At 41.7% G+C, this 288358-nt stretch overlaps 2 protein-coding genes and 1 long non-coding RNA gene across 29 annotated transcripts; 1 reads left to right on the forward strand and 2 right to left on the reverse strand.

Moving 5' to 3' along the window:
* Positions 1–90615: 90615 nt before the first annotated feature.
* On the reverse strand, positions 90616–156666 carry LOC144268613 (neuronal vesicle trafficking-associated protein 2-like). 24 transcript variants are annotated; one of them, XM_077823637.1, is made up of 10 exons: positions 155735–156184; positions 154164–154252; positions 152595–152697; positions 150332–150381; positions 134579–134840; positions 134155–134303; positions 133581–133731; positions 119953–120072; positions 94133–94243; positions 90616–92540 (listed from the first exon to the last, which is right to left on the reverse strand). In XM_077823637.1, the coding sequence occupies exons 7-10, from the start codon at positions 133707–133709 to the stop codon at positions 92349–92351; spliced, it is 552 nt and encodes a 183-aa protein (XP_077679763.1). In that variant the 5' UTR covers positions 133710–133731; positions 134155–134303; positions 134579–134840; positions 150332–150381; positions 152595–152697; positions 154164–154252; positions 155735–156184; the 3' UTR covers positions 90616–92348. The 24 variants fall into 24 exon arrangements, 21 of the variants coding, with proteins under 21 accessions (XP_077679763.1, XP_077679762.1, XP_077679767.1 ...); XM_077823636.1 differs by lacking the exon at positions 134155–134303 and having other exon boundaries at positions 155735–156182; XM_077823641.1 differs by lacking the exons at positions 134155–134303; positions 154164–154252; positions 155735–156184 and adding an exon at positions 156568–156666.
* Positions 156050–193269, forward strand: LOC144268614 (uncharacterized). 2 transcript variants are annotated; one of them, XR_013346806.1, is made up of 10 exons: positions 156050–156107; positions 165060–165236; positions 165461–165522; positions 171848–172086; positions 174257–174366; positions 174671–174755; positions 175397–175479; positions 175968–176983; positions 190890–191025; positions 191305–193269. It is a non-coding gene; the product is annotated as an uncharacterized LOC144268614 (long non-coding RNA). The 2 variants fall into 2 exon arrangements; XR_013346807.1 differs by lacking the exon at positions 171848–172086.
* On the reverse strand, positions 167750–225465 carry CPEB4 (cytoplasmic polyadenylation element binding protein 4). Of its 3 annotated transcripts, none has more exons than XM_077823625.1 (9): positions 224993–225465; positions 222607–224181; positions 210349–210430; positions 183057–183230; positions 177741–177830; positions 176861–176979; positions 176069–176183; positions 175588–175769; positions 167750–172187 (listed from the first exon to the last, which is right to left on the reverse strand). In XM_077823625.1, the coding sequence occupies exons 2-9, from the start codon at positions 223729–223731 to the stop codon at positions 171960–171962; spliced, it is 2115 nt and encodes a 704-aa protein (XP_077679751.1). In that variant the 5' UTR covers positions 223732–224181; positions 224993–225465; the 3' UTR covers positions 167750–171959. The 3 variants fall into 3 exon arrangements, with proteins under 3 accessions (XP_077679751.1, XP_077679750.1, XP_077679749.1); XM_077823624.1 differs by having other exon boundaries at positions 222607–224828; XM_077823623.1 differs by having other exon boundaries at positions 222607–225465.
* Positions 225466–288358: the final 62893 nt, after the last annotated feature.

A 288358-nucleotide genomic window follows, 5' to 3' on the forward strand; every position in this document is an offset into this window, starting at 1 on the left:
GGGCAACTGAGCTCCAACGCAGTTAATTTTGTGGGGGTTTGTCAGAATGCCTTTGAAAACCAAATCCTTGTCTGTATAGGCAAGGTGCTAAGAAAACACAATGATGCTGTGGTACAAGAATTAGACAGATAGCTAACCTAGACCCAAAATCCTCTTGGTTGTTTGGTGAGATCCAGCATCCTCGGCCAAAACTTTCCCTTCCCTGCAATATTGCACAGTGCACCAAATGACAGCTGAGCTATGGCTCAGAAGCTGGTGCCCCCTTCGTGGGGGCTGTATGTACAGTTCGGGCTCTATAAAGAGAATTTATTGTTATGACCCATATGAAGCAATGCAAATATGCCTTGTGGTGCTATATCTCTAAGCCGCCACAAAGTGACAGTGTTTCAGAACATTCCTTTCTTGCGGGGCCAGATACATGATCGGTAAGACTATGGGGTGAAGTTTAGCAGTGATGCTTAGGCTACAAGGGATTTGGACAGATTTTAAAAAAGGAATTGCCAAGGCTTACCATACAAAATCAATTGTTCAGGTAAGGACCTTGCAGTAAATATATCTGCATGCACTATCTACTACCCCTCCCCATCTGAGGGCCTGATCCTGCATCCATTGTAGTCAATGACAAAGCTCCCATTGACTTCAATAGTGCAGGCTCAGGATCTGAGTCTGCTCCTCTCCCCATCAGCATGGGTCTAAGCCCAGTCGTTCCTCACCACTTGTCATGTGAGAGATCTCTCCTCTCAAGTGCCTTCTCTTTCTCGGTCCTCTTCCCCCCCCCCCCAAATAAAAAACACACAGAGCTCAGAATGATCTCACTTTTAACAAAAATGTTAGGGAGAAAAGGAAGCCATGTGATGTTCTGCAGTGAGCAAAAAGTATTTTCACTGCACTGAAGCAAAGTCACGTAGCGGCTCAATGGGATTGTACCACTCATGTAAATCAGCTTCTCCAACCACGTTGACTAGGGAGCCATGAAATGGCATTTCAAGCCATTTAACAACGTGAAACCCAGGCATTGCCATGGAGGCTTCAAATTGCATGGCTCCTGCTCTCATGTAAAGAGAAATCAGGGACTCCGCAAGAGAGAGGGGGCTGTCAAAGCCCCACTTGGCACGTAACTACTGTCGGATGGAAATGAATTGCAAATAGAGGCTAGTATTCATATCACTAAGCGCCCTAGCTCCCCAGTCTGGTATATGCCTTGTTGAGGCATAAGTGATTTTCATTTTTGTCATTAGATCCTCTATGGGTCATGAATGGCATTGCAAGTCATAATTTGCATTGGAAATACAGTAGTACCCGGTTTATAATGGACTGCTACACATCAGGAGCTAATGTGATGAGTGTAAAATAAGCCTGTCTGAACTCTGTATGCAATCTGCCCAGCAGTGGGAAAAATATAATTTCCATTTTCCATCATGAGTGGCTCATGATTGACATGGTAGGAAATGTCACCATTAAAACCATTTATTATTCGGCAGCGGCATTCATTTAGCCCATTTTTTACCATCATACTTTGGGAGGGGTGGGGGAAAGGCATGTACTCTGCTGCAGTTTCCCAGCACCTCAAGCTGAGTGGATCACTTTAGAGTCAAAGCTGTCAAAAGAAATCAATGTAATGTCTAGTCCCAATGAGGGGCAGAGCAGCAGCGATAATTTTTTATCCTTCAAGCACTGTTACAGATATCTGAACTGCAGCTGTGCAGGAAGGAAGCTGCATCTCATTTGCGAGGATGGAATTCTATTACACAGATAAAACGATAATCCCCATTACCAGAAGCTAATTAATTTCATTCTTGAGTTTTCTTTGAAGTACCAACTGAAAATAAAAGGACCAAGATTGATAGGGGGAAAAAAAAAACCCTATAACTTTAGGTTCTATCAGATCTGACTGTATGAATCCGCTCAGAAGAAAAAACAGCCTGTTCACAGAATGTATTACAGCAGGGTAATTTTTAAAATAATGAACTGATGCCAAAAGAGAAGTTAATGTTAAATGGAGACTCTGGGTTATTCAGCAAGAGAAGAGGCAAGGAACTAATCTCTCACACGTCTTTTTAAGTACTGGTGGCATGTTTCTGAAATAGCCAGCATGAGGACACAAATGTGCTGTTCACTGGGCTATGGCAGACGGTGGGTGTGATCTTCTCCAGGAGTCTTGATTTGAGTGTGAGTGCACATGTGTATGTACATGCATGTTTGTGTCTTTATTTGTGCATGTATGTTTGCATTCATGATACCTATCTATCTATATATATGGGAGGCTGGTGGGTGTGTGGTGTCCATGAGCACAAATGTCTGCATGTGCGGGTAAGTACGTGTGTGGTGTGGGTATTCAGGGAGGGGTGTATACACATGTGTGTGTGCGCATTTGACAGTTTAGTAAGAGGAATCACTATTCTGAGCACTTTGTCTTCTTCTTTTCAAGAACTAATTAATAAGGGCAGAAAACCTTTTTTGCAGATGACTGAAAGTCCCCCACTAGCAGTTTGCTGAAGAACTCTATGCACGCTGCCTGGAGGGGGGAAAAACCACATATCTGGCACAATCTACACAGCTGACCTGTCCCTCAAGGTCTTTTCACTTCTCTTTCTTCGCTTATAATTCAGACTGGAAAGTGCATTCTATAAAGGGTCAGATCAAAAATAACCTCTGCTATCTCAGTCCAGCACACCTGCTCCTCTAGGTAAGCACGGTCGCCTGGCAGGCTGGAAACAGAGAGGTCCAATGCTCTCTCCTTTATGCACACACATAGCACACATAAATGTTAATGTGAGAGGGGAAGGTGCAGGAAACCATCCGGGAGAACATACCCCAAAAGTCTTCCTCACTTGCTGTCTATGTACAGTACACAGCTGGCAAAACTCAACTTTTTATTAAGTGTTCAGCACTGGCTGTTTGCTTGAGGAGGAGACCAGCAGGCTGCAATTCTGTATGTTTGTATAGAAATGTCAGCCTGCAAACCTGTATTAACCTAGTTTCACCAGAGATGTTTAGAATAACACAGGGTTAGGACTCCCTGACCTCTCCCTGCATTTGTATGCAGAGGTCGAAGAGGATTTATCTTCAGCGTATTCGAAGGTGCGGTTTAATGCTTGTAGGGAGGGTTGGTTTGTGTTTTGAGGCCATAGCGCCCCTGCTGTATTTCATGTTTGCAGTTTATGATACACTGAATCCTTTGGTGCCTCATTCTAAGCCCTGATATAGAAATATCACTAAATCCATTGCAGGTGGATTGTTCCCTGCACTTGCCAATTCTTTCTATGAGAGAAAAATCCCAGGCACATTGGAGAATTCTTCTCTTACAGCTCAGTCATTCATGGCTTTGCTTTTCCCCTCATTCCAAGTCACAGCAATGTCATGGATATGCAGCGACTGTGCACGGCTGACATGCCGGCAACAGGTATTACTGAAGAAAAGGCACGTTGTCCGATTAATGCACAACATTAAACACACTGATGATCAAGCAGGAGATGAAAGAGCAACACCTTGCTTAAAGATTTAACATTCATCCTTTTGCTGTATATTCATAAAAGCTCCCCTGCCTCTCTCTGTCCAGAATTATTTATAGAGATGAGCTGTAGCTGCAGAATTTGCATCTGGGTTTCAAAACACCGCAAAGATCACAGGCTTGGTTCAGGCCATTATAAAGACAGAGACAAAATTAAATGAAGGTTTGGGCTTGTATTCTGCATATCTGCAAAGTTAGGGATTGCCCAGATCTGGGGGTTTGGCTCAAGCCTATATTTAATTGCAAGGAGCTGTTGCAAGCAGCTTAAACATGTGATACAGACTGCAGGTAATTGATGTAATGCTAGGATAATGATGCAATTCCCATCATAGAAACTTATTTTTCAGTGAGATTGAGTTTGAGTTGCACTTTCTGCTTTGTTCTTTGGTATTAAATAATAACTGGCTTTGTTCATATTCCAGCCAGTATGAGAATTGCCTGATGTTTCTCCTTCATTATTCTCCACCCACTGGGCTGGAACATGAAAAGACACCCTCTAAAATCTCAGCCTCAAGACACAGAGTGTGTAGAGAAATTGGATGGCATACTGGCTAAAGCATTGACTTAGTGATCTAATCAAGCATACAGCTCTGACACAGACTTCCTGTGTGATGTTAGACAAGTCATGCTCTCTGCCTCAGTTTTCCCATCTGTAAAATGGGGGTGATAATATTTATCAGTCTCTTACTAGTGTGGTGAGGATAAACTTTGGATTTTCAAAGCATCTAAACACTCAAATCCCATTGAAATGCATTGGAATTTGGGCTCCTAACTTCCTTAGGCTTCTTTGAAAATCTCACCCTTAAATGTTCCCAGGCCCCTAGATACTTCGGTGACAAAGTCATACAACTAGATAGATCAAAAGCATATTCCAGGCCATCATGTGAGGACACATTGTCTGCTCCCCTTTCACTCCCACAGATAGGAAGAGAGAGTAAGCAGAGGGAAAACTGATGGAGGGAGGAGAAATGGAGAGGATTTCTGTGGCTGAGGGTACAACCAGAGATTTGAAGGGATAAGGGCTCCTCAAAAAAATAATCTCATTGGAGAATCCTGAAATTCTGGACCAGGCTTTCCTTATTACAATCTAAACCTTTACATAAATCCTTGTTTTTAATCTTCTCTACGAAAGGTCATCTGCTCACATTTCTCCCTGAAGCAGGCTTGTTAAGAATCCAGCAGTGAATTGCTACAATTATGGTTTAATTCAAAATTAAAACAACCACCACCAAAAAAGCACTCTGAAATCTTTCTGGGAAACAGCGCATATAAATATTCTAAGCCATCTCCTCTTTGCTTCTCATTTATTGCCCTGCCTGGGAGTTCCTCCTCCTGCAGCTGTGTGTCATTGGGATAATTAGACAGCACAGTTGCTTTGCTATGCAGTGGCCAGACCAGTGGGGATTTCAGGAGATAACTAATTCTATTTGATTTTGTATCCAGGAATGATAATTTACATTCCCTTCTACCTTAGAGAGAAAAATAGAGTCTGGCCTAGAATTAGGCTTTTCTTCTGTCTCCTTTAGTCCTCCATTCATCTTACCACTGGGCGGTGGCAGCAGCAGCAGAAACAGAGGAGTCATGACAACTGATTGCTCCTGAAGGAATTTGGGTTTGTCAGAGGAAAGAAGATATCCCCATAAAACACAAGTGCTTGAAAAAGCAATTTGACCACAATACTGAATGAGATAGAAAATAACTGCAAATGGTTTCCATAGGGTGGAAGATATTTATCTGCATGCATGAGTATTGTGGGGCAGATCCTCTCCTGGTGTAAATCGACATTGCTCCATTGAGTTAGGTTGATTTATGTCAGCTGAGGGTCTTGCCCACGTATTGGGCCTACAAATAAATAAATGCCCACACAAATAGCTAATTAAGGACACAGCTAGCTTTTTGCATAAAGGTGGGATTTTCAAGAACACCTAAATAATTTAGGAGCACAAGTCCCACTGATTTTCAATGGGGGTTGTGTTTCTAAGGCACTTAGACAATTATGAATACCCCATTATAAGTCAATTTGCATGTATATCACAACAACAGAGCATTCAATCAGCAGGACACTTTTATTGCAGTATTTAATGAATGAACTTGAGCATCCAACTTTAAAATTTGGCCCACACAGTGAAGCATTCAACCCAAACCTTGGATTGTGCCCTCAGAAAATAATGGGGAGCGTGGACAAGTTGATTTGATTAATATAAGAACTCTTTTAAACCTTCGTGATTGGATATCTAGTTAGTATACCACGGCATGATGGGTTTTATTCATTTCTACCCTGGCTTTCATATTATAATAATACTTTGCACGTACATGGTACCTCTTCATCCAAGAATCCATTGCTTTACAAACTTTAATCAATTGAATCTCTCTCTCAGAACCCATGGGACATTAACTAAGGGCTTGTCTATGCTACCCCGCGGTTCAGACTTTGGGGGGTTTGAATAGAAGTGTGCACCAAAGTTCTGCACTGTAACTCCCCCATGTGAATACTGCGGGCATGGACTCAAGGTTCTGAATACGCATTGAAGTAGCTCTCTTCAAACAGGATTACATGAATGTGAACTAGGAACCTTTTCGTTTACACCCACAGCATCCACACAGGGGAGCTGCAATGCAGCACTTTGGTGCACACTATTTACACCCCCATAGTCCAAACTGCAGGGCAGCAGAGTCATAGCTTGAGCGATATTGCCAACTCACAGAAGAGTAAACTGAGGCCCTGAGATATTAAGTGGCTTGCCCAAGGCCACCCAGCACATGAATACCAAATGCCAGAACTCCTCACTTCTACCCATCAGCCAACAGTACCTCTCTGTCCAAACTAGAGCAATAGTAGTGACCTTATTTATCCCTTTGAGCTCCAACTTAAGGTGATGAAGCTTCTCTTCTACCTTAATGTTAGTCATTCTTTGATACGCTATCATAATCTGTTTAGCATCAGGGAAGAAGGCATTAGTTCAGGGATCCAAACTTGGCAAATCTTTCTAGTTCCCGATAAAGTCCATAGACACTAAATATATTTCCATAACAGTCTCAACCAGAAAAAATATTGCAGCAGTGACATTATTTTCAAATGCTCTCAGATGTAAAATGAATTCTCTGGTTCATACTTTTACGGTAGGGTTGTAAAGACCTAGTGGAGCACAAATGTTTTATTTTTGCAAATGAAATATGCAGTCACATGACTGGATTAGTTGTATAAAATACCTAAGCCTAACAGGCAAAAATATCTCAAGTCCTGCCCTTTGCCAACCACCCATGGTCTCTCTGAGACCCTGTTCACTTTCCCCTCTCCCTTCAATTTCTTTCCTTCATAAAGATATGTATACACACACAGTATAATTCCAGACATCCAAATTCCCTTCATCCAAAATCATAGTTATCTGAATCTACAGTGGGTCTCCTATGTAGCCCGTTGCTAGTCAATAGCTGCTTCCATTTATCCAAACACCTGGTTATCCAACGGTTCCGAATGTGCCCTGGGCCATTCAGGGAAACGGACATGTACTGCATATTCAGGGGCTGAAAAGGCTGGGCACTGGTAGTTCTAACGGTATCTTTTGTAGCTCTCATTTATCCTGCTATCCAGATAGTAAAGGCAAAGCAGTAACATTTTATAGAGGAGAGAACATTTTTATTCAGTTCTCCTAAATCCTTTTTTAGCAGTTCTATACAAAACCAGTTACATTGTAACTGGAATTTAGTAAGTGAGCCAGCCAGGGCACGTATCCTGACAAACTGCTTATTCCTCCGAAACCATTGCATAGCTATCCTATTTATTCAAGAAGCCTATTCATAGGCCTATATTTACACTTTGTTGTTGTTCTCTCAACAGCCTTCAAATATTTTCTACTGATTTTTTTTCTTGTATTTATTTTTTGGTTGGTTGGTTAGTTTTTCTTTTTTAAATTATCAGTGCATTTTATTGTTCACAGCTACAAGCGTGATAAAAGTGAGTATAAATACTGTACAAAATTCCACACTCAGGAATAATGAGTGTAAGTATTGCGCAAGCTTCCCCAGCGTTCTTCCGACAATGGCTTATGGCACCTATGATATTTCATTCTTATTCCCCCGCACAACTTTTCCTGACCTTCCATTCTCCATCTATTCCATCCCTGCAATATCAGTGCCTCTCAATCCTAATCTGAACCCACCACCTGTTTATAACAATTCTGGGGCTCTTAGAAGCAGAGTGAATGAATCCTGCTGTATCTAGCAATAGTTGTGTGATGTGAAAAAGAGAGGGACCAAGGTAAGGCTAATGAACAAACCCATCTTTCCTCGGGACAAAAGCTAGGATCGGAACCCAGCTCCTGAGAAGTGAAAGGCTTCTGCATTAACCTACTGCACCTCCAAGAGTTTGCATTAAATAACTAAAGACACCTTTATCAGAAAATGTAAGCTGCATGGAATGCTTATTAAACACAAAATAAATAGAGTTCTATACAATTAAACCCACACAAGAAACCACCTTTATCCGCAACCTCTTATAAGAGGCTTACATTTGTTCTTTCTTTCCTTGTTACTTTGTTCAGCTAAAAGCCAGCAAGTACATTTTATTTTCTGTGTATGGAAAACAGAAAAAATTACATCAGGGTAACACTCTTACATTGGTATAACAGTTTGGCTCATTGCATTCAGCTCCCCTCCACCTTCATCAAAAGCGACTGGAGTGCAAAAAAAAAAAAAAAAAAAAAGGTCTAGTTATGAGGGCAGTGGAATGGGACTCGAGATACCTGGGTTCTGTTCCTAACTTGACCACAGATTGCCTGTGTGAATGTGAGCATTGTACTAGTAGCTGATCTCAGCTGTGTCGGTTCCCAACTGTATCGGTTCCCATCTGTAATATGGAGAGAATACTTCACTAGGGTACCGGGAGGCTAAAATCCAGGTACTCAGATACTGTATTAACAAAGGCCCCATATAAGTACCAGACAGAAAACAACCTTCAAGTCTCCAGTTTCTGTTAATAGCCTGGAGTGGTTGCTTAAAACAGATTTCGCTGGAATTACAAAGTCATGGGCAAATACATTTCATACACTATTTAGGCTTCCTCAGCTCTGTCTGCTGCACAGGGAGATTTATGCCTCCAAACATTTGGCTTCTTAAAAAAAAACAAACTGAGAAAAACAAACCTGCCTCCCGGCCAGTCCATTTCCTGTCTCTCTGCCAGCTGGTTAAGTGATCAGATAATTTATTTCTTGTTGCTATAAATTTGGAACATAGGATTGATGCCTTGAAGCATTTTAATGGCACTGTTGACCTTAATAATAAAACTATCCATTCTGGTTAGAATTGGTAATGCCATCCAATACACCTTGAGTCACAGAGAAAGAATGAGCCTAATAACAGAGTCAAGTGAGACGCGCCATAGGATAAGCAGCAGCAAGTGAAGAGAGCCCCATTTTCTATTCTAATCTCCCTTTTTACACCCTGGCCATCTGCAGAATATTTGAACTGCCTACATGCAAGCAGGCAACTCTTGGGTATGGAGAGACTTGTGGGACCATTTCTGCACTGCTCTTTCCTATAGCTTACTAGAGGTACCCCTACACTGTCTGACACTGATCGTTGCAATAGTCACTGCATCTCAGGCCTCTGTGTAATTTGGATATAAATTTGCATACTTCTGCAACCAAGGGCATAAATTAAATATATTAACGCACACAGTACTAACGAGCATGGAAGTGGTCACAGCTTCTTCCACTGTATTTTGGAATGGGTGTCAACACCTCTTCATCTGATGTGCCTGATAGTTATAAGAGACGTTTAAGGACACAGAGCGAGTGATAATTATCATCAACATGCATCACAGGCTTTTTGTCAAATGATCAGAGAGGCGCCTTCCAGAATAATTAGCCTCCTGAAATGGCTGAGTCCCTTCTGCTGTGTTTTGACAGGAGTGAGGGAGCAGTCTCAGATTATGCTGGATTCTTTATTTAAAGCAACCCCTAGAAGATAACAGTTCCCCATCCATATGCTCCCCTGTCCTCCTCATTCTTTCCCCAACCTGCCACTGGTGTTTTCAAGTAGATATTGCATCATATTCCTGCACTGTTGAGATCACATTGGCTACAGAACACCACAACCTGTGAATCATGTTAAGCTTTATCAGCCAGCAACTTGCAAACCTCAGTAGTCTATGTACAGCCATCAACCTTTAGTGCAGGGTGAATATGAAACTTTTTGGGGGAAAAGCCCTACTCAATATTTCCTCACCATACAGTAAGGGTGACAAACTTGTGACTTCATTGCTGCTGTTAGCATAGCAACCTTCCTCAGTGAACAGGAATAAGGTCAGTGACAGAGCAAACTTCCCCCAAACTACCCAGCCAGTCATGTGAGCAGAAAGTTTAATTCAATCCTCTGTTGAGATAAGTGTCTGCAGTGATGTGGGCAGATGTGCAATAGGAAATGGCCTGAGACCATAGCTGGTATTATGGCCAAACAGCCATCAGATGGTGAGGACTTTGGCCATGTACCATGCAATGATCCTGCCTGATGGGTAGGCTCAGAAGAAATGTATAGTAGTTGTCTCTGGGCACGGGCAGGGAGGGGCTGTGCCATTACAGACTCCTGAATCTCTTTGTGGGGAGCTCCAGAAGACTATCAAAGATGTGGCCAGTAAAGAGGAAGCAGGGGTGTAAAGGGAGCTAACGGTTTGAACTCATGTCTCTGCTTTCCTTTCTTTTAAGGTAGGAAGGAGAGTCTCAGGGTTAAGACAGAGTTCTGTTCTGTGTTCCATTCCTAGCTTTGCCATAGATTTCCTTAATCAAGACCTTGGGCAAATCATTTAGAACGAGGGCCACAAAAGTACATTGGCGTTACAATGCTTAACTCCTAGGCATTCTGCTTCCCAGTGGAATTCATAGCCCTCAGTTAGGCATCCAGGCTCCCCATGCATTGTATTGGGAGAGTCAAGAAACTAAGAAAGGGATTCACAGAAGCCAGCAAGCTGAGTGGGGAGCTGCCTAAACTAGCCAGTAGGAAATGCCAAGGAAAGAGGGAGTGGGGCCTAGAGTAGTTAGGTGCCTCTCTCTGCTCAGTATTCACAGATGTGAGCCCTAGAGTTGAGAAGCTAAGCCAAGTCAGCCCTTTCTCATGGGAGAGAGACCCACCTACCCCATTATAGCCAATAGCCAAGGGGTTAGAACAATCCCCTTGCATGCAGGTGATCTAGGTTCAAGTCCCTGCTCCAGTGAATGTTTAGCTATACAAAATGGATATAGCTTCAACCACAGAGTTTGAGAGAGACCCACCACATAATAGCCTGGTGGCTGGGGCATTTTCCTTGGAGGTGGGAGACCTGGCTTCAAGTCTGTGCTCCAAACCAGACAGAGTGAAAATTCAAACTTAGGTCTCTCACATCTCAGGTGAGTGCTCCATCCACAAAGCTATTGAATATAATGAAACGCAGCCAGCTGCACAACATCTTGTCCATGGCTGACTTCTGTGCTAGTTAGGATGCTCTGAGCATGCCTACAAGGATAGGGCCCAACAGGCAAGATAGGCAAGGGATCACCTAGTTCGAGAATCTCATTGGGGCTTGAATATGAGTGAGGGTACCAGGCAGCTCAGAGGCATCAGGACCTAAATGGTTTTATGCATGACCACCAGCACAAACTAAGGCACCTACAGGCTTAGACAGCGGCTGAGTGGGAAGTTTGTGAATGGCAGTCTGGCCTAGATGTTGGACTTAGGTGCCTAAAATAGCATTTAGGTGTTTAAGTCCCTTTGTGGATCTAGCCTTTAACCCCTATGGGTCCTCTAGATCTTAAGGCATGCCTTTACTGCCAGAGCTCAAAGACACAGGTTTCTTAGCCAAGGCTGGAGCAGGCTCATCAATCTCTAACTGGCATAGCCACCACTACAAGGGGAAAGAATGCCTCTCCTATCAGCGTTGGCTTGCATTGCAAAGTGGCTTCTGATCCTCAGATGGAAGGTTCTATAGAAGCCTCAAGTGTTATCAAGGGCTCTTGTGGGTCTATATTGTTTGCCAAGTTCAAAAGAATAGTGATTTAGAATTTAAAGCCTCTTTTCCCAATTCCAGTCCCTTCCATTCTAGTCTATATAGGTTCTTATATCACCCTCATCACCATGGCATCTGAGCACCTTCCAGTAATGCATTAAGCAACGTGACTACACATTTGTCATGTGTTTATTCTCTCATCCTCTCCCCAGAGGGAGAAGTGTGTGCAGTGGAGTGTCATGGTTTGGCAGGGTGTGTGCTGGGTGGGGGGCTTGTTTTTATTATATATATGCCTAATATAAACACACAGAAATAGGTTTATATATTGAGAAGGCAACGTCAAGGAAATGTGCCTGGCACTTGGAGTTGAAAGTTCAAGATGGCTCTTATTTCTTGGGGGAGGGGTGCCCATTCCATAGTCTGACCACCCCAGGAGAAAGTTCTGTGCCCCTTAATGTCCATCTACACTGCAATAAAACACCCATGGATGGCCCATGTAAGCTAACATGGACTCAAGCTGCCAGGCATCAAATTGCAGTGTAGACATTCGGGCCCTCATGTCTTGGGCTGTGAGGGACAAGAGCCCAAGTTACCGGACACAGGCCAGCCACAGGTGTTTTATTGCAGTGTAGATATATTCTTACTGTGTGACTGTCAGTGCAGCTAGTATCATGATGATGCTAGGTACTACACAAATCTAAATAGGTATCTTTATGAAGTCCTTTTGCAATGAAGATTAAATATATTCCTGAACTGTGATTTTTTCTTTCCCTTTCCTTATGAATCTGTATTTACTCTGTCCCAATGATATGGGACTTTGCTGGCAGGTCAGTTAATAATGAGATGATGAACTACAGCCTGTGCCCAGCATGCTTAGCACTAACAATGAATAAACAATGCACCTTCTTTCCTTAACATTTAGAGAGTAGTTCCAAAGAACAGAGGAAATAGGAACTGCTGCTGTATGAGCTACTGGCCATAACATTCCACTTGGAGAAAACAAGCCCCAGACATCTGTCAGGAAAAGAATAGCAAAACCCCAAAACACCAAGTTTATTTTAAGTAGAGATTATCTTGAACCCAAAATCTGGATCCAAACACCTTCAAACTTGAGTGTGTTCCAAACCGGATCTAAATGTGTGCAGGTTGGGCCCTTTTCCAGTTGGAACTACTTGTCTAACTGCTGGACTTTGACTACTGAGAAGCGTGCCTGCTGTCTTCAAGTAGGAGTTGCTGAACACTGCAGATACTACATGTCCAGCTGCAACATACCTGTTTTGATATCATGTATTCCTGATACATCCAGGGAGAATTTCCTTGGTCTGTCTCTGCCAGAATAAAATGCCCTGCTGTACGGCTGAATTTTCCAAGGAGGTTCAGAAAGAATGCTCTTCTCCTTCTAGATTTTCCAAACACACCTAAGTATAACACACTCGGCCAAATTTGCCACAGGCGTAAGGAGAATGCAATTTCAATGATGTCAGTGGAGTTGCATTCACGCCAGCAATGAAAATGACTCCTCCGTTGTGCTGGTGAAACTTTCAGGAACATCCTAATATTCTCACGGATTTCAGGGGAAGGCAGCAATCTGGCAAATGCAATAAAACACCTTCCGCGAAACTCAGGCCTCATGTCAGCAGGTACAATTCCACTGGCCGATTTGGATTTGCCCTGAAACTTGCATCCCTTGCCTCAATTACACAGAACACATCAGAACAAAAGGTCAGCTCAGAAGAGCTTTCACAGGAGGAAAAGCCAATATTTTGCTGCGGGTTGGTTTCCCTGTGATATCTGCAACATTTCTACCTGGGAAAAATGTTTCCAAGTATCTGTTTTGCCTACTATTCACATATAATAAACTGATATTTCCTTGAGAATATCATAAATTTGGCCCAGAGCAAAATTGTGTCATCTCTGCCAATTAATCATTTTTTTTCTCTGCCCAGTCCTCCCCGTATCCCCCCGCCCTACCTCCAGAAATAGTGACAATCTGCTCAATGGTGAGAATTCCTGATTTTGCCCAATGACAAGAAATGTTTTTCAGATGCGATGCTTGGCAGGGAGGGTACAGACAGCTGGTATTTCTGAAATCAGAGTGATTTGAGACTGTATGGAAAGGACTATCAAAATAGAAGTCATATACATATCTACATATATATATATATACACACACACACCCTTGCCTATGTTAAAAATGAAATATTTTGAAATCATTCATTCTTGATCATTTATTACATTGATTTACATGTTTGCACTTCAGTTAGTTTGGATTAGTCCATATCCTTCTGTTTTCTAGGCAGTTGCATTTTCGTGGTTCCCAAATACTGGTATGGTGTTCCCTCTGCCCTCAGACCCTATTTCCTCAACCTTCCACCTCTGAACACAACTCCCCTCTTACATGGGTGTAAATCTAGGCTGTGATGTAAATAAGAGGAGAATCAGACATTTTATCCTATATGGCCCTGTGAATTGTTTTTCCTGCTACACACCTCTCTCTTAGAATCATAGAATCATAGAATATCAGGGTTGGAAGGGACCTCAGGAGGTCATCTAGTCCAACCCCCTGCTCAAAAGCAGGACCCATCCCCAATTAAATCATCCCAGCCAGGGCTTTGTCAAGCCTGACCTTAAAAACTTCTAAGGAAGGAGATTCCACCACCTCCCTAGGCAACACATTCCAGTGTTTCACCACCCTCCTAGTGAAAAACTTTTTCGTAATATCCAACCTAAACCTCCCCCACTGCAACTTGAGACCATTACTCCTTGTTCTGTCCTCTTCCACCACTGAGAATAGTCTAGAACCATCCTCTTTGGAACCACCTCTCAGGTAGTTGAAAGCAGCTATCAAATCCCCCCTCATTCTTCTCTTCCGCAGACTAAACAATCCCAGTTCCCTCAGCCTCTCCTCATAAGTCATGTGTTCCAGACCCCTAATCATTTTTGTTGCCCTTCGCTGGACTCTTTCCAATTTATCCACATCCTTCTTGCAAAACTGGACACAGTACTCCAGATGAGGCCTCACCAATGTCGAATAGAGGGGGACGATGACGTCCCTCGATCTTCAGAAGGTATGGAAGTTATTTTTTTTTTGCACACTCACTGAATGTCACATTCGTATAAGAGACAAGGCGGGGAGGTATTGTCTTACATTGGACCTACTTCTGTTGGTGAGAGAGACAAGGGGCACATACAGCGCTGCAGCTGTACTGATGCAGCTGTGCCATTGCAGCACATCTGGTGAAGACTCAGTGCCAACAGGAAAGCGCTCTCCTGTCAGCATAATAAAACCACCTGTGGGAATGGCGGAAGCTATGTTGGTGGGAGAAGCTATGTTGGTTGAGTGATATAAGTTACGCAGACATAAGCTGGAACATAGTGATAGCCAAGCTTTCACACCACACAGATCTCTTCTTCTGGTCTGGGAAGAAGAGCTCTGTGTGGCTCGAAAGCTTGTCTCTGTCAGCAACAGAAGTTAGTCCAAGAAAAGATACTACCTCACCCACCTTTTCTCTCTAATATCCTGGGACCACACAACTACAGTTACACTGTGTGTATGTTACTCCCTTATTACTTACCTTTGTTTTCTGTCCAACTTACGCATGGAGCCGGATTGTTACCTCACTTACTTTGGTTTTACACCAGTGTAATTACACTGACCTTAGTAAAATTACTTCTGATTTACACTGGTTTGTGTTTAGAATCAGGCCCATGGAGTGTAACACACTACTGTTTACATTATCACTGATCTTGGCCATTTGAGTTTAAAAACCCCATACTCTCCATCTGAGGCCTGGAAACTGCTTGACATTGGCCCTTTAAAAAATATTTAATATGATTTCCTCTCAACTTCTTTCTGGAAAAATATATATTAACCTGGGCTGGATAACATTGTACACCAGCTGTAATCCTCAGCCCACTCCCAACCACACACCCTCTTCAAAAAATATGTAATTATTTTATTGTCTTACTTTGGTCTCCGATCAGGACGACTGGAAACCTATTACACAGTTTTTACAGCAAAGGCAATAAATGTATGCATGGCATGTACAATGACTTCTGACAGGTGCAAACCTTGGCTCAGTTTTAATTGTAAACTTGTTGGTTACCACAGATGCTCAGATGACAGATTCCATTGGCAAGTTAGCAGTGTTGCCAATGAAACCTGCATTCTGATTTCAGACCCCACAGGAATTAATACTGGGGATGCAGATGCATTTGAGCCATACCCATTCATCCCCCAAAATGCCCAGTTAGAGACCAACAAGTCTTTGGCAACAGTTGTTACCTGCTTTTTGCACTGCTGTACAGGTGCCAATCTTGTGTCACTCTGAAAGAATAAAAACACCAATCTGTGGGCCTGAGCCTGACCACCTTACTCACAGCTAGTAGTACTTACACTACTGAATAAAAGGGGACTTTTATGTGAGTAAATGCTACTCAGCATGAGTAGTAGTGGCAGAACCTACAGCTATCACCTACATTATATGAATGAAAGGGGTTTTTCTTAAGCTTTACATTTCCCCACACAGGGAAAAATAAATAACCCAAACTCTATATATGTAGGAGGCACTAAATCAAAGATTTATGGATGGAATATTTTAAACAGTCCAGGGCTTGTGAATTTATGTGTGAGCACCATGATGGGATGAATAAACATCAAAAAAAACTTTTTCTTGTTCTCAGAAAGCCCTTTACAAAATTCTTCCCTTCATAATCTCTTAAGATTTTTAATTTTTCCACCCCCAAAACACAAACAGTATCAAAGGCCAAAGGGTCTAATCCTGCAAACACAACCAAGCATATGCTTACTACACCAAGTAAGAAGCCCCATTAGCGTCAATGGGCCTACTCCAGATAACAAGAATGCAGGATTGAGCCCCACAGACCCTATTCAGCAAAGCACTTGATTAACTTTAAACTTTTCTTTTAAGCTTGACTTCATTGGGATCTAAGCACATGCTCAAATGCATTGCTAAATGGGGATGGATTTACGCATGTTTTTATGTGCTTAAACGTGTGTTTCAGTGCTTTGCTGAATTAGAGTTCAGTGCTGCACCATTGAAATCAATGTTTTCAACAGGAGGCCCTTAAGTCCCAAGGGGAAAAAAAGGTATAATTGAGGGATCCTGTGGGCAGTCCAGGTTTGCAAGGAGATGGATTCTCACAAAGAACTCATAAGACAGGAGTACAAATGCACATCTCTAATGAGCTATAACAAAAGTCCACTAATTTGTTTGTGCAGTTTAGTCGGCGTTTTGATTATTTCCATTGTCCTTCATTTCCTGTACGTGGCTGTGAGGCATTCAGAAAAAAAGCATGAACATTTGCGTGGAGCATCATCTGAAATATCCATTTAAAACGATCCACTTTGTTACAGAAATTAACCTCGTAAGTGGAACCAAGTGTGCAGCACTGACAATAGTTGCTAGCAATCACTTCACTTCCTAATCAGTCTGCTTCTTAAAGCCTTTTAATTTCTTTTTACTAATGACTATATGGCAGATTCTGCATGGACTTACATCGTAAGGGACTCCAATGAAGTAAATGGGTTTGCAGAAAGTATAAGTTAGCACAGAATTTTGTCCAAGATGTCTTAAAGCTGCTCTCATCCTGAAGTATCCCAAAGCCATGACATAGTGTTTAATGTTAGACACATAAACCTGCATTTATGTGCATCTAAGCAGATGGCCTGATTTTCAGACATGCTTCGACTTCAGTCTTGACTCAACCGACAAGCACTCAAGTTTCAAAATGTTGTCTCTAACACTCAACCCCCATTGCCTCCCCTCAGGTAAGGTGGGTCTCTCTCTTCTGGTGCTGAAGTAGCCCTGCCTTAGGGCACAGCTCTGCAAGGATCCGAAACACCTGCAAGTGTTGCCGAGCATCTTCAACTCCCATTAAAGTCAGTGGGAGTGGAGGATACTCAGCACCTGTCAGAAATGCTCAGTCATGTGCAGGATCAGGATCAGAACCTTTACACACAAGTGCAAAGTCCACGGAGATTCCCTTGAGAGTGAATGACCCTGAGTTTAACCCGCTCATTTACATCAGAGTAAACACACAAACACCATATTTTTGTAGGAGGAAGGCTAAAGTCGATGTTAGATAGTTAATCCTTTGACAGAAATGCATGTGTTCCCATTAAAACACAGGTCCAATTATATTAACATAACCCTCACCAATTAAAATCCCCTCAGCACCTTTAAACCTTCTCCACCTTTTATGATGCATAGACCCCACTGGGGTCTGTCTTCTCCACAGCACTGTAGTGGAGAGTCATTAAAGAGGCACTGGCAAGGATTCCTTCTGCAAAACTGCAAAGGATTTATGGAGACAAGAGAGAAAAAAAGTGTTGCACATCCCTAGGTTGGGCTGGCCTAAAACCAGGAAAATCCACCCCCCGCCCCCCCCCCCAAGAGATGTAGCTATGCCGAGCTAACCCCCAGTGTAGATAATCCTAGGCTGACGTAAGAATTCTCCCGTTGAACTAGCTACCACCTCTCGGGGAGGTGGATCATCTTTGCTGACAGGAGAACGCCTCCCATCAAACGGGGTATTATCTACAGTGGCTGGAGCTGTGCTGCTGAAGTGACTTGGGCGTAGACATACCTAGAGAGAGAGAGAGAGAGAGAGAGCTGGCCCTTGTGCATGAAATGCCCCCTGCTGAACTGCTGGCGAAACCCCTGCCCTCTCCACTTTCAAACCCCTTTAAAAATCCCACTTCTATGGGGATGCCTACAACAAACCTTCTGATTCTAAGTGGTGAGCCACAACCTACGTACTGTATCTTTCTAAGCAAAAAGAATTCAAGACACTGGTTCAAATAATTACATATTGAACCATAACCGTGACATAATATGTCTAATTACCGCCTTGACCACTTTACTCCTATGCTACATTACTTCCCCTTCCTTTGGTCTGTTTTTCTGTCCATCTTTTAGCTTGTCAGCCCTTTGAGGCAGGAACCAGACCTTTTTTTTTGTTTGTTTGTTTGGTTTGGAAAGCACCTCGCACATTGTGGGAACTATCATAAGCAAAATCATCCATGAAAAATTTCATCAATCTTTAAAAAAAAAAGACAAATTAATTTGAGACAATTACAAATATTAGAGAAATCATTTGCCACTATGCCTGTACCTCAAGGTGCCATCAAAAATAGAATCCTCATATTTCAAAGGCTCAGGTCCCTACCATTTTAGCTAAGTGACTATCTCCCTTGGCTTTTAGCAGTAAAGAACTAAAGACACGCAGCTGAGCAGTTCTGGTTCCACCCAGTAGAGAACAATGATGCATATGGGCACTAGTCAATTCATTAGAGTCTAAGACCTGGATAAATTGCCTTGAGATGTACATCGCATCTTCATGTACATCCTGGAGTCGAGGCCCTTTTAAAAATTTGGTCTCAACAGCCCTAAAGTCTTGAAGCAACTCAGGCAGTCCATGACAAAAGACTTGATAAGCAATTATGAATAAGAAGCTGTATGATTATCTTATTCTTAGGAGTTTGCACCTGCTGCCTATCACCCTTTCTGTAGCCATAATCCTGTTTGTGATATTATCCCATGGATTGTGCAGCACTCCTGCTTTTGATTATTTGAAAGAAACTATGGAGGCTGGTGATATATGAAAATAGGTAGGCAAAATTGCCATGTGGTGTTGTGATCAGAGCCATTTTGCACCAGCAGCAGGTATAGATTACACTGGCACAGTGGGGCAGTGCAATCTGGAGGAATAAGCAGGGGACTGAGAGTAAGGAAAAGGTCCTGAGTTCCGATCCCAGCTCTGCTAGTGACTTGCTGTGTGATCTGGAGTAAGTCACATGCCTCTCTGCCTCAGTTTCCTCATTAAAATGTCAGGGCGGGGATAATATTTATCTATCTCACAGGTGAGGCATTATCAGTTAATATGTACAGGGTGCTTTGTCCTATGTTATAGGACAACATAAAAAGGGATGTTTGACACAAAGATGTTAGGGCCCCTTGAATAGACGAGACACCTGACTCAGATCAAAGGGAATCAATTCTCTACCTCACCTATCCCGAAGAGTCTCCACTAGGAAGAGGAATAAAAGAGGACGGCTCTCCCTGCAGTCCTTACTCAGCACCTGTTCCTGCCACCATGGGAGTCAATGGCAATACTCCCATTGTTATCAGCAAGAACAGGCTCAGGTCCTCACTCTGTAGCAGGCAAAGCTGTCACTGAATACAGCGAGCCCTTTGCCAGAGGAGGAAATGTACAATTTGACCAATGGCGACATCGGAGTTTGTCATTTCTTTCCCCACCAAAGATGCTGGGGAAAGGCGAAGCTGCAAGAACCTGATGAGACAGAAATATTAATTTGCTGTTATTGCATCAAGTTTGACTAACAAGCTGCATGAATAAATCTGCAGTCTTAAATGGTTACAGTTTCTGCCAGCGCTAAGTTACTATGGCAACCACCACCCATCACATCTTCAGGAATTTCATTAGCAGGGAATAAGGTGGGGGGAATCAGTCTGTCAAGTTACAGGCAGCACTTCCATTTAAAGAGAGAGTCATTTTGGACTTTTTTAAAAAGGTACCTCCTAAAATTCATATCATTCTGTTAAATGAAGCCAGCAACTCTTTTTCCATTTGGGTCTTGGGGAGCGGGATCAATAACCTGCAAGCTGGAACTGCATTTGATGAACTCGCATGTATTTTCCAGTGGCTCAGCATTCAGATGAGCCCATTTGCACACATGCACTGATCAGAGCTGTCACTTCCCTCCCTGCACCCCAATTTGGGAGCATGAAAGAACTGCCACTGATGTGAGAGTTCTTGGTATCTGTCTGGATCGCGGAGGAACTGGCTGATGGATACAAATACCAGGGGAGGAAACCTACTGCTGGGAAGTTATAATGGAGCTTTAGCCAACCACATACACACGTCTACAGAGCCTCAACATTTAATATTCTTGTGATTGGAATGAGCTCTCTGGTTCCATACAACACACAGCCTCCCTCTCCTCCTCAAAGCCCTTTCTCTCTCTCTCTAGTTCTTCCCCACACTCTTGTAACAAATAAAGATAAACCCAATATAGAAAGCCAAACCAAAAGAAAAGGGGGGGGGGGAAGGGGAGGACTGACGATACTGTGTAGACCCAGAGATGAGAAAACCTATTGTGTGTACAAGTAGACCTCTCTTACCTGTTCCTCTCCCCACCAAGTTATATTGACTCAGATTTTATTTTCTTACTGGCCCAGGTGCCCCAACTGCAGAGTCATCACAGAAGGGGATGTCGGTGGACAATTACAGAAATTACGGGGTACAAATTAGAGGGAAGAATCAGCTGATAGCAGCCTGAAGAGGGGCAGCCAAAATGGGTACAATAGAATAGCTGGGGTAGAGGAGGTTGTAAACCTTGGAAAAAGGTTAAGATGGGTAGGGATGGGACTTCAGGTTGGGCCAATGCTTATCCTTTCTAAGCCTAGTATTACAGCTGATCAAGTAGAGAGAGAAAAGTGGTCTGTAGCCATTCATTCAGACTTAAAGCAAAAGTCCTTTGGATTAGCCCCTTTGAACCGTTCTGTGTTTGATCTCTACTGATATGCAAGCACTCAGGACTATCTGCAAATTCTCACAGAAAGAGAAAGACAATAATGGTTTCAAAATGGGTCATTTCTCGGTCATTTTATATATGGCTCAGTATCTCTTAGGCAGCATCTGTGGAGATAGTTGAGTAAGATGATCCATAATTCCCTCCTCACTTTTACCAGTTTTACATTACTGTAACTCCATTAACATCAGCGAAGTTATCTCCCATTCACAATTACACCCATGTCAGTGAAGAATCAGACCTATTATAAAAAACACATCAAAAATTAGATTTTTTTTGGCTCGCGCTAAGTGAATCATAATTAACTCAGCAGTTGTGACATTTACTATCACAATTCATGGTGTACTTGTGAGTTATATAAATCATCCAGTCTGGGAACAGAAAGTATCATGTAATATATCTAACTAAGCAAACAACCACAACCTCAGTTTAGAATAGTGAATTGCAACTATTCAAAAAAGAACTGTTTGTAAAATGATCTGCAACCCAGTTTCATTATTCATGGAAGACGTTTACAGACAATTTAAAACAACAAATAAATCCAAACATTTTGTGCTCTGTCTGTAGCTCATTCATGAGCTGGAGAAAACAAAAAGCAAAATCTGTGGAAAGAATTGCCTCTATGGTTGGCTCTATCCAGTGTACCCCTGAGGCTAGTGACTTAAAAATCATTTAATGCATATTCCAGAAAGAGACCAATATTTGCTAAACTGTATCAGCAAAGCACCCAAAGCAACAAAGGTAAACAAATTATTTGTTCAGGACTCGTCTGCAAGTTCAGAGAGGAGTTCTGGGGAAAGTTTCACCTTATTAGCATTGCCCTCTCCTGCATCTCCTTCTAGACTGCAGACTCATGAAGCTAGGGATTTACAGTATCTCATTGACAGAGCAAAATTCAAGAAGAAATCGAAATTTGTAAGTGACTTTGCAACGTGTTTGTTTTCAACTCTTTGTCAGAGCAAAACAGATTTCCTAAAGTAAAACTGAAGCCTATGCAGTCCTTTCTGAGAGCCTGTTGACTTCAGTGGACTTTGGATCTAGCCTTAAGGTAGCCATGGAGCTTTAATGTGGCTTGAGCTACCTTGTTACTAGAGAAAGCCTACCTGAAATCAATGGGAGTTGAGGGTGCTCAGTACCTTTCAATTGCCCAGACAAACCTGGTACACCATACTGAAACCATAGCCCAAGCACACTCATCCACTGAGGCCTGAACAGACAGAACATTTCTGATGGAAAGTTAACATAACACCTAGGCAAGAACAGATTCTCAGATGAATCTTTCTATTAGAATTAATACACAGAAGCAGTATTTAAAATAACAGCAACAGCAGCAGCAGCCGCCGCCACCTTCTGACAGCCCTGAGACCAGGAACCAAGAACTATTGGGAGCTCAGGTCATCTCTGGCCTGTTGATTGTACTCCTGATAGATACTCTGGCAGGTATTGTCCAAAATAGACCTGACTGGAGAGCTCTCCAGTACTTAGGCATGATGGAGTGAGTGGCAGCCTTAACACAGAGTGGTATCTCTTTTCTCTTCTCACTTTAAGACAGGATCCTAATGCTACTTCAGTAGCACCTTCACGACTTGAACTTCCTTTGACCAGCAGCAATAACGATATGAATACCACATGAACAACAAAGGAAGCCCTGGTTCAACTGTGCTGTGGTTCTCGGGGTGGCTTGAGCTCCAGTGCATTTCAGTATCCCAGACATAAGAACAGCCATTCTGGGTCAGACCAAAGGTCCATCTAGCCCAGTATCCTGTTTTCCGAGAGTGGCCAATTCCAGATGTCCCAGAGGGAATGAACAGAACAGATAAATATCAAGTGATCCATCCCCTGTCGCCCATTCCCAGCTTCTGGCAAACAAAGGCTAGGGACACCATCCCTGCCCATCCTGGCTAATAGATTCATAGAGGATAGCCATTGATGGACCTATCTAGTTCTTTTTTGAACCCTGTTATAGTCTTGGCCTTGCCAACATCATCTGGCAAACAGTTTCACAGGTTGACTGTGTGTTGTGTGAAGAAATACTTCCTTTTGTTTGTTTTAAACCTGCTGCCTATTAATTTCATTTGGCGACCCCCAGTTCTTGTGTTACGAGAAGGAGTAAACAACACTTCCTTATTTACTTCCTCCACCCCAGTCATGATTTTATAGACCTCTATCATATACACGGTTTGGGGGGTTAGCATATCAGCCATCCTGACTGATCACTCATTCCCCAACAGAGGAATATTTTCTGTCACCCATACTTACTGCCTGGACTTCTTTTTTCTTTCTAGATATTCTGTAGGATTCTCTCAAAACAGTTGTGCGCACAAACGATTACCATCCAGCCACCTCCCTTTACTGTCTGAATGGCTCTCCAACAGAAATGAGCTCACAATGCAAGATCTCAAAGAGAAAAAACTCAGCTGAGACTGCCATAAATTTCTCAGGGCTTTAATGCAAAAGTCAGCCAGTCAGTCTGGGGGCCTGTCAGCAAAAATGGGTGAGATTTGGGATTGTGGAAAAACCCAAACCACATAAAACTTGCCTGGTTTTGACTTGGGAACATTCTGTACAACACTATCCTGAACCCTCCCTACTCACAGATAAGGACAAAAGAGAGACTAAGCCATATTCTTTCATCTTAGACATCTTCACGCTAGTACTCAAAGCCCCACATTGCTGATTATTAGGGTGTGTCTACTCCAGGAAGCCTACTATGTTGGGGCCTCATGGAAAAATCCTATAGAGTTTAACATCCCATACAGTTCTACAGAAACTACTGTAAAAATCTATGGGCTAGATCCTTGGCTGGAGCAAACCAGCAGCTGAGGATTTGGCCCATATATTAACAGAGAAACAACCTATCAGACAGAATAGAGAATTACACCTCTGCTACCTAGGCTGGTCCTGAAAAATGTCAATAGGAAGTTAGAGACACAATGTGGGTGAAGTAATATTTTTTATCAGCCACCATATCTCTCTAATATCCTAGGACTGACATGGCTACAACACTGCATAGGACAATGGGAAGTTGTCATTCCCTAATAAATTCTGAAGGATTTTTCCATAGGAGGCAGGCCACATTACAATATGGTAGTTCCCCCAACACTGCTAAAATATCATTTGGTCATGTGGTTGCAAACAGGACCTTTGCTGTGCTCCTTGCCCCATTGAAATTTTGCCTGTCTCTTGTACATGGGCATCTGCTTGTACTCTCTCCCTGGACCTCACTTGCACGTGCGTACAGGCCATGTCTAATAATGATGATGATAATAATCATTGCTGTTTTGTTTTTAGGACATTAATACCAAAAGGCCCCAACTGAGATCAGAGCCCCAGAGTAGGAGACAGTGCCTGCCTCACATACATTACAGCCTAAATAGACAAGACAGTCAAAGAGTGGGAGAAAGGAGAATCAGACAAATATAGAGATGGGCAACTGAGTCATGGAGCAATTAGATGAGTTGCCCAAGGTCATAAACAAACCCCACCTTTCCAGGAATACACAGCTGAGATCTGGACAATATTAAACAAAATGCAATTTTAGATCTCTAAAAATTTCTATATATGGCAAGTAGGAAAAAAAACATATGTACAAGAGAAATAAAAAGAAACATGATACATAGGGCATGATAACGTCAGATGGATTTTTCTGTTTTATATTCCCCACCCAATCCTTTCAAACCAGCCTCTCCAGTGTCAGTTCCCATGAATATGTAAAACATTCCCCAACACTTCAGAAACCCATTTTTTTCCCCCATCTGTAAAAAAGTAGGGTGGGTAATTATCAGAACCTGATTATGAGCTCTCAAAAAACACTGGACAAGCTGATTTGTGCTCTCCATGTCTGACTGAAAGCAACTGAGCACGATCCTCCTGCTGTAATTATTATCATCACTCACTCTTCACTGCGGCAACAAATTATTATTTTTAAACAAATATGAAAAACAGAATTAACTCTTTCCAGAGACACTTCACTCTGCAGTTTCATAGCAAGACATTGCTGCAGGTGAAAGCCAATGAGGAAAAGGTTTACCCCGCCCCATTTTGAGTTTTTATTTCTCTCGTTAAAATATTTTGGAGTGAAAAGTAGAACAAGGGACGGGTGACTTGGGGCAGAGATTCATTTCCAGATGCTAATTTGATGCCTTACAGGAGCCTGATTTGCAGCAGGTGGGTGCTCAGCACTTTCTGAAAATCAGGCCCTATAATGGGTCTCAGAAACTGAATCAAAATCACTAGTCATGGAAAATCTCGGCCTTGTTAGTGTTCGAGAAAGTGAAGAGATTCACAGAACCGGCTAGATTCAGGTACGTATCCCGGGTACCATGAATACTTTCTGTGTAGCCTCAACATGTCTACCAATGTGCCTCCAGGTTGATGCTCCCTTTGATTCCATTTCTATCCCCAACAGAGCTCTGCTAGCACCCCTCAGTCCCAAACTGCAACACCCCCTGCCTCAGTGTATGCGGGGGGCGGGGGGACAATGATTGTGCATTTCTGCTCAGCAGGAGACCGTGAATCCAGCAAGCTACAAAGCAATGCTAGGAGGAAATATTTTAAAAGAGAGAACAAGAAAAAGAAACATCAGTATGGGCCCGATCCAGGGTTCATTTCCTCCAAACCCCAACAGATGGAGCTCTAGTAGGTGCTTTATGTTGTTCAGGAACATCAGCCTGGTTGTAGGTCAATGAAAACAAAACCAGTTCTAAGTGGGCCAATCACCTTCTGGTGTCCAAAACTCCTTTCTGCAGAGAGTGAGTGAGCAAGCTATGAATGTTAAGTCCGAAGTTGGAAGAGTGTGGCATAATTTCTCTCTTAGTCTAGCCCTCCCTGTCTTTATACCATGCACATCCCGGTAGCATTTGAGAGCCATTAGGCTGGATAGCTGCAGTAATTCTTTTAACTCAATGAGGAGCAATTCATACACAGGGTTAGTAACTCTTAGCTCTTTTCAGCCATAAACCTCATAGAACTTAGCAGTGGATTAGCCCATTGTTAACAGATGAGAAAACTGAAGCACAGGGGAGCGAAGTTTCTTGCCCAAGGTCACACAGCAAGTCAGTTGCAGAGCTGTAAATAGAACTTAGCTCTCCTGACTGCTCTATCCGCAGATGCATCCTACATGCCTTCCCCACCCTCCCCAGCCCTATTCCCTGTGGTGACGTTTGGCCCTTGATTATGCATTGCAAGCTTAAGCTCTGGGAGGAAGCTCCTGAGCCTCAAATAAGGAGGAAATGCAGCTGGGAGGAGGAAGCAACGATCAATAAGCACATGGTTTTTAATGAGTTCAATATGTGGCCAGTATCTCCGGGAAATCTGTTTGCAATTGTTCCTTATTAAAGGCAAATGACAAGCTGTTTTCCAGGCATAAACCTCCTCCTCTCTTCTCTAGGATGCCAAGGCAATTATTCATGGCATTATTTCTTCGCTCTCGTTCCTTCTCTCAAAGGGTTCTCCCACCCACATGCAGACATTACATAGGCAGCCTTGACATTCGCAGCATGGTTATGGTGGCAGAAGTTAATAACTAGAGTATTGCACCATTAAAACAACAAGCAGCTTAATAGGGGGGCAGGGCCTACTTACTGCTAAGTAATACTTTGCCCCAAACAAAAGAAAACAAAGAAAAGGCAAAAAAAATCGTAGTTTAATAGCAACTGATCTGTCTGTATCTTACCCCATTGTTCTGAGTATTGCAAAAAAAGTATGTTATGCAATTAGCTGTACATATGCTCCCTGCAATATCTGGGAATGAGAGAGGAAATTAAGGTTAGGAGCACAGATAACTGAAGACAAGGTTTTTTAGACAAGGTGTGCAAATACCTGCATAAATTGTGCATCTCATTTGCACATGCAGTTACCATGAGTAAGGCTATGATTTAGTCATGGGTATTTTTAGTAAAAGTCATGAACCGGTCATGGTCAATAAACAAAAATTCACGGGCTGTGACCTGTCCATGACTTTTACTAAAAATACCCATGACTAAATCTTGGGTGGGGTGCCACCGCTGGGGGGAGGGCGCAGGAGCACACCCTGGGAGGCCGCTGCTGGGGGTGGCTGGAGCTGCCAGAGGCTGCTGAGCAGCAGCTGCTCTGGCGGGCCAGGGACTACTGCTCGGGCAATCCCTGGGGCTACCCGCACACACCGCTGCTCAGGTGGTCCCCAGGGCTGCCTGAGCAGCAGCTGATGTGGCTGTTCCTGGGGCTACCTGAGCAGCTGGCCCCAGAACAAGTTGCTTGGGCAGCTCTGGGGTCAGCCGCACCAGCCACTGCAGAAGTCACGGAAAGTCACAGAATCCGTGACTTCCACGACCTCCAGGATAAACACAGAGCCCTAACCATGAGTGCAGGTATACATGCATCTGATTAGCCCTTTGCACATGCAGTGGGTATGTGCACAAATTAGAAATGTATTCCTCACGTAAACAGACTGAAAAGCTGGCCCACGTCACCCCGGCTTTTGCTAAAGGGCTTATCATTAGAGCTAAGCTAATTATTCACTCAGTGAATTTAGCCTCTTCTTCTGCTTGGAGAAGGTCCGGGAGCAGATTACAAATTCCCAATACATTCAATATTCAAAATTGCTCACGTCCTTGGTGACACTAAGTAAATTTGAAAGTGTAGAACTGCAAAAACCAAATGCCCCCCACACCTGTTCCCAAAAAAGAACCATTATTAATCTGCCACTAAGCATCTCCACTTCTGTGTTCTCTATTTAAGACAAAAGATGGGCTCTGGAAACTGGGATGTGGATTTGGTTTTGCAAACTCTGGTCAGTTGAGGCTCCCACAAGACCCGATACGCATATAGATGGAACACACTGCATGCATATTTCCCCTCTTCCCCCATGAATGGAGGTCAGTCACCTCTACACCATTCCCAACCCATCCATCCTCCAAAGGATGTTTCACAGGGACCCTGTAAGGGGAGCATGCAGAGGGTGGGTTGGCTGGGGTCAGTGCAGATGCACACTGACTCCCTCCAACCCTACAGAGATTCCTAGGGAAAGATGTATGCTGTATCAATATTGTCTTTTCTATATAGCCCTCATCTGGGGCCCAGAAGCAACCATGGCTTTCGGAGTCACTTGAAGTCTGGCTTCAATGGAGCTACACTTGAGAAAAAAGAACCAGCTGGTGGTGTGGAGGCACCAGGCCCTCAGTGTAGATGTCCTGGTATCCACAGGATCTAGGTAAGACTCAGCCTTTTCCAAAGGCGTGCCAAATCCTGCACCCCTTAACAGTCATAGAGGAAGTATGAGAGGGCCCCATGTAAAGATTTCCTCCCCCATACCCCAGTCCCCTGGATTCTTCCCTGTCACAGTCTCCAGGCTGCTCATGAGCACAGCTAACCCTGACTGACCACTTTGCCTGTTTGGCCGAGAAACTCAGCAAGGCTGTTCTTAAGCCAAACAGCAACAATTGATCTCTGGCTACTCAATGCTTATGCCCGCAGCAGCAATCGCTCCCATGTCTGCCTCATCTCCAGGCATGCTCCTGCCCTGCTTCCCTTCTGGCTTCCTGACTCCGAGTCTGACCCCCAGCTTTAATTCCTGACTCCTGCTCCCACCCCTGGCTCCAGCTCCTGACTCACCACGACTGCTCTGACCACTAGGCCTGGCTCCTGCTCCAACCACTAGGACCAACCACCCACATCCTGGTTCGTGACATTCCCATGGGAGGCAATGATCAGGACCAGAGTAAGGACTTCATGTTCTGGGCCCCTACTTGGAGACACTTCATTCCAGAGGGTGCCGTATAGTTTTAGTGGAGAGGGCAGAGGTAAATAAATATGAGTCTGAAATGAAGTATGATCAGGTGAGCCATAAAGAAATCAATAGACATTTTTTGCTGTTCTAAAAGCAGGAGGGACATGTTATCTCAGTTGGGTTATATTTATGTCAAATAAGCATTCTGTCTCACACATGTATTGTTATAGCAATGACTGACTCATTCCACCTTCCAAGTTATTTTCTTAACTATTCCTTTTGTTTTGCTTTATTTCAACCTACAAGGAGCCAAACGTGCTGTGTCGATTTCCCATTTCATACTATGAGGCTGCAAGTTATTTCCATGTGTGCACACGCATTCACGCACTGTCTGCAAATCACTGCAAATGCACAGAGCAACCTGGGAATAACATGCTCCCCATAGCTTCCTTCCTCAATGTCTAACAAAAGACCCCAGGAGAAATTAGCCTTTCAGAGAGTCCTAGAAACATTAGCCCTAAATCTACTGAGGGGGAAACCTCTCAGTGCAGCAAATGCATTCTGTTTATAGGAGCAAAGAAAATGTGTGTCTTTGAGAGGTAGGGGGAAAGGTCTTTCAAAAAATAGGCCTATAAATAAATCTGTGAACATTGATTGGTTATGCTTTGACATGGTGAAATAGGGAATGTGAATTAATATGCCAACATTTACCAAACAAGCTATGGTAGTGACAGTCCCTGTGAGTGATGCAGAACTGCTAGTGTAAGATGTCGTATTTTCTTTGTCTGTACAGTCTCTTCCCCCACTCACCATTAAACACACACACACACACGATAGGGGACAAACTAAATAGCAGAGCAATCTGAGGCTAGGTGAAAGCTTTGTTACTATGGGCTCAGTGTTTAGTCTCTGAACAGCAGTGTATACAAGGGGTGAAATTAAAGGCTGTTAGAGTGATTGCATCATTCACTCTTTTTTTCCCCCTTTAGATGTTCATTTAAAGAGAGAAAAAAAGATGAAAGCTTTTAACCTGAAATAGCCTGATTGACTGATGCTGATAACCCTACCTAAGAGGAGCAACAGGAAAAGCTGTGACAATGATAGATGAAAAAAATTAAATCAAATCAGTGATGAAGAAATATCAAGTAAACTAAAGCAGGTAGACTGTAACCAGGTCTACATAGAAATCTAAATAGACATATAGGGTCAAGATTTGACCCTATTGAAGTCCATGGGAGTTTTGCCATTGACCTCAAGAGGGGCCAGAGCTTCAGCCATAAAAGTATAACTATCTTTTTAATTTCTGGATATTGAGTGAGATTTTCAAAAACTGTTCAGGGACAGATTTTCAAGAGAACTCAGCTCCCACTTAGGTACCAAAATAAGTGGCCAGATTTTCATCAGTGCTCAGCCTGCTGGAAACTGAGATGACCTGGAAGTCTGGCCACAAATGTCACAGTTGTAGTGGCTGGCTTCTGAGTGTTTATTTGTGTTATTTTGTTTAAATCTGAACCAATAGCCGGAAGCAGGTAAAATTAAAAATTCTATTTGAGGTTGGGTCTTTAACAATGTTGCTTAGATGAGAAATATCTTAGCTTGTGCAATCATTTTTAACCTCAGTGCCTATATGCTCCATCTGCAGTGTAAGCGTTTATTTTCCCGCAAAGTGCTCATGTACCCTACATTTCCACGTACACTCCAGTACAATTGATAGTATTTTTTGTTGCAGGATCAGGTCCTAAATGGAATTATTTTACCCCATTTGCTGTTGAAGGACCCTGAAGTCATTAAACCAGAGCGAGTGTCTTTCTAGGTTGACTTTCTCGAAATATGGGGTTTAAATAAAGACTATCCATAAAGAAAACTGGGGGAAAGGTAAGGTTTTCTAGGGAAAGAGGAGGGGATGTGAGGAACAGAATAGGCCAGCCATTTTTATTTTATTTTTGTTTAAGTCGTTGTCAATATGTTAGCTGTGCCATCTGGCATCTGTGATAAATTAGACGTGTGTGTAATTGCAAGCTGCAGAGAATTTTTAAAAGGCTGGAAATTTCTCTATCTAGGCTAGGTTCTTATATGGCCCTCATCACTGTAATAACCGAGTACAGAAAAGCACTATTTTCTTTTTAACACTGACCTGGGACAAAAAGACCTCTGGCTAGTTATTGTCTTTTTCATTTCATTTTATCTGAACAGCAGAGCAAGCTTGGAGTCTCCCTCCCTCATACCCCGCATGAATATTTCATATACATTTTAGAGACCCAGGGAACATAAAACTCATCTATTTTTCAACAAATTCCTTCCTTCTGTTACAAACCTCACTACAGATTAGTAAACGAACGAAAGAATATTAAAAATCTGACTTACGTTTCAGCATTTGTCCTCTTCATTTTTTATTTATTTATTTATTTTTACATTTCACTTGTCATAGGCAATTAAACTACATTGGTTGGTGGTGCATTTGTTTGTAGCAGGCTACTGGCCGCTTTCTGCTCTTCATGCATTTACTCAGCACTTTTATAGTGTAGGTTCACAATGCTGTACAGGATTGTTCTCCTTAAAATGAAAACAAATCCAAAGAACAAGGGTTCATATTAGAGGCTTTGCAAAAATCCTTTCATTGTTTGTGTTTGGTTGGTTTCTGGGCAGCTGTAGCTCACGAAAGCTTATGCTCAAATAAATTGGTTAGTCTCTAAGGTGCCACAAGTCCTCCTGTTCTTTCTGGGCAGTGTTGTTGTGTGTCTATGGGTGTCAATGTGGTTGTTTGGTTGGCTGAGGGCTCCCCACCGCCCAAAACATTTGATCCTAAAATCCAAATCAAAGTTAAGGCCCAGACTTCTCATTACAGCAGGAGAGAAGGGCAGATGGGGCACCAATTATGAATGCCTGAGTCACAGGGCAATGCTGTACCACCCTGAGCCCTGGCTTTCTTTACAGCAGCCAGAGGATGCTCTAATTTACACCATCTGGCTACAGTCCCTAAGGGAACATATATCAACTGCGCAATGCTAGAGCACAGCGCACTCAGGCTATGCTCCCTACCTACCGCAACACACACCCTGCACTGGGGCCAAGTGGGGATGGCACAGTGCTAAGATGACCAGCTCCATGCCAGCTGACAATTTCCCCCTGTGCCAGGGAAGTTATCAGCTGGCCAGATCTGAATGGTTTCCAGCTCCTCTGCGCAAAGGGGCCAAAATGCAAAGGCGAATCTAGCCCTAAATCTAAGACTATTTGTTAGTGTCCTTCAAAAGGTGTTTGGCCTAGAATGGGTGCTGCTAGCTGAATTTACAAGGAAACTATCAACCCATTTAAAGATCAAATGTGATCTGCTGGTATATTGTAATAATCTAAAGGATAACGGTTTCCACATTTGAAAAACCCACTTTTAAAATATCCCACTATTTATTTTAAAAATCCATCTATTACCGAGAAATGTTTCCATTCTGGTGTTGCTGTATCACAATGTGTGCAGCAGAACTTGCCTGTCACACCCTCTTCTGCAGTGAGCTCCAAACCACAGGGACAGAATACAAAGATGAAGCAGTGCCTGGCATTTTGTTAGCATGTGGCCAGCTCCAAAGAGACGTGCAGGTTCCAGCTAATGGAGTAAAGTCACCCATGGAACTGGGGAGAATGGGGGGAAGACGCCTTATCAGTTGGGTTTTGGTTTTGTGAACTTACTACCAGAATTCATTCAGATTTGGGTCCCATTTCTCTGAAGACACTCCCCTCTTGCAGCCCTCCCAAAAATGTAGGACTCTAAATAGGTCTGGCCAAAAAAAAAAAAAGAGGGGTGGGGAGGCTGTTTTTTTGTTTTAATGGAATACTCTCCCTAGGGAAGTGGTAGACTCCCCATTGTTTGGCACATTCAGAATAGGACTAGACAAAGGACTAGTGAATAAATGTAAAATAAGGAGTGTTTCACCATTTTCAGGGAGAGGAACTCAGTGGCCAATAGGTCTATTTCATCTCTAATTTCACTGAGTCTCTAAAATCCAGAGTAGTTCAGATTGGAGACATTTATTCAAATCCTTCTCCCACAAAAGTACTGGGATTCCAATCATCTCCACTCACCCAATGTTAATGCACAGAAGAATAAACACAAGGTGGCCTTTTCCAGTGCTAGCAGGAAAACCAAACAGAAGAGGTTTATTTGCCATGCAAAGAGGGACAAGATCAGCACGAAGAGATTTGTGTTCTCCAGATCCCAAGACGGTGTTCTGAACAATGGGGGTGGGGGGAAAATCCACAAAACGGGTGTGTCAGACATGATGCCAGCCCTGGAGTAAAAGGACCCAATGGATTTACACCTGCCTACCCCAGTTCTGAATTTGGCTGGAACCTCAACTGAATCTGCATGAAAAGCAAACATGAATAACGAGGGTTGAGAAGGCATCTGCAGTAGCTAACAATGAATATTGGCCTGTACGAAATCTCAAAAGAACAGGTTAGGAAAATGTGTGGAACTGACTAGTTAACTAGACCGCAATGTGTGCAAATTTAGCTGGATGTGATACAATAGAAGCCAGTGGACCTAAGCAGTACAGAAGAGAAACCTGGGCCCGTAACCGTGGAGGCATGTGCCGTTTTAAGTGCACTAGTAGGCTCAGTACAGACCTTTAGCCTTGGGGATCATGTTCAGAAACCATCACGCACAACCTTAGTGGAAACAAAGTTTGTATCTAGTTCAAAAAAATGTCACTGTCTCCTGGCTAATAAAACAGACATAGAAGTCAGGACTGGTTTAACAACCTCCTTTCTCAGAAGTTCCCAACCATTAAATTTCAAGGGTTGCTACTTTGATCTTGGGAGAACTAGAGAAGTTTTTTTTATTCCACCAGGGCTCTACAGCACAGTCTATAACTCTCCTACTGTGGGTTGTTTTTGTTTCTAACTCGTCTCTAATTATTTTGTATGGGGGGGGGTGGAAAACACATTATAGATTTGAGCATCTCTTCAACTGAAAACAAGAAAGCAAAGAGGAAAAACAATTTGGTACAGTAGGTAAGTGTTTTGTTCGTCAATCAGATAGGAGATAAGTTACTATATAAAAAAAGACCTTTGAATTTCCAAAGGAGAGCGAGCCAATAAAAAGCACCATTTCTCTGAATGCAGCACAGAGTCAGTGCAGTCCTTTTCCTTAGCCCATTCCCTCCTCTTCTCATTAGTTCAGATAGCTTTCATAATGCTAATTCCTTAGGTGCTTCCATCTTTATTTCCCTTGAAACCGCTGCTGAGAAAATAGAAGTAGTCCCTTTGCGGTGGATTGAACCCCATAGTGCTCCTGCCAATATTAAGTCTCCTGCTGACGCCAGGTGGAAGGGACAGTTCTAAAGCTGGGGTAGTTGTTTCATGCTCATATGAACAGAGGAATGAGGCCAGGAGATCTTGTTTAGGCTTGTCCCTCAGTTTTATGTCAGACATTTATTTCGCATATAATTGGCTATGCTTAAGGGTGAATCCAGCTTCCTCTGAAGCCAATAGAAAAACTCCCACTGACTTTACTGGGAGTTTGAGTTGGTCTTCTAGGTTTGAGCTTTAAATGGGCCTTCGCCAGCCCCCTTTTTTACCCACTTCTTGATGTCGCGTAAGCAGCTATCTATCTGATTTGAAGTCACAATAAGATAATTTGATGCTGCGTGGCCTCGTTTGCACCTCCAGAATGGAGACCACAGTTACCTATGGGCAAAAAATGTGGACAAAAGAAAGGTAGGGTGGCTTTTAAAAATAACGCTGTTTTCTCATTTTTAAAGAGTTGATCAGAAGACTTTCTATAATACCCCATTGTTGTAGCACAACCCACATTACTGTACACTGCTTTGCAGCTGTTTTTTAAAAAATATGAAAGAGAGAAGACACATGCCAGGGGGCAGAAAGGGGAAGAGGAAAGCTCTAGAATAAATTAGTTTCTCCAACAGTCTATCCCTGAACTTCTCAACAGCAACATGGTCCAATGGGCAGAGCACAGGACAGGAAGCTGGGAGATATGGGGTGATATCCTGTCTCTGTTTAAGACAATGAGAGTTTTGTCATTGATTTTGACCATGGGATCTAGTCCACAGACTCAGAGTGTGGCTTTGAGCAAGTCATATGTTTGTCTATTTGTCTCAGATGGGGAAACCGAGGCACAATCATACAGATTCTGACTTAAAACATTATTAAATGTAATATATAAGTGGTAGGCATTATAGCCATTCCTATTAATTAACTGATGTGTGTTACATTTGCTACAGTATTCCACAGCAACAGTCCCAAACACTACCGCTTACAACAGCATCACTGTGCTGCCCTGTGCTACTGACTGTGGAAGATTTTAAAGCGACTTGATAATTAAATTCAGCCTCTGCTATAAAAAAATTAATTTATTCTGCAGCCATTTCTCTCTCTCTCACACACACACACACACACAGAGTCTCGGAGAGAGAGAGAATCAGAATCCAAATAATGGGTGAGCATTTTGTGGATGTGTAAATGCCCAGCTTTATGCCACAGTTGTCTTTATGGGCTTCCTGATGGATCAGTGCATAACAAAAACCTGTTTCCAGCCCTTTCTGGCTACTAACTTGAACTGAAGACAAATTATCAAGGACCCTAAACAGCACAAAGGTGTCATCTGATGATGTTCATTAGCCAGTCAGATATTTCATTAATGTACCGCATACCCGTTACCTATTTAAGTAGGGAACACCACTCACAAGCACAAATGACCAGAGGTATGTTAGCATTTGAACGGGAATATACATCATTCCTCATTTCCCTCCCCCCCACTCAACTAAAAATAGCACGATATGTGATCTGCAATTTAATGTGAGGTTAACAAAAGGTATGTGCAATTTGCAGAACACAGACTGGTAACCTAGCAACAGGATGCAGCTATTTGAAGCTGTCTCTGGTCAAAACAAAGCAGAAGAGAGGACTCATGCTTTTCTTGCCAGGAGAGGGGTGGAGATGGTGAGGAGGAGTGGGGGGGTGTCATTCTGTTCCCAAGAAAACAGTAAAACATCGACTGTATCAGCACCTACACCTTGTTTCTTTTTTCAATCCTTCTTCAGTACAACATGTAGACAGCATATCTGGTCTGATTTTCCTGAGTGCTGAGGTCCCACAGGCATTAGTGGGAGGGAAAGCGGGGCTTGCATGGTATTATGGTAAGGGAAAAAAGGGTTTTTCTAAAGAAAAATGCCTACATTTTCAGTATGCTTGTAATGATTCATATACTAGACACTAACAGAATGGTTTGTGTTTCTCACCTTCTTCATACACAGAGAAGTTCCACGTTCGGAGTAAGGAGAACCTGACAGGACTGAAGGTATGATCCTGCCCCACTGACTTCAGCAGGTGCAGGCCCTCATTTAGGAGGAGCATGACAATGCTGCCCCCTAACTGAATGGTGACTATGAATTGACCTGGAGTGCACCTTGCCCAGGACTGCCTCAACTGCGTTACCAGCCTGTTCAGACCTTGCCTGCAAACTGCGGTAGTGTGGTTTAGTGGTTAGACCATAGACCGGGGAGTCAGACAGATTCCTGTCACTAGCATTGAATCAATGTATGACCTTGAGCAAGTCACTAATCTCACCAGGCTTCAGTTTTCTCCTTTGTACTATAGGAATAATGAGATTTACCTCCCTTGAGTGAAGCACTTTGAGATCTAAATATGAAAAGTACCAATAAAAATGCAAAGCCTTATCATGATATTTTTTTAAACAGCCTTTCTATCCCAGTTCCCAGCCTCTTCACTGCACAGATTGACAACTGTGCTGAATTCAGATAGGACCACACACGGCCCTCATGAGACTAGTCTCAGAGCATTTCATTTGTGTACTAAGCTGGGACATGGAACCAGGTCTCAGCAGAGGTGGAAGGTAGGACAGTGGGTTACTAAACCACCTATGGAATCTGTACATATTCATCCCAGGTATGATCTGTGATGCTGGATAGAAGTTCCTGCAATAAAGAGACCATTGGAGTTGCATGATATTGACTGTTCTGAACTAGTCACAGTAAATAACAAAATCTCCTGCTGGAGATGAACAACTAAAGCAATTCTCCAGTGAGTCAGGGATGTGGATACCCCAGTGCCAAAAGAGCAATACAAAACCTCACACATGGCAAGATGCTTCAGAACATTGAGGGGGGTCCTGGGTGTCTGTTGTTTCATCATTTTCATTGTCAATTAAAAGATGCTATTGATGGAGTTGTCAAGATCAATAGACGGCATTTTCCCCTTTCCATCCTTACCCCAGATTTTTTTTAAATTCATCTAAATGCACATTACAGTTATACAGGCCCATAAATTAAAGTGTCAGATGAAAGGGGCAATGGAAGTCCATGGAATGTGCGCAAATGACTCATTCCTTGATGCCAAAATTACTAATAACACTTCACATTAGCCAGCGTATCTTTCAGCAAAATCCTATGAGCAAAAGTGATCTATGCACTGTTCACCCAGGGATTCCCTTGCATTGATCTGGAAAGGCAAGCAATTCGTTTCCATAATTTATCTTGAGTATGGCTCTGAGTCCTTTAAAAGCATTTGCATTCAGCACAACTAGCTGTGATCTTTTTCAGTTGGACAGTTGAATTTACATGAGACTTCTATATATACACAAAGCTTTAGCCAGAATCTTTAAACTTGGGCTGCTCCTTTAAGAATAAATGCTAAATTAGACTTATATGGGTGGATTCATTTTACTCCTTTTAATAACTGTGCATAAAAGCAGATTATACCATGCTCAGATTGCTAGTAAATGAGATGACCTGCTGATTCCCAAATCCCAAGCCAAGCATAACGAAGACAGCTGAGCAGCGGGTCCCCTTTCCAGTCATCCCTTCAGCAATCTCAATCTTTATGGACCCCCTCCTCTTCCTAGTATTGAATAAATATTCTTTGGTTCTCTGTGCAAATGGACGACCCTGAGTCTTTCCTTGACAATACCCACAGCACTATGCCAAAAGAGAATGTCACCTCTGTTGACCTCTCGGGTCAGTTCATGCATTCATTTCACATGAAAGGCCTAACAAGCAGGGGAGTAGAAAGACAGAAAGACAGAAAGCTCTTTAATTCACGATTTTAAAGCTGATTTTAGGCTTCAAATTTCATCAAGTTAGGCCTGTGTTTGAAAACCTTGGTTCCAATGCAGCAAAGCATCTAAGCCTGTGCTTACCTTGAAAAGTACTACAGTGGGAATCATGCACTTGGGGTTTTTTTGCTGGATCAAGGCCCCTGTTCACACACATAATTACTGATCTTTTGGACACAAATCAGGAAACTGTACCTGCCAGGGGCTAATGGTGTTTATTTGTGCATTCAATTACCTAGTTTGCAGATGTAATTGTGCATGGATTTTGTTCCTGCCATTGTTTTCCTAACTTGCTTAAAAACCAGTTCTGTTTAATATTAATACATTATGTCACAGGGTAAAGTCCTTATCACATAGATGGTAACTGTTGACCATTCAATTATATTGTTCCAATTCCTGACATCTCAATCAAAACTCCCATTTAGTTCACTAGGAGTAAGGAGTGCAAGGTATTTAAGGTAATTTGCATTTTCCGTATACAGTGACAGTCTCTGGGAGAGTCGCACTCCTTGCTTGCTAGGTCTAATGGACATGTGGAGCAGACTGTGTGACTGGTACAGTTCATGGAAGAGAGAGAAGCATAATTGTCTGGTGAATCTCACGCCACAGGATGGTGGGGATTATGTCCCATTTCCAAAGGAAAAGGTTGCTTAGCCTGGTGTACTCAGCTTCTTCTTCACTTATTCCTAATGAGCTCTCATGAATGATTGCTAGTAGAGATGGAAAAAACTAACCAGCCATCTATTCTCAACGCCCCCAACACCATCCTCTCTCCCACGACCCTGCTAGTGCAAAGAAGTTCCCCATATTTTTTGAACTGTGCTTCAGTGCTGCCTCGCCATAAAGAGCTTGCTACAGTGGCTCCAAGACACAAGGAGTTAACCTGACGGGTTTAACATTCACACCTTTGGCCCCATCTTCCAGCATTTGCTTTCTATCCTTGTTTGTTGAGCTCCTGTTTCACAGCACAGATTCTCACTTCTTCCCTCAGAGCCCTTCACTCATATGCCTGACAAAGCTGCCCCTAGACCCTTCTGAGCCTCTGACATCCAGATTAGTCAATACGTACAAGTAAAGACCCCAGCTTTGCCTCTCTGGAAGGGATTAGAGCGTTTCCAGAGGAATATCAACCCTGCAAGCTGTTCACTTTGCTCTGCTTCATGCACTCGTATGTGTGCTGAGCCACACCAATTAAAAAAAAAAAAAAAGTGAGATCCCCTCACTACTTCCCAGCTTTATCCCTTTTTGCCTTTATCGGGGGGGCGGGGGGTGTCTAAGCAGCAGCAGATTCTATGGCTGGTGCAGCAGCTCACCATACTATGAGTCAGATGTTAATAATTATTTGGCTGTTTAGTGGGCAGAGAAAATGAAATTGAATTTACATGCACCACTACAGTGGCCTTTAAAAACCTTAGCATGAAAAATGCCTGGCTGCCTGGGCATTATTTATTCAGTAATAGGTAGAATTGTGTGAAGATCAGACTCCTTGGTCAGGGCAGACAAATCGGGCGGAATTGAGTCTCAGGTTTGTCAGTCCACGAGCAGATATGGGTGTGAGGGGGCAGGGCAGGGGGAGAAGCATTTCAGCATGTCAGACATACTAGCTTTGAAACACTAATCTTACTTTTGAATGATACCCGGGTTTTATATGCTTATGCATAAACATAGGCTGGCCTGGGAGTGTATCATACGAGATCCTTCACCCCAGAATCTTAAACTGGACTGACTCCCTATTGCTGAAGCCCTTTTATATAAAATCTCTTTGCCAAGATTGAGCTTTTGGGCCTAGTAGCCCATTTGTATCAGCTTTTCCCTTGGTGCATGCCAATGGCTGACAAGGTGATATGTGTGCACAGTTGAGGATCTATGGTTACAAATGCCCCTAGAGTTCCCCCCGCATCCACTTTTTCAGTTGTGACTCTTACATGAAAATAAATTGCAATCTCTGGTCCAGATGAGTTGTGAATGCTCATGTGTGAATGCACATCTCACATTTGATCTCAGACTAGTCTCAAACTGGTCTGATCCAGTATTAAGCAATACTCAGACCCTACCATACATGCTCAGCCACTCCCCACAATACACACAGCCCCAGGCTTACTAAAATCAGTATTGAACAATAATCTGCGCACGCCACTGCTGTCTGACAGTGTGCACAGGTAGCAGTCTGAACAGCAGTAAGACTATGCATTTATTTAGCACCATCCAATTTCAAAGCTCCCTGTAAATTTTACCTAAACTCATTAGTTAACTCATGATTGAACATCTGGTCACTCTGTAGGTTTTCTTTTGCGAATGATAAATCTGAAATGCTGGGGGTCTTTTTCCTTGTGATTTGCAAGCTTTGAAAACAAGCAATCATCATCCGTACAGTCAGAGCTGATTAGAAACTAGTATTAAGACATCCCACTTGAACTGGTGGCCGACCCTGCATCCTTGATACACATTCATTTCTCCTGGGAGTGGGAGTACAAGGAGTGCAGTCTGGGAATAAAAAGCAGCTGACAGATCATTGCTGTCTGACTGCATCACGCTCCAAATCCCATAAAAGAGCATATCCCTCCCTCACAAGCTCCTTCTTCTTACACCCATCTTTTCCCTTAATCTTTAGCTTTTTGAAGAGGAAAGAGAGCCAATGAGCAGGGCACTAGCCAGAGACCCATGTTCAATTCCTAGCTCTAACACAGACATACTGTGTGACCTTGGGCAAGTCACTTAGCCTCTCCTTGCTTCAGTTTCTTATCCACACACAGGGATACAGCACCTCCCTGTCTCACAAGGGTGTAGTAAGGATAAATTCGTTAAAAGATGGTGAGGTATCAGATATGACAGTAATGGGGGACATGCAAATATCTTAGACAGTGGAAGTTTACCCCAACCAGAGATCAGATACCTCAGTGATTGGGGCCATCCATGTGATAGCAAGATAGATCTCTTATAACAATGTCATTTGTTTCCTTTCCTGGATCGTTACTTCTGCTCATTTTCCTCTCATACTAATTGTCTTGCTAAATATCCTGTTATTTCCCTGAGGATCCTTTCATTAATGTGAAATGTGTATCTCTGCAGCAGCCAAACTCCAGCTTCCGATTGATCAGTCTGTCATCTCTAAGCAGTAAGGGAAATCCTAGCTGCAGTCTATGCATGTAAACAGCTACAAAACAGTGTTATATGGCTATTTTAACCATTACTACATAATCAAGAGTGCACATAAAACAAGATCATCCAAAACCACAAGGAAGTAATGAGTATAGGCTGCTTTCTGACCTCCACCCCAAAGTCCCCATGCAGGCATGAGGAGGGACAACAGGTGTGGCCAGGGAAATGATTAGAGGCTAAGGATCCTCCATAAACCCTAGCCCCAACCATACATACCTCACCTCAGCATTCCAGTTTCCAAGCAACAGCTGATGGATGTGGGATTGTCGTCTGGGCATCACGTTTTAGGAAGGATTATTAATCATGTTTATTACAGTATTGACTAAGCACCATCCAAGCATAGGGGCCCCATTGTGCTAGGCACTGTAGAGAGACAGAGTCACCAACAATCCCTGCCCCAAAGAGCTTACAGTCTTCTTAGACTAGACAGAGCAGAGTGAACTATGCGAGGGTGGCAGAGAGTATGTTAGTTTTTGTTTGCTCATTTTTAGGGTTATTTAACTAGGAGGGAGATCAGCTAAATGGGAAGAAAGTAAAGGGAGAGGGGACACTAAAGGAAAGGGGGTGAAAGGAAAAGGGCAGGGAGAAGAGGGCTAAAAAGGCAGGAATGGAGTGAACTGAGGTGAAGAGATTGAGGGAGAAGGTTGGAGGAAACAGCCAATCAGCACAGCACAGGGAAAATTCTCTGAATGCCCCAAGATTCCCATTTTGACTATTTCAAGTTACATTAACTAATTCTCAATTTTATGTACAGTTCAGTCTGTGGAGGAGGGGGAATATGTTGCTTAGAATGCATCCTACCCATCCAGCCCCTCTGCTCGCTGGCTTTCTTCCATGAGAACAGTGGGCTTGGATGACATTGTACAGAAAAAAACAACTATGCAGAGAGAAAACATCTCATATAATTTTTCCCCAATCCATGCAGTCTCCTACTTTAGCATGATTTTGTTTCCCTGGCAGTGGGTGGGAGGATATGGGAACCATAGCACTAATGGGCTTCCCCCTTTTGTGGCCTAGTGTTAGGACTCTGCATTGTCCATGTAGGAGCTAAGGATTGAATTCCAGTCTCAGTTCGTACAGCAGGAGCTGGAATGGAATTGTGCCTTGCATCTCTCAACAGCAAACCCTCCTGGGAGCAAAATTTCATCAGCTCCATAGGGAGTCCCAATGGAGGAATTCACCAGAACGATGCTAGCAACGACAAAGGGCTTCAAGAAATGAGATAAGGGATGAAAAGGGGGGTTTCATGGATGTCCATAAAAGGATATAGGAAAAAAGGAAGCTCCCTGACACCCCCCCGCACACACACACAAGCACGGTGTTCAGATGAGATACAGGCTTTATCAGGTTAATACAGTCTTATGCATGTATTATGCCAGTAGGATATTTCTTTCCCCTCCCTTTTGAATGCGGTAAATGTACCACCTACATCATATAAAATACAGTAGTGCCTCAGTGCGCAGCCATGCTGCAGGAGCAATCTACTCTTAAGCTTGCTGGAAAATTGCTGCTTGCTGTAATGTTACCCAGGGGAGCAGTGCTCGCTAATATTTGTTTAAGACAAACTGGTGAACATAAAAGTAATGACCTTGTCCACTTTGTGCATCGCAGGATGCTCACTACAACGTTGGATAAAATAGATTCTCCACACAGCAGGGCAGAAGGTTTCTCTGCTACAGAATTAGGGATCAGAATATAGTAATAAATAAATAAAATAAAATAATGGAGAGGTGAACAAAAATTAATATGTAAAAGGAGAGTAGACTACCCTATCAGCATTCGGTACCCCTCTGGGATGGAGCATGACTTCCTGCTGCTTTCTATCGATGTTTACATAAATCTTGTTAGTCTAAACATAGGCTTTTTTTAAAGAGAGAAACATGATATGTTAATTTCAGAAAAGGGGTGTGCGCAAGTAGGAACCCAGTCATATGAAATGCCAAGTGACTTCAACTCCCAGTAAAGTCAACACAGATTGAAGGCACTGAGCACTTTGGAGATCAAGATCTAGATGCCCCTTGGAAAAAGTCCAGAGAGAACTAAGGACATAGGAAAACCCAGGGAAGGAGCTAGTGGCATTGACAGTCAAGCCTGGTATAAAGAGCCACCAGCTGACTTGTCTGGTTCATAACTATGTCTTGTATTAATATAGCAGGAAAAAAATTCCCAGTAGCTAGTAACATCTCCTGTAGTGCAGAAATATCACTAGGAGTCTGGCTTTCATTGTCTGTCCTCTGGTTCACAAAAGTGCATTTGGTGAAGGTGATGTGTCACACATAGGTAGGCAATTTATACTCTTCCATGGAAATTGGCCAAACACTTGTCTCTCGTTTTATACAGCTTTCATACATTTTAAACAGAGTACTAGTCCATGTAAACAAAGAAAGTGACCTTCAGCAACCCTTTATTTCTTGTCGTTTTTCTCCGTAACAAAAGAATGTCCATAAGAGGAAGAGGAAGTTTATAGGGAGGACATGTGCTCTCATTAGCACTGCTTTGGCATTCTCCCATTTTTCTGATGTTTATGTGTCACTGCCCAACTGCTGTTCTGCACCAAATTTCAACTCCACTGGTACCATGTCACTCAAGGATGAGTTTTCTGAACATATGCCATCCATATTGCACTGTGAAAGCTTTCAGAAGGTGGCATAATAGGGTCTTACCCCAGTTATTTGCCATAATACCCACACTAAGCTACATCAGATCATCCAGAACAGTGAGAGATTTCCTGGTGTTGGCTGGGATTTAGAGGGTTTGGCCTGCTTGTTATGCTAGGGGTGGTAGCCGCCACAACTATCCTTCTAGGAGCAGAAGAGACCTGTCTGGTAAATGGCCTGCATTTTTGCCTGGATAGTTACAATTAAACACTGTTTCCAGCCAGGCAAAAATACCGGTAATTTACACAATTCCCATTTCTCAAGCACTCTGAACCAGTCTCCACCGTCTTCATGCAAAAATGGGGCAATCCTGAAATTCTTACTCATAGCTAATATCTGTCACTCTTACTCATATTATGTAGCACCTTATGCTGTAAGTAGCCCCTGATCGATTTCAATGACAGTAACCTACTACTCAGTAAGAGTAATGGTGGCAGCATCCGACCCTTGGTAATTACTCCTGCAAAGTAAAAACTGAGTAAGAATTTCAATGTTCTTACTAACATTTGTAAAATGTTTTGAGAGCCTAGACTGGAAGGTACTTTGCAGTGAAACAGTTAATATCCTGCATGAGTCCTTGCAACATTGCTGCTGGTAGCCATGTGACAATGAGTGTCCTTTCCCCTACCACACTCCACGTTTTTCTGTAAAAAGTATGGCTTTCTGGATCGGAGATTATCTGAATTCAGTTGTAAGGAATATCTTAAGACTTGCTGCATGGGTGAAGAAGTATAGTAGAATATAATACAGAAAAGTATAGTAGAATATAATACAAAAAGCCTTTGTCACTGGCTTTACATTTATCATTCATCAGCCACAGTTTGTAGATGCAGGGAAAAAATTAAAATCACTCTCCTTGAAAAAGGTGTTTGTTGAAATAATTGGGTATTGTTATTCCCAGAACACATTGTCATGTTCATTGTTATCAAAATGGTTCCATGAAACTGCCATGCATATGTGCTGCCTTTACATTGGACTTGCATTTCTTGACTGTAATTATTTGGGTTGAATATTTCTCTGTGTCACACTGAATACAGAAAATAATCTCTAAGCATCTCTCTCTCTCCCCCTTGAATAGTGCAAGAAGGCCTGGATCCACAAATTCCTTTCGTGCCTCACATCACTTTCATGGACTGGAAGCATCCAATGCTGTATCCATAGGCCATTTGGTGCATGAGTGTGTTGCATGTTATTAATTTTTATCTTCTGTAACAGAGTCAACCAAACCAACCCCTTGTGGAATTGTCATATTGCTCTGCATTTCTATAGCACCTTCCTAATGAAGATCTCAAAACTACAATTAAAGAGTGAAGTTTTGCTACCCTCCTTTGAGGTAAATAGGTATTATGCCCATTTTACAGACAGGTAAACGGAGACCTAGTTAAGTGGCTTGCCGAAAATCACATAGGAATTTTGTTGAACCTGGCAGGAATAAAATGAAATCAGTATAACCCAGATCTCCTGATTCTCAGTCCACTGGTTTAACCACAAAGCCTTCTCTCCTGCCCATAGAGAGAGAGATGCATTGCTGTACTGATCACATGGCACAGTTAAAAAAGAGAACAATGTAAGGGCCATAAGCTGTCCCCAAATCATGAATTGGTAACCCATATATTGGAGCTCACCATGACAAGGGAACTATGTAGCTGCTAAAACAGATCTCCTGTACTAAGCAAATGCACATTTTTGTAATGTAAGGAAAACCTAATCAGATTTAATTTGTTTACTTTATTTATTTAAAGAGCTGCTCTATGCTTGCTGCCCTGGAGCTCTCAGGCGCTAGAAAGTAATGGCTCTCTGTCAGTCCAATGGAGACCGTTATTCCAACTCTATGTAATTAAGAGCTTGTTTATTTCACTGCAACTGGACTCAATCTATTGGACTTTAATTTCAAAGATCTTCCTTATGTGTCCACTTCTTGCTACTCTTTAATTAAGCCTTTATGCTCACTCTTGCAGGCTCTATAACTGACCATGATTTTAGTTATGTGGCCCAAACCAAAGGCGAGGGTGCATGATTGTGTTGTCAAGGTCAATTATCTTGTGCTAGAGTTCTCCAGCTAAGTGAGTCGTTGCTGTTAGAACATGCCATTAAACAAGGGCTTATTCCCAGCTAACATTGTTTTAGCTGCACTTTTGCTGAAAGCAGTACTAACAGATGATCCGCGTCAAAGACAAGGGTGGCCAACCTGACCCTAAGAAGGAGCCAGAATTTAGCAATGTACATTGTATGAGCCACAGTAATACCTCAGCAGCCTCACATCAGCTCCCCCTGCTCCTGCTCCCAGTGCCTCCCACCTGCCGGCAGCCCCACCGATCAGCGCCTCCCTCTCCGTCCCCATGCCTCCCACCCCCCACAATCAGCTGTTTCACAGTGTGCAGGAGGCTCTGGGGGGGGACGGGGAGGAGCGAGGGCACAGCAGGCTCTGGGGAAGAGCAGGAGCTTTGGGGGAAGGGGTGGAGTGGGGTCAGGACCTGGGCCAGAGCCAAGGGTTGAGCAGTGAGCACACTGGCATATTGGAAAGTTAGCCCCTGTAGTTCCAGCCCCGGAGTCAGCACCTATGCAAGGAGCCGCATGTTAACCTCTGAAGAGCCGCATGCAGCTCCGGAGCCACTGGCTGGCCACCCCGGTCAAAGATGATTGCAGGGTTGCAAACATACAATAAAGATAGTCAAACCTTTTAGCAGGTGTCTAATAAGAATTCAGTGGAAACAGCTTTATTGAGGGATTTTGTTTTTATCGTCATAACTGGCCTTTCTATAGTATCTTTAATCCAAAGATCTCACCATTTTGCAGTATTTAATTAAGTCTCCCAACATCCTACTGAACTATTATATCCATTTCAGTGGTAGGTAAATGAGACATGGAGAGGTTAAGTCACTTACCCAAGGCTAACCAGAAAGTCAGTGGCAAAGGATCGTAAAAATAAAAGATGGGAAAATGTCTGAGATCACTTTGTCCATCTCCCCACCAATGCAAAATTGTTCCCCAAAGTCAATTATGAAGCATTTGTACAGTAATTTTTTTAATCCTAAATATTTGGGTAACGTTAGTATGATGGCAAATGAGAAACCAAATCAGTAGCGTTGAATTATATCTAAAAGGTGCTAGAAAAAAAAAAGATTTCTATAAACAAGGGAAATTGTATCAGGTGGAGAAATTAAGGAACATTTTGAACTGAGAAAGAAATTCTACATGCTACAAAATATTAAAGCTTTCCACAGCTGACAAGGGGATCCTGAATTTCATATGGTTTTAAACAGCTCAGGTTTGTCAAGGAGCTGGCAATCGGCAGTGAACCTTTCAATTACCACAATCCTAAACCATATGTGTTCCACACCTGCTTTCAGCCTGTCAACTCTCTTTCTATGACCAGAAAACGTGCAGAGGATTTATGGGTGGGCCTGAGCTAAACTCCAGATCTGAATATCCCTGATCTTTCAAGATGGTTATAATCTGAACCTACATCCAAATTTTGTGAAATGGCCCCTACTCCCTATGGTAACCAATATGGGTAACCAAAGCCCCAGATCTAAATATATCGGGCATTCAAAATATGGATTTTGATGGACATGAATGAATCATGACCTACTGATGCACTGACTTTCAATTGGAGTTGGGTGCATAACTCCCCTCATCATCATGGCAAATTCCAAAAGGATTAAGTGCCACCTGAATGAATCTCTGGCTAGGTCCTTAAAATGGTCTGGCTTATGGTCCAGTTTATAGTCCAATCACTAGCAATCTTATCACACCACCTAAGCTTTTGGTGCCCATGTGACTGCCAGTCACATGGCAGTATTCCTTGATGCACGCTTCGGAGTTCACTGACCTTCCATTCTAATATGTCCAACCAAGAAAGTTGCCAAAACCAACTGTGCTGATGGAGGCAGTCACTGGGTTCAGCTTCCAAAATCCTTATTTCTGATCTTGTCCCTCACTGGATATGGAGCAGCTGACAAATTAAACAAGAACCAGAAACAAACATTGATCCAAGGTTCTTCAGCCATCCTCAGCGTCCATGTTTCACTTCCCTGTAACAGAGTTAATAAAAATGTGATTCTATAGAACTGCAGCTATGTAGCATGCTTGAAGTCACAAAGTCTTCACAGAGGCCACTGAAAGGCATGAAACATGTCAGCAGCTGCTGCTGCTATAAAAGCATCCATCTCTTTCAAGCATGCTCCAGCATTGTCTATGACGATGCCCAGATATTTGACAGTTGCACCTGTTCAACGTCCCATCTGCATGGGTTAATATTGAGCTGGTTGTACTCTGGAACTGGAGGCTGCTTGATGGTAATGGCCAGGGGGTTAGTTTTATTCTGATGAATAACCAAACCAATGCATGCTGTTCTTGCCCAGCCAGATTGGCCATCAGCTTCGCGATCCACCAAACTGAGCCAACATGACAATGCCATCAGTGTATTAGAGACTTCAAAACAGCATGGTGTTCAGTTCAATGCCACCAACAGCTACCTCCTTAAGCTTATCCATCAAACAATCAATGCCAATATTTAACAATGGTTACAGAACACAGCCTGGCCAAACTCCCATGGAGATAGGAAACCATGTTGTGTAACTGCAATCAACTCCAGCGCAGCTTTCCATTCCATTACAGAGCTGGAGTGTCATGAACTGATCTTCCCATTGACACAACTGATCTTGCAGACGCTGGTTGATGCTGCCACCCCAATTCTTTACTGGAGAAGCTGGTGCCACCTTTCCCTAAAAACAACACAAAGTTGAATATAAGACACAGAGAACGTGCTTGCCAGCAGCCTTTTCTAACTGACTGGCTGAGTCGACCATCAGGATTCCTTATTTTTTTTTTACAAAATGACTTCACGATGTTCCAAAGTCAAACCCATTCAGCCTTTACTTTTGCTCCCAATAAACATGTCTTTGAAGACTCAAACTGTAGCCTTGTTTTGTTCTTAGTTCCATTGCGGAGACATCTTCTCATTGATCCACGAACAGCATTTGAAGGGCTGATGTCCCATCACTGAGCTGGCTGTGGTCAGCACTCATTACTTGAAACAACACCGTTCCACATCAGAGTCAAAGAGAGTGAGACTTAAGCCTCTAATGGTTTGGTGGCTTTAAGCAATTCAGAATGGAAAGCTCTCCGCGAGCTTTATTGTTTCTGCTCGTTAACTGGCTGTCTTCAAAGTTATAGGTGCATTTTTGTCAGAAAAAGATGGCGGTCAGTGTCAAGTTCAGCACCTCTTGGAACTGTATAACTGTTGATAGAGTTATAGCTGCTTCTGTTACATATTAATAATTAACAGTTAATATATGCTACATTGTTGTGTGTGCCCAAGGAATGCTATTGGATATCGGTTTGGAGCTCTTGTACAATACAAATGTGTTTCACTTTCAGCAGCATTTTCCTGTCCTCTGAATTACTACTTGGACTTTTAATAAATCACACACATAAAGAGCCACCAGTGGAAAATGTGTCTGTTCTCATTTACATTGTATAATACAGTCACATTTTAAAGGAGAGATAAAGAAATTGTACTAGTGTGTCAAGACTGAACCTGGTAATGGGATCAGAAAATAATCACCATTTAAGAGAGAAATCGTTCAAATTTCAGGTGAAAATGGGTTCCTGATTATGAGCTGAAAGTCTACCCATTATCTGGAATCTGCAGAGGATTCAATGGGAAAGCTATTGTTGCATTTCCTTTATACTTGCTGACATTCAATTTCACTTTGTATGCTTCTTTGACATTAATATATTGATGTTTACATCACTACTATACATAGATGCCAGAACTGGTAATGAGGAGAGAGTAGAATGCAACTAACATCAGAATTAGGAAAGGAAAAAAGTCCTTGAGGAGATTTATAGCTCCCAATTACTCACTGATGTGGTGTGGTTGTCTACTGTTTGGGAATTCAATCTTCCTTTTAAACAGCTCTGAACAGAGAGTGATCTAAGATGTTTAGATCTTGATTAAAATACTCAGCCTGTCCTTTTCTTTTTAATTTCCCTGAAGTAAATATTTGTGTTTGGGGGAGGTCAGGGATTGGTAGTTCTAGAAAGTGGCATCCTTCAATCAAAGACAGTGTTTTTGACATGGTGAAGCCATTTTCTTTTAAGGAGATGAAGGGTAATTCAGTTTCTGTACAAACTGGATTCAAACCTTCGTCTAGTTCTCAGAGTGCCCACCGGCCCTAATGGAGCATGATAGATTCACAATCAAGCTAGAGTCCCTTGCTGACTGAACTCTACCAAATTCATTTTATTTATAACCTCAGGTTGGACTCCAAACTGGGTCACAAAGGGATAAAGCCAACACTTTCTTAATGCACAGCAATGATGAATTCAAAGAGGATATTCTCTACCATTGCATGGATAGGTACTGGGATAGACTATCAGTCAGTGCTCACAAGGGTATTGAGAGAAAGAGCGTAAAACACTGCAACACTGTTGACTTGAAAACTGTTGTCATGTTACCTTGATTTCTGGATCCTGACTTGTGTCAATATGCTCTCCCCACTGCTCTGAGTCTGTCAAAATGGAGTAAATACAAAAAGAATGCTCTGAAGTTTAGGTGAAGATACTACACACCTTCATCTTTCAACTGGCCTCCTCCATAACCTCTCTGAGGGGGCTGTCTAAGTTGTAGAGCAGACCTTTTCACACCTCAGAATCTCCTGGCAGAGAAGAGATTATGGCAGAAGCTCATTTCCTAAATTCTAATGTCCCACTCAACCATCTACATAGATAATGCTGAGGTGTCTTAAGCCTGACAGGGCTAGCACACAAATAGAGAGGGAATCTGAAACCTTCAACCTTCTATGTACACTGCGGTTTCCCCAATCTCATTAGTACCGTACCAATCCATTCTCCAAAAAAATCAAACAAAGAAGAATTCAACAAGTCTTTTAGGCTTATTTGTTTCCTGTCTTCCAGCACACCCATAGGTCAGCCATTATAATAGCCAAATTAAAAACACAGATTTATGAAGGCATAGATTTTAGGGATTGGAGGGACCGTTAAAATAATCTAATTTGACTTCCTGCATAGAACAGGCCATAGAATTTCACCCCCTGATTCATGTATCGATCCCAGCTATTTGTGGTTGAATAGTATTATTGTTGTTTATTTGTATTGTGGCAATGCCTGGAGCGGCCATTCATGGATCAGGGTTCCATCGTGCTAGACACTGTATGAACAAATAACAAAAAGATGGCTCCAAAGAGTTTACAATCTAAGAGTAAAATGAGAAAGACTACAAAGAGAGTGAGGGGTTTGTTTGTTTTACAGAACATAATCTGGATTTAAAGGCTCCAAATAATGGAGAATTTATCACATCCCTTGGTAACTTGTTTCAATGGTAAATTATCCTTGCTGTTAAAAAAAAAAAAGTATCTTATTTCTAATTATATCTTTGCTGAATTAAACTTTCAGCCATATTATGCCTCTAGCATTAAGAATCCTCTAGTATCAAATCTTCTCCCTATATAGGCACTTATAGATCATGACTAAATTGCTTCTTTACCTTCTTTTCCATAAGTTTAACTGAAAATCATAACATCAATGAAGGTCCAAAAAAGTACCATTTCTTGGTGACTCTGATTTTCCATAAAATCTTGTTTTTGCAGGAACAAATTAAGTGCCCTGCTCGCTTGCTACCTTTGATTCCTTCCCATTTTTTTCCTAAGGAAAATGTATTTTAAAAGAAAATGTTTTGTGCCTTCTTAGGAGAAGCTCGTTTTCAAGCAAGGGTGGTTTCATGATAAATCAGAACACTTGAAAGTACTCAAAAAGGTGCACCACAAATGCCTTGGGACTGAACTCAAAACAAATCTGGTTAATGACAAATGAAATAAAACTAGGGATATATGGATTACAAGATACCCTACGTACTATAGAGGACAGATGATCCTGTGGTTGAAACACAAGACTGAGAGATCTGGATTCTATCTTTAACTACCACAGATTTAGTGTGTGATAATGAAAAATTCATTTCAACGTTCTGTACTTCAGTTTACCCATTTGGAAACTGTAGATAAAAGTCTTCCTCGAAGGAGTGTTATGAGGATGAATTAATTAATTAGTGTTGGCAAAGTACTTTGAGATCTTCAAGTGGAAGGTCCGATTAAAAAAAAAGTTACCACCACATTGATTCATAATATATAGTTCTATTCACCCATTCAGCTGTCATCACTCACAAAGTTCTCTCTCTTCTTCCTTCCCTTCTGCTTCCCATTTGCCGCTAGCAGGAGCTTATCAGACTCTACTTCAATACAATAGGCCAGATTCTGATCTCACATACAACAGTTTTACCCTGGCAGATTTCTCCCAACACAAGTAAGATTGGCCCTGATTCTGACCTAGTCCTAGAGTAGAATACTGAGCTTTACAACATGACAGAGCTAATACCTGACGCTTTATCTCCCCTTTCCGACGCTGAGTCAGGCACTTGAAAGTATTTATTCTGTTTTGCCTGTTGAGAACTCCGCAAAACCTCCTTTTTCTGTTGTTGTAAAGGGCAATGCCAGGCCATTAAATATTAGATATTCTTGCCTCTATGGAATCCTAGGCTAAATGTGCAGCACCATCTTCGTGTTCACCCACAGTTATTCCTCCTGGCTCAATGAAAAAGCTTCCATTCCCAAGACAACTAAAAAAGCCCAGAACACTGCATTTTCCCCTGAGACGATCCACCTGCTCTAAAGCCTGATATACATTTTACTGGCATCTTAGAGATAGTGGCGTTAACTAGCAGCTACTTACTAAGTCTTTCCACTGTGTAGTGGGGTGGACACCCGCTGGGGCCCAGAGGGGTTTAAAACAGCCCTGAGAGAGGGCTGCTGCAGAAGAAAGGCAGCGGGGCTGATTGGGGAAGCAGCCGCCTCAGCTGGGGGCGATGCCCCAAACAGACCCAACGGGCCTTATAAAAGCCAGGAGCAGAAAAGCACTCTCTCTCTAGCTCTGAGAGGGAGGGACCTGGCTGCAGAGACCAGAACAGAGGACCTAGTTTGGAGCAGGGCTGGGGAAAGGCCAAGGGAGCCGGGGAGCTCTGGCCTAGGAAAGCTGCAGGCCTGGAAGCCCTATTAGGTACAGGGGTTGTAGGGGCATCCACGGGCAGGTAGAGGCAGCAGGTCCAAACCCAACCTTGCCTGTGATGAGTGGCTCATACTGCAGTCTGCCCCAGGGCGCAGGGGCTAGCTGGTGACTGGCAGGAGCCTATGACTGAGGCGAGGTAGGGATAGTGGGTGGGGGGTTCCCCTGGGAGGGGGAGACCCAGAATTGCAGTGTACTGCCAGGAAGCAGCACCCAGTGAAAGGGGCATCGGGGTCCCGGGAGGGACACGGGAGCCAGCAGCAAGGTGAGACACCGGCCTGAAGAGGGCGCTCCAGAGGCTGGAACGCTAATTCCCAAGGACAACCAGCAGGAGGCACCACCAGTGAGTCTGTGCCCAGTTACACACTGACAGTCATACATCTCATTGACCAAATGGTCCATGACAACTAACATGACAAGAAAAGTCCTTGGCTTGAATGTAGGACAATATAAGCTCACCGTGCATCAACATTTTGTTTCTTACATCCCTCTGACTGCTTAAGATGTCCGATGGCTGCTACCTTAATTATGTTTTCTTCTAAAGGCTCTTACCTCAATAAGTGCAACTCCACAAAGAAACTTACACAATAGTTTTAGTGGCAGATCGAGGACCAAGTCACCATTGATTGCCCTGCACTATGTGTAGTCATTTACTCCAGCGTGAATGAATTCAAGGTGGGTGTAAAATGCCTTCAAATTATTTAATCTGCACCATTGTAATTTAATCTGCACCAGGTGCAGTGCAATGGTGGATTAGACCGGGGAGTCCGGGTCTATTCCCTTATCTGCCATCAACTTCCTCTGTGAACTTGGGGCAAGTCACTATTAAAGTACATGCAAAAAAGTATGCACCCCTCAGTGTCATTCGCTACATGTCTGAGGTGCACATTTGTTCTGCAGATTTGCACATGTACACATCAAGATATGCACAGCACAGAATTATGCATCTGGGTTAGGCACTTAGCCGAGTGGAAGAGGTCTCGGGGGAACCCCAACACTTCGTATACTCAGTTCCAGCATGTACGCTTTTAAATATATAATCAACTTTATTGTGCCTCAGTCTTTCTATCCGTAAAATGGGGATAACAATGGCCCTACAAGGCAAAGGCTTGTGAGATTTAAATAATTGGTAAGAGTCTTCCAAAGCCTTCTGTATTTAATTTTCATGAGGTTCCTAAGACCCAAGCCTACAGCTTTTATGAGATAAACAGGAATTTAGATAAAAGTCAACAGTCTGATCAGAAATAGAGTTAGTTTATTCATTTTAAACAGCATTTTTTCCTATTATTCTTTCAACTCTGGTCAGAGGCATGATATGAAATGGCATCTAGATAATAACTCTGAATAGGTGGAGAATATCAATTTCAGCATCTCAGATACAGTAGCTGTTGAGCCTAATCATATTCCCAACGGCTATGTGTCATGATCTCTAGAGTTGGTACTAAATCCCATCATTAAGTGCTCAACGTAAACTCACAGGCGTTCTCAGATTTTGAGTTCCTAGCTCTACAGATAATTACTTGAAGTAACTTGTTCATTGTATTTTTTGGTTGGCTGGTTTTCCTTTGACCTCCCAACTCTAAGTCTCTAACAGAAATTCCTCCAAAAAAGACTAAACAAATCTCTCCTGATCCTCCACTGTCATTATCTTGCACTGCCACAGGGCAAGCTGCAGGCCCCTGACGAAATAATACATGAATTTCAAGTATATATTTTGAATGCACAAGTCACAGAAATCTACTTCTTGGTGAAGACTGCAGAACTTCATATTTTCTTGTCCTTATAGCAGTGGTTCTCAAACTTTTGTACCGGTGACCCCTTTTACAAAGCAAGCCTCTAAGTGCTCTCCCCACCCCCACCTTATAAATTAAAACACTTTTTATATATTTAACACAATTATAAATGCTGGAGGCAAAGGAGGGTTGGGGTGGAGGCTGACAGCTCACGACCCCCCATGTAATAAACTCGCAACCCCCTAAAGGGTCCCAACCCCCAGTTTGAGAACCCCTGCCTTATATAGTATGGAGCTTTGACCAGAGAATTTACACACACACACACACACACACACACACACAGAGCAGAATATACTCGCATGTATTACTACTGCAGCTCTAGCTTATCTCCAGTATTTAGAAAATGTATAACTAAGTAGCCCAACTAACTTCAGTGGAATTACTCAGGTGCTTAAAATTACACACATACTTAAGTAATTTCCTGGATTCAGGCATAAACTGGGAAAACTTGAAGACATCCATAAACATTTGACAAATTTTTGGAATAATCTAAGACTTAAAACAAGTTCTAGGAACTTCTGGTCACTCAGCACTGGTTCCTTCTATTCTTGCTAATGTGCTCCTTGCTGAGTACACAGTTTACGATTAATAGACATAGTGGGGTAAAAATCATTGTTTGCAGGAGTTCTATATAGAACTCTATAAGTACAGAACTGGAAACTTAGTTCAGTTCTGTATTTCAGCTATTTCCCATACTCTAGCAGCCAACTAGAGATCCCTGGAAAGCGTCACTATTAACACCAACTTTTATCTAGAGCTTTTCACCAGAACATCTCACAGCGAGGTCAGTATCATTATCCCCATTTTACAGATGGGGAAACTGTGGAGCAGAATGGTGAAGAGACTTGCCCAAGGTGTCCCAGCAGGCTAGTAGCAGAGCTGGGAATAGAGCCCAGGTCTACGGAGTCCAGTGCTGTATTAGCCCCGTCTGCTCAGTAAAGTTGTTACCAGTCTCTCTGTTTACTATAATCTCTGAATAGCTCATGTTGTGCCTCACTGGACTGTTGAGCCTAGCAGGAGATTGTTAAAGCTTTGCCACTTTTAGCTTCATTTACTGAAGGACTGATTATTTATATCACATCTGTCTTAAAAAGGAGAGAACACCAATATCACCAGTAGAATGGCTGAAACTGGTCTGGCCCATTATTGCAATGCACAAGGGCACCCATTCAGGCAAGCACTTAATCAAATGCTTAAATTCATTCCTAGTCAGGGAAGCAAAAGGTTTACTTTGAAGTCAGTGGGAGTTACACACTTATTTAAAGTTAAGCGTGTGCTTAAGTGTTTTGCTGAATAGCGATGATTTCCTGAATTGCAACCCAGGGCTTGCAGGAGTCTCTGCAGGAAGGGAAGCCGGGAGGAAAGCTAACAACGCTGAGAAGTCTGCAAAAGGGAGAGTCTAGGGAATAGATAGGGCAAGAACGCATGCAAAGCTGAAAGCAGGCATAAAAAGACCTACATTTAAAAAGGAAGGAGAAAGTTTCTGGGGATTGCAGAATTAAAATTAAAGACATGAGCCCTGTAAGCTGGAGAAAGGGGATTGGGACATGAAAAGCAAAGGCCCTATTTTTCCCTTTTCTTAAGCGAGAGTTAATTCCCCAATCAGTTAGAACAAGCTTGTAATCTACAACCTGCTTCTTGTTTCCCTAACCTGCAAATGGAAATGGGTTTCTATTATTATTGTTTATTAAAAGTAACTGTTCTTTGTGGGAGCACAACAAGCCTCTTTTCCTCTTATCGCTTCTCCTTCATGCTCTGGCCATGTGTGATGAATGCTAATGAGATCAGACTTTTTCAAACCCCATGCAGCCATGCTTTTTGCATCACAACAGTACACCCAAGCTGTAGCTCTTTGGAATACTATACTAAGTGGGATACCTCATTACCCATAGTGTATTTTGATAGTATCAAGTCAGGTATCAACACCCATCTACATCTAATATGCAGCATTCATAGATGGGCAGCATGTGTTCCATTCTGAGTCTCCTATGCTTTCAAATCACAGTAGAGGTTAAGAAAAAAATAGCATCAGACAGGAAGTATGTATGCTCTGTAACACAATACAGGGTTCATATATCCCATGCTAGAACATATTGGGGTAGCTATTTCATATCATATCTATCTTGTTGCAGGAATGGTACATTCAAATGTGTTAATACAAGTTACAGGAATAGCAAATGCAATATGGCAACACATGCTACAAGGTTCATATACTTCATGCTATAATACGTTTCAAGGTAGTATATTCCATGGGGCAATGAAAGTTGTAGGGATAGTACATTCTATGCTATAGCAGACGACAGAGATAGCACATTCCATGCTGCACTGTAGCATGCTTCCCAGAGGTCCTTCATTACAAGGAATAGCTGCAATTTACAACTCAAATTCCTCCCGCACAGGCGCTATTGATTCAGTTTTTAATACTGTAGGTTTCTGACATCAGAAACATTAAGTAAGGTAGGGAAAAAATTACTTATGGTAAAAAAATTAACCTGGCCAGACTTCCATGTTTCCTACACTGCTAATATGCATTTTCTTCTGGCTGTTTTTCATATCTAAAGGCCATGGCTGCTAGACTGTCCTCTCCAGGGGATCTGACACCTCTGGCTTTAAAAACTCAAAGGGCAACATATTTACTGGTCAAGGGATCCACAGATGCTGATTAGCACATTTCCTTTATCCCTATGAATAGCCCTGAGGAGAGGGATGTTCCTGGATACAGCAGATGAAATTGACCCTGTGCTGAGGGCTGAAGAGTGAGAACAGGGTCTTGCTGACTGAGTGGAGGAAGCAGAAAATGTGGGAGGGGGCCCTTTGAGGTCTCAAAAGGGCGCAGAGCAAAGCATGTTACAGGGAGCTTTTACAGGCTGAGCAAATTACAGGTTAGCTGTGGTGGGAGGTTTGGGCATGAAAGAGAGGCAGTTCCCTGTAGACAGGGAGTTACGTATGAGCTTCTAGTTGATAGGCTGGAGAGCACAGGTGGTGTAACAGCAAGGGAGCTAAATGTAATCAGTTACTAGTCAAAGACCCCTGCAGCAGAGCAGACTGCAATGCTGCAGTCAGGGAACTACCAGCAGAAAACAGGAAGCAGTGAGCTGGGACATGGCACGTAATCCAGGAAAAACCTGAACGACCCAAGAAGTCTGAAAGAACGGGGTACTTTAATATTTGATGATGAGCTGCAGGTCCTGTGCATTAGTGTTCTAAAGAGCAAAACCCAATCAACAAATGGGGATTTGCTGGGGGTCACAGTGAACAAGGAGACTTTCCCAAAAGGATCCTAGTCTCCGTCTCTCTCCACCTCTTATACCTCAAAGTCTTGATGTGGACTGCCTGGCTCCCCCACCAACCACCTGCCGGGGGAAGGAGCAGAGAAGAGCAAGGAACAGCATTTCTCTAAAACATGTCAATCAGCAGCCAAGAATTTAATTACTTGCCTTATCAAAAATCTATTTCATGTCTTGTTCCCTTTGATTTCTTCCCTCATTTAAAAGAATCAGTTTCACCTTGTTTGCCTGCATTAACTCCCTTGGATGCCCACATGCCCTGACATGCCTGAATTGTCCCTTTCTGAAAGGTTCCCCCCAGTACTGGTCACACAGGCTTATCTCCCCCAGCTACAGCATTGCATTCTGCTAAGATGTCATTGCATTCCAATAGCTCACATTTTATACAAACAAGGATCCTGATTGAAATGACTCAGATGACATCATGTCTGATTGACTCATTAAGCAATTGGATAAGTGGGAGTTAAGCAACAGGGCTATACTAGAAGAGACAATGGGACAGCTTATTAGAAAAGGGAATCTGTCAGAGTATCTTTTTTACCACACTATCCACTAACTGTGGGTGAAACCTTGCGCTCATCACAAAGTGATGCTTAGTGGTACCATCCATTCGTGTGGCCAGGAGTCACCCTGTCACAGCTGCTTAGGACAGATCAGGACAAGCCAGGGGAAGAGCACCAGCAAATGCATTTTGTGCCTCCTTAATAAAGGAGATCCCAGGCTTCCCCTGCAGTCTCATAACACATCACATACATAACCTATATGTGCGAAATATCTTCTAATGCTGCTGCTCTCTCAGTTAAGGTTTTGCGCTATAGTCTGAGGGAGATTAAGGTGTTGTGTGCAGTGTGTTTCCTTCTCCATTGGACACAAAAGGACATGCCTTGGAGAGGCCCACAGTCTGCCACTGACTAAGGAAATGTGTTGAGTGTGCATCAGAGTATGGTTAAGAGGCAGCCCTTAACTTGGCATGTCCTTGCTTGGGAGGATTTGCACTGTGGGAACATCACCCTTGAACAGCTTCAGCTGGTTTCAAATGAAATTTTTGGTGATGGGAATATACATGTGTGACGAAGTTGGGGGTTTTCTTGGGTTTTTCCAAATGGTTTGTATGCAGAGGGGGTGGGACTCAGTTTCCCTGGATGTTACTGGTTTAAAAAGGTGATGGGAGAGGGAGATTCTTACAGAGGACCGGCGACGGAACTTGGGGCTCCAGCCAATGGCCTGGAGAATGGAGACCCCAGCGACTGGTGACCTGGTGACCAGGAGGCCCAGCTCAGGAGTCACAGCCAGTTCAGGCCAGTGGGAGGACAATGGGCTGTGAAGAGAGGACCCCAGTGACCTGACCAGCCTGTTCCAGCCAGAAGGGGCCAGAGGACGGAAGAGAAGAGAGGAGAGGAGGCCCAGGTGACCCTGTTTACCTGGATAGAAGACAATGGACAGAGGCAGGACTTGTGGGAGGTGATATCAGATGCCGAGCTGGGAAGCAGTGGGGCTCGGGACTGGAGAGAGAGAGCAGGCAGGGCCACCTGGACGCAGGGGACACTTGGATGTGCTGTGCTGAGGGAGGCCAGGCCGGAGGGCCCTGAGAGTTTCCTATGCTGTGTTCAGACGCTCAATAAACCCTCCTGTTTTACGCTGGCTGAGAGTCGCTCCAGTCTAGAGAACAGAGTTGCATTATTCCCTCTGGGAGTGGAGGCCCTGGGGGTCCAGAGCGAGTGGACTCCCTGAGGGGGTCCACAGCAAGAGACAGGAGTGCTAAGGCTCAGAGGTGTGGTTCCAGTAGGTGGAGGGGCTTAACCCCAGAGAGTGGACCCCCGAAAAGGGCTCTCATGCTGAAGGGGGTTCCCCCCAGGGACCGCACAGGGCCAAGAGTGGGCACAATTTGTGAGTCCGTGACAACATGTGAAAGCTCTTGGTAACAGCTGCTCTAACAGGACTTTGCCTTTGTTTCTGGTAGCACTGACAGGCTCGGATTTTTATTGTACAGCTCAAAGGACACAGAGGATTCAGCGGCAGCAGCTTGGAAGAAGCTGCCCTGCCTTTGGCATTTTACACTATATTTCTCCTCCCCCCCAGCACCGTGCAGCAGGAAGAAGCATGAAGGCCTTTGCCAGTTACGAACCCCCCCCAGTTTCTCTTTAGCCTGCTGTGCTAAGCTACCGTGACAGAGCATTTCGCTCTCTAACAGGCTCTTTCCTGGCTAATCAAACATGTAGCTTGGCCCTGAACCCCATTTCTGTTCCAAACGGTTAGAGCTGGGAAATAGAATAATTACATGAATAGATAAGGACGTGTCTGAAAAGCTGGCCTGGTTCTTTGATGGAATAGTTAGTTGCAGACTAGATGGAAATGGATGCAGAGATCTGCTGGAGGCCACAATCGTTGTTTCCTGGTTCATTACATCAAGATTTCTTGACTACCCACACCTGAGACAGAGGATTGCAAGGGGAGGAGTCAATGTGGTTCATCCAGTGGCTCATGTGGGCTGCTTGTGGATCTGTGGTCCATACAGAGCACCTGCTACGTTCACCACGGTGCTTTTTGGTTGGCAGCCCCCACCAGATCAGACAGCAATTCCAGAGGGAGGGGCGTTAAAGTTCTGAAAGCATGATACAGGAACTGATTAAACATCCAGCTCCAAAAGCACAGTGCACACAGCCAGTGAACCCATTGTAAAGGGATGGGAATAATGGTCCCCAATAACAGCTCTCTTCTCCAGGGACTGGTTCTCTCTTTTGCTGTCTCCCTACTTGTGTGCTTAAAAGAGCAAAAAGAAGGTGAGAGCTTCAGGATTATGGTAGCAACCAGTGCATGACTGATGATCTCAAGACTGTAGCATGTGCATGAAGAAGAAGGATGCGGGGAGATTAAATAGAATCGCACTATTCCAGGAGATGGGTCTGCGGCACAGAGTCTGGTTCTGAGTCTGTACTTCCCCTAATTCAGGGTTCCATTACATAGAGTGAACTAGGCTGTAAAGCTCAAATCAGAAACTGAGTTCTTCTAAAAGTTCAGGGGTCATCAAAAGGGTTTGGATTCAGTGTTCTGGTCATGATGGATCAGGGTTTGAACACCCACAATGTTCAAGGGAAGTTGGGTTTGAGGTTCTGGCTGTTTTCAAACATTTATTTGAACTCCTTGGATGTAGTGGGTTTCATTCAGAAGGCCTCACTCCTGGGAAGGCTTTTTTTTTTTTTTTTTTGGCTTTGATCCATGCAGAGTTTTTATCCTGAGAGTTTCATTTTGAACTTTAAATGAACCCAAATAAGCAAAGAGTAACTCAGTCAAAATGGTCACGTTTGTCCTGGTTTCTGGCTGAAAATAGAAACATCGAACACCCCAACATTTGGGGATGATCAGCTCCAGAGTTTTGGTTAAAGAAATGAGACATTTGCAAAATTCAGATCTAGAGCGTAATTTGTACTGTGAACTCCTCCCCAGCTGTGGCTTAATCTGAAGTTTTAATGTAGTTGACAGTAAGTACTATGCGAAATCAGTTCAGTCTTATCTATTATCCACTTGACCTGAACCTATGAATTATTCCAAATTCACTGTAAATTCACCACAGTGTCACTCAAAATGGAGCCTTCATTCACCACTTTCCTTTAGTTCCAGGTTTCTAATGAATTCCAAAAAGTAGGGACAGGGTACAAAGATGACATGCACATCTGAGGGTGTGTGCATGGCCCCTTCATCTCTCACAGCACTTAGATTTTCAAGTGTTCTTCAGCATCCTTCATATGGGGCTAATGCATTCCACCAACACACAAAAATAAAATCATTGAATAGCCACTTTTTTAAAGCCATATCAAGTTCATCACTTAACGTCACTTTTCATCATAATCTAATCACCACAGAGCGAGGAAAATCATCATATGGGAATGTGCTTGTCTCCATCAAGAAACCAGTGATTATTCAGACAATAACTAGGTTTATTCTCTTTGTTTCTTAAAATGAATGGAGTCTTACAAAGATACTCTGCAGAAGGGATTATTTATATTGGCTTTTGGATACTAAAATAAGTGATGGGCGCATTAGAAAAGGCTAAGAGATGTTCATTTAAAAATAAATATAAAAGTCTTAATGATTTTCACTCTGCAGAAGGAAAAGGAAATGTTAGGTTATTCATCAGATTAAATGTGCATTGCTCATTCCATCTGGTTACATCCAGGTCCTGTATGTAATGCCATAGCTGGAACTTAAATACCAAGACAGCCAACATTTTTGCTTGGATTTTTATTTTTAAGTTAGCATTGCCACTCTACAGCCAAATGGCCACTATTTTTTTGCTCATTCTTGGAAACTCAGTTCCAAATATAGGACTAGACCCTTAGATGGTGTAAATCAGAGTAGCTCCATTGACTCTGACAAAGCTACATCAACTGATACCAGCTGAAGATCTGGCCCTGAATCTCTAGCATGCTGTAATAGGAAAAATGTATAGTTCATCCCTGCATGGATGACAATGTCCATTAATGGAGAGACAGAGCAAATCCGTATGACATGTGCACACTCTCACACTCCAGGAGACAGGTGCATGCTGTAGCATTTCATGCAAATAGATGTCTTCACTGAATGCATCAAGATTGCCTGAGCATCTTAAAAGAAAATAAAGATGTCAGGAAAGAAAACCAATTTCCTCCATGATCCAGTTGCCCTCCCAGCTATTCATCACACCTCCAGATTTAAGTGTACACATGCAAAGACCACTCATGCAGCAGAAGTTCTGGTTGGGAGAGGATAAAGTGATTCTGAGGAATAACAGAAAAATATTTCCATGGCACAAACAACAATACGTCATTTATGAATTACTGATAACAAAAATGTATGGTCAGGTCCTTCTGACCTCACTCTGGTGAAACTGCCATTGACATCAATGGGAATGTTTGCCCAGATGATCTGACCTATAATTATGATGGAGGCATGGTAATGACTTCATAATTAGTCCCAAGTAGAGATCTTGGTGCACTGGAGCTGAATCCCGTTTGAAATACAGGGGAGGCCAGATTAGGTAAGAATTTCATAACCTGTACCTATCTCAGCAATGAGTGTGGGGGACAATGGGATGAAATCAGAGAAGGACAAGATGTCCTTTTGCTTAAGGTTCTGGATTAAGATTCAGGAGATCTGGCTTCAATTCTTGGCTCTATCGAAAAGTTCCTGCATGACTTGGAACAAATCACTTAACTTCTTTGTGCTTGAGTTCACCATTTGCAAAATGGGGATAAGATCTCCTTTTCTCTGCCCTTTGTCTGTCTCCTTTGTTTAGACTGTAAGCTTATTGGCTTATGTGTTTGTACAGCACCACCTAACACAAAAGAGCTTAAATGGAATTTCTAAGGGCTACTATAATATATATAAAATAAATAAATTAACCAACAGCCACCACCACCACCAATTTTAATAGAGTTCCTGTATTTTCTGCTAAAGCCTCATTTGATATTCCATAATCAGCCCTGGCTTTTTTACTGTCTTTGAGAGAGGACCTAGCAGGGACTTAACTCCTTACTTGCTGGAAAACAAGCAAAGCCTCTGGACCTTTTCAAAGAACCAGACCATCCAAAAAAACTCTGGGGAGAGTTGTAATTTGGGTACAAGTCAGGATCTGAACTTCATGACTTGGATCCATGGCTGCCAGAGACACTGCCTAAGAAAAGTCCTTTAGCCCACTTTAAAACATTCACGATAAATCTCCTTTTGGCTTGACATTTCTGTAATACGTTGTTGCAGAATGTTCCCATAACAGCTGCAGGCAGCTTGTGCCATCTCAGTGACCTTGTGCAGCAATGGTGCACAAACTGTAAAAGCTTGGAATGATTTTGCATTCTTACAGTGTGGTTGGTAGGAAGGGTCAAGGGGAAAATATCAGCAAGAGACAATACAAACTAAAGTGGGGTGGCAGAAGAAGATTGGGGAACTAGCTTGGGGAAAAGGATAAATGAGGGGCAATCCCTGCTTGCATGGCGGGAGGCAAAATATATAGTAAGTCAGGCCACAATGGGAACCTGGTGGCATATGGATTCATGCCCTGCTTTCCTGTTTGCGCTCGGACACGTTGCTATGGGTAGATCAGGGCAGTTCTCCTCTAGGGCTCGAGGAAGTTGACTATAGTGTTGCTACAGGGTGCCTGTGCACTGGTATGGCACCTACCTCAGCCACTGAGCAGCTAGGAATGCCACATCACTTATCTGCATAGGGTACCATGAGACCATCAGAGTCCCTCAGGTGGATCTATGGCTATGTGTTACAATGCAAAGCTGGACTTCTTTACAATTTCAACAAGCTACTTTTTATTTCAATTTAACTGAAATTATTATTATTAAAATAATGCCAAGAAGGCCCAACGGAGATCAGAGCTCTGTTGGGCTGGGCACTGTAGATACACATAGTAAGAGATGGTCCCCAACCCAATCTAAATAGGCAGGACAAAGGATGGGAGAATTTCTCTCTTTTCTTTCAATATTTTCATGCAAAGTGAACTTAGCATAAATTTAAGTTTTCTAGTGATCAAAATCAGAGAAAGCCAGCAGATGCTTCTTCCTGTCCTGTGCAGTTATTCTATGCAAGTATTTTAAAGAGCATATATGAAATACTTCCAATGGGTTTCCTGGGATATCACATATCTTAGACTTATTTGGACTTGGTAGGAACCAAACAATCAAAAAAAGAAAAAGCTCTAGAAGGTTAATAAGATTTCAGAAGGTAGGGAAAAAAGATTGCACAGAGGTATTATGTGAGAGACTGTAAACCCATTTGCTATTCTCAGTTCTTATTTTAATGCACCAGCTTTATGTTAGACATGGATGAATTTACAGCCCTTAAGTCTATCAGGTACTTTGAGCTTTTAACATGCAAGGGGCCCTACGATCTGTCAATTACCTTGTAAGGCTATTCCTCTATAAGAATTCTTTATAATGTCAAAATTAGTACTATGGGACCCCATTATGTGTGTTTTAGCATCTCCTCTGCTCCTACCAGCTTCACTGGAAGTTTAAGACCCTCAGTTCCTAGCAGAGTGAACTCAGCACCTCACAGGACTGGGTGTTCTAAAGAAAACAATCAAAGTGACCATGAAATAAACCCCTATGCTCCTAGTTCAGCATTCTGAAAATTTCAGGGGAATGGTTTACACTTTCATTTTGAAATAGCAAGCTCCCCTGTTAACTTTGATGCTTAGTGTCTTTGCAAGTACAATCCTGGTGCTTGGCTCTGATGGGCTGGAGAGATTGCAACAACTGAACTGAGGGAAAAGATCATCTGTTTTTTTCTAACACAGAGAAATTGTCATGGGCAGGAAGAGGGTTAGAATGAATTATATTTCACTAAGGGAGGATATTTTTCAAAGGCCGTGTCCACACTAGATGAAAAGGCACCACAACAAACCATTGCTTAGAATGCTCTGAGCTTACAATGCTTGTACAATACTTTCCGTCCCTACAGCTACTGTCCAGCTATTTTATAACCATTGGTTGGCTGCAATTAAGTCTTCCGCTCAAGTCTTTCTGAGATATTCATCTCAAGTCTTACTGTGCTCTCCTATATTGTAGGCCAGAAGCCACAAACATGGCAGCTGCTCTGGTTCAGACAGTATTCATTCCTCCTAAATTCATCCCAGAACGGAGTGTCTCAAATTTAGAATCTTTCCAAAAGCCCCTGTTCATTACAACAATGCTGGATAGCTGCTCCCAGAGTGCATGGCTGTAAAGTGTGCCATCTATGGACACAGCAAAATGGCTCTGCCAGAAAAACTGTTTCTACATGGATGAAATCAACCATTTCAAGGATAATGTAACAATCAATCATTTCCTCAGTGGTAACAATTTTTCAGGGACACTCAAGTGTTCTAAGCAGTGAGTTGTGCTGCCTGACTGATGGAGAGATGGGGCACCCTAAATGTGAACTAATCCTCTCCACTTTTGTTACAGCTGTGTTAGAAGCTTTGTTATTTAATTATTAGGCCTGATAGTCAGGAAACTTGAGTTGTATTCCTAGTTCTGCCTTTGTCCTGCAGTGCGACATTGAGCAAGTTACTTAAACCGTCTCAGTTTCCCCCCCTATCTTTGTCTTGGGCGTTTAGACTAAGCACTTTGGGGCAGGGAATCTCTATTACTGTGTGTTTGCACAACACCTAGACCAGAGGGACCCCAATCCTGGCTGGGGCCTCTAGGTGCTGTCATAATACCAACAAGCACAAATATCAGTGTCTACATTCTTTACATACTTATGGATCTCTGTCACCTCTGGTTTTTATTTGTCTCAGTTAATAACATAAATAACTTTGTTACTCTGTTGCTTTTGCTTGCATTTCAGACTGCCCATAGCTGCAGGTAGGAAATATGGAGTAAAGACAGACTTCTGCAGGGGCATTCCTTGGGGCAGCTTATCTGTGCACCATGTTCAACTTTCTTCCCAGTCACCAAACAAGCAGGCCCTTCCTGGACCGTTCCCTGGGCTCCCCTTTGCGTCATCCACGGCTGACAGAGGCAGCAATGCTTTCTCCACAATCCGCTGACACGGTTGCTCAGAAACATTCTGCTGCTTCCCAGATCTCTGCTTCACTTCTGGACCCACACAGCTTTCCTGATTGCATGGCGATGTCCTGTATTTTATCATGCTAGGTGAGGCTCAACACAGCACGACCAAGTGGTTTGCTTCAGGTCTGGAGCTCCGTCCCGGCTCCCATTTCCTTCCAGTGTGCTTCACCAGGGTAGCTATTTTTCTGATCTGATTTACCCCTCCTCCTCTGCTCTCACGCAGCTAGAAACCATCCCCCGCATGCCTCTGAGTAATTACATTTTGTGAATCAGTATCACCTTCCCTGTGAGGATCTCAAAGCATTTTACAAGCTATACTTAACTAATCCCCAAAGAACCCTTATTAAGTTAGGAGAACCCACTTATTTCAGATCTGATCATCTGAATTAGGGGACTGATTCTGCAAAGCAGTTAAGCACGTGTTAAATGGACTCCAGAATGACATAAGTACATGGTTAAGTGCTTTGTTGAATCAGGGCCAAAAGACTACACCGTTTTTTAAAAATGATCTTTTTATTTAAATAGAAAGAAAGACTAACCGGAGTAAATGACATAATATTTGATATAGGAATAAAAATAATCCCACATTTCATCTTAATTTCTTATTCCTTTAAAAATCAGCCTCGAGATCTGTCGCTCAGTTTTTCGGGGTGGGTGGGCTACTTTGACTTATTTTTAACATTTTGTGTGTTGTTTATTGTACAATGCTTAGATGTTGCACGACAGGCATGCTAAAACGATGTGAAATAAGTGTAAGAATCTGTACCTTGTTCCTTTATTTAACAAGTGGCTAAACACCAATTAAACAACATGGCACTATCCAAACATGTCCTTGTGAAGTGGAATTTGTTAGTGCTGTCCCAAGAGAGTAACAGTCATTACCATTCACAATTATTTAGGCTAAATCAGTTCCCAGAGAAAAATCTAATGAAGGGACCAGCTCTATTAAGCCATGTATACGTTATCACTATACTCAGGTTACAAGTGGGGAAACAAAGGCACAGGCCGTTTGAGTGGTTTGGTAATGTTCACACTGCAAATCAGTGGCAGAGACTGAAACAGAATCAGGATTCTTGGGTTTTCAGTCCCTAGTTCTAATCCCGAGATGCACTGCCATGAAATGCATGTACACATGCTTTCTTATTTTTGTTCTCTTATTATAGTGTTCGTTATACTAGCCCCCATACCAATCACTTAAAAGTGTATTCATCCAAGACTATTTGGGAACTATTTAAATGGTAAAATTATTATGAATGGGCAGAGGGAGGGGGTAATTCTTTTTGTTCACCTTTATGGTTATGCAATATTAATGTTCTAAATTTGAACCAGAAGACATCAGGAAAAGCAAATATGTAGGTCTCATGGGAATAATAATTTTCCCATTTTGCCCATTTATGATAATCCCACTTTCTGGAATGGTTACTAATGTCTGGTTTTCAAAGACCAGAAGGCCAATGCCATGCTAAAAAATGCACATCTCACTTGCTAGTGCAATTACTGCAGCACACATCCAAATCCATATTTAGCAGACCATTAGATTTGAACAAATACCTGATTTATAACTACAAGTCCAATAACTGTGCATGCAAATTAGGTGTCCAATGTCAGTGCATGCCTGCATGTGGTCCAGACTCCCCAACCCAATCCGTTTTTATTCTGAATAGTAACTACACAAATGGGTCCCTGCATAAGTTAGGAGATGTGCAGGGAATAGTGAGGATAAAAATAAGGGTTTTATCTACACATGGACACTCAGGAAAATTAATCCAAATTAACTAAAGGTGAATTAATCCAAATAAATCAAAGTGAATTAAACTCAGCCAAAGTAAGGCCACTTTAATTCTGAATGAGTGTCCACACAGGGATTTAATGAAGTTTAAGTAATCCACTTTAAATTCACATCTTTAGTTAATTCAGATTAACTTCCCTAAGTATCCCTGTGTAGACAAGCCCTAAATATTGACCAGCTACCTCATTTACTGTGCACCATCTAGCCTGCACACTGAATGAGATAGTGAGGGGGGAACAGAATGCAATCAAAGGTTGTATTGTTCTGCATAGGCAGTAAGTAGAGGGCAAAGTTGGGGCTGTGCGTGATCTTATCTTGGGCACTTCCTGGTTTTTGAGAGCTTTACTTATCATCCTTATTGAGCTTCCACACAGCTGTGTCATATTGAGTACAGGATATAGCACGTGCAGTGCTGGTGTTTGACTGTAGCATGGAGGAGTAGGATGGTCTTGTGGCTAAGGCACTAGTCTGGAACTGAAGAGATTGGGGTTCAGTTCATGACTTTGCTATAGACTTTCTACATAACTTTGCACAAGTCACTTAACCTCTCTGTGTCTCAGCTCCCCATCTTAAAATGGTTCTAATAGGACTTCCTTTGTCTATTAAGACTGTAAGCCCTTTGGGTCAGTCGCTGTGTGTGTGTGTGTGGCGGGGGGGGGGGTTTTAGTGCTATAAGTATATGATCTGAGGTACTGGAACTGTGGGTGTTGGGGATGCAGCAGTGGTTTTCCACCATACACAGGGTTTACAGTTTGGTTCAAAGGCTCTCAGCACCCCCACTATATAAATTGTTCCAGGATCACTGAGTCAGGGTCTCTAGCTACTACCATCATATAATAATGTTTTCATTTCCTGGGGTGGGTTCTGAATGTGTCTCTCCATAGCTGTATGTCATGGATATATTTTGTCCCTTGTATGTATGCGACAAACCTTTCAACTTCACGTGAGCGATTTGGAGGATTAGATGTGAGTTGTGGTACACTTCCTCTTCTCTCCTTTAAGTTTCAGCTCCGGTGGCCATTTTACTGCAGCGTGTGTTGCACAGCTTTTCCGTGGGGTGAGTCCATGAAGTATGGATGGGCTACAATAGCACCTCCAGAGACAAGGCCACTTCGGGGGAGGGATAGCTCAGTGGTTTGAGCATTGGCCTGCTAAACCCAGGATTGTGAGTTCAATCCTTCAGGGGGCCATTTAGGGATATGGGGCAAAACTTGGGGATTGGTCCTGCTTTGAGCAGGGGGTTGGACTAGATGACCTCCTGAGGTCCCTTCCAATCCTGAGATTCTATGAAGCCAACCTCTTTGTCAGCCTCAAAGGCAGAGCGAGTCTTGGGCAGGAAGCCCCTTGCTTTCTTTGGCAAGAATTGACAGGGAAGAGGGTAACAGATACAGCACGGCTGCCTTTTCTAGTTCTCTGCTGCACCAGAGTCCCAGCACAGAGCTCAATGGAATGGGCTTCCTTCCTCCATATCCCTTGTGACCCACTGAATCAGTTGGCTATGCTGGGTTAGAAATACTGTATGCATATAGTTTCTCTTGAGTCTAATTGGAAAAGACAGCAGTCCAAGTGCATTTGGAGCCTCCTGTAGTTAACAGCCGCACAAATGGTCTTTGATATCCTGTATATCATTTTGATTAACAGCTGGAAGACATTAAGTCTTATCAGTCATATGGCACAACAACTAAGAACAAAGGCAACAACTAAAACAATCTTTCACTCATTTCTAAACCCCTTCGGGGGTGGGTTGAAGTGTTAAACTTTTCTGAACTTGGAAAAAGTGATGTGAAAAGGATACTGTCAAAGTAGCTTCCTCAATTTTAAAATCCTAGTTTTCCCCCCACAGTTCATACTGATCTTTAGGAAGCTTCAGACTGAAAATGAAAGCTTCTTACCCAAAGGTTTCTTCCATCTCTCAGTTATTACAGCAGTGCTTGTGAAAGCTAAGCTACACACAGTTTCGTTATTGTAGGACTGTTCATGAATGCTTGGCTACTTGAACTGGGATTATTTTCCCTCAGGAATGAAACTTGGGATGCTGGACTCAAAAGTCACATGAACTTAGCAAACAGATACAAGATCAGGGGAAACAAGATCATTTTTCAGGCCTCATCAATGCTCCTTTAAATAAACAAGATCCACTCTAATCTTTAGAGCATCACAGATTTAAACTTAAACATTAGTATAATTGGCATGGGATAAAAATGTCCATTCCGGTATCTCTCATTGATATGTGGACAAAATATAGATACTGGCAGCAGAAAATATATGAATGGACACTAGAAATACAGTTACTCTTTATTCTATGCTTCACTAAATTAGATAATTTTCTGTTTGCTCAACTGCCGGAGTGCGAAAATTGCTGAAAATGGACAAGACCATTAGAAAGAGTTATAACTGGCATAAACAGTTCCCGTTCTCTTGAAGAAAGAAATACAATAGAGTAGCATTCAAATAATAGCTCTTACTACAGTCTAGTGAAGCAACTGTTCAGCATTTACATCGTAATTTGGAAAACCTGCAGGTAACTATAAGAATGCAGTGTCAAGGTAAAAAAAACAAAACATAGTGATGTGAATTATTAAAACATATAGGGCCAGATCCTCCACTGATGCATGGCCTATTACGCCTGTGTGATGTAGATCGCTATAGATGTGGTGGGAGAGACAAATAGGTATGGAATGCAAGATGGTACAAATGTTTATCGCCATGAATTGGGAATACGTGTATTTCTCAGTACTGGTGAGAAGGGAGTTATTCAAAACTCAGGCTGATAATACCTTTATACCACCTTACTCCATCATGTATCTTGGATATGCTACCTATGTTACAGAAAAACAAATTTGAAAAATGTTTTAGAGAGTTAAAAATATTCTTGGTACTATTTATTTTTATCCCTGCATCTGTAAAGCCAGGTTTCTTAGTTACCACAAGCACAGTCACACAGGGCTCAGAAGGAGCCACTGAGATATCTAACAAAGATTTTTTTAAAAACCCTCTATTCTAAAGACATCATGAGTGAAATGGTGGCCACAGTGAAGTCAATAGGAGTTTTGTCACAGAGTTCAGTGGGGCCAGGACTTCACCCCCTGACAAAAGACCATGATTTGGGGCCCTTCCAGGGTTAGAAGGGAACACTGTGTGTTCCACAGGGAAGCTGAGAACATTCTTGGGATAAAGCTACTGGGCTTGATTTTTCAAAAGAGCTCAGCTCCCATTTAGAACCTGGCCCCATTAGCGGATGCTGACCTCTTGAAAATCTGGCCACCCATTTCCAGACCCAGTAGGGCTGAGAGATTACGTGCTTTAAAGCCAGGAAGATTTTTTTCTGTATCACAAAGGTGCCATTGGTGCAGGGCTAAACGCTGCCCAAGTTCTCCTTGCAGCCTTGCGCATGAAGGTAAATCAATTTGAGCAGGCCTGTAAATGGGATTATACTGAGTGTGAAATGAACATCCTTCCCAAACTAGTTGTAGAGAAACACCGTAGCTGTATCTGTTCGTCTCAGGAAACTTTGTGCTAATTCCACATGGAACATGAGACAGCAAACAGCTGATCTGAATGGCTTGTCTTTCAACCCTCCTAGAAATTGCCAGACCAAATTTAAATTGCAAAAACGAGAACACAATACCAGCTGATCACCTGTGTTATGGGTGTTGTCTCAGAGCACTGGGCACCAGAGCCCCATTCCCTTCTATATGCCTCACCAGTCCTAATTTTCCATTACAGCAGTCTCAAGGTAGGATTACTTTTGAAGAAATTTGATAGCCTTGGTATGCCCTGCATTAAGGGGATCAGACACTAACATCCTCTTATTTCTGAATAGAGCCATTTATCAGCAGATGCTCACAGCCATTCTAGGTTATATAGTAGCTGGTGCTTTTTATAGTACAGATCCAGTCAACTGATAATTAATCTAATAATGCCTATACATCTCCTGTTATCTCACAGGAGCATACAACCTGAGCAGTGAACGTGGAGGTTTGTTAACAATACATTGTCTTTATAGTTGCCACAAAAGCTTTAGTGAACGTCACTGAGTCTCTTTCCAACCAAAACAGAATTTCACCCCCAGTTTAAATCCAAAGTGGTCAAATAAAAAGAAATGGCCCTTTTATTAGGAAGATGGGTTTTGTAACTCCTCCTCCTGCAGGTGGTATGCCCAGAAACATAGAACCCAAGAGAGAGATGGCTTCTTTGGAGGAGAGCTCCCCCAATGAGAGCATAACCTCTATCTCCGTCCCCTCCTTTTTTATCCTAAGGTGGTAGTAGAGTTGGGACTCTAGGGCCTCGAGCCAGCTAGGTGGGCCAGTGCAAACGTATGGAAAAGGACCTAGAGAAATCCTGTTTGATTCGATGGTTAATAAAAGGTAACCTGCGTGGAACTTAGAATGCAGCCTACGTGTCATAATCAAATAAACTTTAGGCTTGGTCGTAAGTCCAGCACTGAGTGAGGTCTTGGCACAGAGCACATTATAGGCCAGATCCTCAGCTGGTATAATTGACATAGCTCCATCTGGTCCTATGCGAGCAGACGGGCATGCTCCCCTTCCAGGTGAGGGTGCTTAGCACCTCTCAGGATCATCTTCCCCAGAGGTGGAAGGGCTTTGTTTTCTCCACAGAGTCCAGGCTTTTGCTTCCTCATTTCCATATCTTTGAAGGAATCCGCCACTGGCTGGAGTGTCTATTTGCTTTTGAAACAGGTTATTTGCCTTGAGTTACTTGTGTTATTACAAAACACCAATACAGAAAAAGAAAATAAAGAACAGACCTTAGAAACAAGTAGAAAGCAGAGCGGAAATGGTTTCTGCCTGGGCAAATGAACACATGCTGTGAACAGAAAAAAGGACTATTTCATCTCAATTACAATGCTCTTCTTTCTAGTGGAAGCTAAATCTAATGGTTTTCAAACAGTCCAGAGACAAGAATTCAAACTGAAACTTTATATCACGCACTAGCACCCTCCAGGCAATACGCTATAGACGCTGCAGTAAAAATGACACAGAGAAAGACTCTGCAATGCCCCTCTCCCCACATCCATTGCAACTGACTAGGTTCATGGAGATCATATTGGCACATTGCTGCATATGTCCTGCAACCCCCTGGAAATAAGCAATGCTCCCTCAGAGGGTCACCTTTCATTTACATTTCCCTTTCCATCCCAGATGTCCTTTCTTCATCAGACCACAGTAAAGCATGGGGCATCAGACTGTGTCACTGAAATTACTGTGATACCTTTTATTCACACAACATGTATATCCCTGACACAAAATATGTTACATACACAAAGAATTATGAATCCCCATCTAGCCCTTTAACAACAAGATCAAACTTTCCCCATCCTTCCACTCGATTATATGCTGCAAAAGGCTCTCTCTGCAAGTAATGAGGCTGTTTTCGTTTAGTCCCTATACAAGTTATTATGGATAGACACTCACTGCAGAAAACAACAGTAATACCCACAGCAGATAAATCCAACATAAAAGGGCAGCCCTGATACAATAGTAACATAATTGAAGATTTTACTTTTCCTTCTGGCTTTAAATGCACACCAGACAGTAAATTGACTTGTTTTGAATGCATTCCTAAGTCCTGCAGAAACTTTCCTTATTCATTACATTTTATACAGTAGAAGGAAAGGTGCAACTGACATTAAGCGATCAAAAATTTTCCAGTTAAATATCAATGTTATTTTCCAATCAAGGAACTTTGCAAAATTTAGATGGGTTTTGAGGAAAGACTTCGTTCACACTTGCAGGTTTGATAATCAGATAACAGGCATTGCCAGGGAATGCCGGTTAACTGAAACCATCTTAAGACATCACCTTCGCCAATCACACTTGAGCTATCACACACGAGTTTCTTCCCATCACTAATTCATATTTTTTGATTCATGAATTCATACTAGGTTAGGGAGCTCAAACAGCAAACCCATTTGTGAAAGATAATGAATGTATAACCCCTCTGCCACCTGTTGTCAGCAGCAAAAAGTGCCAGGTTCAATTATCTAGGGGTTCCTTCTGAAAACACCACCAGCTTGTGCCCCATCCAGAAACCTCTCCTACACACACTGGATAGGCAGTACTTCCCCCTCACAAGCACTGAGTCCAAAACAAATAATGTCTGTGGGTGGGGAGGAAGGGAGAAGGCACAGAATAAACTTGGAAAAGCCAGCAATTAATAAACCAACTATATCTATTAGAGAAGACTCCCTCCTACCCCTCAGGGTGTCTTGTCAATAATCTTCACTTCCACCCCTCTCTGTGAGGGGCTACTGAAGCAATGCATTCTCACATTAGCCACTTCTTCCACCCCTACTCCCCACTCACAGTTTGTTGTCCAGGGTTGACGGAGACCAAACTTCAGGCAGGTCCATCTCCAGCTCCTAAGGGAAGTGCTGCTTAGCTTGCTCCAGGAGCTCTTATCACCTGACCCAGCTCAAGTGATTTCATTACTGGTCCTGTTGGTAAGGGAGGCCTTCACCAGAGTCCCTCAAAGTCCCTGAAGCTGCTGCTACTTCAGCCCAAACCACCTCAGCACCGTTACTCAGCTTGAAACTCTCTCTCTTTGTCATATATCACTTCACTCCATCTACTGCCATGCTCCCCTGAGTCTTCAAAGAGAAATTAATAGCATATCTGCCTCTTAGCAACATTCTTGGCTATAGAGAAACTCTTCCTACAACCAACAATCACCACTTTTTACCTCTTTCTAGCTTTGCCCAGGCTTCTCTACCCATCTGCGCCAGACTGCAGTTTTGCTCAGAGTGACCTCTCACCCCGGGCGTGTCAGGGTGAAGTTCTTTTATCCTTTCATTACCCAGCAGGGATGATAATGTTTTACTGCTCCCAAACTTAAAACGTAACTGAAATTTTCACCAGAATTCCCCAAACTGACACATCACAGATATGCAAATGAGGCCTGGCCCGTTCAGCCATTTCCACTTGCCCAATAACAGATGGCAACAGACAGCTCCCTTCCCTACGGGCCCCTGTCCATCTAAGTTCTCAAGCAGCTCTGTGCTGCTCTTCTCCCTGTGCACCAACAGGTGTCACTAGGAGCTCCTTACTCTCTAGGGCTTCAAGCCACAGGACTCATGTAGCCAAAGAACCTCTGTCAGGCTGCTCTGACTTATGCTTTTGTCAGTATCCCCAAGGGTAACAGGGACACAGCCATAATGGCATGTGGGGGAACACCAGCCACACCCCCTGCACTCACATAGGAGCCACTGCAATGATTCTGGGCTGGGGAGAGCTTCCAGAGGCTGGGGAGCTAGCTCTGGGGCATCTTAGTGCTGGTGAAGCAGTGCACAGCTGCCTTAATACAGGGGCAGATCTAGCCCTACAGAAGTGTCATTTAGGAACCCAAACGTGGACTTGGGCACCCTGAGTTAAGTTCTCAAATCTGAAAGTTGGCACCTCAAGGCACTGAAAGTGGAACAAAAATAGCACCGTAAAATACAAATAGCAGCCAGATAGGCCTGCACCCAGTGTATCAGGCTATTCGTTTGCATTGTAGAACTATAACATTCAGTGTATTTATTCCTGACTTGGGACTACCACATGCACTTCCAGACTCAATACAGCGTTAACCACCCAGGGTTTAGCGATAGCAGCAGCATTTCCGGCTTTGTAGCAGCAAAGGTTTGTGTGTAATTGTTTCTAAGTAGGCGCAGTAAAGAGACCATTTGTTTTCTTGAACTGGAATACTCAGTAGACAGATTCTGCTTGTTTTTCAATTGCTTCCTCTCTCTCTCTCTCTCCCCTCCTTCTTCACCAACTACCCAAATTCACCCTCTTTGTCTCAAGGAGCTATCTTTGCAGTCGTTTTATTGTATGCAGAAGAAGGCAGGCAGATTTAAATACACTTGGGTAGGGGTAGTCAATCATATTACCCAAAGTCTTCCAGAGGGCTGGCAGGGTTGTTTATACAGGTTTCCCTAATGGCCCAGGGGGGTTTTTGGGGGGCGGGGAGAACTGTGGGTTACTGACTTAGGCAACATAGGACTCCAGAGTCTTAGCACTTCCTATTTGTAATGCCCACAGACCCCAGTCATTGATGGGTGGGATCGAACCTGGCGCCTCTGCAACTTAGTGCATGAGCCTCTACTTCATGAGCTAAAAGCCGTATGGCCTTTAGCTAATGCTGTTGAGCAGACTCATTAATCTCTCTCTAAGTGGTCTCGGTGCCACTGGGTGGGACAGAACACCACACCCAGGAGGTGTGTGGGTTACATATTGTCCTTGTCATAGAACCTTAGAAATTAGAGCATGGCGTGGAGGGGAGGAGACCATTCTGTTAGCTCAGCCAGATCATGTGGGGGTGATCCTCAGAACCTCTTGCTCTCTCTCACACAGACACACACACAGACAACCCCTCACTTCACTGTGAGTTCATGGTATATTGTTTCTTTTCAGAGGACTGTTACCATGTTATATGAACCACAAGGCAGAAGGCAGGTTTAGCAGATCCTCCAAACATTGGGCTCCAGCCCTTGGTGGGATCCCAATAAACAGCTACTAGTAAAGGGGCAATCTTTACTAGGGCTAGGAAACAAAGGGTAATACTACCCGAGGAAAAAAGGTTGAGTGAGTAGTTATTGAACGTACAGAATAATTCCTCATTAAGCCCGTAGATGGGATGTCCAATAGGAAAGTACAAAGCTGCCATTGTCCTTAAGGGTGCCACTTCAAGTCCACCCCTCTCTCTGGGGAAGGGTGGGGGCCTTAGGCATGAATTTGGATCTGCCTCTGGAGTCATAGGTTTCCCTGTTGTCTTTCAGCCTCCCATCTGCCTTGTGGGCCTACATCCTCTGCTACGCGGCCTGTGCTCCTTCTTTGGTCACAAAACAGAAGCCCCTTCACCTCAGCCCCAGTGTCTTGCCAAGTATAGCTGTATAGCTCACAGGTTGCTGCCACCATCCTGCTGCTTACATACCCTACCCTCTGTCACTTCCCCCTATGAAAACGCCCTATAGAACTGAACAGGGAACAAAACAATTAGCTTTTATGAAAGTTACAATACAAACCTACTCAAATTGGAGGATTGGGCCAAAAGAAATCTGATGAGGTTCAATAAGGATAAGTGCAGGGTCCTGCACTTAGGACGGAAGAATCCTATGCACCGCTACAGACTAGGGGCCGAATGGCTAGGCAGCAGTTCTGCGGAAAAGGACCTAGGGGTGACAGTGGATGAGAAGCTGGATATGAGTCAGCTGTGTGCCCTTAAAAAGAAATGGAGTACTTGTGGCACCTTAGAGACTAACCAATTTATTTGAGCATGAGCTTTCGTGAGCTACAGCTCACTTCATCAGATGCATACTGTGGAAACTGCAGCAGACTTTATATATACACAGAGAATATGAAACAATACCTCCTCCCACCCCACTGTCCTGCTGGTAATAGCTTATCTAAAGTAATCGTCAGGTTAGGCCATTTCCAGCACAAATCCAGGTTTTCTCACCCTCCACCCCCCCACACAGCAGGAGAGTGAATTTGTGTGGGGGGGTGGAAGGTGAGAAAACCTGGATTTGTGCTGGAAATGGCCTAACCTGACGATTACTTTAGATAAGCTATTACCAGCAGGACAGTGGGGTGGGAGGAGGTATTGTTTCATATTCTCTGTGTATATATAAAGTCTGCTGCAGTTTCCACAGTATGCATCTGATGAAGTGAGCTGTAGCTCACGAAAGCTCATGCTCAAATAAATTGGTTAGTCTCTAAGGTGCCACAAGTACTCCATTTCTTTTTGCGAATACAGACTAACACGGCTGTTACTCTGAAACCTGTGTGCCCTTGTTGCCAAGAAGGCCAATGGCATTTTGGGATGTATAAGTAGGGGTATAGCGAGCAGATCGAGGGACGTGATCGTTCCCCTCTATTCGACATTGGTGAGGCCTCATCTGGAGTACTGTGTCCAGTTTTGGGCCCCACACTACAAGAAGGATGTGGATAAATTGGAGAGAGTCCAGCGAAGGGCAACAAAAATGATTAGGGGTCTAGAACACATGATTTATGAGGAGAGGCTGAGGGAGCTGGGATTGTTTAGTCTGCAGAAGAGAAGAATGAGGGGGGATTTGATAGCTGCTTTCAACTACCTGAAAGGGGGTTCCAAAGAGGATGGCTCTAGACTATTCTCAGTGATAGCAGATGACAGAACGAGGAGTAATGGTCTCAAGTTGCAGTGGGGGAGGTTTAGATTGGATATTAGGAAAAACTTTTTCACTATGAGGGCGGTGAAACACTGGAATGCGTTACCTAGGGAGGTGGTAGAATCTCCTTCCTTAGAGGTTTTTAAGGTCAGGCTTGACAAAGCCCTGGCTGGGATGATTTAACTGGGAATTGGTCCTGCTTCGAGCAGGGGGTTGGACTAGATGACCTTCTGGGGTCCCTTCCAACCCTGATATTCTATGATTCTATGAAATAAATTAAAAAAAAATCTCTTCTGTCTATACATTTTTGAGCTACCCTAGAGAACTCTATATGAGGAGATACAATTTTTGGTTACCTTTTATAGGATGGTCCAAAACACCTGTAGAAAAGGGGTTTTTTTTTTCCTTATATTCTATAGGACTTTCCTATACAAATGTGTGTCACATTGTGCACACTGCTGGCCAGGCAATAATCTGGTCCCTGCCCCTCCTAAAATGACCTATGTCCCAATTATTTCATTCCACCATAAGATGGCATCTAGTGATGTGCTACCAGGCTCACTACACTACATTTTCTGGTGTTTTATTGATCTTCATAATGCTTTAAATATTTATTAACCCTCCTTACAAATCCTGTGAGGTAGATGAGACTAGTTATCTTGATACTTCACATAAGGAAACTGCGGCAGAGAAGTTAACAGTAACATGGGGATTGAGTATCATAACCAGAATTAGAACTCAGAAGTTCCTGGATGCAGTCCTGGGGCAAGCCACCACACCAGGCCTCTCTCCTTAGCCCTGTTTGGTTTTAAGTCTCACGACAGAATTTTTATTTGTCAGAAGAAGAAGAAAAAAAAAAGCCCACATAGCTGTATTTAGATTCTCCCTCATTATTGTCGAGAGTGGGGGGGATACATCTTGCTAATAACATCGTGTTATTAATTACTGCACTGCTGAGTGATGTCCTGGTGTTGAGGACTGGCTGCAGCCCCGAAGTACATGGTGCTGTACAGTCTTGCTGGTTGAAATGCATGGTCAGACAGTAGCTTGCCAAAAACAATTCCCAGCAACTCAAAATCAATTAGCAGGCTACTCCATCTCCTCTAGCCCCTTTTATTTATTTACTTTAATAAACAAAGACAAATTGTTACAGGTAATTAAGCTCTGTGTATTCTAATCAGGTAGAATATTGGGTGGGGAGAGTGGGAATAAGTAGCAAAGTAAAGTGTTTCAGAATGTCATCTACCTTCCGAACTGATACGTCAGTTCAGTTATCATAAAGGCCTGATTCTGATCTTAGTTACATTGTGTTTATGCTCCATTGACTTCAACGGAGCTTACTTCTGACTTACTGTGCAGTGACATCGCAGTCAAGTCCAAGACGTTTTAAGGAGGAGAAGGCAGAATATTGGATCCCCAACCATGCAAAGGACTAAAGCAAATAACTTACTGGGATAAATTCTGCCTACTGGCCCCAGGTAAGGAGGTCCCCAGACTGAGAGAAACAGGTACGGTTTCCCCATATGCAAAAAGGTAAGGGGATGGATTTGGGGAGGATGCTCAGTCAATCACCCTAGCATTCTACATTACTCCACCAGCCACTACCTTGAGCAGAGCAGGGGGTTGCAGACACCGATCCCTTCCATGACTGTCTGGTTCAATCCAGGATTTAGGAAGACCCTGTATAGGAACATTAAGCAGCCCAGGCTGTCAGTTTGGGGACTAGAGAACCACAGGATCTGTCTGTGTCCAGCAGCCTCAGTGAAGGAAACCCCTTATTATTCATTTCAACCAAGTCCTATGTCTTCCACAGGAGACACTGCAGGTGCACGGAGCTGCTCTGGCCAGACAGGGAGAAGGTCGAGGAGCAGGAGTCTTCCTTCCAGTCCCACGGAGAACCCTGGCATCCCACCTGGCTATTGGGGCTGCTTTCCAGGATTCAGCGTTTTCTGAATAATCCGTGTTATTAATGGAAAACATTCTGAGCACCCAAATGCCAGGGGTGAGATTCTCACCCCGGCTCTGGCCCTTTTACACTGGGTAAAAAGGCTGGAGAGGTGCCAAGGGGCCCTAAAAAGCTGTGGTTCCAGATGGGGGAGGATTCCCCTGCACATGCACTCCAGGGACAGCCGTATGGCTGTTGTCCAAGGACCCCCTTCCCAAGCCCTGGGAGGGCACGTCAGGGCTGGGCTGTAGCACAAAATGCTTTAGAAATTACAGGCAGCCTCCAAGGCTGTCTAAACTACCTGAGGAGGCTCTGCAGACCCTTGAATAATCCTGGATCGGAAGGGCACAAAGGTGACTTAAAATGGCCATAGCCTCCCTTCTGATTTTGTGAGTTCTGGGCTTAGAGGCACAGCATAGAATTCCCCCCTTCCCCCCCCCCCCGACATCCTCTTACAGCAAACAGGGAGATAATGAAGCCCTTTCTACTCCTGCCATTCTGCCTCCTTCTGGCCGGTTCCTATGTGCATGGCAAAGAACTTGTACATCAACAAAGGGACAACTCCAGCATCGTCATGCATCATTAGCACCAGGGGGAGCTGCACTTTGAAACAGATTTGCCGGCACAAAGTCCAGCCTCCCATGATGGTTCAAAACATGAATTGACAGGGCATCTGCACGTTCAGCACCATGGCTCAGCTGGGGGCATTCCCGCCTGTGGAAGAGAATAATAATAAAAACAATACTGAGCACTTTTCATCTTCAAAGCTCTTTAAGTCTGCAAATAAATGAATCGTCTCTACCCCTTCCCCCCTCCCCGTAAGGCAGAGGGGTGTTGTGAGACCTGTTTTACAGCTGGGGGGATGGAAACACAGAGAGGCTCTTTCATTTGCCCAAAGCCCCACAGCAAATCAGTTGGCAAAGGAAGCTTTATAACTCATGGGCCCGATGCTGATGTTACTCATACCAGCATAGTAACTACTGAGATCACTGGTGTTACTCCATTGTAGAAATGGTGTGAGAAGAGAAACAGGCCCATGGATTCCTAACCCCATGTAAACCACACTGGTTTTTGTGTTCAAGTGCCATTAAAGATTCAGGCACACGTTCCCCGCAGCCATTCCATGACAAAACATACAGGAACAAGTGTTCGGGTACCAAGGTAATCGGGCAGTTAAATAGATCATAGATACCTATTTCTTGTTAAAACAGTCATACTTTAGAGAGGCAGTGTTTTCTAGTGGATAGGGCTGTAAAATACAACTGCGGAAAGCTGGCTTCTATTCCTGACTCTGCCACTGCCCTGGTGTGTGACCTTGGGTCATCACGGCCCCTTCTTGTGCCTCTGTTTCCCCTCATACAGCTGTCTTGTCTATTTCAACTGTCAGCTCTTTGGGGCAGGACCTCTCTTACAATGTGTTTGTATAGCCCTAGCATAGTGGGGCCCACCCTGATCTCAGCTGGGGCCTCTAGGTATTATTGTTACATATGGTAATACCAGATATGGGGCCCCAGGGAATGAAACATTATAATGCCTGCTGCTTTAAAATCAATACCATCAAAATAGCTGTAAGACTCCCTAGTAACAGGAAATCCATTTCAGAGACTTGGTTATAGCACTCTGCAGATGGCCCAATATCCTTTAATATAATAATGGGGGTGGGTGTTCTCTTCAGATGTCTCCTTCCAATTTTGCACTTGTACACGCACGCGTGCGCGTGGGTGTGACAAATGGATCAGTAACAGACTGGCCAAATGCCCTTTCACACTTGATCTAAGGAAAGTAGGCCACCCTTAATTTATTTGTGTCTGACTAACTGATGGAATACTCAGGGCTCCCAATCCTTCTGCATTTTTCATGGGACTCAATAAATTTCTTACAGAAGCAGCCCCTGATACGTACTAATATCAGCTGTTACAAAGACCTGAATGCTTTATTTCTCTCTCCCTCCCCATTTTGCCCTCTTCCCCTGCTCTGTTGGTCTGTCAGATTATTAATATTGCTCCATATGAAAGTCAACAACCTTCTCCTTGGAACACAAATAATCCAAAATGTTACTGGAAACAGAAGAATAAAAAATATATATCCCTCTTAATATTATAGACCATCGCCACTGGGCCACAGAGACTGAATTTGGCAGGGGGGAAAAATCCACAAAACAATGGTGCAGCATAAAAAACAGAATATAGATATTTTCCCCCTTTCTTTATTTAGTCTGAAGAGAAGAAAGTGGCGTCTCTTTTTAAAGGTTAGACCACACATTTTTAAACAAGCTCTTTGTTAATCTAGGGGTGTGTGGGGTGGTGTTTAAATTAGATTTGCAGTTTTTGAAGAATAAGAATGAATTATATACTTCACAATCTAGCTTACTCGTTTATTGGTTGAGCTCTGTTATATGATTTCTACTGTGCTACTTTATCAACTCACTGTCAGTTGAAACATTATGATCATGAAGAATGATCTTTGATGTAGATATAACAGTACTGGGATCTGGGAGACCTGAGTGCTATTCCTAGTTCTACTGCTTGCTGTGCACCAGATTGTGATACTCTTGATCACAGTGAGTAGCATGTTGCTTTACAAGTACATTGACTCACTTCAAAGGGGCTACTTGTGGCATTAGTTATTTAGACTGTAAATCTTTTGGACCAGGGACCATTTTTTTGTTCTGTGTTTGTACCACACCGAGCCCGATGTGAGCTTGGTCCATCACTGGCACTCTTAGGAGCTACTACTGATAATATCCCTTATTATTTGTATTGTGAGAGCAAAGGGATCAAAATCTGGCCTGTGCTGAGCCTCAGTTTACCCATCTGTAAATGGGAATAATATCTATTCACAGTTATAAGAACCTAGGATGACAGGCATTGTATGGGTACAAAGCATCATCATCGGGCCAGAGCTTCAGCTGGCATAAGCTAATGTAGCTCCACTGAGCTATGACAATTACCCCAGCTAAGGATGTGGCCTACTATTGCCATACACTTAAACAATGGCATATGACAAGCATAAGTAGTATAAACCAATGCTATCATGGTTTTCATGTATTGGCGTATCTTAACTCTCCACGGATTATGAAACCGAATTTAAACTGACAGCAAAATGTCTTCTAAAGGATTTGCATGAAGATTTTTGTCGACAAAAAACAAAATACTTTCCAAGTCACTACCAACCTGAGGTAAAACACAGCTAACCAACACTGACTGCAGGGGCCAGGGATTTAAATGTGGGAGAAGGAATGGATGGTACTCTCATGCTCCACCCACAAGCCAAGTTCCACCCACTTGAGATGGCAAAACGAAATGCCACTCACAGCAGAGCGGGTGGATGGTGAACATGTGATCAGGCATATTCTGTTGGGCTACTCAGGTGTGGTTCTCTCTCAGCATGGTCCACATATCCCCTTAGACAGGGCTGGATTAAAGCATAGTCAGAACAGAGCCCCGGCTTCCGGAGTCATGTGCTGACATAACTTCAGCTTTCATTTAAAACAATAACAATAAAAAAAGTTTCCAGCCATCATGGTTGACAAGAAAAGCTTAAAACTAGACCTAAGTGTCACGGATGCACCAATGTCTGCCTGAATCTGCAGACAACCTTCAGCAGAGGCAAGAGCAGCAGCTACTACAGAAGCCATTTAGCCCCACGTCCACAACCAGAGCCAACCTGACCCCTGATGCTCTAAGGTGGTGGTGCTAGTTGAAAGTCTTCGGCATGCCACTTGGCTTTGTGGGATTAGCTCCCCCTTGGTGAGGCTCAGATGCTCTTCACACTCTGTGCCTCCCCTTGGGCTCCATGAGTCAGACTGAGAAAAAAAAATACACTTCTAGTTCCAAAACGAGATGCAATTCATAGTAGATTATGCAGATCTGTGACACTTCCTCTCATTTCTAACATCCTTTGACCAACAATGAAACAGTTAATAAAGTTGCTATTTAAAATATCATCATAAGGCATCTGAGTTGACCCCATTGAGATGACCCCAACTGCCAGAGCAGTTCCCATGTCAGCGCTATTGTTTCTGGTGCTTTGCAGATGCCGACAGATATCTCTGCATTGGTTACACTTGCTTTACTTTTCCAAGTTTCCTTGGAAATCATGCCAGCTAGAGACTTACTTTTCCTTTTAAATGAACGCTCAGGTTCTGGAGAACAAGATGGCAGATACAAATAAAGTGTTGGGTCACTGCCCTGATGTGACGTGACCTAATTCAAACCCTGGGAGTGGTAACCTTGAATGGGGAACTAATTAGGTCAAGTACTTGTAAGCCCGACTGTAAAAATAGCCTTTTCTTCCCAATGGATTAGGGATCTTGTTCACATGACAAGCTGGTCCATTAACCCTGCCGAATGCTATATTTATATTTCCAAAAGAGAAACTGTTTCTAATACATTTCCATAGGGCATTTTTGACCCTTTGCATTTACTGTAATGGTCTTATGTTTATGTAATTGCCTTTCATCCCAAAGGACCCCAAAGTGCCTTAATAACGTGGCATACAAACTATACACAGAACTCACTTTTCCTACTGTTGAAATGCAGCCATCGCTGGGGTGAAACTCAGCAACCGCTTTCCACTGCACGGCAAGATTGTGCAATAGTTTAGGCAGGACATGAAGTATAACATCCTTTCCATTTGAAACTGAGAGGAGGATGTAATTCCCTGAGTTGGTAGTTAGCCAGGATAAAACCCATACTTCTGAGAAAAGTGCCTTGAGATCTTTATGATCTTGATTATATAAGTCACTCAAAAGACATCACAACACCCATAAAGCATCCTGGAGCAGTAGCTGAATACTCACTCTGGGGGAAGATTGCTGCTGACTGAATAACAACCATCAGTTCTTTCAGGATCAAGGTGTTCCTTGGAGGTCTTGCACGGAAGTACTTACCAGTGTCTGATGGGGTCTGGCAGGATGGCAGCACAAGCTGATAAGACTGATTGCCACAGCACAGTGCATGCATTGGCAGGCAATGTTAATCCTCACTATTATAATGTAGTTATATTGTGTTAACATCTCGGAGCCCTAGTCACAAACCAGGACCCACACTGTTCTATATGCTGTACAAACACAGAACAACAGGGCTCCCTCCGCCAAAAAGCTTATTGTCTTGCTGAGCCACTACCTCCACCCATTCACATAAGGCAAGCTTTGGTACCAGGGATAGTGTGTGCCACAATGAGGCACATGTCAAATGAAAGCGTGAACTCTACGCTTTGAACCCTGTACGTTTGGGAAGGTAGCTGGCAGATTCTAATCGAATTTATTTTTCAATGACTTTTCACACCCAGGGCAAGGCAGATTGTGCTTGGAGACCAGTCCTTACATGTTCTACATTCAGGAAAGGTGTAATAATCTCATCATTGTTCATAGATTTCCCAATAGAAGCCTCATCACTTGAGTCATTGAAAATAAGGTGAGCAAAATGCTGTAAGTAGTCTAAGAATGGCCACCTAAATCTTCAGGGTTTTCATTAACCACACGCACCATGGCCACTTGCATTTTCACAATGTCAGTGCACAGGGATTCTCATGCTCCAGATCCACAGGCCTCAGCCACTTGCACTAATGAATAATTTCTGTTAACTGACTAGATCCTATGACACACCCTTCACACAGCTGGGCAGTTCTCATTGCATCAGAAGAAGGCAGTTGTGTAGGTCCACCCTAGCCACTTCATTACAACATAAAGGGATCCCTTTACTTACCACTGAAATGCAGTCATCTCTGGAGTGGAACAACAGGAACTGGCAGGGCAAAGATAGACCGAATCATAGAATATCAGGGTTGCAAGGGACCTCAGGAGGTCATCTAGTCCAACCCCCTGCTCAAAGCAGGACCAATCCCCAACTAAATCATCCCAGCCAGGGCTTTGTCAAGCCTGCTCTTAAAAACTTCTGAGGAAGGAGATTCCACCACCTCCCTAGGTAACTCATTCCAGTGTTTCACCACGCTCCTAGTGAAAAAGATTTTCCTAATATCCAACCAAACCTCCCCCACTGCAACTTGAGACCATTCCTCCTCGTTCTGTCATCTGCTACCACTGAGAACAGTCTAGATCTATCCTCTTTGGAACCCCCTTTCAGGTAGTTGAAAGCAGCTATCAAATCCCCCCTCATTCTTCTCTTCCGCAGACTAAACAATCCCACTTCCCTCAGCCTCTCCTCATAAGTCATGCGTTCCAGTCCCCTAATCATTATTGTTGCCCTCCGCTGGACATTTTCCAATTTTTCCACATCCTTCTTGTAATGTGGGGCCCAAAACTGGACACAGTACTCCAGATGAGGCCTCACCAATGTCGAATAGAGGGGAACGATCACGTCCCTCGATCTGCTGGCAATGCCCCTACTTATACATCCCAAAATGCCATTGGCCTTCTTGGCAACAATGGCACACCATTAACTCATATCCAGCTTCTTGTCCACTGTAACCCCTAGGTCCTTTTCTGCAGAATTGCTGCCTAGCCATTCGGTCCCTAATCTGTAGCGGTGCAGGGATTCTTCCATCCTAAGTGCAGGACTCTGCACTTGTCCTTGTTGAACCTCATCAGATTTCTTTTGGCCCAATCCTCTAATTTGTCTAGGTCCCTCTGTATCCCATCCGTACCCTCCAGCATATCTACCTCTCCTCCCAGTTTAGTGTCATCTGCAAGCTTGCTGAGGTTGCAATCCACACCATCCTCCAGATCATTAATGAAGATATTGAACAAAACCAGCCCCAGGACTGACCCTTGGGGCACTCCGCTTGATACCGGCTACCAACTAGACATGGAGCCATTGATCACTACCTGTTGAGCCAGACAATCTAGCCAGCTTTCTATCCATCTTATAGTCCATTCATCCAGCCCATACTTCTTTAACTTGCTGGCAAGAATAGTGTGGGAGACCATGTCAAAAGCTTTGCTAAAGCCAAGGAACAACATGTCCACTGCTTTCCCCTCATCCACAGAGCCAGTTATCTCATCATAGAAGGCAATTAGATTGGTCAGGCATGACTTGCCCTTGGTGAATCCATGCTGACTGTTCCTGATCACTTTCCTCTCCTCTAAGTGCTTCAGAACTGATTCCTTGAGGACCTGCTCCATGACCTACTGTAATAGGTTATGCCTTTTCTATCTCCTTTGATTTTGCTATTAATACTTTGTCTACTGCAGGACAAAAGCCTCTTCAACACTAATCCTGTCCATCCTGTTGAAGACTCTGTCCAGTGAGTGTGAGTAGGACATAATGCTATTAACTGAGTTCACTTCCTTCCTGTACTTGAACCTGCAAAGGATTATTATCCCAAATAGTGTCATACAGATTTCTCATCAGTGAGAGTCCTGAGTAAAGTAACATCCAATTTCTTTAGCAGAAAGATAATTTTACCTTAACCTGTCTGCACACTCCCTATCAGAAGGCCCAAGGGGCAGGGGGAATAAAAGGCCTTTTTGAAGGACACTTGCCCACAGCAGCAGGTAAGGTGAATACTAAGGAACTCTGACTTTATTACATAGTTATGAAATACAGCTGAAAGGAATACAATTCAACATCACTGACAGTGCAAGGTGCTTAAAAATTACTGAAGCCAAAGGAGAGATAGAGGATTTTTCCCTTGTCATTTTGACTTTCCATTTTGCAAGAACAAAAATCTAGTATATAAGCAGTCTAATCCAGTTTGACTATAATACTTCGGGTGTTTTAAAAACTCTAATCATATAAAGTGTGACTATGGAAATTTCAGTGTAGGCCCCTTAAACTTAGCATTTGGGATACTATTACAAACTAGAAAAAGCTTTCAAGGGTAGACGTGCAAAACAAAACAAATGAGAATAAGAAAGGTCTGGAAAATTTTCATTTTTAAAGGTACATTTGATTTTCCTCCACCTTTTCTGGTCTCCAGGCAAGATACTGCAAACACCTTTTGCCATCAAATGAGGTACTTGTCTCTAAGTTCCCTCTGGAAAACAGTAACCAACAGCTTTCCCCAGTACTGCTGAAACAGCCACTTTCTTGTTTCTCCAGGAGAGAGCAGGAGTCCTATTAGCCAAAAACTAGACACTTCACAGGAAATTGGGCTTATGCTAAACCTGAGCCTACCGCCTGCTGATTGAGCCTGTGATCGCTGGGGTCAGCAAACAGCTGGTAGACTTGGCTGAAGACCCACACAGAGGAAGCTTTTTGTTTGAGGATTTGACCCTCCCCCCAATAGTAGCCAGCAAGGTGCCTGGGGACATGGAGCAGAGAGGGCCCAGAAATGAGGATGAGGGCTTTGTGTAGAAACCAACACAAAGAAAAGTAATAGTCAAATAGAAGAAGCAGCAGGAAGTGGAGTATATTGAGCAGCTGACTTAGCCAGGAGGCAATTAGTGCAGGTTTATTGATAAAAGTAATTGCAGGGTTACTCTGACAGCATCAGAGAGGCTGATAATATGCCCCAGGTAAATAACTGTGTGCGTAAATACAACAGCGGCGGTTACCATAATGAAAGAAAGTAGGCCTAGTCCTTTCAAAGGAGGTGTTCCCCAGAACAAAGCACCCTTCTACAGAGACACTGGGTGTACGCTTGGAACTTTGGCCTTTATGAAGGGCAGCGAGCAGTGTGATGCTGAGACCGGGAGAGCCCATTGACCACGGCTGAGCAAGCTGCTCTAACCAGCCCCTGAAAATAAGGGAGTGGCAGCTTTTTAAAATGTTGTTTAAAACAAGAGAGGATAGATCCTACAATAGCAATCAAGTCTCTTCCCATTCCGGTGACTAAAATAAGTGGCTGAACTTGGAATTTATATTGCAGCTTGAACATAGACCATGGCAATAGCAATGTGCAGAATGATTAAACTTTTAGCTGTCGTTATCTTTTACTGTCCCCTGTGTCTCCCTTGAGCCCTTTTTTGTTCTGTTCCATATAGAATTTTGGTTCTTCCTTTATTAAATAAAAACTTTTTATCGCCACTGACTCAGTTATCCAATTATACCTTCCACCCAAAAATACAAATCTTTTGATTCCTGGGATTTTGATCAAAGTAAACACAGGACTAAGGAATTACCATGAGAGATGCAATAGAAATACCAGTCAAATTACAATTGACTCAGTTTGGAAGAGAGCACTATATCCTTTATAATGCTTTTCACAGGTTCTCTGTGGTGACTATAATACCAGTGATTCCTCTTCTACAGTGGCTCAATTCCACAACCCTGAGCTTTTCAAAAAGGGAAGTCATCCAGAGGTTTTATTGGAACATTATAAAGCATTTCATGAGCCTGCAGAAACCAGCAACTTTAAAGACAGTGTCATTCCATTTCAAAGAGCTGCTGCTGGATGAATTTAAGGAAATGTTTTTGCTAGAAACCAAGCCACAAAGTTTGGCTATAGATCCAAAGTTCAGGGGTGGCCAGATTCAGGGTCTTGGTACAGTCCATCTCTAGTTTTTGTAATGTGTATATGTATGGTTTCATGTACCATTCTCTTGTACATTCCTAATTATTATTGAGCCCAATACAGCAGTACATACATAGATAACACTCTCACTGTTGTCCATGGAAGGGTAGCCAAAGTACACTACTGACAAATTTAGCTTGAAAGATTCTACCAATCTGAGAAATGTTCTCCATACTTAAAATGGGGTATTACCAGTCAAACCAGTAATATCTTTCAAACCTGTAGAAATTGTACCCTATCCTCAGTTCCCTCCTTTCCGAATTTGGGGCAGAAATTAGAGGGACCAGGGTGAGTGGGATGGAGGTTGTTTATGCTTTTGTGCTGTCCTTTCCTGAACTTGAGGCAGTTCGCAGCATACCCAGCCCTGGTGTAAATTAGAGTAGCCACATGGCTGCTCTGAGGTACACTATGCTTCCCAGGGCTCAGCAGAGAATAGCCATAGCACTCTGGCCACACGCCCTCCTTGCTTCCCCCTTTCTATTCCCCACCTCCGGCCTTTACTCCCTGACTTGCCCCCTACACTAGGATCAGGGATGGCATTGAACCCGTATGCCAGCTCCATGCGCAGGCTGCAGCAGTCCTAGGTGATATTTCTGTTCTTTTATTTTGCCAGAGCAGTGAAAAGGGGGCCTTATGTAACTGAGAATCAGATGATCCAGTACCTGCACCCACTCTAAAGACAGCAGGATTCAAGCTCCTCTTGTTTTGAAGGGTTTTTTTCAACTGAAAAACAAGCAAACAAATAAATAAAACTGTGTGAGGTTCCCCCATAGCAGCAATAAATGCAAATGACCTCTGAAGCCTCCAGACATGTCCATTTCCACCAATGCAGAGTAGACATTTCTGCTACAACCACACCCAGCAGTTCCATGCACACAAACATTCCCACTGCTCCCTCTTCACACCATGACAGCAGGACACAGACAAAAGAAACCCTTCTGGGCAGTTGAGACTCTCAGACACATCTAACTTTATTTTTCCTGTCAGAAAAGTTCAAGAATTACACCAAAAAATACTTCAGTCTCTGATACCTACTGACAAAACACACACCACAAAATTATAAATTGTTCAATTGTTTGTTGGAGTTTTGATTTTTCTGTGGTGGGTTTGTACATTTCAAGTGAGAAATGAATTTACAGGTGAAATATGGAGGGGCGGGGGGGTCAGACTATGGGGTTGGGCACTACAGTTTTAGCTATACTATACAATTGCTTATCATGACTCCTGTCAGCTCAGTCCTGCCCCCATTTACACCAGGTTAGTCCCATTCAAACCCCTAGGAGCTGTGTGTGCATAATGAAGGACAAAACTCTGCCCAGCGGGTTTGGCTCCCAGTTTCTAGCCCACAATACCCACAAATCTGATCAGCAGGCTTGGTGAAATGCAAAGCTTAAACTCTAAACACAAACGTGTGTCTTGTCCTACTCCTGGTGCTTACTCTTTTGAACTCAAGCTGAATGCGATCCCAAGTATTCTGTCACACTGCTATGCTTTGGGTGGCAGCTCTGAAAAAGAGAATTCCTTTTGCTCAAGTCTTACAAAACAGACATGCTTGCTCAGATCAATTTACATGCTAGATACTGGGCTGTGTTTGAACACTGTACAGGACTGGACTTGACTTGGGGTTTGCTTTTACGTTCACGGGTTTATAAGTCAACTAACACTTTGAACTTTGATAGTACTTTCTATCATTAACTCTCCAAATATTTTACATACCAACAGACAAACCCTCACAATCCCCACATAAGTAGTGTCCATGAAATAAGGACAAGGGGAAAATGAGGCACAGAGGGGGCTTGATGCTTTAAGGTGCTAACCCTCTGCTGGGAGGTGCTAAGCATCCTAGATTTACAATGAAGTTATTTGTTTCTTCGCCCTCCAAACAAGTGCTCAGCATGTCAAAGGATCAGGCCCCAGGTGACTTGCCCAAGATCACACAGGGTAATCTGTGGCAGAACTGGGAATACAGCCTGACCCATGGTCCTGTGCTGAAGAGATTTAAACACAACAGCTTCCTTCTCCTGCTCTATGTCCAAAACACTTAATCCTGACAAACCCACTGAAGATCTCCAACATCATGACCGTGTATTCCAAATCCCTAGACCTTTCTGTTTTTAATTCAGGCCTCAGACTGCACACACATGTGTGTGTACCTCTCTAGCCACAAACTAAAGCCGATATAATATTTTGTACAGCTCAATTTGCCAGTAGAAGGACCCTGCTTTGGCAAGTTTAACTTCCCAGTGATGTGATTTGTAAAAGACTTCCCCCTACCCCTGCATGTCTTCCATTACATACTGCTCTAGGGTCACAACTTTCTACCAAAGGTTCAGCTTCTGGGAGATTCTCTTTGCTTGATTCCATCCTCTCTGGTTGTTTTTTGAATTTGCTTTTTTTGTTTTTTCATTTATTTTTCTAACAAATATTTAAGCAATGATTTTAAAAATATTTTTACATTGTAAGTTACAGTCAACATCAAACATGCCTTTGTACAAGAGCTTGGCCCGGTTACAAATCAACGAGAACAATGCACAAAAAGAAATATCAATTAAGATGACTCCTGCACTTGAGTTTCATTTCTTCTTGTCGTGCTGTTAGCACAGCGCCCTCTCTGAGGCAGAGCGACACTTCATAGACACGGTATTGTTTCCCCACTCCCAACCCCTCCCGTCACCACTGAGTAGCTTTAATGGCCTTCTGTCTTGGCAGCCTTGGCTTCATGGTTTACCGATCCTGAAGAAAGCCAGGGCGATACAGACCGTGAGCTGGTTTGCTTAGCCATGCTGTAGTGGCTTATGACAGTATAGAATCTGCCCCGGGAGTTGGAATCCTGTGCTGAGTAATAGGCATCCAGGGAGGCTGGGATACATCTCTTATGCTGGAGAGAGGGAAAAAGCAGGACAAGTAAGTAACAGTCACATTACTTAACATTTATTTTAAACTCCCAGTTTGTTCTCACGTGGATGACCGACTCATCTCACCGGTTCATAGCAATTGGGCTGCGTGCGCCAATGGAAACATATGTGCTCCTCCATTGACAAATAGCTTGGGGAATGTCCAGAAACACTGGATAGCATGGGGCACTGAGACAGTGTCAACGGATGTCAGAACCTGCTGGAATTGGCAGCCCTGATTAAGACTGGTTTCATTCTGTGAAACAGAACCAAAATTACAGAATGGGGATCCTGCTGCTCTGGCACGGCACTGGAACGCACTAAGATCAGGCATCTGGCAGCGGTACTGGAAGAGGATGTTGGTTAGCTCACAAAGTGTTGGATTGACAGCCCTGCAGAACTATGTTCTCTATTAATCCGTAGAACAGATACAGGCCAGGCAGAAGCAATGTAAGTTTCTTATGTGCTACCCTGCTATTGTGCCTTATCTCTGACCTGCAGGAAGACCAGTCCTAGAGATGGGTGGCCAGTTCAGTCCCCTTTCTGTGCTTCTCCTCTGTGCTGAGGCTGCCAACTAATCTCTACTGCTGTAATGTGGATGCTTGTCCACGAACAACTGTACTGAGAAAACCAATTTGCTTCGTATAGGCCACAGAAGAGCCAACAAATGGTAACAACCTTTGGTCCAACCTGCTCAGATTGATAGTGGTGACCGGGAGATGAAGGGCCCCATTTATAATTAGCATGCCCCTGAGCCATCCAGTCCCCCAGCCAATTCTAGCATGATTAAAGAGGGGAAAGACCAGAACAGAACGCTAAATCCAGTGTGCATGAACTGTGAGGAAATTCACATTCAGATCTGATTGTGAATTCAAAAGTCATGACTCATCTCCTCTCTGATTTTATGTACCCTAAGAGAATAATTTACAACAAATAATATATCAACTAACTGAGCCCCTTTTCCTGTTCATAGAATATCCCTTGTCCAAGGAATTAGGACCTCTATGAATTTATTTGCTGTAAATAATTAGACAGTGACTTGTTTTGCAAACTTTTTTAACTCTGTGGACTGAGCAAACAGTTCTCAATGACTATCTGATATTCAAACCCTGTTGGTTAGCTGTGACTGGTCAAACAAGTCACATGGTTTTCTTTCTGTTGCCCAACTGGATGAGGTGCAAAAGCATGCCTCTCAAATACTTGCACGTGCAAATTTCAAAATCAGTATCAGTGGACGCTCGTGCATGCACCATTGAAATTTGCCTTGCGGGAACATTTATGCCAGAAAAGCTTAATCACTTGAATGTCTGTGGGAAGCAAACCCAAAATTCAGCTGCATTGCATTCATTCCAGAATATGAGGGATTATTTAGGGACATTTGTTTGTGGCATTCACAGAGATCTAATCCTGACCATTACAATATAAAACAGCGTCTGATGGAAGCAGATGGAAGTTCACATTTTCCAAAACACTGACGACTTTTCAACACATTCTTGTAAATGCTCTCTTAGACTCTGACCATGAAGTCAATTGAATTGTCAAAGACAATAGAATCTATCTGACTGGAATCTCTTACCTTATAAACAAATCCATCTGGGCAACTGTGATCATAAGTAAAGGCTTTGTATACCACAAGAAAGACTATGCAGGCAAGGAACGCAAGAGCCAGACTTATGAGAATAGTGACCTACAAAAGAAGGATAATATTACTCTACATATGTTAAAATGGCATATGAACAATCTCACAATTAAATGACATATATTAACAACCGTTCTAATGGACTGCAATCTTCACTCCCCTGTGCTGTACTTAACTAAGCGTAGTAATTGAATGAGTGCTACATCCAATATCCCGGAATTTTGTCATGCTTTCCCCCCGACCCAAGACCTTTGATGTTGCATTTTCTACGTTTAATCCCTTACACGTTTCTAGATATTTGCTAGGAGATTTAGTGCTCTAAAAGGCTTTGTGTTCTCACACTCTGATCTTGGCGTTCAATAGAAAGTATCTGCATACAGGCCCGCTGGTGTCAATCAGAGGTCACAAACTGGGGGAATATTCATTGTCTAACCAGCTGTCTCTGTGTGTATATAATGTCTACTGCAGTTTCCACAGTATGCATCCGATGAAGTGAGCTGTAGCTCACGAAAGCTCATGCTCAAATAAATTGGTTAGTCTCTAAGGTGCCACAAGTATTCCTTTTCTTTTTGCAAAGACAGACTAACACGGCTGTTACTCTGAAGCCTGACAGCTGTAGCCAAGGTTGCCTCCTGGCCCTGGTAAGATCCTATTTTTTCCATTTACCAAGGGCAGGTGAGTGGGTAACAAGAATAAAGTCTCTGTGACACACTTTACTTCTATGCCTTCTAAGTTACATTCAGCCTGATGTTACATGGTTAAATTTGGGCTAGATTTCAATGTGAGAGGGAAAGAGGTGTCTTCCCCTACCATACATAGCTGCAGAATGGTGACCCAGCCCTTTGCTTTAAGAGCCAGACAAAGGACCAGCTTACATGTCAGGTACACTGATGATCACAGGGAGTGTGCTCAGGCAGATTGAGGGTCTGGTGGTGATGATCAGGCCAGTGCTTCTCTTCCCCTTTTGTGGCTGCTGGCTCCTGGCTAGGTCACTGAGGATAGCACACACAATGCTCCTCTTTGGACCCAACTCAGTGTTCTGTTCCCCCATGCCTGAGTGTGCTACCCCACCTGAGCCATCCTGCTTGACTGGTGCAGTTCCATTTTCTCCAAACTACTCAGGTTCTCTTGAAATGGAGTTACCAGCTTCATTCATTCAGAGGACCTGATCCTGCTGTCTTAAATCAGGCAAATCTCTGAGACCTGGATTGGGCCCTGAAATGCCCAATCCCTGATCTTCTGACGAATCTGATGTGAGTTTCAAGTTTGTAATGAAACCCCTAATGAAACGTCTCGTGGTTTCAGGTTTCACTGTGAACATCCAGCTCAGCAATAGCACTAATCCCCCAAAGGTTTGCTTATCCTAGCAGGTTATCAGCGGGTGGGCAGCAGAAAGCAAAACAAGGCTGCAGCACTGCAATCTGCCTTGGTGGTGCTGATATTATGACTACCCAGTTCTGTCAAGGCTGTTGCCTCATAGTGACTGGATTGGCATTACAAAAGAATCAGCCCTGGGGCTCATATGTAGCCCCCTGCACTACTATGGAGCAGAGAGTTCACATTCTTGCTCTGTGGGATGACAGGGGTGAGGAGTGCAATGAAGTTAACGGTTAAAACCCCTGGGAGGCAGAGCATTTACGGCCTCTCCCCGCTCCTGCATGGCTGGCTGGAAAGGGCAGGAGCAGCTTCTGGATTAGAGCCTAATGCTTTTCCAAGGTTGCAGGGTGGCTGCCTGCACTGGTGAGGGACTGTAAGGCTCCTGCTGGAGGAACAGATTTTGTGACACAAGTGTGGGACCCTATGGTAACAAAATTGCTGAAACAAAGGGTTACGGCAGTAATTCACTTTGTTCTGCCCTCCTGCTTACTACTATGGCAAAGGGAGACCCAGAGACATATTCAGATCTATCTATTTCAATGATGAAGTTTTATACCTTATTATAATTTGGATTTTAGGGCCCCCATTAATTATGCACAGCCATAGTATCTATTCCTAGAAGCTGCTCCCTTAACCTAGTCACAGCAGCCCTAGTGATGTTAAGGAAAGAGAAAATACAGAACTATTTGCCATGGCAAAGTAGACAGAATTGTCAGGAAAGGTAGCTAGACTATGCAATAAAGCACAGACTTGTGCAATTCAGAATCTATTGTAGCACCATCCGGTTCAATTAAAAAAAATAGCTGACTATTGGATCACACTTATTTTGCTTTAATTCTCTTGTAGCTCTAAGGGTCAATATGATAGGAATCCATACCTGGGCTCAGACAGGCTGTTGGAATTGCTTGCAAATCAGGAACAGATCTTATGGCCTAGTAAATACTCCAGAAAGATGTGTCACATGGTGAGGTATATTCTCAAGCACACAGCATCTGGACCATTACTAATACTAAATGCTGCTACAGTAAACCTGGCAATGCCACCTACAATGACAAGACATACAAAGCTACATTGTCAGTAGATGTTGTAAGAATGTTAAATGGAAAGAGTACAGCTAATGTCACATGTCTCCCGCTGAATCTAACTCCAGAAGGTCCATTCCAAATCAAAGGGGAGAGAGGGGAGGGAAAGAATACTCTCCTCTGCAGTGATTAATTAGCCCTTTGTTAGAGAGTTTTAGAATGAAATGTAGAGAGATAATGAGGCCGGGTGAGATGGAGGCTAGAGTGACTGTTTGGTGACTCAAACACAAGGATTGCAGTGAATTCTGCAACCTTCTCTGGTATCATAATCTAGTTAAACCATAGCCCCCTCCAGAATGAACCTTTCAAACTAACCTTCCCCTTGAGGTCCGATGTGCTGAAAAGAGGGTCAGGTAAGCACAAGGTGTCGGCGGGGCGAGATTCAGATACTTATTGCCAGCCCTAATCAAATATCACTCGTAGGAAATTCAGTACTGCACTGGGGGTGGTTGGTAGAAACGCAGCATATTCACATGAAAAATACTACCCATAGCTATGAAGATGTTGGCTCTTTTTTACTCTATGATGAATTGGAGAATTTCAATGGGTTCTTATTTGATATTTATATTCTGGTAGCCCAGAGGTTCTCAGCCTGGAGGAAACAGCGACCCTGCCCTTTTCATATTGCTAAACAGGAGGGGGTCTGGGCTACATCCCAGGTAGAAGAAAGTGGGTGGAAAAGGAAGACATAGCACAGAAAAGGTTGACATCATAATAGCCAATCAGGATCAGGGCCCCATTGTGTTAGGTGCTGTGCAAACACAGAGGCAGGCATGGTCTCTGCCCGGAGTTTACGGTCTAATCTGTTTAACTGGCTTTTTCAATTGCCTGTCAGATTCTGCAGGTCCAATGTAAAAGTACTACTTTGAAATAAAAACACATCCAAATAAATACTCAGGAGATGTGTATCCTGAGAAAAACACTCATCCACTAAAGCCCTCCATTTCACCACGTTCCACTAACTTCACCACTCCAGCAAGAGGCTTGGGAAAACATCACTCTTACAGCATGTCCTGAAAAATCACCAAATCCCAGCTCTTGCAAGCCACGGCAGAAAAACAGCTCCTCAGACAAGACACTACCACCAGCCCCATCTCATTTCATACAGAAAATTATTAGATCGTACACTTCTGACGATCACAATTGCCAGTGTATTGAGGGTGGGTAGTTTGATAATGATGGTGACTGAGCTCCCTTGGACGTTGGTGAGATAGCACTAAGGCAAGACTTATACGTTGCTATGCTAATACGAGTGTTCGGAGGGCAGCCCTTGATGCTGGTTAGAAGTCCTGAGAATGAAGTGTTGAACTATACGGTGCTGTTGCTCTGCCCTATTTACAGTGTATAGCACAGGACTCTTGCCAGGCCTGTTACTCTAGGTTGATTGGAGGGGACTGATGGGGAATCAGGTTAAGTGTAAGAGCAAAGAAGGACACAAAGTTACACTGAAAATGTGCATCAATACACTGAATAAACCATACTTGTCAAAATACAACCTGCTGTTTCTACATAGCAAGAGGTTACTCATCCTCTGACCTATTTTTCAAGTCCCACAACCTTCCCCCATCAGGGATATAATATGATTCACTGGACTTTCACTACATCAAAGCTCATTCAGTCTCTGCCTCCCACGTCTACAGCACAATACCCTTCTTTTACAGGGCAGACCAACCAGGCTCTCTCAAGCCCAGTCCTAGTATTTGGGCTAATTTGCCACTTGAGAAGAGAATGGGAATGGGGGGATAGTCCCAAAACTGTGAGATCATCATCTCCCAAGTCTAGAGACTAACACTGGAAACTGGCCATGAGGATGGCAGAGGCAAAGTCCCTCTCTAATCTTTTCCCACTGAGCCAGCTATGGTGGTGAAGTTACTTGTTTTTCTTAAGGGTGAAAGACCAATCTCAGTATCTGAGCTCTTTGGGGCCATAGGAATGTCCCTTACGCTGCAAAATCCCATGTTAATGTACATGCTATATGAGCAATCATTAATAATCTGACATTACCAGTCCCTCTCCTCTGTGCCAACTGAGCCGCTCATGACAATAGACTCTCCTTAGACACGTTCTACTGTAGTAGCAAAATGCTAACACCCAATTCATAACCTCCTAGAACCAGGCAGTTGTACTAGCCTTTCTCTCCCTCCCTTGCGTAAATGAGCCCACTTTCCTCTCTGCTGCAGTTTCATGCACTTGCAAAATTACAGCATGACACAATATTACACATGATGACACATAATGTAAAATTGATCTGGGATGAATGTCACATAAGGTGTTAAAACCTAGAGGAAAAAGAGAAGAAAAATCCCCCCACAGATATTTTGCCAAGCCTGAGCTAAGATCCAGCTCCCTAGTTATTCCAGAAAATACAGTTTCATTAACATTCAAATACCAAAGAATCACATTGCTGCAATAACTAATAAACCTCCACATTTTAAAAAAAAAATGAATACCATGAACCTCAGTAGTCGCAAAGCAATATAAACATGCACTTAGGGGAAATAAAATGTACTGAGCTGAAAAACCTACGAGCACCGCAGGCATGAATCTGTCATGTGTGGCAGCAGGATTGGGCTAATGGGAGAAGGTTTTGACCAGCGGTGTAACAAGCTACACTATTATGGTCACCGCTTTTACAAAATTATGATAAATCTTGTGCAAAGTACGCCCTGTGAGGTCTCATTGGGAAAGTCATAATCTAGTGACCATTACTGTCCTGTTGAAATGTATCATCAGTGCAGATGAAGTTGTGAGATTTTGCTACATGTTTGTTATTTAAACGCTGTGAGGCTGGGAAACAACCACAGACTAGCCCCTCAGAAAGGACAAAAAAAACTGTAAACACAAAGGCCTTACATGCCAAACCTCATGTAGTACAAAGATGCAAACAAAAATTTGCTATTCATAATGAAGGATGGTCAGCAAGTCACGTACACCATGGGGGCTGCCTAATCCCATGACACAGCATGGATTTTTCCAGCACCTGGAGAAAAGTATAAATGAGGGACAGTGACATCACCATGGGGCCTCTCTCTCCTCCCACTCCTCGACACCTGGAAGCAAGATCATTTAGAAGACAAAGAAAAGTCTCGAATTGCAGGGGGTGGGGCGGGAGTGATGATCCTAACTAGAAGGCTTTCTAATTAGTACGAACTGTGAACTGAAAACTGTCTGCAATGTCCAGTAGGGTGAGAAAAACTGTTTGATTCAAATCTTGTTTAGCCTGATAAAGTTTAGGATTTAGAATGTGTGTTTACTTTTTATTTCTTACGTAACCAACTCTAACCTTTATGCATCCCACTTACAATCATTTAAATCTATATCTTTCGCTAGTTAATAAACTCATTTTGATATTTAATCTCAACCAGTGAGTTTGTCTAAAGTGCTTGCGGGGTCTGTTCAGATTACAGAGGCTGGCACATGTCCGCTACCCTTTGACGGAGTGGCGAATTAATTAATGAGCTTGCATTGATCAAGAAGGTCTTGAGCAGTGTAAGATGTACATTTTTGGGATGCAAGGCTGGGGGAATTTCCGGGGGTCTCCCTGTATTCAGTTCATGAGTGGCTTGGGAGAGTATTCGTGTAACTTTGGGTATGCCTTCACATGCTAATGGCTGTGTGAGAACAAAGCCTGAAGAGGCTCCTTGTCACTAGTAGAGCAATGTGAGAGGTACCCGGAGTCAGAGAATTAAGAGGGGACAGTAATTCCACGGACCAGGTTGTACCCCAGGGCATGTCACACACCCCACATGTGTATCGCCAAAAATCTGTTGGAAAAGGGGTCCTTGGCAGGAGATCACTCTACTGGAATAGAAGTAGGAGAAAACAAATGCACACGTGTGCACGCACACAGACACACACAAACACACAGAATTCCCCTGAAAACTAAGGGCCTGATACAAAGCTACTGAAATCAATGAAAGGATTCCCAGCAACTTCAATAAGCTTTGGATCAATGTCTACATTCACTTTCTCCCTCCTCCCTTCCCAAATACAAAATAAATGCTTCATTTCCCCAAGATCCTGTGTAAAAGCTAAAGTATCCCAACCCTCCAAAGACAAACAAGCCGTTTTAGATTTTCATTGGGTTTACTGTACTGATGACATCTAATTGTGGTGGTGTTTCTGGTAACCTGGCTCTCATACCATGAGTCTGAGCATCCTTTGTACTGTGTCTGGTCTCCACGGCTGGCTGCCTATGATTTTTCACCAAAAATTCCCTTTGTCCCTCTTTAGTCACAGTGAAAAGCCTTATTTAAAAGCAAAACCCAGAATACTACTGGATTTAAACAGCAGGGCATTCTGTTAATAACCAGTTACGTTTCAAGATTTCTTACATTTTTATTCCTTGCCTTTTCCTCAGTGGCTTCTTCCATCTTTTGGCCTGATTTTCAGAGGCGCTAAGCTCCTGCAGCCACAGCTGAGGTCAACGGGAGTTGAGTGTGCTCAGCATCTCTGAAAATCAGGCTACTTATCCTTTGCTTTTGAAAGGGGGAGGGAGTTTGAGAGTCATACTGGCATCTTATATAGGCCCTGATTCTGCAATTGTCTCTTGAGGATTGGCCCCTGGGCTGGTGCAGAACCCCACTGAAGGCAATGGGGCTCCAGCTGAGCACAGCTGTTCACCTGCATGGAGTTCATTGCATGATCAGGGTCTTATAGACTTAGGAAATTTGCGCTCACTGGAAATACCAAGTACGGGCCAAATCCTGCTTGCCTTACTCCAGTGAGTAACTTCATGAAAGTTGGTAGGATTACTAGCATGTAGAGCTGGGTAGCTATTCACAATGAAGAATTTGTTCAGCTAATTTAGTTTTCTCACCATATGGATTTCCCTCAAATGCATGAGCTGTTTGAATTGATCCAACAAATATTTGTTGAATGTTGTTTTTACTCTACGGATTGGACACAGACTGTTCACTACTACCATTTCACATCCAAGCTGTATTGCAGTTACAGATTTTTCACATAAGTCATGTAACACTGATGGTGTTCCCAAATGGATGACTTTAACTCTCATTGAGACAAAGTGAGGGAGGTAATATCTGTTACTGAACCAACTTCTGTTGGTGTGAGAGACAAGCTTTCGAGCTTACACATAGCGCCTCTTGTGAGCTGAAGAGCTCTATGTAAGCTCGAAAGCTTGTCTCTCTCACCAACAGAAGTTGGTCCAGTAACAGATATTACCTCTTCCACCTTGTCTCTCTAATATCCTGGAACCAACACAGCTACAACACCACTGCATGCAACTCTTATAGTCAGGTATCTAGTGTCAGTGCTCCTGCTTCCACATTTAAGTTTTGCTTTCATTTACTACACATTAATCTGAGTTTCAAATGCACTTTCTGCGAGTATTTTTTTCAATCAGCATGAGTAGAGATACAAAATAACTAATGGTACAGAGAAATTAAGCATTCATATTTAACCTTTGTCATAATAAAATATAAGGGGTTGTCCAGTGAAATGAAAAGGATACATTTTTTAAAGAACTAAAGGAAATTCTTTTTACCCAACATGTAAATACTTATAGAACTCACACCACAAGGTATCACTGGTGTATGCTTAATAAGATTTCAAAAGGATTAGACATTGATATGCATAATATCCACAATGGCATAAACTAGGATCAAGAAAATATAAGGGGTAAAATAACATGTTTTAGGGCATAAACCAGTAATTAACCATATTTAGGTTGTTATATAATTGTCCATTATGGCGTTTCTTCCACCTTCCTCGGAAGCATCTGGCACTGGACACCAAAAGAGGATTCTGGTTTAAATGGACACTGGTTTGGTCTGTGTGGCAAATCCCATGCTCCTTTAGTAAAACATGATCACATGGCTTAAATGTGGTTGAAGCAAATTCACTGTTAAATTTGAACAAAAATGTGCAGAAAAACATATTCACTCATCTCCACTCGTGTGAGGAAGGTATTGCCTTTAGTAACACCTGTTCTGCCATTTGATAGACCTACCAAGAGAGCTTTTTTCTAAACCTTGCAAACAGATATCCTACTCCCTATACCTTTCCAAATGTTCAGAATCTTGTGTTTACGAAAGCCCAGAAATTAGTCGGATTAGGAAGGAGCAATGGTCATTAACAGAAGTTGCCACCTATAGAATTAATCATCCTTTGAAGCATCACAGATAAATGAGTTAACACCAGCATAGTGCATAGAGCTTCATGTTGCTATGCAGCAGACCAGAATTCAGTTTCTGAGGAAAGATCAACATTCCTCCATGGAAGAGTTGCTGGGAGGTGGATAAGTGGGAAGGAAAATTCTGCAAGTTTTTCCTGGTTCTGGCAGCTGTGGTGGGAATAATTTGGGAACAGTGGGGCTTGGAGGCCACACACCTCTTGCAATCCCTTACAGAATAGTTCCTAGTATTACTAGTCTGTACCCTGCTCTGAATCTCTCTCTTCACATCCAGTTTGCCAGGGAATGAGGCCACCACAGAAGCAGAGTATTCAACTCTTCAAGACACTGAGTATATGACATTACTCAGCACTGGGCAATTAATGTGACATTTCACATGAAATCCCAGCAGTGAAAAGCTAATTTTTTTTAGAGTCTCCCTTTGTGCAAGAACAAAGAATCTATATAGGGGAACTTTCAGTACTTAGATCTCCAGGATTTCTGTCAAGATCATTTTAGCAGAAGGGGCATAATGCCAATAAAAAACAAGTCTCTTCCCATATGAGAGTTTTGGACAAATTAATGCCATTCCATCTGGAAACCTATGAAGTCAATTGACAACCTTGTTTGCTGCACAAACACACACAAAAAAATTTTAATCAATTGTTACCAATCCCCAGAGCTTCTACTAGTCAGTAGGAAGTTTTTGGCTATGAAGGCATCTCTCTATAAACTCAGGATGATTTCATTAGAACGATTTACAGTCAACACTGAAAAATTTAAGAGAGCAATTTTTTCCCTTCATCCCATAATTTCTCCAAGCCAATAATTAGATTTTAATACAACATCTAGTCCAACCACATAGAAACCACCTACTCCACGGCCAGCAACATGTTCTTTGTCACATGATCGGAGCTGATCTGTAAGCAAAAACTAATCTGGCTGCATTTATCAGGATTTTTTAAAAGCTGCATTTTACTCTTGCTTTATATGAAGTCTCTGTGAAGGAAAGGAAGAAAGGATCAACTAAAAAGATCAATAAGAAGGGGCACAATTGATTCTTCCTATTTGCTTGGGTGCTGTTTAGGAATATACAGTTCGGTATACAGAATCAGACCTCTGGTCCAGCTGATCTGGTTCCAGCTCGTTCAAATAAGGGGAAAATCCCCAATAATGACTCTAACCAATTTTCAGTGCTGGGGGGAAAATAGCCTTCTTGACCCCTATGGCAGTCAACTTATGTCATGAAACATAAGATTTGATTATCTTTACCTTCTCTTTGGTTTCTGTGAGCAGAGAGGACACGGGGCTATGCAAGAGGATGGGAAAATGTGCCATGCTTATTCCATTATTCTTCCATATCCCTTGAGATCCTGTGGAAGCCCCTCAGCAAATGCTCCACAGAAATCAGGTTCCATAGGTCGTATGGGGTGGGGCCAACAAAAGAGGAGGAGACCATGTTCATGACATTATCCCATAAAATGGCAAGTATATCTACTTGGAGGAGCATCAACCATCTCTGTACCAATTTTCCATCTCAGTCAAGTCCTCTGTGACTTCTTTCCTGGCTCCACCACTCTGCTTTCCTTTAATGCTGCCATACCTCTCTTTATTTTGTAATTTAAGAAAGAAGCACCCATCTACTGAGATATGTGTTCCCACCAATAACTGCCCATGCCCTGTGCCTTGTAATACTGTGAGCACAGCATGGGTTTTGGAACATGACTCCAAGCAATCTGTCAAATAATTAAATTATGTACACAATAACTAGCTGGCTCAATTACATTAGCTAGTCTCCATCACGTAATATAATTTCTAGTGCCTGTTTAGGCACTAATAGCCTTAGATCTCTTTAGATGTGCATGGTGCCAGCTGCGGTCTGTTTGACATATTTCTGTGCCAAGTCAAAAGCCCTGAACTGAAAATACGTTGCTCAGTTTACAAGACCCTGTTTTTTATGGAACTTCTAAAATTCCATTTTCTATGGAGAGGCTTGAAATGTTGAATGCTAATTAATTTCCACTTTAATTATAAGGTTTTGCATTGAGTGCCTTAGAACTTTCCGCCCCTGTTACCCAAAAGAAATAGCTTACTGCAGGTACATCAGACGGGAAATAACTGATTTTTTTTCCTTCCAACAAAAATGAGTCCACTATTGTCTTTCTGACATCTTATCAACTCAGCAATGGCACCAAGATGCTGCAAATCCCACTGATGTGCAGAAGCTTATCAGTCACTGTTAGACGGTTTCAGTCTTGGCCTTCCATATGGCTGAAGCACACAGTAACATATCCTATGCCATGTGTCAAGTGCCAAAGCTGATTTGCTAAGGTACAGGATTTACAGAGGACAGGATTTGCAGAGGACAGGATGATTTCAATGCAAGCTACACAAGTGCAGCCAAGGTCAGATTTACGGTTCTTAATGATCAAACAGTGAAGTTCTCCTAAATTTAACTCTGTTTTCCAGTCTCAGATGCTGATTGTTCAGGAATGCCAACTGTAATGACTTTATTTTCTAATCCAAATTCCCAATTAACACATGGCATACAGGTTTTATAAATGGACCTTCAGAAAAAGGTGCTGAGCAACAGTGGAAGTGACTTCGTTCTAAATCACTAATATGAGTAGGTTATTCAATTAATGGACTATTGTACAAGGACACTTCCTTCCATTGCTGACCTTTCATTAGTGACATCTTATAACATCTGATCATGTTGTGCAATGTCTCATCCATGACATTTCATTCCCTTTATTGCACGTGGGACGTGACTTTAGAAGCCTCAGCTCACCAAAGGCACTTTTAAATGCAATAGTGGGGGCAAGAGAGAATGTGATGAGTCACCAACAAAATGTATCTCTCCCAACCCTTTGACTGACAGAACTCAGTCTCTCAGTGGAAGCTCTCAAGAATTTAATCTTCTCTCCGGTTTACCTGTTTATATTGTGTTGGATTATGCATGGTGAAGCTGTCAGCAGCATTCATTACTGTAGACATGGAGGTCATACTCCTACTCATATACCCTCATTCATTGGGGCCCCAAAGCTACCTGGGATCTGCTAACATGAAAAAGGGCTGCAGTATCAGGTCTATAAAACAGAATCACCATTTTCAATTTCAAACCCACTCGGAAAGGAGCTCCTCCCAGTTAGCACTTGAGGAATAGTAACAGAACAACATTAATTTGATCAGGTGAAAGAGTTTGATGAATACATAACCTGCTGGTTAGTGTGTTTTACAGGTCTCCCTCTGTTCCCAATCCACAGAGGATCTTAGTCTGTTACAGCCCCATCAAGGGAGTCTTGCCCTTTTAGATCAAACTGTAGCAGCTCGTGCATTTAATTCTTGTGGTCCTTAGTTCAATCCCCAGTCAGCCAAGATGGAGGCTATCACTTACAGAGGAAGAATGGGCTAGTGCTTAGGGCACTAGCCTAGGACTCTGCTACAGATGGCCTGTGTGATCTTGGGTAAGTTACTTAGCCTCTCTGTGCTTCTGCTTCCCATCTGTAAAATGGGATAATAGTACTTCCTCAGTACACAGGGGTATTGGAGGTGCTCAGACACTAGTGAAGGAGACCATATACGTACCTAAAATAGACGGATGTGCACAGCTAAACAGCACCTAGATGGTGTTTGGGCTTTGAGATAACCCTATTGGATGCTAATTTTGTTCTCCCCATAAAACACCATGATCCACTTCATAGAGACTGGAGAAGAACAAACATTAAACCTTTTAAAGGGAAACATAGAGGACCTGGGGAATTATAGACCAGTCAGTCTAACTTTGATATCTGGAAAGATACTGGAACAAGCTATTAAACAATCAGCGTGTAAGCACCTAGAGGACATAGGGTCATAAGTAAAAAGGAACATGGATTTGTCAAGAACAAATCATGCCAAACCAACCTAATTTCCTTCTTTGACAGGGATATTGGCCTACTGGATGGGGGGAAGCAGTAAATGTGATATATCTTGATTTTAGTAAGGCTTTTAACATAATCCCACGTAACATTTTCATAAGCACACTAAGGAAATGTGGTCTAGATGAAATTAGTATAAGGCGGGTGTAAAACTGGGTGAAAGATCATATTTAAAGAGAAATTTTATCAATGGCTCACTGTCAAACTGGGAGGATGTATCCAGTGGAGTTCCACAGGTGTCCGTCCTGACACTGGTACTATTCAATATTTTCATTAATGACTTGGATAATGGAATGGAGAATATGCTGATAACAGTCTTCAAAAGGGCTGTTATAAAGAGGATGGTGATCAGTTATTCTTCTTGTCCACTGAAGGTAGGACAAGAAGTAATCATCTTAATTTGCAGAAAGGGGATTTAGGTTGGATATTAGGAAAAACTTTCTAACTATAAGGGTATTTAAGCACTGGAATAGGCTTCCAAAGGAGGTTGTGGGATCCCTGTTGTGGCAGGTTTTTAAGAACAGGTTGGACAAACACCTGTCAGGGATGGTCTAGGTTTACAAGATCTTGCCTCAGTGCAGGGGACCTCTCCGGGTCCCTTTCAGCCCAATGTGTGTATGATTTGATATTAGTAGGCGGTGTCCAGATTTTCTAAGATGCTGAGCACCTGCAACTCCCACTGGCCTAATGGGATTTTTGGGAGCTCCGTAATGCTGAAGACCAGGCCATAACCTGCAAATCTGTTGGTGATATTCAGCAAAACTAAACTAAATAGCTAAGTGGGAAAGCCATACAGAAGCATTCACTGGATTAAAAGACATGGGGACTGGGTTGACCCTGTGCCGCATGGAGGTGTGCAGGGTAGGAAGATAACACAAGGAGCCTCCTCACAGCAACTTGGCACACTCTGCACAAAGGGACAATCACAGTTCTGGAGCTGGCCAACACTGCTGGGAGCAGACATTTAATGACAAGCCTTGCTCAGAAGAGTGCAGAGTTCTCTTGTTCCCAGGGAGAGAGGATGCCGGAGCTCTATGGACCTTTCAATGCTGGGGAAGTTTTCTAACTGGTTTTTAAAATCGTTAGAGACAATAAAGCAGATTCTCTCCTGAGATTTGAATCCTTTGTGCAACTCAGACATGCCAAGGGGCTGGATTCTGTCCACAAATTGCCAGCAGAGAAGACCCTACTCAGAGAGGAACTCCCTACTGACACAAATGAGCATATTCAAGCCTGGTGCCTCTGCCGCCTTACAGGAGCAGGAGCACAATACAAGTGGTAGAGAGCCTGGTCAGGGAGCAGCAGAGATCCACTCCACCACCAATGGCAAATCGCAGAGCTGGGCGCTAGTACCTGCTCCCTCATGCTGCCTCCTTCTGTCCTGCACGGAGTGAATCTCTGGCACAGGACAGAATCTGCCCCACTCTTTAGACTCAGTTTAAGGTGCTCTGATCAGGTATCCTTAACTAGCTAAAAGCAGGTTTACACTAAGGCTATAACCAGTTTTAAAAAATTCCCCTAGTTTCAGTGAACCCTCTGAGGTATGATCCTTGCTGGACTATGCCCCTGGGAACAATGCACCTAGCACTAGCCCTTATTTGGGGCAGTGTCTAAATGCTTCAAATTAGTTTAATCTGACTGCTCCACTGCTTCATGTACCACTTTTTGCAGGTTGAGAAATTGCGACCTCACACAACTTACCTGCTGAAGCCATGTGTGGACAGTGCAATTACCTAAGCAGTATTGCTTCACTGGGCTGAACCACAAAGTCATATTCTTCTAAGTTTCTTTTCCTGTTTATTTGTGCTCCCATCACTTTTTACATTTCCATTTTGCATGCAGCTCTGACATTTAGCACATCCTCCCTAGCAACAGAAGCCTTGATTTAAAGATTTAAATATCCTTGGAACAATCGAGCTGTTACATTAAAATGCATGAGATGACTTCCCCCACCCCAAGCCAGTGGATTTTTCACTTGAAATGAAATCAAAGGCCACTCTTGCATATTTTAAAGTACCTTTGTCTGGGGCGCCCTGGTGGTTTAAAAAAATCAATTGATAGTTTTTTTCTTTGAGAAGGCTGAGGTACTCAAATGCATTGCCATATCTGTATGTGTCGTAGTGGGTCAGGAAATAAAACTAATAGAGCACCAGCATTCACGGTCCAGTATACCCATTTCTCTCACAAACTATGCTTATTATATGGACACCTCACACTAGTACAGAGTGTAGAGACATTCCTGCATTTGCTACAAATTGGCTGGGCCACAAATGCGCCCCCTGGGCAATAGGAGAATTTAAAGTTCTTTTCTTTTATATGAGAAATTGAGTAAGTTATTACTGTATTAAAACACAAATAAAAGGAGTACTTGTGGCAAGTTAGAGACTAAGGTGCCACAAGTACTCCTGTCCTTTTTGCGGATACAGACTAACACTGCTGCTGCTCTGAAACTTAAAATACAAATGTTACTTTAAAAATTATCAGCTGGTGTCTTCAAAGGAGCTTCATCAATTTACACCTACTGAGCATCTGGTCCAACATGTTTAATATGCCTGCAAGTGTTAACAGGAGGGAGCTCAGTTCTATTCAGTGCTCAGTCAGCAGCCTGTGCTGCTTTATGATAAGTAGAATGAAACTGTACAGAACAAATAGGGTGAAGTGTTTCCCTCGTCCAGTTTTGAGCATTCTGAGGTTTGGATACCGCACTTGAAATGCACTTTGCGAGAGTTAACAAACTTTGCCTTGGCTTCAGGTCAACAGACGTCTCTGCCCCTTCCATTATGTTAGTTCTCGCTTGCTATAATAATGGAAAAAGAAAAATAAGCCAGCCTCAAATATATTTTATTCCACCCTAACTGCTGACAAGAAAATTACCCTACAAATAGGGGCCATAACCAGGAGAAGACACCAGAAAGAAATATGACATTTGGTTGTTAAAGATAAAGAGATCCCGTCTAATGAAATTATTCAAACTAAACTGAAGCTGCTGTTATGTTGTACAATTTGTGCCCTGTGTGGGCTCCCATCCAGTCTCAGCAACCCTCGCCTTTAACATAAACCCATTCAGGAATTGTACTGTATTCGTGACACTGTAGTGAAGGGTCAATTGAGATTTCCATTGTATTTGCAGAGAATACAGATTCAGGGAACCAAATCAGCAAACACTTACTCATTCAAATAGCACTTACTCATGTGAGTAGTCCCACTGATCTCAATGGTTGTCAATTTACATACATGTTGTCTGAACAGAAACGGCAGAATATTCCAATAACAAACAAAGAAAAACCCTTCAGCTAAATCTGCTCAGCTGATTAATTTGTTCATGTTTACTGAAAGCAAGAAATACATCTGAGGTATTTAAGTATTACTTTGGTACAACAGAATTTATGTGCAGAATATGGGCATGAAAATGAGGTATACTCCTGTGTTTGTTTGGGTTTTTACTTTTGATACAAGCACTTATGTTTCTTTTGTCTGTAAGGCAGCCCCCAATTCTTTCTATCTAAGAATCCAGTCAAATCAAAATATATTTATTTTGTGTATTTTAGTCTCAGAACCTTTATGGGGGTGTTCCTGACTTGGCTTTTTTGTAACAGGAACCTAGGTGTTAGCTGGAAGTGTTCATATGGAACTCAGACTTTTCCATATGCAGAAAAATGGAAAGTTGCCCAACTGATAGTACTATATGAGGCTAAAATATCTGAGCATATGAAAAGTGGTGCTATTTACTTTTTAGTGAGTGAGTCACAAACACCCATTCAACTCATCTTCAAAGCTTAGAATTGTCACAACTGGCTAAATCATTCTGTCTCTGTGCATGGTGTGAGAATGACTGTGACTAGGGTGACCAGGTGTCCAGTTTTCGACCGGAACACGCAGCTGAAAAGGGACCCTGGCGGCTGCAGTCAGCACTACCGACCGGGCCGATATAAGTCCAGTCGGTGGTGCTGCAGGGCTAAGGCAGGCTAGTCCCTACCTGTCCTGGCACCATGCTACGCCCCGGAAGCAGCCAGCAGGTCGGGCTCCTAGGCCGGGAGGGCGGGGGGGGGGGGCCACAGGGTTCCACACATTGCCCCTGCCCTGAGCTAGAGGGGCAATGCCTGCGACCGAGAGTAGCACGCGGAGCCTCCTGCCCCCCCGACCCGCCTAGGCACCTGACCTGCTGCTGGCTGCTTCCAAGGCACAGCGCAGTGTCAGGGCAAGGCCAGGCAGCCAGCCTGCCTTAGCCCCGCCGACCAGGAGCTGCCCGAGTAAGTCTGCACACCAACCCCGAGCCCCAACCCTGAGCTCCCCCCAAAACCCGGAGCCCGTTCCTGCACCCCAAACCTCTAAGGATGGGGGACAGCGAGCCACCGAGGGAGGGCAAATGTAGTGAGCGGGGGCGGGGCCTCAGGGACCGGGCGGGACTAGGATATCCGGTTTTGTGTGATTAGAAAATTGGCAGCCCTAACTGGGACACATATGCCACTCTTCTTCTGTTCCCCTCACAGCCCGCGGGAAAGGAGGGGAAGAATAATGGCTGGTCTCAGGCAAAAAGGAGATCAGCAACATTTCTTATTTTCTTGTATATGTGCTTTGAGTTGCACAGTTCCAGAGCTGCACAGGAGCTAGTTTGCACTAGCTTAAAGTGGATCAGAGGCCACTAAACCGTAAGCGATGGCATCAGCCACCTCAATAAGGAGGCACTGTAACCCATCACACTGGAGCGGAAGAGAATTCCTCCTGGCCAACCTAGAAGAAAGCCTAAGGCTGGAGCCCAGGGGGAAAGGCCACCCAGTCACCTTCTGAAGAAGATTCACGTTTGTTGGGAGCCACCTCATCACAAACAATATGCCAGAGACAGTGAACAGGCAACCATCCAATTCCCCTAAAACAACACCATGTCAGATAGAGTAGAAGGGAAACAGAGCCTGTTGTGGAAGGAGGTTTATCTGCAAAGACAGGGAGCTAAGTTTGGTAGTAGATGAGTACTCCCAAAGAACATGGATAAGCAGCGAAACCTTCTAACTTTTCAAGTTTTTCACCTCAGATTATCAAAGAAACATCCTGAAGTTGAATAACACCCAGGACATTCTACACAGTCTGAGCAACCAAGAAAGCACATCACCACTACCTAAGCTGGATGTACCCAGAGTAACAACCAGTTTTCAGTTCTGCTTGCATTTCACTCCTATCACACTCACTCCAGCTGTTCCCTTGTCTCCATGTTACCTATTCACCTCCACTTGTAACTCTTCATTTTGCCCCTTGCTTTCCTGGAACATAAAGAACATTAGAGCACCATGTGCAGTGTGCAGCCCGAAATAATAACCCACTTGCATTAACAATTATCACTAAAGTAAGAAAAATCTCTGTTTATTAGAGTACATTCCCTCCCCGAAGCACCATTCGCATTAGTGAATGTAATATGATCTTTCAGCAGCATCCTGCATCTCAAAGATATTGGATATGTGATGTGGCAGTTGCTATGGTAACATTGTTAATTATTATTATTATTAAAAAGAAGTAGGGAAATCTGGACAGCTCCTGCACACAAGCTTTTCCCCCATGAGTAACTGCTGCCCTGTGGCAACTTAATAATTAAAGGATCCTTTTATTTAAAAATACAGATCTACAGTGAATGGGTACAAGGACACACACCAGGTGATTTTCTTTTAAGTGATACGTCTGTCTGCAGGTTAGTGAATGGAATATCAGCACAGAGCAGAGTCCTACAGGCAAATGTGGAAAAGCAGTGCCTTACATGGCAGAGTGGGAGACCAGCACCCAGTGGGCAAGCATGGGAGAACAGCAACTTATGGAGAAGCACAGCACATTCATTCCCATCCTCTGGAGAAGCACATGGAGAACATGGCAGGTCAATATTTTACTGGGAGTGTTGCAGAAGAGCACCCAGAGGCAGGGGAGGTGAAAGAATGACACACTTGGGGGGAAGGACGATGTGGGAGAGCCACACCTATGAGGGAGCATGGCAGAGCAGAATTTCACAGGGGAGAACAATAGAGCACCATGCTTGGTATCCCAGATGCCATGGCGATGTGCCCTTTTGAAAACGCATGAATGGATGTGTAGCTGATCTATCCATGTCACAATGCAAGATGCAATACGTTACAAATCAACATACAAATCAAGGTGCAGTAATTTGGATGACGTGCCTCTGGCAGCCAAAAAATTCACACAGCAAATTCTTTACATCTCGTAGTGTAAGGAACTCTTGGTGGCATCTCAGCAGATTTCAACTACAGATATATACAAATAAAGATTCTGGCCCCAAATGTGCCTCTACTAAAGTCAATGGCAAAACTCCCCCATTCACTCCAATAGGAGAATGAGCCAAACACTCTTTCATTCCTTAAGAAATGCAGTGCCTGCAGGATGAGCGTGCTTGCAGTTCAGTATCTATCTGAGTAACCTCTTGGACATGGAGGGGCCAAATGTTCTGCTGGTGTGTGTAGATGAAACTCCTTTGATGTCAATGGAGCTGCACCTATTTATACTAGCAGAATGTTTGGCCCTGCCCCTTCACCAATCCACAATATAAAGCCATTCTTAATTCTGAGCCAGAGGCATTAAATATATGCACACTTCTGATTAGTAAGAGATTATCACATTGTCTGCCTTGCAGGGTTAGGCTTGAGGCATCCAGGCTCTCTCCTTTGGAGGGAAAAGCTTTTATTGCAATTTACTTTTTACTGAATAAACATGATTCTGAAATAGGCTCTGTGGTTTCATTTCGCTTCTTTGACTTTGGGTCAGAGGAAGCTCATTGCTTTGGTATGTGCATTCAGGTAATAGGCATATTTAAATGGGTTCCATTGCACTTTGGGAACCTGCTGAAAAGTGAGTTGAATCATTAATCCCCCTGCATATTACAAATACCTTCCTCCAAGCAATCTCTGGACCTTTTTTGATTTGGAGTGATAAGAAATGCATTGTGATTGCATTCTCAAAAGGAAAGGATTACACAGCCAGTGACTCTGAAAATGGATCTCACTGCCTTATAGTAAAGGGTGAAGTTTCCAATCTTGTTTAGTGAAGCAACAATCAATACGTGCAACTGATTTTCCAGCTAGATAAATTGCTCACAAGAAAACAACATCTGAAATATCTTAATTTCTCGCCTATCCATCCACTCTCAGTCTTGTTCTGTTAGATACAAGAGTGTGGTTTTATTACTTCAATGTCCGGAGACCAATGAATTTAGCATTCTCAAGAGGAGGATCCATAAAAAGCAAAGAAATATGGAAGTCTTTCAATAGATGGTATCTACAGTCCATCACCACAACTGATGCACTAAACCACTCAGCTATGAAGGTCAGTGCTCCACAGCTTTTACAGAGTTTAGTGATTACTGAAGTCACACTGGTCACACAGTGAAATTACTTGTTTGTAATAAGGGAGAGAGGAGATGGTGTACAAACAGTAACTGGATCACAGGCTTCTATATTAACTGGAAGGTAGAAAATGTAGAAAGGCAAAGGTAACCCTTGGAGACAATGCCCTTCCAAATAGTCAAAAACCTTCAAAGAATAATGTGCTCTGAAATCAGAAAAGCATTTGACATATCCTGAGTTTGACAGAAAGATGCTAACATGGCCACTTCAGAATTTCTGTACAATATTAGCACATCACCAGCTTGTTCTCAAAAGCTGTCATCTGAAATGTCATAGCCTATAGAAGAGGAGAGCCTCACCTGATATACCTAGGCGTGGATCCATTCTGACTCTCCAGAAAGTAATACACTGTCTTGGCAGGGCCTTAAGGCACCTCTGTGATCATGCATTTAACTACCAGATCTTATCTACTGCACCATGGCTTTGTTACCTAACAAAAGGGATAGTAATAAGCACAATCCTGACAGCATGGCAAATAATTGCTATGTATTTCAAAGTAATCACTATAACCTCACCCCACCCATTGTTGATGGACCTGTCGGATCTTGTGGAGGGCTGGGAATACCTCAATATCACAGAGTGAGAGGAAAACAGCGTAAACAAGTTCAAAAACTTCCTAGAGAGGCACTCTGGAAACGTATATCAGCCCAGAAGGGATAAGACACATAAACCACTGCCAACTGGCTTAGAAACATTTTGTCATTTCTTCTCTGGAGGGGCGAGGGATAAAATAAGGAAAGAAATTCCTTTTGTGTATAGACGGCTCTAGCTTAATGCTATTTTAACATCATTTTCTTGTAACCTGTCTACACATAGCTATTTAAACATTTGTCAAACTATGGATGAGATGACTCATCTAGCTGAAGAATAAGCCTAATTGGTCAAAGTTCCAGGACACACTGTACTGAGCTATATAGAAACACAATCTCATATATTAGAAGTGACAAGTTGCAGAAACTATCTAAAATTCCAGGAAGAGGTAAGACTGAAATAAGAATCATCGCCCGGGGACAGTTGCTGCTGTCAGACTTTATGATAATTAAAGAGATCAGATCTGTACTGTTCTAGATGGATGAAAGATACACATATATAAGCTTCGATTCTGACTTTGGCAGGCTCATGTTGGAAGGTTGTCTAATAATTTATTATCATTTTCAATAAAAGATATCCAGTAAGGGAAAATAAACAGCATCTGAGGATTCGACTCCTCATGTACACAAGGTCCTGAAACTTCCCCAGAGAAGGGGAAAAGTTCTTTGTGATGTAACCACATGGCTTGGAGAAAATGAAACCCTTCGGAAAACCTCCTCCTTTCCCTGTGAACTTTCCTGTACCAAAGTGACCAAAGGCGGAGAGGAATTTAACACAGAGAAAGGAGTTGACACACTTGATCAGTGTTTCTCAAATGCGACCACTGTGGCCGCATGTGGCCACCAGGGCCTTTCCTTGCGGCCACAGTCATCTGGGCTGTGATAGGGCAGGTGCAAAGCAGTGGCCCCTCTCCCAGGGCCACCAGCAGCGGTTGGACCCTGCCCCCTCCATAGAGAAAAACTCTGGAGGTGAAGGTAGCTGGTGAATTCCCCACTTTCCCAGGGTAGGGGAGGCTGGCTTTGGCCACAGGGCTTCAGGCTCTGTCCATGCGGTGGCAGCCTCGGGTTCCAGGCTCACCACCCCCGCCATCATCCTTGGGCCCTGCTGCCTCCTTGCCCACCTCCTCATTCAGGACTTAAATTTGTCCCGGGGCTTGATGGGGCTGCGTAAGTCTGGTATGAAAAGTGATATGAACAAACATACAAATATCACTTTTCACAGCCGAAGACTTACCAGCCAGCAAGTCTTAGAAGAAGAAAAAAGCAGAACCAAAAAAGCAAAAGAAACAGCAACAAAAAGACAAGAACATGCAAAACGCCTTAATTGTGTTTCTATTCTGATTAGGTCCAGTAAAGAATAGAGAGACAACTGTAAGTTACTTTTATTACTGCGTCTGAAAAAACCCTACAGAAATAAATTACAGTGACTTGGACATGTAGATGTGCATATTTATTTATTTTTCCTAAAGTTAAGTATTTTAGGAAAAATTGTCAGCGCGGCCACCAGCAAGAGTTAGTGGCTACACTCTGAGGCCACCAAAAGATGTGTTGTGAGAACCCCTGCACTAGATAAGGAACATTACCAGGCAGAGGGAGAAGCAGCAGCAGCAGGTGGGTAACAATCATACACATAGAATCCCAGCAGCTTCTTCCCACTCATGGTTATTAATGGCAGAGTCTCACTTTGTCTTATTATCACAACATTTATTTCTGGCTGAACTGATGATAATACTGCCCTTAGGGGGGAAAGCAGGAAGCAAAACACCTCATTTCTTATCCTTTAAAGAGGACGCCTGATTTACCGAGTGCCTAATCCAACAGTAAAATGACATGTACATGAGCATTAGGAGATCAATCTCCTGGTTACCTTCTTGTCTCATCACCTCCACCCCACTCACACACATCAGCTGTTGACCCACAGCTCGCTCACCTTCCCCACCCCATTCATCCTGTTGAAATCAATGGGATGACTCATTTGGCCTAGAATACATATGGCCAGATTCTGCTCAAGTTTTACACCTGAGGATCTGGTTCACATATATACAAATACTCTAATTTTAATTTGCCCATTAATGAGAACATGTGGATGATATTTCCAGTGCATCACTCGCTGGAATGCTGTACAGAGCAAATAGCTAGTAACAGAAAATGATGATCTCATTTATATGGTCTTTAAATAAAAAAATTAAAAAAAAAAAAAGGTTTTAAAAATGAAGCCAAAACTGAGATAATAGAAGTTAAGCATTTACTGTGCTTTCCTCTTACAGAAAGCAAATGCAAAATGATTTCATCAGTATCAGATAATAGACCTGCCTATAACCAGAGGGAGGTATTTTTAATAACTTTTCTAAAATATGCATCCATTTAAAAATGAAGCATAATAGAAAAAAATCCAGTACAAAAGCAATAAAATATAATCTATTATCTCAGCTCATTTTGGTTAGGAAATAATACCACAAACCTAATACAATACGTGGAAGCCTCATGAAAAACAGGTGGGTAGATATTTATAGTCTTATCCACTGAGTGATTAATAAGTGACAGTGAAAAGTACAGAATGAAAATCATATGGATTTAGGGGAAAGGAAATAGCTTTAAAAAGAAATGGTTGCGTTGCATGGGAAGAGCTGTGGGTCCACAGCAACTCTCCAGTGCAGCAAAAGGAAAGTCAGTTTAGACATTTACATTGATGCGTCTGACATGGGCTTTGGTATCACAGCCTGCTTCCCCATGGCCTGTCTCTTGGCCAGGCTACTTATGCTATGTGTGGGGAAGAGGTCAAGAGTAGATGGCAAGGGGAGGGAAAGAGATGGACCAGAAATACAAAGATGAGAGCACAAAAAATTCAAGAGGAGGATCTGAGCTATAGAAGCAGGCTGGGGGGACAGAGTAATTGGAAAAATAAGAAACCCCATAACAGGAGAAGATGAAACAAAACTTATACACTCAGGCGGACTAAATTTTAACCATATATTATAATAAATCATGGGCCTCCAACCTGCGTAAAACAGAAGGATCAAATGTTCTTGGTTTCTTTTTAAATATTAGGGCCAGATCCTTGGATGGAATTAAAATCTGATCTTGCATTGTCTGTTTCCAGATTGAGGACTACAGGATTGAGCTCTAAATAGATGGTAGCACATAGTTACTTATGGTGATGATAACAATTCCATTTATAAGATGCCTCTAGCACAATGGTTCTCAACCTATTTACCATTGTGGGCTGCATATGTTGCCCACAATGTGTTATGTGGGCCGCATCCAATACTACCTGTATGACCCTGACGATGTCACATGGGCCACAGCATTGTGCAGATTGGGCTGCAAGAGGCCCAGAGGCCGCAGGTTGAGAACCACTGCTCTAGCACAATGCACATCTTGAAAACAGGATGCTGTATTTTATTCCCTGTAAATCTGTTTCCCAGGTACAGTATCTAGTTCTACTGCTGGTTTTCATAATGCACACTGGGATATGTATGCTGTGGTTTCTATGACCCGGGGTTTTAAACTCCTGAGCCCTGTTTACACTAGCATTTACACTGTTGCTGGGACCACTGCAGTGGCACCACTGGTGAAAAATGGGTATGAAAAGTTCTAGGCAATTGTGTCATTGATAATATCAATGCAGTAAAAATCAACAGCATGATAGGGCCCCATGTAACTAACTGAGATCAAAGCACAACATGCCTCCTGAAAAAAATGAGACCACTAACATTTATTCATAGACCACTTGAAAATGAGTCACGGATTTAAATGTCCCAGATCAAATCAATGGAGTTACCCAGGTGTGCTACTTGGTGAATTGATTAAAAGCAGAAATTAAACAATTTAACAGTGTTTTACAAAAATGCTGTTAAAAAATTGAACATTCTAGAAAGCTGAACCGTCAAGTCTCAAACTGCAATAAAGACCAATTGAACTGATTTGTATTGGATCATGTTTTTGCGTATTACATTTTGACATACCGGGTGTCCAAAGTGATATTTGTCTCCTGAGGTAGTGAGGGTAGCTGTAACAAAATTGTGTTGCTACTTGAAGTCTGCATTGTTCTTAGTTTCAGACTTTGCTGGGACACTCATGTTTCAGTGTCTTACCGAAACAAGTGCAAATGGGCAAAATAATGGACTGCAGAGAGTGCATGTAACGTAACATCCAGAAATCTACAGCAAGGAATTGAACGAAGTCTTTCATTATTACAAGCCCAGTCCTAGCTTTTCAGGGACAAGGACTGTTGGACCAGACACAAGTCTTCTCCCTTTCAGGCTGGCTCCTGTTCCCATTTAAGTCAATGACAAAACTGTAATTGACCTTAGTAGACACGGGATCAGACCTTCTAAGATTGCGTTCCATAGTGTGTATTGATTAATTCAAATTATTGATTAATTCAAATATTTCCTCACTTTTCTCTGAGCAGCTCTAATGTTTTTTGTGCCACGTTTTGGGTCTGATTTTAGGAGGAGCTAAGCCTCCCCAATTCAGCTGCAGTCAAGGAAAGTTGAGGGCACTCAGTACCTCACCAGACGGGGCTCTTTTTTGGCTGTGAGTGAGCTGGTTGGTCATTTTTTGACAACACATTTTTTTCAATGGAAAATGACAATTCGCTGAAAGGGTCAGTTTTGACAAATTTCTGTTTATACAGATTTTGGGAAAAAAGTCTCAAAAGTGTTGAAACTGAAAATAAATTTTTTCAGTGCAAGGCGATTTGTTTCAAAATGTAAGCTAGTTATAATTTTTTAAAGTATTAATTAAAAAGATAAAAATCAAAATAAAACATTTAGAAAATGTAAAACCAAAATGTTTCAACTGACCTGAACCCAAAATATTTTGGGATTGTCAGCTTGCAAAAAATGAGATCTTGACATTTGGTCATGATTCAAAAGGGGAAAAAATGTTTGAAATTTCAAAATTTTTCCCATGACAGGAAAACTCTTTCTCTAGGCCATTTCTGTGTTCCTTCCAAAAATAACAGCCTAAATCTAGACCCACAGAACAGCTCGGTATAAGCTAAAAGTTCCTCTCTCTCACCAAGAGAAGCTGATCCAATAAAAGATATTAACTCACTCACCTTGTCTCTCTAATATTCTAGGATCAACATGCTACAACAACACTGGAAAGCCTAATCCTTATAAAGGCAAAACTCTCTCTGACCCCAGTGGTGAGTACAGCATTAATTTTTAATATTTTCACTGTCGCATTGTATCAGTTATTCTGCAATATATAAAGCTGACATCTTAAGGTAGCAGGCAATGACCATTTCTTACCTTTAATCTTTCTGTTACACCATCAGTGAAACTGACTGTGAATTCAGCAATTTTTGGCACCCTGAGTTTTCCTTTGTTCTTCTGGTCAGGCTGATATTCTGTTCTTGTTTTCACAATCACCTGAAAAATGTCAACGCTTTTAAGCTTTAAGTGCAAAACAGACATTTTTGTTATCTTAAATAAATTGCTTTTCTACATGCCATTTCACTGGCCACTCTCAAATACAATTTGAGAACTAGGTAAATAGATTAGATTAGATCAAATAACTTCATCCCTCATTGAAATGCAGCCACCTCTGAGATGAAACATTAGCTATTTAATGGTAGAACTACACAACAGTAAAGAATACCACATCCAATTGAATCTGCAAAAGGTGTTCCAATGGACTATATATAATTACTTATGTTATGCTAGGACATAGAGGTTATCACTTCTGCTCTTTAATAGCAACAGGACCAAAAACATAACTTTTATATCCCACCCAAACAACAGAACTTGCAACAGCATAGCCCATTAGCCCCTCTAAAGGAAGAGCATAACTTATTAAGAGCCCAATTCTGTGAGGCGCTGAGCACTCACAATTAGGCCCTGAGCCACCACTATCACTTTCCACCTTTTCCTGAAAAGTTCTTGCATAAAGTGCTGACTAATCCTGTTCCTATTTAGCTTTTAAGAATGATGAGACATAATCCAAGGTGCTATAGCTACAGGTTTTTAAAGGGACAATGTCAAATTAATAACACTGCAACTTTGAGCTTTATTGAACCTATTTCTAAATCTAGGAAGAATAACTAGATAAATAAATAAATAATTTTGTACTAAACCCACCAAAATAAATGTTACACACTGAACACTTGACTATACCTAGAGTTGGCCAGTAGAAGATCAGACAGAGACATACTCTGAAACCTGACAGCTATTGAGAGAAGATGTCATCTCCATCCTTTTAAAAAAACCTAAAACACTACTGGAGAGGGAAATAGCACATAAAGTTTCTAAAGGGAGGGCTTTCACAAAAAGGCAAAAGACACATGTGAGGAACAAAATTCTGGAACTCTGAGGGACTTGGGCATTCAAAGTATAGGAATTTCTTGGTGACCCCTAAAAATCTGTTGAAGAAAGTTGGCCAGTAATTGTAAAGTGAAGAATATCAAGCCTGATTTGGACCAGGAAGTGTCCCTAGGATTCTCCTTCTGCACTTAAAGCATGTGAAACTTGGAGGAGGAGGAAACCACCCTGTGGGTTCAAATGCAAAGCACGTAGCTAATAGCTAATATTTAAACCCTTGAATAATATCCCTTTCCATATTATTTGTTACAGTAGCAATCGCAATAGCCTTTAAAAGAGTCAGAAGAAGTGATTCAAACACATTTATATTAAAATAGCCTTTTAGAATACAGTGAGCCCAAACTGAGTCCTGGCAGCACGACGCTAACATTAGTGAAGCAACACCAGGGGTGAATTTGGCCTGGCAGGTTTGAAGTGACACTGCATCTTCTATGCAGTGGAGAGTAGAGTAAGGGTCTAATCCTGTGTGGTCCTTACTCAGTTATCACTCAGGCAAAACTCATACTGAAGTTAGTGTGAATTTGCCTGAGTAAGAGTGGAGTTAGAAATAAGTAAGGATCTCAGGATTTGGCCAGAACAGAGCTGAGAATGCTCAAACCCATACCAGACTAGGCCCTAACTCTCCATTCTTCCTCTTCATCCTTTGTAAAGCCTGTGCAGTAGATGATAGAGTACTACCTATAAGCACCTGCACACCAGTGCTCAGAAAATACCTTTTGTTCTATTTTTAAACCAACCGTCCACAATACCCAGATCCCCTCTACGCTGCTGTTTCCAGCTGTGTATATTTTTTCATGTAATTGCAGACAGCAATGCAGAAGTAATGCAACAGTGTTCATTTTCTTTCCACAGTGTCTGATTTGTTTCCAATTTAATCCCTTTGACTTCTTTCAAATTCCTTTCAGTTGTTTAACGTAGATCTTGTACGTAGATAAATTCCATAATGATAGGTAAGAGGGTTTTCCCTTATGCTCTGACAGTAGGCCTCAATGCAGAGCTATAAAGCTAGAAAATAAAATATTAAGAATCTTACTTGTTTCTATGTATAATTTATATTTTTTCCTGCACGTTTGTAATTCACCCTGGTTTTCTTACTCCCCTCCTGGTTTTACTTCAACCTAGGACCTCTCCATAATAAGGGTTTAATTGTGCTAGCTACAACCAGGAATCAAGTGTGATATTGAAAATAAATCTAGCCAGGCCCATACTACCTCCTGAACAGTCCATTGTAGTATTTTGTAACCATCTTCTCAGGAGGAGGAAGAAAAAAAATCCCAGTCCCCAGTTATCATAGAAACTACTTGAGCCCCTTTTGCTGGTTGCTCTAGCAGTTAAACGCTTGTGTGGGTGGGGCCCTAATTGCTCCACTGATCAGATTAATTTGCAGGGGTGTGATAGAGATGTAACAGAAGCATTTAGGACTGCTCTTCTATTACATACAATCTGGTACATTCCAAAGGCCAAGTATTTGCTCTCCAAAAGTATCTTGGATTTAAACTTGGAAAGTGGTCAGTTTGGACGAGCTATTACCAGCAGGAGAGTGAGTCTGTGTGTGTATGGGGGTGGGTTTTTGGAGGGGGGTGAGGGAGTGAGAGAACCTGGATTTGTGCAGGAAATGGCCTAACTTCATTATCATGCACACTGTGTAAAGAGTTGTCACTTTGGATGGGCTATCACCAGCAGGAGAGTGAATTTGTGTGGGGGGGTGGAGGGTGAGAAAACCTGGATTTGTGCTGGAAATGGCCTAACCTGACGATTACTTTAGATAAGCTATTACCAGCAGGACAGTGGGGTGGGAGGAGGTATTGTTTCATATTCTCTGTGTATATATAAAGTCTGCTGCAGTTTCCACGGTATGTATCTGATGAAGTGAGCTGTAGCTCACGAAAGCTCATGCTCAAATAAATTGGTTAGTCTCTAAGGTGCCACAAGTACTCCTTTTCTTTTTAAAAGTATCTTGATTAGGCAACTGGTGAAATGACTGGGCAGAAAAAAAACAGATGCTTAGTGTGGATCCTACGATTATAACAGTAATCTCCCCACTCTATTCCTAAACAGCCATTCATAAAGCCAATGCAAGGGGTGCTGAGCATTGAGCTGACGTTAACCCCTTGTTCACCAACAGCCCAGTCACTCAGGTAAAAAATCACCCAGTTGGGGTTAGATTAGCAGTATCCAGCTATAGGAACAAGCTCCATCAGGTGGTAGGGAAATCCTCCCACAGACCCTACCAACTGCTGTCTAATATGGCTCTCTCTGCATCTCTCTCTATAGCACAAGAGGCCTGCTGGATCCCAGCCGCCAGCCCCGCTCAGCCCGCTGCCAAACCCAGGCCAGGAACCCGGCAGGCAACAGCGAGCCATTCAAAATCCTGCCCGCCCTGGCCCGCTCTTCTCCGTCCTGCCCCCCATTGGGGCAGAGTGAAGAAGCTTGGTCCTGCCGGCTGCTAGTGCAGGGCAGGCAAGGTTCCCCCTCCCCCGCCTCTTCCCCCAGCCGGCTGGGTTCCTGCCCCTCCTCTGCTCCCTCCCTGCTGCTGATCAGCTGATGGCCCTTGCGAGAGAGGGGGAGAAGTGGAGCTGCAGCATGCTCGCTGCCCCAGGGAGGAGGTGGAGAAGAGGTGGGGACAGGGCCTTGGGGCAGGGGGGGTGGAATCAGCACATATCCCCTCCATCCCCCTGCCGTGAGCTGCCCTGGGCAAGGGGGTGTGGGCTAGGGTCGTGGGGGTGCTCCCGGTCCTCTGCCCTGACCCTTCCACACACACCCCAGCCCTCTGCCCTGACCCCTGTACCCCCCTCACACACACCCAGCCCTCTGCCCTGACCCCTGCACCTCCCCACACACTCCCAGCCCTCTGCCCTGACCCCTGCACCCCCCCACATACCCAGCCCTCCCACCCCATGCCCTGACTCTTGCACCCCCCACATATCCACCCCCACCCTGAGCACCAAACGGGAGCTCCTGAACACACACACCCCACACACATTCCCACCTACACCCCTTGCACCAAATGGGAGCTGCCCAGGTAAGCACTCCACACCCAAGCCTCCTGCCCCAACCCTGAGCCCCCTCCCTCATTCTAGCTCCTGGCCAGACCCTACACCCCAACCTGCTCCTTCACCCCCAGCCCTGTGCTCAGTGCACTCCCACCCTCAGCTCAGTGCAGAGAGAGAGGAAGAGAATGGGCTAGAACCAGGGAGAAGGTAGGTACCCACTGTATGTGGGCAGACCCCAGACTGGCAGCGGGCTGAGCGGGCCTGGCAGCCGGGACCCTGGCTGCCAGGAGCCGGTGGCTGGAACCCCAGATTGGCAGCGGGCTGAGTGGCAGCAGGCTGAGCCACTCAGCCCACTGCTGGTTTGGGGTCCAAGCCGCCAGCCCCACTCAGCCCGCTGCCGGTCTCGGGTTCTGGCTGCCGGCCCCTTGCCAGCTGGGGTCCCGGCCGCAGGCCCCGCTCAGCCCGCTGCCAGCCTAGGTGAACGGAACCCCAGGCTGGCAGCAGGCTGAGCGGGCCAGCAGCATAAGATCAGTATTTTAATTTAATTTTAAATAGAGCTTCTTAAACACTTTGAAAACCTTGTTTACATACAACAATAGTTTAGTTATATAATATATAGACTTATAGAGAGAGACCTTCTAAAAAACATTAAAATGTATTACTGGCACGCAAAACCTTAAATTAAAGTGAATAAATGAAGACTCGGCACACCACTTCTGAAAGGTGATGCTCTATAGTGATGTCTTTGGAGCAGGTCTAAACTACAGCTGGTCGAAACACGGTACCGATTTTTCACAAAGAAATGGAAAATCATTTTCATTCTGCTGGTTTAGAAATGGATTGTTTTTCGTATATTCAAAATTCTTTGTGATTTTTTTTATATAATTTTTGTTAGTTGAACACACCCTCTCTCTCTCTCTCTAAATGGCAGTAGACTCTAAGAATCTACTGCCGAATGGCTGTGGGACTACATAATAAAAAAATCCCCAGAGAGGAACCTCCACAACCAATACAGTGATCAGAGATCATTTATTTTTAAATGTCCTGAAGCAGCTCCTTCATAAGACCAGGATCCCATTGTTTGAATTAAAAATGAGGCACCATACATCTCACTGGTTATTTGTTATTTAACAGAGAAAATACAGAGGGCCTCATTCTTCCCTCACTCATTTTACAACAGTGTGACTCCACTGACTGCAACCGTTACTCCTAACTGACACCAATATAAGGGAATCGAGAATTGGGCTCCGAAGTGTATTTAATCTCAATACAAAATGCAGCAAAAGAAATTCCTAGGCTCCCTACTTGCTTCTTTCTGGTGAAGTTACAGAGGAAATGATCTGTTATGAGGAAGGCAACTTCCCTAGAGAACATTGCCCTGCACTGGGTTACCATTCTTTTAGGAGGTTTCTTAACTATGGCCCTTTGTGCATTTATAATACAAGCAATCATTCACTCAAAATCTCATTTAGCTAGAGAAATAAATGTCTTCACTGCACCCTGCCAATGTGCATTAGTCTCCCGAGTGACCCATAAAGCCACACCATCTTGTCTCTCATTTTTCCTTTGCACATGCCTCCCTATGTTCTCATCTCCTCCTCCTGTCATTCTGGCCTTGACTTCAGTGGGACTCCGCCTGGTCACAAGGGTCTGTGCTTGCAGATCAGTATTTTAGACTAAGGCCCAGATTCTCAAAGGTATTCAGGCACTTAATTCCCATTTAAATCAATGGGAGTCAATGGGAGTTAGGCACCTAAGCTCCTTTGAGGATCTGGGCTGAAGCTGTTTGGGGCAAAGGATCCATGTTTATTCATTTTGTAAAGCAACATGCACATCAATGTCATACTGAAAAATAATTTTCAGCCTATCAATCAGTGGGATCAGTTTAGCCTCTGTGATTGCTGAATAAGTACCATTTAACACTTGTCAGCCTTTGTGTGCGTTCACCTAGGCCCCAATCTCGCAAAGACTAACGAATGTGCTTAACTTCACAAACTGTGTTCATCCCACCAAAATCTTGCAGAGTGTAGCTTTACTGATGGTTATACTATAGGCTTTGTGACCCTTCCAAGCCCTGTGCCCTAGGTGGAGTCTGGACAAATACCTACTCAGGGGATATTTACGCAAAATGATACTGCTGCTATAACTTGTTTACGGACTCCTTACTACATTTCCCGGCCAGGCCCCACCTTTCATCTAAACAGGGACGATGCTTTTTATAGCAAAGGCAATAAAGAGGACAGAAATAAAGTATTCTGTGTTTGCTTCACTTCGTGTCCATGGAAGAATCATCCTGTGAACGCCTCTTCCAAATTGAAGTTTGGAAATAGGTTGTAAGACATTTTAGGAAGAGGAGAAAGCTGCCTAATCCAACATGGAAGCACTTCTCTTTCGTTGGATCCTGTCTTCCACACCCCACCCTCTTCTCCAGAAACAAGTCTAGCTATCTCTTGCAGTCTTTAAGGCCCCACTCTAGCAAAGTACTTAAGCATGTGCTTACTACATATAAGTAGTCCTATTAATGTCAATGGGGTTACTCAAATGTCCAAAGTTAAACATATCCTTAAGTGCTTTGATGGACCAGAGCCTAAGACTATTGCTTCAATCACCTTCACTCAGCAATGTATAATAATAATGCTCAACAGGCCGGTCATGCTCTTCATCCATAGAGCTTTACATAACAGCACATAAATCATTCTCCTTATCGTGCAGATTGGGAATCAGAAACAGAGAAGGGGAAGTGGTTTGCTGAGTCACATCAGCAAGTCAATGGTTGAGACAGGAAGAGAAACCAGCTCTCATGACTCTCAGGCCCATGCTCCACCTACTTGACCACACTGCTACTCAAAACGCCCCATGTTCTCTCAGGTTCCCCCACTATGGAAAGCTAAGTGGAGCTGAGCTCGGACAGTGGCACATTATGGGATAGCAATGGCTCCAAGGCACACTCCATCTGAGCACACGGAAGTCTTTGGTATGTTGTGGAATAAGAGTATGTCTACACTACGGAATAAGTCGAATTTATAGAAGTTGGTTTTTTAGAAATCGGTTTTATATATTCGAGTGTGTGTGTCCCCACAGAAAATGCTCTAAGTGCATTAACTCGGCGGAGTGCTTCCACAGCACCGAGGCTAGAGTCGACTTCCGGAGTGTTGCACTGTGGGTAGCTATCCCACAGTTCCCGCAGTCTCCGCTGCCCATTGGAATTCTGGGTTGAGATCCCAATGTCTGATGGGGCTAAAACATTGTCGCGGGTGGTTCTGGGTACATATCGTCAGGCCCCCGTTCCCTCCCTCCCTCCGTGAAAGCAAGGGCAGACAATCGTTTCGCGCCTTTTTTCCTGAGTTACCTGTGCAGACGCCATACCACGGCAAGCATGGAGCCCGCTCAGGTAACCGTCACCGTATGTCTCCTGGGTGCTGGCAGACGCGGTACGACATTGCTACACAGTAGCAGCAACCCATTACCTTCTGGCAGCAGACGGTGCAGTACGACTGGTAGCTGTCCTCGTCGTGTCCGAGGTGCTCCTGGCCACGTCGGCTGGGAGCGCCTGGGCAGACATGGGCGCAGGGACTAAATTTGGAGTGACTTGATCAGGTCATTCTCTTTAGTCCTGCAGTCAGTCCTATTGAACCGTCTTATGGTGAGCAGGCAGGCGATACGGATTGCTAGCAGTCGTACTGTACCATCTTCTGCCAGGCAGGCAAGAGATGAGGATTGCTAGCAGTCGTACTGTACCATCTTCTGCCAGGCAGGCAAGAGATGAGGATGGCTAGCAGTCGTACTGTACCATCTTCTGCCGAGCAGCCATGAGATGTGGATGGCATACAGTCCTTCTGCACCGTCTGCTGCCAGCCAAAGATGTAAAAGATAGATGGAGTGGATCAAAACAAGAAATAGACCAGATTTGTTTTCTATTCATTTGCTTCCCCCCCTCCCCCGTCTAAGGGACTCATTCCTCTAGGTCACACTGCAGTCACTCACAGAGAAGGTGCAGCGAGGTAAATCTAGCCATGTATCAATCAGAGGCCAGACTAACCTCCTTGTTCCAATAAGAACAATAACTTAGGTGCACCATTTCTTATTGGAACCCTCCATGAAGTCCTGCCTGAAATACTCCTTGATGTAAAGCCACCCCCTTTGTTGATTTTAGCTCCCTGAAGCCAACCCTGTAAGCCGTGTCCTCAGTCGCCCCTCCCTGCATCAGAGCAACGGCAAACAATCGTGCATCTGAGTTGAGAGTGCTGTCCAGAGCGGTCACAATGGAGCACTCTGGGATAGCTCCTGGAGGCCAATACCGTCGAATTGTGTCCACAGTACCCCAAATTCGAGCTGGCAAGGCGATTTAAGCGCTAATCCACTTGTCAGGGGTGGAGTAAGGAAATTGATTTTAAGAGCCCTTTAAGTCGAAATAAAGGGCTTCATCGTGTGGATGGGTGCAGGTTTAGATCGATTTAATGCTGCTAAATTCGACCTAAAGTCCTAGTGTAGACCAGGGCTTAGGGACTAGGAAGTTAGACCAGGGAGACGGAGACTCTCACCAGCATGGCCCCCCTTAATCCGATCAGAATACTGCAGTGTAAGGTCACCCTCCACACATTGAAATAAAGGAGGATTTTATGGCAAGGGCATGGTAGGATTATGGATAGTGCTCACCATGGGTCATCAGCAGAGATTAAACCCAGGAACTCTCCCACTAAAAGCATGAATCTCTGCCTCTTGAGCTAAAGGACCATGTCCACTGGCTGGCAGCTGCAGTATCCTCATTAGCCTCTTATAAAGATCAGCCGCTAGAAAGGGACAAAGAGTCTCATTTGGCAATATGAGTTACAGGAGCTAATGGGATCACAATTCCTAATGAAGCTATTCTGTGTGTGGTAGGGAAGGCTTGGAAGCAGCGTGGGGGGTACTGAGACTCCATGCCAATGATCCATGGGTATTCTCTGCAGATATCAAGCAGTCTGTGGCTTCGGAAGGCCAAGTCTCCTGCCCATTCCAGAAGCAATAAATTCTGCTCCTCAAATGGAACATTGTTTATGGAATTCTGTGAGCTCAAATTCACTGATTTTCAAGGCCCTGTTTCTATGTAGAGGACAAATGGCCATTATTCCATAGAAACTTTTGTGTAATTTAGTTCATCTTAAATTCTCTGTTTACATCTCATTTCCTAATATTTGAATTATTTTCCCCTAATTTTTGATATCTTGACCAGTCTGAAAAATGTCACTTCTCAATTGATTCAATAATCTGAAACCTCTGTTAGGTCACCTCAGAGTCTTCTCTTTTTTTTCTGGTTTCCTATCACCTTTCACACCTTGTTCAAGCATTGCAATGTCTCCTGCACCTGCTCCTGTCCTGCAACACACAGTTCCTACAGACGTCTCTACCTCCCGCTTCTCCTACTCCTCTTCCTGCTACCAAGGTTCTGCCAAAATCTCCTTCCTAAATGACTCTTCTCCCTACTCTTATCTTTGTACATCTTTTCATGAAGCATACATGTTTGGATACTGTGCATGCATACCAATCACCCTCTCACTCTTCATTCAAATCCCTCCTTAAAACACATTTCTTCTGTGAGACCTATCAATAATAACCCTCCAGAATGGGTTTTTATTAGGCCTTTAAAAATGGTGAGACTGTAGGTAGGCATGAGCCATATATGCCATGCTGTTCCATTTCCTGTAGGTAATATTCATCCATGAATATAAGCAGAATTTTGGCTGATGAGGTCTTTTATTAAAACACTCACAGAGGTGTATATCTAAATGCACCTGCTATGTTGGGTCTAATCCTCATCCCCCTGGAGTCAAAAGCAAAATTATCTTTGTTGGCCATGAGTCCAGAATCAAGCCTTTTGTGCATAACAGTGTTTTGGCTTTGGCAGATTATGGGTATATTGAGGTGAGGAACAACAGATCAGATGCTATGTGTGCATCTTAAAAACTATTACCTACATCCTGGGGGGAAATAAACAGCAGAGAGAATGTTGGGAATTCCAAATGTTCAATTGATAAGAAAAAGAAAAAGAAAAAGAAAAAGAAAAAGAAAAAGAAAAAGAAAAAGAAAAAGAAAAAGAAAAAGAAAGAAAGAAAGAAAGAAAGAAAGAAAGAAAAGGATATTTAAAACCATTTGCTTTAAGCAGGACCAAGGTAAAGGTGAAATGTAACAAGGAAAAACATTACATTTATTATTGAAACGTTTAAAAATCTGATTTTCCTGTAAAAGGATGAAGTAGGAGATTCTGAAAATGAACTGATATGAATTTCAAGTCTTTTCTTTCCCTGGATAAATGTAATATCATTTATTGCCACTTTATATTTGCGCTTAAGCTCTGCATTTTCCCCAAAGAAATGAGTAATAATATTTAACATAACTGGCATTGTGAAAACTTTAAATTATTCATTTAGAAAAGGACACACAGCCCTCATGTAATTCCCACTTCACTGCCAAGGCACATGTAATATATTACAGTTCAGGTGCTGCAAAGTGCAGATCATGAAAATTTAAAATACTACTTCCCAGGATTATTAATAATGGAGATTCTCTCACTCTGAGAGGCCTTGGTATTGGCAAGACAATAAATAAAATGTACTGCTCCTGCCAAGGAGAAAGGTTTCTTCCAGCATCAGAGCTGACCTATGTAGTCCCACAAAACCATGATACCCTTTGAATTTGGGAGGGTAAGAAATTCATGGAGTTACAGATTGTAGGCCAGGAGGGACTAATAGATCATCAAATCTGACCTCCTATGTGTCACACAGGCCATAGAATTTCATCCAATTAGCCCGGTATTGAGCTCAATAACTTATCTTTGGCTAATGCATGGCTAATGCTTCCAGTCTTGGTCTGAACAGGATTGGGTGCCCAAATCCCCTCATCAGCTTTGAAAATAGCCTCAATTTCCTGCAAGCTGTGCACAATGACCTGAGCTCAGGGCCAGCCTTACAACTTGTGGTGCCCTACATAAGAATAACTGTAGAACCCTAGCTCAGCTCAGGAAGGAGAGCTTTTAGCAGGTGATCTTAGTAACCAAAGAGATTTTTCAGGACTTCACTTAAAGGAAAGATGCCAAAACATTTCCTTCTCTGTTACACTGGCAACAGAGCAGTGATTAATGGTGCCGATGGGAAAACATATTAAGGCAGGCATCTAGAACACTGCTCCTTGTGGTTAAAAATAAGCAGCAACTGATTTACGCTTAAGAAGAGGAGAGCAGTGACTTTTTGTCTGTTGTTGCACAAGCCCCCACCACACACTAGTTTTGACCCCTTTGACCACTCATTTAAGGGTCATCAAAAGCCAGCCTGGTTCCTGTTCTTACTCTCAGAAGCCATAATCCACAGCTGGCAGGACCGTGTCTGTTACAGACAGAAAGTAAAATTCCCTTTAAAATGAAATGGAAAACATTCCTGCTCCCTGATTGTAAAACAAATTCTAACATACATATAGGCCAACCCAAGGTCCTTCCTCAGGCTCAATGTCTCACTGAAGTCAGTGAGAGTTTTGCTTGCGCAAACACTAAGTAAGGTGAAATTCACCCTTACCACTTAACCCCCACTCTCTTTACCTTAGGTTCAGCTGATTAATAAGGCCTTACAAAGGCCCTCTGCCATGGAGTGACTTTCACCCTTCGGGATTTGTCCTATAAATAATAAAGTAACAAGGATTGTTGGGGATTTTTAGCACCTTCTCCTTTTTTATAACAGATTTTCTGTTACTGCTAACTCCTGCTCTAATACACCTAAAAGCTGTCTCAGGGTCCATAGAAGCCACTAGCAATGATTTCAATGGGCTTTGGATCAGGGCCTTTGTCCTTTGGCAGGTGCTCCAGCCCTCAGGCAAGGGTAGGACCAAAGACATAGCGGTATGAGCCACAGCTAACAAGTGTAGTAACTACATGTGCATGGAGACGAATACACAGTATCGGCACATTCATTTAAACAGCAAGATTGCCTGGGAATCCATTTAGACCAATACATTACAATGGGTTTTCACCAACAGACAACTATAATACGGTAATCATCAGAGTTTTGATTATCAATCCACCAGTTTTAATGTTGTTTTTTAATTTTACAGGTGGTAGCCACTACCTGAGTGATTTAAACCCCACACTGTATGGCAATTAATGCCTAAACTTCACTGGCTGCTTTGTGGTAGCATCAAAATAATGCATCTTATGCATCCTTGATTTCCCCTAGAGCCTCTCAGACATTCCTGATAAATCATGTTAATCTTTTTTAGTTATTTTTTTATTAATTTTCAGATTATCAGAACTAGAGGTAAAGAGCCAGTTTATCCCCTCATTTACACCAGTTCAGAACAGTATCACTTTATTGATTTCAGTTATGTTACTCTTACTTGACACTGGTGCATTGACACTGGCAGAAGCGGAAGGAGAATCAAGCCCATTATCCCTATTTTGGCCTGGTTCTGGTTTCCGCCAACGTGTGTCAATTTATTCGGTTCTGATATATAGATATATTTGGTTCTTTATTTATAGAAAATAAATAATTATCTCTTTATATGTATATAAAATATATATAAACACACATATATAAATACATAACATTTGTGTATATTAGAAATATATGCACAAACATTGTTATGTATTTTCTATATATAATTTTGCTGTTATCATGAACCCTTGAGATTTAATCCTTCCCTCTGTCTTTTGTATCGACATGGCATTTACCGCTGTGGTATCTAGGCACCACACTGCAGCAAGCCTGTTTTTTTTTTCATAAGGAGCGGTGACAGTGGAATCTCTTGGACATTTGATCTCATTGTGAATGGTATCACACATTATCTCCCACTGTAACATTATTGACATATACCATCACTGTAGATAAATAGACAAAATGACTTCATAGTACATACAGTACCTTTAAAAAAACCAGCTCATAAACACCATCCAATCACAGGTGCCCATTTTTGAACATTTTAGTGCAGCACTTAAATTCTGTGAGTGTTGATTGGCTAGGAGAAAAAGCTGCTCCCTCACAGAAGCCAATGGGGGGAAAAAGAAGACATGGAATGACCCATTACCACATTTTCTATCGGGGACTTCAGTTGTTCTAATCAGATAAATCAAATTGAATTAAAATCAAATGGACTTTGAAAGGCCACAGTTAAGAAAACAAATCTTGATTTGCGTAATTAAAATTAGATACCCTTCAACTTTTGTTTATTACACAAGAGTCATCTCATCACTCTCAATGCAGATGCAGACTCACTTGCTCACATGATGCCTCTTTTATTGTCAAGATGCATTCTAAGCTTTTTCCTATTTAATTTTAATGCCATTTTTAGGAAAAATATATTAAGCCTTTTCCCAACCTGCAATCACGAGGAAACATTTTCTGGTTTGCCTGTGTCAGTCTGTTGTGTTTAAAAAAAAAAACAAAACACCAACAAAGAAAACCCTTTTTTATTGTGTTGCATTGATAAGGTAGAAGGATTGCATTTTAATGCCCATTAGAGACCAATAATGGAACAGGGCAGTGAAAAGAAGAGACCTGGTTGCTCTCTGTGAGGGTTTTTTTGTGTTTGTTTGAGCTGGGGGGTTACCTTCTCCGGAGCTGGAAACTGCAGGTGATTTACTTCCAAGGGTGTGATCAAAGGAACTGTCTGAAAACCATCTTCACTGGATGGTTGTTTGCTGTTCTTGTCACTCAAATTACTCCCCAGCTTCACCATTCTTGGACCTCACTTTCCAGACCTAAAACAATTCAAGATGACTGATGTTACAAGGGTATGGAGATGGGTGAGGGGGGGAAGGGGAAAGGAGATGGAGAAGAGGATTCTGCCTTACACTGCTCTATTGAATTCTTCGTATCAACCATTGCTCACTTGGGATTTTTTACTGGATTGCTAGAGACAAAGCATGTCAAATCTGGAACAACTTTCACTTTAACGTGCATTAAACAAATAAAAACTTCTCGAAAGGCCCAAAGTGAGTCCAAATAAAACCTCTCACAATCCCACTAACACAGCAAATATTGTTGCAAATCAAGACCGTGTTGCAAAAAGCCCTCACACATGGGCCAAATTCCTCCCCTGCTGTAAATCTGCTGATGCCTGTGGACTTCTAGCAGGGATAAACTTGGCCCAGTATTTTTTTCATCACATATATTGTTTTAACCTTTTGGTGTCTGGAGCTATGAAAATCCTTGTTAGCAGACAACATAAAAAGTGCACAGAAGAGAATGCTGCTGAAACTGGTTCCCCTTGTTCTGTGGTTAATCCGATGATGGGGCTGCTATTACAGGCTGGACGCTGCTCTCCTATAGGCTATCTTTTGTTTAAAGAAGACAAAATATTAATATGAGAATGGGTTTCTGAGTGTCAATATAACCCCACCAAGCTTGATCCCCTGTCAGAGCGGGACAGGCACCCCCCAAATTGTGGCACAATGCAAGTCAGGCTCCGCTCTCATTGTCTGGTGGCGGTTGTGAAGCTATACAGGCACACCGGGGGTAGTGTACAACACACACACAAAACACACCAGCAACACCCCCCCCACACACACACACACACCCCATAGCCACAAATCTCCCTGTACTTACTGCAAAGCAAGCTTTATTGGGGAGGATCAGGCCGAGCTGTGCAGGACTGGGTTTTTCCTAGCGCAGGAAGGTGGTGCTGAATGGACAGCGCTCCGGTCTGCCGGCGCCTGGCTCCAAACGCTACTGACGGCGAAGCGGGGAGCGGAGTGCTGGGAGCAGCGCCAGCCTGCTGCGCGCGCGCACCTACACACGCAAATACGAGGGTAGCGGCTTCCATGTGGAATCTGGCACCACCTGCTGTTTCAGTGCGTGGCCACAAGTGCTGCAGAGAAAAGTTCACTGAAGTCATGGGGCAGCCGGGAAAGCGCTTACCCACCGGCGCCACCTGGAGCCTGCTCAGGGAATGAAAGGGGAGTTTTCAGGTACAAGCAGGAGCAGCGATTCCGGCTTGTGCTCTGATGCTGCGCGGCGGTACCTAAGCCCGGAAACTGCTGTTTGTGCAACTGTGATTTAAGGTACACCAACAATAAAGAGTTTTCCTAGACGGGGCTAAATCCTGCAGTCCTCACTCCAGACTTAATAAGGGGAAACGTCTATTGGCTCCAATTAGTAAATCTTGAGTGAAGGTTGCAGGATTTTGCCCCCTAAAGAAACAAGAAGGGGACTGGCTGCCTCATGGATTTAGTGCTGGGATACAACGCCTCTCATTTCTTAGTGCTTGGATCAACTCCAGTCAGGGCTGGTACTGAGTGAAAGTTATAACTACCCCCTGGCCTCTTGGTTGCCCTTTTGTGAAATGAGATGATGGAAGGTCTCATTCTGCTTCCAGAGGACAAGTTCCTATATTGCATAACCACCACCTCTTTGGTACTAACAGGCACAAAGGCTAAGAACTGACTGAGCTCAGACACTTAACTCTATCTACCTACATTTCAATTACACCCATAACCATAATATTTAGATGATAAGAAGTGGCCTTTGTAGGGTAGGGCTAAAACGCTTTGCTTAGGAGTAGAGAGTAACATGGGGCAATCTAACCCTGTTACTGGAGGTGCCCTAGCTGATTGATTATAAATATAAAACTTTGCCTCTAGGGCTCTCAATTTGGCATCTTTTACAAGTACTAAATTTACTTCTAAAAGGTGTGAACTGTTTGTGTAGAGAAGGCCTTTTGGAGCCCAGTTGTGACAATGCTGTTAAGTGATATCTTGGCACAGGCAAGACAAAGTCTTTCATTACAGTTCTGTGAGTTCATTCCAAGTGCTAAATATGGCTGTTGAGTGCAAGAAGCCCTGAGGGAGAAATTATTATAGACAAGGCTGTTAGCACTAGCTAGCATTAAGGTGCCCACACTTCCCATTATAAGAGCCTGTTTTGAGTAGCTTATAACTTTACCAAACTTTAACTGTTTTGGCTCAAACTTTCCATGCAGGCTGTCTGCCTCAGGCTGAATATTTTTTTTTACTGTATTCTATTTTATTTTTATTTGGGTTTCTGAGAAACATGCTAGGGAAAATACATTATTTTGCCCATGATGAAAAAATCTGGCCTCCTTTACTTCAAACAGTTGCTTTGGAGCAGGGACTTGACATTTGGCAGGGGGTGACCTTCGTGTCCAAACTCTGCCTTTTGCTGTCCCTGAAAAAAATCACCCAAATATGGCAAAAATAAGTTTTCGAAAAATCATAATTCACACATTTTCTGTTGACTCTTCTTGGATTTTAGCCGCTAAATTCCTGGAGGATTCCATCCACATTGGGCATGTTCAAACTCAGGGCTGAGCAGGACTTTCCTTGCAAGTATAGCTCTGGGGTACTGCAAGGCTTGCTGGGTCCAGACACCTCAACTGAGAGTAGGGAGCCTGTCTCATCTGTGCTATCAATGTGCTCAGCTGGGCCCAGGGCTGACTGATTTGAATACAGAGAACACAAGAACCAGAACTGTTGGGAAGATGGCATGGGTAGATTGGAACAGGGAGACTGAGACTGGCGGCTGAGGGGGAAAGGGAAATTGGGGCTGGCTGGGCAAGGACACTTGGACTGGGAGCCAGGGAAGGAAATTTGGAGGGAAACTGGGAGCCAGTAGGTGGGGAAAGACTGAGATCAGATGAAGAGCTTTGGGGAGATTGGGACGGGCTGGGCAAGGAGACTGAGACTGGGAACCAGTAAAGCAGGGGAAAGGAGATGAGTGGGGCTCTGATGGGGAACCAGAATGCAGGGGAAGAACTGGGATTGGCTGGACTAAGAGATTGGGACAAGGAGCTGGGGAGAAGGGGTAGAGGGGCACAAACACTGAGATTGGGTGAGGAGCCTGGAGAAGGAGATTGGGATAGGGAACCAGTAGGGTCAGGGAACAGGGGCCAGGAGGGGTCCAACTGGAGGCCAACAGAAAGAGACAAATTGGATGAAAAGCCAGGAGGGGACAAATGGGACTGGCTGGTCAATGAGACTAGGACAAAGAATTGAGGGCTGGTTGGGCAATTGGGAAGGAGTCTGGGACTGGAAAGCTGTGGGGAGATGGAGGTTGAGGTAGAGAGTATGCAGGGGAGAGACTAAGACTTGCTGAGCAAGGAGGTGCAGACTAGGATGAGTAGTCTAAGGAGTGAAGACTGGGGCCAGCTAGGTGAAGAGACTGGGACTGGGATGAGGAGTCAGGTGTGGTGAAGAGAGAGGATTGGAACAGAGACCAGGTTGGAGGGGAGTGGGCAGAAAAGGGAATGCTTGGGAGGAAAGGAGAGAAGATTGATGCCCACTACAGCACTCTGCTTTCCAGAAATCCAGATTCCTGAGTCTCACTATTCTTCTGCTGTTAGCAAATATCTGTGCAACCCAGTGGCAATGTCCCATTTGCATCTAGTTCTGGTCCACACAGAGGATGACAACCTACTACTACTATCAGCTACTCCATTAGCTCAAGAGTCAGAAGTCTATGTGGTGTATCTAAAGGTTCCAAACCTGCTGATGGCCCATGTGGCAGTCAATAAGATGCCACATGATGGAATTTCTGTTTTTCTCAGTTTGCTTTTAGTAAAAAAAAACAAAACAAAACAAAAACAAAAACCAAACAAAACAGAAAATTATGCACATGTAACCCTAAATTAAAAGAACATTATTAAAGTTGCAAAGTCAAGCACTCATAAATCAGGGTCTACCAAATTCATGGCTGTGAAAATCGCATCATGGACTGTGAAATCTGGTCTCCAACCAGCCAGCTGTGGAGGCAGAGTGGAGAGTGGCAGCTGGTGCCCAGGCACCCAGCTCGGAAGGCAGCGCCACCCACCAGCAGCAGGGGAGAAGTAAGGGTGGCAATGACGTGACCTAATCGGCTTGCAACCCCCTTTTGGGTCCAGACCCCTATTTTGAATAACGCTGAGGAGAAATCACATGTTCTTTTGTGTTGGTCACGGCCTAAATAGCAGATGTTGTGGCTGTGTAACACATCTGCGAAATATGCTATTTATGCTGTGACCAACCTGCAAAAATTGTGTGATTTCTTAGCAATTTAAGTGGACCCTTACTCCTCAGTTAGGAAATGTCAGAGTTAGGTTGTCTGTGCAGTTCAGCTCCTTTGTGCAGTTTTAAATACATGATCGTATCGGTTTTTTCCACAGGATGCCCACCTAATTCAGTGCACAAGATGGACCTGCTTTGGCGATGAATCAGGGTTATGTAGTGAAGGAGACTGGGGTCTGGGAGACCCCTCCATTTGTTGCAGAAGTTGGAAGGTGCATAGTGAATTAGGCAGATTGCAGGAAGAGAAAAGACAGTGTAATAAGTAAAGCAATTTGAATGCTTCCCTGGAGAATCGGATTCTATTCCTGTCTGTGCCACAGTGTTCCTGTGTGAATTTAGTTAAGTCATTTAAATCAAACATCTCAGAGGTGGTCACTAACTGTATTTCCTTCATTTCCTTATGACTTTGGCACTGATGTGCAGAAGTATTGAGAACTCACAGCTGCAGCTGAAGTCTGTGTGGGAGTTGTGCTTCAAACACATGAAGTGCTATATAATGCTCTAAGTATTTTGAAAAATCAGGTCCGACGGTGTCTCAAATTAGACACCCAAAATAGTGAATACTTTTTACCTTAATCTCTCTGCACCTCAGCGCCCCATCTGTAAAATGAGGATAATAATACCTCCTCCTCTCACAGGCATTTTGTGAAGATAAACTGTTTGTGAAGCACTCAGATACTATAATGACAAGTACCACTGACAAGCCCATGAGAAAGTTAATAATTTTGTCTTCAGAACATGGTTTAAATAGTGTGTATGAACAAGGCATGGGTCAAAAGGAAAAAGTCTCTCATGCTGAGAGATTATGCCCCTTTTTTGACCAAGTAATAAAAGTTATATTTTTAAAAAAATTAATTGGCCATTTCTTTTCCTTAATTTTGAATTCATGTTAAATCCTGAATATTTTGCATATCTGAGCCTTATCCAAAGCCCACTGAAATTTTTCTCCAGACATATATGAAGATACTTTATATCTCATTATATTATTAAAGATACTTAGTGTAATTATCTGCTGCTGAGTACACACTGGAATTATACAGCTCCTCTACCAGCCAGATGACTATGTCACTCCAGGTACTCAAGTGAATGGTTATGAAACAATGTAATCACTTTGTGCCAACTTTTGTGCACTTCTATGAGAAGCAATTCCTTAAAAATGGCATCCTGGCTTTCCATGTTTACTGTGTGTCAGTGATTTCCAGGTAAGAGTACTATGAAGTAAACGGATGTTTTTCTAACTTCCAGGCCTGCAAATTCACCCTGTGATCTCAAAGTCAAACCTCTCTTTCACATATATCAGCATAGGTGCTGGAACTCGGGGTATGACAGAACCCCCTGGCCTGAAGTGGTTTCCATCATATACAGGGTTTATAGTTTGGTTCAATGGCTCTCAGCACCCCCACTATATAAAGCGTTCCAGCACCACTGTATATCAACACCAGTAAAGATCCAGCAAGCCAAATTATGTGCTCAGTGACACCTATGCAGCCCCACTTCCTTCAAATGATGTCATTAGTGACATTTGTGCAAATCTATGCCTTTCAAATTGTGCCTTCAGCACCACCTCCACAAACCCATCGAGACTGTGCTTGTGCTATGAAGAATGCAGGTACAAAAATGGGACCTGCTTACTCAGCATATTGACTCTATATATTCAGACTTATTTTAGTATTAAAATATTTTTCCTGATTGTTACTTCCATTACCCCTTCAGGGCCAACACAGATAAGGGGCAGCACACTGTACTCCACTCCTTCTTGTGCATTTACCAATAATATTGTTTATTAAATTCCATGAAGTTATACCTTGTAATACCATAGGTAACTGACTGGAACTAAATAAATAATTACGTTGAGGATACATGGGACAGAACAGAACACCCTCATTCTGCCTTAGCTCTCCAGGACTGACAGGTGTAAAAACATCTTTGACACTAAAAATAAGCAGGTATGGTTGTGAATATACACAGGGAATGCATCTAATGAAATTCCACAGTGCCATCATCTGAAAAGTGTGGCAACCTGATAAAGGGAAATTGCAGAATTTCCTCCACAAGACAGAGGAAATCCCTGTGGCTATTTTAGCAAGTGTAAAAGCCTCATTTTCATTTGAAAATGTTTCTTTGAAAATCGCCAACGCTGATCTTCACAAAGAGATATGAAATAGCAGTAATAAACTTATAAAACTGGATGATTCGTATAAAATTGACATTTTAAAGCTGTCAGCAAGATCCAAAGAGAGAGACACCATTAAGGCAGTGTATGGGAAAGCAAACTGAAAACAACAAAGCAAACAGTAACTTACAGATTTTACTACAGAGTAAATACGTCTAACATTTCTACCCACACAAAGCAGATCAATGACTAGCAATAAGAGAAAGAAGCAACATGATCAACAGGAAATGCCATGGGTACACCAAGACAATTCTTCTGTCAACAGAAAATGTACCCCTTTTTATTCCTTTAATAAGAGACCCAGAGTCTATTGTTTTCTATTTCCAGCTAAACAAATCAGAATAGAATTATTGCTTTCATTACCAGTTAACAGTAAGGCCTAAGATTTGTAACTAGGTCTCAGATGTAGCATTTCACTAGATTTTTAATTTCTGCAACTTGTCAACAAGTATGTGATAGCTACAAAATAGCTGAACTTCTACATAATTTAAGAGTCCCAAGATATAAATCATTCTACTCTCAATCTTCTTCTTATAAAATTACTATCTCCATTTTCCCCCATGGTCTATGATATATTAATATTTAAGCACATTTTCTCTTTCATTAAATATATTTCATGCACAAATGCATTTTCTTCACAGTTGTGCACACTACTTTATGTAGCAACATTATTTCCATCAAATATATATTGGAAATCTGGGAGCACAAGAGATCAATGGAAGAGTTTGGAGGTGTGTGGACAGGCATCAGGAATTACTGAGAGAGAAAGGAAAAACCACTGTAGCACTTTGAGAGCTGAAGAACCACAGTTCTGCATGCCAAGGATAGTATTTGAAAATGTAGAGCAACTTCAGACAAGCCAGAACATGACAGTTCATAGGGGAAAATGAGACTATTCTGCTGAATTATTAGTTTTGCTTCTAAATCATCCACACAGAATAATTTTGAAAGGGATTCAGGAGGCTAACTTCTGGACGCAGAATAGGCCAAATGTGTCCCTTCCCTATTCTGATTCCACTGAAGTCAACAGATTTATGCCAGGGATGAAATTGGCCCTCTATCTGAAATAAGTGGTAATTCAGTATGTAAGCAAAATAATAATTCCAGAATAGTTGAATATTTCTGCTAAAATGATCTCATTGACCACAGGTGTTGTAGATGGAAAAAGCTTCGCTGAAAGATTGTTCTACTGCACATTTCCCAGCGTTTTGTCCAGTCTAGTGTAACCGTTTCCAAGTAATGGGGCTTCTACCATTTTCCTCGGGAACTTATTCCACAGCCTACTTGGTTTTATAGTCAGGAAGATTTACCTTGTAATAGTTTCAGGGATATCACTAGTTTAAATGCAGTGTAACAAGTAAAGTAAAAAAGTAAATATACATGTTTTTAAGTAAGGCTTATTTAGTGGTAGTCCCAACTATGGAGCATTTCATCCAGCATGTAAAATTACAGCAACCGTGCTGACTTCTTGTCACACACATAATGACACCAAGGAACAACACAAAGCAGAAATAAAAGCAATTTTAAATGTTCATTTATTAACTTTAAAATATAGATGACAACATTCTGGAGGAGAAGCAGCATTTCTCAGTGCTTTGATGAACCTTTGAGCAACAGTTCTGTTCTTGTAATCGCTCTCCATTATTTGTCTGTACAACAATGCCAAATGTGCAGTAATTTCCACACTTTCATAATTAAAATAATTTATTCTCATCATGAACGCCAATAACATGCACAAACCAGCCATGCTCATAATCAACCTAGCAACATCCACAATTGAGCAAAGCCACTTATCTTACTCAGACACACTTAGAGCAATACCACAGAGCATCTCATTGACATGCCACATACACTGTGGAAGAAGCAAAAGGATCCAGTTCTAAGAAGTGCTGAAATCAATGGGAGGTGAAAGCACTCAGAATTTCTCAGGCCTCAGGAGGCACTAGGCATAATAATTCCCTTTTCCGCAGAGGTCTCCTTATCTTTTGCCACTGTCAAACGAAAATGTAAACACATGTATTGATTTTCACAGCTTACGACAGTAGTAAAATTGTCATACATGCATTGTCTTCATCAGATCTAATCTCCATGGCACTGTCACCAGCTGATTAGTGATTGCTTGTGAATACTTATGGAAAAATCTCACTAGGTTTAATGCTCTTCCAGAGATTTTTCTCTTTTCCCCAGAATATAAGCTTCCATTTAAAAACAGTTTCATTTGCTATTATGGTTTGGTGCAAAACCTATTCTGCTCAACAAATCAAGGCCATGTTGTCTTGGTTACTGTGCAACCAGTATCCTATCATTATAGTTACATAAATACTTAGGCAATTACAATACTAGCCAAAATACAAACTTTGCTTATGTCATTGCAAATATATTTATAAGACCCTTAAATAGTTGGATCCTGTTTTCTTTCATACCTACAGGACCTACTGTACCCATACACAAAAAATTACATACACTGCTAAATCAGCTTTAAGCCACCTCCCAAAGGAGCAACAAAACTCTATCGCCTGCTAAACTAGAGGTCATAAAAATGTAGCGGAAGCCTTGAGGATATACTTAAAAGTTAAAACAGGGAGTTGCCTACTGGAGGTTTCCCTAAATGCACGGTTCACTGTATATTAATGTTCAGTGTAGCTGAAGATCACCTTGCTATTCTGGTCAAGCTCCGCCTAACATCGCAAGCTCTGCTCACAGCCCTACAGGCTGCTCAAAATCCCAAAACAGCTCAATGCTTCTGCTGAAATAATCAGAAAACAGCTAACAATGTTAATATTTAATTAACATCATTATGGCTAAGTGTTAATATCCTGACTGGGTTTCAGGCTGTAAAATCATGTATGGAGGTGCAGAGGAATCCTGCTGACTGACCCTAGTAGCCAGAACAGACATGTACACAGTGGTGAGCTGGAGCTGGTTTGCACCGGTTCACTAGAACCGGTTGTTAAATTTAGAATCCACGAGGGACAACGGGTTCTAAAAGGACTTCTAAATTTAACAAGCCAAAAGTGGCGCCTTAGGCACCGACTCCATGGGTGCTCCAGGGCTGGAGCACCCAAAGGGAAAATCTGGTGGGTGCAGAGCACGCACCGGCAGCTCCCCACTCCACCCCACCCCCAGCTCACCTCCGCCCCTGAACGCACTGCCCCGCCCTGCTTCTCCGCCCCCATCAGGCTTCCCACGAATCAGCTGTTTGCACAGGAAGCCAGGGCAGGCTGAGAAGCAGGCTGCAGCTTCCTGCTCAGGTCCAGGGAGGCGGAGGTGAACTGGGGCAGGGGGGGGGATGCGAGGAGGGCCGCCCGCGCTGCAGCAGGTAACCCAGGGTGGGAGGCGTGCAGGGGAAACTTTTGATGTGATCAGTGGGGGAGCAGCCACTCACCCTGCCCCCCACCTAGCTACGTTCCCCTGCCCCGAGGAGCCAGAGGGACCTGCCAGATGCTTCCTGGGAGCTGCCTCAGGTAAGCACCTCTGGGACTCCCCACCTCGCCGCCCGGCAGGTGCCTCTGGCTCTTAGAGGCGGGGTGGGCACCCACTATGGTGGCCTATGACACCCTTCTGCCCGGTTCTGGGGGCAGTCAGGGGACAGGGGTGGATGAGGCAGAGGTCTTGGGGGAGCATCAAGGAATGCGGGGGGGGTTGGATGGGGCAGGAGTCCCCAGGGGGCAGGGGTGGGGCAACGACTGCCTCGTGGGGTGAGGAGGGAACCCGTTGTTAAGATTTTGGCAGCTCATCATTGAATGTACCATTAACTTCACTCAGGAATGCAAAAGACTGATCCATTGCTCTGTAACTATCGTAATCACTTGCACTACTGTAAATTGAATGCAAAGGGGTACCTGCTAATTCAGACCAACCCCTGAATTACACCACCTTAAGACAAATTACTAACTTTTACAAAGCATCAGGCTTCTCGATACACAAATATGGATAACTACCCATTGTGACATTGCACTCTATATGATTTTATAAAAATATGCTAATGAGTATGAATATAATGTAACTGGGATATGCTTCATGCTAAAGGTCTCTTGTAAGGTATCATTACAAAGTTTATAATCTACTGAATGTGTTCGTCCTATTTGTATGAATGCATCATTCTTGTATCTGAAACTAGAAATATAAAATATAACTCTGAGGGCCTATTGTAATTATGCAAAGTGTGGGCCATTAATGGTGGTTTGGAATCTTGATGGCTCCCATTAACCAGGACAATTGACTGTAAGTGGCTCTGTTTTACTTGTAACTCTTCCTGTATACCTGTGTGCTGGCAAGTGGGTAATGAAGTCTTACAGTGACATGTGATCATGTCACCTGAACTGGAATCGGTCTTTAACCTGGTGTTTTTCCATTGAGAAGGAGGGGTGGGAACCCAGAGGGGGACAAAGGATTCCCGCCTTATGCAAAAGATATATAAGTGGGTGGAACAGAACAAAGGGGGTGGCCATCATGAGAAATCCCCTAGCTACCACCTGAGCTGGAACAAGGGCTGTGAAAGAAACTTATTGAAACATCTCTGAGGCTGAGATTTTATCTGTATTCAGTTTTATTACTGTATTAGACTTAGACTTGCATGTTTTATTTTATTTTGCTTGGTAATTCACTTTGTTCTGTCTGTTACTACTTGGAACCTCTTAAATCCTACTTTCTGAATTTAATAAAAACACTTTTTACTTATTATTTAATCCAGAGTATATATTAATACCTGGGGGGAAGGGGGCAAACAGCTGTGCAAACCTCTCTATCAGCGTTATAGAGGGTGAACAATTTATGAGTTTACTCTGTGTAAGCTTTATACAGGGTAAAACTGATTTGTTTGGGGTTTGGACCCCATTGGGAGTTGGACATCTGAGTGTTAAAGACAGGAACACTTCTTAAGTTGCTTTCAGTTAAGTCTGCAGCTTTGGGGCACATGGTTCAGATCCTGGGTCTGAGTTGGAGCAGACTGGCGTGTCTGGCTCAGCAAGACAGGGTGCTGGAGTCTCAAGCTGGCAGGGAAAGCAGGGGCAGTAGTCTTGGTACATCAGTTGGCAGTCCCAAGGGGCTTTCTGTGATCCAACCTGTCACACCCATAATTTCATATATTGCCCTGCATTGAGCACATGCCCATCTAGATTTCTTATTAAAAAGTCAAAGTAATTTATTTGTAGTTTGAAAAGAAAACTGAAAAATACTATTCTTACCCAGAAACAAGATGAAATGGTATTTGCTTCTCTTTTCTGGGGTAACTGTTAAGGTATATCAAGGGAGGGTCATTTGATTGCTGAACTCTGATGCATATGATCTGATGCGCTGAGGTTTCACTGCTTATTCCTTGTTCCTTTTAATGAATCAATTTTAAATAATTTATTTCTTGTGGGTGACAACTCTTTTTTCCTGTTGATGATGCCACTTGTCTGGTTCACATAGGAATGTTATTACTCAGCACAATACACATTATTTCATCTACAGTTTATGTTTAGCACTTCAAATTAAGAACATAAAATACTATAACTGGAATATTGTTCACTGTGCTTTAGGTGTTTGAGTTGATGTTCATGGTGTGGATTGCACTTTGCATAGGTTCTACATACTGGAGCTGATTCTTCTTTAAGATTTGTTTTTCAGAAGTTTAACTCCTTTGATTTCAGTAGAATTACCCCTGCTTACATCAGTGTATTTGAAATCAGGCCACTATTGTCAGAAGCCAGACTTCACGACTATTCCAATACTGGGCCCTATTCAGCACTGCCTTGCAATCCCTTTGTGCTAGCCAAGCTAACACAAAGAGGCTGTAGAACAAGTCTAAAGTGCCCCAGAGAACACCCTCAGTGCAAGGGTACTCTACACCCACCTACCACTCTGGCATAAGGGGCATCCTAGAGTGATCTGGGAATGGAGTGGAGGCAGGGCACAGGCATGCCAGAGAAGGGAGAGGGATGGATCAGAGATGGGAGACGCCATAGCCAACCTGAACCCAGGCTATTTAGTGTCCCTGTAAAGAGCCACAGAAGCCACACTGGTTTCAGATTTCAGAGTAACAGCCGTGTTAGTCTGTATTCGCAAAAAGAAAAGGAGTACTTGTGGCACCTTAGAGACTAACCAATTTATTTGAGCATAAGATTTCGTGAGCTACAGCTCACTTCATCGGATGCATATTGTGGAAACTGCCACGCTAAAACTGGGATATAATACTGGGTGCTAAACTAGCTCACCCCCACAGCCTCTGAATACGGCACATTCAAACTACCTTCCCCCGGTCGCTGCACTGACAGCTGTACCAGCAAAAGGCTCAACCTATCTCATTGGGTCTTTTTCTCCCCAACCGTGCACCCTGTATAGTCATTTACACATGTGCACAGTGAGTGCAATATGGGGGTAACATATTACCAAATAACAATGGCAGCTATTTACACCCACTTCAGGCAGGTATACACACAAACTACACAAACTACAAAAAGTGCAAAATAGTGAAGAATCAGGTCCATTGTTATGTAGTGTAATTTCTTCCTTTTAAAGTCAATTTAGCACAGCTGTGGAGAGTGAAGTCCATATTTATTATCCAAAGAACATGAACAGCATGGGCATTCTTCCTTCACATTAGCTCATTTCATCGGATGCAGCCACTGAACGCATCCGATGAAGTGAGCTGTAGCTCACGAAAGCGTATGCTCAAATAAATGTGTTCGTCTCTCAGGTGCCACAAGTACTCCTTTTCTTTTTGCGAACACAGACTAACACGGCTGCTACTCTGAAACCTGTTAGTAGTAGTTCACTCAGAAATAACCAACTCTAGAGCTCACAATCTGGGATTTACATACATTAAAGAAGCTTCAGACAGCTTTTCATATTGTCAGGACTGCAGAAATAGAATGACCAACCCACAAACAATAAAAAAAAAAAAAAAAAAAATTCTGACCCTACATATCTATTAAGCAAACAGAGAGACAAGATGGGTGAGATAATATCTTTTATTGGACCAACTTCTGTTGGTGAAAGAGGAAAGCTTTCAACCTCTGTGTAAGCTCAGATGCTTGCCTCTCTCACCAATAGAAGTTGGTCCAATAAAAGGTATTACCTCACCAACCCTGTTTCTCTAATATCCTGGTATCGACACAGCTACAACACCACTGCGTATTAAGCAAATATCAAGGGACTTACAAACTTTTACTCTTCCTGAAAAAATGATCATGTGCTTATCTGAATATTTTTCTTTCCCCAAGCTAAAATGTCAACTATTTTGAGTAACATTAAAATATTATTCTACAACACATCATTGTTCAAAATGAGAACTTTAATGCAAGAGTACTCAATCAAAAAGGTACAGCCTAGTTATTTACTTGCAGTTTATCATTAGGAAAACTGAGCTTAAACCCTCCCAAGTGTTTTGCTGCTTGATGATACAACCACTAGCATGTTATTAAAGCTCAACGCTGCTGAAATTTTAGTCATTATATCTGCAAATGCTGAGACATTTTGAAATGAAAATTTGTTCTTTCATAAGAATAAGAAAGGTCTAAGAATGACAGACAAATGTTTTATCTATAGAGAGGAAATACACACAAAGAAAAAAGAAAAGGAGGACTTGTGGCACCTTAGAGACTAACAAATTTATTTGAGCATAAGCTTTCACGAAAGCTTATGCTCAAATAAATTTGTTAGTCTCTAAGGTGCCACAAGTCCTCCTTTTCTTTTTGTGGATACAGACTAACACAGCTGCTACTCTGAAACCTGTCAACACACAGAAAAATTATTTTTGCGATCTCCTTAAAAAGGTTTCAACAATCAATCAAAACTCCAAGTTTAAGGTTCTAGAACACAAGAAAATCACCTCATGTTACTATTAAGGGCACCCAGATAAACAATACATTTTGATTATGAAACTATCATTATGTGCCTGATGATGAATGATGAGGCAGAGAGGATTCACCTGGATTCTTATTTGAAATAATTGCTGAGATTCATGTATCAATGGATGAATGAACAGAAGGGTGATTGTATGTTGTTTTAATATAATAAAATAAAAAATATTTAAATCAATAGAATGAAAGTGGTTCATTCATTTTAGACAGAGATATCTTGTATGAAATTTTATTTTACTAAACACAAGTTTGTTAACAATTCTGACAAGCTGCTGATTATACAACATATATATTCATAATATAATTAACATAAAATATTACTGTTCTTTTGAATGCAAACCATCACACTATAATATTAATTAAAAAGCCTTCAAAAATTAACAATGACTAAGTGATGTATTATGCTTAATAAGGATTTCTACAAAACAATACTCTGTAACTGAAAAGTTTAATTGAACCCATATTAAAATGTAGCTCTCAAGCGAAAATGCTAGACAGACAAACTATATAGACTCTGATCCACCGCTCACTGAAATCATTTTCAGTCTTTTCATTAATGTCAGACGGGTGTTAGATCAGATCTAAAATGAACACTAATTCAATGCAACACTTGAAACTGAATCTTCGTTTACTTCTTTGCTACACCCATCCAAAGATGGACTTATTCTAAAGAAAAAAAGATGACAAAACTGAAGCAATTTCTTTGAATATAAAAATACATGCAACAGTTAGATTAGTTATATAGTACATGACAAAGGCTAAAGGCTTTATTCAGATTCCTTTAATTTACACTTGAGAATTCTAAAAATGCTACAGTTCAATAAAAAGACTTATCACATTCATATTCGCAAAAAGAAAAGGAGTACTTGTGGCACCTTAGAGACTAACCAATTTATTTGAGCATAAGCTTTCATGAGCTACAGCTCACTTCATCGGATGCATCATGAAAGCTTATGCTCAAATAAATTGGTTAGTCTCTAAGGTGCCACAAGTACTCCTTTTCTTTTTGCGAATACAGACTAACACGGCTGTTACTATGAAACACATACATATTGGTTCTGATCCCTAGCCCCATTAAGTCTCATTTGCAATGCTACAGCGGTACAAAGCAGACTTAAGTATGGTTTAAGTGGCCTGCTGATGTCTCCCCAGGTATTAAAATCCTTCAGTGCTATATAACCAGCATAGCTGTCCCTATACTTCACTCTTTCACAGCCCGCAGACTAAGGGTTGTGTTTGGGGAAACATAGCATGGTCGGAATGCTGCTGTGCTCCTGTAATCATTGGCTAGTGGAATGGCCCCTTGAAGCTATTACAGACAGATGCAAATTAGAACAACTCTGAGGCTGCTCAAAGTTACAGCACAATCAAACTGACCTCTGGGCATTGCCGGGATTAACAATGGATTATTAGAGGGTGTAATGATATGGATCAAGTCATTGTGCACCCCCTCCAATCAGATCCTGCACTACACAGAGCTAGATCAGACCAACGGTCTAGTCCACTGTGTTTAGAATTAAATCTATTTAACTGATGGCCTGAACATTATGACTAAAACAAACATTCATCTTCATATGACACTGCACTTATGTTATTCAGAATACTATGGCATTTGAGAATGTTTAACTTTTATATTTATATACCAAGTAACTCCTTGAAGAGACATCTCATATTAATTTAGTGAGCCTAAATATGTAAAACAAAATAATTCCAAACTGTATACAATTCTGGCCTCTGCACTTCAGTTATCTATTTACAGATATGTGCTTCAGCAGATCTTTAAAAGTACAATGACCCATATTTATTAAAACATGTTATAGCTAACTCTTGATTGGTGCACTAAAGAAGAAAAAGCTCAATGAAACCTTTCCCATGCTCCTGCACAGGGGCATCTATAAACAGCATCAAAGAGCTGGGAGGCTGCAAGCACCGCCAGCAAACTAGAAGTCCCAGAGAGGGTTTGAGCAAAACGGATCACAGCCATTGTCTCACACACACACTGGCAGAAATGAACCAGGCAGTAAAAGGTATAGCAAGAATTGCTTCCCAGTCTTTCAGAGGTATAAAGCACTGCTGCTGATGGTGGCTGATGCTCGTACTCTTCTTCCCAAGCATGGTTTAGACCCTTAAAAGCCATATTTGAGCTTTATATTAAATGACTACAGTATTTTATAAAAATATCATGCTTTTGTATCTTTCAACAATATCTTTATGCATATATTTTGATTTTACTAAAAACTTATTTTGCCATTTGAACTTGTTTGGCGTTTGACTGACTACTTACTCTGTCCATGCATGAAGCCTCATTCTGTGAGCTTTGGTTCACATCACTGCCTGTGGAAGAATACAATGTGTAGGCACAGTGACATCATTTTCATTTGTACTGTATCTGATTTTGATTGCTAGTTTTCCACTGAAGAAATATGTAGTATTAAAACTGCAACAGACTTTCATCTTCGAATAAAACTATCCACAGAGATAATAAAATGCAAGATTAATTTGCTAGTTGTATTAATCTAGTTTAAAAAATTGTAAAGCACAACTGAAGTTGATTCAGAGTTGATATTTTAATGTATTTTTGCTATTTGTTTAATGAAAAAGTTAGATCAATAGGAGACTTATCACCTTAAGGCAATACTGTGCAAAATCTGCTAGTTAAAAAGGAGGTGTTAGGGTTAAGGAATTTCAGCTAAATATGGCTTAATGAGAATCACAATTAAAGCTTAAGAAAAATGAGTTGCAATTAGGACTGAGGATAACAAAGTTTGTTTCAGTGGATGCAAATTAAACCTAAAGATAAATGATGTTATCTAACCCCTGATGATAAAAGAGACAGGCAACTGAAAACACAGTTGAGAAGTAAACAGCCCATGTCCATTCATTCCTGAAATAAACACAAGCCTCTTGGGAAAGCTCATAGAACCACCCCCTTAACAAATGGAAGACTAAACTAGCAGCCATAATTTTAAAAGGCTCTAAATCCTAACAAGCGAATGTATCCCAAACAATAACAACGCTCTCTGGTTTGTTGCCAGACTTTGAGAGAATTGCCTTGGATCTTTCTCTAACATATGACTGCCTCCAGAAGCTCTACTACATGCTCTATTTCTCCTTCTCCCTGGTTATGTAAGACATCTTTTTAAAAAAATTAAACTAGGGAAGTTATTTTTCTTGCATAAATGCCAAATCCTTCGGCCCAAATAAGGGCTGTGCAAATGAACCCCCACAATGATTCAGGGGTGCAAGGAGGACCAAGGAAAAGCTATGTATGGGGTCCACAGTTTTCACATGCTGAGGAGCACTGCTTTACATTGGCTTCGATAGCAAGTCTACAGAAGAGGATTGTGGAGCGGTCACAGACATGGCCAGTGGAACAACAATAAATATCTTCCAGCCAAACCCCCTCCCACAGAAAGGGAATGCAAAAGCCTGAAAAAAGGATTCTATGCCTGACCTCTGTCAAACTCCCATATTCAATGCCCACTTACATGTGTTTGCAAAGAGGAGAGATAGTGGGCATAAGTCAAATACAATAAATATACAACTGTAGGATTGTATACATTCCATTCATGCAAACAAGTAAGCAGACACAACAAGTCTTACCACATAAATGGTAAGGCAGCATTTTATATTGAGTACAGTCTTATGGAAGCATTTTGGAACCACGTATGTGTAAAATTCATATAGGTAAAATATACAAAGGTTTACTAACAAAAGTCACTAACAATGGCTTACAACTATTTTAGTATATACCCTGTCCTCCCAGCATGAGAAAAACTTCTATTAATACTAACGTGAGCTAAGCAGACACGGAGAGAATATGCTACTTTTAATTTAACTGATAATATTTAACGGATTGGTAAATTCTTTCCTAAAACTAATCAAATTGCCAAGCCAGAAATTCCAATTTTGTTTGTAAGCATATACTGTAGTACCTTAAATTGTAGTAGTAGCTACAACAACTCTAACTGCAGTTGCATCTATTCCGTGTGTCAGCTTTAATTCCTGTGTCATTTTACACTAATGAAATAGCTGTGGTCAGGCCACAACTTGAGGATTAATTTTGTTAGTTATGTTAAATTAGGTTACAATTCACATTTGTGGGAACTAATTTATGACTTACATGAAGTCAAACTATTTCCAATTTTATACTGCAGGTGAAAAAAATTATTCATCTTCAAGTATTTCCCTTAACTAGTACAGGCATCTGTGAACAATAGTTTCATTACATATTTTACATCGTCAGAAAAATGTCCAGACTCCACTTGCTTTTATGTTCATGTTTTTCATATTCTACAGTGTAGTAAAGAGCTACTGCCACCACCCCCTTCCAATTACCCGCACTTACTACAAGACTCTCAACGGAACCAGAGGGCAGTTCAAACACAGGTAACAATGACCAAGTATGCAATAAAATCCATGAGTTGTGAAAGCATATCACCCAAAAGTAACTTAACAGACCCCAAATCTGGAGCTCTTAAGTCAATGCATATGTATTAAGAACCTATTTGTATTTGCTAATGTAATGTTATTGGTTCATTACCTACCTTCAGTATTAAACTGACTGCAAGTCAACAGTCTGCCTCTAAACTTTTCATTTTCTTCAAGCATTTTTGAAATTACTTTCAACACTCCATGAAAGACTTCAGACTAAAAATAAAGGAAGAACATTCTCAATGAACAGTGTCAAAAAGTTTGTTTTAAAAATCTCCTCTTAAATAGGATTTTGAATTGTCCAGCACTGAACATTCAAGGGTAGTCAATCTGCTTTGTTTGCAACTCTAGTAATTAACTAGATGTCTGAACATAAACCACATTTATTTTACAAGTCTAAAATCAGTGTTTGGATTATTCCTCCATATTTTTCATTCACCTTCTTCCCTGGATCTCTCATTACCCAGCACCTGTGATCCTGTCCTTCCAGAGGAGGAGAACTGGATGTGACTCCCTCTGGGGCCATTAAAGTCTCTTCAGGGTCAGCCAGAAGGGGAATACCTGAGAGAGATGCAAGATGATCCTTTTCCCCAGGGGTCAAGCACATTCCCTTCCAGTCCCTTGCCTGTAGTGCAATTTAGACCTAGCACTCAGATTCCAGCATGGCAATGACCTGACCTGTTCTGATATATCAATATTAATTACTTTTATGTTATCTACTGACCTTTTCAGTTGAAAAACATAAAAAATTCCCTCTGTAACTGGCACACTTCAAACTGCCATCATAAATACCAAAACTGAAGCACTAGCAAATTCAGATATGCTAACACATCAAAAATAGGAGATTACAGGATTTACATTGCTATAACATGCCAAAGTTATGGTGATATCTGGACCATCCACTGTGAAACTAGTCTAAATCTAATAATTTCTTCTTCATTTAGCTTCAGTGCTAAAATGTAAAATACATTCCTTGTTCTTCTTGGAGACTATTTAATGAGCTAGAAGAGACAGTGTAGCAAGTGTTAGCTGCACCTCTGAAGTCAGTTGTTTTCTCCTTGTTTTAAATCATGTATCGATGACATTACTGTATTATATTATATCTGGGTACTTGTATCTCACGTATGGTAAATCTCACGAGTTACCATTGTAAAAAATGTGTCTTTTTAACTTCAAGCATTGGGTGAACTATTCAATAGTACCAGAAATACATTTGTGACACAGAATGTAATTTTGTATTTCTATTAATATAAAATTAATAGCCAAATGTTGCTCTCACTTATCTGTTCCCTAAGCAACCCCATTACCTAAAATATATAAGTAGGGACAGAATTTGGCCTTTATGGGCTTAATCCAGCAAGGTGTGGTGCATTCTGACCCTGACCCATCAAAGCATTGCTGGGTTAGTCATTTAAATCAAAGGAACTACTGGTGTTCAAGTTAAGCACATGCTGAAGTGCTTTGCTGGACTGGGGCCAGAATTCTCAGATCTTGCAGATTCAAACTCTAAAGGGGTGAAGATAATACTATTTTTCATTCCTGCAAGTGAAACTTCCTATAACATCCTTTTGCATCTCTCACACACACTCTTTCTTACACACACACACACACACACAGTGCAAGCAGGAGTTTATCTTCTAAAATGCTAACACTTTCGTTCACTTTAGTCCCATATTTTATACCTTTTCCTTTTTCTGTTTTGTTACTTTATTAACAACTTTAGAAGTGAAAGGGAATCCAAACTTATCAGCCTGATTCATTTGAAGACCACCTACAAGAAAAATTAAAATTAAAGAGCTTGAATGTATCCAACTAGTGGGGATTCTCCATCCTTCCATGTTAAACAGTATTCATTTCGAGCACTGGCAGCCTGTGAGATATCAGACTTTCATATCACATAATTCTGATTATCACCTTGTTTTTTCTTCCATTACAATTATCAGTGTCTGATATCTCAAACTGCTTAAATCAGAGATTAATACTCTATAACAATTGAAAGTGTAGACATTAGGCATTCAGGTGACATACCATTGGTTTCTAGTTCTCATTTTTCTTGATAGTATCCACTAAAATCCTGTTTGAGCTGAAGTGAAGATGGTAATCAGTACCGTGATACTGAAGTCTGATATCTCGCTTGCTCCTAGTACTAAAACTATTTTGGCATACCAGTACTAATATATTCAATGAAGATTTCACCTTTGTACTCAACCTAATTTGAGCTTTCTCACAAATTCTATTAACTGCTCTTACTGTTGATAAGTGATAGCAAATAATAACTACATAATAAACTAATAGAACTGTTGTCTTTATTTCTGAAATACGAAGTAATGGATAATCTGGATCTATCATCCTTAAAGGTTTTTAAAAAATGTTTACAAGGACATTGTAAAACTTCCTAGGGTTAACAGTTTTGTAAAATTAAGAAACAGCCTCCCAGTTTTCCCCAGAATCTCCTTCAAGGTCCAAGCTCTTATCTTGAGAGCTGAGACAAGTTCTCAATTTTCATTCCATTTTATTTTGTGCAGCAAAACTGATCTTTTTAGCAACACATCAGGAAAAGTTTCTGAAAGTGAAAAACTACCTTCTTTTTTTTAAAAAAAGCAAATAAAGGGACATCTATCCCCATCTCATTTGGGCCCAGACACAAAGAAAAAGAACACTGAGACATGCATGGACGTGAGCTTAAGTATTCCAAAGGCACTATTCACTCTGGGGTCTACCAAGCAAGGTCAGAGAGGATCCAGGAGCTGAAAACAGATCACACCAACTCCTAGGGGTGGATGTCAGTGACTCCGCTTCCCGTTCTACTGGGTGAGGAATGTGAAAGGCTGAACAGCGAGAGGACAAAGCTGCCTTCACCCCTGACTGGGGGAGGGAGCTTCGCCATTCACCAGTGTATTGGGTCTGGAGCAAAAGTGCTTTGGGCGTTTGTCACTTTCCATTCACCTGCCAAGGAAGTTATTCTCCCTCCCACCCCACAGCACCAAGTTTTGTTGCTCCTGGCGCAGGGTGAGGGTCCCTTCGTGTGTTGTGTGGAAGGGCGGTTACCAGCCATGCAACGGGGTGGGGGATGCCGGCACCGCTGGCTCAGCCAAAGAGCCCGACGTGAGGAGGCGATTAGCCTCATCGCCACGTAACTAAGAGAGGGGGCTCGAGTCAGCCCCTGCGGCTGGGCCCCTAGGGGACGTCCCACTGGGGCAGCGCCCACTGGGCACCTGCGCTCAGCCCATCCCTTCTCCAGGGTGGCGCGTACCGTATCTCTGGCTGCCGGGCGCCTGCACGCTGCCGCCGGCTCTGCTCTGTGTGCACCGCAGCCCCGGCCCGCTCTCCCGGAGACTGGGGGCTCCCCCGGCCTGGCCACCCCGGCTCGGTCCCTGGGTGGCAGCACACGACCCAGCTCCCTTGGGACCGGTGCTAGGCGGGACCGGGAACCAGGGGCTTCCGCGACCTTCCCTAGGAGCGGCAGCCGCCTCGCCCCGCAGCCCCCCACAAGCCGCCCCCTGCCTCCGGCTCAGACCGGAAGGAGAGGACATCTCTCGATCTACGACACCGGAAGCAGCGGCCTTCTCCTCACGGCGCCAGCGGCCGCGGGGACCGCCACCATATTGGATCACGGAGCCGCAGCGGTGGGTGCCGAAGCTGTTCACGTAAACTACCCGCATGCGCTCCCGGCCAGGGCGGGGCTTCATCCTTGAGGGATACTGAGGCGGGGGCGCTCGCTCTTCTCACAGGCGACTCGGAGACAGCTCTCGGCCAAACCAACCGCGAAGGGCGTGCGAGAGACCATTAGGGGGAGAGGGACCCGCTTGGAAGAGCTCCTTGGGTGTGGGAGCGAGACCTGATTGGGAGAGACCACTGGGATTTGGGGGGGAGAGGCCGCGGGCATTGGGAAGGGGTGACTCGCTTAGAAGAACCCACTGGGAATTGGGCGGGGAGGGGTGAGACCATTGGGACTGGTAGAGGTAGTGTCCCATTCAGAGGGGGAAGCGGGAATCCTGGGGAGTCCATTAAAAATGGAGGGATGGGCCCTGGGAAAGCCCATTCACATGGGCGGGGAGAGGCAGGGTGGCTATACTGTGCACTTACCTGCGGTTTTAATAGCTGCTGCCTGGGATGAGCCAGGTCTCAGCTCAGTGTCCTGCAGCAGCTGGCAGTAGGACATGGTGAACTGGAGTCTGTACTGTGCTCCTGGGGGGACTGGAGAATCAGCTTATCAGTTGTATACAGGACTCACAATTCCAAGTTCTGTGCTATGGCTTGCAGAGTCACAAGCCAATAAACCATTTTCTTAACTGTACATGGGTAACAAATTTGTTAGCATGTAATAATAGGTCATTGTTAAATCACGGTGACTAAGGGAAGAATTCAGTACAAGCAGTATTGCAAAACTGCCATGAAAACTTGACAGAGCAGCAACAAAATCCACTCACCCACCTTTGCCATGATGCTGCTGTGGATGGAAAAGCTAGACATAATTTACTCACTTGTCAGAATATCGCCCACCCTGCTAGAATCAGATTCTGCAAGGTTGAATCTGATCCATGTTATTTAAGGCTTTGTTCAAAGTTTATCACCACCTCAAGTCTGGTTCTTATGTTACCACTACCTGGAGACATAGTGATTTATTTTATGTATATACTTTGATTTAACACGGTATCAACTGACATCTTTTTGCTGTGGGTGCTTTTATAGAATGTTAAAATTCATCATCATAGTCACGTAAGCATTTTGAAAATACCAATGAATATTATTTCTTAGACAGTTGAAGCATTTAATTGGTCACAAGAACAAAAAAATTACAAGTTAAACTGAACAAATATTGGGTACACTCTTCCCATAGTATTTTTAATGTGACATGAGACTTACAATGTAAAATATAGGAGTACTTGTGGCACCTTAGAGACTAACAAATTTATTTGAGCATAAGCTTTCATGAGCTACAGCTCACTTCCGAAAGCTTATGCTCAAATAAATTTGTTAGTCTCTAAGGTGCCACAAGTACTCCTTTTCTTTTTGCGAATACAGACTAACACAGCTGCTACTCTGAAATCAATGTAATATATGTTGAAAATGTATTGGTTTTTCTTGCAGCCTGATCCAAGGCCCAGTGAAATTAAAGGTCATTATATTGACTTCAGTGGATTTTGGATGAGGCCTATGATTCCTAAGTTTAAAAAGCCATTTTAATAGCACCTGGACCGTCAAAATAAACAGTGCAGTTGAAAGGAAAGTGTTGGTCAAAAATATTCCACAAGATGGCAGCCTTACCTACATGAAAGACACCATTTCAGTTAAATCAGCGTTGCTGTGGGAACCAGGGGATGAAATAATTAAAGACAATAAATCCTTCCCCAAGGTACCCAGGATTTCATGCTATTTTATACATTGTAGATAAAGGGCATTTTGTGCGTGTGTGCGTGTACATGAAAAACAGGAAACAACCTGTGGAAACAGCCTGATATTTTGCCAAAAATAATATTTATTTTCCCATGATAAATGCAGTTATTATGGCCTCCACATACACATATAATAAAAATGAGATCATGTGAATGCAGTACAATTATCAGCTGAACTACTATCAATGAATTAAAAAAAATACCTCCCCGTTATGTCAAACAGACAGGTAGGGCTAGTAAAGTTCCTGATGAGTTAACAAACTTGAGTTCTGTCAATTCCAGATTTGAGGGCTGCTCCGTTAAGAATGCTCTGATCTCAGAGTGCAACTCTAAGACTGTCTGGTGAGAGAGTATAAGGAGGATTCTGAGATACAAAGGTCTCAAACCATGTAAGCAGGCATTTATCCCAATCGATAAACATTAGTAGCACCCATTTTGATTATAGAACTGTTTTACACTTAACATGAAAACTTGATGATGCATATTTCTGGCTATGAGTTCAGTTTGCCAGCTGGCACTCAACATCCCTCCTATAGTCCCTTCAATAGCTCTGTGGATGACAGTTACAAGAGGCTTGCCAAATGGATGGTATGGTCAGCATCTGTGCTTTATGCTGTTCTTTCATTCTTCACTATTTCCAATGCATATCCTTCATGGGACAAGTTCTGTCCATCCTTCCCACCAATATGTTGCCAGAAGCAAACTTGATTTTGATAGAAACCTCAATCCAGCACTCCATTTTGCATCTGCTGTTATTTTCAGGCAAAACTGATGCCATATAAAGTCTTTATAGTTTTGCAGGTGCAAAAGGGGAGTATGCTTCCCAATATCTCCAGAAGTGGGAAAACTAACCTGTTTTTAGATATTCAGAATTCATATAGCCTCCTTCTTCACAAGGGGCTTTGATGTTAGTGTTTAGTTCTTAACCATTGTTTTTCCTTCCTAAGTTTCTAGTACAGCTTAGGTTTTCACTAACATATATGGGAGCAGTGCAAACTCCCATGTTTTGTGATCACTATTTCTCAGCCAAAAAAATTCAGTGAAGTAATTTCCATCTAATTATTTACCATTTGACAGTGTTTGTGGGGAAGGCTATGCCCAGAGCTGAGATTACAGGATCTTTCTTCTGCAGGAGTCATAGCTGTGTGGAGAGTTGTTTAGCACATGCATGCAAACTGCAGCCATGCTGAACTCCATGTAGCATGATGGCTGCATCCTGCTGTGAGACAGTTGCTCTGGTGAGCTCTTTCATCCTCTTTTAGTTGGAGGCTGCATTATCAACTCAGGTGAAGTGGCATCAGACCAGAGCTGAGTGCTGTTTATAAGCATCAGTGATGCAACTGTGCTTAGGGTCTGAAGCTTAGGCTTGCAGCCTCTTACGTGTATGCCATAGAGGGAACAGCACTAGCTATACTATTTTTGAGCTTGGTCAGTGGTCTTGGTCTAAGAGTTATTTCTATAGGCACAAATGTAAGAAAGCGTTTTATCAACCCATACAACACAGGAAATTTATATCTGCATAGAATCGTAGGACTGGAAAGAACCTCAAGAGGTCATCTAGTCCAGTCCCCTTCACTCATGGCAAGACTAAGTATTATCTAGAGTAGTGGTTTTCAAACTGTGGGTCGGGACCCCATTTTAATGAGGTCACTAGGGCTGGCCTAGACTTGCTCTGGCCTGGGACAAAAGTCTGAGGGCTTCAGCCCTGGGCATTGGGACTCAGGGACCGTGCCTGGAGCTGAAGCCCTTAGGCTTCAGCTTTGCCCCCACCCAGCAGGGGCTCGGGCTGGCTCAGACTTTGGTTCCCCCTCCTGGGGTTGTGTAGTAGTTTTTTTTGTCCGGAGGGGGTCACTGTGCAATGAAGTTTGATAACCCCTGATCTAAACCATCCCTGACAAGTGTTGGTCTAACCTGCTCTTAAAAATCTCCAAAGATGGGAGATTTCACTCCCTAGGCAATATTGTCTCATTTGTTCCCCTGTAATCCCCCGTTCTCTCTATCCATCTGCTATCTCTGGTCTTAGATTTAGATTGAAGATCGTTAGGGGGGCAGGGAATGTATGTTTATATGGACCCTAGCATGATGGGGTCCTAGTCCAGTACTAGGGCTCCTAGGCAAATACAAAAAATAACGATAACGTTATACACCAGGGATCGGCAACCTTTGGCACGTGGCCCACCAGGGTAAGCTCCCTGGTGGGCCAGGCTAGTTTGTTTACCTGCCTCGTCCACACGTTTGGCCAATTGCGGCTCTCAGTGGCTGCAGTTCACCGCACCAGGCCAATGGGGGCTGCGGGAAGTGGTGGCCAGCACATGCCTCGGCCCGCGCCTGCTTCCCGCTTCATGATCGGCCCAGCCTGAGGACGGGTCAGGAAACAAACTGGCTCTGACAACCAGGGGGCTTACCCTGGCAGCCCCGCATGCCAAAGGTTGCTGATCCCTGTACACAGATTCTGGAGAATCTGCGTTTTCATTTTTTTAAAGTAAATTTCTAGCACACATGGTTGTGAAGAAAGCCTTCCAAATTGTAACCAAGTGTAAACCCATGCAGTGTTGTCAGTCTAAAATAGTAGTTGTGAGAGGTGAGAACACACACACACACACACACATATCCACCCACCCACCCCCCTTTCTGGTTTATCTTGTTACAGCATGAACGAACTTCTTTTCTACATGCAAAAGTTGTACTGTTTTAACTATACCAGATAAAGCAGTATAAACTCCTAGTGTAGATGCAGTTACGTTTTATACTGGTATAGCATTCCCATATGGGACGGGGAATGATCTATTTCAGTATGAGGCACCTTTATACCAATAAAACTGCATCCACACTGTGGGCTACTGGTATAACTATATCAGTAACAAAAAAATCGCACCCCTAACCAAAATAGCTGCGCTGCTACAAAATGGGTGCGTAGACAAGGCCTTCAGCCTAATACAGACACTGATTCTCAGCCTTGCCTCTTTCAGTGCCAATCATGGAACGGGGGAAAGAGCGGCTGTGAATCCAAGGGGATGGGAATTAGGAGTTGTTGTGGGAAAGGAAAAGGAATGGATATCAAAGAAAAGAAAGAGGGGAAATGATAGTGAAAGAAGAGAAACAAAGGGCAGAACTAGCAGTTGGCCTAAGGGAGGTAGGGGTATATTTTCCCACTAAGTGATGCTGAACGTGACAGAAAGGTACTGAACAAATAGTAAACAACAAAGTTTATTTAGTACATAAAAGCCTGAACCTCCCCTGGAGCTTTTTGCAAATCTCTCATTAAATGAGTGGGCCCATGGACTATAACCAAAACTGGAATTCAGCCCTCACCTCACAAGAAGTTTAACATCTCTGGTTTAGAAGTTTATGAGTAGGCTTGGAGGGATTAGATTATTGAAAAACGTTAATTTCACCATACACACACAAACTGACAAAAAATATTTCCAATTGCTAATCTAAACATACAGATTGGCAAAACAAATGCTACTTGAAAACTTAGTTTGATTTAAGGCTATTTATTTACTTTGTATATTTTGTCATGTGATGTTGACAGTTTGTGTTTTAATAGTTATAAAGCTTTAACTTTTTGAATCAGTGTCTACTGTCATTAAATAACTGTCCAGCCCTCCATACATTTTTCACAACTGTGGAAATTTAAATCAATAAAAATTGGAAAAATGCTTACAAATAAACATTGGTATTATCCATTGGAATTATTTTAAAAAAATCAAATTCTGCCAAGCCTGCCTATAATATAACAAGTGAAGCATACCAAAGTCAAGTGAAACCGCAGGGGAATTTAGATAGACAAACTGATCACCAAAACTGAAAATATCTAAGGCAGTGTTTCTCAAAGTTTTTGATACCAGGAACCAGCTTGCTGCCTTCCTAAACTGTCAGGGAGCTCTCAGGGTCCACGTCCCAGTCATTAAGAAACACTGATCTAGGGCACCAGGATTAAGTTTTAGAGAGGTAGTTGTGGTCTATTAGTTAGAGTAGAAGACAGAGACAGGACTACAGTTCTGTTTCCAGTTTTGTCATAGACTTTGAGACACCTTGGATAAATTACTAGCATTTAACCTCTCTCTGCTTTAGTTTCCTAATTTCCAAAGTGCGAATAATGATGCTTTTCCCCCATTTACATCTAGGGGGGCTGGAATGCTAAGTTTTATTACTGTTTGTCTTGGAAAAAATGTGATGAGATCTTCAGTGACCTCACAAGTGGTAAAATTAATTTTTACACGAGGTACAACACTGCACTGCTCTTCTTAACACTATGCTGGGGACAGTGCTTGGGTATAGATTCAGAATGTGAATCACTAAATCACCAGCAATACATTTGGCAGTATACTAGGTTTTCCAGGGCCTTCTGTTCAAGTACTGAAAGTCTGAGGTTTCTTAGCTTGTGCGATCTAACATGATCACAGCCCAAGATTTGGCTGCTGGCTAATGTAGTATTGATGGCACAGGTCTCTATAAGTCAGACTGGATGTGTGAGATGATTCCATTTGATTACAGTAATAAATATCAGTGAGTACACTTGTTCCTCAGCACCCCATCTGCCTTGTTTAACCATGAAAGATCTTCCCAGTACTGTTTCAAATCCTTACAGTCACATATGTCTCAGATGACATAAGGATGGTGCCAAAAGAGAACAGAGTGGAGCATCTGTCTTGGGAGCTTTCTCTGCAAAGAAAATTATAGCAATCGTCACTTTGTTCTGCTGTCAACATCTAGTCAAAAAGACAACCCCCTGAAAAACTGACCTTTGAGCAAATTTTCTTGCTATTGATTAGAGAACGGAGTTCATTCCACCAATGTGTACAGAGCAGCATCTGCCTGTGAACAGCTGGTCCTGCTGAAGCAAAGCTGGGGGCAATTCTATGCTGCTTATATTATGAACACTCCTATAAGTGCCACATATACAGTGAGCACTGCAAAACTAAAATTTGAGTTTCAAATATAAATCCAATAAAAGAACATTTTTAGGCCCCAATCCAAGAAAGCACTTAAAAGCATATGCACATATTCATCTACAGGACAGCACTTAAGCACATGCTTAAAATTAAGTACTGTCCTGAATAAGGGTGCTTTTAAATCAGAGTCTTAATTATTTCACCTGCATAACAGGGTATATATCTCAGAGCAAATTAGTTTATATGACTCAGCAGCAGATTGGGATGATTTGGATTAAGTGAACATTTGAAAACTGTCTTGGAATGGGACAACTTTTAAATGCATTACAATGTATGTGAATTCATACCCTTCAGAGATGACAAAACTACATCACAGTTAATGTGACACACTGTGTGAACAGCCACAGTTCTGTATATACTGACAATACCATTCTGCCATCTAAATCGTTTCACCATTCTTCATGCATAACTCCGCATGAAAAGTAATCTGACCCATTCCACAATGTGGAAATGCCCAGTGACAGATTTTTATTTATATCAAAGTCTAAGAAGGGAACACTGCAGCAACAAAATTCATAGAATTTTAATGCAAAAGGAAAAATGCATGTTCACAAAGTTCTGACAATGAATAGATTGGTATTAGAGACCATCTAGCAAATGTGGACTGGATGGTTTAAGGAACTGGTAATGAAACATGGAGCCTTTCAGTTCATGGATACCCATTCAAATCTCAGGTAGTCAGTTGTTACCAAAAATAGTTACTCTGATAATTTGTAATGATCGCATGTGAAGTGAGTGGATAGTCTCACTCCATTTCCAAATGGAGGGGTATACACTTCACAAAGCCACCACCACAATGGCTCCCTTGTTAACAGTTCCAACTAAAACTCCAGCCATTAAATAGGCATGAAGCCTGATATACCCTTAGAGGTTGTCCCTCCAGGGCAGCCCTTAGACATGTTGTTTATACACCCACTAGCTGTGTTATTCTGGATCTACTCTGTGGCCAGAGGACTTCCATCTCACAGTTTATCAAGCCAGTATCTTTCACGACCACTGAAATAACTTTAAAAAAAAAATCAACCTGTGTTTTGTCAGAAAAAAAAAAACAGATCTATTTTCATGGTTTGCAGAGACAGCTAAAGTGGCCCCCTGGAAGTTTGCCCTCTTATGTTAACATATTTGAACCAAAAAGGAGTACTTGTGGCACCTTAGAGACTAACCAATTTATCTGAGCATGAGCTGTGGCTCACGAAAGCTTATGCTCAAATAAATTGGTTAGTCTCTAAGGTGCCACAAGTCCTTTTCTTTTTGCGAATACAAACTAACACAGCTGTTACTCTGAAACATATTTGAACCAGTATCATAAATTTAGGCCTGCATCTTAGAAGAATTCTACCATAAAGCCAGCAGGGGAGCACAAAATTGTCATCCGTTCCATAGCCATGGTGGGTACTGGGGTTTCTCTATCTCCTCAGTGATGGATTTAAAAAAAAAAAAAAATGAAATCTTTAGAATCCAGAGGACTTCCCGTTCCAAGCAAAAATAGGTACATAAGCTACAATTTGCCTTGAAAGCAGGTGATATTTGACAGCATGAAAGAGTGTTTAGTTTCAGTTAGATTCTCTCCAGAACCACCTCTAAATGGGGATTTAGGATGCAATCTATTTAAATAATCAAGTCAGTCTTTTTTCAAATTAAATTTATACAACTGAAGACAGCTGCATGTATATTCTCACCCTAGAGACTGCTTTTTTGCCTTATATATCTCACACACACACACACAATCATCTTATTTTACACATTGGAAGAGATGTCAGTGTTTTTCCCTCATCTGTCCTTTCTAATGCTATTTGTCTTGATTTCCATTAGGGAAGAAGTGTGCTTTTTGGACTATGGTCTGAGCAGGCTTTCATAGCACTGAATAAATATGAGTTGAAGAATCATAATAGACATTTGCTAAACAAACAGTTTCTTCTGAGCAATCAGTCTGGCAGCAAAAAGAGCCTTTTTAAAGTATACCATTTGATGAAAATCTACACTATAGGTTTGTCTTCCCCTCCAAAATGAATCTCTCTCAACTGATGTGGAAAAATATCAGCTCAGTGAGTGAATGTGGTATCCCAGAGAAAAATGTGATTTATTGTTGTGTTCAATGAACAGTTTGTGCAAAGGAAAATACTTACCAAAGATTTATGTGCTGAGGTGGTGTTGGAGTTCTACCTATCACGTGCATCTCCACCTTTTAATGCCTGCCCGTGATATTTCATTTTAATTGTTTCAGGACAGAATCAGTTTCAAAAGGACCTTGATAAATCTGCTTCCCTAGAAAGCTGCTTCTAAGCAAGTCAACTTCAGCAACAGCCGCACACACCAGCAAAAGCAACAACTTTCATTTTGCAACGTGTATGACCTTTGGGCAGTCACTTCAACTCATTGTGCCAGCTTCCTTATAATAGAGGTAATAGTGCGTATGTACCACACCTGAGTGCCATGAGGTTTAGTTCATTAAGTTTATAAAGTAATTTGAGATGCTCAGATGGAAGGAGCTAAAGACAGTTTATTAACATCACAACTAAAATATACACCCAGTCCCCCACCTCCCCAAAGTCAGTTAGGTCAGTGTTTCCATTCTAGTAAATAACTTTTTGCTAATGCTTTTCCACATGAATTCCTATGAATCAGGCACTGTTTGGGCAGGAAGACTATTGCTACAGCATCAGAAGATAACAGAAATCCACATTCAGGTACTAAGCTTCCTTTATGTTCATGATACTTTTTTTTTTTTTTTTAATCACTTGCAGATAAAGCATTCCCCTTCCTTCCCCCGCACCCCCCCCCCCCATTTTCTAAAAGATTGTTTTCTCTTGAAAATGGGTGTTAGGCTGGTGTGCGAACAATTTTTTTTTTTTTTGTACGTCAAACCACCTCTAATCCATAACAAAACAGCAACAGAAGGAAAGGAGCTATAATTAATACTTATGTAAAGAGGCACGTCACATGCCAGAGAACGGTTGATGCTGTCTGGGACTATTTGGCTGGCACAAAATGCTGTAATGAGGAATTAATTACTAAGGAGACATTCACATTTTTCTGTAAATTTGTGCTTATGACCCAATTAGACTGCTGACCATTGTCTTTAAAATATCTGTTTTGAGGGGATGGGTGACAAGCTAGCTAGTTAGTTGAGGGACTCTCAGTATTAAGTCTATTAATGAAAACTTTGTTTAAACAGGACATTGCTTAAAAGCATTAACTTTTCCTTATGTACACATCTTCTGAAGCCAATGTGAGTAGACCTCAATCCTGCAGGGTGTTGAGCAGCCTCAACCGCCAATGAAAGTTGTCCAGCACCTCATATAAGACGCTCAGCACTTGGCAGGACAGATCCTCTTAAATTGAAACCTATGTACCTACGTCATGGTATAGGAAATTAATTGCTCAGATGAGCAGCTGATTTACATGCAGAGAGTAGGATTGTGGGGAACAGAGCTATCACAAAAGGCATGGATTTGAGTCTTTCACTGGCAAAATATTCTGTACTATTTTGGGGAGTTTCTGTATTTTCTTGGGAGGCATGCACACAGATTCCAAAGCATGGTTCCAGCAGGTGGAAAGCAACTTCCTTACCGGACAATTCAGATTCTCTACAGTTTGGATATTCTTAGCACAGTGAGAATGCTTAAGCTATTTGGGGGATCCAGAGTGCTGAAGTGGTGCCAATTAAAATCCCTTGTGAAGCTCCTTGTGAGAGAGAGAGATAGCAGAAGCTACAGCCCTACATGTCTAAATTTTAACACAGGTCTACGCTATGGGAGGAAAGTCGATCTAAGCTATGCAATTTGAGTTACTTTAGTAGCGTAACTCAAGTCGACATAGCTTAGATCGCCTTATTGTGGGGTCCACACTACTCTGTCGACAGGAGACACTCTTCTCATTCCAGTGGAGTACCCGAGTAAATGGGAGAGCGATCTGCAGTCAATTTAGCGGGTCTTCACTAGACCTGCTAAATTGACCCCCGGTAGATCGATCGCCACAGCATTGATCCACCGGTAAGTGGAGACAAGCCCTTCGTGTTAAACAGTCTCCACTGTAAAGCCCCTTAACAGACTTGTTTATAAAAAGCTTTAGTCTTTTCCCCCCTCAGAAGCTTCAAAGTGTGTTAGGGGTAGAGGTTAATCTACAAGGGCCTTTGTCTGTCGATTCCATGCTTGGCTCTAGCCCAGATTTGGCCAAGCCTTTTTGACATGGTTCGCACGGTCTGAGGCTCTGCACTGCCAATGGCTCAGGGCTGTTCTCCTCATTAGATGTGTTGCCTGCCCAGTTAGGTTTAATTCTCAGCCAACATTCCATTATTTCTGCTTTGTCCTGGGCTTGTCTTTGTCCCTGTTAATTACTAGCAGAAGGGCAGCAAGTGGAAGCAGGAGACTGAACATTTGGCTACTACTCTTTGGCCTGGTTGACATGCTGAAGACTGCACAAATAAAAATAGACACTGAGGTGCTGAGTCTGCTTGAGGGTCACTGCAAAGTCACATGAAATTCCAGACAGTGATCTCAGACCTCCACAAGCACTGAATTCACAAAATATAACCAGTATTCAGCTCTCAAGACTGTTCTCAAAGCACCCTGTTAGAGGAAAACCTGATCCAAAATGGCTAACACCTGCAGTCCTCCTCACGCAATGCTCCCAATTTATGGGCTTGATTCTGTAGTATTGAGCAGCTTCTACTCATGCTGATTTTACTGAGGGCACCAGCAGTTTTTACCACCCGTTAGCATCCATCTCTAAGTCCACAGAAGTTTTGACTTGAATAGGGACTGCAGGATTTGGCCCTAAGGACGTAGCACATTGTGCACTCCATCAAAATCACATTCCAGGCCCTACAGGGCTTCAACCAGCCGAACAGTAAAACAGTGTTTCCACAAATGGCTGCTGCTTTTAGTGTTTTAAAATAAAAAGGTTAAGAAGAAATTTGAATTAAAAGTTTTATTCATTCAACATCTCACATTACAAATATTTAAAAATTATATGCATACTGGTATAAATAGTCATTTGCAAACTATTTAATAACATTAATTTTCCACTAGCACTTCAACAAATGAACTCTTTAAAAAAAGTAACTTGTGTTATATAACTTAGAGTAGAACATACAAAAATATGAACTTAAATGTGAAAATTACTTTAATAAAAAATGAATTACCCTTATTTAAAATGCTATAATAAATACTACAACCTCCCCATACACAGTAAAAACTATATGGAAATTCAGCCAAGTAGTACAATTAACTGACATACTTAAATAACTTTTCCTTCTGATAATATGAGCAATACATTGGGGGGAAAACATATTAGGGATTAGTAAAAACTAGACACCCACTTGCTAAAAGTTTCACGTCCAAAAAATATAACAAAAAAATCTGATGAAAATTATAAAAACTAATTATACTTTAAAATTTAAAAATATAAAAAATAAAACAGTTGAATACAATATTGTCCCAATTCTTACAATGCTATCAATCACAGTAGCTTTAAAATAAGATAATAAAATAAAGCAAATGACCAAACCTCTTTTATTCCTTTTTTTAAAAATAATCTCAAATTTACATTAGTAGAAAGATTGATTTCTGATTCTTTTCTTTAGAAACACCAGCAAGAAAGAGGATTTACTAGAACAGTAGAAAATGACATTTTTAAATGTCTGCAATTAAAAACAAAGAATTACACTGCAAAGATCTTCCAGAAGTCTGAAATAAGTATTGCACATAACTTGAAGTTAACTTGCCACAATTCATCACATTCAAGTTTTAAATCACCTTTTAACAGAAGGTTTTAACTCTTCAAAAACAAAAGGGGTGAATTATCAAGTCTTTCCAACAGCATCCTTATAAAACGCTAGATTCATTCACTGCAAGTTTTAAATTTGCATTCTGCAGAGGTCTGTGTATGGAGAAGTATATACTATACCAAAAAGCATGGGGCAGTGGGGGTCCTTTACATATAAAGTAATCAGAAACACTTTATTTTACACTGCAAAAATAACCATGTAATTACTCTGTAACTACATTGTAAATACATGGCCAGTGCCATGCTAGCGTGATAGAACTACAGGCTTAACCCTTTTGCAAACTGAAGTGATACCCGAAGATTTGTAAGCTAATTGCATGTTAACTATGTTTGGAGTGACATGGTAACTCCAACTACAAATCCCATGTAATCAAAAGGACATGTAATCACTATCTAAGTACAGAGTAATATATGTAATTGTTTATGCCCTGTAAATTGAAGTGTAACCAAATAATCTGTAAACACGCTTGTCACACAATCACAAGTGAATATTAGTAGAATAACAGTTTCTTACATTAGTCATGCATACTAACATTACATGCCTGCCACATAGCAGGCTTGCTTTTATTTCTTTAAATATAATTTAAAAGAGCAGACACCTTTCTGCATCAAACACCTAACATCAATTTGTTATTAATATTAAAAATGGCTAAACATTCACCAAAAACATCTGCATTTGTGTATAATTTTTAAAAACTTAGTAAGAAGCGGTAGACAATTTTGATGTTACTTTACTTTTAAATTTCTACACTACACTTATGCATTTAATTTTTGAGGGTCTAAAGACTGTCATTTGTCACTTTCATGCTTTTTTTCTTCTTTAATTCTCAACTTTACATATACTATTTCTTAAATTATATGTACACCAAATACATGGTGCTGGGCTAAGATGTTTAAGCAACATGCTTTCTTTTCTCTGCAGATTCTAAAATAGCATTGCCAGTGCACAACATCCATAATTCAAAATGTATGCAGAGCACTGAAATGTATAAAAAGCAGAATATAAGAAAATAAAATTTATTAAAATTATTTATATTAAAAAATGAAGTATATGAAGATCTCTCAGTAATAAAAGTACAAAAAGCTACTCTTTGCAATATGAAAAATTGAGGTATTGCATAAAGAGATATCCCGTCAGTGAAAAGTGTGCCTAAAAATGCTCACTGTTGGAAAAACAAGATATACAAAAGTAGTGCATAACAAATATACATTATGTGCATGACAAAATAAGTTAGCTACAAAAACACTGTACCGAAATTCAGCAGGTCATGTACAAAGGGAAAATTATTATTCAAAGCTAGTTCTCAAACAGTGTTATTTCTTGTAATGTTAACCCATCTCACCTATTTACTGGGTAGGATCGGCACAATATCACACCCCAAGCCACCTAACAAGCATTAAAAAAATTAAAAGGAACATTCCAACTATAATTATGGACTTCAGAGAAAAAAAGTCCCTGACAATCTACACAAGAGCACTCTCCATTTGCATTACTGTTGTCAATATTTTCAGGGATTTCATTAAAAGCAGCTCCCTTTCTTTACTTGACTAGTAGACAGCAAATGTCTCCATTTTGACCTTTGGAACTTAATAAGGTATAGTTCATTAAAGCCTGTATTGAAAATAAAAACTGCTTCTCATAAAGATAATCTTGAGGGTTAGGGGGCTCACAGAGTAGAAGTTTTCTGCAGCGCTGAGGCAAATCTTTGGTTTGAGAGAATCTAGGATGGTACCATGCCAGTCAGACAGTTTAGAAGATTGCCATTGGATTGGTTTGTTTTGCACACTTCTACACAATCATTTTAAAAGTTGACCAGGGCATTAGTTAAAATCAAGTTTGGAAGTTGATGCCCCTTCTAGGGCATCAAGAGACTATTTCAAACAAAACCCCCACCTCACCCTTAAGCATTCAGTTATCTACCATGTATTGTGTTAATGCTTCTCAAGCTGGAGTTTATTTATAATAAAGCATGCATTAACTTAGCAAAGTTGGCACTTCAGACACCTGTAATTCTTTATTTCCCCATGCGAAGTTCTGAAGAAAAGGACTCTTAGTTAGGATTCTCTCTGCAGGAAGAGAGAGATAGGCATATGCCTCTTTGCACAGATTTACACACTTATTAGTTCAGCAAACAGTGCAAAACAGACTTAGAGACTACTTAGCTTTGTCCTATTTATGCTTTCTACCTTATAGCTAGCTAAGTTAGAGGATATTAAAACTGACTTTACATCCAAGAGTAAAACCAATTAGCAGCCAATTTTTAGTCTGTGATACAGTGGAACACCAGAACTTAAGATAAAATCAGTGATATCCTTGAGGTATCTTATTTTTCATGTCAAAATGGAGAGCAAAGGCTGGCCCCTGATGAATGTTAGTATATTAGGATATAGAGTTATATATAACCATCAAAAATAAAATCTATACATTTGTCCTTAAGGAGAGGAAATGCCAGTTTACTAGTTGTTATTACTCTAGCTTTGGTAGAATTTCTAGGGCAGTAACCAGACAATTGAGTTCTCTCTCTTTTTAATGAAAAGTAATAAGTGCACTCCCGCCCCACCACTCCACTCAGTAGTAATGTTACCCAACTTTTATATTTGGGAACCTTTAAAAGGTAATTGTTTTGATAAAAATATACTAAGCTCTGCCTAGCTGATTAGTACTTTGGATGTGGTTGAAAGTCAGAGACATGGTGAAATATATCCTGTGCTAAAAATTCAGCCTCAAAACCCTTAACGTAAGTAAAAATAATTGTTATAATGCTGCTTCAACCTTGCTCATGCATTTTTTGTTGCTTTAAACATGCTCTTTCCTAGGCAGTTACTAGCTTCTTTCATTGCTGTAAAATTTAACGGTAAGAAAAGGCAAAAAAACAGGCTTCCCTTGGCGGGGCGAAGGAGGGGAGTGTCAGAACAGACTGATAGTGTTATTGTTGCATGGTTATTTTAATAAAAGTATTCTTATGTTTTTTATTAACAATAATTTAATTAAAAAAACAAAATACTCTATTTCATTTCTCTTTTCTTAAGATTCATAGACTCTCTCCTCTATGAAAATGTTGCATGAAGTAAGTGTCCTCTTGATACCAAGGACAAGAGGATGCAACTTACATGCAACATGTTACCAATACGAAAAGGAGTTCCCAATACAGTTTTCAATGACAAGATTCTACAAAATACCCATATTATAGGTCATTCTTTCATTATACTATTGTTAAATTACAGACTACTACAAAAGGACATGCTATCTTGAATAAGGGGGATGGCGGGGAGGGGATCAGGATAACAGAAGAGTGCACTTATTTTGAGGCCTGCATATGAGCACTGCAGTAATCTTTTAGTTCCAGCGGAATGAAATATGTCTTGGGCGATCTCCTCCCTCCTTCACCAGGGGCTTGTGGAATTCCCTGCCAGCGCGTGAATGGATAGCAGCCCAGCAATATTCACAGTAATACTGCAGACAGGTAACATTAGCACAGAAAAATGGAGCAAATTTTCCACCACAACGGGCCCCCTGACATTCATCACACAGCTGATCATCCAAGACATATGGCTTAACTTCCACCTGCATTCAAAACACAAGAAAGTTTACAATACTTAGTAACTGTGCAGTTGATACTCCCAGTGTATGCTATTATTTATATTGTGGCAGGACCCTGATGCCCTAATCAAGGTTCTGTAGTCGTCAGTACTGCGCGCGTGCACACACACACACGTCCTTTCCGTTCTCATTGCAGGCGTCAAAGACTGACAAAAAATAAATACAGGTTCTTTGTTTTGTTTGTTGAAAGAACAATCCTGCCCCCTTTTTACATTTGTTCAGGATTCAGTAGTTTGTGCTTTTTTGTTTTTGGTTCAGAGTCAGTTTAAGAAAGGCACTAGCTGCTGAAAATCAATGCTGAACAAGCAGTTGTCAGCACAAGGGTGAATCAATCAGTTTCGTTCCAGAACTTGTGTGAACAGGTTCATATTAAAATCAAAGGAGGATGCTGGGGATCTATTTTAAATATAGTTACAGGCATTATTATTCACAAAATTCCCTTTCAGCCAGGAATGTAAATTTACACAACATTAAAATTGCAGCTTAAGCACTCCAACATTTGAAAAGTCCAAAGTCCATATTTCCACTTATTTGCGAATTTCATTCACACCTTTAACAAATGATGCTACACTTAGTTTGTTTCGTCTTCCTCTAGTACTTCAACTTAGTCCAGTCAGCAGTAGGAGATGTAACTGATCTACTTGTTTACTAATAGTAAGACTTGAACAGGATAGATTACACAATATAACTATACCAACTGACATTCAGGACAAGATTCTGAGCAGTAATCTAGCCCCTATGTGCCACTCTGGCACAAGAAAAAAGCCCAAAAGCACACAGATCTTCCTAGCTAAGGATTCTCTTGGTATGGAAGAGTTCTGACTATTGTACACATAGTTCCCATGCCAATCCCTATGTAGGAAACAAGGAGGGGTAGGGAAAGGAGCATGGTCAGAGCACGCTACACTCTTGCAATTCCCAGCTAAAGACGACCCACTGGGGACCCACCAGCTGGCATATTTTCTGGAGCATAGAGAGACTGCTCTAAAGTACACTGGGAATTGGGCCAAGATAGAATAGACTGCAGATTCAGGGAGCTGCATCCAGCTCCATTGTGGTTCCTCCTCTCACCTGCATCCAAAGGAAGCCAGTCACCACTGAGAATTTAATCTATATCTAACTAGCCAGAAGAACTGCCAGTTTTATTTTGAGAAAGTAGTAAAAGTGAGCACAGAGACAACAAGCTCCCTTTTGAAAATTTGAAGGGAGGACGTGAACTGATGTCAACTATATTCTTGCCCCCCTCATTGTTCAACACAGAAAGCTGAGGAAGAAAATCCTATTGACACTCTGTAGCTTCCTTTTTCTTAAGAGAAGGAGTAATGGGGAGAACCTTTCCAGGTTCCAAGAGATGGTCATAAATATGCAATCAGTGTAACTCAGTACTCTATATCTAGAAGAATATGAATGTTTTGATGCTGATCTCTGAAGTCTAGCAGTGTTTAGTTTTATTTAGTAACAATAACATTCAGCATTTATTTACCATTAGCACATTCAAAGTGTTCTTCTAATGAATCCTCCCAGCATCTACCGTCATCCCCCCCATTTCTTTTTAATCACAAATGGAGAAACTGAGGCAGAGGTGATAGACCTGATTGTACAATCCTTACTCATAATAGCAAGGACTTATTAGATGAACAGTCCTACTGGCTTCAGTGGGACTATTCACCCACATGCTCACTTATGTAAGCAGAAGTTGAACAACTGGGCCTTAAGTGACTTGCTCAAAACCACAGAAGGAATCCATATCAGAGCTAAGATTAGGGCAAAGGAGTTCCTGATTCCCAGTGCCATGCTCAAATCACTGAAAGACTACCTATCACCTGTCTGCCCAGACTTTGAGCCCAGAGTGCAAGTAAAATTATAAGAGCAGTTCTGTCATCCAATGGTAGTGAGAGACTGCTGGAGTTTTAGGGAAAGTTTTTCGAAGAGAAAATGAGAGACTACACAATTGCAGAAAGAAAAACCTGAAATGTAGCACTTAATGGAGCAAAGAGTGGCAATAATGACCTGAAAGCCTGTTTCATTTATAGTCCAGAACACTGAAGCCTTTCAGATGACCAAACTGGGTTTCTTACATGTGAAGCAGACACAACAGGCAGAGGTGCACACAGTCCTGATACAACTGGCACACTAATTTCAGGTACATTAGAGTGAGGACAACTGTGCTCCTTCTTTAATTCGTCTCTTCTTTAAAAAGTTAACTTGACATGACAAAATACTGAAACCGCTAAGGCAGGTGGGGAGAGTTGTTATGAGGCTATACCAGAATACTTACAGTATGCTGTACAATGCACTCCTATGATGCTCTTTTGGGAACATTCCCCAAATTTCCTGCCTTAGCAGTCACCTACTGGGGTCAGGAAGGGATTTTTCTCCCCCAATGTATTTTTGCTGTTGGGTAAGGTGATTTTTTTTTTTTTTTTTTGGTTCTCCTTCCTCTGAAGCATCAGAGATGGTCACCGTTGGAGATGGGACACTGGAGGGGATAGGCCAGTGCTCTGAGGTGGCACGGAGCAGAGTCTCTCCCAGGTGCTTGGCTAGCTGGTTCTAGCTCACATGTTCAAGATATAACTGATTGCCATATGTGGGGTCAGGAAGGAATTTCCCCCAGATCAGATTCAAAGTGACCTTAGAGGGATTTTGCCTTGCCCCGACACGTGGGTCACTTGCCAGGACTGTGTGTCTATATGCCACTTAATTCCCTACCATTGCAGGGACCTCTGGCATTGGTGCACCTCATAACCAGTCTAGTCTTCTGTGGGCTGTAACATTTTGGTCTAATTTCAGTTTCTTAGTTTAGTGTGCAGGTGCTGGGTGGTTTTAGTGGCCGAAGTTATACAGAAGGTCAGACTAGATGATCTGGTGGCCTTTATGACTATTTACATATACACACACACAACCACCCCCCTCCCTCCTGGCCTCTATGACTGTACACCCACACACACACCAACAGATTCTGCCTATCCTTTATGCTGGTGCGCGGTGGAGGTGGGGAAAGAGCAAGAACTGCTCCCTCTTTCAAGAATGCTTCAGTCCATCCCTCTGCCCCAGTCTTCAGAGTCAGACAGCCTAGCAGTGGGAGTATTCTATACCCCTGTGAAGGGGTATGGCAGCTGGCATGATCTCTTCCCCCCTGTACCAGGAAGTTCAAGGATGTATTTTACCTCTAGGTTACCTCCCAGCGCACCATACGCTGTGACTGCTCCTTTTTCTGGGCTGTGCTAACATGGCACAATGTAAATCTAAGCATGCAGTAAGTCTGAATGTAACATTTATAATCTTCATAATGAAACATTGATATTTACATGGAAACAACACATTTCTAGAGAAGACACTGAACAAAATGTGATTTAGCCCTTACCCGTTTATCTATCTCTCCATGCTGCAGCTGAACAAAGCGGGCACTGATAGCAGCTATGTAACTTTGTTGATTAGAAAATGCAACCCGCCCAGCTCCTTTTGGGTATTTCAGCTCAGGATCTGTGTCAATTCCAGCGTAACATACACCTCCATACAGCCGGTCCATTATCATTGCAAGCTCCACTAAAGCAGAAAACACAAACACAGTTAGGTAGATTTTTATTTTCTAAATCCCCTTTCTTCCATTCTAAGCATCGAATGTGCACGTTTATTTGTACTCCTGTCTCTAGCTACAGTTACATAGCATCAGCAATACTTACATTTTTCAAACACTAATATATGTTTTGTATGTTTAATATACAATATATTTTTTCTCCCGAGATGTCCTGCTGAAAAAACTCCCAGGGTTCTCCCAAAGCAGTAAGGCTGATTGTACAACATGCCAGAATTAACATGCCAAAGCTGCAACACGTGTAGTATACCTGCTCGTAATGGCCGCGGAACACCACCAACAAAAATAGTTTTTCGTGGATCAAGAGGCTGCGAACCATCCATCACGAAGTCACTATCACTGAGATTCCAAGGCCTGATCTGAACCTATGGCCAGAAAACAAACTTGTTTACTGTTCCTAATTCAGATTAAGAGTTGAGGTAAGTATTTTAGCAATATCAACTGTCAATTACAATGTAGCCTCCCTGATGGTAAAAACTTTAAAATGGTATCAATGACTATATTTTTGAACTCACTTTCAAACTGTACATCAACTACCAATTAGGAGTTAATGCCAATATGCTTTATTAATGGTGACCTAAGCAGATCAGATTTCACCTTGTTATTTAACTTGTATGAGATATACAAGTTCTTCCTGTTAATGTGATGCATTATCACAATCCAACCATGCTATATAAATTTTATAAATACACATGTATCCATGATATTTGTGTTGTTCTGAAAGAGTAAGTGGTACTGTAGACATCAGGCTAATCACTATCTCAATAGTTCCAGCATGCAAGGCTATGCATAGTTTATTTACTAAGCAACAATGGCTGCCGACAGAGGGTCTTGACCCAGAGCCCTCTGAAATGAGTGGGAGTCACTAGGCTTTGGATTGGGCCCATAGTTACTGCAGTATTAGTACATAATGCATAACCGTACCATCCTCTTTGGACATTAATCTGTTTCACTGAAGTCAGAAAATATGCATGACATCTGCAGTGCACAATTTATAAACTTATTTTATACCAACTCTAAAGTACTTGAAAATGTTACCCACCGGTTTGTCTTTGATAGTGGGGCTGGAGACACAAAGGTAGAGTTTTCCATCCTCTTCAATACATGCATCAATCAGAGCCTGTACAGAGCTTTCATCTTGGAACAGCAAGAATGCATATCCTAGGTAAGAGAACAAGACGACTTGCAAGATTCCTGATGAGATTCCAAGAGATTTATTTTTTTATAGTTTATAATATTTAGTGCCATTATGTAGGGCCAGACTATGCGCTGATCCCACATGATTACACTGCAGTATAAGAGGGAGTAAACAGTAAGACACCCCCCAACACACACAAATGCTCCCCCGTGCGGCCGCCCAGCATGCCTCCAAAAGCAGGAGGGAAAACAAGAGCTATGTGTTCAGTACTCTCTCCTCCCTATCCCTTTCGCACTGGTGGGGAGGAAGCAAGCAAAGAGGTGGAAACAGATAGAGCCTTGCCTCCATCCTGCCAGCACAGGTGAGTTGTGAATGTGAGGTACAATTTCTTCCCTGGGCTGCTTAGCTGTGCATTCCCCTTACACAGCACTAGTCTAACATTTTACATATGATTAGTAAATAAGAGGTCAGGCAGAGTAAACAATAGAGAAATGAGAGGAAGAAGGCACAGAGAAAGAAAGGGGAGTCTGACCGGAAGTGAAGTACGAGTAATTATTTTAAATGTGTATTATCATGCACTGTGCTGCAGTCCACCTACTTGCAACATCCTGCAGGATTTGAGTTACATCATGATTTTCGGGGATATTTTCAGCATGGTACGGGGGAGCAGTGAACATGAAGATCTTTTACATAATGAAAATTACACTTCAAATTCTTACACTGAAAAATACAGTCACTGGTTCTGCAATAGTTCTTAAAACGATGTTAACATCATGATAGTTACCTTTAGGAGGAAAATAGGATTTGCTTTCCGCCTTGTGCGGCCAATCCACAATCAAAGGACCAAAGCGACGAAAGCTAGCCGTGATCTCATCTGAGGGATGAGGAACAGGGGGATAAAAAGGAGCATGAATAGAAGTTAAAACCCACTGAACATAAAACCCTGGAGAATCTGCATTTCAGGTAATTGGTCATATTTTTTCCTAACCTATAAACAAATATCAGACCGCTGATAGCGTTTATTGAGGGAAGGGGAATCTTCATGACAAGTCAGAACATACATTGAATAGTGAGAAAAACAGTTCAAAGATCAAGGATTTGTCTCTTTATTAATGGTTACAAATAAAAGCTTGCAGCCCACTAAGTCACAGGAATGAAATCAATGAATCTAAATAGCTACCATATCCTAGCTTCAGGCATTCTCCCACATAAAGAGTTCAAAGTCTGAATCCTTGACTAACTGCTTAGCAGTAAGTTCTGCCAATCTGCCTTGCAATCACAAACGGTTTGGAGAAAAGGAAAGGGAATATCACAAGGCCCAGTCAAGCTTGTTCACATCACATGCTTGTGCCACATCTGTCCGCATTATCTGAGTTTGACCTCAAACTAACTTACAGTAATGCTTGCAGAATGCAGTTATGCAATAGCTATAGGAAAGAATGCAGAGAAGAAATACAGTAGTGTAACAGGAAGCAACTCCAGCACCCATTTCAAATCCTCCTTCCACTTCAGTATTCCGCTAAGATAATTTATATTTGCTAGTCCTGTAAAAATGTTCCACTAATTATGGCATTGTTCTTTTTGAGCTTGGGTAATTTTCTCGCCTCAAGAGAATGGTTGCTAGTAATAAGAAGCTTCTGAACAAGAAACACCTGTGTACAAAGCTCAAGTAGGGATAAAATTTTCTATTACTGAAGAGGCATCTGCAAGTTTTAAGTAGACTACATTAGCACCAAGGTGCTACAAAACATGAAAAATACCTAAACGAATGTTTTCCCAGTGTTTTGTTATGCATCCCTTCATCACACTAAGCAATTTTTTCCATAGAAATTACAAGGTAACTTCTTGGATTCCCCCCTTTTTCTATTCTTTTATTGTTCTCTTCCCTCAAAGAGATTACAACAATCTTCCCTCATTGGAGGCTGGTCACTGACAATTTTGTACAGAGAAGACAGACACAGAGGGCAGAGCAACAGTGCTTTGCAGGAGTCCCAGCCTCTCCTACCCTGGGAGAAAGTTCTTGTGACTGCAGGACTGATTTCCATCAGCTATTTTTATTATAGTATGTATCATGTATTTATAATTAGTGTAGGTGTTCCCCCCTGCCCCAATCTTAAATTGTTAAAACCTGGAAAAGTGTGCTTTTCAATTTGGCCAACACAAGTTGATTTTTTTTTTTTTTTTTTTATGATATTTCTAGTGGAACAAAAGTTGACAAACTTCAGTATTGACAGTTTTCTTTGTTTGTGCCCAAGGGTCATCAGGAATGTATATTGCGATAGAAATTGGGAGCAGAAGGACTTTAAAATTTTTCAGTGGTGAGGTGGATTTAAATCATATCTATATGGATTGTGATCCTTATTCTAGTTCATTTTCTGGGGATTGATGGGGGGAGAGAAGGACACAACAAGAACATGTCTTGAGGGAAGGGACTTATCCTTTCAGCATAGGTTGAACAAAGGCAACACAACTATGGTAAGTCTAGTCCTTCACAAAATGAACTGTTCACATGCCCATCTGGTTTCATAGGATTAAAAAAAAAATTTTTTTAAAGCCATTACCTGGGAATAAAGAACACATACCCCAAGAATGTTCTATTGTGAATGTCATATTAAATTTTACCATTTAATTGCTAAAAACATACCATGGTAACCATGGTGAAAGTAGCTTGTGTTTGACTGTCAGACTGTCATATCACAGTGATTTACAGTGCAACATATTATAACTTTTTGACTGAAATACAAGTCTAGATTAAAATGTTATGGTTAAGAAAAATCCACAGATTAACAACTTTCTGGATTGCAGCTGTCACTGTGCTCCAACTATAGCCCCTCTCATGCTTTGACATCATGAAAGACAGGGTTCCTTTGTCAGAGGGGCTCTGTAACACTAAGGCTAGGACTACAGTTAGCAAGTTTACAGTGGCACAGCTGTAGCAATGCAGCTGTGCCACTGTAAGATCTCGTGTAGCCGCTCTATGCCGAAGGGAGAGAGCTCTCGGATAGACGTAATTTAATCACTCCCAACAAGCGGCGGTAGCTATTTCGGCAGGAGAGCCTCTCCCGCTGACATAGCACTGTGCATGCTACCACTTATGCTGGCGTAACTTATGTTGCTCAGGGGGGTGGTTTTTTCACACCCCGAGCGACAAGTTTTGCAGACATAAGTAGTAGTGTAGACATGGCCTTACTGCTGCTGCATATCATGGGTGTTTCTTTACACAAACACTGCAGTGTCCCTAAACCCCCCAATATTATGTTGAATTCACCAAACATTCTTGGCTTCTCACCAAAATTAAGTGCCTCTGCATTGATTCCGGACTCAGTTCTTACCATCCACTGGGGTGACAGGCTACCACTGGACATAGCCACTGTCAAAAGCTGCCACTGAGTAGAGCAAGTTTACATAAGGAGCTGAATGAAGAGCCAGAACTAGCTGGGACTGTAGAAACCTAATAGAACTACTGGTAATATTACTCCTACTCTTAAGTTTCTGAAGCTCATTAGAAGAGTATTTTAAAATGAGCATGGGTTTCATGAGGAAGAGGGATAACTTAATTCCTTATCTTCCAGCTGTATTTCAGTTTGAAACACATGACCAAGTGATTTAATATTCAAACACCAATTCAATGTGGCATGTTTTCATGTTTAAAAAAATACATATCTGGCTCCCAAAGCAACAGATACATAAGAATCAGAGTTTGGGGTTTATAAAATTTTATAAAAAAAGAGAACTAAAAAAAAAAATACCCATAAAACAGCTTTTTTAAAAAAAGACACTTGAGAAGGATAGTGTGGGTATTGATTTATGCACTTACCATTGTAAGGCAGAGATAGGTTCATACTTGTTCTACTGATCTTGCCCCCTAATTGAAAGAGTTAACATCTTTCTAATAAGAAAGACAGAAACAAGGGCTGTCAAGTGATTAAAAAAATTAATCGTGTTTAATCAAGCTGTTAAATAGAATACCATTTATTTAAATATTTTTGGTTGTTTTCTACATTTTCAAATATATTACTTTCAATTACAACACAGAATACAAAGTGTACAGTGCTCACTTTGCAAATTTTTTAATCAAAAATATAATGTAAAAAACAAAAGAAATAGTATTTCTCAATTCACCTAATACAAGTACTGTGGTGCAATCTCTATCATGAAAGCTGAACTTACCAATGTAGAATTATGTACAAAAAATAGTTGCATTCAAAAATAAAAAATGTAAAACTTTAGAGCCTTCAAGCCCATTCAGTCCCAACTACTTGTTCAGCCAATTGCTCAGACAAAAAAACAAGTTTGTTTACATTTGCAGGAGATAATGCTGCCCACTTCTTGTTTACGTCACCTGAAAGTGAGAAAAGGCATTCACATGGCACTGTTGTAGCTAGTGTTGCAAAATATTTACATGCCAGATGTGCTAAAGATTCCTATGTCCCTTCATGCTTCAATCACCATTCCAGAGGACATGAGTTCATGCTGATGATGGGTTCTGCTCAACGACTATTCAAAGCAGTGCAGACTGACGTGTTTATTTTCGTCAGCTGAGTCAGATGCCACCAGAAGGTTGATTTTCTCTTTTGGTTGTTCAGGTTCTGTAGTCTCCGCATCGGAGTGCTGCTCCTTAAGATTTCTGAAAGCGAGCGCCACACCTCATCCCTCTCATATTTTGGAAGGCACTTCAGATTCTTAAACCTTGGTTCAAGTGCTGTAGCTATCTTTAGAAATCTCACCTGGGTACCTTCTTTGCATTTTGTCAGATCTGCAGTGAAAGTGTTCTTAAAATGAACAACATGTGCTGGGTCACCATCCGAGGCTGTTATAACAGGAAATGTATGGCAGAATGTGGGTAAAACAGAGGAGACATACAATTCTCCCCCAAGGAGTTCAGTCACAAATTTAGTTAACACATTTTTTTAAACGAGCATCATCAACATGGAAGCATGTCTTCTTCATGCTTCAGCCACCATTATAGGGGCATACGAATGTTTAGCATATCTGGCACCTAAATACCTTGCAATGCCGGCTACAAAAGCGCCATTCGAACGCCTATTCTCACTTTCTTTTGACATTGTAAATAAGAAGCAGGCAGCATTATCTCCTGTAAATGTAAACAAACTTGTTTTCTTAACGATTGGCTGAACAAGAAGTAGGACTGAGTGGACTTATAAGATCTAAAGTTTTACATAGTTTTGTTTTGTTTTTGGAGTTAAATTATGTAACAAAAAAATCTACTTTTGTAAATTGCACTTTCACAGTAAAGAGATTGCACTACAGTACTTGTATGAGGTGAACTGAAAAATAGTATTTTGTTTTTTAAAGTGCAAATATTTGTAATAAAAAATACAAAGTTAGCACTACTTTTTATTCTGTGTTGTAATTAAAAACAATATATTTGAAAATGTAGAAAAACATTTATTAAATTTCAATTGGTATTCTCATATTGTTTAACAGTGCGATTAAAACTGCGATTAATTGTGATTAATTTTAATCGTGATTAATTTTGAGTTAATCGCGTGAGTTAACTGTGATTAATCTACAGCCCTAATAGAAACCAATTTATTTCTGTCACAAGTTTTGTATTTTGTCAGTGCTGAAAGATTTTGATCTAGATTAGATAAAAGATCCTTAAGCATTTGAGGCATTGCATCCATCTGTCAAGACTACAGCTGCTGACCAAAGAACATTTCTATGATAATCTCATAAACATGAAGGTCTTAGCACAGCCAGCTCCCTAAAACAGATCTGCCCGTTTTTATGGTCTAGGTCTGGACTATATACAACTAAAAGGAGGAGCTGGAGAAAGAACAGATTTATCACACAAATGTTACAGCACATTAAGCCCTCATTCTCAAATTCATAACAAAAGTACTATTCCTTGTTAAAGAGCTCATATTTTTATCTGTCAGTAACAAAGCAGTTGCAGAGACAGGGCTAATGGGAACAGCAGGTGTTCAGTGCCGCTTAGGATCTGGCCAACAATTTGTAAAAAAAAAAAAAATCTCCTATTATAATCATTCTTTAGCTTGTTAACAACAGGGTTCACTCTACAGTTTATCATCAAATCAACATGGGTTGTTCTGACTGAGCTTGTTTCTGAAAATACCTTCATCAATATCCGGTGGCAGTCCACCTACGAACACCTTGCGGGAATACCGTTCCACTCTTTCTCCATTTTGGTGAGAGAAGCAGTGTGGTGATCCTAAGCCACTATGAAGAGTCTGATCCCCACGTCCATCATCCAAGAACCCGTCTTCCATTGGAAACAGTGAAGACTGACCTAGGGGGAAAAAAGGGAAAAACCCCATACTAATAGGACAAAGAACATACTATTTAAATATTATTAAAGAAATGTTCTATATTAGCAGTATGGCTTCTTGTACTCTTCCCCTTTTAACAAGTAATGGGAAGACTAAATATGATCATACTGATATCCTGCTTATCTCATTTAACCTTACCATTTCTAGTTCTACAACAATCCAAACACCTTGTTAATTACACAGCTACAGAAAGAGGCAGTATCTTTTATTATAGAAAATTTGTAACAAAACAAACAGCATTTAAAAAGGACCTGAACATCCACAATCTTTTCATAGACAGAACTCATTTTAGCTCATTTTTGAGAAGTTTTGCAATTGCTATTGCCTAATTCTGCTGCCTGTTTTTTATATATGTATTTTTAAAAGACTTGCCACAGAAAGAAACATTATATAACCATAATAACTGCTTTGTAGGGACTATCCTGATTGTATACACATAACTAAAAATCTAGGACGCATACCATTTCTCAAATAACTTCTTACATGCACACGGTAATTTCACAGTACAGATGAAAAAAAGATTCCCACACCAGCTAACTACATTAACCTTTTAGGTCACTTGATATCAAAATATTTAAATCACAAACTATACACTTGTAGATAACAACCACACTTATCAAAGCAGTAAGACCCACTGCAATTTCCTATGAATGATGACTGAAGACTCATTTAAGTAACATGTCATTCTTGGAGCAGATCAACTTTACTGAGATATTGTACAAGAAGATTCGTTCCTTAACTCGTTTTCTAACATGTTGCAAGCATTCTTCCTCTATTGAGACAGTCACATGTCCTTTTGCTGTAACACTTTTTGAGCATATTCCTTTAGTAAAGATCTTTGACTTACAAATGCAGTTGTATAACACAATACATATGAACGCACACAAACTGATCCCTGCAATGATATTACTCCTTATTACAACATACAATAACTAGAGTCACAACATATGTTGGCCAGTCCTCTACGAACACATATTGGAAAAACAAGCAAATACATGTGAGGTCTGTTAAGGCTTCTAGAATAATTCTTCATTTGCCTACAGTTTGCTATATGGGGATGGGTTTCAGAGTAGCAGCCGTGTTAGTCTGTATTCGCAAAAAGAAAAGGAGTACTTGTGGCACCTTAGAGACTAACCAATTTATTTGAGCATAAGCTTTTGTGAGCTACAGCCGATGAAGTGAGCTATAGCTCACGAAAACTTATGCTCAAATCAATTGGTTAGTCTCTAAGGTGCCACAAGTACTCCTTTTCTTTATATGGGGATGATATTTCAGGATTCAATACAATCTATAAAAATGGTTATAAGTGGGATTAATTTATCTTCTTTTGTTATCCTGACATTTGGAATGTCCAGTAGGTTACATACATTAACCTGATTTTAAATTAAATCAAATTATTAGAGACTGCAGATTTGACCACCTCTGAAAAGTGGACATTTTCTATGCAAAGTCAAAGTCTAACAGAGATCACACTTCAATTTTCTTTCTTAATCTACATTCAGAAAATTAAAGAACTCAATACTGATCAAGTCTTAGTTTCAGTATTCAACAATCTGTTTTTTAAATGTCTTTTACTCAAGGAACCCTTTGAAAACTGAATCACACCCACTTTTATGATTAAGTTTCTACCATTATAGCTTTCAAGGCTTTACAGTGGTTTTTTCCTTACTTAGTGCATTATCCATTTTCATTTGTCTTGTCTATTAAGACCCAAATCCTGTAGACAATTTTGCATGTGAGTAACTTTGAATATCTAGGTAGTCACGATGAACACAACCGCACACCAATATGCATAAACTTACTCAGTATGCATGTTTACAGAATCGGGGCCTTCAACTATAAACCAAATGGGACATGGCCCATATTCAGGGCCCAACACAACTGTCAGCACTCAAATACAAGTAATAGTATGAATCACTTCTACAGAGTTGTCATTCATAAACACAGGAGGAAAACAACATTTTAGCTCTCCCAAGGAGTAATTCACATAGATGACTCTTAGCTATAGGATCATGCTAATCTCAACCTAAGTAGTACTATTCTGGGGAGATATTTCATTCAGTTAAAATGTTTACCACAGCATGCAGATAAACTAAGCAAGCTTGGATTAAACTGATGGTTTCAAATCTTATCTTTTTAGGTTGCTTTCTAATAACAGCGTAGTGCTATGTATGCCATGAGACATTGTCAACATTAGAAAATTAAAGAGGAATATTGTTACCTCGCCTTCTCCCATATGTCCTTGCTGCATGTTAAATGAGAAAGAAAACAGCCTTTCAAACATTGTTATAAGGACCAAAAGATCTAGCTTCATCTCCTTTATACTAGCTCAGTGGTTCTCAAGCCTTTTCATACTGCAGACCACTTAAAATGGTGTCCACAAGATTATCTCCAGACACAACCAGGCCCCCGCCCAATCCCACACCTTCCCTGCACCACTCTGTTGTTTGGTTACACAAATTAACATTACATCTGCAAAGGAGATAAGCATAGTAAAGAGACTCGTTTTTTAATACAATTCTTTTACATTGGGTTACAACCTTATTTAGTGATGTGTGCTCTTTACTGCTCTCCCTGGATATATGACTATTAGTAATGGATCACCCTCATTGTACTAGGCACTAAAGTTACTTGACACTGATTCTGCCATTCTGTGTGTTCCCTACCCCTCCAATTTTAGTGCCTCCTAAATTTGATTGTGTTAAATTTACAGGGAAACTCTTGATCAAGACATACAGGATACAAAAAGGTGCCTGAATTTTTTTAAGTTAAGGTTGCCAAAAAGCCAGCACAAACTCTAAGAGTTCTTGATTAACTTACAACTAAACAGGAAGCTTTACTGCTGCAAGACCGACAGACAGTCACAGTGGTGAAGCGTAACAGCTTTGTAGGCCACTGCCCTCTGCACACCTCCAGAGATCTATGGACCACAGTTCAAGAACCTTATGCACTCCCTTATTAAAACTGATGTATATACATTGTAGCTACAACTACTGTGCTCCCTCCTCTTTTTGTGTGCACCTTTTTGGGATGAAAGTGGAGAACATTCGACTGCCAAAATAATTAAGATGATCTCTACATCTATCAGAACATGCCCAATAACTCATTCCCCACTCACAATTACACTTAAAAATAATAATGCAGTCCAAATCCGTAACAGACAGGAAAACAACTCTGTTCCAAAATCTGAATTTCCTGGAGAGTACTATAAAGCGTTCTGAATATATTACCAGTTTTATTTTCTTTCCTCATTCAGAATTCATCTTGCAGACCCACCAGTAGCTACAGCATCTAAATGTTTTAAACCCACTACAAATCATGGGTATTTAACCCACGTGCAAGAAAGCATATCGATCTAGTTTACTTAGGTGTTTATTTTATATTTACTTAACTGATCCTTTTCTGATGGGGACATTCAACACACAATCCCAATGAGAACGTATCGCTAAGCATTGGTCCTCAGTTGAGAATATAGCCACAAGTGCTTGGCACATACATTTCCTGCTATAAATAATAGCTTACATTTTGGGGTCTTTACAAGTATAATTTCCGTATAGTAACTGATACTGCTTTTTTTGAAATAAGAAATCTAAGGTGTTTTTACAGTTCCCAAATGAGTGAAAAGCTATGATAAGCTTTTTTCCATGCAATGACTTTGCCAGTTGCTTTGCATGCTGGACAGAGAGCTGAGAAGCTTTTGTGCATTTAAGAACCTAAAGTGGTTTCAAAGTGTGCCCTGTCTATAAAATCATAAAATCCTGTCATCTGTAAATTCTTAACAAAACCAAAACATACACAAACTCACCTATCTGGTGCACTGACTCCTGAAAACTAGCTATTCAACATAGCTGTAATTCCTGAGAACGGCCTATGTGACACAGAGATGTAAATCAGCAGACTCCTTGCTGTTTTGCCACCAGATTTTGAGACCGAACAGTATTTCTCAGGCAGCAAGACTCCCACTCCAAAAAAAAAAAAAAAAAGGAAATACAAGATCCATTCAAAATCACTCAGCATTATGCTTGGATTCTGTTTTTTGGGGTTTTGGGGTTTTTTTAATTAAAAGTATGGCAGTTTTCCTTTGTAGTTTTCCACATTTATTTAATCTAATCCACTGTATTTTTGACATTTCAAAATATTCCTTAGGAGCCCAGTATTTTGTGCACTTTTTGGGATATTTGGGGGAAGTGCTGCGTTTTGGGGAGGCTGCAGAAATGCCTGACTAAAACTTACTAAAGCCTTATTTGGTAAATGACTTTCATTATTTGCTTTAGAGAAATCTGTGCTTTGCAACTGTACTAGCTAAGATTCTGCTCAAATAAACTGTGTAAGGAAACAGTTACCAGTGGTGCAAAGTCTGTCTCCTCGTTCTTGGATAAAAGGAGATCTGTCTATAGTTAGCACTAAAAAGTAAGACCACTTCAGTGTTACATTTTTGTACGGCTTCCTCTTCACTGATTACCCTAGTTTTTCTTGAATTCCTCTAAAATTTAAGTTAAAACATCAAGGGCTTGGCTCATACCCAAGAAAATTGAGTGAAGGCTGAAATTTCCTTAACTCACTTCATTTTGCCAGAAAATTGCAATGTACTGTTATATTGCAGGTAAGGTCACCCACTGCTTTGAATAAGAGGGCCATAACATCTGTATCACTTAGACCAGTGGTCCCCAAACGTTTTATGTCACCGTTACCTGTAATGTAATCTGTCTGCCTCACCCGGGCCACGGCCGGGACTGCGAGATGGGGCCTCGGCTGGGGCTGGAGTGGAGCTGGGTGGCGTTCCCTTCCCTGTCCCCAGGGGGGGCTAGTCCAGGCCTGGAGCAGAGCCAGGGCTGCGGCTGGGACCGCGAGATGGGGCCTAGACTGGAGAAGGAGCGGAGCTGGGTGGTACTCCCTCCTGGGACCATGAGATAGGGCCTCTGCTGGGGGCGGAGCTGGGAGTGGGAGTGGAGCCATGGCTGGGGCTGGGAGCTGCAGGCAGGCTGGGGCCACGGCCGGGAGCAGAGTCCCTCCCCGCCCCATGTGGGGGCTGGCCTGGGGCCTCGCCGCACCCCCCCCCAGAATGTTCCTCCACGCCCTGCCCCAGGAATGTTCCTCCTCTCCCCGCTAGGGGAGCACGTACTACAGTTTGGGGTCTACTGATCTAGTTAATATAATATTTTTACTGTTAATATTAGCCTAGGAAAATATTTCCCAAGAAAGTAAGGGGTGAACAACTTAGTCTAAAACCAGTCATTTCCGTTCTTCTGCCCCCTCAATGTTCCCTACACACCTCCTTTCAATTTGAGTACAGTATGATTTTTGCACTTCCTCATCTTCAAGGCACTCCTCAATGAGTCCATTTAGATCCTTGCCTCCTCATACATCTCCCACCTCCACTCCCTCAAGACCAGGCGAGACTTTCTTCTTGTCTACTGGTATCTCCATGCCAGCTGTCATGGCTAGTATAGTCTGCCAATTAACATATGTCAAGCTTCTTCCATCATCTTTTTGAACCAAAAAGAGGAATATGTAGTATTACATTAATGTGCTCAGCCCTGTATAAGGCACACAGATAGTCCTTGCCTCAGAGAGCTCACAGTCTAGAAGACAGACCTAAAGGAGAAGATACACTGAAGAATCTAGATAAAAGGGTCACCTCAGATTTACGGTTCCTTAAATCCAAAACCTGCAACAAACACTGTGCGGGAGAAGCCCTGGGCCCATGCAGAGCCCCTCAATTTTTGTGGGGCTCCTCACAGATATCCACTCATATGGAACAACTTGCAGGACTGGGGCACTAATAATGTGGTTTTTATGTGTGGGCTGAATGAGGGGGCTGGCAGCCTAGCATTAGGAGGCTGTTCCATGCAAAAGAGGCAACATGTAAGATAGCACAAAGATGGGAGCTGGACTGACACACAAGCTCCATTTAGCACACCAACCTCACTGATCACACACCACCCTGTCTGCCTAACACTACATCTACACTAGGAAAACAAAACATTTTTATACACGTCCTTTAACTCTAATTAAAATCCTAATGTAGACAGCAACTATAAGTTAGCTGGTCAAAATAAACCCTGAGGGAGCAGCCTAAGGTTTACATTGACCAACACACGTTTAAAAAAAAAAATCAAAACTGCCTTGTCTACATTAGGATTTTAATAAATGTCAGCTGGCATGTCAAAAAAAAGACCACCTTTTATTGTAGCCAAGACCTAAATGACACTTTTCTGTCTTGTAGATTACTGTACCTACGTATGCCTTCAATACGGAAGCGTCTTAAGACAGCAATTCTATTCTTTGCCTAGCACACCAACCAACATAAGGCACTTGCTACTTTCTACTTTATATTGGTCCATAATACGCTTTTTTTTTTTATTTTTCAGTTCTGACACTGAAATAAACCAGCTTCATTAGTAAGTTTCAGTTAATTTGAAAACTTCACGCACTAGGATAATGCTGCGGCTGCAAAGAAATGTTTATTTTAAAAATAAAAAGGATAAACGTTCCCATTGAACTTAGATTTATAATCAAGTTTTTACACAACCTGACTACAGTGGCAAATGTGACCCAACAGCACCTGTTTAACAAGAATCATTTCTATTACTAAGAAAAATAAAAGGTCATAAGTGTATATTACTAGGGGAGGGGTTGGTCTTCACTCTCAGCCTGTATTAGAGATTGGTCTGACACTTTATTCTGGCCTTAATAGCCCTGAATTTTGGAGAAGCCTTGAGCCAAATCTGAACCTGCGGATGCAGAGGAAACAGGGATAGTTACAGAAAACAGTAACTCCCAAAAGGCAGAGTGAATAAAAATCAGTGATTTTAAAAAAATCTGATTTTTTAAAATTTAAATCAGATTGTTTTGATAAAATGCTTTTTGAAGAAAAAACATCTAAAAATAGTTTTAATTAAGCTACATTATAGCTCAAAGATATCTCATCATGGAAGAGGGATTACAAATTCCTATTCTACAGTATGAGACAATATATTCATGTAATGTTTAAGAAAAGTTTTGTAAATGAGTTCCAATAGTTCATGAATTAGGAACCCAATTTCATGGGCTTCCAGGGGCTTCTGTATAGATTATTTAGGTTAAGCTTTCTATCTACCCAACTGCACTCAGTGCTCCGTCTAGAAGATACCATCAGAGATGCTTAGGTTTGCAGTTCTCAAACTGTGGATATGTGTCTCCAGAGATAACATGCTTGTTAACAGCAAAAATGTTTTAAAATAAATAAATATATAGAGGTGAGAAATAACAGACCTCAACCCTATTGTCCCTCTGCAAATTTGTGTACACAAAGTCAATCCCTTACTTCTCTCTAAAAGTGCAAAGTTTCAAAAAGTTCAAGGAATAGAAGATTATTGGGGGCGAAATAGATCTGGACAAGAAGTAGTCTGGAGATAAATATGAGAAGAGAGGGACAGGCAGTAGAAACAACAAAAGGGAAACTGTTTGAGCAGCATATTCCAGAAGTCTTGAGGTCTTTCTGAACATAGTCTTCATTGATTTGAGATCTACCATACCATTCTCTCACTAGAAGGGAAAACCTATAATGGCAGCAGGCCGTAAGAGACCACCAGTTTGAGACTATTCTAATAAAGTTCTTCTATCTGTGGGTAAGACAGGCATGCATGCAAAATGCGAACAGTGCAACAAAGAAATGCAAGGCCCGAATGAAACATCATGAAAAGTGTTCCCTCTCAGGAGGAAGCTGTGTTGAAGATGATGAAAGGAACACGTCTGAACATGCAGGATTTTCAGGTTGGTAAACCTTTTTATTTCATACGTCTTTCTTAAGGACTGCCTGTCTTCCTTCTGAACTATTCTTGAATTCTCATGTTTGAGCAAAAAATATAGTTGTTACTCTATGGTACTATAATTTTAGATGCAGTTGTGATAAAAAATAAATAGCTGAAATAGGCAGATCTTCCTTTTACAATTTCACCTTTAAAGTAGTACTGAGTGTCAATGTAATGAGTAATACTAAATGAGCAGTATGGTAATAATAATTAAATAACGGCATTGACTTATTTTGTTTAGGAGAATCCATCCTCAACATACAGGAGTCTGAAGACTATCTACCTTCAAGATCACCATCATTTTCTATAGTTTCAGAGTTATCTGCCAATGATAGTGTTTCAGTCACATCATGTTGGTCACATAGCCACAGTATATTTATCACCTGTAGCAAAAAGAAAAAAAATCTCCATCATCCAGAAACCACCATAGGTGGTGATCAAGTTTGTGATAAGAACCAGCAGATTACAAAAAAAAAAGTTAACTGATGAAAAAGTTGCCCAATTTGTTTATGCAACAAACTCCTTTCCATATGACTGAGAACCCACACTTCATTAACATGGTTCAGTCATTAAGACCAGGATACAGTTCACCCAACAGAGCAGATGTCGCAGGCAAATTGCTGGATACAGTGTATGAAAGAGAAACTGAGCAGTGTGCAAAAGGTCTAAAGGGTAAAATTATTAACCTGAGTCTTGATGGGTGGGAGCAATGATCCTATTGTATGTACTTGTGTGGTGACAAAAGGGAATGTCTTCCTTACAGAAACAATTGATACATCAGGAAATGCACACACAGCAGAATACTTACAAGAAGTAGCAATAAAAGCTATAACAAACAAAAATTCAAAATGTCTAGTATGCAGCTTGGTCATAGACAATGCTGCAAATGTATCCAAGATGAGTAGAAATTATTTAGAAGAGAGTCCCAAGCCCATATGGTTGCAGGGCTCATTTGATGCACCTCGTAGCCACATACTTCAGTGTTCCAGAAATAAAGGCTAATGTTGTTGAAATTGCAAAATACTTCTGTAACCACCATTTTGCAGCAGCTGCTCTGAAAAAAATGTGAGGAACCAAGCTAATTCTCCCACAAGACATGCGATGGAACTCAGTAGCAGACTGTTTTGAGCACTATATCAAGAATTGGCCTAATCTGATGACAGTCTGAACAAAATTATGAAAAAATAGATGGCACTTGTCACAGCCAAAGTTCTCACCACTGGGCTTAAGAGAAATGTCGAACACATGCGGAGTACCCTGAAGCCTATTTCTGTAGCCTTGAACAAAATGCAGGGAAATAGCTGTTTTATTGCTGATGCTGTTGGAATTTGGAAGGAAGTGGGTAAGATCTTAAAAAGAGAAATATGCAATGACAGAGTTAAATTACAAGCATTAAAAAAACAAATGGGACAAGCACTATCTCCAGCTCACTTTCTTGCAAATATTCGCAATAACTTGGTACCAGGGTCAAACCTTAACTGCTGAAGAAGAGGAGTTGGCTATGACATGGACATCCAGCAATCATCCCTTCATAATGCCAACTATAATAAACTTCAGAGCTAAGGGTGAGCCATTCAAGAAATATATATTTGATGATGATGTTTTAAAGAGTCACACCAGTGAACTGGTGGAAGTCACTCAAGCACTTGGATTCAGAGACTCTTGAAATGATAATCTCACTTTTAACAGCAGTAGCTTCTTCTGCCAGTGTAGAAAGAATATATTCTTCCTTTGGACTAATTCATTCCAAATTGAGAAATCATTTGGGACCTGAAAAAGCAGAAAAGCTTGTTTTTCTTTTCCAGATTATGAACAAACAGGAAAATGAAGGTGAAGACGACCAAGTTAGCTACAGAAGCCAACATTTTAAGTCACAGTCAATTTAATGTTTGTGAGATTTTTTTAAAAAAAATATTTCATATAACTATTTTAGTTAAAAACAATTTTAACAAAAACAAACCTGATTTTAAAATACTTGAATGTTTAAATTGGAAAATTCATATGCTTGTTTTGTTAAAATATTATACATTTGCTGTTGAAGAAAAATAATCCAGAATACATAATGTTGTTTTAGTTAAATAAAACAATTTAAATGTCTGTCTGGTGATGTTCTCCTCCTAATACAGTATGGCAAGAAAATCCTCCAAATACTAATAATTAACCTGTTGAATTGGAGATATTTATGAAGTCATTGGGAGGTGAACTATCTGCTTCAATTATCTTTGGTAAATGAAATAACCAATCATTCATTTTCTGACATAGCTATAAAACTAATCTGAAAACTTTTCAAAATAAATCCACTTTAAAAATGTATCGTGCATATCTTCTAAAAATGAAACCTACATCTATCTCTGAGTTGTGAAGAATATGTATTAAGGTTATAACAAACCAACAATGCCCTTTTATGTAGAAATCCATAATTAAATCTAGTCTTCCTGACTAGTGATTTAAATCAATCAACATTTAAATCAATCCACCAAAATGTAAGGATTTTGCAAATGGTGCCCCCATGATTTATTTTTATAATGAGCAAATATATAATTAAAACAAAAGACACAGATATGAAGTGCATCATGCAAAGACTAAATAACCAGGGTTCAGAAACAGATGGTATCGGCGTAGAAGCACCTCTCTGAAGCCTTGTTCTCATGAATCTTAGTTTTTATTTTAAAAAAAATGAGAGTCTCTTAGCTGTTATTATGAAGAAGTTCTCTGTTTATAGTTTTTAGGTAATCGGATACAGTTTGCCTGTGTGAATCTACAAGGAGCCTGGAGCAACAGCTCAGAGAAGTGTGAACTGCCCCATCCAACTAAAGAATTAAATTACTATCACTGGACATCTGAGTTAAGTGTCAACATTGTTAATAGTTTTATTCCTCACGTAAGAAAGGAGAGAGAGGATCACAGATCTGGAGTTTACTGAGTGACATGTTATTTTGGTGCCACCAGTGGGTAACATCTGGGATAGACCACCACTCCTTCTCCTTAAATCAAAGAGCCTAGTCCAAGGAACCTATAGCAGAATCCACTGGCATATTCAAAAATTCTATGGCCTGCAGGAACCACTGATCTAGTCTGACCTCCTGCTTGACACAAACCATAGAACTGCCCCAAAATAAATTTCTGTTTGAACTAGAGTATATCTTTTACACAAACATCCAGTCTTGATTTTAAAATGTTGGTGATAGAGAATCCACCACAAGCCTTGGTAAATTCTTCCAGTGGTTAAATTACCCTCATTGTTATAGATATATGCCCTATTTCCAGTCTGAATTGGTCTGTCTTCAACTTCCAGACTCTGGATCTTGCTATAGCTTTGTCTATTAGATTGAACACCACAATCAAATATTTTCCCCAAGTAGGTATTTATGAACTGATCAGATTATCCCTTAACTCTCTTTTTGTCCAGTTAAACAGGCTGAGCTCCTTAAGTCTATCACTACAAGGCATATTTCCAATACTTTAATCATTCTCTCCTCTGAAGCCCCACCAAGGAGGAGCAAAGCTCAAAGACTCCAGTGGAGCTCAGAGAGCACACATAATTTGAACGTCTGTACAATCTACAATGAGTGGTAACTAATTTTGGCAACTCACATGGGAGTTTATTTGTAGGTAAGAGTATGGAAAAGTACCACCACTTCCTTGCCACATGACCCCAAAAACAAGCACCCAAAAAACCTGCTTATTACCTTCCTATACTACCTAGAACCACTGCTGAAATCTCAGGAGCTGGAAAGTTTGCATTTCACAGTCAACCTACACGTGCTTAGTACTATACTATACCGAGCACTATACTAAACTGAATGTTTAGTACTATACTGTTAATGCAAGCCCTAAAATTCGATATTTAAGAGTGATCAAGCTGGGCTGCCCAAACGACACATGGTTTGCAAGTTCTCTCTAATGCAGTGATATTTTGCTACTAATTTCTCGACAAATAAGAACTTGATGCTACACTGAAGTGTTTGAATCTGTCCTTTATTATACAAGACATATCAGGTTGCACCACTTCCAGGTGAAAGCCTGGGGACAGAAGATCACTCAAAGAGAACAAGGACCCACCCCGAAATCAGCAGTCATTTAAAAAATATTAGAGATGTGAACAAGCTTTAGAACTGAGCCTCAAAGCAAGGGATACGAAGGCTGCCTCTAGAAAAAATATATTGTACATTTATTTCAACTAGCTTTCACAGTTACTTCTCTGAATAGTATTTTTTCTTCTTCAAAATATGAAGATTCACTGCATTGGCTGGACAGTTTTCTTTCCATTTGAAAAAGGATCTTCTTGTTGTTGGACTTGGGCCCTGACTGATTCCCCAGAAAAGTTGAAGTGTTCTAAAATAACTAGACTCTTATTTCTATTTAACTTATCTGTTGTTTTCTGAGAAAGTACTAAGATTACAATCTGAGCCAGATTCTACCACTCATTCATGTTGCATAGCATCTTACTCCATGAGTAGTTCTATTATCTTTAAAGAGCCAGATTGTGATATTCCTACTCATGTTAAATAGTACCTTATACCATGAGGAGTTCCAAAGAAGTCAAGGGGCAACTTGTGAAATAAAGTACTAGTCAGTGGAAGTAAGATTTCCACTTATTAGAGAATTATTTAATTCACAGTATCTACATTCAAACTACTCAAATAAAAGGCAACCACTTCTCTTTTATACAGCACTGTGTATGTCAGCTGAAAGTTCCTGTCTTGGTCTGTATACACTTGCTTTTTTAAAACAGAGACAACCACATACAGCTTAAAACCAGAAGATCACTTTTAATTACACAATCAAAAATGAATAATTAACACAGAAGTTGGTGTGAAAGACATGTATGTATCCCTCTCAGTGATATTTTGCAATCTGTACAGAAAATAGCTTTTTAATGCCTCAAGATGTGATTAATACATCCTGATCTATGAATCTTTGTTTTCGCTCTCTAACTGCATATTCTATGTACTGCAGCATCACTGAAAACAATATATTTTATGTTAACAGGTGGCCCTGAAGACTCCCTTAAAGCTGGCATGGGAAACAGCAAGCATGAGTCAGATAAGATTGTACTTATTAAAAACATTAATGTTGCAAGTTTAAGTATTTTAACTTGAGCTAAGTTTACTACCAGGACTTCTGAGGATAATGACTCCAATCTTTCTGAAATGGTTAGAGAAGGGGATTCTGCTTATGCAAGCAAAAACACACCCATTTAAACAGGTATGCTGCTACACCAGCCCACCTCAGCTCAAGACTAAAAGCAAGCTGCAAAATACTGTGGCCAGCCTAGTATTAATGTACTTCTTGACATGCCACGTTTAAAATATTGATTCATTTTTTGTAATGACAGGACCATGCGGTGTGACCAATGAAGTTATTCTGAGTATTTGTATATTCCATTATAACTATATTTGAAGTTATTCTGGATATTTGAAGCAGCCATTCATATTCCAGGTCAGATATCCATGTGTGTACATACATAGGCATGCTCAAACTGGGATTGTCATGAAAGTTGCACTTTCACATAAATTTGTGCACCTATATGATAAAATGGGCATTACAACAGAATGCTTGTTTAGATGAAATGTTTAATCCGATTTAGGCCAGAAAAGCTCAAATTGTCATAAGGCAAAATGAAAATGTCATTTTAATGCATTCCTAGGTTCTTAAATTAGAAGGCTGGAGGACTTAGTTTGAATAGTGATTCCAGGCACGTGACGTACTGAAAGGGAACATGTTGGAGACTTTACATGACATGGATTTCTCATACAAGTCTTCCAACTTATGACATTGGAGAAAGATGTCCATATTATTCTGTAAAATAAATATTGGCATCAAATTCTAAGAATACAAGAAAACCCATGTATACCTACAGGAAAACTCAGATAATACGAAGCACTATATGCAACTCCAAAAGGTACCATAAATACAAAAGTAGGGCTTGTTTGGCTCCAGAATAAACAGCAGAGTGCCTTCAGATATACACTGCTGTTGATCCTGCAGAATCCTATGAGAAAAAAATGTGTTTTGAAATATTTCTCTTTTCTTTTATTACGGAAGAGCACAATATGATACTATAATCACTGTGGAGACAGGCAACACCCTGACTGAGTAGGTCTTGGGATTAAGATACTTCTGGATATTTTTCCTATGGTAAATTGAATGCAACTAATTAGATGAGTCTACACAGTAACACATGGACTGTCTCTTGCACTTCTCAACTGTTGGGAATGGGCTACATCCACCCTAACTGAATTGGCCTCGTTAGCACTGACTCCCCACTTAGTAAGGCAACTCCCCTCTTTTCATGTGCTGTATATTTATAGCAGTTTTCTGTATTTTCCACTCCATGCTTCTGATGAAGTGGGTTATATCCCACGAAAGCTTATGCCCAAATAAATTTGTTTGTCTCTAAGGTGCCACAAGGACACCTCGTTGTTTTCACTACCCATTCGTATATCATAGAATATCTGGGTTGGAAGGGACCTCAGGAGGTCATCTAGTCCAACCCCCTGCTCAAAGCAGGACCAATCCCCAATTTTTGCCCCATATCTCTAAATGGCCCCCTCAAGGATTGAACTCACACCCCTGGGTTTAGCAGGCCAAAGCTCAAACTACTGAGCTATCCCTCCCCCCATACATTGAAGAGGAAATGCCCGGTCATATGTTGGTGGTTTGAATGGAATAAATGGGCATGAGATTCTGAGTACCGCCAAATGTTAAGAAAGACTGTGCCACAAGCTTTAATCAGATCCCTTTTTGGATCTTTCTTGGGGCAAGCAAGCTGGAGATCAAACTTGCACAGGTATTATAAACCAATGTGTTAAGCAGACAAGATCATATTGTAATAAAGTTTCTGGTATTTTTATAGTACTAGGGCGATGGCCTTATTTGGATGATTTTAAATTTAAAGTTATCACACTATAGTCTATTTTATAATTCAACATTAAGCAACCTCTGTTTTCCAAATCCCTGCTGAAAATAAACTTCTTCCACAAAGCCTGTGAAGGTTGATCCTTCTGAAGATATCAGCACTGTCTTACATTGTTTTCTACCAGTATATGCTGAATTGTTTGTCTGAATTAGATTGGATCTGTGGAGTAGGGGAAGAGATCCTTACTGTTTGTTTGGCACAGACCAGAACAATGGCATTTTAATAATATGTTCTAATGAAGATCTTTGGGCATAAATTTTGGGGAAAACCTTATAGTTTAACATATTTAACATTAATTGGGAATGCTCTGGAAAACTGAAGTAGAAATAAGTGGCTCTCATTTGTTAGGACTTTAATCTGCCTACTCAAAGTTTCTCAATACCGAGCAGATTTTGTAATGTTATATTTCAGTATATCATCGGCATCTGAGCAGAGAGGAATGAATGTCTTCGCCATTTATATAAATGAATCTACCATTTATGCCCCCCTATCCTCCACACCACCACATTACTAGCATTATGGTATCCCGCTTCTTAATATTAAAATGTGATTTTATGGACTGAACCCGCAAAAGATGATCTGCATGCACTGCAGCCACCACAGAACTACCAGAGATTATGAGCCAAATCGTGGTCACATTCACTACCATGGGACTAGGCTATAATGCAGTTTACATTGTCCTTTGGTGTCAAAACTGAGGTGTGCACTTCAGTACTCTTCTGAAGTTTCATCTCCAGTTTTTAAATCTGCTATACATCCTAAACATATAATATATATCACGTTATCCGAAGTATACCACTATCATTTCACAATTTGTGACATTATACCAGTTATTTCAATTGACTGACAGGGAACATAATTTCAAGTAGATCTTATCTTTACACTTCCTTGGTGGTTCCAAGTGATAAAAATCAATTCAGATATATTGACGGAATCCTACAAAATCTCGGATTTGAATGGATTAGATGATGTGAAGGTGAAGTGTTATTGCTATATCCACTTTTTTTTAAAATACAGAGATTCAAGGGGTTGGGTTTATGACACGGGTGGACAGGAGAAAAAGATTATCACACTTTTTAGAACAGATATATGCACGTATTTAAAAATGGTTTCATAATTGAGAATATGAGCTACAGCAGGGGTGGGCAAACTTTTTGACCCGAGGGCCACATCTGGGTATTGAAATTGTATGGTAGGCCATGAATGCTCACAAAATTGGGGTTGGGGTTCAGGAGGGGGTGAGGGCTCTGGGGTAGGGCTAGAAAAGAGGAGTTCAGGGTGCAGGAGGGGGCTCTGGGCTGGGGTGGGGGTTGAGGGCTTTGGCAGGGGGTGTGGGTTTGGGGTGAGGCTGGGGATGAGGGGTTTGGGGTCCAGAAGGGTGCTCAGGGCAAGGACTGAGGGGTTCAGAAGGCAGGAGGGGGCTCAGGGCTGGCAGGGGGTTGAGGCACGGGAGACATTAGGGGTGCAGGCTCCAAGCGGCGCTTACCTCAAGCAGTTCCCAGAAGCAACGGCATGTCCCACCTCCGGTTCTGGCATGGCCAGGCAGCTCTGCGCACTGCCCCGTCTGCAGGTGCCGCCCCTGCAGCTCCCATTGGCCGCAGTTCCCAGCAGACAAGGCAGAGCCCCCTGGCTGCCCCTAAATGTAGGAGCCGGAAGGGGGACATGCCGCTGCTTCCAGGAACCAGAGTGCGCAGAGCAGCCCTCGACCCTGCTCCCTGGCTGGAGCAGGGCAAGCCCCAGACCCTGCTCCCCAGTGGGAGCTTGAGGGCTGGATTAAATCGGCTGGCGGGCCGGCTGTGGCCCACGGGCTGTAGTTTGCCCACTCCAATCTACAGTCAGATAGGAAAAGTGGTGCTATATGAAACTGATAGACTTTATGGCCAAAGGGAAGGAGTAAGTAGGACTTTGCACACTACAGGTCCTCTTGGTGGAATACTTTTTTCCAAGGGATTATTCTAATCTGTAACTTATCTTGCTAAACTGTTTGTGGATGAGAAAAGAAAAGGTATTAGGAAAAGCTGTAAAGCCTCTTCCTAAACGTCCCATTCATACTCCTAGATCACATTCACTATTCCTCGCGTCTTTTATATAAGCATTTCTCCTCAAGCAGATCCTGGTCTATTACCATACTAACAGCTAAGCAATTTAAATAGATGGGCAGGCAGTACCCTTCCTATGATTTAAAGAATAGCTGGAAGTGCAATTCATGCACGATTCACAGCAAGAGCTGGATTTATGTTGGCATGTACTAGCATGCTGCAGGATTTAAACTAGCATGGATTTTTTATGGTTAATACTAATAGGTTCGAATACACTTACTTTTATCTGTGGAAGGATTGCTCACAGTCAGTTTGGAATTTTACATGAGGTTTTTGTGTTTTTTTACAGCTTCCTCTTATTTCACCCCCAAAGCAACAAGTAAATGGTAGTCCCAGCAAAAGCAGCAGCAAACATATCCCAGCTGTTTGCAGCCAAAGCTTCCTCATTTCTCTTTTTCACAATAACGAGCAACGACAAGAGGGCTGTTATTTTACAAGCAGTAATTCATGTAGAAACTGGCTGTACCACACATATTCCTCATCACATGTAAATTGCATCACAAAACTGGAATAATATTTTTTTTTTTAAAAAGAGAGAGACTCTCCACTTGCCCTGTCAAGGTTTTGAATCGTTGCCTGGATGGAAGAGAGGCTTTGGATACCACCAAAATTTTCCCAACAATTCAATTCTACTGAGGACAAGCATGATACCCTGTTGAGTGTCTATTAAGTGCGCTTTTAACCCAGTACAGGGCTTTATCTGTCCAAACCTTTGTCCTGTAACACTTATCACAGCTTGGAAACTTCCAGGAAACATTACTACTCTTAGATGTTACTGGGAAAAGATTTTATACCCAACTTAAATATCTTAACTTATTTGATCATGAAAATTCCACATGTTCCAAGGACCAAATTACTCTTACAGATACCTACATGGCCTCATTATTGTCAGTGGAATTTCAAGGTTATAAGCCAAAGTGAATTTGTCTCCATATTTCTGTGGTCTACTTTACAAAGGTGCTGAGCATCTGCAACTCTCACTGGCTTCAACTGGAGATGCGGGTGCTCCACACATCTGGAGGTCAAGCCATCGGTGGTAGATTTAATAAAATACAGCATATCATACAGATTTAATAAAACTGCTAATCAACTTGTATTCCACAAACAATGAAACAAACCACGCTAGGATGATACCTATTTCTTAATATGTCATTTAAAATTTAAACAGCATGTTCATATTCACCTAATTAAAAATTATTATCGTAGCTTTATAGCTAATGTCCTCAATGGCTAAAAAATTAAGTTTGGCACTACACATGTTCAAATTCTAGATTTCAATTTTCTGGAATCTTAAAATGACAAGAGATCATAAATAAATGAACCACATGTAAAATTTCAGTCTGCTGAATAGTAACTCCTTTGCATATAAACACAGATCACCCAATACTGAAGTTATATTTATATGATCTACGAGTGCTATCAGAATTAGTTTATACTATAGAGATAAAAAGTATAGCCATAAACCAATGGCAAAATCTGCTGCCATCTTTTTAACTGTATACATTCTGTTAGCTTTTAAGAAGTGGAATACTGGCCAGGTTCATCAAGGTATACATTATTTTCTTTTTAAATTAAATGAATGGTATTGGTTTGTAAGCATTTGTGTAATTAAACAGACCCCAATATCAATAAAACGGTTAAATTTCTAAAGCAGATATCAGAGTTCTCAAATCATGAGTCAAAACACAACAAAAAGTGACCTGATAATTGTACCTGCACTAATGCATAAGTTTGTTTATTCTTTCACTTCGGCAGAGAAGAGACCTTGTAGGAAATATAAGCATCTCAACAAGCACTGATTTTAGTCAGTTATCCCCTGACAAATATCACAGGCATAGGTTCTCAAAACACATCACCTCTGTTTCCAAACTACTGATACCTGCTTTCTTTTTAAAATCCTAGGAAATGTATTTAAAAAAACATTATTTAGGTTGCAAAGTTAAGAATTCAAAAGTAAGGAAGCGCACATTTATAGTTGCCCATGCAACTGTAATTTGCCCCCCCCTTGCACAAATGCATTATGATGCAGTCTTTAATTACATGATCAGATAAATACTTCATCCTAAGTGATCTACTGTGCCTCAAAAACTGTATTTTAAGCATCGAAGAACAGTCAGGAATCAACTTAGCATAAAAGGCAATTTACATCTTATAATTACTATAGTGTTTCTAAACATTAACCAAAATTTAACTCTTATATTTTCAGTCTGTTAATTTGAATTTGTTATGATTCTGATTCATTATGGCTGCGAAATACAAAACAATTTTACTCAAAAGGTAACATCTTAAATGCCAAATTCCTTTGGTTTTTTTTTTTACAGTGGCCATGGGATCACGCAGTGACACTGTGGAAAGGAGGCTCAGATACCACTGTGATGGCTAGCCTTATAAAAACCTAACTCAATATCTGGTGCCTAATCTGAGATTCCATGAAGGAGCCTGATCTTCAGAGGTTGAGGCTCACCATTTTCTGAAATTCGGCCCCTATATGTTGTCTCAAGTTAGGCACTCAAAATCACTGTCACTTCTGACAAGTCTTGACCTAGGTCAGTCCCTATGGTGCTCTCCCAGAGCATCTTGTCTTCTCGTCCACACAGGCTATATTTTAGACTAACAGACAATTTCTGAGTTAACTCTGAGTCTACATTGGTGTAAATTAACTCCACTGACTCCACAGTTATATTATTATAAATGAGAGCAGAATTTGGCCCTGTTTTCTTTGGAGACAAATGTCTCATTCTGTGCTGGCACTAAACAAAAGTAATCACTATATAAATTAGAGATCAATTTTAACCTTAAATGTTTTTTTTTCCAGTCCTGAATTAGAATATGGGGAAGATGACCCTTTAAACTATTCTCCTGACCTGAAGAAGAGCTTTGTGTAAACTTAAAAACCTGTCTCTTTCACCAACAGAAGTTGATCCAATAAGATATGTTACCTCACCCACCTCCTCTCTCTAATCTCCTGTATGTTTTATAGTTTAGTGAGAGATACCAGTTTTGCATGTGTGTTATGAGTGAGATTTACATTATGCAAAAAAAAAAAAAAATAATAATCAAAAAAATCATGGGGCTTGCACGTGACTTCAAGACTCCAGCCATTTTTAAAAGCTCCTCCATTTTTACTAAGGTTTACATTACATAAACTAACATGATAACAATCCAGTATGCCACCAGGAAGTACAAAACAAATTATCACCTTTAAAAAAGGACTTCAAAAAGGGATGTGCTTTAAATAGTGTTACAGTGAGCTATTCACTACACATACAAGCCAACCTGTGCGCCCCCACCCACGTTCCAACAGGAATCTTCTGAGTAGGCAGCAGCTTTAAAGCAAGCCAGAGAGAGCTGGCTAATGTTACATTTGCAGTTTCATTATTAAGCATGCAGTGACTGCATGGGATACCACAACCCCATAAGTACACCCTCTTCCTGCCCCCCCAAGAGAGAAGTTACCTTGTGCTGTACAATCTTCATACGCAAATTAGGACTGATTCTTGTATTACAGGCACTTAAGAAAATAGCAGCAACACAAACACAACAGAACAGGCACAGAAAGAAACAAGTATTTGGGACATACCATAACAGCAGTAACTGCTGGGGGAGTCAAGATGATTTTCTTCCTTCCTACACTCCCCACCAAGTCTTTGTCCCCTCCCATCCCCACCACCACACACACAAAACCCTTTGCTTTCGAACAAACTGTATTTCAGGGTACTGTAACACTTATACAAGCTATTCCAATTCTTTCTGGAATTAAAATATGTGCTCTCAACTGCAGTTCACAGTACTTGGTATCATCCAGCCAGTTCAGGAGATTGAGCAGGTTCCAGAAAGACAAGCAGGCAAGCCCAAGTAATCTTTCAGTTTATTTCTTCATAGAAATTTTAGGGCATTTTAATGATTTTACACACTTTAGGCTCAAAGTGTGAGTGGGTTTTTTGTTTTTGTTTTTTTCGTTATTTTAGTTTTTAAATGTAAACCAGTGAGCTTCACCCACCTCATGCATATTTTTCCAGAGCTGATCTGATTCTTAACCAATTTTTTCTTGCTAAAACTATTAATAACAATGCCATTTCTATTTTTTCCTACATATGGTACACCATGCTAAGTATCTCTTCAATGCATATCTACCCCGAGTTCAAATTGAGACCAAATTCTGTGACAACTAGCTACATCAAGACAAAAGTTCACTTGCCATCATCAGTCTTTCCATTTTTTTAATCTACAATAATTCGAAATTAGGCCAAACTGCAAAATTTGGAGCTGGGTTTGGTTATCCTACTCCTTTTTCCCCCCCCTGCAAAAATGCCCTAAGAAGTTCATCTCAGATCTGTTTAGGAACTCAAAACAAATTCCCTCTTGATTTCTAAGTCTTAGGGCAGTTTATATATGGGTCATACCCATGTGACTGCCAGGCTCAAAGGAGGACCAGGAACAATCAATATATTAAACCAGCGTCAAGAAGCAAAAGTCCTTGCGCTGTCCATTTTAGTTTTTCATTTACCACAGTACCAACATTATTTCTTTCACGTTTCTGCTCTGTTCTTCCTGCTTGCTATGAATTTTGAGTTCTTCCATATTTAAAAAAGTGAAATGATCACAATCTAAGGTGATTCAGGGTTTGTTTTTTAAATGGAAGAGTGGTCAAAAATTGGCCCGATAATAGGCATAAGAATCATGAAAGCCAAGACCTGATGATTGGTCATTACTTTTCCTTTATTAGTTTAAAACCAAACCTCCAGCGTGGCCTTGATTTCTGTTAGTGTCTCTGTTTATTTCATTTTGTTAAAAACCGAACAAAACGATTCTTAAGAGATTATAATTTAGCTATTTTTAAATTGAAGGCTCTGGGAAAGAGCCAAAAAGATATACAGGAGAGATTGGGGAGAACCAACATACAGGTATAGGAAACACTGCATTTTATATATACATACATATAATATATACACATGTAGAAATAAACATGTTGTAAACTAGAAATAGCTAAAGGGATTTAAAATAAAGGCTTGTAAATAATTCAAGGACTAGGTCAAATGATGAGTTAGTACCTTAGCAACATTTGGCAAGAATAAAAATCCTTGACTGTCACAAATGAAGAGTCTGGGAGCAGTATCCTAATCCATTTGCAATGGACAATTTTAGGACTGGAATCCTTTGTTCCCAGGTCAGGACTGGCAGAGTCATGGTGAGGAGAAACCAGTGTCAGGTCTAGCCTGTTTCTTAACTTGTCTATTAGACCCTAACTTACAGGTATTATGTTCACTTCCTTTTTAAAAAAGTGAATAATTCACTTGTAATCTAATTTATATTATCAATTAACTCAGAAATCCCATGGGTTCTTCATTTTTACTGTGACAAAGTGAATTTGCAGGCTGACCACCAGTGACTACAGGCTGAAGTCATTTAATGCATAACTCACAAGTACTTCCTAATTATGGTTAGGACAAACTGGGCCAGTGTACAACACAATGAGGGGAAGAGGCAGTTAGTTTTTCACCATTTCATATTAAGTTTTATGTATTTAAGGTTCAAATGAGTAATGATCTTTTTTTTCTATAAATTGCTCAGAGAAGGGGGTGCACAGATTGGATCAAAAATTGACAGGCTTTGTGCCGCTCTTTCACCCAACCTAATATATAATACAAAAGGCTTCACTGATTATAAAGCTATATTGAGTGCAGGTCACATGGGTCTGCATTCACTCAGGATCCCAGTAGGGTACTGTGTAGCACTCCCAAAGTAAAGCAAGAGAGGAAAGGAGGAGGTGTTTTTGGCTATTAAGTTTAACATCCCTGCTCAGCATAAAAATATGTATACTTCTGTTTTTGTAGACCCCTTTAGGATGCTAACAAAAATCAAACCTCAGGGGTTTTTTTTTGTTTTGTTTTTTTTTACTGATTATGCATGGTCACTCACTTATCTGGCCATTATTATTATTATTATTACTATTATTAGTTATTTACATTACCACGGCATCTATAGGCCTCAACCAGGATTAGGACCATTGTGCAATCATTGACACATGACTCTTTGTGTCACCAATTATCTGAGCATATATTTGCGGAACCAAATAGGATGTCTCAAAAACAAACCACATTCCAAACACTGCACAAGAAAACGCCAGTTAATTTCTTCCTTCCCAAGCATTCAGAAAAATCTCTGTACAAGTCATTCCAACTCTTTGACACAAACATCTTTTCCATAGGATCATTGTGGACCGTCACCCATTTTTAAAAATCTAGTAGTTTTTCAGGACTTGAAGAGGCTGATTGTTCTAGAAATATCACTGCATGTAGCCTTTAACTCAAAGTAATCCATTTTGAGAAACATCAGGTCTTTGAATTTCATTTTCATCAGGTTGCCTCCCCCCTCTCCAATTTTCAGGCAATGTGCACACCATCTTCACATCTACCTCCCCGCCTGCCCCCATGCGCCCAATCCTTTTCAATTTTAGTTTACTCTTTCACTCCAAAGCCTAGCTTTTTCTCACCCTACCCATCTTCGGCCTAATTTTTCCCATGTATCTCTCATGCAGCTTTAGAGCTGATTTACATATTTTTCTTTGGCTTTTTCTAGACGGACTCTTTTACAATAGTGCTTTGCAGTGCTGGAAGCATGTGCGCCAGCCTACTTCTTTAATCCCTTTCACTTTGCACCACTTCCAGGCAATAAGCGCCAGTCCCATAGCCTGGAAAGAACAGAGGTACAGGACAGTCACTAAAGCAGCAAGTCTGCCACTACACAGCATTTAAAGACATTTCATTCTAGATGAAAGAAGGAAATATTTAGTCAGCCATCTCGTGTTACACCAATGCTCAAACTGCAATCTGGAAGACCCAGATTCAAAAATCAGTCTCTGGATCTCCGGCTCAGCTGAAGGCCGAGTACAATATAAAGAAGATGCAATTAGTCTCTAGGGAAAGGCTTCTGCAGATTGTCATTGGCTATGCAGAAGTCAGCACGCTCACTGTCGTGGATAAAAATAACATACTGAAATGGCAGCTGTTCAGGAAAGGAAATGGGGATAGGATTCAAGGGTAGAAAAAATGAAACAGCCACAAATAAAAATATTCTTTATCACGTTTTACAAAATCTCATCAGGATTTTAACACTGAATTTAATAGTGAATCAATGCTATTTTCAAAATGCTTCTCGAGGATCCACCCCACCCAAAAAACAACAAAAACAGAAAACATTGCCTTGTTTGTACGCTTATTATTGCAAGCAATCCAAGAACAACTGTTACACTTATTCATAAAGAAACCCAAGATTAATAAATATAAGACTTGATCAGTAAGTAGTCAGAGAGAGAATAGATTTTGTTTAGTTTTACTGATTGTTATGCTGTAGACTTCAAAACCAAAACTACCACTGTTCTGTACAATATTATCAATATTACAATCCCAATATTAAGTCAGGCCATCACTTAAACATTCAGGGGTTTTCGTCAAAGCCTTAAGAGACAATGGTCCCAAAACTATGATTCCCAATCCCTAAACATCTTTCCCCCTCAGTTCTGAATTGGTCTGAAGACTTTAAAAGGCTCACTTGGTGTATTTTAATATTTTTCCTTATTTCTGGAGTGCATTGTGCTATGAAAGGAAGAAGTAACCTGACTTAGAATACTGACACTTAAGTCCTTATTAAATTTGATCAAAAAGAGTCAGAAGTGAGCAACAAGACCTATTAGATCACCTGGCCCAACTCCCTGCCAATCCCAGATTGTTTCCTACAGTATGTTTTCTACTGCTCTGTCCAGTCTATTTTTAAAGTCTCAAGCAATGGAACTTCCATCACTTCACATAGACGGACAATCCAAATTAGTTGAAAAACACTGCCCATGAAAAGTAACCCATATAAAACAAACTGCGTAACTATTTTTATGGATCAACTTATATAACTGCAGGTATTAAAATAGGACAGCAAGACTAAAATGACAACCACAACTCATCATATTTTAAGATTCTTACCTTCTGCTAATTCTTTTAAACATAGTCAAGCTAATTCTTTTTTAAAAGGCACACTCCTTAAAATCCTACAGCAAATAAACCACTGCACAAGCCTGCTAAGCTATAATAGTAGAGAACAGGGATTTATGTACCACAAGTTTCATGTAAGTAACTTAAAAATGTAGCCCAGGAAATACTACTTTAAAATGGAGTACTTATGGCAAGAAATTTAAAATGGAAGCATTGTCAAGGTAAGTATATTTTTAGGGCTATTAACCGTAAAACATCAAAAAAGAATATTATAGTTTAGAGTAACGTGTCAATATAGGTCAAGCACCTCACGAAAATACAGCAGAAAATTTCCCAGAACAATATCTGATTGATGTTGCTGTGTTCTGATTACGCAACAATACACGGCGCTTTAGACCAAATATAGATGATTGTGCACTGGGGATTAACAAATCAAGCTCAAGCAAGAATTAGTATGCATCAGAAATATACACTATTCTTTGCTGACATTTATTCCACTCTTTGAACACTTTTCACTTTAAAGTAAAGAACCATTTGAAAACCAAAGGACTTTTTCAGAGCAGTTAAACCAATCACAGTACTGTACAAAACTACCCTTAATTACTGAACATGACAATATAGCAACCTTACTTTGTTAGAAAACTAAATTTCCCTTAAAAGGTTCGTTTGGTCTGCAGCCACATCACTGTGAGCGTGTCAGATTTAATCAGCTAAAAATTGGATTGGGCCCGCCTAATAGCTGGATGAAAGGCCTCCAAGCGTATTCCAGGTACTCAATTTAAGTGGGACACTTGACTTAATACTGAACTAAGGCTCCATTATGATGCTACGGTATACACAGCGTACTGCGCTCTGATGGCATGTGGGGGTAAAAAACAAAAACAAAAAACAAAGCCTTTACAACTTGCTGTTATTAAAGAGTAGCAAACCTCAAGGGTTGTCCTGGAGTCTCCAGGAATTGAAGATTAATCTTTAATTGAAGATTTTGTCATGTAATGAAACCTCCAGGAATACATCCAACCAAAACTGGCAACCCTATTAAAGAGCCAATGGCACTGGTACCCTTCTCCCCACAGGGAAACTTTTTTGTTTTCATTTTTAAACTCAGTGGGAGTTTTGCCTACTTAGAACTCCATTGTAGTTTCAGTTGGAAAGTTATTTCCTGCACTAAATTGTCATGCAGCTGCATTTCACCCCAGATCTGGATGCATGAACTTTTAGTATACATCTGTTAAGTACTTTGGGATTGTACTAGAGGAGAAGTACTATTAAAAAGCAAATCACTTTCATTAATAACACAAACCTTGGTGTTAGGGGAAATTTATTTTTAAAGACTACCATAAATCTGTTTTAGTGGCCTCAGGTCAACAACAAAAATGAGCATAAACCTTGAAGTGGATAAATAAGAGTAGTCAGACAACTGTAACCCTGAGACTGAAATTGTAAGATTAGTGTTTAGCACTGACCTGCAATAAACTAAACTTCAGGGTTTTATAGCATGTGCTGCTTTTATTAAGCAATATATTAATGTGTATTAAAAGCATTTTCAGAAGACAGTTGTTTCTTTAGTCGAAATTCTCAGAACACTTTCATGGGGAGCTTAAAACTCATTTCTTTTTAAATCTTTCACTGGCAAAATATACCACTCCTATATATTTAAGGATTTCTCATTCCTAAGGGACAGCACAAGCCTGTTCAATCTTTACTCTGGAGAAAGTACTGCATCAGGAGAACCTTGTAATTCAAAAGGGAAACGGACATAATTACACAAGTGTGTGGCATAATCAAGGGAAAGACTACTTGAGACAAAGTTGTGATGAAACAGCTTAGTACTCATATTAGACACTGGGTTAGTTAAATAAGTACCGAAGACTTATTTTTGCAGAGACAGAAGACAGCATATGTGGCTGAAGAGGGAAAACACTGTCAAGTAGGTAGGTATGTTTTACCTATCTGAATAAGATTCCAGAAACTAGGAATTTAATTTTTACATGCTGCATGTTTAAAAAAATTCAACAATTCAAGCCACTTATTACAAAAAAGAATGCCTTGTGCTTCCATTTCATAGCGTCCTTGATCAAGACATTAGACACACACCGGTGTTCATGTGCATTGATACCTTCGTCTCTTGATGGAGCAGGAAAATGAGGCCTAGATGAGTTGACCAGCATGCAATATTCAAATGATACCTTAGTTGTTCAAACAAAACACAAATTTTGTATCCTGCCCAAGCACATCATCCTAATTATTTACTGCAGGAAACAGTCGCCTTCTAAATTTACCTTTCAGTGAATCATTTTCAGCTCTCATGATGTCAATCAGCGAGTTCTCTAATGAATGCATGTCAAAAGTTCTTGCGCGATCCTGCAAGTAAACACAAACAAAGCCAGTTTAGACAACAAAATGCTATCCAATGCTACCTCAAATATGCAGAAGCTTCTACTCCACTCTAGGTTATTAGATCAGAATTAAACATATACAATGAAATTATATTTAAAGTAAAACTACAGGACTCTTGGGCTTTTACTGAGTAACAGTAAATTCGTATCAGAAGCTTCAGTTTTGCATTAGTAACACCACGAACAAAATATCTGAAAACAAATGAAACTACAGTTTTACTCCTTAGAAAGCCTCATTGCAATAAGTAGTTTTTAAAACAATTAAAATGAGATATCCTGTATTAAAGCTCACTGCAAAGCAATCTCTCTTTAAAAAAAAAGACAATATGTTTATCGTATTGACATTGAGCATTTATTTTGCCAGCCACAGAAATTCAGTCAGAACTGATACTGTTAAGAGGCCAAGAAAATTTGGGTTGCTTTATGTTTGTTTTAAGAAAGAAAAGTAACATAAAATAGGAGTGTTCAGGTATATTTTAGAGTTGGCTGGAAAATGGAAAAACAAATGACACACAAAAGTTTGTTTTCCTTTTTCATCAATTTAGTTTCCACTGAAGTTTTCAAGCCAGCTGAAGTCTGGAGGCTGAACTACTCCAAAACTTTATTTGCCTAGTTTAATACTCTGCACCCTCAAATAAATCCTGTTTAAAGTAATGAAACAAATTGCAATTTAAGGCTCCAGTTCAGGAAAGCATCCTTGTTAAGGAAAGCACTTACCAGTTTAAACTATGCCATTACAATACAATGTATGTTAATCCAATGCTATACAGTTATCAGTCATTTTGGTGTCTGCACAATTAAAATTGAAGTTCACGGAATTTCATTTACTGCAAATATTGGTGCCAAACAGCCTAGTTTTTTGGTAAAAAGTTAACATTTTGTACTTTAAAATTTCACTCTTTAGACCCAGAACTTTGCAATTTTAAACAAACACTTAAAAACAAAGCACTAGACAAACTTTAGACACAAAAGGTGACTTGTATACATTACCATCACATCATCTGGATCCATTTGAAGTAAATTTACCAAGGATTTCTCCTTAGTGTCACCCTTTAGCATATTTCATAGGTCACCCTTTCTTGACTAAAACAGCCAATGCTCAACTGAAGAGCAAATCAAAGTTCACATATGTCTATCAAAGCCACCTATCTGGTTATCCAAGTTAAAAGTAATGTATTGCATTAATGTAGTAGTAGGTTTACAAACCAACACCAAACACTTTGGCCAAGCGTTATGGTTCTCAGTTTCTTGACTTTAGTGTCTATATTTAACTTTCATGTTTCAATAATACAGTCTTGCAAAATTACAAGTGTTCACTAGTCCAGGCACAACATATTTTGCCCCATGATGAAATAATTTAGTCATCCACCCAAAATAGTTTCCCCAAACTACCCCCTCCCAGGGAAACAGGCAAGTAGAATTTTGTTAAACTATTATTAACAGACATTGCATTTAATTTAAAGGAGACCACCTCTAATCCCAGGTGTTCTATTTTGTTCATTTTCCAAGAGAGATTCACCTTGAAACCAAGACCAAGTGTGGAAAGTTTCTGCCCATAAGAAAACAAGGAAAGTTACAAGCAACTGTAGATAGGAGATTAGAGTGAACTTGTATACAACTATATCAATTATTACCCACCAATGTGGGGTTTAGTTTCTCTCTACATCTAGATGTGAAGCTAAACTTTTGCAAGGTAAGTAGAGCCAGATTTGCTCAGTATTTGGATGAGAAGTTAAAAAACCCTGCATAAAATGGTGCTGTATATTCAATAACTGATACTTTCATTTGCTTCAGTATTGAAATACTGCTGCCATTCTGGCTGGGCACTGTATTGCCGAAGAGTCAATCTTTAAATGAGAAACTGGTCATGGCCATTTGTGGTCATTAAATACTCCGTGGTATTTTAAGAGTAGAAGTGGTTGGCTCTGGTGTCCTAGCCTAATTCCTATTTAGTAAGTCACATTCCTACCAAAAACAAAATAGTAATTTTAACTGAGAATTTATTTTTCACTTCCCCTTTAAAAAAAAAAAAACAAAAAACCCACAACCTTGTGCGTTCCTGCCACAGAATGGTTCAAGTACCCCTCTCCAGAGGGAGCTCGTTACAGTAGCATGTAGACGATCCTTAGAGAAAGTCTGGCAGAAAGGTGAAGGTAGCTGTACTCCGGTCACTGACAGGGCAGAAACATTTACCATACTAATATGGCCAAAATTCAACTTGCTGTGTTTCTGCCTCATCTTTTCAGTGTTTATTTCTCACTAACCTGTATGACAAAAGAGCATACATATCTACCAAAAAATACTAGTTTAGGAACATTTGGTTCCTTATACCTTTTTTCCTCCAGCTTCACATTTGTTTCTTCTCCTACTTGTTTCTTTCTTCACTGGTTCTTTTAGTTTCTTGATCTGATATTTTTGTCCATGGTTCCTATCAATTTCAAAGTCTAGTTATAATTCTAATAACTCCAAGCCCTAGTCTGTACTACTAACTTATGTTGGTAGAACTACATCACTCAAAGGTGTAGAAAATCCACACCCGTGAGTGACAGAGTTATATTGACCTAACTCCTGGTGTAGACAGCACCGTGTCATCAGGAGGGCTTCTCCCAGCTCTTCTCCCTCTCGGTGATATCGAGTACCTACGCCAACAGGAAAAGCTTTCCCATCGACATAGATAGCATCTTCACTAAGCACTACAGCAGTGCAGCTGCACTGGTGAGGTTGTGCCACTGCAGCACTGTAAGTGTAGATAAGCCTTAAATTTCAATGAAATCAATTTGAATAGTTTACATAGGTAAAAAGGTGTTCCTTATCTTAATTGACTTTAATGGGAATAGGTATAATCCATGCAAGTCAGAAATGAATAAAGACAGACATTATCCCTAAATTTTCAGTATCTGTATTGCTTCCATTCAGGACTGTTTATTTTATTTTATTTTATTAGGGGGTGGGGGATGGTTTTTAATGATATTGTAGCACTTTCCAATCTCTCAACATTTCTCACTATGTATTTCTTTCTGTTCTGTACCTTATTTTGTGCTTTGAATCTCTTGTTAGCAATAGATCTAGAACTCAGCCTCACCAATATTGAAGCAGCTGGAAACTCCAACTTGTATGCATCTGCCACTGCTCCTATCTCACAACAGGGGGAGCATGGAATTTCAGAAGCTTGCAGACCCTTCAGCTGCCACGCTGTCAGTGACATCTCAGTTATCTGGCAAACATTTAATGGGAAGAATACTGCCAGGCAGCCTCTGTATGTTATTTTGTATGCAATGCTGCCAACAAACTGTAGGGTCGGCCCCAAAATAACTTCTCTCCCCTAAATTTTTAGTGTTGTGCTGAGATTAAGTTATATTAATGAATGTCACAGAGAGGGATTAGCATTCATCAGTTGGATGTGAGGTGGAGGGGGCAGTGTTTGGCATTCAGAATAGAGGCAGTATTTAAACATATATAAGGGAGAAGAAAGGTGGAATAAACTGGAAATTCCCTCAAAGGGACAACTAGATTTTTTAATGGAAATTTTCCCTGAGCCTGCTCACTTTCTACTTGTTCCATTTTTAATTACATGCCCCATTTATTCTCCCCCTTTATGATGCATGAATTTCTAATGAGGATACCCATGTCTTATAAGCTCAGTTTCCCAAGGTTCTTCACCTACAGTTCTAAACCATGCTCATCTTGATTACCAAATAAAGTTATGTGGCTGTGTTCCCATTGGTAGCCACCATTAATGGATCATTCACAATGGAAGGGTGCAGACCATTCTAAAACATTCAGAGCCTCATCCTCTCCACCCTCTCGTGGTTCCAGACATACCAAGATGATGGAAGACTCCGGGTGATACAAAATGCTGAATACCAAGAGGCCCCTATCTGCCACATTCAGTCATATGTCTTGATGAGGTTTCTAAACAATTCTAGAGCATTCTCAATATACAACTGATAAGCAAGTTTCTTCTCAGGCCTCAGGGAATGCCTAATGGCCTAGTCAGCTTGAGGCGCTGAGTTGCCTCAGCCTCAATCCTGGGAAAACACAAGTCTTGGTACTGGGACATTTGAAAAAAGTTGCTCCTCAGGGTCCCTGCCTATTGAGGGCATTTGTTAAAAGGCCAGAAACCAAGTTAAAATGCATCTTAGCATCATGTCCCTTCCACAAAGCACCACTTATTAGTGAAAGAGTAGAAGCTAGACCAACAGTCTATTCTAGTTATCCTAATCTTTCTAAGTTGTTCAGTTACTATGGTGGCAAGCCTAGTACACACTTTATTTCATGACATCTGATGCTATTTTCCAATTACAGAATTTCAGCAGACTATGTCCCTATTTATACCATGACACACTCACAACAGCAACCCATGTTTCCTGAGTGCTATTTAACTGCAATTCCCTTTCAGCACGGCTTCTCAATCACCTGTAAGACATTCAAAACGCAGCATGTCATTCACCAGTTTGCATAATTATGAGCATTTTGTCCACCCTGTATTATGTACTATTTACACTGGGTAGGATAGACTAGCCTAGAAATACCCCTAGCACTTTGAACCCAGATGGTAGCAACAATGCATAAAACCAGAAAAGCAGATCTATCCCTGAAGTGGATACAGCAAATGTTTTATTTACTTACTTACTTTTTGGAACTTCTGGATAATCCCAGTACTTTGTTTAGTCAATCAATTCTAGATGGTGCCTATTCTGAAAAGAACAGATACCACAGGGCTCCCAGATTCCTGAACACAGACCTAAATCTGCACTGACTACCCTGAAACCTCATCAATTTCAGTGAGCTTGCAGTGTTTAAATCAGCAAATTTGGTTCACTGTGCAGAGAGGTCCATTAACAAATTGAAAGGCTAAGTATCATAATAGTACAATGGCCTGAAGAGAGACAAGCACCATGAACACATTTTTCTTTTTAGTAGAATTTCTCTATTCATGTAAGATATTTGATCCTGAATTATTTAAAAAGAAAAGAAACTGCACCAGTTTTGCTCAGTGCAGTGTTCTAAAAGTTTACATGGTGGTCAGCAAACAAAGAAGTACTTTATCTGAAAATGATAAAAATTAACATTTGAGACTAGCACTGGTGGCCATCTTGCCAGAGACCTGTGACTACACATTTAATACTGCTTCAACATTACTGCTATAACATGTAAATATTAAGCTCTGATTTTTAACTCAGTAACCAAATATGGGGAAAAGTTGGTCTTTGTGAAGCATATGAATTTTCACTATGCTGTACCCAGCAAAAATGAGTGCAGTCCCTCTTTCAAGCATTCAGTGGGGAGGGGGATTCATCCCACAGCGTGGTGTTTTCTAAATGGCTCAATTCACTGAGTGACAGTGGCCCCAACGGAGTCATACCAGTGATCTGTGTGTAATAAATATATGAATGAGAAAGAAGGGATATAGGGATAATGATCACCCAAAAGAAAGTAAAATGTCTATATAGGTATAACAAAATAAGTTTTCTGGTGGCTGATATTACTTACCTAATTTGATCAGAAGAAGAATTTTGCACTTCAGGAGTTTGTATTAGGGTATCTGACCTTTTGCTTTGTAAGAGGGCTCAAAGAGCAAGCACATTTACCTTTGGCAAAAAAGGACTTTGAGAAACAAGATCCTAATGAGAATCAAATTATAGCTCCAATACAAGAGGCTGCTTTTAAGATATTAACAACATTTACATGCTGTAAGAAATGGTGGAATTTATATAAAAACAGCATTGCTTAGAAGACTAACTATATAAAGGTAATATTTAGCAGCCCACACCCAATTAATATAGAGCTGATATTCTACACCAGTGAACTTTATGCAAAGGTCTGGCCAAATCACTCTAAAAAAGAAATGGAATTGCTTGTCTGTTTCCTTCATGCTGCCTAGAAATAATTTCAAAATACATACAATAGCCATGATAATATGATCTAGTGGCTAAGGACTGAGAGATGAACTCCCGGATTCTAGTCTCAACTCTGCCACTGACTCATGTGAATTTGCACAAGTCACTTAACCTCTGTGCCCCGTGTTCTCCCCACATCGATCTGTAAAGAATATTTTAAATACTTTGGGATCTGTGGTCGACAGGTGCTATGTAAGGACAACATTTAAAATGGAGATGCTTATAAGTAGGAAACCACACAATTCAGATTCCATAAGATCCATCTTCTTCCCTACTTGAAGTCCAAAGGGACCCATTCCAGAATAAAAACACTTAGGATAAATTATGTATTATACATATTATGATACTATATGCACTGGAAGTTGAACATGAAAACTTGATGGCATGGAAGAGAATGTTCAGCATGGACCTGAACCAAAACCTTAGATTTAAATTCTCCTGAGCTTCACAGACAGTTGATCTGGATTCAACCACTGAAGTACAGGCCTAACTACATTTAATCTGTACCCATGCCTTCAGTATCGCCTGACCAATTAAGACTCCAGAAACTGAGAGTTTCTATTCAATGTTTCCCAAGATGAGGCAATCGCAACCATAGTCTGCCAATGCTATGAAAGCCAAACAGTATAAAATCAAAGCCTGCCTGGGTGTGACAATTTGCTTGTAGCAAAGGCTGTGCCTAATATTACAAAATGTGAATTCTTTGAAGAGTCAGGCATCTATAATGATGCAAAGTAAACTGTTGATTTTAGCAATTTATTGAAGATGATTAAGCAGTATTTATGGGGCAAGCATAATTGCATATATCATACTTTAAAACTGGAGGTTTCAGAGTAGCAGCCGTGTTAGTCTGTATTCGCAAGAAGAAAAGGAGTACTTGTGGCACCTTAGAGACTAACATTTATTTGAGCATAAGCTTTTGTGAGCTACAGCTCATCTGATGAAATGAGCTGTAGCTCACGAAAGCTTATGCTCAAATAAATTTGTCAGTCTCTAAGGTGCCACAAGTACTCCTTTTTTTAAAATTGGAGACTATCAATTCTATTCAATATATATTGTTTAGTTCTTTGGAGAACTTTCCTTTGCAGAATTGCTGCATACTATAGTTGTAGAAAGATCACCTCTAATTCCTAGTCACTGTATGTGCTTTGGATGTTTGAAGCTTTCTGAACACTTGTCTTAGTTCCCGCAATTTAAAAAACTGGTGTCATAGCTATAAAGTAAATATTTACTATTATAAACCAAATCCTGTTTATTTCTTTATGTTTGCCTTTATAGTTTCTAGTAACTCTATATCGAGGAGTCCCTAACACTTAGTCAAGTGTCTTGGTAGCCTTAGGCACTGGACATGAATTCCACATTTTTATTTCATTCTGAAGTAGAATGATGAAGCTTAACTCAGCGGCTATATACACCCCACCCAACCCTCCCCATAAGTGGTGTCTTCCAACTCCCAATCCAGTAACCGCTGAATTAACAAGGCACTGAATAAACAGGTTTTTCCTGAACGGATGTTGCTGTATGCTGCCCTAGTCATTTTTTATAGCTTCACCAGGAAGAGTAAAATCTAAGCTGGAAAACTCAAGTGAATCAAAAGTGCTCACTCCCACAAAAGCTCTTATGCTCTGTCAAACTGAAAGTTTTAAATATTAAGAAGAGTTACTGTCCTGTCTATACATTTCAAATAACATGCCTGAGCCCACTTCTGCTGTACATAAACCTCTTTATACATCTACTACTGTACGCTACTCGATGTTCTCTGCTCTATGCTGCCCTGTTGTGTATGCAATTCATTTTCAAAGCAAAATGAATAATAAGATTCCTTCTTTTAATCTTAGGAAACATAATTCAAATAGCTTCTTAACAAAGGCCCACTTTTTAAAAAATCCCTGAGGTCAGAAATATGCAGGAGGGCCGAAGCCTAACTACAAACGTCAGTAGTAAGTTTATAAAACAAGAACAGTGTTAACTTCCACAGTACTTAAATTGTGTATGTCATACCACATTAGAGTGCTTTTAATTCCACAGACCAATAGCTAAATCAGTAGGGGGATAGCATACAAAACACTAGTTACTATGCAGTGGATATAGTTATAGAAAATGGGTGAGCAGGTATTTAAAAAACCCAAATATATGTATTTTAATCTAAAATAACAGGTTGCCTCATCATTTTACACAGCCAGCTCTCAGTCTCTCAAGAGGCTCCTTCAGAACAATAAGAAAATATAAATCAAAATCCTGAAGTGAGCAAAGAAAAGACCATTAGCAAGATTCCCGTATGATGAAAGGCTGGCAAATGCATGTAACGGAGAATATTTTTAGTTCTAAAATGCTTTATGAATGGGATTGTTTTAATACACTAATCAATATAGTCAGGATTTTTGTGTACAAACAGATCATTACAGAAGGGAGTTTTAATTTTACACTACAGTAGTTATGTGTTTTCACAAACATTCCACATCTACCTTGGGGAAGAGAAAGCCCCTTTAGCACAGAACCTCCATAGACGGGGATGGGGTTAAATGTCTGGAGGCCTCTCTCTGAGGAGGGAAAAAAAAAACATTTTGAGCAAGTGAATTCAGTGAACTGCCCACAAATGTAAAATTCTATGAAACTGGCAATTTGAATTTTTATTTTCATGTTCTAGTCTAAGAAGCTATGCAGAAATTTGTCTGAATACTTTTTACAGAAAGCTGAGCACTATTGCTCAGCTTGTTAGTGCCTTCAAGGATTGATTCTACAAACATCCTCGCACGTTTGAAGATGAGAGTTTGAAACCTGGAAATGCCTATCAAAGCAAGATTTATATATTGCATAACAAGCAGGGTGTTCCAGTCTTTTTAAAAGTGCAAGTATGTAGCAAGAGGAAGGTCTATACAATCTGGAGGACAATGCTGCAGTGCAGTTCAATTACTGACAATTCACCATCCCATGGAGCTACTAAACTTTCAGTGTCGCAGGGAGGAAAATGGGGAGCAATTGTTTTTTTGAAAATTCCTCGTTACAAGGTAGGTCCACCCGCTCATTTGATCAGATGTCTAAGGAAGGCTACTATAACTAAGAACCTACCATTTCCTTTTTCAAGAGCACAGTTTATTCTTTTGAAAACTAGCAACTTTTCAAATGAGAGGTCAAAGAAGGATGACAACTTGTGGCTTTGCTCTTTTGAAACAGATCTTTTGTAAGAGTGTAATTCTGAAAAGCTAAAAAAATAAGGAATTAGTTAATTTTTTAAACAGATTTAACTGCTTTAATTGAGAGGAAGCTTTGTATGGTTGTAAAAGCACAAGATGAGGAATAAAAAAATCTAGGTTTTGTTTACTGCTCTACCAGCTGATTTTGGGCAAGTCACTCCACCTTCTGTGCCTTGGATTCCCCAACTGTAAGAACGGGACCTTGTCTACTCCCCAGTCATGCTCTGAGACCCTCAAACAGTACTATAGAATTACTAAGCATCACAAACACCAGACCAATTTGTACATGGCCACCACAATACTGAATGAGCTACCTTCGCTGGTATAAAAATACCAAGCAAATCAACAACGAAAATGATCCCTACTTTTATCTACAAAAATTAGGGATTTTTGTCTCATGGCAAATCACTACGAGTCATGAAGCAGAAACAAAATCAACATTTGTTCATGTAAGTTATTTACACAGACATATGCAACACTTGTCAAAAAAAATGAGCATTTAGATATGGCTGCTATAGGATCTCTGCCACAAGATATGCTCCAATATGTACTTTTGTATTTCACTAAGCTTTTGAGTAAAGATACCTTTCCTAAAAAATAAATAAATAAAACCACCCCACATTCTTCCATACTCTTGCATTCTAAATAAACTAATTCTCATAATATGAGGGCAACACTCATGAACAGATTTAAATAAGAAAATAAATGTTAAATGAAAGGGGGAACCAGGAACAGGCAGTTAATCAAATACCCCCATTCTGTTTCAGCAACAAAGGTAGCTTTTGGATGCTAAATATGGATCTAAGAAGATTCCGGTAATGAAAGTCTCAGACAAAACATGATTGCCTCCACAAGGACACTTCATATATGTGCAACTACATACACGTATTCCATCATAAGCAAAAATCCTCATGACTGATTTGCTTCAAGAATACAATCTGAACCCTACCTCCAGCAGAACAAACACCTATGGACACATTTTATATAATTTCCCCCTCCCCCCAGTGTTCTCAGAACTGAAGTCACTTTTTAAAATGATCACAAAGGTATTAAGGATTTCACACCACAAAAGTTATAAAAAGCAGTTACCCAAAATGGTCTGGAAAATCATCAACATCTTTTCTGGATCCGCATTCTGGAGTCCTGTTTTGCTGCCCTGCCCTGTCCTTTTCTTGTTCATCAGGGAACATAAGTGATAGTAACAGACTGGAAAGCATTTCACTCCAACACTTTCCTTTTCCTGGCATGAAGAAGTGTCAGACATGGTCTTGACATGTATACCTTCATCTTACTGTTTATGTAAACAGACACCAGTATGCTATGTAGAAATTATATTTAGCCATGATAAAAATGACACATTTTGAGATTTAGAACATAATACAAAAGCCACACTCAGGAATCACTTAGCTTTGTTAATTTCCTTGATACCAAAAGGAGCACATTTCTATCAGTACATATACATTTGGGCCTTAAATGCAGCACCAAGGACACACTTGATCTCATTCTGTCACTCTGTACATCAGCTACGTGTCAGGGTACAGAATGAATTAAACAGCAAGCCAAGTCTTGCTGCAGTGAGGCTGAAAAAAGACCAACTCCAGCTGTGTCCCTTTGCTAATGGTCTGAGCATATGAATTTGTTATACTGGACACCAGTTCTTTATATTATTTCCAACTCTTAAAATTAAGATCTATTATTGTTATGCATTCCAAGGTTATGCGGACTTTACCTGATGTTTAAACTACTAGTGGTTCTGCAGTAAAAAGAAATCCTTAATGAAAGGTATTACCAGCAGCTGCTGCTGTTTTCAGAAGGCTGCAAAGGCCCTGTAAACCAAACAAACTGAATAATTTACCAAGGGGAAATGAATTGGTCCTCCCTCTGATTCTACAAGGTCATTATAAAATATATTTAGATCTCTTTGGGGTTGTAGTTACCATGACAAATGTTCTGAGGTTCTTCTAATCTACTGATCTTCCAGCCCCAAATTACTTAAAAGTAGGTCACCCTGCTTCTTACACCATGGCTAGAAATACTGCAATCATTTTGCAATCTTTACTTTTGCCCTTGTCTGAAGATCCTGAAAAACAAGCCACTAGACATTAAAGAATCTTGTGTTTTGGATCCACCTTATGAGGTCTTTTTCAAACATATGAAAGCTACCAAGCTAGGTCTATAACTAGTGGTCAGATAGAGAGAAAACTATTACCATCCAAATGTTCACTGTATATCTGGATCAACATCAGATAGCTAATTTTAACCTCAACAAACTAGGTATGTTTCTCATGAATTTGAAGTGTCAGAAAACCTGCCTCCTGACAGTATAAGGTGTAGCACAGTGCAGGCCAACAACTGACTAGTCCAGATCTATTTTTAGTAAAGATTTAATATTGTATAACCAATATATGTTACCACTACTGGTGGAAAAAAATGTTATGCAGTTCACTGCAAAAAAAAAAAATAAAAAAAAAAATCAGATTTTTTTTTCTGTACAATGAAATTACTAATCTACAAAAATATTCAAGTCATGTCACAATGCAAATCCATGAACTACTTTGCAACATAAGGCAGAGACAGATTTAAGGATTACTGAATGCTTGTTCTCAACATACAGTGCAATATCGTTTCCAAATAGTTAAAATCTTTAAATGTTAAAGTCAAGCAATATTTCATTTCTTCACTCCTTTTTGTGTTACATTTTTAAAAAGCAGAAACATTTGTTCACCAACTGTTATTGCTTACTGTGTGTAATGTTAATTACCACGATGGAACTGAACTTTAATAGATGTCCCACTGGGCTATAAATAGATATTTATCTGACAAGCACTATTGAAAAAAATACATGATTCACAGCTCAGAGATCACGAAGACTGAAATGTCACAGGGTGAATTACAAGTTAGACATGTTCACTTTATTTCAATTTAAATTCATTTTCAATCATGCAAGTGTGATAACTGAAGTATATTGCGCAAAAAAACCCCAACCTTATTGTTTCTATAAAAATTAAATCATTTTTTCTATTTATATTAGCAGAGTAGACTCTCACCTGAAAAGGAAATATGTTGTCGGCTCTGTTCAAACTATCTTCCATCCAAGATTTCGGAGCAAAGGCCGAGCTAGGCCTAGCATACTTCTGCAACTGGATATGATTACTTGCAAAATTCTTCTTCAGGGGTGAGATGGAGTTCAGGGGTGTTATCCCTCCATTCAGTCCCCTGCGGTGGTCTCGCCCTTGGGACCCTCCCCACCCACCATATCCACCGCCACCGGGGCTCCATGAAGAAGATGGTGTAGGTGATGGGCTTTGGTAGCTGCTCCATGGAGAAGGTGGTTTGTTAAGATTATTAGCCAAATGAGGCAGTTGATTAAAAGCAGCATTTCTATGTGTAAATGGAGGTGGATGAGGGCTTGCAGGCGATCTTCTTTGTTGCTGATGCTGATTGTGATGATGCTGAAAATGGGGGTGATGAGGGTGGTGTTGAGAGAGGGGTCCAATCTGAGGGGAAAAGCTACCTCCAAAGCCAGGGCTGACATGATGTGGAAAATTCTGAAATAGCAGAGCACCATTATTAGCTGAGGCAGCAGGGACCCCTCCCTGGTGAAAAAAACTGGCATCTTCATTGATTATTGTAGAAGAAGAAGGAGCTATAGCTGCTGACCAGTTACTAAAACCAGTCAGAGAAGATGCAGTGGATGTTAAGGGCTGAGTTGAAGTACCTAGCCCTGAAGCCTCTTGATAATCAAATCCTGTTAACACTGGTGATTCTATTCTTATTTTCTCTTTCCCGTTGCCATTCTCTGAAGAATTGTCTCCCTGATTTTCCTCAGATTTAGCTTTCTCAGGTTCAGGCAGCATGCCTGCTTCCTGACTTTGACTAGGGGAAAGCTGCTGTTTTTCTAGAGACTCTTGCTTTTCCTGTTGCTGAGTTTTAGATTTTTCTGACCCCAGAATCTCATCCTGAATGTTATGGGCAGCTGGAGCAGGAAAGAGCCAAGCTGACCCAGCACTACTGCCATTGGCAGCTGTGTTATTATTTATAAAAGCAGCAGGGCTGGGGGCTGCATTTTGATGATGGTGTGGAGGCTGCAGATGTGGGTGAAATCTCACTGGAAAAGCTGACTTATTGCCAGTGTTGTTTTGCACTAACACTCCAAACCCGTAATCCCCCATTTATTATATTTAGGATTTGATTTTCTCCTGTAAAAAAACAACAACGATGTTTAGTGTTTCTCTCCTCCTCCACCAAAGAGGAACTAGCAAATATCTTGTTTTAATCTAGATATTCCAGTTTTTTCCTCCACACACTCCTTAGATATTTCTGATTTGGATATAAGTTCTGGTTCTTTCAAAGATAAATCTCTTTAAATATTTAAGATGTGTCAATTTATGTTTGTTTCCTTTCTCTGGTTAGAAAGAAAAGAAAAATAAATCTTTGGTTAGCAAAATAAGAGGCTTCCTTTTCCTAAAGGAAATGCACATCAATAAGAGAAAAATCTTCTGGGGACAGATATAAAGAGATTTTAACTATCCTGTTTTTTTCCTCCTCAGCAGCCTTGACTCGGCCATAAATGAGTTAAGAGGAAAAGAGAAACAATGACGCCTGGTCCCTCCACCTCTTGGCTGCAATAAAAGAAAAAAGAAAAGAAAGAAATTTAAGTCTGGAATAATTTAATAAATTCTATATAATCTAATATATATTTGTTTCCTGTTCAAAAGAGTCCTTGCTGTGGATATGGGAAGATTTTACCTCAGGATTTTAGCATTCAGTGGGGGAGTGAATTGTGCAGGAGGCTTTTTTCCCCTGCTGCTGCTAGGGAAGCCTTTATTGTGTATTCTAATAATAAATAATAATAATAAATACTATTTTGTATGTGTCCTTTAGAGAAGTCTTGGCTTATTGAAGGGGTAAGATTTTTATCTCAGAAAGTCAGTATTCTGGAGATGAGAAGGAAGTGAGCTGTGCAGGAGAAGGGTGGATTCTTGATGCTGCTCCTGTTGGGTTGGGTTTCTGAGCTTGCCAGGCTGGCCTCCTATTTACGATCAGTTATTTGTGTGTCCTTCAGATGAGTCCTGGCTGTCCGAAGAAGAGTTTCATCTTAGAAATCTGCATTCAGCATTCGGGGGAGGGGGTAGAGCAGGCAATGACTTGTGCAGGAGGAGGGTGAGGGTGGTGTCTTGCTGCTGCTTCTGGAAGGGTGGTTTCTGGTACTGGGCTCGCCTCCTTTTACTGAGCTAGGTAGGCTTCCTTCAGCTGCGGGAGCCCTTGTCTGCAAGGGAGGGTGGATTTTACCTCAGGGACACGGCATGCGGCAGGGGACAAGAGGCCGGTGGAGGGAGGCTAAGCTCGCCAGGCCCCTGTTCTCTATGGGGTACTCCCTCACCGCCCCCCCCTCACAAGTCCTGGCGTCTGGGAAGGCAGGAGGGATTTTACCTCAGGAGAGCAGCCGCCTCCAGCGGGGAGGGGATGGTGCAGGCGGCGAGGGGCCGGGCTCCTCTCTCCCCCATGGAAGGTGTTTAACCGGCTCTCCCAAATCGCCCGCAGATTACGGGACAGGGTCACGATCGATTAATACTGCAGGGGAGGGAGACCGCTGGAGTCACCAGGGGGGTGGGGTCCTGCGGCGGCGGCTCCGAAGCGTCCTTTCCTCGCTTCGCGTCCTCGCAGCTGCAGGCGATTGCCCTTACCCTTCATGTAAAACAATCGATTATCGCGGGGGGAGGGGGGCGCGAGACCGGCTCCGAGGAGTCGGGAGGCGTTTCAGTAATCGGCGAGTCTGGATATTACGGAATCTCTTGTCCCCGGCCGCCTCCTGCTCGCTGCCGCAGCCGGTACCTCCCTCCCCGCCCGGCCGCTGCCGAGTCCCGTCTCCCCAGGACAGAGCCGCTGAGCGAAATGACAACCAGCTGGAGGGAGGCAGCGCGGCACTTCCGGTTTGGGGGAGGACACACCTCCTGCCCCGCCTCCCTCGCGTCTCCTCAGGCGGAGGCCTCGCCCCCGCCGGCTTTACAAGTCTCTTCCTGGCGACGTCATGAGATGCAAGGAGGGGCGGCCGCCATTTTTGGTAGGGGCACGAAGGTGCCACTCCGACAGTCATCTTTGTGGTGGGCACTCGTCCCTGCTTGGTGGCCATCTTGGATTGGGGCACGCATCTGCTAGCTGCCAGCAGGACGGCCATCTTGGACTGAAGAAAGCAGGTACTCCTTGAGCAGCCATGTTTGAATATGGCAGCGCTCTGTAACTGCTGGTTCTCTGTTGTCCTGTATGGATCAGAACGAGCAGGGGGCACGTTCCTGGGCAAAACTCCATTGTTAAATGGGGGAGGGGAAGGGGCAAAAGGCCTGAAACCAGTAAGATATACAACTGCTTGGGGAAAACCTGGGGAGCAAGTAACACCCACTGCCAATCCCGTCTCACTATATGCCCTGAGGGCTCTGGCCACTGCAAACCTCACCTCCCAGTAATGCCCTGAGGGTTTCAGCTCACTGCAAACCCCACCTCGTTGTATCACCCACACCCTCAAGGCTCAGGCCCATTATAAACTCCACCTCCCTCCCCCCATTGCCCTGAGGACAGAAGCCTTTTGCAAACCCTGTCACCCCAAGGGCTGAGCAGTATAGCAATCCCTCCCTCCCTGCATTACCCTATCACCCTGTGGACTGATGTACCTTACAAAACCTACTTTGCTGTAGGACTTCATCACCCGGTGAACTGAGGCTTATGGCAGCTCCAACTCCTTGTAATAAATACGTCATCCCAAGGGTGGACTGCAGGGCACAGAGGTGATGAGAAGTGAATAAGAATGGAATAAAACAAGAGGAAGAACAAGGCACAAAGAACCCATAAAATAAATACTCAAGTATATTCTAGAATCTATCTGCCCCATAACTGCAATATCTAATCATCCCAAACGTTGTAATATCACTACTTGAAGGTGTGGGGGGGTTGTACCATTACAGAAAAATACATGTGTTTTAAACAAGGTAAAGGAAATAATTTACAGGACTGAACATGCAGGTTCCACAGGAAACAAACCCGCCTGTAGATATTAGAGTTTATATCTGTGTTTTTCTCACTGCCTTTAATGCTTCAAGGGGTTATATATTTAGTCAAAATACCATCAGATCTGATCTCAACATTTTAGTTTCTATATGGCAGATATAGGATATGAAGACAAGGTGTCAAATTTTCAAAGTTGGCTAAATTGGCTTAGGAGTCTAAGTCCCATTTTCAAAATTGACTTAGCCACTTATGAGCCTGGGACTGAGGCTCCTGAGTCCCTTATGTATTTTTGAAAATTTATCCAAGAATTTGTGGTGTTTTGGCACTAGAATTTTCTCCCTGAGGCAAAAGTTGCTAGTGAAAGATATAAACATGAATATAAACATAGGAATTGCACAGACCCGTCATAATCAAAAAGCCAACAAAAATATTACATTTAAGGATGAAGTGTTTAAAATATTCACCACAACTACTCCCACTGAAAGCAAATGAGTTACAAATAAACTAAAATGAAAATAGGGAAAGCGTTTCAGTATAAAATGAGGCCCCAAAAGCCATATTTTGCTCTCATTAAAGATGGCAACCCATTGTGGCATATTGCATCAAATGCTCAGTCCTCTCCCCTTCAGTCCACCATGGTGTTGGTCCTTCTGGCACTAGCTCTACCCATGGAGGTCACTGAGAACATGTAGCAAAGTCATTTGGACAGCCGAATGCTGCCTATTTGGGATGACTTCAAAAGTCAGCTGGAATCTTTCATCTGCAAGTGTTCCCCCTCATTCCTTGCCCCATAAACCTATAAACCCATAAACAAAATAAAGAAGTCAGATCAGATGTTCTTGTATCAATGCAAATGGAAGTCACCATGCATGCATTGCCTAATTTAAAGGGTTTGTGATTCTTAGCTAAATTTGTAGAGGAAGGGAGTGGAGGTTTAAATTGTGATATCCAATAAATCGGATCTTTCAGGATGATGAGATGAGGACATTATAACATGAAAGCTAAAAATAGGGGTGTTTATACAGGGATAGAAAAAATACTGAGCCATGTTCATACCATTATGGAATTCAACTGTCAAAGTTGGAGTGGTGGAAGGAAACGACTGTTTTAATTTAGTCTGCCCTCATGAGCATTATCAGAATTTCATCTTGAACTACCATGCTCAGACCACAGCATCAGCACTGGCATGAAGTAGATATAGTAGAACCTAGGATCTAACTGACTTTAGTAAAGAGTTTTTACTGAGTAAGTACTACAGGATCAGGTCCTTTGTTTCTAAAGCACTTTAGGAAGCTTAGGGATGAAAGGCAATATATATATTATAATAGTAATTAAGCATACTTTGTGATATACCTATATGTTTATTAAAAGGTTAGTTGTTATTTTTGTACCTTATATGGCAACCTCCACACAGTGAGCCTGATTTTCAATGCTATTAGATATGCAAAGTGAAATTCCGTGCTTAATTTGAGTGCAGTTATCTGGTCTGCATGTACATCAAATAAACCGCATGCACACAATAGATATGTATTTGCATCTTTTGTTCATAGTTTTGTCTTTTAAAAGTCATCTTATGTTAAATATTACATAAAGATTGTATTGGTTGCATTTTCTAAATGAAAAATAAACAGACCTCTGCTGGTTACAGAGCTAGCTAGGCTTCTCACCTTCCAAGTCTCTATGAGGGCACCCCTCTCAGGTCTTGGGCCTCATGCCTTTATCTTCTCTAGAGTGCAATCCTGTGATTCTCCCACACTTAGACTAGGTTCTTGGCTACAGAACCCTGTGTACTGACTGTGCTTACTCAGCAGGTCCAACTGGGTTTGGCACCTGTGGTTTTTTCCTTCAGCAGAAAAAGGATTTTAAAACAACAGTCTACATGCACATCTATCTTACCTAATGCACTATCATCCTGTGATTCTAGGCCTAGATTCCTCAGACACTCCTGTGGATGCCTGTGTCAGTCGGGTTTCCCTGACCAGCTCCTTAACAACTACCTCCTCACTCAAGATAGAGAGAGCCCCTTTTAGTCCAGCTAGAGTCCCTTGTTCTTGTCAGTTCTTCAGCTATGGCCTTTCTGGACAAAATCAGTTGAGTAGGCTTAATAGGAGGTTGAGCCAGATGCGACAGAGCCCATACCAATCCTCAAATACTTGCTGAGGGATGGCTTATCCTGAGCTATTCTTCTCCCCTTCCTGCTTGTTTTTCCTTACAGCCCACAGTTAAACTAAACCAACATATTAATACAATACATATCCCAATAACCAAGTTAGTATACAGTATTCATAAATTATTACAGAGCAGCTGGATATGCATCAAAAAACTACCTACCTGTTCCTGAAAGATCACTTCTGTCTCCATGCCTCACTGCTACAGTTGAGATCAGCAGAGCTATAAATAATAGGGACAGCTAGCAGGGTATTCTCTGTGACGGGTTCACAACTTTGGAATTTGCTCCACCATAGTCTGAAATAGTCCAAAGTTGATGAACTTCAGTGCTTGCCATAGACTCATTTTCTCTCCCTCCCACCAGATATTAGAAAATGTGTGTGTATGGGGGGGGGGGGCAGGATTGTAATTGGAGAGATAGGGAAATAATGGGGTGGAGGACTGTGGTGAGTGATCTTAAAGTACTACACTGATATTTTGAATTATGTCAAGGGCATCTAGAGATGGGCATCCTTTTTCAGCATGTCTATAAATAAATAAATACAAACATTTTCCGAAGTTAAGTAACAAAAAAGAAATTAAGACGTACGTATATTCCAGAGCGAAAGATGGAAATCACCACACAGAAACATTTCTCAAAGAGTTTCACTCAGTAATGGGGTATCCACCACCACCTACTCCAAAGCCGTTTTGAACCTCTTCTGTCACCCGACTGCGTGACATGATATTTTCAACAAATCCAGTATTGTTCATGCATTTTATGAAGTAAGCTCTTTTCTCTGCAATTGTATACACCCTGTTTCTGTGTGAGAAAATATATTTGTTTCCATACAATGAAAAGCATCATTGTTTTCAAACATCTAATTAGTGGGTTACAATTTCCCTTTTTGTGTACTGTTTTGCAACCTGCGCAAGCCTGTCTGAATTTTAAACACTATTTTTCTCTGCACTTTCCAGTCACTCTGTTATCAGCATCATCATCATAGATGCAGAGTTAACAAGCACTTCTGTCAAGAAGCAATGAACCTGGCTCCAATAATGTATTGTTGAATAAACAGTTGGAAAAGGACTGCATGGATGGCCCTCATTTAAATTTAGGCACACCCTTGCAATGCATTAGCGTAAGTGCTGATCAACTAGTGATATAAGTAGAACTTCCAAACTCTGATGTTAATCACCTTGCATGACAAACATGGTTTCCTGGCACTAGCTACCTGATGGAGGCTTCTCAACGGGTGATATTTTGATGGCATCGGCTGCCCAACAGGATTTGCGTCATTTTATATAATCTTTTTAAGGAAAACTGCACAATGATATAGAAGAGATTGCAGTCATGACGTGTAATTCCAAAGAAGAATAAATCACTAAAGAAAATTAGTAGTGTCTATAAATATTAGCATTTAACAACCAGAAAGGAAGCTGCTGCATTGATGGTTTGATGATGTCAAGTAAGAAAAGCTCACGAAATTTGGAATTCATGAACAAACAGGAGGAATTATGATTTGCCACATAAGTTTTGTGGAGTTTTTTTAACTGATTCATTTAGACGTTATATAATACTTTTAAATCAATCACTTTTAATAGCTATAGAATTTCAAACAACTCTGAAAGTCTCCTGCTTTCCCAAATGTTAAAATAGGAGCTTGCATTCTCCAAATCATATGCTACATCACCAGTCTGTAGTTCCTGCTGGGAAATATCAGAACAGCAGCAGCCTCCACTGAGAATTAAAGATATTACTACTAGTTTCTGCTGTAATGGACATATTGAAACGTTGACAGTTATTTCTAAAAACCTTCAATATATATATTTTCTTATTGCTCTAATTAAATATTTGCTTAGAAGTTAAGCAGGACCTTTGCAATATCTAGAGTCACTCAAACCACAAACCCAAATACTTGCAGGGTCAAGTCAGTCAGTCATTCTCCTCCTGTAGAGTTCTCTGACACTTATTACACAGGTCTCTTTTGGATGGAACCTTAAAAACATTTTTAAAGGTATTTAGGCACTTAAAACTGCAGAAAGGTGATTACTAGGACTTTCAAAAGCACCTAGGCACCTATCTGCATCTTTAGGTACCAAAATAACTTTAAAAAAATCTGATCCTAAGTCCTTGTCTGTTCCTCCTGGACATTAAAGATCCCATGACCACAAGAGTGGAGGTTTGCTCTAGTATATTGTAAAATTTCCCTTCCCCACAATCAAGACTGTGTAAGATGCAATGTGCAAGTTGGCTGCCATCCTCCATCAAAGAGGAGGCTGCAATTCAGTGATGATATATGAAGCTAGCACCTTTCTCCTGAAAGAGCTTTAGAAATGAAGTATATTTAAAATATTATTTAACTGTGTAAGGTTTCATAACAAATTACTGTATTACCAATATGTAATGGGTTCAGCTTCTATTGCCTTGTATGGGGGAATTCTACAGACCATTTCTACAGGCATTATTAGACAGTTCTAGTTGTTGGGTCTTCAATGGCACTAACCACTGAGATGGACCATCCTACAATAGTTTTTCAGGGGCACAAGCCTTGCTCCTCACTGCAAGGCTAACTCATGAGGGGGAATGTATTGCTCTCTTAGAGGATTAGACTTCCTAGCCTGCTTTGTACAAACCTTATCCTGACAGTTCTGACTGCAACACATCACCCAATAAATGTTAGATTGTGACTTGGGTCACGGCAAAAATTGAGAAAAGCTGCAGTGGTGTAGAAAAATCTGTTCACTTACTTTAATGACTCAGAAACAACCTTGTGATTGTAGTTTATTTGGATTTAACAAAGCACCTGTCCAAAGTTTTAGTGCTGTACAAATGATAAAACGCAACAAAGAGTAAATATTCTCAATGCAAAATAGAAGAACTCTGCCAACCAAGCCATATACCCCAAATAACAATATAGAATATGACACAACCAACTTAATGGCATAATAAGCCATAACATAATGTGGTAGGTCCTCATAACAACCACAACAGCCCCTTGCCCCCAAAAACCCCAGTACCTACAACTCACAATCCTTAAATCCTTTACCCCTCTCTTTCCAGAAAAGCCCAGGAGAACAAATGTGCTTTGCATTATGCCCTGGATGTTAAAACATCAGGGCCCTCTCGAGCCAAAAGACCCCCACCCACCACCCACCTTCCCGGCCCCTTATGGAAAATGCCCTGTCAGCAGGCCCTTTTTTTAAATCAGGGGACTGTAAATTCTAGTGCCTCCACTGAGTGCAGATGCCATGGTATCATCTGAGTAGAAAGGTGAGCCCTCAGTCAATAAGCACACAAACTTTAAATGTTAGCATTGTGCACTATTGCCAATAATATTAGGAAAAACATCAGGCTTACATGCTCATTTATCATCATGGGATGTATTAGCTGACATTGGGGTGGAGCGACAAGGAATTCAAATCTCCAGTTACCCCACTGTTAAAGCCTCTGTCCAAAAAGGGGAGTTGAAAGAGGAGATGCAACCCTTCCCAGAACCAGATGTCACAACTATATCCTAGGTACCAAAAACAACTCACATATGTTCTTGCTTCTTGGGTGTCAAAATCCCCACCCATGTGCCCAAACTGCCAGCTTTCCCCTCTGACAACTTCTGTGGGGGCAGTTATGCCTTACCATACATGAGCCAGCAACGCGTTAAACATTTAAATGTCAAGGGTGACATGAAATTAATTGAATTAAGTGTCATGATTAAAATGATACATACAGTATCAGGAGTACAGTACATATTGAACTAGACTGCAGAGGGTGGAAGGAATAATTGAAGGTAAGAGGATTTGTGGGGGGCATAGTTCTGGGGTCTCTGCTAAATAGCTTAGGTTTAACGTGCCACAAAGTACATAGAGCATTGCTCATGTTCAACAGTGCTAAAGGCAACTGACAGATCTGAAAGAAAACGCACTGTCGTTTTGTCCTCAACCATCGCTCCAGGATGACTGAACTAAAATCTTCAGGCATGCTAGGAATAGCTAATATTATCCTAGAGCTAGAGAAAATTCTGGTTTTATAGCAATTTTCAAAGAGCGCACAAGTGTTTTATAAGCTTCAGAGAAAAATCAACAATTCATCTCCACATAGGACATTAGTATTTGTCTGAAACTGATGTAGCTGCAACCGCTGTTCACTAGATTGATATTGCAATGACAGAGCTGAGATATGAAGTGTGATTTTTATAAACTCAGTAAACCATTTAAATCTTGTGGAAAATACATTATACATGTTAATAGCTTCATTTGGCTAAGCAGCCTTCGCTATTTTTCTGCGATTGCATTAAGATACTGTATATTGATATACCCTCATATGTTAAACAGCCCCTTAATAGAGAACATTGCCTTGGAGCTTTAAGTCTTTATGAAAAAATGTCATCACTGCCCAAAGAACTATTTCACGTACAGTAATTATGCAATATTAATGAACAATACCACATACAACTGCATTTGCCAGCCCTGTAATGTAATGGAGTAGATTCTTTGTATGTAATGTGCTTCAGAATGACCTGACACTGCAAAAATGCCTCTAGGTTCCACAGCTCATGTAAAATATAATAAATATATAAATAATTTAAAAGAGGAAATAGGTAGTATTAGGACAGTGGTGTTATTTATGCAGTTATACTTAGAAGACTGGCAACTTGACTGTTGGAAACTCTTAGTCATATCAATTCTCTCTGGGATAAAACTGGGCATAGAAAAATTCCACCAAAAATATGTATTTTAAAAGAAAATTTGAAATAAAATCTGTTTTGCCATTTAATTTCCAAAAGTGCAGCATCTTGTGCTCTTGTGTGTTTTATACAGCACCCGCCATATTACTGTGGTATCTAACCATTATGGATTGGGCAGGGTCCCCAGAGGAAGGAATTCCTGAGTCTTAATCCTAGAAATCCTAGCTCTGACACAGAATTACTACCACTGGGGGAGAAACAGGGGGAGATTTTAGCAAAAAGCTCAGTGTAGACAAGAGTAACGTATGTGTTCTTAACCAAATTCAGTTCAGTGTAATCAATGGAAGTTGAGTCCATTTATGCAAGTGGAGAATTCTTGTGGAGGTCCTCAATGTTTCTGTTTCCCTATCTATAAAAGAGGAATAATTAATGAAACAGGAATACATCATGGGTGTTGTGAGGGTCATTAGTCAATGCCTGTAAAGAGCTACAGTGTATAAGTGCCAAGTATTATCATCAATGTAACGCAGGCTGTGTCTACACCACAATTGAACTACAATCAGAGGCGTGATTGCAGCTCAGGTAGGCATACCTTATGCTAGCTTTAATCTGTCTAGCATAGCTAAAAATAACAGTGAAGACTGAGTGGCGTGGGTTTCAGAACCCTGGGTCCATACTTGAATTTCAAGCCTGCACTGATGTCTTCACGGCTACTTTTGGCTGTGCTAGGTAGATCAAAGCTAGCATAGGTATGTCTACCCAAGATCCAATAACAGTATAGACATAGCTTCAGTAACATCTTCATTTCTCAGAGTAAGATTTCATAGCCCATTCGTTTATAATATGGGCTAGTGCCTTTGGGTATTTTGGAAGGGTGAAAAGACAAATTAAAAAGCATCAAGTCATTTAATTTCAAAGTAGAGTTATCCACATACCTTTCTGTGCTCTGACTAAAATGTGCATCAGATTTTTCCTAGGAGGACTGTATGCAGGGCAACAGAATAATTTCTGGGTTTTAGATTCTTGAAATACTGACATATGATGGCTTCTTGTCCCTAAACAACAGACTCAAGTGAAAGGCCTGAATGATTCCAAATGAGGTGCTATGGCCTTAAGGTACATATATGTTTAAAAAATAAAAATCTGAAACTATCAAACACTTTCAGGAGAGCGATTTTTTTTTCTTTGAACATTATAAAGAAACTCTTGTAAAAAGAGCAGTGAAAACAGTATTAAGGATGACCAAAATGCAGTTCACAGATTTTACAATGGAGCCTGAGGATAGCCCAGTGTTTCGTTTCAGAGGTACAGCCTTCAGAGATTTCAGGTCCCAGGATGCAGTGCTCTAGCTTGAGTTCAGTGACTAGGCTGCTCAGATAGAGATGCAGCATTGCTTGCTGGAACCTGTAGTCTCCAGGCTTCATCTCCATATTAAAAACAAAAGCAGTGGCAATCTGCTCCATTTTATGCAAATTAGATGAAGCACTTTGGTTCCTGGTATGTTCAGAGTCCTTGTTCTAACATAATTCCATCAAATCCAGCAAATTCAGAGTTAAGGCTACGACGATAATCATCCTCTCTTCCCCATGCCTTGCAGACTTGAATCCTCTGTCAGGGGACTTTCATAGGGGAGGGGCATATGTGTGTACCTAATGAACAGCAATACCTATGTGCAACAGAGATGAGTTAAGAATAGAGTTTCAGCATTAACACTGAATTCTCTGGCTTATGGGTTTAATGTTATTTTAATGTAAGTCGGGGGGGGAGGGGTGTCCGATAAAGATGTTGCATATTAAATGTTCCCCTCTTTCTTCCATGCTTGGGAAAAGAGGGTGTGTATCTGCCAGAGTAGTCGATAGAACAGATACCTTCCAATTTTTCCCCATGTTAGGAAATAGGTCCTGTCTCATTACTGGTGACAGCACATATTGGTAGGTCATAGAGCAAGGGGAGAGCCTTGCGTAGAACAGCTGGGGCCCAGAGCCAGAAATCTCATTAAAGTAAGCTGCTGCTATTTCCAGCCTGTAATAGAGCTTTGCAGCTTGATTATATTCAGTGAAAGCAGGTCATTACAAACACACTGTTTTTTGCATATTATCTAAATTGAAATAATAATGTGTTCTCTCCTTTCATGCGCTATATTGATAAATCCCAATTTATGAATGAAGCATGTTGATTAGTTAGTTAAAAATAATTAGTTCCATATTATGCCTCTAAGTTTAAGGCATGATTAGTGCAAACAAATAACTTTTCTTGATAAGTAATTTACAGATTATTCTTTTAAATGGAACACAAGCATAAAAATGATCTAGTGAGACAAATTATGGTGTCAGTAGCTTTTTTTTCTTTGCTCTTTCAGTTGAAATGTAATGTTATTTTTAGAACCAGATAAGATTAATATCTACATAGGGCCAGATTCTAATCTCAGTTGCAGCAGTGTAAATCTGGAGTAACTTCATTTACAATGGTGTAACAAGATCAGGATCTGGCTCATAAACTGTAACTACAATTTTTTGAATCAATCTTTTTAGCCATCCATCCATAAAGAAGAGTGATGATTGCCCATTCATTGCTTATATTGACTGAGAATATTTCTCTGTTTAGCTGTTTATTACGTAACTCGCATTTAAATATCTTTTCATTCTAGCTATGGAGCGGGAAATACCAAAGGATTGTTTTTCTCTTTTTAATAGTGATACCCATAAGCAGCCTTTTCAAATGATTTATTCTTTCTTAAAACAAAACAAACAACAAGCCCTGCATCAACATTATTCTTTAAGGCACCAGTTCAGGAAAGGATTTAAGCACATGGTTTAAGCCTGAGTGAAGTCAATAGGGTTTAAGCATGTGTCTAAAGTTAAGCACATCCTTAAGTGCTGTCCTGAATAAAGATGCTTTCCTGAATTGGGGCCTAAGACATTCATAAGGCTGAGTCTGCCATGCTTAGCTCACCTGGAGTTTGCTCACACTATAAAAACCGGGATTCATAAAGACCCACTGGTATAGTTTCACTGGTGGTAGGATACAGTGTTGATAGCATACATGCATTTTTTTTAACCATCACAGAATTAGACAACACAGTGGTAAAAAATGACTGAATTTAGTCAATGCTACTGTCTCTGCTATTGTTCCCAGCTGTGGAGCTATACTAGTGGAAAATTATGGGTCTCAATTATCCTAGCATAGATGCAGCTCTACTTTGGAAGTGATTGTAACTTCCAGCAGGTTTTCACAATGTGGGAGTTAGACATGGCTCTGATGGAACATGAGCCTTAGCATTTACCCATTAGACCATGATGATTCTGGACTAGGTAAATAATGTACTTTTAATGAATTTTTAACTAGTAGACAGTTGAAGCTTCAAAGGAGCGGAGTGATATACATTCTGAGGGGTTGTTTTGATCTTTCTAATTGAATTTTGTGTGGGTAAAAAGTACTGGATTGAAAATCCTAAGGAATGGAATCCTCTATCTACCCACATGACAGACAGAATGTAGCCAGGTACCCCTGCAACTATTAGTATTATTATTTCTCTGAGCTGGAAGGACAACAGCTAAGGATAGTGTAGGCTACATACTCCATTCACTCTCCTTTCACACTGCCAACAAGGGGGCCATTGTGCTGGTAGCATTTGTGATACAGACACTGCTCCATGAGGAACTGGTTGAGACCACTGCTACCAATACTATGGCCATCCAACATCTTGACAGATGAAAGGAAACACAATGAAGTCAGTCAGACAATGGTGCTTGATAGTGAGTGTGGGAGAAGAGTCCAATGCGTGAGCAGCAGACCTTCCCACAGTGGCTACAGGTCCACTCACCAGATGGAGGTTGGAGCACAGTCTACTTCCTAGCTTGCCTGCGGGCCTCAGCCTTGGCTCTCTGATGGCTCTCCACAATGACTGCACCAGCCTTGACTTGGCTTCTGCAAAGTGAGCAGCTGAGGGCAGGGTTCTCCTAGTTGTCAGTGGGAATGATGAATTTCTTGAGACCTTGATTGTCCTTGTCACTATAGCGGAGCTTTGGCCTTCCTCTGTGTTGCGAGCAGTTTTTGAGTGGGCCACAGAGCACAGCCTTTGGCAGACGATCTTGAGGTATGAGCTCCACATATCCCAGCCAGCGAAGCCTGCAAGCATCCAGCCTAGTCTGCACAGACTGCAGGTTGGTTCTCTCAAAGATCTCGCTATTAGTGATCCACTGGTCCCAAGCGACTTCGAAGATTTTTCTGAGACAGCAAAGGTGGAAGCTGTTCAATCACTGCTCCTGCTTGGAGTACGTGACCCAGCTTTCACAGCCGAAAAGGAGGCTACTCAGGACACAAGCCTGATAAATGGACACATTTGTGTTCAGGGTTAGCAGCTTGCTGTTCCGAACATGTGAGGTAAATTTGCCAAAGGTGACAGAGGCTTTGCCGATTCTCACATCAAGTTCTCTATCCGGGCGATGTGAGCTGGTCAGAGTTGAGCCAGAATAGCAGAAGTGATCCATGTTGTCCAGATCTTCATTATTAATGTAGATTTTAGGTGGGATGTTGGTGCCTTGTGACATGGGAACTGTTTTCTTGATACTGATTACCAGGCCGAACTTGATACATGCATCAGAGAACGTATTCATCATGATCTGCAATTCAACAAGTGAGTTAGAGATGAATGCAGTGTCATCAGCAAAGAGCAGATCCCAAATAATGAACTGAGTGACGTGCCTTTTGCTCTGAAATCATCTGATGTTTGAACAACCTGCTGTCCATCCTCGATTCAATTAGTATGCCTGATTGATCCTTCCAAAAGCTAAGACACAGCCTGCTTCATGCTTGTATCAATGCTAAACTCAGACGATTTTTCATTTTCATACTGGATAGTTGCCTTCATTCCCCCATGGAACTCCTTAAATAGGGAGAGCACTTTTTGTGGACAGCCAATTTTTGACAGGATCTTGTACATGCCATTCCTGCTAACTGTGTTGAAGGCCTTTTGTAGGTCAGTGAATGCTATACAGAGAAGTGACTGAGACCACCAACTTCATAAACCACTGAACAGGCAGCACAAAGAAAAGACTTTCAGGCACTACTTACCTATGAAGGAGTTGACACAATGACCTAATAGTTAAAAACTCCCTAAACCATCACCAGTCTTCTATCTAGGCACCTACAGTAGACTGGTAATGGGATCATGATAGCTAACTGCTTTTAAGGCATCTAGTCCCTGAAAAAATTTAAAATGTATATCAATATTCTGGTCCTGTTTATGTGCTCAGGAATAATATCACTAAGGTCATTGGAACTGCACAAATGTAAAGCCTATGTGATATTAGAATCAGGCCCATTTCTAATACACTTACAAAACCTGGCAAATTATGCTTTGTTTACCCAAGCAAATCGAATGGATCTGAAGGCATCTGTATGATATAGGAGGTATGTTTGTATTTCCTAGAGATTAGAATAACATGTCAGGTAATCAATAGGTACATGAAATAAATCTGCTCAAATGCCAGCAATACGGAGGTCAGGAGAGGGGAAACTTCAGTTGAAATCACCTTACCTGATATACTGTAAAAGCAACATTATTTGTGACAATAGCAGTACGGAAGCCAATGCAAAAAAGCTAGAAGCCAGTTTGGATCCTGCTTTATTAGGTAAATAATGGATGTTATAATTCCATGCATGTTTTCTCCATTTTAAACTTCCAGTATAAACTAAATGCAAAATTATAAATAGATCCAAATGAGAACCTCAGCTCCAAATTCTCTGAGACTTTGGGGAAATAAACTTCTGTTTCTGTCCAATACACAGCACTGCATTTAGATCTCATTATATGGGATTGGTTGGTTGGGTGGGTGGTTTTTACTCCAAGTCAACAAGAACCTGGAAGTTCTGAGGCAAATTTCTCCTCTGTGATCTGCAAGGGAAACCTCTAATTTAAAAGGCAGGTCTCTATGGCACATTCTGCAGGCAGAGCACCCCCTAAGATCAGTAGAAATTCTAGCAGGATTAGTGCAGAATACACAATAGAGACCACAATAGAGGGTGGATTGGAGAAAATAACCGGCCTCTGGAAACATGTAGGAATTCACCTAGTCAAGTCACATCATTAAATATTAAAAAACTGCTCATTATGGCTTTCAAACAACACTTTCTGGCCAAGACTCGGTGAGAAGGGAAAGGGGGTGAGGATCTTTCCAGGAGAAAAACAAGTGCCTTCATGTGTAACTCAGTTGCACATGAGTTTCAGACTTTGAGTCACGCATGGACCACAATCTCTTTCTAGACTGCTTGCAGGCACTGGTGGAAGGATAGTACAGGATGGGGAGTAGGGAAGAGAGACTTTCTTATGTGCTCACCTCCTCAAAGAGCAGAGAATAGAGCCCACCCTTCTAACACTGAGGCAAGGGAAGCAGATGCCCTTGTCAGCATTTTTGCAGGAATCTCCCCCTTCCCCCCGCGTAAATCCTAGAGCTGGCTTTGGATGCTGAACATTTGTAATTATGCACCTCTAGCATAAGTTAGAGACTTATGTCCAAATTCAGTCATGTTGCAAACAAAAGTAACTTCATTGACTTCAGTGGAGTCACTTCCTGCTACATCTGATTTTTGCTTTATACATATTCCCACTGGCATCAAAAGGAGTTATGTGACTGTACAGTGAGGGGAATGAACCCCACAGCATCAGCCTTCATTTTGAACACATTGGTTTTGTCGGCTTGTCTCATCTTTATAGCTTCTAAGCCTCCGCCTTTATGCTGTAATATGTCATGCTGTAACTATCTGTAATGGAATGACAGGTTTCAGAGTAACAGCCGTGTTAGTCTGTCTTTGCAAAAAGAAAAGGAGTACTTGTGGCACCTTCGAGACTAACCAATTTATTTGAGCATGAGCTTTCGTGAGCTACAGCTCACTTCATCGGATGCAATGAAGTGAGCTGTAGCTCACGAAAGCTCATGCTCAAATAAATTGGTTAGTCTCGAAGGTGCCACAAGTACTCCTTTTCTTTTTGTAATGGAATGGATTACATCAGACAGGTTGGTCCTGCCATTCTCAGTATTAAACTCTGCAGTAGTTAAGAGCAAGCTCAAAGGACTATGACAAGTATTCAGCACAGTTTATATTCCAGTACAAAGTGCAGGATGGTTTCTGTTAACTGCTACTACTTGTCAGCTAAGAATGGCACAGAGGAAAACAACGTCACAGAATCTAAATTCCTTGTTCTCAAAGCTCAGAGCTGTGCAGTGGTTCATCCATGTGTTCCTGGCAGTTGCTTTAGTTTTGTAAGCAGGGAAAAAAAACTTTAAAAAAATCAGTTTGCTTGTCCCATATCAGATCTCCACTGCTTCAGATAAAGTTATCTCCATTCTGCTGAGTGCTCAATAGGTCTCCCTTATGTATCCTTGAGGGACTAGAGTTTCAGGGGAAAACATTTGGCTATGGAACTCAGTTTGCCACCCTCACGGTATGATATAAGACAAATTTTTTCCTCAAATATATGTTAGAAGATGGACCATCGCTAAGGTATTGTTGGTTGGTTGGTATAATGCAAGGATGGATATTGATTTGTTGGAATTGTACAGAGATTGAAGGGATTGCCATGGCAATGGGCACTTTAAAAAATCAGTAGATATGATCTGAAAGTTCACATAGGGAGAAAAACCTGGGTAACATTAGGGACAGATAAATCTGTTGGAATAAAAGAAACGAACCCAAATTTTTACCTGTACGGAGTGAAACAAAATGCATCTGTCTCTCTTTTGAGGTTAAAAATATTGGATAACTTTTTCCTGGAGTTTTTATGGATCTTCTCAGTTGGGAACTTCAGGGGCATTCTAATTTTCTGCACTATTGTGACTGAAGTTCTGATCCAATTTGGATTCTATGGCTGGAGATGCCATAAAAAAAAAAGCCTTTTCTTGCTAGGTTTCTCAAGATTCAGCTAAATTTGGCTAACATTTATCAAAACATCTGAACCTTTTTCTGTTTCAATCATCACTACTGAATATTCTTGGAAGGGACTCTCAGTGGTCTACACAGCAGATTTCAAATAACTAGGCTCACTGGAACACAGGTTCAAAATCCTGGAAGGCATGATTCAGCCATTTATCTTTCCAACATAGAGTACTCTGCTGTTTTATTGTTTGGATATTTTCAGATAAGAACTGAAATCAAAGTGCTGACTTCTTTGCACATAGATTAAAGATCCCAGACCACTGAGAGAAAAATCAAGAATGCTCAAGTGTCTGTGGCCAAAATTTCCTATTCCCCTCCCTACCAGAGAGTCATCTGCCAGACTTCTGCCATCCACCGCAAAGATGGCTGCATTTCAGTGGGGTTGAATGAATATAATTTGTGAAGTGCTTTGGAATGCAAGGAGCTAGGAAAACAGAACATATTAATATTCACAGGTTATCATATGTGTTGACACATACTGGGCCTGATCCTCAGATCTTGCTAATTTACATCAGCTGAGGATCCGGCCCATATTTTTTATTTAAAATCATTTCTCCCAATGGCTGAAAAAGGGCTGCAGCCTGTGACACTAGTATTATTGGCAACTCTATGTTTACATCTACTTTTAATACAGGAGCAATCACTAACAGGAGAACCTTGCTGTTTACTCTTTGAGCAACAAACAGGTTGCTTAAACATACACATTCTTTTGGCTGTTAAACCTGAATGGAAGTGGGAGAGCAACTGGTTTGGCAGCCTCTGACTTTGCAGCTTTCTGAAGCAGAAGGGAAGTCATGGTGTGAAACTCCATGACCAAGATGACCCTCCCTGCTGGAGCACAGTTGTGCTGTCTTGACAATGCAACAACATGTGAAACTTATGGAAGGCTTCAGGCCTAGTGATTTCAACTTGACACAAAAGCCCTATGTGACATTCAGCACTGCCTGCATGGGAGCATATGTCTTGCTTCTGTAATGAGACTCACGGCTTGTGTACACAGCAGAGTAATGCACTGTATGGGGGGGGTGATTTCTAAAGCATATTATTGGGCTGCAAATTAATTAGTCCATACAGACCTTGGTGGTGTGCACTAAAAGTTCCATAGCATGCTTTAACATAATATTGTTTTTAACAGTACTATGCTGAAGTGCACCAGCAGGGTCTATATGGACCAATTAATGCACAACACATTAGTGTGCTTTAGAAATCATACTCCCGTAGAGCACATTATCCCACTGTGTAGACAAGCCGTCAGTCATTAGGCTCCATAGTGATCACATTTGTTAGTGGTATGGCAGCCACCAGCAGGCTCAGAGATGTGAATGAATAATACAAGTGGATTGAGAAGGCACTGTGGCTGCCATTCACAGTTGAGGTTTGGGGACAAATTAGCCTCAGGGCTCAGGTTCAATGGTGCCAGAATCTCACAAAGTTCTTTTGAAATTCCAATCTAGATCCAACCTGGAACTGAATCTAGAGGGACATATTTGGAGATCCTGCTTTCCCCCACACTTTCAAAGAGGTTTGAATTCAAGATGCTAACTTTGGTCATCTAGGGCTGGTAATGGGATCACATAGGGCTAGTGCCCCTCCCTACAAGAGCTGTTAGAACTGTACCCTGAGTAAAACAGGGACAAACTTTACTAGCCAGAATGGTGCCTGCTAAATTAAATTAGGCCAAGTGTATTTGCATTGGTCTTCCTTTCCCTATATTGGGGAAGGAGGTGGATGGAACCCAAGACCAACCATAAGTGATCAAATAAAAACAATTTGCTGTTAACAGCACTATAGAAAAGCTCCAGGAAGGGTCCGAATAACAGCATTTTGCAAAATAGTGTTTGCGCCGTGTGATACCTGCACATTTCTTTCTTTACAGTTTAAAAATAAAAAGGCTGTACAGTGTCCTTTCTCCGCAGTATGAATATTGTATTTCAGCTGATGTCTCTGCATTGCTGATTCTGCTGAGTTGTAAAAGTGATATCTGCTGAGTAAGAAGTTACTAAAGGGAAGCAAGAGCCTCATTGTCTTTTGGTGACGTCAGTAGGACCTTTATCAATAATTTAACAGCTTTTCCAGGAATAAAATCTAGAGAGACCATAGCCCGAGCATTGCCTCTTTAGTCTAATGTTCCAGGAAAGGCTGCTCTCCAATGAGGCATTGTTGTGCCATTTCTTTATTCTGCCAGCTTATATACCTGAGGCCTGTGCTAGTGCTGTAGCTGATACAAAGCTTCCCACCCACACGTTGTTGCACTTGAAAACATCACAAACTTGAAATGGGGACCTTTTTAGAAAGGGAATGAGCCTGAGAGTGGTGCAGAGACTCAATCCCAGCTGAGAGGCTGCAGGGAGAGGTTGGGCTCTCTGATGTCCACTTAGATCCTCACCACTGACCTTCCTATGAGATGGAGAAAAGATGGAGTTGGGAGTCTTATCTCATCATTTGCACAAGGTTTTGGAGTGGGGAACAATGGTGATACCATGGCACCTAGATACCAAGGCAATGAGCATTGTATAAAAACTTAGATGTGCTGGAGGGGAGTTGTCAGGAATTCCGTGTTAAAATTCTGCCATCCAAGGCTTGGGAGAGTTCAGGTGATTCTGCAGTTTCTTTCAGTGCTCCTGAATCATTCCTGGCAGAGATCACTTATCCCTACGGCTCATAAGAATATATCAGTCTTTAGTAACACACAAGATTGCAACAAAGGGCGGGTATTTAAACTAATATTCGATAGGGAGGATATGCCCAACCTCACTTAAAAAGGCTTCATCCCTTACACACAGTTCATCCCTTACACACACCACACTCTCTCTCACACACACGCACACTTTAATAAACTGAATACTGTGCTCTCCTAGCAACAGATTCATTAGGAGAGATTCAATTCCCTGTTCCAGCCTCTATGTACTGTTCTGATGGCATATATGGGACGGAACTGTGCTCCAACGGATCAGGGAGCATTCTGCTGGTTCAAGCGTAAAATTTGGCTGCTTTAAGTGGTACTATATTGCCCCTACCCAAATCCAAGCATAGGGGCTATGCTGGGGGTGAGGGCAGGAGTCGGTATTTTGGGGGCAGGAGAAGTCTCTATAGAGAATGCCACTATGGAAATTCTTAGCTGCTCCAGACTAGGCAACTCTTGGGAGGCTTCTATACATTTGGGCATTTCCAGGGATGCTCTAATTCAGGGGTCTCTTCGGCCCGCGGGGTTATTTTCTGCGGCCCGCTAGCTCCCTGCGGTACCCCCAGCATTTACCTAGAGTGGCTCCGGGCTGGCACACACTGGGGGCAGGGCAGGCTCCCTGCCTGCCCTGTCCCCGCGCCGCTCCGGGAAGCAGCCGGGACCTGGGGGATGGGGGGCACAGGGGTCTGTGTGTTTCCCTGGCTGCTGCTCCAGGTACTTCCCCTGCAGCTCTGTGGCCAATGGGAGCTTCGGGAGAGGTACCTGAAGGAGCGGCCAGGGCAACACACAGACCCTTGTGCCCCCCGCCAGGTCCCGGCCACTTCCCGGAGTGGCATGGGGGCAGGGCAGACAGGCAGCCGAATCTCTCCTGCAGCCGAACCCCCTGCCCTGAGCCGCTTGCTGCACCCCACACCCCTCCTGCACCCCAACCCCCTGCCGCACCCCACACCCCTCCTGCACCCCGACCCCCTGCTGCACCCCACACCCCTCCTGCACCCCAACCCCCTGCCCTGAGCCGCCTGCCACACCCTGCATCCCGACCCCCTGCCCTGAGCCCCCTGATGAACCCCGCACCCCTCCTGCACCCCAACCCCGTGCCCTGAGCCCCCTGCTGCACCCTGCACCCCTCCTGCGCCCCCTGGGGGCAGGGAGGGGGTGGAGCTGGGATGGGGATTTCAGGGAAGGGGTTGGAATGGGGGCAGAGAAGGGATGGGAAGATGCGGGGTGGGGTGGAGCCTTACAGAAGGGGTGGAGTGGGGGTGTGGCCGGGGTAGCGGGGGTTGGGGGGTCAGTGGTGTGGCCCTCGGGCCAATGTACTAGTCCTCATGTGGCCCTCGTGGTCATTTGAGTTTGAGACCCCTGCTCTAATTTATGCAAGTGGGCACTTCAACTCTCAGAGTAACGGAGAATCTCAGTGATGCAAAGCAAATATACAAAAGGTTGTTACAAGGAGCTTTTTTGTTTCAAGTACATAAAAGATTGCTGCAAGGAGGAGAGGAAAAAATTGTTCTCCTTAACCTCTGAGGATAGGACAAGAAGCAATGGGTTTAAATTGCAGCAAGGGCAGTTTAGGTTGGACATTAGGAAAAACTTCCTGTCAGGGTGGTTAAGCACTGGAATAAATTGCTCAGAGAGGTTGTGGAACCTTCATCTTTGGAGATTTTTAAGAGCAGGTTGGACAAACACCCGTCAGGGTGGGTCTAGATAATACTTAATCTGGCCATGAGTGCAGGGGACTTGACTAGATGACCTCTCGAGGTCACTGCCAGTCCTGTGATTCTATGAAATAAAGAGGGAGATAGAGGAAGGATAATTTTTGGTTTAACTCTGAAATTCTAGGAGCACCACATGAGCAAATGGAAGCTGTTTCACCAAACTGAAATAGAGTGAAAGAATCCTAATTCCCCTGGAATGGTTATGTCTCCAGCTATGAGATCTCAGGGATGTGGGGTTTTGCTCCTCTTCCTTCACAGGCACCTCACTTCAGCCTCCTTCTACACACCTCTCCATGTTTTTCTCCAGGCCCGGATTAACCAATGTGCACTAAATTCACTTACATAGGGCCCCAACCACCAGAAAAAAACCAAAACACACAACCCAAATCAACAATACACAGAAATATGGTTATGGTGGGGGAGAGCAAGCACCAGGTTGCAGCTCCACTCATTCAGGTTTGTCCCAGTCGCCCCTCCATCATAACAGGGGAAGGGCCTGGCCAAATTTGAGTGGGTGACGTTGTGACTTGGTGCTTGGAGTCACAGCAGCACTCAGGTTTGGTGCCTAGTCAGAATATCTGCCCCCCACATGCTCTGTCTAGTTTAAGGAAGGTGGAGGGCCCCCCCAAATTCCATAGCAACAGGCCCCAAAATTCTTTAATCCAGCACTGCTTTCCTCCCTGTCCCCCTGACCTCCTCCCTTCCTTTTCTTTTAACTAATCCCCTTCTGCCTTCCCTTCTCACCCACTCCTGCCATATTTAGCCCGTGAGCTCTGCACGGCAGGGACTAAATCTTACTATGTGTTTGTACAATGCCTTGCGCAATGGGGCCTCAATTGTGGCTGGGGCTCTACTTACCAGTGGAAGACAAATTAATAAAAACCAACATAATAATAATTTAAATAATTGAGAAATGTGAATTCAGTGTAAACCTGCTAGGAACTAGACTGAGACCTCCAAGAAGTCATGAGATGCTCACCATGACTTTCAGATCCAGGCTCAATTCTCTTCTCATTTATGCCAGTTTTACACTGGTGTTACTTAGCTGGTTCTAGTGAATTACTTCTGATTTATACCACTGTAACTTCAAGAAGAATTTGCTTCCCACTTCTCCCTCCAAAAAAACCACAACCCTCTGACATAGCCCCTCACTGTATAACTGGTGCAATCAAACTCCTGGATCTGGATAACTCCAAACTCTATAAAAGTTCTAGATCTGGATGTGAACTTTGCAGCTCGGGCTCATTGTTAATGGAGGTGAAAGATTCATATCCATTAAACCATACAATTTCCTTTGTATGCTGTATTGTGGTTCCAGGTTAAATTACACACAGCAGACTCTGTTGACTTTTGTACTCAAACCATTTTTCCCAGTTATCCAGTGTCAGAATATAGTTAATTCGTCACCTACACAGAAAATTGTCTGTAGCCTTTGATGTTTAACAATTTAGTTGTAGGATGTGACAATTTACAGGGAAGCTTGATCATGCTGAAAATATTGAAAATGTCTTCATTACTATTCAGAGTTAACACTAATTGCATGGATTGAAGCAATTCACTCCTTTCTCAGATATGCTGTCTCAGACTCCCTGCAAATACAAAGGAAGAGTAGCAACATTCCACACTGTAATGAGCCAGCCTACTTCAACCCCTAGTTTAGAGAACTCATGATTTATTAATAAAAGGCCTGAGGAACAAAATGCCTTCCTCTCTATCCATGATATGTGCATGGCCTTCTTTCTATGTAGTATCTGCATGCTTCACAATCTTTAATCCCACAACAGCCTTGTAAGATAAGGAAGTACTATAGTTCCCATTTTACAGACGGGGAATTGAGGCACAGAGAGACCAAGTGACTTGTCCCACAGTCACACAAGAAGTCTGTGACAGAGCAATGAAATGAAGACAGGTTTCCTAAGTCCAAGCTAGCACCCTAACCACCAGACCATCCTTCCCCGTCTTCTGCAGAACATAAATGATTCTTCAGGAAATTAAAACCTGTACACATGACTGGAATACAGGGCATATAGGGCCAGGAGAGATCCACCAGGCTGTTCCTTCCTAAATGACCAAGGCCCAGTTAATTCCAGTAGTGATCTTGATTCCTGAAACATCCACAGGTTTACATACAGTACTGACTATCATCATAGTTTGGGTGCTGAAATAGATTCAAGGTTCTGTAGATCTTGAAAACAAACTCTACTTTCTGTGCAAAATGTATGTTAACTGTCAGCCCCTGTTGCGTAGCAGATACTGCTGTAATTCACAAGTGGGTAACATTTAGGGCTGGTTACAGGGTGCTTTATTGCAGCTTAGAATAAGGAACACTAACCTGCAGAGATAATTAGGCAGTTGTTGCTAGGAGGTTTCAGAGCGGCTTTCTAAAGTCATCCTAAAGTGACGGCTGCTTTGTTGTGATTTTTTTGTTTTAACTTTCATAACTGGGTGCAGCTGGATCAAAATCACTCTGGAAAGGAATTGGATTTTGTTAATTTCCAGTTCCGGAGACAGATATTTTCTGGTGGATGGAAAAGCTAAATATGTTTTTGGAAAATTCAAAAATGAATACAGGATTTTTGCTACTATTTAACATCCCTAACATTTGAATAGATTACCCAAATCCACAGTGTACGTATTTGTATATGAGTATTCATATTTAGACATTTCTGTATATATATACGCACATGATATATACACATTCTTTTTCTTCAGCAGTTTGGATATATACCAACAGGTCATATAGCTGGGTGTCACTTTGTTTTGTATAGTCCTTGGTCACCAATCAAAAAAGTAGATATATATTATAAATATAAACTTTAAAATATCTGTTCAACAATTTAGATAATTTATTGTCATTCAACATTTATTTGGTCTCACATATTTTCTCTCTATTCTTCTAATAAAACAGTAGAATTTGGGCACTATCCCCATTTTACAGGTAGGCAAACTGAGGCACAAAGCAATTAACTGATTTACTCAAGAAGAACCCTGTTGGAGGGAGGAATAGAATTAAGGTTTTTTCTTCACTGCAAAAAAAGTGTGCTTTTATATTGAGGAAGCTAACTCAATGTAAAATCCTAGTTGGAGACGAGGCACTATAGTTTTTACCTTGATATAAATTATTTCAATGTTGACCATTTCAGCAGATAAATTATGGAAGAGATGAGAGGGAAGTCCATGTGGCAGGGCTGGAGGGACTGCGGAGAGAAAAAGCAGAGGGTAGCAAGGCAGCAGGACACAAAGACAGGGAAGTAGAAGAGAAGCATTGAAAGGAAGGTGAGAAAGGAAGAGAAATAAAGGGCAGAAATAATGGTGGTCCTAAAAGTGGAGTGTATTTTCCTACTGAGTGATGCTGAATGTGACAGTCAGGTACTTAAATAACAATGATAATATCTAAAAGCTGAGTTATCATAGAAAGGCCATATTTGACCCTTGCTTTTTGTGGAAATGTCCCATTAGCATCAGTGAGATCCACTGTGCAAAGAAGTTAATATGTGTCCTACATTTATGCTCTGGCCCATAGGTTTTAATTAAAAGTAGATTTCAGCCCCCTTCACAGAATAAATCAGCAGGATGAGTAGATAATGTCTTCAAGCTAAAAAAGCAATGATGTCTCACCAAATTTTCCTCCAGCTGAACTTAAAATCCAAGCCTCATTTATCCACCTGGGACCTGCCTTTTCCATGTCTCTGGACCAAATACCCCTGCAGAGTGAGAAAAGTCACTGGGGCTCAAAATCACAGTCAACTGATTTTCCGCAGTGACTTCAAGTGTAATTTGTACATTTGATTCATGTTTCAACAGCTGAATGCTCATTAAGCCCCATTAAAAGAATATTGAAAGCAAGAGTGATGGGGGAGCTAAGTCTAATTACTGTAATGGCATGGGAAGAGGTGGGAGTCACAGATCTGTCTGTGAGCTGTTCCAGGTTCTACCCTACACAAGGCACCACTTTTTTAGCATGGCTGAAGCAGCTGTGTTTAACAGAGATCCTGTCGCTGCCTATGGAAAGTAAAGTTCATCAACATGAACAAAAGACCTTGGAGCATCCCTCCTCAGACCTTTATGTCCGAAGGGTGTAAGCCATGAATGATGAGTGTGCTGGGGGTTAAAGTAAGATTTTTTTAAAAAATCACTCTCTAGCAAAACATACAAGAAAAGGGCAGCTAAATCTCTGGCAGATGAGAACACTCTAGGAGAGTCAGCCTCGGGAGTCCTGATTTAGTTTATCTGGAGGGAGAGATAAGGACTCCACAGTACAGCAGCATCTAACAAACGATGCCTGCAACACAATAGCAAGAGAGAACTCTTCATTTTCATTTATTTACGTTGTAGTTCATTTAATGTTCCTAAAAGCAAGGGCTTTTTGCACTGGCTAAAGCTAACAGGACCTAGTGTTATGTATGCTTTTCCACACTCACAGCTCTGTCAATGGGTGCTCTATAAATACCTGGACAAAATGATCTTGTGCCTTGACGCAAAGCACCAATTGCTTCAACAGTCGTGCCCTCATGTCTTCCTGTACATCACACTGTTAAAACAAAACAGGGGGAAGTGTTGCCTAGTGGATACAGCAGTGAACTAGGAGATCTGGGTTCTATTCCCAGCTCTGCCGCTGGCCTGCTGGATGGCTTTGGGCAAGTCATGTCACTTCTCATGCCTCAGTTACCTCATCGGTAAAATGACACTGACCTCCTTTGTAAAGCACTTTGAAATCTATGAATGAAAAGTGCTATATAAGAGCTGCATTATTGTTTTAATCCTGGCCCACAACATGCATGGTTTAGTGGCTAGGGTGCTATGTGGGACTTGGGAGATTCAGGTTCAATTCTTTACTCTGCCACAGACTCCCTGTGTGACCTTGGGCAAGTCACCCTCAGTTCCTGATCTGTAAAGGGGAGATAATAGTAGGGGATAACTGTAAAGTAGGGAATAACTGCCCTACCTCACAAGGTGTTGGGAGGATGACTGCATTAAAGATTGACGTGCTCAGGTGTATATGTACATAAGAAATAAGAGCTATTTCTCTAGACTGGCACTTTCATTGCTATTCCTATCCTGTGCCCGCACACTCCATAGCATTCTGTCAATGCACGTCAGCCCTGACCTGCAACATATCCCTGGAGATCCTGATATTTCAGACCTGGGTCTTTTCTGAGCGGAGACTATCAACTGAGCCATGTGTATGTGGTGAGTTTGTGATGTGCATAGATGGACAACTATGCTGACCCTACTAATTAACATTCACTTGATATATGCAGAGGAAGAATTTGAATTGAAGTCTTGAGACATGAACGATCAGGAGCTAGTCAAAAGCTGGCCAAATAAAAAGGGCATGTTGAAATAAAAGTTCTGTCATTTTTTTGTGGAAATTTCAGGGGGGAAAAATCAACTGGCTGTTCAACAAAGAGCAACTCCCTCTCTTCTCAGCAGAGCTTTGTCTTTGATGCACCTGGCATAGCTGTGCAAACGAAGAGGTTTAGCAACCTCCAAATTTGTTTTGATTTTACTGGATTGCTTTTCCTCTTTGCTGTTTCCATGCCCCTCGGTCTCGTCAAACCGTCCCCAGTCTCACAAGTCATCTTGGGGCGATTATGACGTATGGAATGCTCAGACAGCTGGCTCAGATTTCTCTCTTCCCAGTACAATGTGTGCCTGGATCCCTTTTAGGTTGAGACTGACCTGACTGGTTTATCATTTAAAACCACTCACATGCAACCTTGTTCTTTAATGATTTCCAACATGGTTACATGCTGTTCAGTTGCCAGGGCTCCTACTCCACAATGGGATGGCACCCATTGTTGTTGTTTTTGTTGGTTTGGGTGAAAATATTGCAAAACTCTGATGGATTGAGTAACCTTTCTCACACATCAGCCCCGGAGAAGAGTAAAATCTGGGGATGTTAAATAGCTGCTTACCTTGCCACCTAGCCACCCCATTTGTGTAGGTACGTCTACACTGCAAAAAGAGATGTGTTCTTAACTCAGGTTAGCTAACCTGTGAGAGCTAACTTGGGTTAAAATAGCAGTGGAGACTCTGCTTTTAGCTTGGGTTAACAGCTTGGGTTCAAGCCCATAGGGGTACCTGGGGTTGAACTCGAGCTGCTAACCTGAATTAAAAGTTGAGTTACTGGGTCTTCACTGCTATTTTATGCAGGTGAGCTAACTCAAGTCATGTATACTCCTTGTACTTGCAGTGTAAACAAAACTTAAGTGAGCATGTACTGTAATGCTTTCCTAGGGTAAGCTTTTTTTCTGGTGAAATGGGGAAAAACAGATGGCTTGAGCATGGGGAAAAAAGCACTGGGGAGGTTTTGTGTAACTGTAAGGAGAGGTGGTTCAGTTCTGGATTTCATTTTAAATACTCCCCTGCCTCCAAGTTTTGGAGGGTTCACACTGTGGTCCTTACCCTTATCAACAGTAGCACCTAGCTTCAAACAGGTGGGGGCTCCAATGTGCTAAGAACTGTACACACATATAACAAATGACAGTTCCTGGCCAACTTTACACTGAAATTCAGCATGGCCAAAACCAAGTTAATGACCTTTCGTCCCGAACCCGCTGCTTTTCCACCTTTCTCTTTCAGAGGACACCAACACCCTCTCCATTGCTCAAGCCCATAATCTTGGCTTCATCTTTGACTCAGCCCTTTCCTTTGACCCAGACATCCAGGCTGTGTCTAATTCTTGCCATATATTCTTGCACAACATCTCCAAGCTTCAATTTTTCCTCTCTGCCCGCACTGCTAAAACTCTTATGCAAGCTCTGATCATCTCATGCCTTGACTAAGCAATCTCCTCCTCTCTGGCTTTCGTGCCTGCAACCTCACCCCTTTCATATCCATTCAAAATGCTGCTGCTAAGATCATCTCCTTGTCTTGTTCTGACTATGGCACTGAGTCTTTAAGTTCCTTCATTGGCTCCCTTCCATTGCATCAAACACAAACTGTGGCATTTAGGTACTAATGCAATATAGATGTTAAATAATAACAGAGCTTAAAATGTAAAAGGCAAGACATAAAAGGTGGGTGGCACACAAAGGGTTGGGATGTGATGATTGAGCAATGAAATTTAGTGCTCAGAGCGGTGAGGAATGGATTGTACTTTTGCAAATCATCATAGGCACTGCACAGGCAGGCTCTATGAACTCCTCCCCAACACAGTTTAGCTGATGTACCTCAATCCTGAGCTGTAGCACCTTCTACCATTCCAGTCCTGAAACTCCCACCCAACTCAACCTGCTTTTCCAGTTCTAAGGCTCCATGCAGCTCTGCCAGAATATCTCTGGTTTCAGAGTAGCAGCCGTGTTAGTCTGTATCCGCAAAAAGAACAGGAGTACTTGTGGCACCTCAGAGACTAACAATTTGTTAGTCTCTGAGGTGCCACAAGTACTCCTGTTCTTTTTGTGGAATATCTCTGTCATGCATAGTGGCACCCTCTGCTATTCCCGTCCTTGGCCTTATTCACATTTTGTGCTTGTGCACCTCTGTCCTTACCTGCAGCATCCCCTGCCTTTTGAGTTTCTATGCCTTGCCTGCTTGCCCAAAAGAATCCTTTTCTACACTCTTACTCCATAGGCTGGCAGAGGCCTGGCACTAGAGCAGGGCAAATTATTGACTTTTTCAATTCAGAGGCTAACCAAAAAAAACCCCCAAAAAAGTTTAGTTTAGGATTGAACAAAATGAAACATTGTGTTTCATTTCTGGATGCTTTTTAACATTTTTTTAAAAAAAGATAAATCTAGCTAAATTTAGAAACAATCATTTCAAAATGAAATTTTCAAAATTCTCCTGTCCCCATTTTTATTTGCCTGAAAATATTTGCCAAATTTGACCCGTATTGGATGACCCAAAACTGTATTTTTTGGCCAGTAAAATATTTATTGAAAAAATTGCCCAGCTCTTCCTGGTCCACTCATCTCCTGGCTGGATGGGGAAAGAAGATCTTCCTTTATATAGTTAAAGGGCCACTGACAGATCCTGAGAAGAGCCCTGCACAGTTAGAAGTATGATGAAGTATCATAAGTATGAAGTATCCTCACCTTTCCCTCCCATACCTACAGCATTTGCTTTTCAGTTTGACAGCTCCTCGGCTTAGTTTATTTTCGAGATGGGCTCACACCAACACCCCAGGTCTACCACCCTCAAACTTCAAAAATCATAATCCAAACCTAAATCTGAAGCCAATTTTTTTATTGGCCCCATCTGTGTTATGGGCTAAACCAAAACTCCAGATGTGACCACTCCTGAATTTTGAAGGAGGGAAGGGTTTGAAACCCAGAACTGGAACCAAATTTTGCTATTCAGGCCTATCTCTACTCTGTTTTTTGAAGGCACCAAACTATACCAAGGGTCAAGAGTCAACAGAATTCTAGACTTAAAATTGGGCTTCTGAAGCCACCCAAAAGATTATTATTCCTTTACTACAAAAAAGTGAGATTTTTCAAAGCTGCCTAAAGAATTTAGATGCACTACTCCCTTTAAATACTCCCTTATTACTACATTAATTTCAATGGGAATTGTACATCTAGATTTCCTAAGCAGTACTGAAAATATCAGCCTTAAAGAGATTTTCTGTAGGACAGAAGATAATGCTTCCTGACTGTCTCACAAATGAACCCCAGCAAAAAAAATGGGGGCATTGACAATGGAAAATGCGATTGACACTTTGCTATAATAGCAATAGCTGGTAATGCTATGATATGAAACTACCCACCAACTAAACCAAAACCCTCAGCGACACGTGAAAATACCCTCTAGAATTTGAAATATAAGATCAGAAAAACTGTTTAAAGTTTGCAGCTTTCCTGAGGCAGTAGAAAAAATGAAAGGTTGATTAATTTCCAGATCTGTTACTCTGCAGTCTGATAAATACAAAACACACTGCTCTGGGCTCTCACACTAAGATCACTTACAAAGAACGGGTACGAGGTTAGTAGCTGCCAAGGAGAAACACTCAGGTTATGTGGGTAACGAAGACAAGGAGAGGGAATGTACAAAAACACTCCTCTTCCTCCCAGACCTTTTGAGCTGACAATTAAAACATACCCTTAGAGCGAAGGCGTGGTGGAGTTCCCATGGCTGCAGCTCAGCTAAATTAAAGAGGAGTGGCTCAAAAACAATTACATGAAGTCACAACAATGTTCTCCCTTTAGGGAAAGCACTGATTTGCTTCCAGACTAACAAGGATAGCTCTCTCAGATATGGAGGAGTGGTCCCTGCTATCTTAACACTAGTTTAGCTTTTGGTTGTATCTTTTTTTTTTCTGGAATTTACTAGATTGGCACTTGTCAGTCTTAGACAAGTGCCAGAAGAAGAAACTTCCTTCTTAGCAGAGGGACCAGTAATAATTTCAAGGTTTGGTATCTTAAATGACTAGTCCTGAGAATGTCTGAAATGACTAGGTTACAATCTAAAGAACGACAAGAAACCAAACAAACTACTAGAAATCACAATCTATAGAAATTAGTAGAAACCAAAACCATGTAAGAGCTTGGCATTCCAGCTTCCATATGGCCAGCATTAACCTCTATCTGTGAAACCATGACAGAACTCACATGGGTAAAAGCAAGATGGCAATAGTAACAAACTGGCTTTTGAGATCTTTTATGTGTGACCATAAAAAGAAAGAGAAAGAAACACTTGGTTGGACTTCTACTGATTTCAGTGAGAGTTTTGATCAGATCCTTACTTAATATTTATATTGTGGTAGTTGCCTAAGGGCCTCAACAATGGAGGAGGGCCCTGTTGTGCTAGGAACTTTACATACCTACAACAAAAAGACGGTGCCTCAAAGGTTTTACAATCTAAGTATAAGATATGAGATAACAGGGGATACAAACAGACAGGAGGAGCACAAGGACACAGTGAGACAACCCTGGTTATCCTGATAGCACATCAGCTGCCTAACCATTGTTGAGTATTTTGCAGGCTTTTTGGTAGAGGAGAATTTTAAGGAAGGCTTTGAAGGAGGATAATGAGGTGGTTTTGCAAATGTCTACAGTGGGTTCCTCTTATACATAAGGGGCGGCATGAGAGAGGAGCATCAAGGTGCTTGTTTGAAAATTTAACAAACTGGTGATGAAGACTGGAATCTATGGCAAAGCAAAGATGGGATTCAGCATCTTAATAGCATATAAGAGATGAAAGGTAGGGAGGGATAGGCCATGAAGGGCCTTAAAAGTGAAGACAAGTAGTTTATGTTTGATTCTATGGCTAACAGGGAGCCAGTGGAGGGTTGCAAAGAGAGAGGTGGTGTGACTGAAGCAACAAGCCAAGAAATGAGCCAGAAAATTGATCCCTGTATCTGTTTCAAGACTGAGATGCACAATGCTACAGAAAGCTTAAGAGACTAAACATTGTTTAAAACATTAAATGATAGCACCAACTGGCATTGCACATTGTGTGACTCATGCTGCGTGCTGACCTGTCAGGAGCTGGTGAGGCTGATGTGGAAAGTATTATATTGACAGAGAGTTGGAGAGCTGGCACTTGGCTCCTCTCATGGGCATTCGCTGTAAGCAAAACAAGGAGGCCAGGCCTCCTTGACCAAATGTTTGTTTAAGGCTTAGAAAGGAGGTAGTTATGCACACTCACCAGATAGTTTATGGGAACAAGGAGAAGTGACATTGGGTTCTTTTCCTAGATATTTGCTGGGGCGAGGAGTTACTATGTCACATCAGTCTCCTTTGTGGAGCTGAGCAAATCATTTGTAACAAATCATTTATTAGACAAAGTTCACTTCTTTGGGGGCCAGACTGTAAGAATACAGTGTGCCCTGAGTAGGAGGCAGCATGTGGCTGTGCTGGCGAGGGAGCAGAAGGTTGAACTGTGGCTCGGAGACAGGGTCAGACTAGCAGTTTACCTCCGCCTCTGTGCCTGCTAAAATGAGCTAGTCAGTGCACTGGGGATATAAAGTCAAGACTCCACCCGTTCCCTATGCTTGCCCACCCATTCCCTATGTGCACAGGAAAGGGACAAGCAGCCTGTGACAGGTAAGGGTTAAAGACTCCCTGCCAGTCACATGATTCAGCAGGGGATTTAAAGGAAGGATGCTCTTTCCAGGGACAGAGAGGCAAAGGAAGAACCTGTGCAGGCCTGGTCGGTCAGAGGAATTGCTTTGTTTTGGTGTTACTCCTGAAATGGTGTGTTTGAACAGTAAATTGTGCCCTGAAGCATGGGCCTGAAACAGACTTCATCTTGGCACTGGGCTGGAGATAGACCACTCATTTTCACAGCCCCAGAGAGAATGTAACTTGTGAGGTAGTCACCACCGGCATGCTGGGTGAACAAGGATCAAGCTCTGTTTGAAGAACGCCTGTGGATAGATGACATTTTAATCAGATATATTTATTATTCAAAATAGTGACAATGTGCATTTTCTTTACACTGTGGCTTGTTTTCTGATATTCAGTATTCAAGTTGCGATTGTCCACATCACTCATATGCTATTGCTTCTGTTCTGTGATTCGCTGAGTAAAATTATGAGAAACAGTTTTCTAGTGTGAATGCCTGTGGAAAGCATACTAAAGATGACTTTCCCACAAGTCCTTAATTGTGTGACCTTAATGTTCACTTTCTGCCAGCATCTGCGCTAGCACAACACAATCGTATGGGACTGATCACAGAAGGGCACTGAAGATGGCTGCATCGAATAGGGATTTCCATTTGAATTTATGGCAGCCGAAAATGTCACTCGTATTATTTGCCCATCTGTACTCTTACGTCACGCTTGCCTGAGACAGAGTTTTCTCTTGTACCTTAGTGAATCATAACATGTAAAATGAATATAGAACTGAAGGTGAAATTAACTTGGGCTTTTATATGTTGGAGAGCAGAGGGTGAAATCCACCTCACCAATTTCTCAACCCAGGGCCATGCTGTGGGATGTTGACAGCCTCTGCTGTACCTGCTATTCCCTATGGGCTTAAATAGCGGTGACAGTCATATTGTGCTGGTTGTACAAGATACTAGCTTAAGCACAGATCCAAAGATCCTGGCCTGGTGCTGGTCCAGCCTCAGTGAGGTCTTTTGTACTGATGTGCGTTCAGCAGGCGGACATCTCAAACAGCCCCTATGCAGGGTTTAACTAACGCAGGGGGCCTTGCACCAGTCCTCCGCACTTGGGCGAGTTTCACATTATGGCTTAGACCCCCAGCTGTACTGGAGCCTTGCCTGGCACAGCTGGAGTAGGGAGGCAGGGCAAATGTGGCTGTATAAATCACTTGTACTTTCCTCTGATCCCCAGAGCTACTGGAGGCCAGTCTGCCTGAGACTGAAGGAATTGTCTGACTGAAGGAAGAACAACGCAACTTTGTATGATCAGCTGGAGTGGTGATTAATTCATTTTCTTCTACTATCCCTTTGTCGTGCAAGTTCTTCTCCATGTTTTATGTTGAACTAACCCTCCCCACCATCCCCATTGCTGCCAACACTCATTGGTTATTATTACTGCAGTGAAATCTAATCAGAGCTAAGATCGACTCATTACCCAGAGAAAACGTGTCTCTCAGACAAAGCAGCAATTTAGTCTGAGTCACTGCAGCATCCCTGAGTGTATCCAAAACAATAAAAAACTGGGTAAACCAGTCCATTAGAGACTGAGCTGTCACCTTCTCCTCCTCCCGCACAGTCCCAATAAGAAGTTCAACATATTCTGCCTGCCACACATATGGCATGGAGCAGGAAAGCCTCCTGCACCTTTTGTTCTCAAAATACGTAATTCAGAGAAAGTCCACGGCCCACCTATTTGTTTCCTCTCCATTACAGCCCTTAAAAGGGGGCTGGGGAAGGGGTGTTTTTAGCACTCGGCAGCAAGCCTATGATGTGCTGAGGATGGTTATATCAGTATCTAGGCCACTGAATGTTGTTTTAGGCCCCAATCCTGCACTCAGTGGTGAGTGTTGTGTGTCACACTGAACCCTGATAAAGCCCATAGATGTTTGACTGAGCAGTGAAATATGGTTCTCCTAGTGCTATCCAAGGAATAGGCCCCAAATGAGCAGTTTGGGGCTCTAGTACCCCTCTCTCAAATATATGGGAGAGGGGAGGACCCAGGTGAGTGTCTAGACATGAAGTGATGTGGAAGGAGGGGCATGGGGACTTTAAATACCGAGCTGCTTTTCCCTTTCCTCAGCAGAGGTGGGAGAAAGTTGTGCTTCTGGCCAACTGCCAACCTACAATGCTGGTTTTGAACGTTGGCTGTCATGGGCACCAATGCCAAGCAGGACTATCTGAAATGGGATTATAACCCAGCTGCAGTTAGTAATATGAGCTGTTTTACGGAGAGATTTTCAAAGGTGCAGAAGGGAGGTAGCAGCACAATTTGGGCACCTAACTCCCATTTGTGCCTTTGAAAATCTAGTAGGGACTCTCAGGAGGAGACAGCCCCGCAGAAGTGCATGTTCACCTACATGCCCCACCAACCTGCAGCATCAACAATTTGTGATATCTGGTGCTCCTCTTGAAGCCCCAGCTCCTGGATGCTTCTAATTAACTGAGAGTCTCAGCCCCCCGCCGCTTGCCGCAACTGGGCAGTTGAGGGCGAGGTCCCCGCACCAGAGCGGGGGCTGGGAGCTGCAGGGGTGGGACTGACTGGGAGCTCCAGCCCTGGGGCAGAAAATGTCACGGAGGTCAATGGAAGTGATTCCGTGATTTCCATGACCTTCGTGACACAATCGTAGCCTTACGCATGATTACCAGGAATACCCTGAAAGCATGACCTACGTGCACCCTAAAGCTTTAAAATCAGAAGGCAAACAAAAAGAACCCCGAACTTTTTTTTTTTTTTAAATCTCACGACTTTTAGGCCAACGTCATGATTTTGGGAGGCCTCATTTTTGACTTCTAAAGGTTTGGGGGTTGGCAGTAGAGAACATACTTTAACTCTGACCTGAAGGGACCATCTTGAGGTCTGTGGGGAGAGTTCAGTCTCTCTACATAGTCACCCCTGAGCCTTTCTTCCGCAAAAAGTGAGAAAATGGTGGGTGGAACAGCGAGATTCATGCATGTTTGTGAGGTGTTCAGAATATACAAGTCTAAAAATACATTTTGATGGCAACAGCTTTCAGTCACAGGGAGCTGTTGTTGACCACTGGCTAGCAAGTTTGCAGATGACTGTACTAAACATCTCAGTATCTCGCTATAATATGCAATGCCTCCCACGTGAGAGTGGCAGGGAACAGTACACAGAGCTTTGTTTTGTGCCTGTTATAAAACTGCCTCAGGAAATGATTCCTCTTGATCAAGATTTAATCCGATAATGAAGACACAATAAGAATGAAAGTGTCAATTTCAGTTGAGAAATCTGACTGGCTTAATCTGAAGCAGCTTAATCTAATTAGAGCTATTTATCGGAATAAAATAAAATGCCCATTGTATTAAGAATCATAAACAACTGTGTTAAGATAACATTAAGGGGAGAGAGATGCATGATCTAAAAGCTAGAAAATCCAGGATCACACCTAGGACATTATCTGCCGCTCACTCTGTATTGCAGTGGTCCCCAAACTTTTGAGAGTCGTGCCCCCCTTTACCTCTGTCTGCATCCCCCTGAGTCCTGCCAGGGCTGGAAGCGGGGCTGTGGCTCGGGGGAGGGGACGCAGACAGGGGTAAGAGAACCACAGCCTGAACCACAGCTGGGGTGGGGCCAAGAGTGGAGACCTGGGCGCAGGGCCGGCAGCCAGGGATGGGAATGGAGCCCTGGGTGTGGGGCCACCAGCGGGGTCGCCAGGCATGGGTCTGGCAGCCAGCGCTGGGGCCAGAAGCAGAGCTGGGTGGCACTCCCACCCCGCCACATCCCACCTGTGGGAGCTGGCCCGGGCCTCAGACACGACCTTCCAAGATGTTCCTCTGTGTCCCCTAGTTTGGGGATCTCACAACATCCCTCTGTGTTAAGTATTATTATCCTCATTTTACTGATGGGGAAATTTTGGCATGGAGAGGTAAAGAGACTAACCCCAAAGTCATACAGTGAGTCAATGGCAGAGCAGGGAATAGAACCAAGGATTTCTGGCACTTCCAGTTCCTTGCTCTAACCACCATGCACTATACTTTCATAGAAGGAGAGGGGAAGGGGAGTTAAAGACAGAGCATCAGTTCTCAGAAGTGCGTATTATGTCTCATCTCAGTTGAAATTAGACTTTAATCTCCTAGACTTTCAAGTAATTGCATAGAGTATTCCCATTGGTTATAAGGAGTCACATAGCTAACAACCCTGTGAAATGCTTTGAATGTTTAGGGCTTGACATTACTTTAATGGGTCAAGTCTTTCAGTGTTGGCAGAGTAACACCAATGACATCAGAGGGAAAAGCCAAGTTGAATCTTTCGACCTGACAGGTTTGCCTTTGTTCTTCCCTGCTTCCTTATAGGTGCTTCTAAAGCTAGATGTTGTAGAAATTTGGATGTTGAAGGACTGAGTTTCTCTGAGTCCAGAAAATCTTTCACATGCAACATGACATCACAAACCAGACAAACTCAGCAACATGGAAGCCATTCCATCCATGCACAAAGACATTCTATGTTTCAAATGTATATGGACTAGCCTTCAAAATCCACTTGTAATTAGTTGAGCAAGTCTATCAAAGGTTCAAGACTCATCTCTGTTTCTCATTTTGATGCGGGCTCAAGAAAGCAAAACTTGAAGACTTAAACGTCAGACCCAAAGCAAACTAGCACAGGCTCAAGGTCTGGAATTTGCTTCAAGTTCTTCTCTAAAAATGGTAAAGCTGAATGGACTGTTACCAAAGAAACTGAAAGGAAGCTACTTAAGGAGAAGCTGAGGCAAGAGGAGGAAAGGGGGAGAACAGATAACAAAATTAATTCTCTTCTAAGTGCAGAATTAGAGGAGCTGAAGCAACCCTTGCAGAATGCAATAAGCAGAGAAAGCCATGCTTGAGAAAGTAAAGAGATTCTGAGTGATGGCGTCCACCCAAGAATTCTACAAGTACTGCATAAGCAAATCCAGATAAAGACATTTTTGAACAGCTACTCGACACACAATTAACAGAAGGAACTGAACTAGAGAAAGTGCACATACAATCCCAGAACAGATGGATTATAAATCTCTGAAACAGAAGGCTCCGCCTACAGAAGTTCCTATCCATCTTTAGAGAACTAGAGACAACAAAATAACTATAGCAACATTTTAACGATAGGGGGGTGTGCATGTGTTTTCACTCACCTTCAGCAGATTGTAAGTCACAAGACCAGCGGTGAGGGGCCTTATTCTCCTTGGGCTTGAACCTGCAAGGTGCTGAGCTCTTTGGCTTTGATCCAGCAAAGCACTTAAAACATACACATCCCATTTTTAATTGCAGCAGCTCAGCTAAAGAAACCATTCATCATGCTCCACAGAGCCCAAGCAGCTCCATGAGTTCAGCAGGAGTTGAGAGTTCTCAGGATCATGAAGGACTGGGCTTTGAAAGAAGGAGTGGAAACAGGCTGTTTGTCCCCCATCAGGACCAAGAAGTTGACTGGAAGTTTAAAGAGGCTGGATCTTCACTAGAAAGAAGGATGGTTAGGAGTCTAAAAGGGTGGAGATGCAGATTTGCATGGGGATGGAGGCATATCCATATGCCTGGGTTTACACTATCTGGCATGTTTTGTGGTAGAATAGCACATATTTGCATGGCAAGGAGGAGTTGAAGCAGATAAGACACTACTGTAGATGCAGCAGTTGAGGAACCAATATGACAGGCTGGGGTTTCCAGGGCTATATAGCATTTGCATAGACATCTTGTGATGGGGGCAGAAACAGCAGGCAGTAGGACCCCTTTAAACTTAGTACATGGACCAGATCTCAGGGCCAGATCTTCCAGTGCTCAGCGTCCTCATCTGGAGGCAGATTTTCAAAAGAGCTGATCAGTCAACATGATGACCAGTTCTTCTGAAAATCTGGCCCAAAGTACCAAACTACCATTATGCCTGTCCCTCAGGAGGTTCTGCTCATGATAGTGCCTTCCCCAAGTGATTTAAACTACAAGCATTTAGAGACCTCTCCCGCATAATCCAAAGTTTTACTATCAGAAAACTGAATACTGATCATAATTACTCTGGCTCCATATGGCAGTCCCAGCTAGGACACAGCTAGAATTCTCCCCCATAGGGACTTTCAACCAACTGCCAATAATTTCCCAGACTCCCAGTACAAATAAATAAATAAAGCAGGAGAAAAATGAAAATGAAGAGGATACTTGAAATTGCAGAACTGAATTCAGGACATATTTTAAAAAAGCACTGAGGAGAGCATAGTCTGGCCAGTGACACTTCCCTGTCCTATCCATCTTTGAGCCGAGAACAGTAATTCCTTGTTTGCAGCCTTCTCTGTTAGAGGCTAAATGTGATTGTAACTGAAGTACATTGATTAACCCAAAATAACTTTCCCTCAATTTGCTGGCTGCTCAGGAAGACTCAGGAGACCTGCTTTTGTTCTGAGCTAGTCATTCAGGAGCCCTGGCTCCAGTCCTTATGTATCTATTGAAACTGAGTGAACCAGAAAAACCCTAGAAACTACACGAAGGACACATAGTGCTGTTTAGTTAGTTTAAAGCGAGGATTTTTTTTCTGCATCACTTCTGCAATATTTTTAATGGTCTAGTTAAAATAATTTCATGGTTGCAGTTTTTGTTCCTGTGCTTAGCAAAGCAAACTGTAGGGGTTACAGCTGAGAGAGGCATGGGGGAAGGGAGGGGACAATCTCTCCCTCGGCACAAAAAAAGTGCAGCATTTTATCATGCTGCTTGCAAAATGATGTGTTTAAAGGGCAGAATTGTCAATGTCAGATGCGAGGCTGAGGTACCTATTAATAAACAGCCTCTGCATCAGAAATTCTTTGTAGACTTTAATCAGGAATTTTCCATAGTAACGCCGTGTGCCTACGGTTAGCTCAGCAACCGTGGTTTAAATTCCACCCCATGGACTTTGAGTTCATCTTTGCAAGCAGAAGAACGCATATAAGATCACATGAACACAATTCTCTTCACTGGAAGTTAAAATGTTATGTCTTTCTGTTTCTCTCTGTCTCTTCTATTTCTTCCAGTATATTTTAAATAGATGTTGGCTGGAGGGGTGGGATTCAGGTCCAGATTAATTATAGGATGGGGTTTGGAGTTCACTTTGAAACCAAATCTGGGCTGTGATTCAGGTTCAGATTTGTTGGTGTCAAAATCTAAAAAGCTGTTCTTGAAGTAGTCTCACAAGATGATGGTATAGCTGGTCTTGTGAGACTTCCAATATTTTGTGCCAAACTCTCACTAAAATTTCTTTTCTTGCAAGATCTCAGCCACGTTTGAACCAGATCCAGGAAATAGGCCCCTTTTGATTTGGGATCTGGCCCAGAACTGAAAATGTGAGGGAAGACTCAGATCCCAGGATTTCAACCTTAAATATGCCCTCTTGTTCCCAAATTGGGAGAGGTCAATATCCAAGGCCCAGTTCTGTCCCATCTCCAAATTTAACCACACAGCCATTGCACAACAAAAGATACTCAAATATTAGAGGTGGAACAGCTGTAAGTCCAAGCCTGCTTGGGATAAAAAAATCAGCATCAGCTCTTCTGACAGTGTCTTCCCACCCTCTCCAGATCCGTTTTGGTTTCCTCAGGTCAGTTTCATAACACAGCCATTTGGAATGTCAGAGGTGTCATGTAAATTCCTTCTACTCTTTTGAGTGTAGAAACCCTCCCACATGTCACTGCTAAGGTTTCTAAGAAGGTCTTAGTATGACTAGAAAAGAACAACACAACAATTCAGCCTCCTTTATTCTCAGAACTTTCACCCAGCAACAGGGACAGTAATCCAAGGCTCTGACCCTGCAACTGACAGTGAATGGGCAGACTGTTGCACCTGCACAGAGCCCCATAGACTCTAGTATGGGTCTGTGTGGACCCAGCAGACATCCCACCTGCTGCCAATTGCAGGTGAAGGGTCCAAACATCAGCCTGCTCCAGGGCCATCTATCTGACTCCCAAGACAACCCACACTACCACAAAGCTAACCTGAGCATTCTTAAACATACCTGTTCCTCAGATACATACATATACCTTTGCAGAAAACTAGTTAGGATATATATAGTACACTGCATGTATGGCACAACCCAAATCAAACCAAATAAAAGCTCTAACAATACTTGGGTTTATTTCCACTCTGGTTTTACTCTGAATTTTACAAACCACAACAGTCTTAACTGCTATGGATTTATGTTTGTGCCAAAAACACTTGCCATGGTCTGACTATAAATAAACCCAATGGACCAAACATCCAGACAAGTTAGGTTCCATGCAAGCCCATCCATTGTGTCTGGGACCCTAGAAATATGAGCGCTGTAGGAATTGTCCTATCAAAGAGTCCTAGGCTCTTCCTCCTATCTCATATGCCCATTTCAGTGCATTTGAAACAGATGAGAAATAAATGCTACAGAGGGAAGCAGAGATCAAATATTACACAGTCCCTGTTGGTTTTAATTCTTTTTCAATAGCAAGTATTAATGAATTCAGTGGCAGTGTTTGATCCAGTGCTCAGTGTATCTTGCCTGCAGAGCTTATGGACTGATTGATGGGTAGTTTTCCAGATTTGAACAATAAGAACAACAAAACTAAAGGACCCAACAGTACTTTTGTATAGTAATGTTTAATGGCTCACTGTCCCATTGTGGTGATTGTTCTCTTGGCCTGTGGTGAGAGCCAGTTTTAATCAATGGAGCCCTTTGGAATCAAATGCAGGTATTTACTAGAACGTGACACACAGGACAGTGTTTGTCCAGCTAGCAGTCTGCCAGTGTCAGCTAATGCCCTGTTTGGAAGAGGTTTCTGAGTCTGACACAAAGACATGGATAACCAGACATTTCCTCATCATCACAACTAAAACCTCGGAGTGGACTGTATATATGAATGACACAGATAAACTTTCTCTCTTTAACACCATTAGACTGGCCTCCAAATCTAAAAAACTCCATGAATCAATATTGAGCTTCAGAATTTCAGCAATTTGGGGTGCACAAATAAATGAATCAGAGAAGCTCACTTTTTGTGCATTTGGTTACCCATCCACTCATTCCCCTCGCTCCTGTGTGAGCTGGGCTGGAAATGAAGGTAAGGCAGGTGAGGGGGGGAAAGAGAAACTTTAAGGTGCCACAGTAGCAGTGGCCCATGAGGTTGGTAGGGAATCTCTAGCAGCTTAAAATTATTAGGATCTCAGAGCTCTTCAAAAAGCAGGTGAAAATATATCTCCATTTGACAGATGAGGACACACTGACATGCCCAAGGTCAAATATTGAGTAGCAGAGTCACTAATAAAACCCAGGTCTCCTGACTTCTAGGTTTGTGCTCTATCCCCTGCATGCTCATTGCAAATGATCTACACTGGGTCCAGTTCATCATTGTCTATGGCCTGTTTCCACCAACTCAGCTGGATGTAAGTAAGGTGTGTGGGGGGGAATATAAATCCACCTAGGGGATGTCCCCACCAGCATAAAGGACCACTGCACCAGGCACAAAACCACATGCACCAGCTCTTTGCCAGCTTTGCAGCAGCAGCTCAGGTTGCACAGGGCATTTCAGGGTGAACCAAAGGAGGGTGTTGTGTGCCCAAGGTGGATCTGCAACCCACTGATTTTGCACTCTACAGTGCCTTCATAGAGGCTACTGCAACAGAGGTGCAATTTAGGACTGCTCTAGTTTGTATGGGTGACCAAATCAGCCCCCACAGCTGTTGAATAGAGGAGAGGAAAGATGTCTTTTCTCTCACCCTGCATCAGCACAGGCATATATCTGGCTCACAAGTTCCGCAGTTCCTACGTAGATTGACACAATATTACAACTACTAATTGCTATTGAATACTTGGTAGAGATGTTCACATTTTATTTATAAGGCACCTGTGGACTCTGGCTACCTTATGAAATTTAACTGAACAATAAATCAATTTTAAAATAAAAGAGAAAGAGACAACATGGCCCAATTATAACAGAGTTACTTGATGTTTAAGCTACATTGAAAAGCAGCATCACTGTAAGTTTGGACAGTGAGAGAAACCCAGAATGGGAGGCTGTGAAATTCTTTCTGTTTGTACAGACTCTGCCAAAAGTGCTTTATTAGCAGGTTACAAAGTCTCATAGACTGGAATTTCTGCAGTAAATTGCATTCAGGCCAAGCTCACAAATCATTAGCCATGCAATCTTGTTTATGCTGCTAGTACTTGGAGTTTGGCCTATTACAAAATCAAAACAGCAAGGCTGAATGGTTCTAAGCAAAAAACCTAATGAGTGAATAAGTTGGTAGGCTGGAGGGATGCTCATTTAATGTAAACATGGCCAGAGCAGAGCATGTGAACAATCTTTTTAAGGTGGAAACCCCACTGAATAGCCAGAGAGAGACAACTATTACTGGAGTCTAAATCTGCTAATCAGATCAATGGGAGTTTTGCCGTTGATTCCTATGGCAGCAGGAGCAGGCTCATTGCTCTTTACATGAATCCATTTCCAAATACATGAATAAGATGTGTGAAATCATGAAATTAAAAGAACTTGAAGTTTCCCATTTTGGGAGTTTTCACTGGCAGATTTGTGAGGCACAGGGAACCTACTTACTGGAAGAAACTGGGGCAGGAGGATACCTAGAGGGAAATTCCTCTTAACTGAGCAGAGATGTTGAGCAATCAACCAAATATATGATGGTAAAAGTACAACTACACTGGAGAGCAGTATAGTGACCCACAGACTGCCACAGATCAGCAAAGTCCATCCTGGAGGGTCCACCTAATGAGATTTTTTGAGAACCAAGCATTGAGGGGCTGGTTTGTTAGGAAGGTAGGGAGGAGATCTGGGAAAGGATATTTCACTTCCGGATGGTTCCTAAGATGAAACAGCCTGCTGGAGAAGAGTGTTCTGATTACAGAGGAATCCATCCCACAAGGGGATTGTGTGGGGCTTGACAAATAATACATGGAAAAATTCACAAATGCTTTTTACAATAAACAGGGTGAGCTGCATCTTCTATCCTGTAGGTTTGTATTATCTGTTGCTGATGGACTCAGACAATCATCAGTTTATTTGTGCAAGGTCAGACTGATGATCGGTTTCAATTAATGAGATCATTGTGACTAAAAATGTATGCCCCTGTACCTGTCTTTACTATTAGCCTAGTCTCCTATGCCCCCATTTGCCTGCTTATTCACCAGTTGTATATTGTCATAATCCTATATTATGAGTGACACAGATATAGCCGTTTACGGCAAAGTCTTTGGGAGAATACACTGTATTAAGTTTATAGGATCATAGAATCAGAGGGTTAGAAGGGACCACAAGGGTGATCTAGTCTAAGCCCCTGCCAAGAGGCAGCATTTATTGTATCTAAACCATGTGTATCATTGTGGGCTAGGGATTTTATGCAATTCCTTGGGGGAGGGTGACCATAGCACCTCCAAGCACTAAGAACATTGGAGGCTAGTTACGCAAATTCAGTCAGGTTGTAACACCTCCAGAGAAGTACCACCACGTGGAGAAGCTCACATATACTAGGTCAATTAGGATTCCCCAGGCACCAACAGCCAAAGATAAATATTGGATAAATAGCCTGAGTTTAAACTGACTCAGGACTTTCTTTCTGATCCAGCAAAAAGAGAGGACCTTCTGTGTGAGGGGCGTCCCAATCCTTCCTGGGAAGGGTTGGAAGGACTTTGTCCTATTGAGGCCCCATCAGACAGATGGATAAGCTTCTAGCATGCATGCAGGTTCTTTTATAATTTTTATGTTTTCTCTGTAATGCTTTCACCTTAAGAATAACTGCACTTGCTTATAAAAAGCAATGTGGTAACTCATAACTGCTGGCAAATACGCTGTTCACAAGCCTTTGAAGAGAAAGCAAAGTGCAGACACTGGCCTGTTTAGGCAGTCTGACTTGCTGGGAATACCACAGGGTAGGCAGGGAAATGTGCAGCCTGGAAAAACCTCAGTCAGGAGAGAGAGACACACAGGTCTCTGTCCAAGAGAACAGCTAGAGTGGTGCCCACAAGGGCTCACAGAGGGGGAACACAGGTGCAGTTGCCTTGAACTATGACAATGAGCTCTCTGGGACAGGGATTATCTTTGTGTTACTTCTTTGTACAACGCCAAGTACAAAAGGGCCCTGATCCCTGATCGGGCTCATTAGGTGCAACCATAATAGAAATCATAATACAAATTGATAAACATTTGATACACTGTAGCATAAATACTTATTCTTCTGGGACTCAGCACCAGGAATCATGTTACAGCTATACAGTATTTTCCTGTTGAAAAGTTTTCACCGAATCAGGGAAAAGAACTAATAGTAACACACCTGTGACTCTGGTGATCAATCACACACAACAAAGAGTCAAAGCGTACAATTCCACAACCAATTCATAGACTGAAATTTGTTTGTATAAATTATTCAGTAAACACTCCTGAATACCCAATGACTTTGTGGTAAGCAGGACTGGGGTCATGAGTGAGTCACAAGAAGCGATAAAGGCTATATCAATCAGATAATTTATTCACAAAAAATAGTTTGACCAGCTCTAGGACAGTCTCTCATAAGCTCCGGCTAACTTTGCAGAATCCAGGAAATCACCAAGGAAACGCTAAATGACGTGATTGGCTAATAGCAAACGAGCCATTGCAGCACTTTTCACGTGGATGGAGCTGCACTACCTCTCTGCAGTTTTGTGATCAGTGCAAACCATATACAGCTTCATGTTACTTTCAGTGGTAACTGCACAGAAGTACACGCTCTCCTCAACAGAAAATAATTTGGAAATTCTGGCATGTGTGTTCTTGAATGACACATATCAGGCTGAGGAGTCAGAAGTCAGTTTAAACTATAAACATACCATCAGAAAACAGTCAGATCTAAAGGGAACTAGCTGCAATCATACAAAACCTTCCTTTCATTGCAGTGTGTACCTGCACAGTGTGTTCCCATAGCAAGAGGACGTATTTGTTTCTTACACAAAGACAGTATACCTTTTTTACATTAGTGTATGTTGCATAAACAGTGAGTATGGACTGGAGCAAGTGAAAGGGACCATGTTCATATCAGATCATCAAGGAGTCAATACAGGATCTCTTATAAGTTCAACTTACAAAACATATATGCTAATTTTATACTATTTGCATAAAAATGACGGACCTTTTTGTTTAAAGGCCTGAGGGTTCCTGGTGTCCTTGGCACACACAACAAATGTACCAGTCAGCCTGCAAGCCATTACAGAATATTATACTGCCCTAGGTGACCACTTATTCTGCTGGGCCATAGAGCCAGCCTGGTGTATTTTCGGTATTCTCGCTTCTAGGATTTTTATGCTTTTTTATGTCAGCTTTGAATCTCACTACTAACAATCCACCAGGCTTCATCTTTCACTCTTCAAACACAGAGACACACAACTGACTCTTAAGGATTCTGGGAAGTGTAGTCTAAGAGGAGAGTTCTTTAGCTAAGAAGTGCTACAATTAAAACTACCACTAATGGGTTGTCAAAACAATCTGGGCCAAACTCTGCTCTTCCTTATACTGGTGCAACCATTAAATCAATAGCGCTACACAGCATTATTCCCATGTGTTTCAGGCAACAGGCACAATTGCTAAATAAATCACATGCACCTGGGAAGCCAACACTGAAATCCTGGCCCTTCAGTTCCAAAAACACAAGTCTACTATTTAAACTAAAGGAGAATTCCCTTGTCCTCCCTGTGGGCCCAGCCACTAAACACACACGTCACACGCACAGCCAGTACATTGCAACAGAGAGCACGACCAGGCCCAAAAATGCACATAAGACAACATTACATCACTACAGCATAAATCAAAATTAAAGGTCAGTTAGCATAAATGGGATGAGGGGAAAGAGATTTCAAATTCTTTAATGCACCAGAGCCGTGAATTGCTTTACACACTGTATAGCAACTATGGTACCACAGCTCATCAGTTTCCAGTGTCAGGTAGAACAGCAGCACTAAGCATCTGAGGCAGACAGGCTTTGGAAATACTAGTCCCAAGAAATTCATTCCTTCAGGGAGCTAAAGGCATCAGTAGTGTGGACAGAACGAGAAATGTTAACATGTTCTGGGCCCTAGTGTCCCGAGGAGCTGGCCAGGGAAACCTGGCAAAAATTATACTCAAAAGGACAAGTGTACTAAACCTTCCTCCCACCTTCCATTCCAAAATTCCTGGTAATACACAGGCAGCAGAGAGCAAGAACCGGGGAGTATGCTATGACGGGGGAGTGTGGGCTGGAAGGAGAGAGAGAGGTCATAAATTGGGGCCTCACAGGCAGCAGCAGTGAGCACTGAGGCATGAAGACAGATTCCGTAGAGGTGATTAATGTTAGTGTCTGACCTGTGTGCATATGAGAAAGACAAAGAGAACATCAAAGCTGCCCAAAGGTTACATTGCTCCAGTGGCCTGGTGCTCCAATGGCATGGTGCTGTGGGCACAGCAGAGACTAACTAATCTATCACCAGCAGAACACTTGCTGCAGCAGTCCAGGTGGATGAATAAGCAGCCTGGGACCCATATCCTGAGTCGGAAGTGTCCACACATGCAGCATGGCAGATGATGAAGAGGGACGAACATGGACCTCTAAGAACGAAAAGAATCTTAACAATGGCTTTGGCCTCCTGCTAGATGGACATGGTAGAATTAGCAATAATGATGCAGAAAAGACAGAAATGTTCAATAAATATTTCTGTTCTACACTTGGGAAAAAACAGAAGATGTAGTAATATCATATGATAATACTCTTTCCATTCCACTAGCATCTCAGGAAGATGTTAAACAGCAGCTACTAAAGTTAGACATTTTTAAATCAGCAGGTCCAGATAATGTGCATCCAAGAGCTCCAAAGAGCTAGCTGAGGAGATCACTGGACAGTTAATGTTGATTTTCAGTAAGTTTTGGAACACTGGGCTGCTCCAGAAGACTAGAAGAAAGTTAGTGTTGTGCCAATATTTAAAAAGGGTAAACAGGATGACCGAGGTAATTGTAGGCCTGTCAGTCTGACACTGATTCCAGGCAAGATAATGTAGCAGCTGATATGGAATTTGATTAATAAAGAATTAAATGCCAATCAACATGGTTTATGGAAAACAGATCCTGTCAAACTAACTTGATATATTTTTTGATGAGATTACAAGTTTGGTTGATAAAGGCAAAACTGTTGACATAATATAATTAGACTTCTATAAGGTATTTGATGTGGTACCACACAACATATTGATTAAAAAACCCCCTAGAATGAGATAAAATTAACATGGCACACATTCAGTGAATTAAAAGCTGGCTAACTGATAGGTCTCAGAATCTGATTGTAAATGGGGAATCATTATTGGGCAGAGTGTTTCTACTAGGATCCTTTAGAGATTAGTTCTTGGCCCTATGCTATTTAACATTTGTATCAATGCCCTGGAAGGAAACATAAAATCATCACTGATAAAGTTTGCAGATGACACAAAAATTGGGGAGTGGTAAATAGTGAAGAGGAGAGGTCACTCATACAGAGTGATTGGGGTTACTTGGTAAGCTGGGTGCAAGGCAACAGTTTGAATTTTAATATGGCAAAATGTAAATGTACACATCTAGGAACAAAGAATGTAGGCCATACTTACGATGGGGGACTCTACCCAGAGAAGCAGTAACTCTGAAAAGATTTGGGGGTCATCAGTTGAACAAGAGCTCCCATGGCACTGCTGTTGCCAAAAGGTCTAATGAGATCTTTGGATACAAAAAGAGGGAAATTTTGAGTGAATAGAGAGAATATTTTGCCTCTGTATTTGGAACTGTGCAACCACTGCTGAAATACCATGTCCAGTTCTGGTGTCCACAATTCAAGAAGGATGTTAATGAACCGGCGAGAGTTCAGAGAAGAGCCCCAAAAATGATTAAACGGATTAGAAAACCTGCCTTATAGTGATATACTCAAGCTCAATCTATTTTGCTTAGCAAAGAGAAGGTTAAGGGATGATTTGATTAGAGCCTATAAGTACCGACATGGGGAACAAATATTTGATAATCGGCTCTTCAATCTAGCAGAGAAAAGTGTAACACAATCCAATACCTGGAAGTTGAACCTAGCAAATTCAGACAGGACATAAGGTGTACATTTTTAACAGTGAGGGTAATTAACCACTGGAACAATTTATCAAGGGTTGTGGTGCATTCTCCATTGCTGGCAATTTTAAAATCAAGACTGGATGTGCATCTAAAAGATCTGCTCTAGGATTTATTTTTGGGACATTCTATGGCCTGTACTATACAGGAGGTCAGATGAGATGACCAAAATGGTCCCTTCTGGCCTTAGAATCTATGACTATGATCCCAGGGCTGATGCTCAAATAAAGGCACTGAGAGGCCAAATCATCCTTGCACCTTCACTCAGCTTCGCACAGGGATGGAGGTGGAGGAGTAAAGATGGCTTCATGCATCCCCTATGCTGGGACTGCTGAAGGCTTTGTATGGCACACAAAACAAGTTAGAGCACCATTGACTTGCATTTCAGGCACACTGGCCACAAGGGCCATTCTGGCAGCTGGGAATAGTTGGAGCATAGTACACAGCCATTCCCAAAAATATCCCTGGCATGCAACCTGCTCCAGGGTTTCCTACTGCGGGAGAGGAGTTGCTGTAGAGTTGGCAGTGCTGGCTTTGCACCAGCTCTGGATTCCCCCATACATTGAAGGAATTCCCCCCCACCTATGAGGGCAGGGAAGAAGGTACTACAGGGCTTTACTGTCTAAAAGAGACAGCACAAGAAATATTTTTTCTCTCAGCCTTACAAGCTGAGGTACGTATGAGCCTTATTGATCAGGTCTGTGCTGCACAGGTATCAACACAATGCTCACTAACCTCCCAAAGTCTCTGCACTGGATTCTCTGCTGAACTTGGGATGGATTCCCTTTGAGGCTCTCGTTTTGGTTGTTGTCAAGTCCTGGTCAGGAACCAGGAGGAGAAGTCCCCACAATGTAACACAGCACATTTTATAACCTTTTGAAGCTGCTTTCACTTGTGACCATTGCAGCCATTCAACCTGCTTACATACCCCTGCCTCCTTGCTGTGTTTATGCAGGTTCCCTGCACATCAGCAGCCCAACCCCGGGCTGACTATGCAGAGCCAAGGTGGGGGATACATCAGTGCTGTCACTTCTCTGTATGTACATTGCTCTCTTTCAGGGCATTATGGCTTTTGTTGCACTTTTTTGTCATTTCTTCTACCCTGCGCCACAGTATCTGAACACTTTATATTAAAGGATGGATTTTTATGTGCCATTTATACCTCTGTGACAAAGTTAATACTATGATTGTTAAGCAGAATGAAGTATTGATTGGTTTGTTTTTTTTAAAATGACTTGAAACTAAGATATGATTCTGCCTTAAAGCAAAAATCTGGCCTCTCTATTTCATTGCTAGGGAGACAGAGGGAGAGAGAGATTCCTGCAGAGATTATTGTATTTGTAAGAGTGTTTTTTTTCCTCTTTGCACATGAACAGTCCATGTGAGACTAAGTACTTTCCATGTGACTAGCTCATTCCCATGCTTGTAGTGTAACAGGGCATTTAAAGCAACAACAGGCAAGGTCAGCGGCTATTTGTTGATGCTAACATGAGAACAAACATTGCAGAAAAGATTAGCATTATAAAAATACATGTATGTTGCCCAAGTGAGAGTGTCTGCTCCTTTCTAAAGAAGCATGCTGGGATTGTGATAATTCTCTTCCTCTCTCTCTCTCTCTAATGCCAGAGAGGTAAGGAAGGCCTATTGGTGTTGTAATGAAAGAAAGTATCAGCTGAGTCATCATGCCAGTGAGGTACCACAGGGCACTTGACTGCATAACCAACACCACTCAGAGAGGGATGTGTGCTCTTGCACATAATTTCCTGCTTCCTTGACAGCTGCAGCATATGCTGCTGCCTCAGAGCTTCAGTCCCATCTATGCTGCTCCTTTAAAGCAGTACAGCACCACCACTGAGCAGAAAGTATCCTGTGGCATTGCTTTCCCAGAATGCTCTCTGCTGTCAGAATGGGCCTTCACCTACTCCACCCAGTTCTTTGGTTTGAATGGCAGCTCTACCAGGGCTTTACCCATGTAGCTCCACGCATTCATGAAACCTGAAGTGGGTGCGTCATAGAGTTAATGGCCCATGTGTCAAGTTGAGAATTTTCTAAAATGAACTAAATTATTTAACTGAACTAATATTTGATGAGGTTCCACACTGCAAATAAAGATAGGCCAAAATATGAGGGGCTCAGATCTGGTTATGGATACTATCAATAGAGGCATTGTATTTTTTTATCTGACACTCATAGCAGTTTGCATCTCAATTCTCAGCAGGCTACAGCACCAGAATAGCAGATATCTCAGAACTACCATCCTGGAAGATGGGCCTAGCACTGGATTTAAACTTCCCAGGCTCAGATGGGAGGAGTGTGTTTGAGGCTAATCTTGAGCATCTGCCAGTTTTATCTCTGTATTAGATGCTGCTAGAATGGCAGTACTTATAAGACAGAACTTCACTCCCAGGCTCTGATTCTTGGGCTCTTTGACCCCAGCTGGTAAAGCCCACTGTGAGATATCACTTGGTACATGAGCTCTGTAGTTTTAAAGTGCTGGTGACAGAAGCTGTACTGACAGATTACAGCCCTATTTATCCACAGAGCAAGTACATCATGGGCAGCAAGGAATGGAAGCTTCCTACATAGATCCTCCTGCCTCCGTTCTGAACGGGAAGGAACACCTTTAGGGACGAGAAGGAAATTCAGTCTCTATGACCCATTTGGTCCTTGGTTTCAAGTTTGACATTTCCAGGCTGCTATTATTACAGCTCCAAAGAATCATTCCACAGGTGGAATGTGCTTTTCATTCCTTCTAGACATGTACTTTAAGTGATAGCACTGACGCTATTTACAGCTACTTCTGTCCATTTATCACAGGAAGGGACTCGGATGTGGGCCACAAGTACTTATGATTTTGGTGCAACTGTGAGGAAGTTCTCAGGTGACCAGTTCCAGCACAGTCATTCCAGAGAAGAGAAAAATGATGAGGAGGGGGAAGACAAGAATGTTTATGCTAATGCTCCCATCTTTGGGAGCCTGTATGGATTTTAGAGTGTCAATAAAAGAGGGGGGCTGATCATGCTGGTTAGAGCAAAGCATGTGTGGGCAGGCATTGTTCAAGCTTCCTCTATCAGAAGGTGCTCCAGTGATTAAAATATTTAGAGTACATCTATGTCTTCAATGAAGAAAAAGACGTGTCCTTGACTGGGACTGGCAAACCTCTGTTAGCTAACTCTGGTTAAAATGGTAGTAAAGACACAACAACTCAGTTTTTCACTTGGGTTAGCGGTTCGAATTAAAGACTGTGGGGAGCCTGGGGTTGAATTCAAGCTGTTAAATTGAGATAAAAAATTGAGCTGCCATGTTTTCATGCTCACCTTTTATCTGCAGTGAAGCACATACCATCAGACCCCACAGCAATGGTAGATCCTGATCTGCAGCATCTCCACGCTTCAATTAATTAGTAGTCTAACATACAGTAACACTGGTGGACCAGAGTACTAAAACCTCAGCCCCAAGTATGCTGTCTGACACCCAAACAGAACAACCTGACCAGGCCAATGACCTGATTTAGGTTCAGCCTCTTCTTGATGCACAGGTGCACTAAAGTCAAGATTGTATCGACTGTTAGCACATTCTGGAAGGTGTCATGGTTCAATAGTGCAAAGAGAGAGACATGTCCTGACGAGACCCATACGGCTATCACGAGGGAAGGAACTTGGTTTGGCTGCAAAGATGGTGATGAATGACTCATGTTACTGAGATTTAATGGGATAGGAAACGGACAGTAATTCACACATCAAATCATTGCAGGTGTGAACAGATGAGATACTAAATCCTGGTAATTCTTCCTTCTATGTGAACCAAGCATGAGGTCAGGGAGTAATCATCCCTCATGCTTATAAGAAAGGTGCCCAAAATTGATTCTCAGTGCATGTAAAATACTGGAAAAAGATGACAGGCTGCCCTTAGTCTTCCAGGCTTTTGATTCCCTAGGGTGCCTACAATGACACATTAGACTAAAATGAGCCTCTATTATCTATCAGGGCACAGGCCAAGCTGACTGCATCTTCTTTGGGCTGCTTTTGCAATAGGATCTGCTAGACAGCTGTAGAAAGTTCACCTACAATGGGCTGCTGTGTTTCACAGCTGTGTTGAAATCTATTTGTGCCTTTTAGCATACGGAGTAAAATCGAAACCAATGAAGAAGTTAAAGTGTAGGATGAGGAAGAACCTGGATGTGATCCTTGAACACAGCGGCTGCGGCTGGGGAAAGGTGACATTATCTGGCAAACACATAGCAAAATGAGTGGCAGTTGAAAGGCAGGATTTTGATAGACGCTAATTATTAAACTGTAATTAGCACAAAGAGCAGCAATCTGTTGATCTCCCCTTTTTTACCTCATGACACTGTATCCTGTCAGCTGATGCATCTGAGGGGAAAAAACGGCTGACAGGTTACTTTGTATCTCAGGAATATAGGCTGAAAAAGATACAGCACATCCCCAAATCAGAGAGCAGGTGTGCTGGAGGGAGAAGAGAGTGCTTTAGTAAAATGAGCAGGAAATGGGGAAAAGCCAAGGATGTGCCAAGACTGAGAAAGAGAGGCCAAGATACAGAAGCCTGGATTCACTCCTTCACTGGGCTTCCCTAACTTACATCCTATCCGCCATGGCCTTATGTGCATTGCAGAAACTGGGGCACAGCCAGGACTTAAGGACCCACAACTCCAGTGCAGACCCTCTGAAAATCAGGCCCTCGGTGTCTGAAGCTGAGCACCCAGAATTTGTAGCACTTTAGAAAATATGGACCTTAGTATGTTAGTAGCAAAACAAGGATGAAAATGTTGAGGGGATAGGGTTATGCTGCTGAAAGGAGTAAGCCCCAGTCCTACCTACACACTCTCAAAACTCACCTCGGGTTGAGAGGGACATGGAAACTGTCATTGCACTGAAGGAGAGGTCAACCTGTAGTGAATCTAAAATTAACTGCTATATATTAACCCAGCTATAGCAGGCAGCCATGAATCCGTGACAAGAAAATGAACCCAAACAAAGCTTTGGAATATTTTTGACTGCCAGATAATCGGGCCTGAGCTTGGAGTAGTGGAGTATCCTATCCTTCCTTCCTGGTTTCTAGCAAGTAATCATTGATTAGTAAGGACTCTATGCTGAAACCACTTCTATAAACATTTACTCAGCAAAATAAAATGATCATTCTCTCCGGCTGGCAACATTTCTGTCCAATGATTTGTTCACAGTTTGTTGTTGTTATTTTTTATTGAAACATACCGACAAGATTCTACACTAGCCTGAAACTGAGGGAGAAAAATTAAGAACTGATCATTCGGGTGGATGTGAGCATACAGAACTGTTAAATATATTACAACAAACTTCCCTTAGGAAACAGAAAGCTGAGGCTGGATGAAGTAACTATCCCTTATTGGGGGCAGCAGGGAGGTGGGGAGAGCTAAAACCTCACCACGCCCATTCAAATTCTTGGGGAAAACAAAAATCAAAACAAAAAAAACCAACCTTTTTTTAGTGACAATACCTAAAAACAGGAAGAACAATGCTCTTCCTTGGTTATTACTGTCACTGGGCTTTACATTAGATCAGGGGTGCCCAAACTATGGCCTGCGGGCCACACATGGCCCACCAGAGCATTTCATAAGGCCTGCAGCCTGTTTCAACACAATACGCTAATGGCCGATTCATTAGCATTTTGTTGTCATGTTTACATCATTTTAGTTTACACAAAAGTGTGTAAACAGCCAATACTGTTCATAGAAACAACCTATTTAAATACATACTAAATAAGCTGAACTTAAAATGTAAATCAATTCAGGTGACTTTAAACCATATTAAAATATATAGAAGCTGTTTGGCCCACACATGGCTCTGCTTATGTTTATGAGGCCCTGATATGTGTAGTAAGTTTGGGCACCACTGCATTAGATCATTAACTGAATCTGTTTAAGTTCCAGAGCTAACAATGTTCACACAACTCCCATTAACATCAATGGGAATTTCAGTGTAGATCAAAGGCGGTATATTACCCTAAATGTAGCACATGAGGCTACAGAGTCAAGTGTAGATTCCTTTGCAAACATTTTTATGTTACCTTAAGAAATCCAACTACAATGAGCATAGATACCTGTAATCATGTCAACTTCATGGTGCCCCTTACTTCTGTATCTCCTATGTCTAGCAATAAAACTGTAATCTGTGTTTGTAAACACCACATGATGGCTGATCTCTGTTATTGTGACCTTTTTCTTCATGAGTAATCCCATCTGCCCTGATGAGTGGAGATAATTGCTAGATCAGATTAGCTCTCACATATTATATTGCACATCTCTTGGATATTTTTTCCACTTCTATTGTCCTGAAGGACTCACTTAAAGTGCTCGGCACAACAGTTGTGGAGAGTTTTACACACTCGGAATGTCTGAGGCATGGAAAATTCCAAAGACTGTCAGAGCTGTAACAAAGTGTTAATTCAGTCATTGTGATGTGGCAATTGAATTCCTTATCTCTAGTTGTCTTCAGTTGCCTTATTGAACTGAGTGTTTTAAACTGGAGCCAGCAGAGTGAAAATTCAGTACGCCAGCTGCAGATTCTGTAGAGACACAAAATGCCCAGAAGAGAAACACCTGAAGGCAAGAACATCTCTAACTATTATGGAACTGACTTATTACACCAGGGAAACACCATGGTACCTGTCACCAATCCAGCCAAGACTGGGAGAGATCAAAAGAGCTGCATGATGACCTATGTGAAATGAGCGGGTGTCAGCTCTCCCCACACTGCCTCGCAGATATGCCTCCACCCTGATCTGAACAGATCACCTTTTGCGATGAGCGGTAGCTCCATACCTGTATGTTACTTGGCTTCTTGGTTGAGCCTGTCAAAAGAATGAGGGCTTTTGTCATATGAGCACTTTTGTGCTAGAAACTGGACCAAGATTTAACATGTCAGATGCACCGAATAGCCAACAGATAGTGATAACTTTTGGTCCTTACTGACCAAGATTCATACTGGTCAAGTCTGGTGGACTTTCTGCCACCAGAAACACTCCTCCAGGGTCTGGCTGGCAGAAGTTGTTGTACATGCTGGATGAGTTTAGCACTAAATGTTTATATTACCTTTTAACCTAATTGCTATGGTGGTTGAAATTCACTTAGATATAGGCTGAAAAATACATCTTGGCCTTTTTCTCTGTTTGTCCTGTTCACTTAGAGACTGCACCTCATTTAACTTTGCTCTGAAAAGGCCTCAGATAAGACTGGCTGATGTAAAAAGAGACCCACTGTTTTGGCAGCCAAAAGCAAATTCCCAAATATTTACAGTATCTGCAAACAGGTCAATTACATATACAATATCATGAATAGAATAGCATGGGCCATTGGGTATACTAGATGAGATGTTCATGGCAGTGGGACCCATTCCTATTTGCTGTTAATTTAGCACACTGGATGCCTCTCTTAAAGTGACTGAAATCAGTCAGCAGAAGTCAATGGCACTTTTGAAAATGAAATGGCAGCCGATTAATCACGAGTTACATAATAATATGTTGTCCTTCTCTAGGATCGTCTGTCCACAGGTCACAACACATCTTACAAACAGTAAGCTAACTAAGTTGCACAACCTCATATGAAGTAAAGAAGTATTGTCATCTCCATTTCACAAATGGGGAAATTGGCACCAAGAGTGAAATCCAAGCCTCAATGAAGTCAACAGCAGGCAGGATTTCATCCTGAGAGTTTTAAATGACTCTCCCATGTTCTTAACACTGAGAGTCTACGGCACAGCTAGGATAAGAACCCCGATCTCCTGACTTCTAGTTTTATGCTGCAATCACAAGGTCAGCAATGACCCCACCATGATATCAGCTGGTCCCTTTTCTTTTGAGGATATTATTTTTCCTGACCACACAAGATTGAAAATACAAGTATGCCTAACCCAAAACATGCATTCACAAGCACAATGAGGAAAACAACGTTTCTCACTGGTTGCTTTGTTTCTTTTCTCATGTGCCCTTAGAAATTCCCAAAGGCAATGTGATAATCACTGCAGGAAAAACGAATAGCCTCTTTTGCTTTCAAAGCTCACTCAACAGTTTGAGTCTCTCTCAAGCTTTCACTAAACCCTCTTTGACCTGCCTCATCCTGTTTGTTTGTACATGATACCCCAGGAACTACCAGGGGCATTTCAAACTCACTGGGAACCTGTGTTGTGGCTTTATTTTACCTGAAGGCTTCAGAAAGGCTTGTTCTCCGGCCTCATAGAGCACATCCTTGACCTCTAACACAGGTCAGCCGAGCATTTAACGGCTGAGAGTCTGCATAGTGAACAGGTTTTGATTGGTGTTCCCCAATCTTCTGAAACTGGTGCAAACCCTATGGCTTGATATAAAAAGGAGCAGGAAAAAGAATGCATTGACAGTACCAGTCTACACTGCACCTGAATTTACAGTACCCAATGAAAGCATTCAATAAGGAAGTATACTACATCTGGCACCTGGTGAAAATGTTCAATGAATATACAGTACATGGGGATGTTCCCTTCACAGTAATTTAAGAGGAGGCAATGTTTTAGGTGAAGGAAAAGAACACCTGCCACAGGAACAAACCTTGCTCATAAATAGATGGCTCACACAGTGGAGTGAGTGTTTGTTTAGCCCCTTCCTCTTTATATTATACCAGACTGCCAGAGCCACTGCAAATTTTCCAACCATCTTAGTAGACCATTTGCATTTAAATCGGTTTTCCTGTCATTATGTAAATCTCTTAGTACAGCTGAAGTTTCCATTTTTCTCTGGGGAGCTCCAAGGTGGCTCAATCTCAAAACTCTATACCTCGTGATACCGACCCATTGAGTTAAAATTAAAGCCATGTGACTCACCTCATGAAACCTCAAGTCTCACAGGTTTTGCTTGGAGATAAGTCAAAGAAGGTGGTGTTCAGAGCTAGAAGTGAGTTAATCCTGAACTGAGAACCCTAGTCAGAGTCTAGAACAGAGCTCAGATTTAAATTTGGATTTGATGGCACCAAAACTTTTGGGGTTGCTCTCATGAGATTTCAGCTCCAGAGAGACCATCCAGACTTGTGAGATTTCTACCATCTGTGCAAGAATTGTGCTATCTTGAGCTGTATCAAAACTGTACGCAGAAAAGGGGTGTCTCTCAGTCTGGGAATTGTTTGGGCAATTTTGAATTCTGAGGCTAAAATCTTCCCCTCTGCAAATGCCAGCGTACAAGAAATGGAGTTCAGATTTAAAGTTCCATCTCTAGTTTTGTTGCAAACTCAGAACTACGCTCAGATTCACATGGTTGGTTTCATGTTGAAATTATGTAAAATTAGCTTTGAATGGCAGCTGAGTGGGACAGGGCAGTAGTAATAGTCTCAGACCCTAGAGACTACAGGTGGAAGATGGGTGGAAATACAGATGCAGAATTAGTGGGCCTGATCTAGTGACTCATAAGAAGCTCAGCTCAGCAGGTGCAGCCCAGGCGAAGCTGGCTGCCTCCCAAATTCTGAGTATGGCTGGGTACCTGCCTATACCGCAGCTCAAGTAAGCGCAGCCCCTTGAGCTTCTCTAATCTATGACAGTTTCCTCAACTGCCTATGAACTACTCCAGAAACCCAGAACAACCAGAGCACAGAGAGGCCAAGCTATAGCCTCTCTCAATTATGGCATAGCCCAGTCACACGTGCAGCACACCCCTATGTGGAGGTCTCTGGGGGGAAGCAGCACAGGACCATTATGCCAATCTTACATTACTCAGGGAATTCCAGCCTATCAGGGGAATTCCCAGCTGGGGGAAGGGCTACTTTACACAGGACCAGCATAAAGCTAGAATGCAGCTCAGAATCAGGAGCAGGGTTCATCCGGAAGATAGAGAGTTAGGGAGATGTTTGGGTGGGGGTATGCACCTTAACTTTTAATTTTCCTATTGTTTTATTATTTAATTTTTTAAATCACATAATGATATTGTGTGTATGTATGTATATAAAGCTAAATAGTCTCACATTTAACTCATCTTAAAGCTTTTGGTCTGGGAAATTTTGCTTTACATTTAATAGTCACATGAGTATAACACTTTACATCAGACTTTCTTTTGTTCTGGTATTTATGATGTACCATCACAAGGTTAGCTAGGTGCCACCCACTGGAGGATCCTTTCCAACTTCACAGGATTTGTTGTAAGGTTTCATCTCTCCCAAGCAAATCACTAATGTTCACAAAGTTTTTTGAGATCATGTGATGAAAGGCTTTATGGAGCTGAAAACTCTTATTATGTTAGTCAGAAAAACACATTTACTGTAAGGGAAGAACAAAGGAATGAACTGTGGGTCCCAAAAAACATCTAATGTAAATTAATGTGCTCAGCAGCTGTAGTTTGCTGAGGCAGATTGCATATTTTTATTGTTAAAGTAAAAATGTTCCCCGGGCTTGTGTCCTTAATGCTTTGTATTGCTGCCTATTACATTCCAAGTGTACAAATTCAATTCCTTTAATAAATAAGAGATCCACTTGAATAATTTAGCCTTTGCCCAGGCAAAAATTAATGAAGCCAGAAGACATACAAGGCCCTATAATCTTCCCTCTTATAGAAAAAAAAAGTGGAAATCTGGCAGCTAGCGGGGGTGTGTGTGTGTGTGTGTGAGAGAGAGAGAGAGAGAGAGAGTATGTGTGCGTGTGTCTGTGTGTCATGGCTGCCTGCCTCCTGATTCAGAACAAGGCAGCAAGAACAATAATACTGAACTATACCAAGTAACCTTCAAGCTTAGTCACAGTTTCTCACAGCTAATGAGCAGAGGGAGCAATAAATCTTTGATTTATGATGCTCTGTTCTGATAAATTTAGCCTGAAGACGACAGCACCATTTTTTGCATCACTCAAGAGGCATTCTTTTTCATCACTCTCTTTCTTGTTGGGTTTCTTAATCCTTACTGAATTTTTAAAATATTGGTGGGCACTTTCTTACCATCAGCTATAGCAGCTCAAATCCAGAGTAACTCTCCTGAATCTGACAGACCTTGCTTCTAGTTGTTTTTTCCACTCCCCTATCTCTCCTGCATCAAGCTGTTTACACAAAATTATCATGGCATTGCCCTTGTGACACTCCAGCGCTATGTGTGAGAAGATACTTTGGTTCTAATCCCCTGTTTTAAAATCACGATTTGGCCTGAAATGCCTCCTGTTTATTTTTAAGCCCAGAGGTGAATCATTTGGAAAAATCTGATCAATTCCATTTTTGCCCATTATTGAAATATCCAAACACCAATCCAAAACATTTGCAAACTGTTTATTTGAGGTCACATCCTTTTAAAAAATGGATTCTTTCTGGACTCTAAACTTGCCAGGGACTTAGACCTCACTGAGGGGTAGACCCTTTGATATGTCTGGAGAGATTTCCTTGAAATATAATGAAGTTATAATCTAAAAAGGCCACAAACACCTTTTTGGAAAATTCAGGGGGAGGACAAGCTAAGTTTAGGTTGCTGGCTCAGCCAGATGTGGGAAGCTGCTTTCCTGGTATGGATCTTGGCCTTCCTTGAAAATAAAACCATCAAGGAGACACAGGGATCCTTTGGTACCAGCAATGGTCTAAATTACTCCTGCTCTTGTATAAACAAGGGAAGAGCCTCACTCACGATGAGATAGTGGGTGAAATAAACCGACCATATTATAAGCATTTGAAAACAGGGCAATGTGCTACATTATGATACTTTTTTTTTTTTTTTAAGCCAGCACGTGCGTATCTATTGAGCATCATGCACTGAACACAGTCGAAAGTAGTTTCTGAGGGGCAGTCCTGAAACAGCAAAAGGATCTAATTTTCAAACATTTTAGGCACACAGTTGCAAACATAATGTGCATGCCATACCGACTGCTAATGCAATTGACATCTTTGCTGGCACTCTCAACAGAGGCCTAGAACGGACTTGGTCACAGTGACTGAATTCCCCTTTGACCACTACTGTGAGTCTCTCAGTGTTTACCTGCAAAGCCCACAGGAGGGAGTCTCCTTGCCTGGGTCAACAGACTCAGCCTGGCATTCTAAAAGTAGCTGAGTAGGCAACACTTGGACCTTGTGACTCAAGCTGGAGCTGAGGCTCTGAAGCCCACCCCACCTTCTTAGACTCCGGAGCCTGAGCTCCAGCCCACGCGTCAAAGCGCTATCTACACAGCTATTTTTTTAGCACTGTTGCAAGCCCACTAGCCAGAGTCTATTGACCTGGGCCTGGAAACTCACTCCCATGGGCTGTGTAGACCTACCCTCCGGGTCAAATTCGAGTCACATGGGTATGGTGGGAAAGTTGCTTCCTGTGGATACGCAGAAGGGTTCAACGAGTCTCTGGGATATTGTTTAATTTCAATCTAGTCACCACGGAAAATACTAAGGAAGTTGTTCAAGAAATTCTACTTACTCTGGAGTCCCTTTGAAGGTCCCCGTTTCTGTATATTGATTTACAGTAACATTGGGGGTATCCGAAAGAATGAGGTGAGACCAGGTTGCCAAAAGCATCCAACAAACTTTAAATGTAGCCAGAGCCCACACAACAGCACCTGCCTGCCCTAAGACTGGCAAAAGGCAGCGTCACCACTAAATGAACAGTTTGTTTCTTTTCCCAGCCTCTCTGAAACCATTCCCACCTCCAACCCCAGCTAGTGGAGAAGGGAAAAACTATGACAAGTTAGAAGTGTGTGTGCGCGCATGTGCATATGCGAGGAAGAGGGGTGCACCTAAATTGAACGCTTTAATCTGAACCCTTTCAAATATACGTGGGTGGAAGTGAGAGGGGCAATGTACATTGGAATCCTGAGATACGAATAATTGATTCCAGGGCAAACCAAAATGGGAAGAGGCCCATTTGCTGGTACAAGTTCAGATGCAGCAGACATCTTGGAAGAACTGCCGGTCTTACGAAATTTCAATTTAAAATGGAGGTGTTCTCATGAGATCAGCGATTCTCACAAGATTTCTGCTATTGGGGGTTGAAGTCTTATGAGAACAGCTCATGGGATTTTGGTGTTGCAAAACCTGAACTCCAACCCTGCTTCAGCCATTAATCCTGAACCTCCCATTGCCCAGTCTGATCCCGCTCTGGGTCTCAAGCCAAACACTGCCTCTTCAATTAATCTCTAATAACAATAGAGATTTTTTTTAAAAAAGAATTCCATCTCCAGGGCTATCAAAACAGCGGCTCCCCCTCTCCCCACAAATTTACTTTCAAAGCAAAGAATGAAAGAGAGGAGAGATTATGAAGGGAATTTTCCACACAAAACCTGAGAGCAACATAAGATTTTTTTCCATAATGGAAGTGGAGGGAGGGGGTTGGGAGGAGTGGGGTGAAGCAGTTAACCCAGTTCTTGGGAAAGAACAAAGGGATGAGTGGAATATCCCACTCTGCTTTCTCCCTCCCAAGTTCAGGAGATATATTGCATCTCAAACCCTGATTCTGCTCAAGTGAGTCCATAATATACTATGTACATTTGTCACAGCTCTGACATGAATGGCTAAGTATCACATTCACACAGCTTTGCTTTGCATTACTGCTTGATCCTGCAAAGTGCAGAAGCCAAGGGTTTCACATATATAAGTGCAAAGTAGAAAGTGATGTGAGACTTGACACCCACAGGAATCCAATCCTGCACTGTTGAGAGAGCTGCTACAAGGCTGCCGAAGTTACTTCTGCCCAATAGCAGGAGTGTGTCCTTAGGGCCAGATTCTGCTACACTTATTCATGTGACATAGTACCTTACTGAAATCAAGGTATTAATCCAACGCGAGTACAGGTGACTGAATCTAACCTTAAGAAGGGAATATGTAGCCACTGTGAGGAGGGTCACACTTTAGCTCATGGCTCCTCAGGCACTCCCATTCTCTAATCACACCCCATCGCTTTTTAGCCTTGCATTCTCATGACTAAGGTCCAAAATCTACTCAAGTCAATGCAAAAACTTCCGATGGACATCAATGAGCTTTGTATTTTGGGGATGCAAGGAGCATGAGACTTACCTCTGTCCAGTGCAGAGCACCATGCTTAGATCTTTGCCATCCTTGCCCACACACACACATAGCCTCTGCTTGGACTAAAGGTGAAGCATTTCAACACTGTGCACCATGCTGTATCATGCAACCTTCACGATCAAGGCTTCCAGGATGCAGCTATTTCTTTGCAAGTATCTGTGCCCTTCACAATAAATACCATGTAACCTCAGTAAGAATTCACCGGTTCAAAAAGAAGCATAATTATCCAAGGAGGTGGAGACAGCCCATTCAAAGGATGGGAAAGGAAATAGCATGGACAGGGATAGAGCTGCTCTTAGAGAACACTGATGACTCACAGGGGTCCATATTTGGAGTTGAATGGAAGAGTTCAATCCTCTGCCCTGTGTAAGGCCAAACATGACTGGCTGGTGTGGGAAAACAACTACACACACCAAGTATGTCCTGAGTTAGATGGCAATAGTATATGTACAACTATTAGAAAAATGTAACCTGTAATTACTCCAGATGAACGAACAGTCTGAAGAGAGACTGGGGCTCCAACAGCCTGTGTGTCTGTGTAAGCATGTAAGTCATCACAGAGCTTAAAAAGGAAAAAGAAAAAAAGAGAGGGGGAACCACAAAATAATAATTTAAAGTAATAAACTTGTTACAGCAGCAATAACGATTGCATTCTATCCGAGCTCATGAATAATTCAACAGGCCTCTGCTTCACTCCATGTCTCGTGGCGTTTGCAAACCTGCCAGGATTTTCTGCTGGTAAATAATGCATCTGCGGTATTTAAACACACACAATCCCCAAATAATACAAAAGGTTTAACAGCACTGAGGCTGGCAAAGGCCAGTCAGAGGACGTGGAGAGAGGAAATCCGAGAAAGTTAAACTCCTCCATTGATCTGTCTGGGCTTTCTGTCTCTGCAATTTTCAACTGGCTCATCCTCACCTTCAGAAATGCCCTAAAACTGCCAACCTCTCAGCTAGTCTCCTGTTTTATGAATCTATGATAGCCAGTTAATTTGGCATTACTCTTCTGGAGAAAGCTCAGGAAATAGTCTACAATAGGTTTTCAGTGGCAGAATAAAAAATACCAAGGAAGATCGATCAAACTCCAATATTCGACTCTTTCTTTCTTGCACTGTGATTTGTCTGATAAATCTTCCATTGCAAGTGTAATTATGGAACAAGCTGTGTACTTTGGGCAGCTGATTTTACAGGAATGGCAGTCAGCGTCAAAGGGAAATCAGCTCAGTTATCCACTGCTAAACTCCAGCATGCAGGCACTGACATCTCGGAATCCATGAACCTAGTTGCTCAAGCCTTTTACAGCTGTTACATGTAGATCTCCAAGTTCCTGTAAGCATATTAACTACCCTCAGCGAGTGGGCCTCCTGTTGCTTCAGACATAGAGGGGAAAGACTGGAAATAGATTTGAAGTCATGGCTAAAACTTGAATATGACTTACTGCATAGTTCTAGGCTTAACATCACAGTGAACTTCTCTCCTTCGATGTCTGCTCAGCAGATGAAAGACAAGAGCAAAGGAAAGGCTGCCCAGGA

The sequence above is a fragment of the Eretmochelys imbricata genome, chromosome 8, assembly GCF_965152235.1.
Source record: "Eretmochelys imbricata isolate rEreImb1 chromosome 8, rEreImb1.hap1, whole genome shotgun sequence".
Lineage (NCBI taxonomy): Eukaryota > Metazoa > Chordata > Testudines > Cheloniidae > Eretmochelys > Eretmochelys imbricata.

Bases quoted from the DNA above. Each gene is read 5' to 3' on its own strand.
- CPEB4 (XM_077823625.1), bottom strand. From the start codon at position 223,731: ATGGGGGATTACGGGTTTGGAGTGTTAGTGCAAAACAACACTGGCAAT. The intron at 210,431-222,606 runs GTGAGAGTCTAC...GTTTACTTGCAG, and splicing joins ACAACATATTTCCTTTTCAG to GATCGCGCAAGAACTTTTGA. The intron at 172,188-175,587 runs GTAAGGGCTAAA...TTTTGAATGCAG, and splicing joins ATGGAGAGATAGATAAACGG to GTGGAAGTTAAGCCATATGT.
- LOC144268613 (XM_077823626.1), bottom strand. From the start codon at position 156,170: ATGAAGCCCCGCCCTGGCCGGGAGCGCATGCGGGTAGTTTACGTGAAC. The intron at 150,382-152,594 runs GTAGGTAATGAA...ATTCTTCCACAG, and splicing joins CAGTCAGTTTAATACTGAAG to GCAGTGATGTGAACCAAAGC. The intron at 134,841-150,331 runs GTAAGTAGTCAG...TTTTCTCTGCAG, and splicing joins AGGCTTCATGCATGGACAGA to CACTTGTGGCCACGCACTGA.